Source organism: Trachurus trachurus, assembly GCF_905171665.1.
Source record: "Trachurus trachurus genome assembly, chromosome: 14".
Lineage (NCBI taxonomy): Eukaryota > Metazoa > Chordata > Actinopteri > Carangiformes > Carangidae > Trachurus > Trachurus trachurus.
In genome coordinates, this window is record NC_139903.1 from 23,908,827 (window position 1) to 24,168,466 (window position 259,640).

The 259,640-nt window shown below is 43.2% G+C and overlaps 10 protein-coding genes across 14 annotated transcripts; 5 read left to right on the top strand and 5 right to left on the bottom strand.

Annotated features, from left to right (window-relative positions):
- Nucleotides 1–15,001: 15,001 nt before the first annotated feature.
- Nucleotides 15,002–18,256, bottom strand: sod1 (superoxide dismutase 1, soluble). Its single transcript, XM_083986542.1, has 5 exons — nucleotides 18,088–18,256; nucleotides 16,668–16,764; nucleotides 16,499–16,568; nucleotides 15,843–15,960; nucleotides 15,002–15,402 (listed from the first exon to the last, which is right to left on the bottom strand). The coding sequence occupies exons 1-5, from the start codon at nucleotides 18,157–18,159 to the stop codon at nucleotides 15,295–15,297; spliced, it is 465 nt and encodes a 154-aa protein (XP_083842668.1). The 5' UTR covers nucleotides 18,160–18,256; the 3' UTR covers nucleotides 15,002–15,294.
- A 2,796-nt stretch (nucleotides 18,257–21,052) lies between these two features.
- On the bottom strand, nucleotides 21,053–30,193 carry scaf4a (SR-related CTD-associated factor 4a). Of its 2 annotated transcripts, none has more exons than XM_083986539.1 (19): nucleotides 30,022–30,193; nucleotides 28,462–28,545; nucleotides 28,292–28,336; nucleotides 28,026–28,187; nucleotides 27,784–27,916; nucleotides 27,325–27,461; nucleotides 27,021–27,206; nucleotides 26,798–26,883; nucleotides 26,572–26,656; nucleotides 26,193–26,369; nucleotides 25,970–26,043; nucleotides 25,632–25,822; nucleotides 25,341–25,441; nucleotides 24,728–24,841; nucleotides 24,457–24,613; nucleotides 24,247–24,374; nucleotides 23,834–23,987; nucleotides 23,298–23,453; nucleotides 21,053–22,372 (listed from the first exon to the last, which is right to left on the bottom strand). In XM_083986539.1, the coding sequence occupies exons 1-19, from the start codon at nucleotides 30,049–30,051 to the stop codon at nucleotides 21,150–21,152; spliced, it is 3,423 nt and encodes a 1,140-aa protein (XP_083842665.1). In that variant the 5' UTR covers nucleotides 30,052–30,193; the 3' UTR covers nucleotides 21,053–21,149. The 2 variants fall into 2 exon arrangements, with proteins under 2 accessions (XP_083842665.1, XP_083842664.1); XM_083986538.1 differs by having other exon boundaries at nucleotides 27,015–27,206.
- An 8,305-nt stretch (nucleotides 30,194–38,498) lies between these two features.
- Nucleotides 38,499–46,998, top strand: hunk (hormonally up-regulated Neu-associated kinase; the record flags this gene model as incomplete). The annotated part of the gene is made up of 9 exons (XM_083986640.1): nucleotides 38,499–38,738; nucleotides 41,480–41,772; nucleotides 42,555–42,610; nucleotides 42,919–43,054; nucleotides 43,171–43,298; nucleotides 44,751–44,877; nucleotides 44,966–45,134; nucleotides 45,269–45,431; nucleotides 46,220–46,998. 9 exons carry the CDS (start codon nucleotides 38,499–38,501, stop codon nucleotides 46,996–46,998), a joined length of 2,091 nt encoding a protein of 696 aa, XP_083842766.1.
- A 6,752-nt stretch (nucleotides 46,999–53,750) lies between these two features.
- Nucleotides 53,751–59,481, bottom strand: mis18a (MIS18 kinetochore protein A; the record flags this gene model as incomplete). Its single annotated transcript, XM_083985953.1, has 5 exons — nucleotides 53,751–54,306; nucleotides 57,118–57,220; nucleotides 57,725–57,847; nucleotides 58,124–58,190; nucleotides 59,163–59,481. 5 exons carry the CDS (start codon nucleotides 59,479–59,481, stop codon nucleotides 54,226–54,228), a joined length of 693 nt encoding a protein of 230 aa, XP_083842079.1. The 3' UTR covers nucleotides 53,751–54,225.
- Nucleotides 59,482–60,151: 670 nt separating this feature from the next.
- haus1 (HAUS augmin-like complex, subunit 1) lies at nucleotides 60,152–62,923 on the top strand (the record flags this gene model as incomplete). Its single annotated transcript, XM_083985933.1, has 8 exons — nucleotides 60,152–60,270; nucleotides 60,368–60,542; nucleotides 61,198–61,333; nucleotides 61,454–61,588; nucleotides 61,780–61,903; nucleotides 62,450–62,515; nucleotides 62,632–62,703; nucleotides 62,864–62,923. The coding sequence occupies exons 1-8, from the start codon at nucleotides 60,250–60,252 to the stop codon at nucleotides 62,921–62,923; spliced, it is 789 nt and encodes a 262-aa protein (XP_083842059.1). The 5' UTR covers nucleotides 60,152–60,249.
- A 1,874-nt stretch (nucleotides 62,924–64,797) lies between these two features.
- eva1c (eva-1 homolog C (C. elegans)) lies at nucleotides 64,798–72,738 on the top strand. Of its 2 annotated transcripts, none has more exons than XM_083986347.1 (8): nucleotides 64,798–65,312; nucleotides 66,664–66,869; nucleotides 67,147–67,270; nucleotides 67,454–67,606; nucleotides 69,921–70,064; nucleotides 70,644–70,721; nucleotides 71,672–71,779; nucleotides 71,857–72,738. In XM_083986347.1, exons 1-8 carry the CDS (start codon nucleotides 65,216–65,218, stop codon nucleotides 72,216–72,218), a joined length of 1,272 nt encoding a protein of 423 aa, XP_083842473.1. In that variant the 5' UTR covers nucleotides 64,798–65,215; the 3' UTR covers nucleotides 72,219–72,738. The 2 variants fall into 2 exon arrangements, with proteins under 2 accessions (XP_083842473.1, XP_083842474.1); XM_083986348.1 differs by having other exon boundaries at nucleotides 66,667–66,869.
- Nucleotides 72,739–72,899: 161 nt separating this feature from the next.
- Nucleotides 72,900–76,305, bottom strand: cfap298 (cilia and flagella associated protein 298). 2 transcript variants are annotated; one of them, XM_083986227.1, is made up of 8 exons: nucleotides 76,157–76,305; nucleotides 75,760–75,929; nucleotides 75,470–75,637; nucleotides 75,071–75,138; nucleotides 74,824–74,982; nucleotides 74,497–74,628; nucleotides 74,302–74,397; nucleotides 72,900–74,216 (listed from the first exon to the last, which is right to left on the bottom strand). In XM_083986227.1, the coding sequence occupies exons 2-8, from the start codon at nucleotides 75,896–75,898 to the stop codon at nucleotides 74,106–74,108; spliced, it is 873 nt and encodes a 290-aa protein (XP_083842353.1). In that variant the 5' UTR covers nucleotides 75,899–75,929; nucleotides 76,157–76,305; the 3' UTR covers nucleotides 72,900–74,105. The 2 variants fall into 2 exon arrangements, with proteins under 2 accessions (XP_083842353.1, XP_083842354.1); XM_083986228.1 differs by having other exon boundaries at nucleotides 75,760–75,926; nucleotides 76,157–76,262.
- A 583-nt stretch (nucleotides 76,306–76,888) lies between these two features.
- synj1 (synaptojanin 1) lies at nucleotides 76,889–105,537 on the bottom strand. 2 transcript variants are annotated; one of them, XM_083987304.1, is made up of 28 exons: nucleotides 105,498–105,537; nucleotides 103,617–103,774; nucleotides 103,369–103,455; nucleotides 102,684–102,951; nucleotides 102,192–102,417; nucleotides 101,180–101,263; nucleotides 98,467–98,528; nucleotides 96,060–96,156; nucleotides 95,150–95,325; nucleotides 94,987–95,068; nucleotides 94,747–94,899; nucleotides 93,224–93,389; nucleotides 92,194–92,385; nucleotides 91,604–91,691; nucleotides 91,197–91,337; nucleotides 90,916–91,108; nucleotides 90,307–90,465; nucleotides 89,447–89,603; nucleotides 89,107–89,233; nucleotides 88,745–88,957; nucleotides 88,583–88,661; nucleotides 88,253–88,418; nucleotides 87,672–87,854; nucleotides 86,808–86,930; nucleotides 82,932–82,984; nucleotides 82,671–82,851; nucleotides 82,264–82,583; nucleotides 76,889–80,598 (listed from the first exon to the last, which is right to left on the bottom strand). In XM_083987304.1, the coding sequence occupies exons 2-28, from the start codon at nucleotides 103,738–103,740 to the stop codon at nucleotides 79,618–79,620; spliced, it is 4,881 nt and encodes a 1,626-aa protein (XP_083843430.1). In that variant the 5' UTR covers nucleotides 103,741–103,774; nucleotides 105,498–105,537; the 3' UTR covers nucleotides 76,889–79,617. The 2 variants fall into 2 exon arrangements, with proteins under 2 accessions (XP_083843430.1, XP_083843429.1); XM_083987303.1 differs by lacking the exon at nucleotides 105,498–105,537 and adding an exon at nucleotides 104,674–104,892.
- Nucleotides 105,052–111,607, top strand: LOC310997566 (lysosomal proton-coupled steroid conjugate and bile acid symporter SLC46A3). Its single transcript, XM_083987306.1, has 6 exons — nucleotides 105,052–105,162; nucleotides 105,657–105,869; nucleotides 107,161–108,040; nucleotides 108,837–108,920; nucleotides 109,131–109,287; nucleotides 110,487–111,607. The coding sequence occupies exons 2-6, from the start codon at nucleotides 105,672–105,674 to the stop codon at nucleotides 110,584–110,586; spliced, it is 1,419 nt and encodes a 472-aa protein (XP_083843432.1). The 5' UTR covers nucleotides 105,052–105,162; nucleotides 105,657–105,671; the 3' UTR covers nucleotides 110,587–111,607.
- A 31,111-nt stretch (nucleotides 111,608–142,718) lies between these two features.
- On the top strand, nucleotides 142,719–228,105 carry dchs1b (dachsous cadherin-related 1b). Its single transcript, XM_083987203.1, has 29 exons — nucleotides 142,719–143,206; nucleotides 156,466–157,305; nucleotides 157,394–157,591; nucleotides 157,700–158,473; nucleotides 206,784–206,972; nucleotides 208,596–208,827; nucleotides 209,588–209,824; nucleotides 210,693–211,751; nucleotides 211,976–212,163; nucleotides 212,527–212,623; nucleotides 212,778–212,935; nucleotides 215,591–216,031; nucleotides 216,157–216,452; nucleotides 216,562–216,677; nucleotides 218,820–219,059; nucleotides 219,727–219,852; nucleotides 220,008–220,217; nucleotides 220,696–220,952; nucleotides 221,097–221,303; nucleotides 221,442–221,838; nucleotides 221,940–222,053; nucleotides 222,145–222,356; nucleotides 222,483–222,634; nucleotides 223,137–223,267; nucleotides 223,441–223,727; nucleotides 224,357–224,498; nucleotides 224,648–224,819; nucleotides 224,906–225,315; nucleotides 225,432–228,105. The coding sequence occupies exons 2-29, from the start codon at nucleotides 156,484–156,486 to the stop codon at nucleotides 227,483–227,485; spliced, it is 9,918 nt and encodes a 3,305-aa protein (XP_083843329.1). The 5' UTR covers nucleotides 142,719–143,206; nucleotides 156,466–156,483; the 3' UTR covers nucleotides 227,486–228,105.
- Nucleotides 228,106–259,640: the final 31,535 nt, after the last annotated feature.

Consider the following 259,640-nt stretch of genomic DNA (forward strand, 5'->3'; position numbering starts at 1 on the left):
AAGGTCACACAGCACACGTCTGTGCAACATGCGCCCAGAGCTATGAGTCTAATGAATATTCAGAGGGGAGAGGTTAGCTCATTACCTGCAGTGCAATTAAAAAATCAGGAACGTAATATATTATACTATTTATTTTGGCTATTTTCACTGTTTCATTGCTGTTCCTCTCACAGTACAAACATGACCCTCAGCCCTTCACGTGTTTTCCTCTGAGAAAACAATCAGAGTTGGTTATATGTGTGTGTGTACAGTATGTGTGTCTGACTGATCACCACACATCAAGTAGTATGATTAGATTTTGGTAATATTTCAAAACAATAGCGAGAGCCAAATCAAACAGGGAAAGGTATCCTCAAAATTTGATGTGGTGTAGTAGTTTGGGTGGGAAAAAGTATTTGTTTTTCAGTGATAAATTAATGTTTAATGTTCACAGTTGTATTTATCACACTGTTGCTGCGTAAGAATAAACATTAACAGTTAAAAACACAATAACCACCAGAGCAGGCTTGTCAAAAAACTTAATCAGTTAAAAGATAACATTCAAATATTTTCCTTATGCCTCATTAAAATACATAAAAATACACAGAGAAAAAAAAAGCTATCCTAAACCAGATGGACAGATGCTCCTATAATTTACTTCAGTCCATACTAATAAAGCACTGACTGACAATACACAGTCTAATTATCTGACAACATACTGAAGTTGCAGTTGTTCCCTCGCACACAGCACAAATAGACAGAAATCCTCACCCTGGGGACACTACACAGTTAATACTACACACTTGTGTACAGGATATTTTTCTAGTTTGTGCTGAGATAAACAGAAAGATGAATGAAAAAGAAGGAGTGCCACCGTCAGCACCACTTTATTTCAGGATCAACCCTGTTTAAGACATGATTGTGTCCGATGTGGATTGAGATTGAGACCAAGATAAGCAAAAAATTATATTTAAAGTATCTTGCAAGGGGGCGTCATGTGGCGCAGTGGGTGTCATTCCCCCTCTCTCTGCCTCCCCATTTCCTGTCTCTCTCAACTATACCATCAAATAATGGCCAAAAATATACTTAAAAAGAAAGTATCTCGCAAGAGCCAGAGAAGTAGATCTAACCTTTCAACAACCGACTACCCAAGGCTGCTGATCATTTCATCTGCAGGTCTCGGAAGATAAGAACTGTAGCAGTGAAGTAGTCAAGGTATGTCTTTAAAGGTCTAATATTGTGGAAATTGAGATATTGATGTTCTTTTGTTTATAAAGTGTTTCCAGGTGCTATATGAATGCTGTGAAAGTATCAAAGCTGTGCCATCCATGGATAATGCATCCTGTATTCCAAAAGGCTTTAAATGAGCACTCGGGACTTGTGTAACTTTGTGATGTCACAAGAAAACAGTCTCCACCTCCAGGTTATGCCACCTGGGACAGAGCCACCTGGACCCAGCATCGAACATTGCAGGTCTTGGTTCCTCCAATGGTATACAAGAAATCAAACTGCACATGTCCTTAATGACTAAAATAAAAATAGCCAATCATAAAAAAAGCCTTTCTTCTAATTGGCCGACTTAAACGGACAACAAGGAGGGTTTTTTTGGTTATAAAAAAGTCTCATGAATCTACGTTACCCACACTTGTTAATGGGTACATTTTCAATAAATATATAGTTTTGTCTTTATAGTTAATTTTGATATTATTATTAGTGGTCGGCTCGCCCAGCATTTCCTAGTTTCGGTTTCGCAGACACTGCCCGGCGGGTCATGGGAATAACGCCGCCGAATCGCCATTTATGGTCGACGACGGTAGCTGATCGTCTTTAAACCTCCGACTTTTATTCTTGATCAATGAAAACATTCTTGGCAAATGTTTTCGCTTTCGTCCGTCTTGCACCGGTCCAAGAATTTCACCGTGCATGCCGAGGCTCGTGGGAAATGTAGTGTGAAAACACATCGCTTTCCAAAACTCCTCGTTGTCCCTTTAACTGTCGCTAGAGCTTCAAGGAGAAGCACTGAGGAGGAGATGTTGAACTACACTGAGTTGGTCTGTGCTGGTTGAAAAATAAATATATACATCATCTTCTTATGGATATCAGCGCTAGCAGAAAGTAGAATTATGTGACTTTTAAGAATGTCAACACTAAACTTTAGTCAATAGCCAATAGTGGGAGGAAGATGCTCAGCCATACTGACAGCAGCACAAACACAATTTTAGAGAGAGAATGGAGAATATAGACTGACACACAGTCATCAACTGGCATGCAGCATTGTGGCAAACAAAATCAACATCACGGAAAATCACATATAATAACTAAGACAAAGTATTATCACATATAAAGACATATTCTTCCTCTATAATGTACATGCTGGATACCTTCAGATCAGTGGTATAAATGTACTGTATCCTCCTCATCAATCATCATAATCCCCATCAGTGTAAACAGGGAGCAGCATTAATTAGGGTGCTGCACTCAAAGATGATTATCTGGGATACAGGCAGATGGGAGGAGTGGGAACAGTGTATGTCTCTTTTGTTTTCATGCTGAATTACAATTTGGGTCTCGCTTCCCCCTCATCTCGCTCGCTCTCTGATTCCCACTTGTTAAAGCAAAGAACAAACAAACAAAAGCGCGGCAGCAAAGGCATAAAAAGTGTGTGTCTGTGCGAGCAGGTGACAGCGCAGGATGCGAGGGAGTCGTCCGAGAGAGGGGGAGTGAGTGAGAGGCGGCTGCACACACCACACAACCTCCTGACCTTGTCACAAACTCATGAGCGTAAACTGCACAGTCCATTTCATTGCTCACACACCCCAGTAACCCAGCCTCTCTGGAGATACACACACATCATTCTGCGCTTTTGTTATTAAGGCACACTCCAGCCACATCAGACGTAACGGGCTCAAACCTTTCTCACAAAACATCAAAAGATCTCACTGCTCATCAGAGACTCTTGGACAAGGACGATAATGGATTCTGACACGGCATCCTGGAAAAACCAGCTGGCCTCAAGCTCTGATATCACATGTAGCACTGACAGGCAAACAAACACACTTGTACATGTGAAAGACGTCTTTGCCACAGACTGGATACAAAGAGAGGTAGAAGAAGATAAAAAGGGATCTAACTCCCAGCAAACAAAAGTTACATTTAAGCTGCTGTGACATTTCACAGGAAAGATAAATCAATGGGATTCGTTCTCTGGTGACGATGAATGTCTGGAAAAATAATAATTGCAGACACTGAGGCTAGGTTGAAAAACATTCTTTGATTTCATTGATCTTAATTGGAATAATTAGATATTGATTCATATGAACCCAGACATTTATCTTTTAGATGTGCTTGTGTGAAGCTAACCGTTTTAGTCTCACAGGATCTGGTCATGTGAAAGACAAAAACATGGCTGACAAGGCCGGGTCCACAGGCTGATTTTGGATTTAAAAATTATAAACTTGGACGAAAGCAAAATCATATGCAAGATGTGGAAGAAGAAGCTGGAAGAAGATGTGTGTACTTGTTGGTAAATACTGCAGCAGGGTGACAAGGGTTTGTTAGCAAAGCACATTATCTACCAATATTGACAAGAGCACATCAGTTCTCTTGGAGTCTCATTCATTTCCAAGCAAAATTGGTGCTCAAACTGAAATCTGAATCAGAATCATCACATTGGTACTTAAACTTATTGCCCTTTCAGTCTGGACTACAGTGGTGAATCTACTATCATTTCCATACAAAAAGTCTTAGCTAAATATCATCATGTTTAATAATGTGTTGCTGTCTTTTAACCAAATTTTAAGTTTTTAACTATTGAATGGATTGTCATAATATTCAGGGGTGATGATACCCACAGTATGAGCTGTTGTGATTTTTAATCTCGCACAACAACCACAAATGTTTGCATGTTTATATGCTGGACTAAACTGGTAAAAGGGATAGTTCAAGATTTTGGCAAATTGGCCCATTGCCATAATCACTATAGTTTTAGCAGTAGGTTCGTTACCTTTAATTGTCGGTGCAAGCTATTTTTAGAACGGCAGAGGCAGCTCTGCTCTGCCGTTCTAAAAAAAAAAAGCTGCTTAGAGCTACACTACGGAGGCTAATGGGACTCCATCTTGTAATGTTTCGTTATCATTTCATAACGTGGTGAATGTGCAGGTCACAACTTGTCCAAAAGAACGTTTTGGAGTTGTTGGATTGTGTATATTTGATGAGTTTGATGAGGGAAACCAAGAAATTCCATTAGCCTCCGTAGCGTAGCTCTGAGCAGCTCGCGGCTTTGCTCCGCCGTTCTAAAAATAGCTGGCTCCGACAATTAAAGGTAATGAACCTACTGCTATGACTATAGGGATAATGGCAATGGGCCAATTTGCCAAAATCTTGAACTGTCCCTTTAAATATTACACCTTGTTCATTATATTTCATGTTGTATTCAACCACACGTCTGAACTTCTTGCTCATTAAAGAAACCTCCAGTTTCCTGCCTGTGTACATCCTTCCTATGTAACATATAGTCATGTAAAATCACGCCTTCTGCCATGCGAGGCTCTCATGTTGCACAGACTGAATATTACATTATACAGAGTAAGAAATAGCGTTAAAGGCTAAATAATAGAAAGGAATTCAAAAACATCAACGCCGCAGTCACAGCATGTGAAACAATGGTACAATAATATGAATTATATTTCACACTGTGTGGTACCACTGTTATTTAATACTAATTCAATCATTTATATTCTTTTTCAAGCCTTTTGACATCAGATTAGATGATTTGAACATCTGAAAAGCACAAAGCTGACAGTTAAATCAAAATACCGTGGCACTGAATTCATCAGAAGGAGCTCGAGCATCATCACAGCTTTTAACATAACCACCGCTGCTGCATCTACTGACTTTTAGCCACTTCAGCTGAAAGTTGACAGCGCCAGCAAAAAAAAGAAAAAAGAGGAGGGAGGGAGGAGAAAAAACGGGAGATGAGGTTAAGAGGTTGAGTGTGGGAAAAGGAGGGGAGGAGAGGGAGGAGAGGGAGGAAGGGATTAAAGCATCAGAAGGTATAGTGTTCCTCAGAAAGATGACGGGGCTGATGGCTGCTCCCACAGGACTGACTGGAGGAGTAATCCCCCCAAATGGAAGAGTTTAACAGTCACCACCCACAGAGAGAGATACACAGAGACAGAGACGAGACGCACCCACACACACACACACACACACACACACACACATACACACACACAGTATACACAGCCACACTTACACAAACATGTGCAGCATCCACATGTAGGCACAGACAAAACATGTCTATCTCAAAGAGCTAAGCTGATATAGGGCATTGTGACAATGGAGAAATTACGTACAAGAAAAAAACAAACAAAGAGTGAAGACTGATGCATGCACACACACGCACACAAGCATGCATAAATGCTCGTAATTACAGTGATTTGTTCAGCACCACAGCCCAAAAATTTAACTCACAAAAAGCACATGTTAGCATGTCTATATACTGTAAAGACCCTTTAATAATAATCTAATGCAATAAGTATTAAACAGTAGTAACTAAAGCAAAAACATGATCATTTTGTGCAGTAAAACACTGAATACAGAAAATGTTCAAATCTGCACTAACATACAAAATCCCCTTCAGCCTGCAGAGGTGGAAGATACTGTGCAGTGGGAAATCAGGCGAAGACGCCTGACACCCCGCTGCATCCTCCAACTCTGAAGCTTTCTGTGAGCATCAGCAAAACCGAGGATGTATGAAAAAAATAAAAAATCAGGACAGTGTTTTGCTGTTCTCCCCGTGTCTGTGGCAGATTTGCACTGGTGTGACCCTGCTAACACATCAGTGCTTTGATAGGTTTATGCCGCGTTAGCTGGCAACCTCAAATAATTAGAAGCACAAATTGCCAGAAAGAGGCAGACAACAGGAGGCAGAGAAGGACGGGATTTAGTTGGGGCTGAGAGATGCTGCCAAGCTGGTGAAGGGTTTTAGCTCAGTGAACCCCACATAGCCTCAGGACAGCCCATACTTCATCTGGCCATTTGACTTCAGAACTGAGCACACAGAAAAATAAGAAATTATTCATGGTTATATTTAACCATGAATTCATCCAAAACTGTGTCTATGTTTCCTATGTTTTTGTGTAGGACTCATGGCTCAATAGTTCTCTCCCATATGAATAGATTTTTCGATTTCTTTGCTGATGACATGTTTAAGGGATTAATTTATTGTTTCATTGTCTGCTGCTGTCAATATTATTGGCCTACCTACATTAAAGGTATTTGTGAGGTATTGTTCCCATTTGACAAATTAGCTTTTTTTGCAATTACCTATCCGATACTGACTTAATGGATTACTGAATTGATTTTCAGTTAGTGGATCTACACGGACAGCACCGGTCATATGTCTCCATTACGGATCATAAATATCATAAATAGAGAGGCTTCTACACACACAGTTTACTGTGGCCCTGGGTTATATTAGAAGGATGGCTTTGACCTTTACACAGTGGATGTGAAGCAGAAGAAAGCTGTTCCCCATCCCATTAAACACCAACCGCTCGTTCCTCTTTAGATCACGGTGCTTAGAGTATAAATCAGCACATTCAGGTAAGATGACCTCTTCCCTTCGCAACTGATTTATTGAGCATTAGGGTTTCAACTAAAACAAAAAAAAGGCCAATAATAAATCAGCAGTTACTATAGAAACGAAACAAAAAAGACCTACATATAATGCACCAACAAGGGCATTATTGTGGAGTAGATAAAAAGGTGCCAGTCAATATTTTTAGTCACAGATCTGAGAACGCTCAATGTTAGATTAGTCAGTGAACTATAATTGTTATTGAACTATGCCAGTAGGGGTTACAGCTAGTGAGGGAAACCAACTGCTGGTGGCAGAAATAATCCATCTCACTCAAACCTTCTCCCTGTAATTGCAGGTGTTGATGTCTCACCTCCTACGGCAACAAGGCACTAATTATAACAGGTTAATTGCTGCCCAAGACTAACAAGACTGAGGGCCCCGCAAGTAATTAATACGCTAACTTTAACCACCAGTAAAAAACGATTTACACCCCTGCACACAGACACACATACACTTTATGACCGACTGACTGTGAATAATGTTATAGAAGTGACTAGCATCTATGGTAGAATGAAGGGGAAACTTGAGAAGTATCTATCTGTAGTGTAGTAGTTAGTGTGCTGTACCCCCTGGCTAATGCAAGCAGGGTTACATTAGTTGTCCTTGGATAAACCTAAGGACCCAGTAGAGGTCAAGAGCCCTTGGGCTGTACTGGCCACCATCGTGTCAGTATTGTGATTTAGAAATTAGAGAAGAATAGATATCTTTATGAGATCAAGAGCTTAGAAGAAAAGAAAATTCACATCTCAGACAAATGGGTCATTTGCAGATTTCTTTCTGGGTTTTTACAGTTGAAATGATGAGCCAATTAATGAAGTACTATATCAACAAAAAATTAAATCATTTTTCAAGCCAAAATGACTTTTAAAAAGTGTTGCTCCCAGCTTCTTAAATGGAGCGTCCCCATTTTCTGAGACTTTATAGGCCAAACGATTAATTGAGAAAACAGTCTGCAGATGCGGCCCCTGTCTCGTTACAGTTCAGAATCTCTGAACATACTTTACTTTCCAAAATCTTTTTAGAAGTAGATGAATAATTAAGCAAAAACGTGGGGTGAAGTGTATAATTTTGGCCTGGGTAATTCAAAAGAATGCAAAATATGCGCATATCAGAGCAGTAATTTCATCCTTCATCTCGGAGAGCGTGGGGGTCAGAGCCCAGACTCCCTCCATTATCTGTAATGGACAGAAAGTAGCAAGAAAGAAGAGCAGAGGAAAAGAGGGAAAACATCAGACACAGGGACTAAATGGTAAAGGAGAGGACAGTCTGTGATGGGGTAAAAAATATTCCCTCTGGTCTGGTTATGCACTGCAGAGTTTGTATTTTCAAGGAGATGAACAGGAGCATCAGTGACCTCTCTCTCCCTCTTTCATTACCTCCTTCTCTCGGTCTTCTTCCTTCCTCCCATCCCCCCCAGTCTTCCCTCACTCCGTGACAAGAGAGGAGTGCATAGTGGTCTCCATTCTGCTGGGAACCGCAGAACACTTCACACCTAAGCAGCACATCTCACACACACAAGAGAGTCTTAAATGGAAAACTCACCCCAACACAAACCCATGCACACACACAGAGTGCACATCAGAGGCTCTCGTGAAAGAAAATAATACAGAAGCATGAAATCTGGACAGTGTGAGTATGCAGGAAAAGTCACCTTGTAGGCGAAAATCTGTATAACACACTAGTTTTAGTGTGAATAAAGACAGATGTGTGCGTCAGAGCCCTGAACACAATGTACAGTATCTCCTAACTGTGACACACCCTTTCCTTTTCACTGTCCTCCCTACGATTTAAGCTGACAACGTTTGGCAAACTGGTTTGCTCTTTGTCTTGTTCACTACTTCCTCTCTCCGTAACTCCCTGATAAATATTTGCTTTGATAACATTTGAGGTAGGGAATGAATTTACATAACGGAATCCAGACTGTGCCTGCAAGGGAAAATCTGCATGAGCAGGGTTTAGGGAACAGTGCAGAACATCTATAGTAAGATCTAATCATAAATCTGCTCGAAACAATGTGTGAGGAGGATTATATATGTTGTACATTTTATCTAAATTATGTACACAAACATGAAAGCATATGTATCATGTTATATTAATGTTTAGTCTATTTTATATTATCAAATAATCTGCAAATTATTCTTAGCCATGCTCGCATCATAGCTCTTGGTATGACAGTGCCACATTTTATATGCTTTTTATATGGTGGCACCATCAGGTTAAACTATCCAGTACTATGGTCTTTGAATGCAACTCCCATTAGACTCAGCTATACCTTCAACTATTAGCATACTAACTTAAAGGAGAATTTCGGTCATTTTCTAAGTAACGCTCTACAGCTCTAGGTCTGAGTGCGACCATAGGAAAAGACCTGAGAAAATAATGTGCAGACCGGACCTAGCTCTCCTCCTGCTAGCTGCGCTACACTGCAGTTAAACAGCGAAGTAATGGGGGCAGTTCTTCTAAACGCAACTTTGGCCTCTATATAATGCTCAAAATATCACTACAACTGCTTTGCAACATCCACCGGTTCCTTACCACACAACACTGAGTGTGCATAACTCCGTTAATATGAGAGAGCAGTAACGTGTGTTTTTATCACGTATCTCTGCTTAGCTTCCTGGGTAGACCTTACTAGTCGACTGTCGAGCTCGGGACTGTTTCCATATCAACAAAGACAAAAAGGCGAGTATAACATCACAGAGCCACTAGCTCTAAATTCTTTGTGACACTTATCAATTGATTATTTAGTAGCTCATTATTTCCTAAAGTTTTTAACAAAATTGCTTGTCTGGCTCCAAACACCAAAACTTTCAATTCATATTGATATAAAACAGAAAAAAACAACAAATCATTCCATTAATGGAGCTGGAAATAACATGCATGGATGCTCGATAGATTATTCAAATGATCAGTTATCATTAGCTATAAGCCATTAATTTTTTTGGCAACTCAACTCTGCTTAATCAACCAATTCTATAGCACTCATTTAGTTGCCAAAACATGTAAATGGTAGGTAGAAAGGATATGGTAATAGTTAAATTAAATTTTCCTTCACACTGTTTTACTTTGCTGCGTCTACTCTTGATCATGGTCAACATGTCATATTCCTGCCATTGACCATTCAGGAGTTAGACACAGGAGCATCTCTGGAATGTCGCACAAGGTCAGCGTCTGGCAACAAACCCAGCTGCCAAATATCCAATTAAGTCCGTCTCCCTGCTTTTTCTTCATGCAGAAACCTACTGAACGGTGTTGGAAAGAATCCTACAGACGTTCATCCTAGAAGGAATAATAAGCGCCGTCTTGAGCGAAAGTGAGAGTTATGGTTGGGGCAGGGTCTGCAGGTCGCTAAGTTCAAAGGTCAGACCTCGAGACTGCTGTTTGACCATGGATGAGAGGGGGGCTGTGATGTGTTAAATGGACCCTTGAATCCCTCTGGAGTCATCTCTACGCAGCACTGCCCCCACAGTGTGGCCCCACCCTGCAGCTTCTGAACCACTTCCACATATTATAAATAATACAGGGTTAACACACCCTTCCATTTTCTTGCCCAAACAATGACTGAAGAGATGGAGCGTAAAAATGATGTCAGGTGCATCCGAGGGGAAAATGACCAGCACAGAAGAGAGACTGGCTGCTATAGGTGTTGATGGGCACCACTCTCTCATGATCACATGACACAGAGCACTAGGGGTCAGAGGTTAGGTCACAGGGGCCTTGTAATTAGTCTTGTCTACCAACCAACCATGTCTCATAGGACGGGCACCATTTATGGCATCTCACCCCTGACCTGTGGCTCCTAGCCTCTAAAATATCCCCACGATGTCAGTGGCATAGACAGTGGTACCGGAAGGTGAACTCTCTCACCCCAGAGAATAGAGGAGAGTCACAAGGGAGTGAGTGCCAATATCTCAATAGGAGCATTCAGGCTGGAGAGCAGAATAGGTTTTTGTGTTTGTTTGAAAACGCGTGCATGTGTGCATGCAGTTAGCGGACTGCCACATGTCTCTCAAGGGAATAACAGCTGTACCCTAAATCACACCAACCTAATACAATCTTCCTGGATGAGGCCAACCGCTCTGTTAGGAAGCCACTGACCTAAATGAGCTTTTCATTTTCCCAGCGGCTGATAGCAAAGAAATCAAACGTACAGATTGTGGATGGGTGGGGATGTAGTATGTATATGTAACAACGAGCAGCTGTTAAACAAGTCAAAGCCTGTCGAAAGTGTTCAGCTCGAGTGGCTGGGGCCATACAGTACATACTACTGCTGCTGCAGCCCTGGGGGGGAGAACGGTAGGGAGCCACCTCCAGAAATGTGACCGCACTGGTTCTCGTCAGCAGTGCTGCAGAGCGCAACGCTGAATGCTTCTAGACCCCAGTGGTGGTGACTGCTCATGGATAAACTATACGCCTACAAACAGAGGTACACAGACGCACACAACTCCACACACGTACGGACACATGCCAGGAAAAGGGCACTTCTCTCCACTTACGTAACTCGATTGAAAAGAAGAACTTCCACCTCTGAGTCATCTCTGAATGAACACCAGAGGCGCAGCCTTACCACCTCTGAATATGACTGTGTACATGTGGGTGTTGGATATCAGTTATAGACTAGATATATTCACCCCCCTTTCTGTGTTTTTTTCACATGCAGTCCCTGTAAACAGGTGTAACCCTGTAAGACTGGTTCAACAGTATTTATGGGAAGAACACACATGCAACCGCAGTGTCATATAAAAATCCTGAGGCCGTGGCCGCTGAGGGAAGAATACACCTGAGGCATTACCTTTCACCTGAAAGCATGTTGACAGTGACAGTTATGTTCCAGGTCTTACGCAAGAATACCTGGCGTGTATTTTCATTGGCTCATTCCATAGTTTGACAGAAGTTGGAGGGTGAAGGCCGATGCTGATCGAGCTTTTGTTGGTATGTTTTTAGAAATCCAAAGCATTCTCCTGGAGGTCCTATGACACAACACTGAGACAGGGCAACAGTCACCGAGATTTCAGATGTGAATGTTGCGGACAAAGTTTAAATGTGTTAAACAATGTGTTACATCTGAGATAGAAAATAGCAATAAGCTGATCATCAAAAAGGGCCAATATATTATGGACATGTCCCCTCCAACTTGATATTCTGTCAACAGCTGGTTAGTCAGTGCTCTCTCTGTCTTTATCATTTCATTCAATCCTATTCTTTTTATCCGAGGTCTCTCCTGCTGTCACGGCCTCTCCCCCTCACTGTCAGCGGCATTGGTAGCCTCTATTATTCATCACCTCCACTCCCCGGCTATTTATACCAGCTTTTACAGTCAGTCTGTCTTTCCGCTCTGCTGGCTGCCTCTGTCAACACTAATACGGATGTTCCAACTTGTATATGCAGTTTTGGGGCTGCCTTTGAGTTCTTGGCCCTAAAACAGCATCACTACAGGTAACCAAACATAGGGGAAACATACACATGTACTGACTAGCATATAGACCAACATATCCTGGTACCCTGAGAGGAGGGGATTGCATTTCTATATTGTAAAAGGGCTAGACTCAAAATTATTCCTCAATTAAAGCCCACTGGTGGATTTTACTGCAAAGCAACAGCAGATGTTAATTATAAGGAAAATAACAAGTACTTAAGGTGCCCTATTTTTTTTATTTTTTTTTAGCACTGTCAACAATTTTGCTGCCTGACTTCCTTCAAAGATGAAATGTATGAGCAGTAGATTAACAGCTGTTGAGCAGGAAAGCAGTGAAAAAGACATGTTCCATATGCTAATGTATCCATGTCTTGCAATATATGTGATTATTCCACTGCGCTTATTCAGAGCTAAACGTGTCATGTATGAATTTCAACTTCACACATTCTGCAGCTTGCCTCTGGATTTAAGTCTATTGAGGGACCCCCAGTCTCTCATTTCCCTAGAAGAAGAGTGTGCCAAGTCACTTCACATGGGAGCATCCGCCATTCCCATGCAAAGGAAATGGCTTTTAAAAGCATACAGTTCCTACAGCCGTGTACAGGCCTGTATCTGTATGGAAGGACGTGTGTACTGTGTGAGAGGTTATCCATGTGTGTTACCGTGTGTGTGTGTGTTGACGACTGCAGGGCACAGCTGTTCTGTTTAATGTTATGGATGAAGAGCAAAGACCAGATTTCCAATTTCAACACAAAGTTTCCAATCAAAAAGTGCTATTCATATTTTAGTAGGTCGGCTCACATGGCCTGTCTGAGATGTTCATGAAATGTAATGTTTTTATGTATGTGCAACAGCAAATTAATAATTAAAAAGGAGATCATTCCTCCCATTGCAGCCTTTCCCATCATCAACGCTGGACAAATGTTTTAAGTATTCAGTTGAGGACATTTCCCACCACTTGTATGCACAGCTGTACTCCTACAGTGTAAAAATATACATAACCCCTGGAGAGCATAACTCATGATGAGGAGGACAAAGTGTGAGCTGAGCTCTTTGTGTTGCTGTATCACAGAAAGAAGAGGCACAACGCCCTCTAGAGGATGATATGCCTTAATACAAAAAACATCAGATGAGGAATCAAACTAATGGTGTTTCAGTGTCCCTGAACCATCCTGCCTGAGTCACGCTTTAAATCCTACCTGATGGTTTTTAGGTGACAAATCTGAATCAGGCCAATGTCTCTTAATGAACCTGATTTGATTAACTTGTTTTTGTTACCCATAACTTACACATTATTGTTCTTACCTGTAGCCAGACTTGACTTGAAGATGTGATGTGCAGCATCATGACTGTGTGACCAACAATAACCCCGTCTGAAGTCTGACATAACTGAGGACAATGTCAGGGATCTGTTGTAAAATAAACACACAAATCAAACACCAACATTCACAGTTGAATTCACATATTAACTCTTGAGTTAGGTACAGTCAGAGCCAGTCTATTGATCTCAATATTAGAAGTTCTCTGGTACAGTATGGTATTGTAGCCTACATCTGCTGTTTACCTCACTCTAAAGCACTCCAGCTCAGTCTTCTAGGCAATGGATGGATGTATTTCTGCACTAATATAATACATCCATGGCACTACTCCAGTGTTTGTAAATTTACTAGAAAAAATACGTCTTCTATGCTCCAACTACAAGTCACCACAGATGACGAAACTGACACTAGACATTTATAGGCCTACAGATAATTACACAGAACCAAAAACATGCTCATATGTCAAAAAAGATAAATACAACTTTTTGAACCTTTACCAGCCATATTAATGTAGGGCATTGACATGCACAATACCCTGGGAAATTAAAGTGAATAGTTTATTATTAAAGTGAAGAAATAACTTAAACAGCGCGAAAAGTTTATGTAGCTAACTCTGTAATCATATCAAGCTAGCTACAGCTAGCGGTTTGCTTAGCTAAAGCTAACTTACCCACTTTTTCCTAAAGCCTGTATTTCAAAATAAATAATGCTATTGTGACTAAATGTTCATACCGTATACCATATACACATGCAGCAGGCAATAAATAATCGGCCACAAGGGAATAATGTAGTTTATGAGTCATTTCCTGCTTACCTGAGGATTTATGCTAATATGCAGAGTTGACAGCATCTTCTGTTGGGCCTTATCGACACCCTCAATGAGGAAATTTACATAATTTTAATTGGCAACATTAATAATTCAATGGAGTAACAGTGTTGGTTTAGCTCTGAAAATGTAATCACTTCATGCACATTAGAGGTCACAAACAAAAGGCTTGAGAACCACTGTTAAAGGAAACATAAATCAGTTTTATTTATGACAATGCACACTTAACTGAAATAAAGTATTTTGTGAGTAGTCAAGAGGAACTTCTGTGGCCCCTGTGGCAGCTGCCAACTTTGTAATCCAGCCCTAGTACTTCATTGTTAGTTTAAAAAATAAAAAATAAAAAATAAATAAATGCTATGATGCTGCCATAAACAAGAGACTTCATTTTCCATATAGTGACCCATTTTTGTAACAAGACTAAACCAAAATCTATTATGTGATCACTAAGGTGCAGTCAGGCTGAAATTCTTAGTCAGATGACAAAAATGTGATGGCAGATGTCAACATGTCTGCTGATGACCAGACACAGACCAGACTTTATGACTGGAAATGATAGTTCCACTCAGTTCAGTCAAATAGCCAGATTATTGAGCAAACATCTGTTATCAAGCACACCTAATGAAGCACAGCTACTCATGTTACTAGTCAAACACCCATGTTTAACAACTCGAAATTTCCACTGAGAGACTACTGAAGTTGCCAAACCAACCTCTATACAACTTAATGACCCAGAAAACAAGACATCCATACCTATCCTAGATTTGTTTCCACTGTCAAACATTTACACACACCGCAAACAGAATTGTCATACACCATTCAGATAAACTGACAATTTATTGATTAACTTTGTAAATTGTATACATTTGTTTATCATTTGTGCGTAACCAATTCTTTGGGACCAAACCTACTCAGCAGACATAAAAATCCATACATACAATTGTCATAACAGGGGAGCAGGGTTAAGCATGGCTCATTTACTCTTGACTAGTCAATAAAAAGCCACAGAGTATTGAAAAGGAGAAAGTGTCACATCAAGTAGCTATATTGGTCTTTATTAAGTGCTATGGGGAAAAAGCTATTTCCAGTGCTCTGAGTTCTGGCAGACACTTTACTGGGTGATGCCAATGACCCCACAGGCCAGTCGTCCACCAGCATTGCCTGTCTTTAGACTCTCCTCGTTGCCTCCTTTTCCCAGGTCATCTGCCTTCTCATGGATCTAAACCACAGGACAAAAAGCACAGAGGGTTATTTACTGACAGTTTATAGTTCAGATGCTCAACTTCATAAAATAGAACAACCAGGAGGTTTTATTTCCCTATACCACATACAAAGGGATTGTTTCATGGAGCCAAGATTAACAAGTTAACAGTTTGTATATAGCATGGTACTTTTACTCAGGCACATTAATGTTTCTTACATCATTGAAAGTCACAATACCACAAATGCAACAATCAACCAGCAGCTCCTGTGTTTTTGAGTAGCGCAATAAAATACCCATTTCAAGTTAAAAAGAGGTCTGATTCTTTTTCAAGTGGGCCCATCTCTGGTTTAAAAAGTCCCAGCGTCATCTCTGAACCTTAAGCTAAAACCTGGCTAACTAGTTTACACTTTTGTTCAGTGGAAATTAAATAAAAAATGAGAGGCGCTCTTCCTTACCACCATGGTTCGGCCAATGATGGAGTAGGGGCCAGTGAGGGAGAGCATCTTGTCTGCGATGTCGATCTTGGCAACATTATCTCCTCCAGCAGTCACATTCCCCAGGTCTCCGACATGCCTATTTCAATAGAAAATAAAAAAAAATATTGCATTAAACTCACTTTAAACCATGGCATCAGGTATCATTTGACTTTGTGAAATTAAACAATCTTGCCAAGAAAAAATAAAGTGTATGTCTTGAGATACCACTTAAATCCTGAACATTTCTAACACCATAAATATTTCCTGTGCAAGGTCCACTCAAAATACAGTTTGAACTTTGCTCTCTGTCTTGTTTTCTACCAAAACAATAAAATGTGGCCTGGGCCACACTACACACACCTTTGTATGAGCAGACAATCTAGATAAACACAAGTAAATACAAGTAAGCCATGTTGTTTAATTCACAGGGAAGTTGTTGCTGAGCCAGAATGTGACTCAATTTATTGTACCATCCACTACAATGAATTAAAGTTTCTGTTTGTCCCTCCCTCCTACAGAAACTCCCATAAAAACAGGTCCCTCCCATCAACTGAAATAACAGACATTGCCAGTTTCATCTGCTGAACACTGTAATGGCTCAGCACACTACTACCGTGCCCTTAGACTGAACTCACCTCTCTGCATCATTAGGACCAGCATGAGTCTTGCTGTGGGGATTGTAATGGGGACCTGCACTGATGCACCCTGGGAAAGGGAAAAAAAATCCCATGAGAAAACACTTTTCATTGAGTTTGAGTGTGGGTATAATAAAACCAGAGAACACAGAAGCAGTTATTGACTTACCATTGGTGTTGTCTCCAAAAGCATGGACATGGAAACCATGCTCACCAGGGGTAAGACCTTTGATTTCTCCTGTCAGCTTCACAGGAGTTGAGTCACTCTAGCAGAGTAGGATAACACAATTCATGAGGAGAAAACAATGACACAAAGGAGCTGTCAAAGCCAGGCGGTTAGGAGTTGGCACTAAAGTAAACAAAGCAGGGATTATTTCTACATCTCAAAATCAGTCACATACCACAGACTGTTAGCAATCCAATGCAAAAAGTAAAGAGAATTCATTGTAATACCTTTAAAAAAAAAGAAAAAAAAAGGCACAAACATGACCAAATAGCCTACAGTTTGGACAAAAAAAAGAAAATGAATAGCCTAACAAACAATGTTGTCATGCATGACTCAAGCAACCTAAAATTCAGTGTTACAGTAGTAAATAAGTTATTACATCAGGTACCGATATTTTCCACCAAAACAGGATAACACAATAAACTCTGACTCAGCAAAATTATTCAACACAGTGGTTGGATGTAAGGTTGAGTATGCAAGGCTGTGGATACTATGTATCATCATCTATAGGGTATAAATATATGAGTACGCAGTAAATCACCTACTCTCCCCCTCCATGACTCATGGTTTTACTCTTATCAGGGCAAAACAAGGAGGAAGATACGCAGTGACTCAGCAAAAACGTCCAACCGTGGACCAGCGTTTATTCTTTCGTTTTTTTAAGGCCACTTTTGACAGTGCAGCAGGTTAAGTCAGCAAAACACCTGCAAGCTAAGGTGCATCATCCGTTTGAATGTGATCCAGCGAAACTACGCTAAACTGATAATATCCGTGTTATCACAACAAACCGACACTGCAGACGTCCAACTTATGCAACAGGCGTTTTAATACGCACCGTTGATCATTAACTAAACAGGCCGTTAACGTCCAAAGGTTATGACTTTTATGGATAGCACAGATTTTTTTGACAGTTATTTATGACTGGACATTTATTGCATGTTTAGATAATCTGAATCTAATCTCTCAGAATCTAATCTGAATAAAAAAAATAACAAAATGCGCACTGAGCGTCAACGTTAATTGCCGTTTTGAGACGTCCAAACGAGGGTTAATTGCATTAACAACTGTGCACACGAGTGAGCAAACCGATGCAAATTAGCGGCACGGGACGGCTAAATGTAAAATCAGATGAAAATAGTTGCCTGCTCATTCATATGTAACACACAGCTAGCTAGGTTAGCTTCTCCTAAAACACGACCTAACTTAGCTGAAGTGCTAAAGCTTGTGAATGGATAAGTTAGCTCGTGTAGCATGCGAGCGCTAACGCTCCCTGGAGCATGCACGCCAACTCTCCGAGTACTTGTATGGATATAACTAGCTGGCTGGACATTTCCTCCTCTAAATGCATGGTAGCACCCCTCACCTCCTGCTCAAAGAAAACGGTCCCGGTGGTCTCTCCGGCTCCTTTCAGCACACATACAGCTTTCAGCACCATTTTTGCGGTAGTTTCAAAGGACGCCCAAGTTCCTGTCGTGCGCTCTTGTTGTAGACACCGAACAAGCTTGCAAGCGCTTAATAGGCGGGACAATAACGGAGACAGCCAATCAGAACAACGCACGGTCAAAAAGGCTCAGTTTGATTGGTCGCTGGCAATGACAGCCGTGAGCTGCGCATTAAGCCAGTGGACAAACTAGTTTTGCCATATGATATGAATGGAAACGACCTAGGGCTTCTTCCATTCATAAGTTATATATTATCAATGTCAAGAGTTTATATTATAAAGTTATACTGTCTCTCTTTTATGAGCATTAGGAACAAAAAGCATGTTTACATTAATTTGAAGCCCCGGGCCGAGGAAATGGTCTTTTACATGATCATGAGACTCTCAGGAGAGAATATGTGTGGCTGCAGAAGTGTTTGTCTCATTAACTTTAACTGTGGAGACCTTAACTAATAAAGAAAACCTTACCTGCTTCATTCATTACCATGGATATTAAAGCATTAGCTGAATATTTCAAAACTCAAGAGCAAATATTAGGTGTTTGGCATATAAATGGATCATTACAATTTAATGTGTTGGAGATGATTTTGTTGAGTGTGGGATAAGAACAGAATATAATCCGAATGAGCAAAAATGATTTGGTAAAAAAATAGTTTATTAAAAACAATTTCCTCTGGTTGAAATATTGAAGATTTTAAATCCATGTCTTTTGTTGTTTTTTTTAAACAAATCATAGAAACATCTCTTTCAACTTTCGAACCACGAGGAATCAAAAACATTAAAGCAAAGGGCCTCTGTTCTTCCTTCCAAGTCAGCTTGTTTCTCTCTGATAAACGAATCACAGATTATAAACAACAATTACCATGACCTTAGAAGTGTCAGGGATACAAGCATATTTACAGCAGTGTCCCAAGCAGTACTCTTCATTCCATCACTTTAGCTTTTGCCCTCGGTGTTAAAATTATTCAAGAACGAGAACGGGGCTTGCAGAATCTGAGCTTCAAACTTTGACAATGTAATCAATATGAGATACAGTGTCTTTAGTGAAACACTAACACCAAGTTTGAAAGCTGTGTTTATCAAAGACAAAAAATAATTCAGCCACAGGGTTTCACTTTGCATTTTCATGTGGACAAAACGTATTTATGAGTTTGACTGACACACATTGGACAAATAGAGGAAGATACCAGTACACAATGCAGCTCAGCTCTGATCTACTTTGCCTCCTTCTTTCCTTACACACAGGGCAAAGAAAATACTTCCATTAACATAAAGCTTACCAAGTTTGTGGCCAACTTGTGTTTATACTAAATGCTCAAAAAGCCAAAATATGGCCTGAACTTTTTTTTGCACATTTTTTTGTGGAATATGGGTTATCCTGTTGGAGGTTCAGGAGGATTTGCTTTATTTCATTTACTGAAAAATAAAACATACACCTTTTGGCAGGAGTGTGTAATTTACACTTAAGAAAAAAAAAACATTACAAAGTATACACATTGGAGGATTTCCAGAGGAATTAACTTCAGCATAACTTGTATGATGTTAGTTTTGAAAAACTGACCATCTAAACATTTCACAGATGCCTAGATGAGAATCCATCTGTTTTTGAACAGCTGTTGCTTATACGGGTCAAAATTCATTCCTTTTTATGTCCCTCCAACCTCTGATATGAAGCCCACTTACATAAAACCACATTTCTTTATTTCCTATATATCCCAAGGGAGCTAAACCCCGATACAACTGGACATAAGTAATCTTTCCTTGTCAGTTGTGGTGCATCTTACGTTGAAATGTCTTGTCTGAAATGCCTCTTTAGTCCATTAGTGACAATGTCTAAACAAAGGAAAATATATTATGCCAACGATAACGTTTAAGTCCTTGGTTTTCAGCCTCTACAATGATTGGTTTGTCCAATATTTCTGTAATGAAACTATATGAATAAAAAATTATCATAGCAACTTTACTGTAAAGTCACATCTGGGTAAATACAGTACAGTCAAAGAATGTAAAACATTCTTAAATAATATTAGAATGAAAATCTTTTTTTCACAAGGAATTGGGTGTAATTCCTGTTAACAATAAAAAAAAAAAAGTCTACTAAAGTTAGATTCAGAAACCTTGCAAGAAAAAGCTCAGCTTCAAATCATTCCTGTGTCTGCAAGAGTCTCAGCACTGACAGTACTAAAACAATTCTTAAAAACTTAAATTAAACATGTCGAGAGTGGATTTTTTTTTAAGGACTCTGGGTATTGGCCAGTAAATGTGTACGTCACAGATACGCCAGTTACTGGACTGATGGATGTTACCACAACATCAAGAAGGATGTTGTCCCCCAATTCATAAAATACCTACGAGCAACTTGACTGGAGTTTAAGGCCACCATAGTCCTTTCAAAGCTGTGCCTCACTGGCTGACAAGAAAAACAAGGTGAAATGAAAACCAAGAATTGATTAAGAAGAAATTCAGTGTTTGACATGGCATTTTGGCAAGTAAAAAAAAAAAGAATATATTCACACTTTGTTGAAGAGTGCCAGCTATAGCACAGATGAGGCCATGAAGTAAAAATAAGTCTGTGCCATAGAAATCATTTTGTTTCCTCTGCATACCAAGATGAGTAAAATAATGTGAGCTGCTGTCATCACATTAACCTCTGATGAGCAGAGCTAAGTTAACATGCAAGCACTAGTATGTTTAGTCTTACAACTTACAGGAAGGAGAGAAACTAGAGGTGACAGCCAATATTCAACTACAGCCATTATTGCAAACGGACTTTCACGAGGTTGTGTGTTTTGAGACATCGATGCAAAGCAAAAAACTTTGACCGTGAATTCTAAAAAATATTATATGTTTGACGACGTGTGTGGGAGACGTTTGTTCACGAAATGCGTCTGCCAGGAGTTGAGGTTGGCTACCATGGTGAAAAACACCGTTGTCATGTCTCAGTGGTTCACAGCAGTCTCTGGCTGAGGGAACAGTGAGCCAGTTTATGAAGCTGCTTCCTCTTTTGTTTCTGTGGGTGCACTAGGAGCCGAGGGTGAGGGCTCAGAGGGCGCCGGCTCTCCTTCTGCAGCGCTCGCCTCCGGGGACGAAGCTACATGTTCTGATTCAGCCTTTTGTTGAGAGGCGTCCGCCGCGCTTGGTTCTTTACTGGTTTCCGTGGTAACTGCAGGAGTCACACAAGGTTGCTCGGTGCTATTAGAGGTCCGAAATTTGTCCATGTTTTCTATTTCGGCCAAGCGGTCGTCCCTGTCCCAGCGCGTGGTCCTCTCTCGTCGTTCGGACCGCCTTGGCCGGTCCCCTTCTTTTCCTTCGGCTCCTCTCCCTCTGTCTCGACTCCCTCCGTCTCCCTTTCCTCTTTCTCCTCCGTCCCCTCTCCCGTGATCCCTCTCCCCATCGTCGCCCCTCCCGCGTTCTCTGTCGCTGTCCAGGCTGCTTCGCCTCTCCCTCCAGTCCCGTCTGTCTCTGTCTCTGTCCCGATCGCGGTCTCGGTCCCTATCCCTGTCTCTGTCTCTGTCCCATCCTCCGCGGTGGTTGCCGCCATCTTCCTGCCAGCCTCCGAGCCTGTCCCTCCCATCCATCCTGTCACCACCTCCTCCTCCTCCTCCTCCTCCTCCTCCTCTCCCTCCGTCACCGAATGGACGCCTTCCGCCTCCAAAACCTCTGTCTCGCTCTCTGTCCCTGTCCCGATCCCAGTCTCTGTCCCTCTCCGGCTCTCGGTCCCTGAAACCGGGCCTGTCTCCCCTGAACGGTCTGGCATCCATTTCTTCAGGCCCATCCAGGCCACGAGGACCCCCTGGTCTGATAAAAGGAGGCGGGGGGCCCTGAGGTGGAGGGCCGTGCCCATGTGGAGGGAAAGGAGCCCTCATGTTGTGGGGAGGGAGCATCCCAAAGCCTCCTTTAGGCTGAGGGGGCTCGTGGTGCATCAGCTGAGGGTGCGGTCCCCTGGGCATCATCTGTGGGGGCATAGGGGGCATGTTGGGGTGAGGAGATCTGGTCACGTGGGGTGGAGGGAAACGCTGCATGTGCGGTAGTGGGGGAACGGGAGGTCGCTGGAGTGGGATTATACCAGGCCGTGCACCAAGCAGACCACCAGAGGGGGGCTGCATGTTTCCTGGAGGGCCGCCTGGAAGAGCACCTGGGGGTCCGCCCGGAGGGAGACCCGAAAGAGCACCTGGCGGCGCACCTGGGTGTATACCCAGTTGGTTACCTGATGACAAAACAAACACAAAATACAGCTTTAATTTCAACCCCTCAATCTACTGTACTGACTTTATTGTATAACAACTAAGGATTTTCAGAGTCAAATTTGATTTGTCAGATTTTGCCTTAAAGGGATAGTTCAACATTTTGGCAAATTGGCCCATTGCCATAATCCCTATAGTCTTAGCAGTAGGTTTGTTACCTTTAATTGTCGGTGCAAGCTATTTTTAGAACAGTGGAGCAGAGCCGCGAGCTGCTCAGAGCTACGTTACGGAGGCTCATGGGATTTCTTGGTTTCCCTCATCAAACTCATCAAATACACAATCCAACAACTCCAAAACGCTCTGGTGGACAAGTTGTGACCTGCACATTCACCACGCTATGAGATAATAAAGGAACGTTATGAGACCAAGTTGTTTTCGAGGCAAATGCAGAGACTGCTTGTCGAAAAACTCCCCCCGACGGAAACACACATCAGCGGATTTGCTTGAGTTTACCTCGAAAACAACTCCGTCTCGTAACTGCTCCGTTATTATATAAACTTTAGGCCCTCCATTGAAGGGAAACGACATCAAGTAGAGAGCGCGAGAGAGATGGGTGCTCCAGCGCTCAAGCACTCACTGTAATTTTTGTATCAAAATAGTCACGCCTATATTATAAGAAAACAAAAAATATATATGTATATCAGATGTTCAGCACCATGGAGCACCCCTATATATTCAGAATGGTACAATCTTTTTTCATAACCACATTTTGCAATGATTCGCCAATGAGGTTGATAGTCGAATCAGACCGAACTGAATCATCAAATAGTCCACTATTCGGGGTCGCCCCTAATAATCTCACACACGACATTTTTTTAACTTTTTTGACTGGCCCTAGTTTTAATGGCAGACTTTCTATGATGGGGTGAGAAACAACAAATCACTCACCCATAGGTCCCATCTGGTTGTTGAAGATGTTGGAACCCTCTGGGACCTCGTCATTTTTCCGGTTTCCCAGGCCCGCCGGGTCCAGAGCCGGGTCCTCAACCCCACCTTTGGAAGGTGGTGGGGGACCTAAAGGCATGCCACCTGGGGGTGGAAAGCCTGAAAGAGGAGGTTAGGTTAGGTTAGGTTAGGTTTCTTCCTAGAAAGTATAGTCCAGTTCAATTGAACAGAAAATCAGACAAACAGACCTCTATTAGAGGAAATCTGCATGAGCATCATCACAGATGTATTAAATCATTACACATGATCTTATGAGTGAGTGTTGAGTGTGTGTTGTGCTTGTGTTCCTGTGTGATTTTTTGGAATTTAATATAAAAAAAGTGACCGAAACCTAGCAACTACACATAAAAGATCTTCTTAACATCACAGTACAAGACGCTTCCCTTTGACCATAATTTGAGAGCAGGCACTGCGTGACAGAAAGCGACTACATAAAATCCAGTGAGAAAAGGTGTAATGACAGTCGTAGGAGGCGCTACCTGGAGGCATCTGCATAGGGTTGAAGCCAGGCCTGATGAAAGGAGGAGGTGGGACGCCTGGGGGGAAGGAAGGTGGAGGTATGCCCATGGGACCAGGAAACACAGGAGGCTGGAGAGAACCCACACCAACCATTGGCTGCTGCATTGGAGGGACCTGAGAACATGTGCAGGGATTTAATGCAGATTTCAAATGAGAAAGGATTTGTTAAACTTCTAAGTGACACTCTGGTTATACACAGCAGGTAACTTCCTGAAAGAATAAAAATGGTGTTATATTATCTATGCCATCTTATCTATTTGAATGCAAGTATGGAGCAGATGTGTATAGATCAAGTTTTATTTATCTTTACCCATATTTATTTTTTCTTAATGTTGTAATAGAACAACAATAACATTTTGCAGCTGTGGTTTACCTGTGCAGGAGGAGCAGCTGCAGCAGACACAGGTAATCCCTGCGTCTCCTCAGGCTGCTGTGGCTCCGAGCGGCCGTTGGGGGTGTGCTCCTCTGGGTGGTCTAGACTCTTCCTCGCTCCACTCCACTCTGGAGGAGATAAACAATTCAGACTTGTGAGATAGCAAACAATTTCCTGTCCTAATATGTTTGTGCCTGTCAGGCATTTTACCTGGTGATAGGGTGTCCACATCCAGTATTCCTCCTTCTTTTAGCTCCTCCAACTGGTCCTCTCTGATTTTAGACCAAGGTATATAGGTGACACCCAGCTCCACATCCCAGTACTGCTTAAACTCAGGCTTTATGCCTTTATTCAAGGCCCAAGCAATCTGGAAATAAATAACAAAAAAAAAACCAGTCAATTAAACATTTCTCCATCTTTTATTTTCTGACTTTTGGTTTAGCAGTTCATTACTTCACAAGCACCTGTGTGGCACACTCACCTTGATGGCCTTCTGGTTAACTTTGTATGATCCTCTACTGAGCTTCTGTAGAGCCCTGTAGGCATCTTGCCTGTGTATCATGACAATGTAGGCACAGCCACGTGGAGGGATCATCTAAAGAAGAGAGGACAAACAGGCAGATGAGCAAAAATACAAGCTGAGTGTGTTTTCCTCAGAGGCTTAGACTTCAAATTACTACACTGTGGTCCCCTTTTTTAAATAGGTTAGTATTTAAAAACATACTCACATTAATTTAAGTATTAAGTATAAACTAGAAAATGCATTTCCTGAAGGAATTACGTGCGAATGCTGAAAGCAGCTGAACACCATTGCTGAATTAGCAAAATAAATTGACACATAGTGATGCGACATGCAAAGGCAGGAATCAAACCCATCAGTAACTTTCAGCATTCACACTAACTACATAGCACAGCTGTTCAAGTAATGACTTACGCAAAAAATATATATTATACCATTTCTACTACAAGAAGACTAGGAGAGATGTTAGGAAAAAAAACCTTTTGATCTCTCACATAGATGGGAATATACAATTTCTGTTGCTACAAACCACAGGGTGTAGTCCCAGCTGGCTGATCTCTACAAGTCCACTTACATTGATGGATTCTATCTGCCCAAACTCCTCCAGTAAACAGGCAACATCTTGCTGTTGTGTTCTTTTGTCCAGCTGGCCAACCCACAGAGTTGTACTGCAAACTGAAAAAGGAAACATAAAAATGTATCATGAATCAGAATCAGAAATCCTTTATGAAAAACAACTCAGAAATTCAAAAATATATGAAATACTTGGTATCTGATGGATGCCATCATCCGTTGTTTGAAAAATCTACTTTCAGGTCCCATTCTCCCTGAATAAATGTAGACAGATAAAAGGTTCATGACTCACTGCTTAGTGTCTCGCTCTTGAGTGGTGGGAGGCCTTTCTGCCGCCGCTCTCTCTCCTTCTCTCTCTCCCTGCGCTCCTGTGAGCGAGAGCGTGGGGAATGGTGACGGCGGTCTCTGGAGCGCGAGCGGGATCTCCTGTGCCTGGACCGTCGTGTACGGGAATTAGACCGTGACCTCCTCCGCTTTGGAGACCTGAAGTGAAATAAAAGCAACACGATTCATATTACGGTTATCACAGATTCACATAGCAAGAGCACATGAAGGGAGAATAAATAGAAAAGAACAAATCACACAGAAGAAACCAACTTTCACAGGTAGTGACCCATTTCTAATTCTTACCTGGAGCCCGAGTGTGACCTTCGACCATGTCTTCCATCCCTCATGGATGAGCGGTCCACATCCATGGACATATCCTGATAATGATAATAGTATGAAGAAAATACAGTCATGATGAGTAAATAATTCTTCGTCTTCCAGCTCAGCCGTTTCTATCCACAGAATTTAACATTGTTACAAAAATATGAGCATGAATATTACTTGTATCAGTATTACGTATTGTTACCTGTTGTTGCTGGGCTGCGTTGTGGGGAGGGTATACACCTGGGAAGCCTGGAGGCCCAGCAGAACCAGGGAGGGGCTGTCCTGGCAGGGCATGGCCCATAGGAGGTATCATGACTGGGAAGTTTTGCCCTGGTGGTAAACCATAGGCCTGGAGCTGACCGTTGGGAGGGAGATGAACCTGACGATCAGAACCACAGTAAATATTCTCCTGCCATCCACAAATAAACAACATGTACTGCACAGTGCATATTATTTTATACTATATTTTGCATTCAAAAATAAGTATGTTAAAAAAGCAACCAATCAAACAATGAATTAAAAGAACAAGACTTGTCAGGAAAGGTTATTTCTTTCACAATAAAAAAATACAATCTTACTACCTGTTGTGAGAGGTCTTGAGACACGTTGATCATTGGTGGTTTAAAGTGCTCCACGTGCTGTGGGAAGGCTGGAGGCTGCTGCATACTGTCATGATAAAAAAAAAAAAACACCATCAGCTTCATAGCTTTCATTTCATTTCTGAGTTTAAAAAAAAAATCAATCAAAGCTTCCCACTCCTTGGCATCACAGATTGGTTGTAATATATGAAACACATCAAGAGCTTACAAGGAGGCCTGTGAAGCCATGTCATCCTTCTTTGTTTCTTCTCCAACCTCTGGTTCATCGTCATAGTCAAAACGGTCCAGCAGTTTCTAAAGAGAGAGACATGTAATGAATGTAAGGGTGACATGTTTAAAATGGCAAAAACAAATGTTTTTACTCCATCATACTTCATAGTGCTGCCGTTAATATAGCTGCATATGTAACAAAAAAGGAAACTCACCGTCACCTTGTCGAAGGCCGTTTTCTGTTGGATGGGCGGAGTGGGTTGGGTGGGCTGGAGGAGCTGTGGGGTGACCATGCTCGGCATAGTGGTGATGTTTTGGCCCTGTGTTTGGATGGTATGGAGATGAGGCTGAGCGTTGGCGTCAGGCTTCGCTGGCTGCTGCTGAAAGTTCTGGAGCATCTGTTGCAGCTATAAATGCCAGTGATAGAAAAAAAATCAATATTGTTTGGTGGTTTGTCTAAGACATGTGCAAGAAATGGCAACACTATAAGAGTAGACACATTGGGCCACATTAGTAAAAACTCACCTGCTGGCCCTGTGAGGACTGGAAGAGCTGCGCCACAGCAGCAAAGGCATCAGAGGTTTGCAGCTGAGCTGCAGATGTCATGGTGGAGTTTGCCGTTACTGCGGTAACTGGCTCTTTGGCTGGAGGCGGAGAGGAACCTGACGGAAGAGGGAGAGAGAGCTTTAATGTGTGAGGAGCACACAGATGCATTCAAATGCCAGCATTATTCCCTGATACTTCCACCCATCTACATTCAATTTTTTGATTAAATATTGTGTTTGTCTTTTGGCTGATCACCACCCACATATTTTTGAAATAGCTTATGTTTTTTTTTCTAATCAATCATTCGTATCAGTTAGGAAGTATCAGTTTGTGCTGATAGAAATTACACACACAAATGAAGAAAACTGAATATTTCAAAAGAACACCACAGTCTTACAAGAATCACTACTGCCACATGTACGCATACACACACATTACCTGGCTCATCTGCACCTGTATAGGGTGCAGCAGCACTGCTAGAGCCAGCTGCCATGTCCAAAAGAGGCTGAATAACCTCGATCTTGAACACCCCGTTCTTCTGCCACAGATTCAACACCCGCACAATCTTACTCTACGAAAGGAGAATTAAAACACAAGGGACAAGATGAAGCAGGGGAAATAACAGGAAGAGATAACAGAAGTATTTGTGACTGCAACAGCACTGTCACAACTGTTCTTACCCTGTCCTCGACCGGGCAAAGGCAGAGGTTCTCAAAAGTCCCTGTAATGTTTTTGGTAAACCTTGGGCCAAACACGTCCTTGTCCGATCCAAACTGATGTCTGGACTGCCTGACGATGGAATCAACCACATACAGGCCTGCTACCTTGTACTCAGGCTTGCACTGAGGAGAGCAGAGAGAGGGAGTAAACAGATTCCAGAGTGAGCGTATACAAATTTAGCATGGAGAAATAGTGCGATAACTGAATTTAGACCTGTGTGTCTCACCTTCTTGATAAACTTTTCCACAATCTGTACCACATGTTTGTAGAGCTGAGAAAAAGAGGAGCAAGAGATCGTGTCAGAAGCTAGATATTAGCTCAAAAGTCAAGCTATATAAGAGAATATAGCTCAAACAGACAGAGAAGTGACCCAAAACAAGGAAAACTCATTCTTACTTTCATAGCTTTGATGGCTGATTTGGTGATGGAGATCATCTTTGCCCGAGAGATCGGGGGCTTGGAGTCCATCAGTGAGAATAACTAGAGACAGAGAGAAATAATAGATGAGTGACACAAGAGGAGGCCTGGGAGAGGAGGAAAAAAATATACGAAAAGACCGAGAGGACACTGGTAGAGGAATGACAGAGTCGTCAGAGTTCATGCAAATGACTTGTTTCCCACTGGTTTTCATTTCCAAATCCACATTTCACTCAACCGTGATACAGTCAAGCTTTAACAACAATGTTTCTGTCACAGGTGGTGGAATTTAAACTGGTATTATAACCCCAGTCTTAATAGGCTGATCATCATCTAAACGTCTATTTGTTTATGGGATAGATCTTTCACTGGATGCTACAACTGCATAATCTGAAAGATGACTCTCTGTTGGTTTTGTAGTTTTGTGATTGTTTTGCAATGTTAGGTTGTGTGAGTGACTGTTGTATTCTTCATTATTCTCTGACAAAGACCTGGGACTGTGTTGGGACCGGTGATGTGTGTTGTAAATGTCTGTTACTTTCATTTCCCACCCGCTCTAAACCCTCGATACCCACAGACTCAAGTCTGATGAAATGCAGCGATACACCACCATGGATGCTCTCAGGTGAGGATCCAGGGGTTCAACACACAGCTGTACAACTCTCATTATGTTACATGACAACATTAAAGCTTAGTTACCACGATGGAAAGAAATTGGAAATAAACCGCACACAGCAGATGAGTGTCAATGGATTTTGCTCTCTTTACTCTAAACTAAACAAAATGGTTGTGTGTCTGAGAGAAACTCCTTTACACAAGCCCACAGTGCATGTTTGCCTTTATATTGACAATATGGACATGTATAGGCAGACACATCTGTCCTGAGTCTAACTGTGATTTGCATACAGGGAAGACTACCACTTTCTCCGTTTCTGTGCAATTGAAACTACTCAAAACTGTTCAAGAAGAACCAGAAGGTGCACATAGCCCTGGGGATTAAACGATGTGGTGCAACAAACAAGTATGAGCATGAGGACTGGCTACAGAACCGATAGCATCCAAAAACACCTTTAGGTGGCTGGACCAGTCCACTAACTGAACTTTTAACGGCTTCAGCTGACTGGACAAACACAGATTATAGAGACAGGTCTGTTTCTAGGCTTACAAAGTGACAACAACACCAGAACAGTGCATGCTGGGTGGCATTGTAATCAACAATGTTAGTGACCACACTCCCACTGCCCAATATTCACGCTGGTGCAGGAGCCAGTGTTGATTGGCTAACGTTGTGTTAGCTTCCTAGTTAGCACACAATACTGTCATTTGTTTGAGTAACAGCAATATTTGCGCCACAGGGTTGCAACACGGACGCTAACTCGATTAGCCCATAGCCATTTAAGACGGACATGTCCAGCTAGCTCGGTGAGAGAGGCCCACAGGTCGGTCCTGCTCGGCTAGCTCCGCTGCTGCACAGCACCGTGACCAGCACCGCCGGGCTCGGTGAGTCCGGGGTCTCACGGAGCCCCGAAGGCGGCTTACCTCCTGGTTGAAGGCGTTGACAGCGTCCATGGTTGCCCCGCGCTCCGAGCCTCCCCCTCAGCTCCCGGTTCTCTACTTACAGCGGTGTTTATTCAAGGAAGGGTCGGTACAACATGTCCGCCTCCCGGTAGCTAACGGCAGTTAGCCTAGCATCGGTAGCTGCTCGGGTCGGCGGGCACGGCAAAGCATGCTGGGATTCAACCATGTGGTTACACCGCTTGTCCGCTGGGTGGCGGGCTGCTCCAGGGAGAGGAGGGCTGGGCTGATTGATTTGGTCTTACCATAGACTGTAAAAAAAAATGGACGTAGACTTCCGGTCTGAAAAGTGAAGCCTATGCGGAAGTGACTTTACGTGCAATCCCAGCCGCATCCTGCAGGGGGTGGCTGCAGAAAGCCCTGGTTCCAATCCACTCCCATTCATTTTCAATCATGAAATACTCGCTCAATAATTTTTTTTCTCAACTGATAACGGTCTAAACAGCTAAAGTTTATCATCCTTAAATATGACCTGGTGGTCCTTCTGAAAAAAAATCTATAATTATTTAGATATTAGTCCTTCCTGGTTGGTATAACTGACCAATCACCTTCCAGCACGGAATATGATTGACAGCCTGATGACTGAGACGTCGCAGGTCAGACACAGTGGATCAGACACCGAGGATTAACACCGAGGGGACCTCCCGTCGTTTGCGTATTGTGTTCAGTCAGTTTTAATTTAATTTCTGATATTTTGTCGATATGTGTGGATGATAGACAGCACAGGTGCAGTGCTGGCAGTTAATTAATTTCACCCAGTTTTCGTTTCACCTTGTCCGACGGTGCTAACAGACCCGGAGGGAGCTGATATCACGGTTCGGTGAGTATTTTTTTCTTTTTCTGAACGCATAAAAATTATATTTAATTTGTTGTATATTCCAGAAGACCACTGATTACTTTCCCATGTTCTCCTGTGTGTTCTGACCGGAGAACATGAGACTGTCACCGTCCAAGACAAGTTAATTTATAGTTAATGTGAATAATCGAGTCACACGGCTAACGTTAGCTCCGTGTTAGCTCCGCGTTAGCTCCGTGTTAGCCATGCTAACCGTAGCTCGTCTCCGACTTTTACCGGACCGGGATAAATACGGTTTAACAGTTAACGACCACGGCGTCATGTTGGCAGAACAGTGATCGGTAGGATCGGTCTACAAGCTGCAAAGCCCCCAGGTTTATCCATCAACTTGCTATCTTGCTGGTGTCATACTGTACTGATAAATACAATATATAGAGGTGGGGGTTTGTCATTTACTGCTGTACATTCACACACAAATGTTAGACAGTCATGCACCTGCCATGTTTTAATTTAAGTTCTGGTGTTTTACTGTGATTCTAAGGAGCCACTGTGAGAGCTGAGTGACCGGTGCCAACAGAAGGAGGACATCATGTGAAGTTGTGGAGCTGTGATGATGATGAAACCAGAAAACCTCTGATGAGGGAACAGACCAACTGTTTGTTTATTATTCTATGTCCACATTTGACCTCACACTTTTTAGGGTGACTAACTTAAAATTGACAGTGAAGATATTGAAGCAGCTATTTTCATAGTCCAGTTAATACAAATGCTTTATTCAGTCGATGATTGTTATCATTGAAAATGTAATAATAAAGAAAGTTACTGTGATTAAATTGTTGTATTTATTTTACATATTTACCATAACCTCATGGTCAATGTAATGTGACACTTTGGTGAATTATTGTTTTCAATATCATAGATTAGTTGACAAGAAACATCAGGAAAGCACAAGCTCTGATATTCATCTCTAGATGCTTTATTATTTCAAGGAGGGTAACAAGATTAAACATTTTTCTTGTGTGTAGTGAAAGCATACATAGAAATAGTCCTGGAAAGTTTTTTCCTTAATTTATTGTTGACTACAGCAGTGTGTCCTGGTGTTAATGTTACTGTAAAGATCTGGCCCATTAAAAATCAGTGAAGCAAATCTTAGTAAATTAATTTCATGTTTAAACTGCACTAGTAATTGTAGCATTTCACAGCACTGAAAACATTTTATAAGCTGTGGATGATGTAAAGGTGAGCCATACTGTCAAAAGACAAGCTTGTATTGTATTAGCTGAATTTCCAGTACATCTACATGTTGGTAACCTGCAAAAAATATGTGCATATATATAATAGGAATGTAAAATAATAGCTAATAGCTGGGTGAATGCTGTAACGTGGTGACAGGTCGGAGCTGCAGCAGCCGATCATCGGTGATGCAGGTGAGGTAACATCAAGTCCAGGAGCCGTAACCCACCAGTCTCAGTCCATGACAGTTTAATGTGTTGCAGCTTCACAGTTTGAGACAAAAACTAGTCTCTGGGTTCTGTAAAACAATTTAAAACAATATCAAAATACGTTTCACAGCTTTACATTAGCTTATTAATGCTAACATCGGCTACAATAACGTGACACATTACTCCTCATGGGATCTATGTATATGTAGTTCAAACATGGACATGTATATTTAATAAGCTTCTGAGATTACTTTCACCGTTAAATATAAAGTTTACCTCGAGTTGTAGATGCTAACGGTGTTAGCAGCGTAGCCGCTCGGCAGTTAGCCGGTGTTGCTGGGTAAACTAGCAGCCTCGGAGACACGGGTCCGACCCGCCCCTCGACCTCCTTAGCTCCGCCCCCTCGTCCAAATATGGTTTCTTCTGGCTCCAAAAATCAAACATGGCGGCGCCCTGAAAGCCAATCTCCGGGCTTCACAAACGGCCCTTCACAAACCAATGGGTGACGTCACGGAGGGTTGCCACTTGGGTCTTACAGAGAACCAGCCATAGGGAACCAGCTCATTAGCCTACATAATTTTCTGAATAATCAAAAAAGAAACAAACTGTACACTGAAGCATGACACAGAATAAAAACAAGTCATAACAACAACCACCTCTGTGTCTCTCCTACGCTAACTACAGTCACTTAACATTCACATTCAACATAGGGGAGTAAAACTTTTTGTCTCAGCTCCTACAACTTGCTTTGTCCTTGTGGTTGTGTGAAAATTAATTTCCCTATAAGACACAGTAAAAGTCTAAAAGATGGTTCATCGTAGGGCTCTCAAATTATAACACATAACTCATAACAATGCCTTAAACTTCGAGAGGTGTAAACTTCTCAAACTAGGCTAATTCACTATTTGATGTTAAATGCAAAGAGTGCCACTGTTACAACTGTTGTAACACAACCCTGGGGTCAATTGTAACAGTGAGATTTAAAAGTAAAAACTGAGACCACACCACACAATATTCAACTATGTAAGTTTATTGTGCATGTTCCAACACTAAAGCACTATTAGTAGCCTATGAAGAAAAAAAACTCATGACTGATGGCTAAATAACGAACAGTGTCCGTGGGCTTTTTTTTATATTATATTTTTTATTTTATTTATTTAAGGAGGACAGTGCACATTAATGAACATAATAAAATGTAAAAGTGCCAGTGTTAGCCAACGGTGTGATGGTGTGCATCCTAACATTATGAGAGCTTTCAAGAACATATCTGATAAAACCAGTGGATGGTGTACATGTATGAATGGAAACGTTCAGTAGGACGCAGATCATCCCTGTACAATTCCAGGAAAGATTGTGACACTTTGTAACAATGGTAAAAGGTGTTACAATCATCCCCACCCCTGTGACAGTCATTGTTTGGCTAGCTGTACCAGGACAGTGGTGGTTTGAAATGAACATCGATGAAATGACTCACCTGCTCTTCAGTCTCATACAAGTTACCTGATTCAAACTTCCTCGGAAATTAGTAATTAACCATACCCATCCATCATGCAGACAGGGTGTTCATGCATTACCCCAGCTACACACACAAGATAACATGTAATCATATATTTTGTCCATACTCCCATATTAGCTGCCATGCGGGGACACCATGTGACTCCAGATTAAACCATGAAACCAATATGAAGGTAGCCTACACAATGCAGTGTCGTCGTCATCATCATGTGAAACTTTTTAAAATGTGAATTATTTAGAGCAATGATGCCATATTATGTAATAATGTAAAAGAAGAGGAGTAGGTGGCAAATTAAGGTGAACCTAATTTGATAATCTCTAAACACTTGAATGCACATGATATTGTTCAGTGTTATAGTACTTAATAACATAATATGCTTTTCTCTAACAAGGTGATTAACCGCAAAAGTCACAAGTGTCTGATCCATGAATCCACCACTAAATGTTCTGGTTCAGTGACAGTTTGTGTGGAAACATCCTTTCCATCATGCTGTTCACATGTTGACATGATGAGACCAAGACAACGCCTAACCAATGTTGTTTGTTTTTTGGCTGTAAAACCCACACACTTCTTCATACAGCTATGCAAACTCACATGCAAGGTCAGGGAGGGAGTGGTACATGATATTTATGTTCACATTGTACAGCTTGATTTTATTGTATTTCGTGAAAAAAAGTGTATTTCAGGGATCGAAGCAGCTTTAGAAAAGTTTTTGCATTTGTTATTTTTGTAGTTTTGCATGATAAGTGTTCTAAATGTGAAATGTCCTTTTAGCCTAATACAAGAGTAAAAAAGCCCGCCATTGCAGATTTAGATAATTGAATTTATTGTGATATATATCAGCATTGCCTATGTCGAGGCTTCAGATGGGATGTTGTCAGAGGGAAGTCCACTGAGCTCAGAGTGTCACAGAGATTCATCAGCAGGTTGAGACTGGAAGAGTCACAGAGACACAGAAGTGGACGTCCTTTGGCCACAAGCCTTCCTGCAACATGAATTTCCCTTAGGGGACAATAAAGTTGAAGTTGAAGTTGAAGTTGAAGTTGACCGCTGTCAGTAATTGTTTAACTGGCTGTTCCACAGCGGTTTGAAGTTAACATTGATGAAATGACTCACATTTTACCAAAGAACCTGCTCATCTGTCTGATACAAGTTACCTAACTCAATCTTCTTCTGAATCAGTAGGCTACTAATTAAAATATAGGCTTGGTCCAAAAAGAAAAAAAATGTTGTTTGTTTTTTGGCTGTAAAACCCACACACTTCTTCATACAGTCATGCAAACTCACATGCAAGGTCAGGGAGGGAGTGGTACATGATATTTATGTTCACATTGTACAGCTTGATTTTATTGTATTTCGTGAAAAAAAGTGTATTTCAGGGATCGAAGCAGCTTTAGAAAAGTTTTTGCATTTGTTATTTTTGTAGTTTTGCATGATAAGTGTTCTAAATGTGAAATGTCCTTTTAGCCTAATACAAGAGTAAAAAAGCTGCCATTGCAGTGGTGTACCCCTCCCAAAGCATTTACTATACAATTTAGATGAATACATTTATTGTGATATCATCATTGTCTACACTCTTTATTGTTGCAAATTCCAGTCACAGAGATGGTTACACTTAATAAAACAACAAAGATAAAAGGTGTTACAATCATCCCCACTCACATGATACACTCCACTTATTTATTTATTATTTATTTCCTCGATTGTATGGAACAGCTCCCAGTTTGCCCTCTGGGGTACTTGCCATTTCAATGTTGTGTAGAGTTTATGTGGATGTGTTTTATATGTTCTGTGTTTTTTTTTTTTTGCCTTCCTGCAACATGAATTTCCCTTTGGGGACAATAAAGTTGAAGTTGAAGTTGAAGTTGACCACTGTCAGTAATTGTTTAACTGGCTGTCCCACAGCGGTTTGAAGTTAACATTGATGAAATGACTCACATTTTACCAAAGAACCTGCTCATCTGTCTGATACAAGTTACCTAACTCAATCTTCTTCTGAATCAGTAGGTTACTAATTAAAATATAGGCTTGGTCCAAAAGATTAGTTTCTTTCCCAAAGAAAAAAAATGTTGTTTGTTTTTTGGCTGTAAAACCCACACACTTCTTCATACAGCTATGCAAACTCACATGCAAGGTCCGGGAGGGAGTGGTACATGATATTTATGTTCACATTGTACAGCTTGATTTTATTGTATTTATTTTGTATATAGTGTTTTTCAGGGAGCGAAGCAGCTTTAGAAAAGTTTTTGTTATTTTTGTAGTTTTGCATGATAAGTGTTCTAAATGTGAAATGTCCTTTTAGCCTAATACAAGAGTACTAGCTGCCATAGTAGTGGTGTACCCCTCCCAAAGCATTTAAAATTTAGATAATTGAATTTATTGTGATATATATCAGCATTGCCTATACTCTAAATTAGTTAGTTAGTTTCATTCATTGTCCACAATGTGGAAATTTGTCTTTGGTCTCATAAAAACAACAAGCAGGACGGCGGCAACAACAACACTTAGACACAAACATCTTCAGGGCAAAAAACCATGATATAAATGCCAGAACAAACTCTCAGGCCGTAATGTAACAGGTGCACATTTCAAGTATTCTTTGTCACAAAGTGAAGGATTACCAGTGAAATAACCACCTTGACCTTGAGGTTGGACGCCTCTCTGCATTAAATCAACATGAGCAGCATTTCCCTTTGACAGCTTAATGACCTAATGAAGGGCTGAGGAGCCCGAAAGGATGTCAGTAAAAATATTTGGAGCATAACGAGGTTGTGTGGGCTGTTTCTTTTTTCTTTTTCCCTTTGACAGCTTTCAAAAACAACCTTAGATTGAGAATCATTTATCCAAATGCCTGTGTCTCCCCCTTGAACGTTTCACCTTTATGTCTGGTTTCATGTATTTTATGGGCTCATGTTAAACTTCAAGGATTTATTCAAGGACTAAGCCATAATTTCATTACAGCACTACTTGCTGTCAGGACAAAGAAAAATGGCCTTCAGATCAAGTTCACCAAGGCCACAGTCTTACTAATGTCTAGACTTGAAGGACTGACAGTGTGTGTGTAGTAGGCCTACATAATCATTTCCAATAGGTGGCGGTATAATACTTTTGGTTCCACGTCTGAGTGTGTGGTTTAGTGTCTAGAAAGCATGGTCCAGCAGGCAAGACTAACCACATGTGTGGATACAGAGCTCACTCCCTCTAGGAACCCAGCGAAAACAGAGCACATGTGTATTCATAATGAAATCTGATGGCAACACCTCAAACTACAGCCTCATAAGACACCACAGATTTGTCTCAACACATTCCAGACAGACTCAGAGGTAACACAAGGTTTTTAGTTCTTCTTTCTTTTCTTAAATTTCCTTCAGGTGTTTGTTATTCTTCCTCAGATAGAACAGATTTGCATAAAATCACCCAATAAAATTTAATTTGAGCCAAATGAACCCGAGCTGGGGCCAAATATACAGGAGCAAAACATGTCTGAAATCGTGACCGATCCCTGCAGGTGAGCTCCTTTGATTGATGTACACCGTGTTAATTAGGTCAGTGAACAGCTCCTTTGTGCAGGAGTCTAACTTTAATACCTGAAGGCACGAGTTGAGCCAGACCCAACGTAATCCTGACATGTTAACATCTGGATGATGGCTCGTCTTTATCTCAACCTGATCATTTCTCACAGGCAAAATTTATTAGAGATTAACCGCAAACCACTAATGATGACATTCACCTCTGTGCCGGTGTGATGGAAACGCATGTGCGGCTGCCTCGTGCAGTGCGCAACGGTACGTTTGGGCATGTATGGACGCACAGTTCAACCTAAATGAACCTGATAGAAAAAAAGAAAAAGAAGGGGATGGATGCAGGCACATGCATCAGGCTGTGCTGTTGTGCAGGTGTTGCTGTCTCCCTGCCCCGCTACAGATGTAGTCTTTGTTCACAGACATGTACAGTCTGAACGCACCATGCGAATCGGAGCGCGGGGGCAGCGGTGCCGGGCGGAGTTGTCCCCCCCTGCACCCCCCTCCCATCCTCCGCCTTGTTCTCACATGCGCTCCGCCCGCCCCGCGCTGATTGGATTGAAACCACCCCGGCTACCACCACAGTGTGAGAGAGGGTCTGTGTGAGTGTCTCTGTAGCTACATGTGTGTGTGTGGTTTTTTTTTTTTTACACTCACAGTCACACTAAGCAACGCCCACCCAGATGACCGGGAAAGTCACTTCAAACTGAACAACACGCTGCCTGCTCACAGACTCCTCGGGAGGCGCTCATGTATGGAGTGTGTGTTCTTACCGGAGACCGACACACTGCTACTGCTTCTTTTTTAAACCCCAACAGGTATTAACACAGATTGCGTCAGTTATTTACTTTCCATGACTGAGTCTGGCAATTTTTTTTCATGTGTGTGTCATTTCAATCTGAGCGGTGACACTAATAACTTGGAAACTGCTGAGTGCGCTCACTAGATGCTTTGGATGAACAGGTGGCGCGAGCTCCGGTTCCCTTAATTTGTTATTAGGGGCGAGACGCACGCAGACCGGGAGTTTACGCACTTCACCGGACGTTAAGTATTTAATACCTGCCTGTCGCTAAGGTGGGTGAGAACTGCCTGTTCTCTCTCTTTTCTTTTTTCCACCTCCTCCTCCTCCTCCTTGTTAAAAGGAGACGCTTGACAGGGGAGCGGTGATGCCAGTTGCGGACAGCGACATGGTAGTGGACAACAGCCACGCGTTGTACGAGGGCAAGACCCCCAACAGCGCCGGGAATGAGAACATCCTCCCGGGCTCTCTGAGCAGCCCCGCCGCGGACATCCTCAAGAACTTTTACCACACCAAGCGGGTCGGGAACTATCTGATCGGGCGGAAGCTGGGAGAGGGCTCGTTCGCCAAAGTTAGAGAGGGTCTCCACGCAATGACTGGGGAGAAGGTGAGCAACAGTGTTTGGATATATACATGTAAATTAATTAATTAATTAAAAAAAAAAAAAACTTTTGAAAAACAAAATAAAACAGTTTATTCTGACTGTTTTTTAACGTTTAGGGGTCTGGTGTGGTTTTCAATTTCATTTTATGGACAGTGTCAGCTGTCACTTGACTTGTGCTTGCTTGGTATTACATTCTCCTCTGCTGCATGTCATTGTCAACACTTCAACCTGGCTCAGATCTGGAGCTGAGCCATGCTTGTGTGCTTATTACAGAGTGACAGTCCAGGTCTTACTGATAAATCAGCTTGTAGAAAGTGATCAGCTCTGTTTGCAATGGGAGCCTTTGTTAATGAGCTCAGGAGGCAACCACCAGCTGCTGAGCTCCACCACATGCACATAGGGCTTGTTTTCTAGCCAAGGCTGTGGTGACAATATTTACCCTTTCTTTCTATGTGAGTGTGAGTGTGTGTGAAAGAAAAAAAGAGAGAGAGATATGTGTGTCTGTCTGCATACATGTGGCTGGATCATTTCTGAAACCTTCTGCTTTGTCTGCTGCTGCTGCTGGTGGTGAGCTCACTGCTGTGGGCGCGCAAGCCTGTGATAGGGACAGAGAGGGAAATTGCCCGGCCTATGAGGGAGCAGAGCTGCTACTTGCATATGAAATCCTGTCGTTGATAAATGGGCTTCAGGCTCATTATAATTCCTCCAGCACAGGGCTTTGATATGGGCAACCATTGGCCACTGGTTGCCTTTGTCTCTCCTAGGTTTTTTTTTTTTTGAAGAGCAGCCAAGACATTTGCATTTTAGAAAAACAAGCACTCCCCTTTTCCGTACATGTTTCTACATGTAACCACTAGTATTGGCTCTACATATGCACACAATAGAAAATATGCCAGTGTGCCACTGAAACTCACATTGTGCGTATTATAAATGACCTCATCTTGAGACCCCCTCCCGCACCCCAACTCCCATTCTGTTGCTGTGGGAAGGGAAAAAAGCACACCTCTCCTCATCCCTCCTTCCCGCACTCTCTTTGTTGAGGATGATGCAAACACTGGCAATCTGAAAACCAAGCACATCCCATGCTCTCGCTCTCTCTTCACTCACACTCACACTCTCTCTCTCTTTCTCATTCATTTGCATAAAGGGTCCAACAGGCGAAAGGGAGGGAGTGGAGGGCAGTGAGTTTATTCAAGTATAAGGGCAGTCAGGGGGGAAAGGAGCTGAGAGAGGACTCCCACATCCTTTTTTTAGCATCACTAAGAAACTCAGTGTGGATGCAGGGATGATGAGGAAGACGGGTGTTTTTAGGTGCATTTAGGGAGGGTGGGGGGGTGAAAGTTAGGCGAGGTCAGAGATGGTGTTGTCATGGTCAGGGGGCTGGGGAGGTCATATGCATGTGTTTTTGATGTCTGTAACCCACTTTCCCCTACATACTCACCCCTTCACCTCCCCCTCCCTTTTTTTTCTCCTGTCTGAGGGGCGCCTGATAAACAACTGAATCCCCCAGAAGCCCCCTGGCAGGGCACACCCCTCCCCCCCCTCTTATATCCCTCAACCACCCCCGCCTACCCCCCTCGCTCCTCATATAGACCAGCCTACTGTAAATACAGTGCCCCATCCCCCCACATGCATACCCTACACCCCCCTCTCTTATCCACGCCGCTTGTCGTAAACATGGGCCATCTATTACTGTATCATGACAGCTCAATGAAACACACACACACACTCAGCTAGGTTTAATTAGCAGCCGTAAAAAAGGTTTTCAGAGGTGAATCAATTATCAAAGATAAAAGGACGAAAGTAAAACAGAAAGACAAGCTGAAGGACAGAAGAAAGAGGGGACACACACATGCACACACACACGTACAAAACCACACAACCACTTTGGCCCTCACCATTTCATTAATGGATATGGTGATTAGTTTCGGTGGTCATGCCTTTCCATGTCTGTGGGCTCTCCTTGAGATGATTTGCTGTATATGGTAGCCGCGCTCTTGAACTCGAGTCTAGACGGGACACAAGGATGAAATAGAGTAGACGGGTGTGTTATTGAAAGCAATTAGCAAAGTGTTCGTCATTCAGGTAAAGGACGCGTCCCGAGGCTTTTTTTATGAGGAGATTGTTCAAGGTCCCACTTCTTGATTAGGTAACAACGGAGGCGCACAAACAGATGATGACACGATGAGTAATCAATGGAATAAAACAAGGAATAAAACAATCAACACCTCTTCACGGGAAACTGAAATGTTTCAGAAAGCTGGCCCCCGTGATTTAACCCCACTCGCTCTGAGTTCCACATTTGTCACCCACTCCCCTGTGTGTGTTCAGCTGCAGCTAAATTCAGTGGCAAATGGAGGGGGAATAGTTACTGTCCTTTTGGCCTCTGCGCCTTTCTCAGCGGATAGGGTAACATTTGCTTTTCCCCCTAGTTTATGATGGTTCAGTTACCCCTTCAACACACACACACACACACACACCTCCCCCTATAGCAGCCGCAAGGCCCTGTAGCGCCTGTGTTGCCCCACATTTGGAGCAGCTGTGAGGGAGAGGTCAGTGTCGTGTTATATACCCTGCAATGGAGACTGAGCAGCTTGTCACCTGTTACACGCATTCCCCGAAAAGTCTCCCTTCAAGAAATCTAGAGCTCTATTCTCCGCGGGTTATTACTCACAATATCATATAGAGCAAAATGTCTCATCCTCTGTTTCTCCATCTCTTCCCTCCTGTCCCAACCCCTCCAGGTGGCGGTGAAGGTGATCGACAAGCGGAAGGCGAAGAAGGACTCGTATGTGACCAAGAACCTGCGGAGGGAGGGTCACATCCAGCAGATGATCCGCCATCCCAACATCACGCAGCTGCTGGACATCCTGGAGACGGAGAACAGCTACTACCTGGTGATGGAGCTGTGCCCCGGCGGGAACCTCATGAACCGCATCTACGACAAGAAGCGGCTGGACGAGCGGGAGACGCAGAAATACATCCGGCAGCTGGTGCTGGCAGTGGAGCACCTGCACAGGGCAGGAGTGGTGCACAGGTAAGAAAAAAAAAAGAAATTGCATGGAGAAAAGAAAATATTCAGGATTATCTATAGTGTAATGAAGGGAGTTATAATTGCAAAGTAAACATCAGAGAGATTTGTGTTAATGGGTTAAAGCTGCCTAAATGATCTCAGAGTCAGACATGATCCTCTTTCTCAAAGTGTGGGTTTAGTCCTTATTGTGCACATTACTGTTAATCCACAAATAACTAGATCGGTCTCAATAACTGCAGTGAGATGATTAAAGAAAAATAAAATAAAATAAAAAAACAACTGTAAATCCATGCACTCTACAACAAACAAACAAAAAAAATTGTTTGCAGTGCATTTTTTCCTACAAATAAAGTTACATATTATATAAAATAAAATGTTTGATTTGATTGAAGAAAGAAAACGCGTAAATTGCATCTCTCTCATCGAAATCAAATTTCACATATACCGCTCTCCCCAGAAATATTCAATTCTCTGTCGCTCTGAGCCTGGGAACTACTTTTCTCTAGATGACTGTGTAACAGGATTTCTGACACTGACGACGGATCTTGGGGAACACAATAGATCCTGAAAATCAGCCAGTGTGACCCACATTGGGAGGGCTGTGTATATGTGTGTGTGTGTGTGTGTCGGGGGATTGTAGGGACGGTGGGTGGGTGGGTGGATGAAGGGGGGGATTCCCACTGACCTCTGTCCTGCTTGTGCATTGTATGACGACAGCTCAGATAAGTGATCTAATGTAAACACCGAGTCTGTGCTGGCACTGATGTCTCCTCTTTGTCTCACAGGGATCTGAAGATAGAGAACCTCCTGTTGGATGAGCAGGACAACATTAAGCTCATAGGTAAGTCGCACGCTCTTACATTTACAACATTTATCTCAACTAAAATCTCAGAATTTCATTAAAGAAAAAAGATTTAGTTAAGTAGCTAATATAAGACTTACTTTAAATGCCAATTACTGTACAGCAGAAAAAAAAGAGATTTTCTCAGTTGCGGTGTCCCACATGTGGCGATGAGCTAAAAGCAATTCAATAAACCTTTATAGGCTCTCACAGTAGTGCTAATCTGCTTCTGTTTGTGCGTGTAACGAGTTTAAAAAGACAGCAATAAACCCAGAAACAACACTCACCCCACCTCTTCTGTCCCTCAGACTTCGGCCTCAGTAACTGCGCCGGCATCTTGGGATACTCAGACCCATTCAGCACCCAGTGTGGCAGCCCGGCTTACGCCGCCCCCGAGCTGCTCTCGAGAAAGAAGTACGGACCCAAGGTGGACGTCTGGTCCATGTAAGTGTACTCTCCTTTTTTTTTTATTCTTTTAAATCAGTTGTCTTCAAATATATATTTAAATATAGCTTTTAAAATGTGCATTCAGAGCTAAAGTGTAAATTTTCATTTTCCAGTGGTGTGAACATGTATGCAATGTTGACGGGGACTCTGCCGTTCACTGTGGAGCCCTTCAGTCTCCGAGCGCTGCACCAGAAGATGGTTGACAAGGAAATGAATCCTCTACCGCCGTCACTCTCAACAGGTAAATGCCAAACACACCTGTTATGAACATTATCATACCTTTGAGGTCAACAAGCGATGACTCAAGCCATCTTATATTTCCAACAACTTCCACTGTGACATTGGCTTATCATTATAAACCTGAATAACTGTCACACGACTCAGATAATTATAGGTAATACCTGCACGCAGGGACGGTGACATTTCTGACTTACAGTAAAAACATTCAAGTGTCTGTCACATGCAGTCAGTTGCCTTGTATGTGCGCGTAAATGAACGGCAGGCTCATGAAAGTATCTTCTGTATTATCCAACTGACCGTCAGTCCCTCGTGTGTGGTCCACACAATCTGTTTTACCAACATTAAACTTAAAAAAAGAAAAGCCAGCCAGCCAATTAAAACAAAGAGCAAAAAAAAAAAAGGAAAAAAAAAAAAAAAAAATTACAAGAATAGCGTCGTATTATATAATACCAGTACAGTCAAAGCTGTCACATGTCATTATGAGGACTTAAGACTTATTTCCACTCCGTTAACATCGCCTGAAGAGAAATTCTTCCTCTGCTCACACAAACAAAGGGCAGCTGTTGAAAAACATTTCTCAAGAAGAAGCGAGGCCACCTTGGCAGAAATTCAGAAGTAAACATGATGAAACCTTACCTGTCCTGTTAAGCAAGGGTTGCAGAGAAGTCATTGGCACTGCATCAAAAATAATTTAAAACCATTGTTTTGACTGAGAATTCTTCAAATTTCTTCACAAGATGCACCTGCTTATTTGCATACAAGTCGACATCTTCATGTTAACCTTTGTGTTCATATTTACCCTTTATTGTAGTGATCATATCTAATGCTGCATTACAGGCAGGCTTTTGAACCTGTAAGTTACGACTTGAAGTCACAACTTACGACTTTGTAGCGTTCCAAGCAACCCGTAACTCTGTTTACAGCATATTTACATCTTTGCATATTTACAGCAGAATGTAGAAACGGGTGAGGGGGGTAAAAAAACATGTCACAGCAACACAGGTGATTGATTTCACTGGAAGTTGTGACACATGTACAGCGTCCTCACCGCCCCGCGTTGTCACAACAGTGTCACTGACTAAAATGCAAAGTAAGCGATGGATTAACCCACTTACATAAGGACCGGTTAATCAAGCTAATGACACAGATATGTCACCTCATCTGCCTTATGTAATAGCGAAGCGATAGCAGATGAAACGGATGAGGGCCGGGGTTTGTGTTGAGTGTGTGCGCACACCACGCTCCGACTACTCCTGAAACCGAGTGGTTTGGTAGACGGCAGGGAAACGAGGGAATTTTCTGTTCCCCCAAAGCTGTCAACTATAAAAGTCGTCACATTTCTGACGATAAATCTATAGTAACATGTTTTATTATTGTAAAATCCTTGCTCTATAGGCATTTAGCCGAGTGTCGGTGGCAGCGTATGAATGTCTATTCTCTCTCTCTCTGTCAGCTGCCATCTGTCTTCTGAAGAAGCTCCTTGAGCCAGATCCCAACAAGCGTCCCAACATCCACCAGGTGATGGCCGACTCCTGGCTACAGCTGGCCAACAAGAACACCGGAGCGCCGTACCTCAACAGGTAGACTGCTGCACATTTGTACTAGTTTGTCTATAAATATCTGGTTTTAAGCATTAAAAAAACATTAAACGTCTTGCTCTGCGTTCAGGATCCACATTGAGGAAATAAACCACACGGTGTTGCTGCATATGACGGAGAAAATGGGCTACAAGCACAGCGAGGTGCTGAGCGCCGTCCTCACCAACCGCGCCTGCCACACCCTGGCCGTCTACTTCCTACTCAACAAGAAAATGAAGAGACTGTCTAAAGAGTACAGGGTAAGGAGGGAAAAAAGTTTTCAAAATGTTTCTTAATGACGAGTGAATTCATTCTGGTTTACACAGCAGCAACAGAGTTTGTTGAATGCTGTAGGTCGTTTTAACGCGTCGTCCGCACGTGTCTTCCTTTTAAGGAGATGCAGTTCCAGGAGAAAAAGAAAGGCGAGAAGCAGAAGAGTGAATACTTCCAGACCCAGTGGAGGAAGCACGTGGACAAGCTCACCATTCCCCCCAAACAGACGCCCGTCTACCTGGCCGTCAGCAAGGGGCCCAGCAAGGAAAAGAAACACAGGACAGGTGAGAATTCATATGATGCACTATATTAAAAAATATAAAAATAAATGTGTAATACAGTTTATTTATTCAATCTATTTTATTTACCTTCATACAGGGTAGGTTGACTGAGCATGCATGTTCTTGTACATCAACGAGCTGTTTCACACATCTGTAGTTACCCAGTCATCCGTCCATTCATCCATCCATCCACCCCTGCCTTCCATTGTTTGTCTGTCCATCCATCCACCAACCCATCAACCCATCAACCCACCCATCTATCCATCTGGGAGGATACAACTTGGACAAGTTGTCAACCAAACACACAAACACGTTTTTTTTCCCTGTAATTTGATAGAACCTTGTGACTGAGAAAGTGTACCGCTGAAGCATTTAAGGGATTTGGAAGTCGCAGCTCAACGGGATTAATTAAATTCAGTTCTTTCAACTAGGCCTGGGACTTTTAACAAAGAGTAGTAGGTGGTTTGAGTCAGTCAGATAAGATTTCCTAAAGAAGAGCTTTCAAGTGACAGACAAGGACCTGGGGGCAAAGCTGAGGCCTAAGCTCCTTTGCCTGTCCTCATACAAGTGTGACTGAGAGAGCCCATCAGGCTTCCACACTGAGTGCTGATGTAGCATGTCAGGACAGGCTGTTCTTAACAAGGTTAGAATCAGGACAAGCTGCACCGGCATCTTTACACCTGGTTGTTACATGCCATCAGACGTTTATGCCGGTGAAAGCTACGTCTTAATTGAGGTATTGATTACACCTTAATGTACGAATATAAAAATGATCCTTATTTTCTCCCCAGGTCTATTGCGTGCCATAACAGGAGGCCATCGTAATTCACCTCTAGCGCCCCCCGGCACCGTTGCTTCATCTTCGATGGAGTATCTCGAGATCCATCCGCTGTTTCCCAACACGCCTCAGCAGCGCAGGCGACTGGCTACCCTCCCACAAGTCAATACGAGCCCAGAACACAACATTCCTGCACCACCGGCACCGTCACCCATCGGCATGCATTCCTTCGGGTCCTTGGCCAAAGCTGAGCAAATCGAGGACACCCCGTCTTCGCCCTGGTACAAGCTGACCAACGGTACGCTGTCTCCGCCCCGCCACGTGTCTGCCTTCCAACCCGACTCCTCTTACTTGAAAAAGGCCACGATTCCGAGCCCTCCGGTCCTAATCGTAAACCCTCAGCCCAAGAAGAGCATCTCGTCAGATTGGTGCGGTTCCTCCGACACCAGTGGCAGCCCACCCAGCACGGTGGGTAGCCCCCCGGGGAGCTCGGCTTTCAGCCCTCCAAAGTCCGCCTTTAGTCCGCTCAACCCCACCTCAGCGTTCAGCCCTCCGTCCAACAGCAACAACAACAGCAACAGCAACAGCAACAGCAGCAGCAGCGATCCAGAAAGCCCGACACACCGTAGCAAGTTCCCCTCCATGGGAATTGGACAGATCCTAAAAAAGAAGGTCCAGCTGCAGCCGTTCACCTTCCGGCCAGAACAAGTTGTCGAGGAAGTGGTGTCGCCACCTCCCTACCCCATGCAGACTCTCCTCTGCGCTTCAGGTGCACTCAAAACCCTCTGCTGAGGGATCCAAGAGGAAGGAAAATGAAAGACAGTCAGACTGAAGTCAAGGCCCCTCGCAACATTTTATTTAGTTGGAGAGGTCTTCCAGAGCGGCCTTTTGAACTGTGAACTGTCCCTTTATTGCGACTGAGCCACTTTTCATTAAAAAACTTGATCCTTCAAATAAGAACAAAAAAGAAAACAAAAGGGATAAAAGTGAAAGTATGAATTGTTTTTATCTCTCATTACTGCTCTTGTTACGTAACAAGAGGTGGTGACATAGAGAAGATGAGATTTGAAACAGATCCCAGAGCAATGACTAACCCTCGCTGTGTCCCAGATACAGAGTGGTCATGGGACATCATGTAATATGGGCCTTGCCTGCAAGGTGTACACACACGCACATGTATACACACAAAACACTGTATTATACACTGAGTCAAGAGATACTCTCTTATGTAATATTACTGTAATTGGTTACTAATTAAGCCGCAGACTGATTCACACCAGCTAACAGACCCTAACCCTAACCCTGATTACATGTATAAGTGTTTGTCTCTGTGAAATCTCTTCTTAAGATACCCACTGACTTCCAGCCAGCTGGCAACGTATCCTCAATGCTGACTGGACGAGAAGCTCACTGCACTATTCTTGAAAACCAAAACCCGTAGAAACAACAGTGTTTACCATCTTTTTACCTCACTGCATTATTCATACACTAATGTATAACCGCAGTTGATTGTGACATGCTTGTGTGGACTTTTGCCACGGTGTTGCAGTGTCTGAGCGTTAGTGTCATTAGAAACCACACTCTGAAATAGAAGTAGGTCCCGTGAGCAGAGTCATACTCTCACTTTTTTATAGTATTCTCAGAAACAGTCACACAACACTGATAATAAATCACAGCTATAACTTTTTTATACAAGTCTTACATCACCTCTTAAACCCACAGGGAAACTCAAACTAAACTAAACTGTTTAAAGTCTCAGTGACTTTCTCACAGCTGGATGTACCTATTCTTAGTCAGTTTTTGAAACAAAAAAAGAATAAAGAAAAGATTTAAAAAATATAAAAATAGAGCATCAAAGGCCTTATGAAACTGAAGAACCTCGGCAAACGCTGGGGGTCTGAAGGTGGAAAGAAAAACTGCTACTAGGATCACTTAACATCAATGAAAATAATTCACTTCCTTTTGTCTTAATGCTGTAGTTTGTGCAATAGTCTTAAGTGTTAACTGCAATGACGAGTATTTGCCAAGAGCTCTCCGAGAGTGATGTGAAAATTGTGCTTGTAAATAACAGTACGACTCCTGTGTTCCTGTTACCTACAGTACGTATGAAGGGATTCTGAAACGGTTGTCGAGCCGACACCTTTTGCGTCTTAAATGCTTCACGGAACTATTTAACTCTATGAAAAGACTTCCACAGGCACACGAGGCTTCGCACTGTTAAGATACTACAGAATCTCTTCCTGTCCAAATGAACAGTTGCATGCAAATGTTTCACCAGTTGAACTGTACTGTCAACATTTGAAATTACGTCTTTGTACTGTTTTTTTTTCTTCTCCTGGTTGATACTGAGATTGATACAGACTTGGGGGTCTTTTATAAGATTTTGTAATGGATGGTTTTGATTTGAGTGTTGAGAGATTTCTATGCTGTATAAAGTATTTTAAATATTTATACTAAATCCATTATGTGTCTGTCTGGTGCTTTGACCACATCTATTTACTGTCTGGCTTTATGTTGGGCTCAGGTACACACGCATATGAATATACTATACAACTTTTATTATTAGCTGAAAAAATATAGAGAGAATAGTAAAAAATGTGTTAATTAGGTAACTCTACAATTATCCACAGAATCCTAAAATGCTTCTTAATTTATGTATAATTCACACAATGCCTGGGGCTTATCATTTATTCCTAAAGTTCTTAGCTCCTGGAAGACTTAATGAAAATCGGCCGCTCTGCTCTGGAGAGGTCTACATTGCTTTACAACCTCAATGTGTCACTTGTCTCACATACCATATACATTTCCCACAAGACACCTGTGGTGGGTAAAAAAAGAAAAAACACACCCTTGCAACAGCTGAAGGGTACACACATACTACAACCCCTCCCTCTTTAGTCATACACACACACACACACACACACACACACACACACACACTGTAGACACTAATCTACTCAGCTGTGGCTCCCCCGTCCCCATCATAAACCTCTTTGGGTGACACTGGCCTGACGAGACAAAGAAGGGGGCTCACCGGAGCTCTGAGACAAACACACACATGCACGGGACAACACAAACAGGGCTGTCCGATTAAATCGGCGTGGCTAAGCTGATAAAAGCCGAGGGGCAAGAGTGGCTCTGAAATGCATTAGAGCCGGAGCCTTTTGTTTATCAAAGACAGGCGGACAGTTAGTCAAAATCCCGGGGCGGTCTGGTGAGACAAACAGGCTGAGGCTTAAGCACAGCGCTGAGGGAAAGGATAGAGTAGACGACAGAGGGTGAACAGGTAATACCTGCACCTGAGTGTTCAGAGCTGCTCTGCTGATACCTGTAGGAGGTGTGTGCACAAAATCAAATATTAACTTCTGACAGAGCCGAGCTCCCAGAGAGCCTTCTCTGGTGATTTACCTCTCTACTGATGATTATGTTTTCAGAAACACATCAGTCAGGTGGGAGATAGGAACAGAGAATAGCAGATGTGGCAACTATTTAATGAGACTGTCATGGAGCGGAGAACTGATCAATAGCAATTTTTATAATTAATTAAAACAATAGCTTCGCTGATACGAAGATCTGCTCTCGATGTTAACCTCATATCTTTACGTCTTAGACAAAATGATCCCCGATGGACATTATCACTCATTTTATAGATGAAACTATTGAATGGAATAAAAAGCAGATAGTGTAATCAATAATGAGAATGTAAGGAAGCGCCGGTGCAGCACTGGAATGCCTTTCGCAGGACTTAGGCAGGTTATTAATCAATGTATCATCTCAGGAGGAATTACTACAAAAAATCCATATTGATGAGATAAAGATAAAAAAAAAATCATTTTACTTGACACAAATATCACTTGATTATTTCAAAGTTAATCTGTGTGTAAACGGGTCAAGTTACAATGACCAAGCTGTGACAAACAACCCCCCCCCCATGCCACCATCCCAGCGGGGGTGAGCAGTAAGTCAATATTTTTCATCATAATCATATTATGGATATCTTAATATTATGGACAGTGACTTACAATTATGTGGTCTTGGATGATAGCGAGCAGTCGCCGCATCATTTGCTGGATGAAAACATTTGATGGATGGTTTTCCATATGTTCCATCCACATCTAAATTTAAATTTATAATAAAATCACAATGGAAAGAATCGTGCCACACCCTGAAGAAATTTAACAGAATATTAAACAGCCAATATAGTTGCTGTATTCAATCTGAGTGATGGCATTTATAAATGTCCACAAGTGCCTGTTTATTAATGGCCATTGCCCAAAGAAAAATGTTTTAATATCCAAATTACTTTTAATGTGATGCCAAACTGACCACTTAGTGTCCAGCAGGACTTTGTTTCTATCAATCTGTTCAGGCTTAGATCCTGATGACATTAATCCTGTTTTTAGCCCCCATCTCGTCACATATACACACACACACACACACACACAGACACAACTCACACCAGGGTGTCACTGGCAACAGGATGAGCCTTTGTGTCTGAGAAAAACAGACGATTAACCCGCTGCACAGTAACGGACGCCGGGGACGTTAACACACACACACAGAGACACACACAGACTACCTGGGCATCCTGGTTCAAGCTCACAGACCGGTACCCGCCTTCCTCTCACACACGCAGAGGACGAGGGGGAGAGAGTGAGAGGCTGCCAGACTACCTGGCAGACGCCGGCGTACACAAAGACACGGGGGGAAATAAACAAGCAGATGTTTCTAATGAAGTAGGAGGCTTTGAGCACTCACAGGGGATTTGGGTTATGCCGTCAGACGAGTCACTGACCGGCCGGCCATCCTTGTCCCATCACAAGACACAGATGAAGGTGATTAATGAAACAAGGAGGCTGTGGCTTAATCGTGAGATCTGACGCTTTCGCCATAGAAGTGCCGTCAGTTACAACAAACAAGGCTAAATTTCCCACATGCTCTTGACACCGAGATCATCTTACAACCACTGACTCTTGAGATTAATCTGAGATGAAGGACGGTTTACTGACTGACCTGCCGTCTCGTCTGGGTGACACAAAGACAATGAGACCAGACTTACTTAATGACTTTAGATCTTAAAGGGAGATTTTGAGGAAAATAGTGGTGAGCAACCAAGTGGAAAAAATTTGTTGACTTCTCACCCAAATAGTTTGGTTATTTTGTAGTAGAGGGTTTGTTTAGTTGTTTTTTGGTTATATCATAATTATTTTACATACATTTTTTTATATTCTGTTTTAAAAAAAAGCATAATCTAAGTAAATATATTATAATATATTATTTAAAAAAAACAAAAAACATTTCACTTAACTAGTGCTGAAATATCACAAGCACAGCAATGAGAAATTACACCGTTATGAGGCTGTTATGGAACACAGACCTGAGGGTTGTACTCTGTACGCTGTGGGAAGTCAAGAGTTAAACTGGAAATTGGTCATAAAGAGGCGATGAGCAACTGGTGGGGTGTGGTTCTTTGTCAGGGGATAACCACATCATATGATGGGGATGCCAAAAAATGGCAATTTAATAGCAATTTGTGATGAAAATTATCATTCAAATGAGGCAGTTCTCATTTATGAGTGGACAAAAGCCCACACACTAACACACACAGACACCTCAGCATGAAAAAGTTTCACCAGGGCTTTTTGTTTTTTACAGAAAAAGTGGCATTGAGTTTACATCTCTTAAGCCTCTTAGAGAGAAACATTTTCTTTCTCCTTGGTAATCCTTTTCACAAACATATTTTCTAAGTTGGCACACAGGTGGCACTCCTTGAGATATTCTCTCTCTCTCAAAAACAAGATCAGAAATTCAATCAAAGAGCAGAGCTCGGCCAATCAGATCTCAGTGTCTGTGGCAACAGCAGCATCAGTCCGTGCAGCCATTGGTCCGATGTTTCACACAGCGGAGGCAGTAATTGGCTGATGGTGCGCCGAGGCTTCATTGCCTCCATGGCAACATTGCTTCCTTATTGCTTAGGGAAGGTGAAAAGGAGGGAAAGAGGGGAGGCGACTTTCACTCAGACGCTACCTCTGCATTATTCATCCTTTGTCCCCGAGTGCTCGTAGAATGTGTGTAGATGTACTGACTGATGCATGTGTGTGTTTGTGTGTTGGTCTTGATTTGCCTGGTAGTGATTGGTTAAGACTTTAAGGGGTGAACGGGGTGAAACCGGTGCAATAATTGCACTCAGCAGTGCAATGCATCCAGCAACATCATGTCTATATATAAAACGGCTAAATGAGTTCAGAGCCCATTCATAGTGATGCTGACTTCAAACACGGCTACTAGCCTTTAAGCTTTATTACTCCGAGTGGAACAACAGAACCATTTGGGACTTTATTCTCCAAAAATCAGTTTGGTAGAGGGAGCAGCGGCGCACATCTGGACAGCCGAGCGGCTTGCATCATCCGCATTCTGCTCAGGCACCTCATCCGTAAGCCAGGACTGGATGAAGACAACAACACCACCCACCAACAACACCCTCACCACCAGAAACAACAACAAAAAAAAAAAACACCACGCGGCTTGTTTGTTGTTGTTTTGACTTTTTTTCCCAGCAGTTGGGGTGGGGAGAATTAGAGGGAGGGGGAGGGAGAAAGAAGGGTGAGGGTGGGGTTAGCAGAGAGAAAAACATCACACAGAGATTAGGGTGGTGGGATTGTGACGGAGGGAGGAGGAGGGATGGGGGGGGGATTCAGGACTCCTCCCCCGTGTATGTGTCTGAGCATGAGTGGGGGGGTGTAACGTCTGTTGACAGGCGTGCCGGCCAGCGAGCTGGCTGGCTGTTCCTCCGGCAGTGAACACGATGACGAGATGGCAACAGGCACTCAGCATAGCACGTGCTCTCAGTTGCCATCGCAACCTGCCCTTGGATACAGCGTGCTGGTTGGCCGTTTCTAACTGTTGTTGTTCTGTGAGGCTGATGAAACCTCGTGGGTGAGGGAGGGCAACCGCTACAGCATGAAGCTGCTTCTCCTGTCTTTTTAGAAAGTGTTGCTAGGCACATTAGGGGTCAGTTGGTAAACAAACACACCCATTAATATATAACCAACCCCCCCCCCCCCCCCCTCACACACACTCAACCCCAAAGACCCTAAACTTGCTGTTTAACTCTTAAATCCGACGGATAGTTCTAATTAGAGACAAAGCAGGATGATCCACTGACTGTTGGTGAATAAAGTCAGAGAAACAGAAACATTTAAATAGATTATCCTGGCAGTTTTAACTTGTTTGTTTTTTTTGTTTGTTTGTTTTAGTCCTGTATGTTAAAACTAATAACTAATGATATTAAAATAATTTCCTCTTTTTTTTTAAACAGGTGAACATTTTATTATACAAAAGAACAAGAGACAAAACAGGCATTTACAACTGTAACCAAACAAAAACAAAAATGAACAAACCAATAAGGATTAATCTGATAACAATAAACAAAGGGGCACAAAGTGCTGTACATTTTAAATTCCAATGATATGTGATGTCTTTTGATGATCCCGATAATGTGCCCAACCCTGTTGCAACTTGAATTCTTGTTGTTCAGTACCAGCCACTGAAAGCATGCATTCAGCAATACTGTCTGCCTTGGAGGAAGAGAACAAAGACAGAGTGTATGTGGCCTCGCGTGGCCCGATCGATACGGCGTTGTGCTGAGTGTGCAGCTTGCCTGATGAAATCCTGGACAAATAAACATTCTGCTCTCAGCTTACATTCCTTCTGCACCGCGACGCGCAGGGAAGATGGTGCCATGAGCCACGGGAGTTGAGCTGACAACATGATTGATTACAAGCGCAGGCAGTCTTTGTTTCACCATCGGTAATCAGAACAAAGCGGAGTGGAACATGCCTGTGTGTGTGTGTGTGTGTAAGTATTTGTGCACAAGGTGAAGCTAGGACAAAATATATGAGATGAAACTTGGAGGAGGAAGCTTTAGAGTAAAAGTAGGAGAAGGGAGTGAGGGTATCACATCCGTATATTCAACACCTGGACAAAGGACCCACCCACACAGGCTGACGTCCATCACTGTCACACCTCATCACAGTCGTCCTGAAGGCCGATTTCGATATCCTCCAGCCTCTGTGCCATGGACATGACCAGCATTTTCATCTGGGGAGGGTGGGGACAGAAGGTAGATTTTTTAACAGTGCCCGTGATGTACGTGCCAGCGAACAGGAAGGGTAGAACACAGCAGAAAGATGAGTTGAGAGAGGATGGAGGTTACAGGAGGGTTCAACAAGGGAAGAAGCGGAGGAGAAAATTGGACAGGTGGGAAATGAGGGGAGCAGCAGGAAGCAGTGAAGAAGAAAGAGAGGAGGAGTAAAGATAATTTGAAAAAGGGGACAAGGAGGGAGGCTGAGAAAACCCAGAGGGGAAGTGGTCGGGGATGGATGGGTATAGAAGGGGAGGGGGGTGGTGGTGAGAGGAGGAGGGGGGGGGGGGGGGCTGGCAGGTCAGTGAGTGTACAAGATGAAACACCCAAACAAGTGTCTAGGAGTCAGACAGACAGACAGAATACATTAACTCTGGCGGCAAGGTTGATGGGCATCGGCGTCATCACATACATAGCTGAGGACAAAGACTGTGTATGTACGACCTGAGTGGAAGTCGTCTGAAATCACTCGTGACGCCCCAGACAAACTTTTTTTTTTTTTTTCCAATAACCTACTTTGACAAACAACAAGGTTTTACTTTTTTATGTAACAAAAGAAGTGGGGCAGCAATTATAGTGATTTTCCATCTCAACGTTTCACAACCTGTCAGCTAGAAGCTCATCCAATTAATCACCTGGTTAATAAAATCAGCTCGAAATGCCTCAGGTGACCTCTGGCATATCATGTTGTGTCCGACCGACCACCCCAAACCCAAAGATGTTCGATTTGCAGCTATTTAAACTTCATTTGGTGTTTATGCTCAATAGTTTCTTTTAAAAAATCCCAATGTTATTCTTTCCTGAAGCACTGAACATTACATCAGGCAACACTTTTTATGTATTATTCCCTTTGTGTTCCCTTTTGCACTGTTGTATGTAGTATATGTTTTTAATGTTATGGATAGTATATGTATTTTTACTCTTCTCTGGGAGAAGCCAAGGAAACATTTCCACTGAGGTGATTCATCTACTTAGATTTCATATTCAGCTTCATGCTGATTGAGTCATCAATGAATCTACTGAAAACAAAACAAAAGCTACACTACAGGAACTTTGTCCATAACATAAAATTTAAAAAAGGGCACAACACTTATTTAAATCAGAGCTGGATCATCGACTTGTTGCCACAGACATATTTTTGAGGGCACTGAAAAGTGTTGGATTTCAATGTGTACAAGAGGTGCGGACGGAAAACTCATCACATACCAATCATAGTGACTGAGTCGAGATGAACTTATGTCAAGCTGGCAAAACAGCTTTGGGCACACGCTTAACACAATGCTGATGAAAAGTAATTAGAGAAGGTTATTTGGCTCACAAGAAACTACTGGTTTAAGTTCTTGACGACATTAAAGGTCTCTATAATCTTGTTATGATGCACCAATGGGTAACGATGGACGATGGCGATAAGACCACCAAATATTAATACAATCAGTGAGCAGCCACAGTCAGATTAACCCTCACACTGATACTAAACACACCCAATGACAAGGTGGATTTACGTGCTAACCTACATATTATCATAACCTACATATTAACATAATTGTGTCTATTCATTGAGCCTTTTGTATGAGTGACACATGGTGAAGCTGATTCACTTAGAAATGTGTTTGTTTTGTTTTTTTCCAAAAGTGGAGCAGAGCTGGACGTAAGTAATTAATAATGGGAAATAATTACAGCCGTCACACACACAATAAAGACATGGTAATTAATGTGCTAATGCAAACACACACAGACTTTGAGTCTCCATAACAAATATGAAAGTACAATTCACTCACTGCTCACATGCAGTGTTTTTTTTAATTCTCTGTTTATAAGTAGTCTAACCCGTTTAAAATAAACACGCTGGCTAGATGTCAGCTCTTAACACAATGGATCGGTCCTGACTTGCAGAAAACTCATTGAGCAGTGACAATAAACAAAATACCACAAATACATCCAGCTATAATGACAAAAGCTCATGAGCAAAACATGTTTTTCCTCCAACAAAGATTCCTCAGCATGTTCCCCATCACAGCTATTGTCCATGGTTCAAGAGTGTGGGAGGGCTGCTGGGGACTCCTGCCTGCTATCACCACCTACTGGCCAATTTGAGCATTTATGGGTATTTTTCAAACAAAGGATGCTTTAGAATAACTTTGGGAATCAGTGCATTACTCCAATGAAAAATTTAGATTTTCAGATTTCTAATACTGATGTCCCACTTAAAAACATACAGTTAAAGAGGAAAGGAATTAAAAGTGAAAATTATACAAATTTATGCTTAGAAACATCTGGATGTTGACGTTTGAGTCCTTCAAATGTATTTTTTTGTTGTTGTAATCTACTCTAAAACAGAAGAGAAAATAAACCTGTTTGCAGAGGGGTGACATGGAGAGATGAGGTAATGTCTGATTTAAGAGTCTGCCCATCAGAGCAGTGAGGGCTTCCCAGAACTGAGCTGATGTCATCACGAGTGCAACCTGTGCATTGATAATCAATGAGAAAGAGCTGTGTGTAATTCACTGAAAGCAAGACGATACACAAGAGAACACTTACTGCCGCCGCCACTGACGTAATGTGTATATCTGCTCCTTCCTCATGTGTTTTTTTTTTCAACCACACAAAAACAATACAATTCTTAAGGACTGAACTTTGTCTGTGTTTGGAAAAATAGGTGTGGTTATACATTGCAATGAGCTTTGCAGCAACAACTCACAGCAAGACACTATCAGAGGAGCCAAACAAAGAAAAGCAGCAGCAGCAGGAGCAGCAGCAGTGTAATTTACCTCTGTCAGCTGTTGTTCAACAGCGCCTCTGTACTCCAGTGTGACCGGCTGCTCTTTGGGGCCCTCTGCTGCCAACATCTGGTTTGCAGAGCCAAGAACATAGCTGAAAAAGATTTACAGTATAATATTAACAGTGGCAAATTCAACACAATACACCAGCCAACGCATCACCTGTATAAAGCTCATCACATTCAGTCTTATGTGCTATGGTACTGTGCATAATTTTCAAATTCGGAACATGACTCACAGTATAGCTCATCCTACTTTCAATTCATTATTTAAAACATATGGGAGTTTGGCTTTCAGTTCCATATGCCTTTAAACACAACACCACTAGGTTTCTTGCAATATCTCTAAATCTTGTAGATGGGACATTTTGTTGCTAAGATGAAGGTTTTCCTACATGAGAGTCCATGTTCTTAAGTTTGGGGCAGGATACTGGTGTCCATTTTTCCAAATATAGTCAATGAGGAAACAGTTGAAAGTAAGTGCACCTGCATGATGTTTATTTCATTTACAGGACAATAAACAGTGACTCAAAGATATGTTAACTCGTGCCTGTGTATTCAGATATTCCTATTCCCAAAAATCCGGGCATTGAACATACCTGTCGATGCTTACTACATCAAAACAGAATGCAAATCTCTTGTGGTCCAGGTTCTTAGGTGTTGATGCATAAACCATGCCGAGCACAGAGTGGCAGCCTTGGCAGAAGAGATCTGTGACCAGGCTGCAGTGGGAAAATTATAAGAAACATGAGCAGAGTTTAGCCTAAATCAGATAACAAAGTGATACAGATTCAATCAGATGAGTAACAAAAAAAATGCACCTGTAATTTTGTAAATGAACCAAAGAAATACATTTAGTGTAAACTATCAGGGTATGAGACTAATGCTGTTTCTTTCCTCTGTATTCAATTATTGAATGAAATTGTAGTTTTATGAGGCTGATAAAATTAGGTGGTAGTTTGTGATCCCGAGGGGTGTGGGGGGAACACTTTTCTTACCAGAGAGTTTTTTTGCTTGCTTCATACAGACGAGTCTCGTCTCCAACCAAGACGTTGTCAGTGACCCCTGAGAACAAAACACCACAAATGTCATAATGTAGCATTATATCGCAGACTCCAAATGTTTAAATTCCTGACCTCTACAGCTGTTTGTGAATGCATCACTCAAGAGTTTTCAGGCAGTATGCATCGAACAGTCTTAGCTGATAGCATTCAGATTGGATGACAACTGTTTTAAAGAGGTCTGAACATATATTTTTTTAGAGTAGCTATCTTAATATGGATTTAATTGTCAGGGTACATTCAATACAATATCATTTAATTGTATGTAATAAATTGTGGTGATAACAGTGTGCATAATAGTTTAAATCTTATGTTACTAAAAGAGTTGTGCCATGGACGATGATACACTCTGCAACTGATCATGTCTTTGCAAACATACAGATATGATTTGCTTTCTTAGGTACCGGAGCACGTGACAGAGCTTTGGATACATGGTTAGTGCACAATATTCTCCCTACTTTTGGGTGAGAGGAAATCGATCAAACAGAAGTTGCAGAAAATAAAAGGAAAGAAGCCTCTATTCGAAAAATTCCAGGATTAGCCTATCATGTTATGATCAAAAAGTGACTTTTCATTTCATCTAATATCTGTTATTATAGAACTAGATGATTTGTTGATAGAATGTATATGTATAAAAGATTTTAGATTAGGTTTTAGATTTTAAATCAATTGTTAATAGGGTTCACACCATACACAACACTACTACATGTGTAAGGTGCAATGACAGTTATTCATGTTGTCAACTGGGGGGGGGTTAAGTTACCAAACATCTACTGAAATACGTAATTATCATTTTCTGTCTTTTTTTTTATCCTGATATGCTCATAAATTGTTCTCATTGTATGCTAGAATTTGCGTGTCAGGCCTTGACTGTTTTAACATCAGTGCACTTGATTTTTTGACAAAATGATTTGTATTTCTATACCACAACAGAAAGACAGAAACCGGACAAAACCAGTATAACTCCCATACTCACGCTTCAACTTGATTTGGTTTTCGCCGTCCTCACTTCCATCCCAGGCCAGTGAGTCCCCGACAGGTAGTTTGCACTTCCCGCAGATGAAGACCACAGGTCCGTCCTCACCGTCCTCGTCCTCCTCTGCATGGCCGAACAGCTTCGCTTCCACGGCGGTCGAGTCCACACTGGACGTTTCAAATGTGGCGTTCGCTCGTCTCTGTCGATACTTTTTAGACTTTGTTTCGACGATGGTAGAGTCTAAACTGGACGTGTCAAACGCAGCACTTACACTTTTCTGTCGGTGTTTTGCTTTAGTTAACTTTTCTCTTGTCGCCATTTTTACTAGTTCCCCCAAAACAAACCGTTTCAAACTTTGGCGGGTGGTTGACAGTGAGAGTTCACCTCTACGTACTTCCGACTTCGTCTCTCCACCCTGTTGTTTTTCCTATTTTGACTCTGACATCAGAAATTGAAGCAAAATTAATAGTGGATATGAAATGTAATACCTCGGTTTTGCTTAGGACTTCTTTGTGAGCTGGACGCAAGTATAGATATATGTTTTTAATCAATTTCTTTTTTGCACGCCTTATAACTCAAACGTATGTCAGTCAGTTATATTACTTGTATATCTTTGTTAAACGTCAATAAACGAATATAAACTCTAAATGTATATTTTCGGTTTCGTACATGCATCTTGACAACCTTAGACAGACCACGGAGTTTGTTTCCCTTCGCTGTTACGTTTCGTGAATTATCTTGATCAGTTTTATTCATCTTTGAAACGTGGACCGGATAAACGTTGTTTTAAAAAGTGAAATTAATTGTCTTCTATTGCCTATCTCGCTTGTACTCAACTTAATCATTCACCAGTTTTAGTCTATTTCTAGTCTGTTAGTTAAAAAAAAAAAAAAAATCTAAATAGTCGTTGTTGGCAAACGTCATAAGGAACCTATTTTTCATTGGTTGGCAACTAGGAAGTGATTAGCATAATTGTAGGGGCGCGAAACCAAACATGAAATAGTTCTCTTTTCCCTGGAGCTGCAGGACCTCTGGAAGTTTTGATAAGATTCGTTGTTTTGCAGTTTTATATCTTTTTTTATCCATAATGTGTGAAAAGATCAAGAAGGTAACGTTTACTGCTTCGGTAACGCGATGTTGCAGGTTAATACAGGGACTGGGGTTGTTGCTAGTTGTTTACCCTCCGGTCCTCTGTGGCTCCTCAGGTGAACAGCTGGCTCAGCGCGGTGTTTGGGGATCAGCCGGTGCCGCAGTTCGAGGTGAACACCCGGACGGTGGACGTCCTGTACCAGCTGGCTGAGTCCAGTGACGCCCGGTGCAGCGACACGGCTCTGCTCATAGAGGACCTGAAGCAGAAAGCATCAGAGTACCAGGCTGATGGTGAGTCAGTGGTAGAGGCCAATGCTCTGAAAGTCACTGATGGTATATGTCACTCTGTTTGTGCCACTGTGATATTATTCTTTTCATTAAATTATTCATGAATAAAACGTTTTACCTTTTATTTACTAAACACCTAGCTACACTGTTCTATAGGACACTAGCTTTGCCCATAATTTCAGCAAATCATGATTATCAGATTTAAGTCCTGGTTCCTGATGACATATCTTTCAATTTAGATCCAAAATAAAGCAATTCTTATTAACATTGCTACTGTGTATGATATACCAATACTGTCTCCTACAAATAAATCAACATTCATCCCAGTGGTCACTGGTGGGCCACGCTTATTTCACTGTCATATTTAGTTCTTAGTGGTTAGATTTGTTTTGTGAGGAAACCTCCCATTGATCTGAATTAAATCTGTACCAGGAGAAAAAATATGTTGCCAATTCAAAAACTAGGATTCACTCTTTGTTTAAAACTTGTATGATAATGTATGATCATTTGTGTTTCTTAGAAAAGTATCTTCTTTTCCATATCACATGTTCAGTAAAATATGAAATGTCATTAATACTGACAGGAATAGCCAAAACTAAGAATCATTAACAAAGTAGTGACAACATGTCGGAGATCTAACATGTGTTTTCTCCACCAGGTGCTCATCTCCAGGATGTTCTTCTGCAAGGTGTTGACCTGTCCCATGCAAGCCTGTCAAAGCCTGCTGCTGACTACCTGTCTGCTTTAGTGGACAACGCCATGGTGCTTGGAGTGAGAGACACATCACTGGGCAGGTAATGTATTGTTACATTGTCAGCGTCTGTTTCCTTGTCACCGGTCTCTGAGGACAGACATGACAACTAGGAGAGGAAAGAAGACACTTTTGGTCATCTTTGTTATCATTTCTTGTGTAGCTTCATGCCGGCAGTGAACAACCTCACCGACCAACTCCTGGAAGCAGAGAAGTCCAACAGAAAACTTGAGAGGGAGCTCAGAGGCCTCAGAAAAAGACTTGGTGCTACTCTGGTGCTGAGGGGAAACTTGCAAGAGTAAGAACATGCACGCTGCTGTACTGATGCATTATGTGATTATTTCAATTTTTATCATTACCACAGTAAACACAAATAATGTGGTCTTTCACATACTGTATAAAGACACATGCCAAAAGTTAGAACAGATATAACATTTGCTGCTACCTGCTTGTTCTTCATCTTTACTCTCTGCTCTTAATCATCCTCAGGGACATCAATAAAACAGTTAAATCTCAAGCGGTGGAGAGCGCTAAGGCAGAGGAGAGACTGCTCAACATGGATTTTGTGAGAGCAAAATCTAAAGAGCTCAGCAACAGACGGGAGAGAGCAGAGGTACGTTGTTCTGTATCTGTACCAGCTGCATTGTGTTGGTACATGATACAATATACTATTATGAAGGAAACTGTTGTATTATTTTATCCTGTCTGCTGAGATATTGGTGTCTGACTGGGGCAGTCGTGCTGGGTTAGAAGACTGAACAAAATGTTACTAATATCAAGTCACTATGCAGCTGAAAGCGGCATAAATTATTGATGTCCGCTGCCTCCAATTAAAAAAAAAAAATCAAACAAGCAATGGCATAAAAATAATCAATTAGAAGGGTGAAAGATAGAGGGGATGAGAAGAGTCTAAAAACTGGGAAGAAGACAAACTTTGCCAAAAGTAAATGAATTGATTAAATAGTTTGCTGACTGACAGGGTGTTTTCTGACCTGGATATAATGCGGGCATCAAGTTACGGCCTCTGGTTTAGAAAACAGAGGTGATGCCAACATGTAACGCCCTTCGTATCATTGTCGGGAGAGACCAGGATTTCATAATATCGCCGCCGTGCCAGAGTGTTGACGTGGAGCTTTATCCAGTTCTATCGATCCTACAGGCTCAACTTGTATCCAGGAACATGGACAAGTCTATCACCCACCAGGCCGTTGTGCAGCTCTCCGAGGTATTTAAGCTTGTACACATGCACCACCGTCATCACCATGGAAATGAAAAAACGCTGTAGAGCTTTTGTGCTTTCACAGGGTTTAAAACGTGTCATCTTATTTGTCCTCTCTGCAGGAAGTCACCACTCTGAAACAAGAAATAATCCCCCTCGCAAAGAAGCTGGAGCCGTACATGGACCTGAGCCCAGTATGTTTGTTTTCAGTCTTGTTTCACATCATTCCCTCTTCTTCTTTCAGAATCCTGCTTCATGTTTAAGTCCATGAACACTGAACTAATCTTCACTTGTTAGGAAATGTGTTGCTGCAGTTGGTTTTACTGATTATTTTTCCCCTCTAAACCTCAACAGAATCCGTCTCTTGCTATAGTGAAGATAGAGGAAGCAAAAAGAGAATTGGTGAGTATCTAAGAAGTCCATTATTTAACAAACAATACATGGATGCTCAGTGTTTTATCTGAATGCAACTGTGTTTCCTTACTTACAGGCTGCCCTCGATTCCCAGTTTGAGATGAATGTGGATTTCAAGTAAAAATGTTCTGTTTTATTAAAATCCTTTCTGTTTTTCTGTGTTTGAAAAATAAAGTGTATTAAAGTTATGTGTCTGTCCAACTCAGAGTCCCCATGTGTTATGTCAGCTTCTGAATGTCTTACTGAGCTATTGTATTATATTTATAGGAAAAAGGAGGTTTTTATACGCACATCATGCTGTAGGCTATTGAGGTTCCCTTTCTTATATTTATAGGAAACCATCAGATTCTCAGTTTTGCAAATTACAACTTATTATCCTCAAACGTTCTTTTTTTTATATTTGCTTAAATCTCCAAAATCTATTAAGTTAGCTTTTGAAAACATGCACTCACCATTAACAGGTCCATGGCAAACAAATTATTACTTTTTTTGACTCATTTACTGTACAAATCTTTTCAAGTTAAGAATATGTGTTATAAACGACCTCTCGTCCCTTCAGTTGGACTGATTGTCTTTATCTCTGTTACACAAAACACTAATCAAGTGTTTTGTCTTGGTCTCTGCAGTTCATTCATGGGGTTGTCTCGCCATGTGGTTGAATAAGTTCGTCATCATGTCGTGGCAATATTTTCTTTAATCAAGTTTATTTTCAAAATTTGCCTCATCCATTAGGTATGTTTCTGTAGGTTGATAAGAATCTTTGAGATACACTGAAGGGCCTTTCTCACCGTACCACAAAACATGACTCTAATCATGTTATGAGTACATTCACTCCCATGTAATTTGCCTTCCTGTTTAACCTATATGTCTGAGGGTCGTCTCAAAAAACAAAGTCCAGGAATTTTTTTCCGTTTGACAACAAAATTCCAGCGGCTTTGGAGGGATAACAGCACATGAAAGGCTGTTTTTGTGGAGCCACTCCCTGTGCGCCTAAAGCTAAAGTACAGCAAACGGAGCTAACTCTGGTTGAAGAGGGGGATGTCTGCTGTCCAGTTTGTATGCAAAATGTCACCTCTCAATTCCATCCCCCCCTTGCCCGTCCCCTCTGAGCGTGGAGACCCCAACGTCTCCGTCAGCTTGACTGTTGTAGGTCTGACATGGAGATTGACCGGTTACCATGGAGTGGGTCATGGATGTGGGCTGGGGAGCTGTTTTACCCAGTAGGCCCCCTGTTTCATTCAAACACACCACGGGCTGGGACATGAGCAGTTTATGAAAAGACACAGAATCAAAATATTGTTCACTAGAAACTGGATGCTTGTAGATTATAAAATAAAGAAATGAATAGTGCTGAGACAGTATTTTTTGATAGATAGATAGATAGATAGATAGATAGATAGATAGATAGATAGATAGATAGATAGATAGATAGATAGATAGATAGATAGATAGATAGATAGATTTTGCACAATTTGACACAAATTTCCCTAATATAAAATGAAATGAGTATGAATGAATATCGACAATAAAAGCCTTTTAAGTTAAGTTTATTTGAACAGGTTAAAAACAGATCAATTACAATAAACTTTATTGTCCACCATTGTGGAAAATGACATTGTTTAGTGCAGGGAGTGGAAACACATCCTCTTTAATCCCAAATAATTTACATTTCAGGAAATGAAAGTGAGGAATGAACAGAATGAGAGCATCTCTGCCATAATCCAGAAAGTAAACATGTGCCTCATGGGTAGGTGGGTGGTAGGTGGGTGGGGGCCAGTGCGTCATACCATTGAGCGCGTCGCCCCTCTCCGCTTTAAAATAGTTTTGATGTGCCACGCCCACTCTATAATTCCCACTCAGCTGTTACTGGAAGACGAGTTTAGTTTCCACACGCGTTCATTCACAAATCTGCGCCGTGGAGCTACAGGACAGTCGGTCTGGGACTCATCATCACCATCACCACCATCATCATCATCATCATCACCGCCATCATCATCACCACGCGTCACATTAATCAGCTGTCTCTCACTTTGAACAACTTGTTGCGCAGCTGCTATTTCTCCCCCTGCGGTGCGTCGCCGCTGTTATTTGGCAGCAAACAGTCGCTGCTTTGTGTTGCTGTGATAATTTTTTTTTTCTCGCACGTGAACGAACCACGTTTCGTCAGAGATGAGTCTCGACCCTCGGACTCGTTTCACCTTTCCCCGTGAGTCTTCCTCTCCATGTGAAGTCCCGGAGCCTGCGCTGGTTTCTGGAGTCTGGTCCTCCTGAATATGAGCCCAGAGCCGGGGGATGCGTCCCAGTCACGGACCAGACTGGAGCCACAGCCTCCTCTACCTGACTCTGCTGCTGTGGACCAGGCGCCTGAACGCACTGGCTGACTTCTCAAGTAAGATGATGGTGGTGGTGGTGGTGGTGGTGGTGATGATGGTGTGATGAGGAGGAGGTTGATGTTGTAAATGGTTGTACTTTAGTGACCCGTGTTTCTGCAGATTATCTATATGGTGCAGACTATATGCTGGTTGCAGTCTTTTTCCACATTGCCAGTGTTCTTAAAATATCATCCATGTGTCCCCAAGATCCAATTTGAGATTTGGCATGGAGCAGCACTGCACAGCAGTCAGAGATGCCATGACAACAGTGTGAAGAGTGCAGTATATGTCTCTCAATGTACTGTCTTGTTATAACATAATAAAGAAGCGTGCACTGTTGATCATCTAGTTCTGAATTGTGCCAGATTCCTCCTCTGGAGAACAGATAATGTAAACATCACAAGATAAAACTGACTTTGAATCAGACGTAACTTAATCAGCATGCCACACAACAAAGGTGGATCGCATTAGGTTGGAGTGCCAGTTGGCAGAATTTGCCACCCAGGAAAGAGGACTGGCAGTCAGGCAGCACTTTGATGGGTGACTTTTCAGAGCAACATGAGACAACTAACAGAGCTGCAAGGAGGCCAAACGATCTGATCCCAAACCCAGATGAAACAGACTGGGTTAAAAAAATAAATAAAAATAAAAGTTGCTTCAAAGTTAAAATCCTTTTTCAGTTTTTTTTGTTGTTGTTGTTTCCTTTGTTGCTCCTGTAAATAATAAGAAGCCTATAGCTGTCCCTGGAACACACACTTTGGTTATATAATGAAGGGGATTTAAGTTGTTCTCCAGGTGTTTTCTGTTGCTCCTCTATTGAATTAAAGGATCCACAAAGAATCAGATTTAAAACTTAGTGGTGAAGATAGATAAAAGATAAAAAATATAAGTCTCATGCACCACCTTTTATGAGACAGCTTTCTCCAGAGCCACAGAAGACAGTAAAGCCCTGTTTTCACCATGAGTGAACTGGACTACACAGAACTCCCCTCCAATACAAAAATAGGCAAAGAGTAGTGATTTGTGTGGAGCTAAGATCTTTGTACATGGTACAAGCAGCACACCCTGTTATTTTTAAAGACTTTATATGAATGAGTGAGTTGTATAATAATTCAACCCCTCCCTGTACAGTCGTCATGAGAGAGGAAATTAGCTGTAGAAATGAAACCAGAATGCAAACATGTTTATTTTCTCTAAAGCTGGCCATTTTAACATGGGAGTCAGTAGTTTTGGAACCAGTCTCAACTGGTCATTCATAGGATGAGAAGTCCTGGAGTCCTGTAGAACTGGATGAGTGTCCATTTAAATGCTCCGTATACTGGACTGAATGTGTACTACGGCCTATAATAACCAGTGTCCTGTGTGCAGCAGACTACCTGTCCAGGATCATCACCAGTCACTCTGCTCACGCCTGTGACGGTCACCCTCTGCGCCTCCACTGCCCACGTCACTCCACCATCTCCATCCAGTCGGCCTTCTACGGAGGCGGCGAGTCGTGGCAGTGCAAATCCCACCTGGACCCTCCACCCAGACCCCACCACAACCACAGCTGCTCCGCTTTTACTGCTCTACAGGTGCGTTTTTATGGGATATACTGTATGGCACTTTTCACTCTCACTGGGACACCGTGTGAGGGTGGGTGTTCACCAGTTTCAGCTGATTTATTTGAGTGGTTTTCTCCTCCCCATGTGTGTTTTACATTAGTAGTGAACGCACCACCCTAAGGTTAGCAAATCATTATGAAGGCACAGCTCACTCTCTTCCATTTATTAGATTATTTCATCAGCCCTCTGTGAGTTGAGGCATCACTTCCTGTTTACTGCTGAATGCTTATTGGTGTTTTCTCTGCAGAAGCTGCTGTCTGAGTGTCAGAGCTACAGAGACTGCCAGCTACCTGTCAATCATCTGCTGTTTGGGAAGGACCCCTGTCCCGGCACCAGCAAATACCTCCATGTGGACTACAAGTGTAAACCCAGTGAGTTTAGCAGCTCAGCTCCCATGTGTTCCTCCCCCTGTTAAACCTCCCCTCAGTCTCCATGTTTCTCCATCAGTTTCTTTCACACTTACTCTGGGAAGTGGGCGTGGACACAGCCACACAGCCACACACATAAATCCCCTCATGGCTCCCCTCACCCCCCATGTTTCCCTCTTCACTCAGCTGAACACAAAAGACATGTGGCATGTGAGGGGGAGAACATGTTCCTGCGCTGCAAGCCCCCCAGGGTGCTGAACATCTACGCAGCTGTCTATGGCAGAGGTCTAGGAGAGAGTGACACCTGCCCCTCACACCTGACCAGACCACCCCCGTTTGGTGAGTCGACAGGATGTTCAGTTTTTCCTCACATGGTGGTGAATGAGAGATGGTGAACCCAAGAATAATAATAAGTGTTTAGGCTGAAAATCTGTTTTATTTTAGCAGTTTACACAGGGAAAGATGAAGTTAAAGGGAAAGTTCAACATTTTGGCAAATTGGCCCATTGCCATAATCTCTATAGTCATAGCAGTAGGTTTGTTACCTTAAATTATCGGTGCAAGCTATTTTTAGAACGGCAGAGCAGAGCTGCAAGCTGCTCAGAGCTACACTACGGAGGCTCATGGGATTTCTTGGTTTCCCTCATCAAACTCATCAAATACACAATCTAACAACTCCAAAATGCTCTCGTGGACAAATTGTGACCTGCACATTCACCACACTATAATAATGGAATGATATTAGACAGAGTTGTTTTCTAGGCAAATGCAGAGACTGCTTGCTGAAAAACTGCGCATCAGCGGTTTTGCATGAATTTACCTCGAAAACGTTACTGTCTCGTAACGTTTCGTTATTATCTCATAGCGTGGTGAATGTGCAGGTCACAATTTGTCCACGAGAGCGTTTTGGAGTTGTTGGGTTGTGTATTTGATGAGTTTGATGAGGGAAACCAAGAAATTCCATGACCCTCCGTAGCGTAGCTCTGGGCAGCTCGCGGCTCTGCTCCACCGTTCTAAAAATAGCTTGCACCGACAATTAAAGGTAATGAACCTATTCCTAAAACTATAGGGATTATGGCAATGGGCCAAATTGCCAAAATGTTGAACTATCCCTTTAAGCTTTAGCTTTAAGTATTACTTTACACTAATGTGAAAAAGAAATCAGTTTAAGGGTGCAACATAAAGCACTTTAATGTATTTCTTCTTGGTGTTCCTTGGTGTCATTAATCCATATTATGCAGAAGATGTTTTTACTTTGTGGTAAATGTGCTGAAACAAAAGCTGGCTGACAGTATTAAATATGCTTTGTGCTGATGATTATTCACTCCTCACTATAAAGTGAACTATTAGTCTTTAGCACTCTCTAGCAATCTGTGAATGAATAAATGAGAGTGAGCTCAGACAGAGCCAGAGGCCTTTTTCTCAGCTCATACTAGAACCTGTAGGTAAAGCACAGGTGTTACTAATAAAACATTACAATGGTGTGTTCTGTTCAAGCATCCCAGTGTGACAGTGAGCCAGCATGCACAACACCAAGGACCCTCAAACCAAATGATACTGAACAAGAATCCACCATCATTAATGTTTATCATCTACAGCTGTGCTTTTCCTGTTGTAACGCCACACAGTGTCCTCTGTGATACAGCTCTATGACGGATGGGGACACTAGTGAATGTCCTCAGCGTCAGTTTTTGCACTGAAAGAGTTGTAGGCATTCAATGGAGAAAAGTCGTTTTTATAAAATAGGAAACTAAAAGGCGTACGCTATAGCAGATGCTTTTCATTGTTTTCATTTTTGGCACGCTGCAGCAGAAAACACCGAGGCGGAACCAGTCACAGTAACGACTGCATTATAATCAGGTGTGTTCCTGCCATCAGTGACATAATTGGCTGCACCTGTGCTTTTCCTGCTGAGACGAGTCAGAGCGGTTGCTGTGGAAAAGCTCGGTGTGAAACGCTGAATTATCATTAGTCATTAATTCCGCAAAATTAGATTCATTTTACAATGAAATGACACAATGCCTGGACATATTGTGACTAATCCTCTTTTAATGATTTTGTTTTTTGTTTTAATGCCTTGAGAATAAAATGGTGCCAACAGTGGATCCTGGCTTAGTCATCATGACGTAAATAAAACAGGATTGTGATATTGGAATTAATGTGAAGGCCGCGCTGCAAGAGCTTGATTTAACGGGCAGATGCAGAATGAACTTCATTTAGTAGTCTGATGTGGCTGATTGATTGTTTATTGAAGCAGTGTGGTTGATTTATTTTGGTGCTGTGTCATAACTGCAGTGCTAAAAAACATGAATCAATGTCTGTCTTGCTGCGGCACTCATTCAATGAGACCTAAAGGTAGCCTACCAGCAGACAGGTGCATCTTATGTGTGCTATGAAATACAATCCAGCTGGAGCCACCACTTCAGAATAAGCAAAAAAACATGACGTTATCTAACACAGATGCACTGAGTTAACTATTTGCTTTGCTTAAAAAAAAAAAAAAAAAACACACACACACACACACACACATACATACACCAGATGGCTGCCAAAGGAAAAGGTGATTTCATTGAGTTCAACTACAACCAATCTATTGCAGCTGTGATCGCTGGACACGCACTAACAGCAAGTTGTCTCATTGTTTGACTTCACAGAGTGTCTCAACCACGAGGCTGTGCACGCCGTGTCCAAGTCCTGCTACAGCAAACAGAAGTGTGTTGTTGCCGTCAGCAACCAGACCTTTAGGGACCCCTGCTTTCCAGGAACCAGGAAGTACCTCAGCGTGGTCTATTCTTGTGGTAGGACTCCTTGTGCTTCCTCATTCACAAAATATAATTACAGGCCTGGTGATGAATTAGAGAGTGGTCTAGAAATAGGATCACGTCATGTCTGTTTGTTTGTTTTTTTCTTTTTACCCTTCAGTCATTATCAAACAGCTCCAACAGTCAACATGTGAAATTTCCTTCTGTGAATTCTTATCTGCTGATCTCAGCCATCAGATTTTCTTCTGGTATCACACCCAATAACACAGTTAAGCAGAGAATAATAAGACTGTGTGCTCAGATTTGACATCCTGGTAAACTTCCTGCGATTGGCACAAATGCCAGTGAGGTCATCCGGCAACAATTGTTCGTGAATCATAATTTGGAGAAGTGACTTTAGCCGGACGGTGGAGAGGGAATTCTTCCGACTGGCTCTGCCGTCTCCATCTGCCACAAAACAATGTGTGTTAACCTTGTAGAGCGATGATAAACACAGCAGGGGCAGAAACTGTTCATAATGTGAGAGTGGATGTGGGAAGTGGTGCACAGCTGAATGGTCTCTGAGTCTTTATCAGCAGTAAAGACAGACTGTCTCCTCTGCCTTTCCTCCAACAGTACCACGGACTTTACTGCAGGAGGCCGACCCCGGCGTATTCAGCTCCACCTCGTCTCCCACTGTGTCCACACAGAGAGGTAGCATCATGTCATCTGCTGTCAGTCCAGAGTAGACGCAGTCTGCACTCATCTGTCTCAACAGGCTGCTGCAGACACAACTAAACAGGAAGTGCTTCTCAATTCAAAACATTAGGCTTAATTTAGGGCTGCTGATTGATTAAAATAAATAAACTGATTACACAAATTCCTGTGGATAATCATAATGGATTTTTTTATTCTTGAGATAAAATCAAAAAATGTATATACTGTGTAGAATGAGCATGAAGGGAATATATTTATATTAAAATACTATTGTTTGATTTTGTTTACATTGTTTTAAGTTTGAACATAGATTCTCTCCTGTCAGCTACAGACTTCCATCTAACAGTAACATTTTCTTATCCCATTAGTAACAAGAACCAAAGCCAGGCCTATATATTTTAGTGCCAGTTTAATTCCAAAATCAGCAAGGCCAGTAACATTATCAGTAATAATTTGTAATGCACTCATGCATTATTATTAATGATAGAGAAAAAAAGGAATGTGCTCCATGTTATAGTGTAAATTGAATTTTAAAAAGGTCCAGTAATAACAATAATGTAAAGTGAATTGCTGCAAAATTAAGAACATATATGATATATATTATTTTATAAATGTTATATCATTATAATAATTATAATAGCCTATATTTCAACCTACACAACCACAGAATAATGTATTATAGTCTATTAAATCTGATTAAAGCTGGGGTAGGCAGGAGTTGTTTGAAAAACAAAATATTAACTTTTTTTTTTTTTAAAGAAAATTAGGTTTTCCCATTCAGCTGTCAGGAAGGAAAGGTCTGTGCGATCACAACAAATCCTGCCTACCCCAGCTTTAATCAGAATACAAGCATTTTATATAGAAACAAAGCATCTACAGCCATGTTTAAAGGTGAGATTCTTCCTATTTCTCTCCCCATCATCTGTTCTGATCTCTGATGTTCTCAGCAACTCCTCCTGTGGACCTGGAGGAACCGTTCCCTAAAGGGTCAAGAAGGCCAGAGAACTCAGGAGCGATGATGAGCAACTCTCTCCTGACCTATGCCTACATCAAAGGTACACATCATCTACATGCACTCATGAACACACAGAGTGTTTCCTTTACATCTCCTCCCTTCACTTCCCCATCACAGAACATCCAGAGATGGCGGCGCTGCTGTTCACCTCCAGCGTGTGCATCGGCCTCCTGCTCACACTGCTGGCCGTGTCGGTCAGAGTGACCTGCAGAGGGCACGCGCTCAGAGATCACAGACCTGCATCCAAGCCTTGCAGCCAGGTGGAGGATGAGCATGAAGACCACGAGGACGACGAGGATGATGACGACGAAGGGACAGATAGCTCTTTGATCTCTGCTGCGGAGAGGAAGGCCATATACAACTGGGAGGAAGTGACCTATGTGAGCGAGGCGGCTGAGCGGGCGGAGAGGATTGAGCGCAGGGAGATGATCATACAGGAGATCTGGATGAACGCCTATCTGAACGGCAGTCCATCCTAAACACACGTGTCAGCCTTTGATCATAGGGGAAAAGAAAGAAACCTTTTTTATGACATTGCAAAGCAGTTTGTTGTGTGTGTTTTACCTTTTTATTTTTTACACAAGCTTTCAATTTGTGATGAATGTAATGTTAAAGTATACCGCAGTAGTAGCTATTTTCAAGGGACCAGCAGAGCTTTATGCTGCGAGACGTTTGGTTAAAACATTGTATTTATTCATATTCGCCACCAAATGAAGCTAAAATTTCAGGTTGAGTCTGTTTACTGAAACAAACAGGAGGGAATCACTGGCCACAGCTGCCACAGTCACTGATAACAACTGTATCAGTGGAGCTGATAGATCACTACAAACCAAAGAACAGGTCAGGGAATGTGTCAAACACACACACACACACACACACACGTTTGTATGGCTATCTTTGTGAGGACACTCATTGACATATTTTCCCTACCCCCTTACCCTAACCTTAACCATTCAAAACAAATGCCTAACCTTAACCATTACTCTTAACCTAACTTAATTATAATAACCTACAAGTCTTAACCCTCAAACAGCCCTTGGAAGGGGTCTGAGAAAGTGAGGACCGGCCAAAATGTCCTCACTCTGATGGTGTAAAACTCAAACTGGTCCTCACATGTATAGCTGCACAAGTACACACACACACACACACACACACCAGTTTGTCTAAAGGGACCATGAAGCCGTAACTTTCATCTCTGAACTCCTTCTGTCTTTTAACTCCAGGTGGGAAAACCAGTGATTTTCAATCATTGTCACACATTTATGGTTAATTAAGTGTCAGGGATCAGATTTCCTAACAGTGGTAAAAATGTTTTGTTTACTGGAAAGACAGGATTTATCACGACTGACAAAAATAGACACATCGTAGTGTTTTCCCTACAGTATAGCTACATTAGGGGTCATTAAAATTGGCAGCTGTTCATACCAGAGACTCAAGGTTTGTGTTCAAGTTTCACCTGCCACAGCTCGTCACTGTTGTTTTGTTTTTTTCAAAGAGCCTTCTGACATGGATGAAGAAAAAGTCAAATTCAAATTCTTTGAAATCCACACATCATGTCCAGGTTTGTTTTTGTTAATGCAGCGTTCCCACACACACACACTCCTCACCTCTTTGTCACAGAAGCTCCACCAACTTTTCCACAACCCCTCCAAACACCCTCACGCCGAACTCTGCAACTTCCTCATCCCTGCTGGGACGAGAGCTGGAACCACCGACTGCTATGTGGCAACTTCCTGCCTCAGAGCAGCACGGACTTTCAGAGGGTTTAAGTGTGTGTCAGCACCAGCAGGAGACAAAGAGAGGAAAGGTGTAGCATCCTTATCCCTGAACTCCGGGTGATGTTAACACCGTGTTTCAGCTGAAGCACAACTTCTGAGACTTTGCCTAACCATTTAGCACATCATTAACATAAATGTAAAAACACTGTGTATACCTTTTGAAACCCTTGTGTAACCCTTGTGTTTGTATTTCTTTAAAACACTGTAAAAATGAGCAGTAGATATAGATTAAACTTAAAAATTTAATTTTCTTTGCACAGTTTCAGTAAAAATGTAACTTTACAACCGGGTAATAACAATCAGAAGGAACACAGGGAGAACATTCAATAAACCAGGTTTATGATGATATCAGCCTCCATGTGACATCATTACCAGGTTTGTCATACTTTTAAATCCAGATGTCTGCTTCACATTTCAGTTTGGTTAAAAATAAACATAAGTGTTCATCCAGATACTGCGTCAGAAGCAGCTTTAGATGTTTGAGCACATCAGCTGTATGACGTCCTCTGGAAGACATCAAATAAGACAAAAGGTGAACACACACATTGTGATAAGGCATCTCAGCTGGTATCGCAGTGGTAGTGGGCTTCATCTCGGCCCCCATTTGATGTTGGTGAGTCCTTGGAACTGTTTTTTCAGGGCCTGTCTGTCTGACCACTCCGAGTCCATGTAGCTATCATCATCTGCCTCCTCCAGTTTCTGAAAATGTTAGTAAGAAGACAGTTAGAAAGGCACAGTCAGTAAACAGGAAGCTGATTGTTTGTCCTCCTCTGCCTCTCCTCACCTTGAGCTCCTCCTGCCTCCTGTAGCAATGTAGCATCATCTGTTTCTGCTGCTCATCAGTGACCACAGGCTCCCGCGCTGGTGCCCCCTGTCCTTTCTGAGGGGAACAGCAAGTGGATCACAGTTTATTCTCAATACCAAGATACACATCATAAAACAACAAAAACACTGCCTGCGGTACATCACGCCATCTTACCTTCTGTATTTTGACCACAAGCTTTGTCTTCTCATTTTTGCCAATGTAGTCCTGCAGTTTTTTCCCCCTCTGCATCTCTTTGGCAGCCCACCACAGCTGACACTCGTCCTCCGTGATCACCTGCAGGGACGCCTGAGACAAAAACACAGAAGACACATGCAGAGGGAAGAGGGAGAAAGAGAAAGGCGTAGAAGACGTTACAAAGACAGCTGCATAGCTTCCTGAATTTTTAAAAATCTAATTATCTGAACAATAATGTTATTTTTTAATGTACCGATCAGCTAACGGCCACTGAGAAACGCTGCTGAACCTGAATCAGCTGTTCACCTGTGTTCCTGAAAGGTCTTCACATTCCTCAAACTCCATCCTGATGGGGTCGTGGGGAGGCAGCCCCATGGGGTACACAATCATGACGGCACCCCTTAACTGATCCAGGGCTTCTTTTACCATCTCCATGGTAACGCAAACATTGGCTTGAGCCTGTTTCTACAGGGAGAGAGAAAGAAAGGTAGATGAGTAGAAAAAACACAGATGATTGATGAACATAGTAATGGAAAATAACTCTGATACTCACTTTGGAGATCAGCGCCTTTGCCTCCTCCATTGTCTTCATCAACACCTCTTTCATTTTATCATTGGGAGCTGGTCGAAGGCAAAGATAATGAGACATCACATTGCCAACACCAAAACAACATTTTGATTTATTTAATAAAAATTACACTACAACTTGCTCACGAAACATTTGCATACAGACAAGGTAGACTGCAATGATTCCACCAGAACTCTAATAACATAGTTTCATGAAGATTAAAAGAAACTACTTATAGCTATGTGTCATCCTTTAACAAGGGGTTCACATGTGTCACTTTTTTGTGATTCACAGCTACATCCTCATGCAAAAAGGGACAATCTATATTTACCATGTATGTAAAATACTATTGTTTATCTATCTATCTATCAACCTGAGTCTCACCATGTCCATTCCTCCTCCCAATCTCATCCTTCCTCAAGACAGGCCCTCCGCTGGGAACACACTTGTCCTCCCACTCATCTCTCAGCTTCAGCTCCACTACCTGCTCCGCTGTCAGCCCCTGCATGTTGGGGGGCAGAGTGACGCCGTGGTCGGCCAGCTCTGGGATTTCTAAAGGTTAAAACAATGAACAAACAGGTCTTACACACTGAGCCTGATCTTATTTACAACTGAAAACAAGTGAAATACAGTAGGTTAATGAACCCAGGCCATAATGTCCATGCCAGTTTCACCTGAACATATCCTGTCCACTTTCAGTCTCCCGTTGTAAATGGCTGTAATTTGCTGGATCACCGTCTCCATGGACGCGTCCACGGTGGTGATGAAAAGGAACTGGCTCTCGTCGCCTCGCTTCACATGCAGCTGCACCATGTTGTGGAGGAGCTCACCGCCTGTTCACCTGCTGAAAGACACGATGCAAGAAGAGCTCAAGTCTGCTCTGAGTAGTGAACCCGCAACTCCGCGGTGCTGTCGCTGAGTAAAAGCCTCGGCCACAACACTGTAGCCATAGCAACGGACGCTTCTAGAAAAACCTACAGATAGCATTTAGCGATACAGCTAATACAAAGTGTTTACACTCACAGGCTCGGTGTGTTTACAAGTACATTTCTATAAAATGGAGGCACGTACCTTTACAATGAAACGGCAAGCACAAGGCAGCTCGAAACACAGATAACACTGGGCTCACACTCTGTTTACAACCGGTGACATCCAAAGCTAGCAGCAGCAGCACGTCTTCTCCTCCTTCGCTGACTCGTCTTCCTCTTCGGAGTTTAGCGGTTGACATGTCACGAATCGGTGCATTACCGCCACCTACTGGACTGAAGTATGGTTCAGTATAAAAACGTATAAGTAATTGAGTAATTAAATAAGTAAATAATACATAACTGTTCACTCAGTATCCACTCAGTTATTTTTAAGATATTGGCAGGGCCGGCCCTATGATTTTTGTGGCCCTGAACAAGATTGTGGTCGTGGCCCCCAAAACACTCCAAGTGCAAACACCAAATCACACACACTGCTTACAACTGAATGAACAGACACACACAGACATGTTTATGTGTTAATTAGGCTAATTGAATTGAATGCTGGTTGGTATCTTTATGATCAGCCGATAAATTAATTTAACTTAGGCCATCTTGTTTTAAATACCCAGTAAGTTTGTCTGCCTAAATATCTTTTTTGTTTTTGTCTTCGCACAAATTAAAAGACTACACACATTTACTGTACATAATAATATCTGGTGTATAAAGACACTATACACCACTATATACTGTACATATATCATACATTTACTTACATACATTTCTCCATTACTGTAAGTGTGTAATTTTTATGCTGTGCAATGATAAGAGAAAAACATCAGGTCAACGTACATTTATTTTTGCATACATACAACATAAACTGCTTCATACATAAATGTGCAATCAGCTGTGCACTTAAAATATGGAACGTTGGATATTAACATGAATCGCAGCTTCATGTTTTCTCTTTAATACATACAGAATATGTTCAACAACACAGACTCTTATTTACTATGGGTTATAGCCATAAAAAGGGACACCGACCTCACAAAAGGAGCATTTTGTTTCCTATAAAACCTCATCTTGAACATGACATGACACAAAGCGCTGGCTAGTCACCTACTGTTAATGCAGATACAGTTTCTACTCATATTCATATGTTTAAACAGAGCGCAAAAGCGTTATTTAGCTGGTACTTTCTTGGTTCGCGTGTTTTGTCCTCCTTTAACCACTGAAAATGCTTTTAAGACATTTCATTTAACTTCTGAAGGTTGAAGGGGGGAAATCACACCTGATTAGTCTACAACAGCTGACATGTGTCCTTTTCAGGGAGGATTGTACTCTCAATGACCTCTTTGTAAGACTATTGCTTGTCATCACTGTCGGCACAGACGCTAACCTGTAAAACTCAACAGCAGTGAAAGAGGGAAGTAGGTAGTACAGGAAGAAAGAAATACTGACACATCACCTGTGACAACACCACACACCCACACACACATACACACACACATACCTTAAGAATGGTTAGGAAATCAGCAATGCTCAGTAACAATTAACTCTCAACTGGAGGAAACAGCTATGATATCACAGATGGAGTTCGACACCCAACACTCAAATCACACGACTGTCTGGAATGTGTGCAGCCTGGGAAGGACACAACAACCTGCCAACTTCGAATGTTATCTGGTGATGTGTGTGGGTCTGAGCTTAGAGTGTGTATTTGCAGTCAAAGTGAGGAATCATCATCCAGTAGTGTTGCTACAGGGTGTGTGGAGGGAAGGGGGGGGGTTCTCGCTCTGATGTTTGGTGCTGTAAAGGGGGAGAGAGAGAGTCCTTTGTGTTGTATTGTTTACATTTTCGCATACAGTGGGCAGAAATACAGTGGCAGCCACGAGTGAGCGAGCACACTGGCTGTTGTCAGAGCCTGAGAGCAAACACATCGTATGTACTCCGAGGGGGAGGTATCCCACCGCTTAGTCTGTACACACTCATCCAAACACAAACACTGTCAAACACAACAACGGACGGTACGCACCTCAAACACAACACGTTACTTCTCACCACGGTATCAACAATAGATTATTTTGAGTAAAGGTTCTTACAAATTAAAAGCATGACTTTTGCAATAAACAAAAGTTGAAGTAAGAAAAAAATGTGCCCTCATTATTATTATTATTATCATTATGCATGGCATACGTCTGACGCCATGCATAACATCAGACTGTCGTACTTTGAGTAACCGAAGCACACACACATACACGCACACATACACACGCACGCGCCACATTCTCGCAAATTTACAATGGTATGGTTTGATGCTTTGGGTAAATCAAGAGGGATCAAAACACTGTGGAGGTGGAAAAGGTTAAAACGCCCTCTGATCGGTTCAGTCCTCAGGCTCTCATCGTCGTTGTCGCTCTGCCGTCAACAATACACAACCAAGAGAGCACACACAGCATTTTCAGTGCATATCAGTTACATTGTGCAAACCACTGTCACGGTTATCACAAACACACGCACGCACGCACATATAGCGAGAAGTTTTCCATATTGAAAACGTACATTTATACATAATCACTATGTATAGGTTCTGATATGGAGCTACAAAATATATCCAGCTAAGCAGTAACGGCCCGTAGACAAAGAGAGTGAGCACAGAGTGGGTAGAGGAGAAAAATGTCTTCCTATCAAAGTGGATGAGATGATATTACAGAGCGTCAGTCCTGCGGCAGTGAACAGTTTGACTTAATATGACACTGACTCATGCTGCTGCTGCTCGCATGGTGATGTCAGTGTGGAGGCTATGACAAAACCCAGTGCAAAAATAATGTACATTCATGATCAAATCAAGCACACAACATGACCTTTGTCTCTGCACCCCTCAGGACCCCAAAACACAACGACAACAAAAAAAACTCACAATGAACTCTGCGAGTCAAAGCACTCTCTAGTTGCTGTGTACAGCAGCAAACTGTGGGGGGGGGGGGGCAATGTAAAAACGTGTGGTGCATAGCCTTCTACTACGAGACCAAACCGAGAAAAACACAAGATTACCGTCTACTCTGAGAATCCCGCTCTTATGTACGGATAAGTCAGAGCGAGGGATATGAACCGCAGTGTGTTTGCAAATGTTGATAACGCGAAGGCTAACACTGATTTAGGTGAAACCTCGCAGGCGCATGCAGTGTGCTGCACGGCCACACAGACATGTCTGGATATTGCACAGGTGCTTACACACATGATTCGCAAGTATAGATATACTTTGTATAATTGTATATACTGTAGACATAGGCACGTTCGCTGCCATAAATAAAAATAAACATCGGAACAATTCATATTAAAATAAATGTTAATATCAGGGAACAAGCAGATATCTCTGTGGTAAAGATAGAACACACATTTAGGCTCATACACTTCTCATGTTACGGCTCCAGATAGAAATCCTTTCTGAGGGGATTGGTCTAGACTTCTTAAATACTGTCTCTTTTGTACATACACAAACACATTTACACATTTGTCATAGATCTATACATATCTTGATATGCCCTTTACATAATAATGGTAATCCTATCTTTCCGTGGACTCCCTGGGGAAGAAGCAGCTGTCACTGGGTCCCTCTGGTAGTTTGGGGTTCGCGGTTGCAGTCCTGGTTGGGATGGGAGGAGGGAGGGTGGGGAACACTGAGGGGGTTGTGGATAACCAGTCGGGCTCTGAGTCAAACACAGAGCGGGACGGCAGAGTCTGAGTTTGGGGCGGGAGGGAAGTGAACGGGTTCTGTAGCGTTTTGGTCGTAGGTGGAAAATCCAAATCTTCATCGAACGTGACCCATTGCTGGGTGGGTTTCCCTCCGGGGGGAGGCGGCTGGGTGCGAGGTGCAAGGGGGGGTGGAATGGAGGAGGGCGGGGCCAGAGGCAAGGCTGGAACGGGAAACTGGTCGGAGGTGAAGGGGAGCAGAGGAGCAGGTGTAGAATTGAGAGCAGACGATGGCGCAAAGAGAGATGCGGTCCTTTGCAGGTGGGGGGCGGGGATGAGTGGCTGGGTGAGAGCGGACGTGGTCCTCTGAAGGTTTGCCGTCGGGGCTGGACGCTGGACACTGAAGTCCGGGGTGAGCGAGCGGTGCTGCTGGTGCTGCTGCGCCAGCGGACCTGTGAAGGGGTTGGTGCTGCTGGGTCGGGCGGGGAGCGGCTCGGTGGGGAAAAGGCCGGGGGAGGCGCGCAGCGTCTCCTGCGAGCGGCTGCGGGACGGGACCGGAGGAGGCGGGAGGAGGGAGGAGGCGAACGGCGACGGGGTGGAGAGCGAGGAGGAGGAGGACGAATCGAGCGCCTGCAGGTCCGACAGAGCGGAGGACTGGAGGGAGAAAGACAGAGGGAGAGTGTTGGAGGAACAGGCTGACGGGGGGACGGAGGGGGGAGCGCGCATAGAGGAGCCTCTGGTCAGGGACTGCGTGGTGCGCCAGGAGGAGGAGGAGGAGAGGAAATCAGGTGCAAGTGTTTCGAAGGGGTCAGGCTTCCATTGTGCTTCTCTTTGGATTCCATTCAGTCCGTTTATCTACAGAGGAAGAAAACAAAGAAAACATAGTTTAGCCGTCACAACAAACTCAGCTGATATTATTAACTAACTAATAAGGTTCTTTATAATGTATGTTTAAAGACATCCCGTGGAGCTTTTTTGTAAACAAAAATTTCATTCAGTGTTTCTTTCTACGCAGTTTAACATAGTGTATATTAAATACATAAGAAATCTGTCAAGTAGATTCCTGATTTAAGTTTGCATTGTTTATATCCATGTTTACATTAGTGAACAGTCATAACTCTTTCTGTCTGATGGCACATTGCTGGGTCAATCACCACCACGGCCTGTACATGCTGCTAAAGGTCCAAACACAGAGGCAGGGAGCACTGTGGCTCTATGGTCTCTACGCCGGCAGGGGCTGTGGTCACTGAGCCAAATTGATGAGTGTACAAAAGACAGAGCGGTCGTGGTGGGACAGGATGCTGCTGCTCCACTTCTCTAACACTAGCAATGCTGTCTACAGCCGCACACTGGAGCTGAGTTATAACAGCTTGTTGGGTTCAGGGTAAACAAGCAAGGATTGCAACAGGATGTCTGTATAAAAGCACTGAATAAAGGGGAATAATATACCTTGTCTTAACAGGGTCAGTCTTATTTATTGTCCTTTTCTTATTTGTACTTTATTAGCTTGCCTCAACTACACGTTTGCATTATTGCGCCCTGCAGTCAGCAGGAACGTGCACCAAGTTCTCCACACACGTGATGATACATGTGTTGCACTAATTTGATAAAATCGATAGAGACCTGCTCATCAAAACACTGATCCAACACTGTGTCATTAGTGGTCAAAAACTCCACAGGGTACCTTTAATCTGGCTGATGAAAACACTTCCAAACATATATTTACTACTCTGACTACTGCTGACAACTGATTGGTGCATCACAGTCCACATACAATCACTAACTCTAATACAAATGAATGAAATAATACAAATAATTAAACAAAAAGTGAAATCAAATTATGAGGTCATTGCATATGTGCTCGTTTCACAGACCTGAACCGTTAGGAGAAAAACACATATGGAAGGACCAGTGAGGGGAACATGGCCAACAACAAACATCGCATTTTCATCCATTCTTTTTTTTGTTTGATATGTTGACCGACAAAAACAAGTAATGCTCCATTTTGTAGTCCTAACACAAAACAATGTATGGCCTTGACTAAAAGCATCAAGGTTAAAGTAACTTGGGGGGAAGAGATGTGAAAGGAAGGAAAATCATTTACGACATGAGAGGAGGAGGAGGAGGTTACTGGGTGTAATGCATGAGTCATAACATCAGAGCAGGACTGTTGTGCTATGGAGGATGAGACAAAGAGGTGGTTTAATATCAAGTACCTTTCACCCTGAGGGCTTCTCCAGCTTGTGAGAGAGAGACAAATGTATCAGAGAGACAAAAGCAGGAAGAATGACACAGACAACTAAGCTCATCTGATGAAGAAGCAGAAAGAGGCTCTTCTCCTATTGTCACAGTTCACCTCTTATAATAGTCACAATTTAGCAGAAAATATCATGTCTAACGAGCAGAACTGGACCAAGAATCTGTTGTACATGTTTTAACTTCATGCAAAAAGATGTTAGTCTCCTTCAATTTCAGCGGCTGACATTTCAATGATTTAATGAAAAGGAGGTTGGCACCGACCTGTGCAGCTGGGGCTGTCTCAGACTTGGCAGCATCAGGCGGCAGAGCGTGAGAGGAGCGGGAACGTGGTGGGGGTTTAGGGGAGGCTAGACCCTGTGGAGGCCCAGCAGGGGGAGCGGCTGCAGCAGCAGCAGCGGCAGCAGGAGCTGGGGCTTGCTGTGGCAGCAGAGGAGCTGGGAGCGAGGGCTGCATCGGCGGTGGGAGCTGGGACTGAGCCGAGGGGGCAGCGGGTTGGGGCTGCATGGGCGGCTGCATTGAAGATGGAGCCTGGGGTCTCGCTGCGGGGGGCGCCGTTGGAGGCGGTCCAGAGAGCGGAGGACCTGAGGGAGGACACAAGAGACGAGTTAAAGCTAAAACTGAGTAGATCGTATCATGAACTTTCAAGAGCTGTATATCTGGTTCGTTACCCAGAGGCAGGTCGGTGGGTTTAGCCAGCACAGGTCGGGGGGCTCCGGGATGGGTGTCTGGGATGGGCCGAGGCGCCCCAGGGTGCACCTCTGGGATCGGTCTGGGTGCACCGGGGTGAGAGGGAGGTGCTGGGCGAGACTGTGGGGTCACACTGATCACCCCAGCTCGAGGGGGGATATTCTGGAAATAGTCAGAAATTAAGTTGAGTAAAAACTGGTGTAAGAATAGTTCTAATTAGATGATTAGATTTATCATCTCACCGGTCTGGGAGCACCTGCAGGTCCCGGAGCTCCTGCTGCTGCTTGGCCTCGACCTGAAAGAGTTAAAAACAAACATCTTGTAAGTGATGCAGGGAAAAAAAGGAGCAGTGACAATTTGTGTGGATGAAAAACCCTCAGTTTTACACGAGCTGTATTAAATCAGACTGATCACACTGCAAACCTGCCCCGGCCTATGACAACCTGAATTCCCCATGCTTGACTTCATTAGGAATGATGACTCAGTCATTCCTGAGCTGCAGGAGATCTGGAAGAGAGGCAGGCCTTGTTCTTTAAGCCAGCTGCCACACACACATACACATGCACTCACACACCTCTTCTTTCACTATTCTCTGGCCTAACTCCTCTCAGAGCCTGTGAACGTGTTCCCACGCCACTTAGATGTCTGCTTCTGTGTAATACTTAAAGCAACCCTGCTAACCACACACACACACACACCCTTACTGCGACAGAGGGGTTTAGCCAACTACACACACACACACACCATGCAAACGGGCAGGGCCGGTTTTAGCTATGGGCAATATGGGCGACCGCCCAGAGCGCAATCTTTGTGAGGGCGCACAAGCGCTTTAAAAAAAAAAAAAAAAAAGACAAAACAAAACTCGCCGTCAAGTTAGTGGAGTGGTCGCTGGGGCGCCCCTATGTCACGTTAACTTGCTGCTGAGAGTCATGTAGCCTACTACAGGTTGTGTATGTGTCAGGAGAGGCGAGGGGGGAGGGGCGAGGGGGGCGGGGGGATCAACTTGCGACTGCTGAGGTCTCACGTCGGATGCTCCGCCGGCCCAGAGGGCTCTCATGCGGGGAAAGAAAGGAGGGTTAAGCGCTAAACTCCTCGCCCTGAAGTTGGCTTCATTTTGGTAATGTTGCTATGGGGATGCCCAGCAATATTCCTCTTCTTCCTCTTCAATGTCTGGTCTCTGGTAAACAACATGAATGAACTGCGACAAGATCATGTGTTAAAAGGATCCTGGACTGTCCTGATGATTCTAATGAGCAACGTCACGCTGTTTCCAAAACCACACCGACTTCAGCAGAGAAGTGAGTTTAAGCACATTAGTTTAGCCTACAGATGGAACAGTGGTTCCTGTCATTACTTTATATTCAAAATATCATGTTGCTGGCCCTACACTCACAAACAAAAACTATTTTAAATTGTGTATTTTTTTAGAGGTTCAGAGGCTGTAGTCAAGCTGCTCAGTTTTAATATAGCCTAAGCCTATAATTTTATGTGATTGGCTATTTTAAAAAATCATTTAAATATGGCTGGATGATCAATAACAAATTAAACTGTGGTTTGACAAATTCAAACACATTTATTGATGATTTAATTTAAAGGAACCACGGTAGCCTACAAGATCATGTGTAAGATCAAATTCAGTGTTAAAGGCGCTCAGGCAGGTGATTTTGAAATATGCTAAAAGTAATCCAGAAAGTATTCAGAATACATTACTTTACTTGAGTAATTGAAATGCATTACAGATTACAGATTTTGGGACATGTAATCAGTAATCTGTAGGGGAATACATTTTATAAGAAACCCCCCAACACTGATTATAATATATTCTTGTGTTTGTTCGTTGGTGGGTTTTTTTTGTTTTGTTTTGTTTGTTGTTGTTTTTTTTTTGGGGGGGGGGGCACCAAGGGATGGTTTCGCCCAGGGCGTAAAACTAGCCAGGACCGCCTCTGCAAACGGGTCAGGTAAAGAGAAGCTAAGTGACCGTCAGGCTATGCAACCAGAACCATGGGACTGGCTCCTCTGGGACAGGCTGGTTTTGTGCCAGGGTGTAAACACAACACACAGGATCATCATAGACAGGGAGTGATAACCTCACCTCCCCATATCACTCCCTACGAGAGCAAGGAAACTCCCCACATAGCTGGGTTTCATCAGACTAATACAAACCTACATCACTACCACGGCTTTGTCTTCAGTCGTCCACTAACTGTACGTGAGGCTGCGTCATGCTTTGTGCCACTCACCTGCGGCGTCTGGTCGGGGAAGAGCGGGGCTTTTTGGTCCTTTGCAGCACAAAGGAAACCAAACCACAGGATTGTTACACACAAAGTGGAATACCAGTCACGGGGGAAAACAGATATTCCCCCGTGACAACACTTGACAAGAAGCACCAAGAGTAGCGTATGGTGGTAGTAGTGAAGCAGAGCAGTGAAGCCTGAGATGCTGAGGATTTACCTGCCTAAGAATTTCCCTCCCATTAATAACCAACTAATAATCCTTCCTTTATCAATTAATAATCCTTTATGAAGACTTGAATCATATAATGAACACTTTTTCAGCGTACACACATGAGGTATCCTGCTAATCAACCATTTGAGTCACATGGTTTGAAACGTCCTGATACTTACTTTCAGACCTTGACACAAATGTTGAAAAAGTTTCATTAGCGAAAACACACTTGTTGTTATGCATTATGTAGTGACATATTACACTATCCATATCTGAATGTTAAAAGGGGAACAGAAAAGTATGAATTGTCCATTTTGTCCCTGCAGCCCTTAAACCTCGTGGGTTTGTGCATCATTCCCAACTTATCAAAATAAGCTAACTAGGTTACATAACAGGCTACTAAAACACATCTCTCTCACCCACACACACAGCTAAGATGGCCCACAATGATGCAGAATCGGTCGACAGTGAACCATCAATGTCAAAAAGCATCAGTAACATTGATGACGGGGTGTGAGACTAAAGGGATTAGATGACATTTAACGACACACCGCCTGGCCAGTTACCTTCACTGCCTCTCCTACCAAGCAGTGGGCTGGGACATTCGCCACAGTCTTCAAGTCAAAGAGGGGAAACAGTATTTTCAAAATAAAGGAGGGAACATAAAAAAAAGCAATAGATTAAAATAAAAGATTTCAGTCGCAGTGGCGGTACAATAAGAAAACATACAACTGCTACATGACAATAAATAACAATGTCTAGGAGACAGTGCTCATATACATAAAAGGCTAAGTTGTAAATGTTACTGTAAAGCCAGCTGCATTTTCTCCATAAGAACATCAACCAACAGGACTTACTACTTTAAACTTCATGGTCTTTCACTGCCTCACATCTCTAAAACCTATTCCCATGTCAAATATTCTAGATTGATTTTTATGGAAATCTCCAGTTTTAAACAAGATGACAGGGGGAAGCTTAGGCCAGTGAGTGTAGTAGTGTGTGATGTTGATATTTCAGTGAATAAATATGGTTCTCCACCTGTGTCCTGCAAAGTAGCTTGATCTATGCCCAGTAAACACTGAAGCAGATTCCTGTTAGGATGAATGAACCGCAATGTGCAAAGAGAAGGAGCAGGAAATGCTAAGAGCCACAGTGCGATAAAGCATGATCTAATATACTCACATTAACCATCAATAATAGTCATACATGGAGTGAGTTTTCACTAATAAGAATATGTGTTTGCTGAATTATTGATAATAAGTTATGATACTTAAGGTTTGAACTAAAATGAGTACAGGAACTCTATAGGAACTCTATACAATGCAAATAACTTACAGTATAAGGTAGCTTATAGGATCAGTGCTAATGCAGTGCGATTCTGTGTGAGTTCTGTCAGATGGGAAACAGCAGCCACTACTCTGAATGCTTCAGCAACGTGAGCGCATAAACACACAGTTCCACAGCCATCACTTTACCTGCAGAGTCCTTTCTAACTGGCAGAGGGCTCATGCCGCCTTCGGGAATGAGGCGAAGCAGTGGGACAAAGGTGAAAATGTTAACACCTGCCTAAAGCGACTAAATCATAAAGTCACACTTCCAAAGTGATTCTGTGATCAAAATGTCAGAAATGTGGACTTTGATCAACTGAGACAGGGTTAAGGATGACGCGTTACCTGAAGGCGGCGGTGGGCGCTGAGGAGGTGCTGGTCTGGCTGGTGGGGCGTTAGGGCGAGGGGGAGGCGGGCGTTTGGGCTCCAGAGACGTGGGGGCACCGGGCTGGAAGTCGACAGGAGGCCCTGGAGTGAAATATAATAAGAACACTTAAAGAGTGGTACAGTATAGCAGGGATCCCCTTATGTGAGAATTAGCATTTTCACCCACTACAGAAAAAGACTGTCAAATGTCTATGGAAGCACGACTTAATGTCACATTTCTCCACATCCTTCACTTGTGCCCCTTGTGCACACTGTGATTCAGTGCTGACCAAAGGAAAGGTGAAACTACCACTGCACGCGTTTTAATACTGCACATGAAACATGTTTCAAAAGGAAACAAGGTGCTTTACTATAAGACAAACCACAAAGCCTCTAACACTACGCAGTCAGAATCCTGGAGCTTTACATTACCTGGGAATTCTCTTCTCATGGTTGACGGACTTAAATCTGCTTCCATGCATTACAAACAGAGCAAAATCGCAGTTTATATTCAGGCAGGGAGAGACAACAACCTGAACAGATGATGGGTCTGGATTTGATTTCGGTTTTAATACTGCACATGAAACATGTTTCAAAAGGAAACAAGGTGCTTTACTATAAGACACACCACAAAAGCCTCTAACACTACGCAGTCAGAATCCTGGAGCATTACATTACCTGGGAATTCTCTTCTCATGGCTGACGGACTTAAATCTGCTTCCATGCATTACAAACAGAGCAAAATTGCAGTTTATATTCAGGCAGGGAGAGACGACAACCTGAACAGATGATGGGTCTGGACTTGATTTCGGTTATGTGTCATGCTGAATGTGCTGTTTTCACCTTGTGATGGTCGGGAGGGTTGTCCTCCACGACTGGGCCTGCTGGGGGCGGACGGTTCTCCGTGGGTGGGGGAGGGACAGGGGCTGCTCCGGGGGGAGGGCAGAGGAGAGGATCCAGGGCCAGTGCCAGCTCCGGGCTGAAGGTGCTGGGGAAGGATCTCCTCCACCTCATCGTCCACGTCACCTGGTGTAAGAAATCAGAGATGAAGATTTAATATAGTTTAATGTTTGTCAATGTTAATGTGGGGGGTGCTATAGATTAATCATTTATTTATTTGAGTTATGATATGAATTTATGGATCATGTATTAAAAATTGAGGGATATGTAGCATGCACATACTGATCATATGTTTTGATCTATTTCTGTCGTTAGATGTATGTTTTGTTGTTGAATATGTGTTGTTTTATGTTTGTTATTTAAAAAGTTACAAAAAAAAAAAAGAAAAAGAAAAAAAGAAATCAGAGTGTCATAATATCTACAGCCTTTCATACACCAGTAGCGACAATTTCCACAAACAGAAACAAAAAAAAATTCACATCTCTGAGGATAAAGCTCGGGATTACACGTCGGTCACTCCTCACCTTCCATATCGTAATCGTCATCGCCCATGTCTGTGTCCTCGGCCAGCAGAGTGGAGCTGGCTGAGGTGGGGATGCTTCCACAGATTCTCTCCACGCTCATTTCCTCCTCCAGACTCTTGATCCAGCCTGAGCTCTTCAGACGGATATCAATCATCTTGCCCAGGACCTGCAGGAGATGAAGGCAAAAAAAGAGAAGTAGAGTTCATTAAAATTATGCGACGTTGAGTCTAATGGACAGAGGTAGATACACATTTTATATTTTTAATGTTAATACTAACGGGAACATTTTTAAAGGTTAGAAGTAATTAATATTAAGTAGTGAAGACTTACAGTAGAAGCACTGAGAGACAGAGCAGCAAGAGCAGAGTAACCCTCTAGGAAGGTTACCCACATTTTCTCCTCAACAAACCTGCAACAAACAAGGACACGGTTAATGCGGTCCGACCGTCTGAAGGTGACAGACGTGTGTGTGTGTCTGGACAGCAGACTCACCTGATGAGAATGACTTCTCCAAAATGTGAAAATTTGTCCAGAAGTTCATCAATGAGAGGATCGTCAAAGTAGTCGTCAGGGCCGGAGGTGCAGAGCGACACCAGGATGGTGCCGTCTGGAGGGCCCTGCAGGGCGATGACGTCTTTGTAGACCTGGTGCCGAGCCTCCGGGTCCACGTCCAGGATGTCAATGTCCATTATTGCCACCACAGGCCTAGAGAAGCACAAGAGGGTAGGCAGAGAGAATTGAGTCAATTTATGCAAAGCACATTAAAAAGAAGAGCAAGAAATTTTACTTTCGTTCTGAAGCTTCTTCAAACTTATCAGTTCCCTTGAATCTTACAGATGTATCTTTATATTTACCTGTGGTCTGAGGTCTTGAGCTCCGCCCTGCCGTAGTACTTCAGAGTGCCGGGGCTCCAAGGGTGGTCTGGATCATCCTCACTCTCCGCAGATGTAGAAGCTGCACCGACTACATTCATCTCCTCGGCTGCAAAACATACATAAGTACATTTTGGTACCAGTTTATAGTAATAAATAAAAAATTGATAGTATGTAACAGGAGTGTAATTTTTTTAAGTTTTTATTCTATCATACAAAAGTGGAGAGTAAAAGAGGACAGACAGTACAGGATGAATAAGCTTGTAACATAATTTACTGTATGCCAGTCATGACGGGAGGTTGGTCTGTCTCTGTATCACACCTGTTTTGTCGAAGTTCCACTTTCTCCTCTTCCAGAGTATGCGGTCAGTCCAGGCCGGTGTGCGGCACTTCTCGCTGGTGTCATAGTCCTCGGAGAAGAGGTCATACTTGTAGGTCGGAGCAAAATCTAACTTTCCTTCGATGAAACCTCGGAAGACCTGTGGAAGACATTCACAGACTTGTTAACAGCTAAAGGCTACATTATGTAACATCAGGTTTGTGTGTTTCTGCTTTGTTTTGTTTCTTAAAGCAGATATCAGTGGAATGTTTTTGTTAATATAAGTCCTAAATAGTCCTATTTTCCGTCAGCAATCACTTACATGAAGTATTTCAGCCTAAACACGAGTCTCTCCGTCACTCTGCTCTGCTGTAACCCGAGGAGAAAATTTTCCTTGTGGGATACAAGTGTTATCCAATGAGGAGAGAGAACGGCATGAAGGGCTGTGTGTGCAGCCAAGGGATGCGCGTGAATGTGGTGACGTAGCACGAGGACCAATTGATGCCTGACAAGGGCGGGGGCTGCTAACTCATGGTGCGTTCAAAGAAACTCGTACTTTGTGTTTTTCCTTCCTGTGAAGTCATACCAGTTCGATCTGGTACGAGTTCACGGGTCGGAAGTTACGAGTGGCCGTTATAGGGAACTTTCACAGACAACAGGATGGTAAAAACACGAGCTACGGGTTACCTGGAACGCTACCAAGTCGTAGTTGTGACTTGAAGCTGTAACTTACGGTTTCAAAAGCCTGCCTTGAACGCAGCATTAGCCGAAGCGGCCGTGAAGCTGATATCTGCTTTAAGCAGAAGTGAAACCTCATTAGCAGCTTCCTTTGTGTACATATCCATGTGCTCTGTGGGCCTTACCAGTCCAGCATTCTTCTGGTCAAACAGTTGGTCCCCTGCTGTCAAAGCGTCCCAGTTCTGCTGCCTGATGAGCTCCTTCACCTCCTCGTTGGGCAGGCCGATACGATAGTTAAAGTCTCCACACCAGAACACATAATCGTGTGAGTATAGCAGGCGACCCTGAAGGACAAGAGAGAGGCTTCCTGTAAATGGCTTTATCATTCCCAATGGTGTTCACTCAGTTTCAATCCAATATATGCTTCTTTTATACCCTCATTTATTTATGCCCACCAGATGGAGGCCTTTTTCTTTTCCTTTTTAAATGCCTATCAAATCTGAATCATTCTACATGATACTGTGAACTTCCTAATAAACCGGCCAGCACCTCTGAAAGCCTTGGCCATGGCCTGATTTCACCCTGTCCCCCCTACTGAGAGTCTGTAGTCAAGGACTATAAAAGGCTCTCTCTTTCCCTCTATAGTCTGATCATGTTGACAGTGTTGAGGCCACTGCATTTCCCTCCTCATTTTCCCTCCACAATTCATCTTGTATTAGAAGTTTTTCGGTTCATTCCTTGTATGCTTTGTTTTTACCGTAAAGCATTATTATTGCTTTTATCATTATTGTTACCATGGGGAAGGTGAGTCTGCGTGTGATCTCGTTGTAGTCATCGTTCCTTTCCTTGACCTGTGATTGGCCGGCAGCAAAGTGGGAACAGACGAAGCAGATGCTGGTGGTGTGGAAAAGCAGGCGGATGGCCACGCCACCTTTATTGCCTGTAGCCCCGCCCATTCCAGTTTTTACAGTATCTACAGCTACATCCCTGAAAAACATATTAAATGATAAGATTATCATCAAATTTGTGCTTTACAGTATAATATGTTTCTCATTTCAATGTGTACCGTCCATACCTGATGAAAGGTGCATGTTGTGGGCGGATGAAGACAAACAGACAAACTCCCACCAGCTGTTCTGAAGCGAGCAGCACATACTTGTGGTCTCGGGAGATGTTTTTTTGGAGCTCAGCTGCCCACAGCTTCTGGTTAGTGGTGCTGAGACAAGGAAGAAAAATGCACATTAATGCAGAAACAGTATAATAACAAGAACAAAACATAATATTTAGTTTTAAAATATATTATCCAAAGAATTCACATCTGGGTAAGTCCTATTAGGCTTATCTGATCAAACCCAAACAGTCAAAGCTACTGAGTCTGCAAATCCATGGTCACCTTTGAAGTCAACTTTCTTTCTCAAGCTTGTACAACTTTATTTCTAAAAGTGAAAACAACATCTGTGCTCTTGATATTAGCTGGCATACCTGGCACTGACAATGTTGCCAGCATTCAGTTCAACCATCTCCTCAAAACCAATGGCAAAGATATCTATGGGCGGGTTGGCTTTGCTGTCTGTAAAGAGAGAGAGAAAAAAACAGAAAACAAACCCAAAATGATCAGTGCAAGTGCAGGATTAATGAGTGATGAAAGGTTAATTTATTTTTACAACATTGGTTTTCTGTTATTGTTTTAAAGAAATTTAAAAAAAAAATGTTTCTATCTCAGCCTAACATCGTAACAACCTTCATTCAAGGAGAGACAGGTGCTTCACTGGAAACATTATAATCACTGTAATAAAGGTTATCTCTTATCTTTCCTTATGCTCATACTGTATATGTAAATATATTCAGGTAGCAAATACAACGCATGGACAGTGTCAGTAGTGTTTGACCAAAAGGTATTTACAAAAGGAAATGGAAGCACATGTATTAACTTTTCTCAGTCTCTCTGAAGATTACATTTTCAAATTCCTCATTCTTATATATCAATAAAACATCTTCTAACATAATACATGATATCAGATCTATGTAGCATTACCCCATGAGTAAAGGCAGATAAATCAATACCAACATACCCTGGAACTCAGGATGCCCTGCCTTCTTTGGAGCATCTAACAGCCAGTCGTTGAGAGTCTGGTTGCGGAAAGCAATGCTGCGAAACTGTTTCCCTCCGTTGACATTCCAGGTGCCCACACACACCCGGATCTGCTTGGGCCTTGTGTATTTATGGAAGTTCTGGCACATTCCCAGCAGTACTCTTGGGGAGGCTGCAGATGGGAGGGGAGTATGATTAGAGCGTAAAACGGTTGAATATCTGTCTACAGGAAGGGAGGCATACAAGGAAACAACAAAAATGGGAAAACGCTAATCAATGGGAGACCAATTTATATACAATGGAGGGAGTTCATAACAATGTTTAAAAAAAAATGGGGCATCAACCTTGGTAATGGTTCGTTTCTGTCTTAAATTTCCAGTTAAAGAAATGTTAAATTTCATTGCAAATTTCATTGCAAAATTTAACATTCTCCTCATTTTAGGAACTGCTGCAGGAGCCTGATTGTATAAAAGGTTTTAAACCACTACCAACATTGAATAATAAATGAATGAGTAGCAAACACAGATGAAAGGACAACTACAGGGGATAAGAGGATCCATCCACTGGGGCAGTCTGTCAGTTACTATACCTGATTGTAAGACGGGCTCAGTGACTAAGATTGTGTGCAAGAGCAAGGGGGGGAGAGAGAGGGGAGAGAAGGGCGGGTTAACCAGATAATGCTAGCAGAGCAGTCGGTCAGCATTAATCTAACAGGGACAGAGATCTGACACATGGAGATTACACCTCCCACTTGACGCGGCACGGACAAACCCTTCTATTGTGCAGAGTAGCCTCTGGCTAACTGTGTCACATCAGATACGGGCCAAAACTTGTCAAAATATTCAAACAATTCCCCTTTGATGGAACAAAGACAGAATTAGATTCTTTCAATAATGATTAGAAAAAGCAGAAGCTGCAACATGTGGTTAAAAAAACATTTGTTTTCCAAAGATGTGATCTGTTGTCTCTTTTAAATTATGTATCCCTCTATCCATTTTGTAAATAATTACCGTAAAGACTAGAGGTGGTGAGCAAAGCCCGAGCTTTGTCTGCCAGGTCACTGTTGAGCGTGGAGCCCAGCCTCAGGATGTCAATGGCCTCCTGTTTGGAGCTGTCAAAGAAGTTGTTCTGGATTGTCCTCGTCACAGATCGAGCTCCGTCTTTCAGCTTCCCCGCCTATAAAAGAAGACATATAAGCACACTAATTAGAAGCAGAGAAATTACCCAGTCTTAATTACCACCTGCACCGCCACTTGAAGAAAAAAAGTCTGAACTTTACACACCAACCATGGAAGAGAAGCAAAGAAAAATCACTTCAGTAATGTAGATTTAACTGATATAAAAGTAACACAGGTTTTTGAACTGACTGGGAAGGAAAGAAAAGGTGCAACTTCAAAATCTCCCTGATTGATGTGGAACATGATTTGAGTTTTTGCCACATGGAGGTAATTTTGATTGATTCCTCCTGGTTCACATCAACGGGACAAAAGATGTTGCCAGATAATTCAGGCACCAATTGGATTTGATACCACAGCGGGTAAATGATCACCCAACCCTCCCTCCCAAGGACAATGGAAACAAAGATTTCTGTAAATGTTACCATCACTTGACACATTAACACTGTAATCAATAAGGCACCGGAAATAGACCCACAGCTCCAAAAAACGACATCGACTGACTTGTTAACTTACCACATAGGTGGAGAGGTCCAGAGAAAAGCAGAAAGAGATAGCACACAAGAGTTAAGAAACAGAAACACACAGTTTTTCTCACAGGTGGTCTTTAGGTCGTTCATGCAGACGTCACTGTCACTGAATGCACAACTGGCCACGATTGTTTTCAAGTGGCAGCAAACTGGGAGCATTTACACCATTTCTGGTTATAATATGCCCCCAGCCATGACCTCTCTTATTAGGCTGCTGAGCTGGTCAAGACTCTGAGCCACAGTGAATGGTGTCAGCATTAGTGAGCAGTTAGGATGAAAATAACTTCATCTGGCTGCAAAAATCTGTTGTTTTAGCAGCCAAAGTGTCAGTGTGTAACTGTCTTAAGACATTTTGTGTTTGCTTTGTTTTATGTTTTGTTTGTTTCTTTTCTTACAAGTTACAAGTATTTATCAAAATTATCTGTTCAATAGCCGCTCATCCATTTTCTACCCTTTACATCTTTTTAATGGTAGCACTTATTCAGTTCAAGTCCTTTTAGCTCAAGGAGAACAAAACATTTACACAAATACAAAACATACAAAACTAGAAAGCAGAACATACAACACTGAAATCTGATGTTCCTTAAATCCACGGATGTTATTCACTGTGTCATGTGCTCGACCAGTAGCAACAATTACCAGGATGCTGTTGCAACAGGCAGAGCTATGTGTAACCTAGTATGTGTTGAAATTCATAAAATCCAACTATACTGTATAATGGGAATCCTGTTTCACATGCAACTCTGATAAACTACGGTGGCTACAAGGGTGTACTATGGATTCCTATGTATTTGTACATGTCTGTTTTGGGGTCTCCACATTGTGTACCTTGGCCTTGCCGTCCAGGGCACCAGTGCCTGCGTAGATCTTACTGACGGAGTCTCCGTTGGCGGACCACATGGTCCTGAAAACCTCCTGGAACCGGGCTACCAGCTGCGGTTTCTCTGTCAGATTCATTTGCTCCAGTTGCTTTGGCAGTACCTGGGGTGGTGAGGAACAAATGTGTTAGCCTAAAACTAGCTATACGTTATAATAAAAGAAACAAGCGCTTACCATATAAATTCCTACCTCAAGAGCAAAGAAAGCCTGTACACTGTTGGTTCTGTCCAGACAGTCCAGACAGTTGGTCCTGAGGGTCCCACCTTGAGTCCTACAAACACAGAATATGTTAAAGAGGCAGAAACAAATTAGATTTACTTCTACTTCATAAACATTTGTATTTACGTCTCACCTTGCGATGCCCGTCTCTCCCGAGTAGTAGAAGAACCCACACTCCTCGACAAATTTGATGAGCTGGGGTTTCAGGATACTGTTGAGTTTGTCTGCTTTGCCGCCCTTCACGTTTTGATGGTAGTCGAAATTCACCATTTTCACGGCTGCTGCATGCTCTGATGCCTTCAAGTGACTCTGAAAACAGAGGAGAAGGGAGAGGTTATTCCAGAAATTCATACTGGATGCAAATGTGTGATTTGTGTTGCCTGAAACTATGAAACAGCAATAATTTGCATTTGTTAATGCAAAACCAATGGTTTGAATTTTAAGGAAATCTTTGGTCATGACTCCTGACTATAATAAATCAAGTTCAGCCGTCAACATGGTCACTAGTAAGCTGACAGACTACCACTACACCCTCCTTTAACAAAACCAGAGCAGATGATAGATGCTAAAGAGCCTGCACCTTACAAAGCATTTAACATGGAATGAAAGAGCTTGAATTCTTTGTGTTACTGCACTAAAATTTTGCCTAACCGGGAAATGCATTTTTTTTATACTACTCAAAGATAAGTAGGTTTAAACCTCAACAGCAAGTCTTTTCAGCGGTTTTGTGATAACTTCAAGTTTAGAGATGACTAGTGACCTGACATGAGTTAAAAGTGCAGAACCCCAGGGAGTGAGTGAGTGACTATAAAAAACATGGCTTTTTGATGGTGTCCACTGACTCCTCATCTGGAAAATATGTCAGTGATGCACCCTGTCTTGCACCACATAGAATCCCTCACTAGAGTGTGTGTTTACAGAGAGAATAAAGGGAGGATTTGTTCTGTCACACACTGTTTGATTTGCACTGATGCTTTCATCTTAGAAGCATCAGATAATAACTTACATGTCAGTATCAAGGGACAGAGAACGGTTCCTCTCACCTGAAATGCTTTGCTGAGCATGTGTTCCCCTTCCTTACTGCCAAGCAGGTTGACGATCACCTGTTTCCCGTACAGCCTCCGCAGTGCTGTGAAGTGTCTGCAAAGTCACAAAATACACAACGCACAAGTTAAAATTACATAATTTACCAATACTACGCTTTTTTAAATTGACAGTAGAGTATTCATGCTTTGTATCTGTTATTCTTAAGCTTGATAAATACTGTGCACACAAGATGTCTGTGTTTAATAAACAACTGCTTAACGTAGAGTGATGAAAGCCAGACAGTATTCATACAAAGAGAATATCCTGAGAGCATATTTGTTTCTATGAGCAACGGGCAATGTGGGACGGATAAAGGGGCTGTACAAAGCATAAAATAATCCACTAAATCAAACTGGTTCAAAAATCATAATAGGTGTGGAATGAAAGGCAACAGCAATCAGCAGTGGACTGCAGGCTGCTATGTGTTTATAAAAAGATGATCGATCCTGCTCAAGAGTCAGGAGAGATATACTTGGCTGTTACTGCAGAGAACTGGCCTGATATACAAAAGGGTGACTCATCATTCCTCCTCTGAGGAGACATTAGAAAATCTAGTGGCAGTGCCAATTACTTGGTGGTGAGAAGCTAATCTGTCATAAAATACTATTTGTGTACAGTCTGACATGCTTGTCTTAACATGTTCAAGATACTAATAAGCGGAAGAAAACAAGACATGAATACTGAGCTCAGCCCCACAGTGTCCATCTGTCTGCATCTTCTGCAGTCTCAGATGTCTGGAAATCGAAGAACCACTGATTATCTTTGCAGCTTTCCAGCAAAATGTTGTCCAAGTGAACATCATGGCTACTACAGCCTTGATCAGGTGGCCACAGAAGGGTGATAAGGATAAAGCCAGGCCCAGTGCTATCAAGGTGTGGCACAGTGAGGGTGATCATCTTTCCTTGTCTGCATTTAGGCAGCAGTAGGAGTCCATGTGACGTTGGTGTCCTAAAGCAAACTAACTGTTCTACAAGGCACTTTCTTCTGACCCTGCATCTGTAATCTGTGTGTGAAGCAGGGAAATTACAATTAAGTACTTAAAGCATAAGTAAGCGATCCGGTCGTTTTGGCTAATGCTGCGTTCCAGGCAGGCTTTTGAAACGTAAATTACAGCTTCAAGTCACGACTTACGACTTTGTAGCGTTTCAGGCAACCCACTTGTGTTTTTCCGACCTGTTTTACCTGTGAAAGTGCACCGGCCCGTGAACTCGTACCAGATCGAACTGGTACACAGGTCGGAAAAACACGAGTTACGGGTTGCCTTGAATGCACCATAACGTCTTGTCAGCCGATGGAGTTAGCAGCCCCCGCCCTCGTCCCTACGTCACCACATTCAGGCGCATACCTTGGCTGCACCAGACTGGCTCTGGCTGCACACACAGCCCTTCATGCCGTTCTCTCTCCTCATTGGATAAAACTTGTAGGATACGAGAAAAGTTTTCTCCTCGGCTCAGAGCAGAGTGACTGAGAGACCCGTGTTTCGGTCCAAACACTCTATGTAAGTGATTGCTGTCGGAAGATAGAACTATTTAAGACTTATATTAACACAAAAATATTGCTTACTTCTGCTTTAACTATTCAACTGAACAACTTTAAGTAAAGAATTTGAAACTACATAAGTGTTTAGATCACTTGTAGACATTCATTTAGTTGTTTAATGTCGATTTAGAACAAGAAGGTGGGTAGATGTAAGTAGGTAAAGTGGGTCAAGCACTAACTGGAGGGTCAGTTGAATTCCAGGCTTTTCCTGTTTGTATATCAGTGTCCCAAATTGTCCCAGCTGTAACACTGGTGAGTGCATGTGTTGGAAAATTGCTTGTAGACAGAAGTGCTGTATGAATGTGTGGGTGACTGTGGTTTGCAGTATAGTAAAGTAGTAGTAAAGCACTATCATAATGGATTAGGCTAGAAAAGCTATGAGTGCAGTCCATTTACAATTCCATTTACTTTACTAACATGATAATGTCAAAGTCAAACACTCTTATAAAATAAATTTGACCTCCAAAAGAGATGCTAATAACAGTGAAGGAAGGACTTGTACTTCTACCGTCTGCAATAAATATAAAATACAGGTTACAGAGGTCAATGGATTATCAAGGGCGACTAATGTGTCTGTTCTGTTCCCTGCAATAAACCTGCCTCTGTGGACAGTCTTCAATTAACATCTTCTCCTCTACACACTGGAGAGCTTTTCTCCATTGTAGCCTGGGCGGTAACTGCAGGACACATAATATTATGGTGTCTCCTATTCTCGTCTGAGGAGTGGTAATCTGTAGGAGGCCAGATAAAGCAGCTGGAGGCTGCTAGGCGCACACACACACATACACACCCGTGCGCACACCGAACACAGCGCATTTTAATTACCTTTCGAATGCTGGTGCATTTGCCTCAAATCCTCTGGAGAGTTTGACACGATGAGAGCCAACCTACAGGACAGAGACAGCCAGAGAAGACAAAAAAAAGAAAAGAGACAAGTCATGGTGTCCTTTTTTGGTAAAGATCAAAAATGGAAACACGCGCGTTTGCAGGCGGCCAGAAAACCTGGTGATGAGGAACAGATAATGAGATAGAAGTTTTATATAATGTTTCAACAGCGGAAATGAAACCTTAATAATGTCCAAAAAAAAGGGAAGAAAAAGGGATATAAAGATATGGGGCAGGACAGCAGCGTCACAGGGGCAAAACAGGGGACTTGTTTAATGAAAAGACACTGAGCAGCAATGAAATCTTGTTGACTTGCATCTCTCCAACACTTTCAGTGGAAAATTTTGGCTTATTGTTTCTACATTTCAGCCTCTTTGTCTTAATAATGTTCCTACATATTGGTGCTGGCTGAATCACGAGAAACACGAGAGCATGACCACATATGACTGTACCTGGACGGGCTCAGCAGGACACAAGCCCATTGGCTGTTACATGGAAACCTGCTCATTCTGCACTGCAGGTCCTTACTTGTTCCCTATCCATCACTGCCTGTGGACAAACACTCCCTGCTTTCCAGTTAACTCCCCCTCTTCTCCTGTAATCTGTTAATGTCTCTGAAAGCTTGTTTTCTGCTAAAAAAAAAAAAAAATCTCAACGAGCCTATTGTTTTTTTGGCTCCTACTAGTCACTTACATACACCCGATGGTCATTCATTATTTCCAATGCACTGTCTCTGAACATTATGGAGATCTCCTTCACTACTGTATCCTTGTAGGGTTTTTTTCTTCTTTACACCGTCTGCTCATCTTTTCCTCTGCTTAAAATATTTGTGAGTGCCTACTGCAGCTGGGCCTGCGTTTGACGGGACTAGACATTTAGCCCATGCTGCTGCCATTTTGTCACTCCTTCCTTCCTCTACAGTTTTGCAGGTCAATTTCTATGCATATTTGATAACTTCCTGAGATGGCACCTGAAAGGACTCAGGTTACAGCCGCTTACACCTCAGAACAAACTTTCCTCCTGCTCAACAGATAACAACTGGTGTGACAAGTCCAGTCCTCCTTTTAACTTGCTTGTTGCTCTACTCAATTATGCTATTGAGTCTTTAACATTCACAAAATATTTTCATGGTATGATGTTTCACAGCACTTCCTGTGGGTTGATGTCTGATAATAGAACTACTAACAAGTGGTATGTATAGAAACACAGTTCATTAAAAAGAAACTCCCAGCCGCTTATCTAAGGGGCCCCGAGTTACTATTCTCCACTAGTAACTAATTCCACTAATTGCTTTATCTCCAAAACAACCATGCAAAATAATTACTAATATTCTGTCATCAGCCAGGACTCTACTAACTAACCAGCTAAGAAGGAGCAATCCTACCAATTTACTGATTTACTGTACATCTTACCTAGCAGGGTACTGTGATATTGCTCTATTACGCAAATACTAATTCACCACTATTTGTAACGATACTAACTGTAAATATCAGTTATTCTTCTGGATATCATCTATCCATCCTGCTCAAGGAATGAATCGGAGAGAATGGAGAAGAGAAGGTAAACCTACAAGCCACAGCTGGCAGACAGGGTCTAAGAGCTAAGAGCGCTTTAAAAGCAGGGGGGGGGGGGGGGGGGGTTCTGTCTGAAAACAACCCCGAGCCAACTACCCTGTGTTTTGACCACACCAAAGAACTTGTGGACTGAATAGGGGGACTAATATGGTCTTGGCTTGCCTTAGCCCTCTGAAATATTGAACAGCTCAGTCTTCCATACTACCAGTCAACACCTATCTGGCTGCCTGGGCAACGCTAGCAGCCTTTGAGAAGGAAGTGGTTGGGGGATGTTTTCAGACCAGGCTCTCACCTGACCAAAGAAATCTGGGAGCTGAGGAAAACAGAAAAATGCCCTTTACCAATCGCCGCGTCTATCATTAACCTCCCCCACGGCTGCTCTAATCCACCAGTCTGTGCAATGTCAGGACAAGGGCAGGAGATTCCCAGTAATGTTGCATGAGGTGTTGAGTAAATGGATGATCCTTGTTCCTTCTTTAAAGATCCAAATCTGCCTTTTCTGGATGGGTACTCTCTGTATGGCACCTTGATAAAAAATCCATATTGGGATTGCCTTGGTTTTCACTCCTGGCCTTTGGCATTGCACAGAGAAACTCCAATCTGCAGTAATAAAGCGCCAGCACCACATAAAGCCAAAAAAACCAAAACAAATACAACAGGTTGTACCAGGTGGGGGTTTTCATCCAGTCCATTAATGTTCCGATTCTCATTCAGGTACAACCAAACACCTTTAATGGACTTTTTCTGAACACAGCATGGACAAAACATGTTACAAATAGGATAAACGTATCCAGGGTAATGACTTCTTATTTCCCTTTAACTGTCTCAACAGATAGAAATAACAAGAACATGTTATGATTATGAAGCTTTTTCTTATTGAAGGACTAGACACACACAGGCTTCATCAGAGTTTGGTGTGTAAACTTGCAAACCTGAGTGAACCTCATCTAGAACAACTTTAGTATAATATGTTAAGGATTAAGACTGTTTCTTTATTTTTAGGTAACGTGACTTAATATGAAAACGTCATATTTTAGAATTCAAGTCTGGCTGCGCGGAAAAGGTTTTGTTTCCATTACCTGAATTCCTGGCTGTTCCCAGAAAAGTGGAATGGACCCACGGATCTGAATGAAGGCTGAGACTCTGTCATCGAGGAAAATAACCTGTATAAAACAAGAGGGAAGGTTGGTCAGGTTTATTTACATGGATGTTGTTCCAAAAATTACTGTAGACAGGAAAAACAATTGAACAAAGCAACAAAGCCTTTGTAAACAAATAAAACCATGGGGAAGTGACATCGTTAACTCCTCTATGAAGAGAACACAGCACACCCAAATAACCAGAACGGCTGACAATCCAATATAATCCAACACAAAAACCCTGCAAATACCACCACACTAGTGAAGCCTCTAATGTTCACTTTCTATTCAGACTTTTAGGCAGCAAATAAATTACTAGTTATGCTGCATTTCTCCGTCTTTCTCCAACCTGTAACTTTCTTTTTGTTTCTTCGAGCTGAAACTTTAAAAAAGGGAAAATGCGAACTGAGTCATTTCCAGAAGAGCAGAAGCTTCCACATTCAAATATAAATCTGTTTTCAGACCATACGCTGACTCAGCAATAAAAATACTGACTGCTTTTAGATTTGCTCAGTGGCTTTTACTCATCATTAAATCAGTGTGCTGAGATACTATCACCTACTTACTTCCAACTGGGTTTTCTTGAAGTTTTAATATTAACTGTGCATCTCTGATAATTATTAGACAAAAGAACATGCTGGAGCATTAGTGTTACATCAGTCAATGGATAACCTGTATTCAAATAGACTGTATTAACAAAGGTTATGCGACTCTGCAAGCAAATGCATATGACGCACTATGTAAACATTAAACTGACAAAGCTTTTCAGTGTGTGGTAGGACATCTTATCACTGCCTCCTGCTCTGACTGTCAGAGGACTGCCATGAGCCAAACAGTGAATCTCATTTACTAAAACCGATCAAACTACTGCATCAATTTCTGATAGTGTTTTATCGGGACACCTCACAAAGACAAAGAAAGACCACGTACAACTGTGAAAGATCTAATTCACCTGTTCAGTCTCCACAAAGTTGGCCACTTGTCCATCATCATTTGTTCCTCGGACATTGAATCGAGTGCCGGCTCGCTCTGAGCTGAGGCGGGAGAAGATGCAGGCCTTAGCCTGTTTGTGACCCGCATAGATGGTCCTGATCTCCACGCCACCACACATCAGCCTCAACAGCCAGTCATCGCAGTTAACTCCATAATGTTTCAGGTGCAGGTGCAGAGATTGGTTCCTATTGATTCATAAAAAACACACACAAACACGAGTCAACACACACACAAATTCACTGTGAACTGTTCATTTTCACACCTCAGTAAGAGTTGCAAAAAAACACAGCCGCAATATCACACATTGATAAGAAACCAGTTCCCGACATATTAACCACTGAGGATTACAGAGCATTTCTTTACATCACACAAGAGATTTGATTTTAAGATCCAAATCCTTAACCGCTAATCCCCATATAATCGTGGAACAGTCATCATTTCATGCTCTTACCAAAAAAAGCGGTTGTCTGTAGTGTCTTCAAGGATCCTGCGATGTGCGTTGAGACTTAAGTCCATGCTGACTCCAGTGGAAGACCAGGCAAAGTAGAAGTGTCCTGAGTTGAGGACTTTGCGCACTTCAGCGATCCGGTCCTCATCTCCTGGATCATTCTTCAGCGATATAAAGTCTGTCTGTGTGACCCTGAAAACCTCAGAGTCCTGCACCTTCCCCACAGAGCTGCATCCTGTCACAACCACCAGACTGTGGAGCATGGAGTCACCTGCAGGAGTAAAGGCAGAGTTTTAACAGGAAAAATTAAAGAAAAATTAATAGAAGCAACCAGTATGCTGACAGATATAAAGCGCTCCATTGCAAAAGAAATACAATGATGCATCAAGTGATTGTATAATAAGGCTAATTAAAATCTGATTCAGTTATACTCGTTTACAGAAAGTGCCCAGCCAGTCAAATCTCAGCCATCTATAAGTCTGAGCTTTAATCTTTTACACAGTGTTTTCCCTGTTGTGATAACAGGAGCCTTCAAGGTCACGTGGAGGACAGGAGAAAGCAGCTTAGAAGTAAGAAGTGACAAGGCTTCAAACCAGGGGGGCATTACAGTCCAACATTAATTAAGGGGGCAGAGCCTAGACCACACCCAAGACATTTCTTCAACGGGGACGATGTTTCTGTAGCTTACCCAGATTTAGGCGGAGAACTCCCAGGATTCCATAGGCATCAACAATCTTGCTATATGTGTTTTTGATGGCCTCCTTTTCTGCTGCAGCTGGAAAACAAAAAAAAGCAACACAATGTAAATGAAAATACTGACTGTATTTTCCTGATCACATTCATCATTGTACATGTCCCTTGTGGTGTCTTTATCAGTGGCAAGTGTTTACAGACTACTTCATATCATTTACAGGGTATTCAAACAAGATGTCTTACAAAGAACAGCAACAGCCCCTGACTCGAACATGAGGCATTCTTCCCTGGTCCTAGTTTCCACTATGACACTGTAGGGGGGTGGGTCCAGCTTGTGGTAAATGCGATATCCCTTGCTGAAGGCCATTGTTGATCCAAGATGAAAAATCCTATATTATGACCTGGAAATCAATGGGGGAAAAAAAAAAAAAAAAAAACAGACATTATTATCATAAAGAACACCGGTAATTACATAGAGAGAGATAACTTCAGATCTGATCCAGTTGCTGCATTTTCTATATGGATCGAAAATATGAATACTACTAATAAACTACGCATTGATAACTGTACGCCACTGACAATTGTGGTACAATATTTGACCGTGCATTTTGGGAAATTCTGCAGAAGTTCCTACTGACATTAGACAGATCAGTCATGTTACTCGGCAATATGTTGCATGATCCAGACTGACGAGGGGAGTAAGATTGCAAAACCAGAAGCCTAACTTACTACTACATCACTAAGTTAGCTTAGGCCCAGATATAAATGGCAAACACATCTTAGTTTAAACCGAGCATCGCAGGTGGTTGGAGATCATAAGCAGCGGGCGCACTGTGAACGATAATATTAGTTAGGCCGGGAGACTGAGACATCATCCATCCTGACACGGACAGTCACGACTTTAAAACACAACTGCAGCAGGCGCAGCTACCGCTAACGGATACCCGCCTGCTAGCTGTACCGCTTGGCTTTGCTGTGATGGAAAACCGACGACGAATGCACGAGAGATAAAATGATAAGGCGAAAATACCCTGACATCTATTCGACGCTAGCTGGCATCGTTAGCCAAGTTAGCTAGATTAATCACAGGGGTAGCTATCATTCGCTAGCTTAGGATACTTTGATGGTGGTACTACCTGCACGTCCGGGAGGATAAACTCCCGTTTTCTAAGAAATACACTTGACTGACACGGTCCCGTTAAACAAATAATCCTGTGTAGACATTTGAATTATACTATTATCTGACAATTGCAGGTTTTAATGGAATAACACGGACGAAACACTGCGGTTGTCTTCTTACCGTTTCCCCCCACCGGGTTGTGACTCCGCTGTCACAACAAAATCCTTCCCGGTGTGTTGGCAAAATGGTACATTCCGACGCAAAGCGCCTACCTGACGTTACCGTAATATCTAGTGAAATTGGAGTCTGCGCTTTTGAAACGTAACGAAAACAGTAAAATTACGAAATAAAATTATTTTATTAGCTAAATTAGTTTTTTTAAAAGTGGCTTCGCTGTATTTCCAATGTCGGTGAACTATATGGACGTGTGGAAGAAAGTGACAAAATGTTCTCGTCCAGTTTCGCTCATGATTGACAGTTACCATGATCGAATCAGCGCGCGTCTCCTAGGGCTGTGGTCCAATCAGAAACGACTAGGGGTGGGGCCTTTGTTTTTCATAACAACCCCGGACGCTCGCATAAAAGAAGAGCTCTGACCGAGTTTCTTTTATGTCTTCTTAAAAGCGTGAATTTATCGATGAAGACATGGCTCTGGCGACTGTCTGAACGGTAGGTGTTATGCTGCATCTCTTTCAACATCTCTCAAGAAAACAAGGCATAACCTAGGCTACGCTGTAAACATTGACCTGATCCTGCTCAGCCTGCAGCACACTGTATTCTCATTAACAAACTGCACATCACAGGGTTATTAGCTACTATTTCACTTTTCTCAAACTGTCAAATAATGATGGATCAATTATCTTGTGTAGACGGACTCATTGAACATTCCCAGGGGTCAAAAGACAATCAAAGAAATATCATCTGCACTTCCACGTAGACACGATCTTATGACTTTAATTAGTTATTTAAACAGGAATGATGGGGGTGTCATGTGCTTACTGTACCTGAATGGTGAAGTGTTGAAGGTTGCAACATTAGAAAACACCTTTACAGAGGTGTGCAAGATCCTAAAAGAATGTTTTTAACAACAGCAATTCTGCTGAGAGCATGTCTTTTTTTTTTTTTTTACCCTGTGTTAATCTCTCAATTTTCTTTTTTGTCAGGAAATATTTCAGCTGATGAAAATGAAAGGCCTTTTCCTTGTAGAGCCTGTGGTGGCCCTGTATGCTTTCTCCAGTTTTCTCATATTTCCCCTGGTGCAGCAGTATGTGTACCGGAGGCTGTGGGAGGATCTGACAAACACCACCTACCCTGTAGATGACAACATCTCCAGATGTGCGCCGACAAACAGCAGCAACCACACAAGCCATCATGGGGTGAGTCAAAAAATCATACATAAAAGTAACTGATGGTTTAAAAGGGTGTTTCTTCTTTACAATCAGTTAGGAGCTTAATTTTCTTGACCTCTGAAACTTGCTTAAAGTTGATGTACCCAGTGCTGAAATTGTGTTATGTCAGTATTATTTTAACAGTTTTTATACACGGTCAATTACACTTGTCAATCATTGATGTCATGGCTTCTTTGGATTGATGGAAAAAAGCTCAACACACAGTAAGGCTCACAGTTTGTGTTATATCTGTATTCAACCTTTACCATCCTGACACAGCACAAGTTTTTCATATAGCATTTTCAGATCCCCTCTTGCAACACTGCTCAGTTAAAAACCACTGATTCAGCTACTGCTTATTACGCATTGGGAGACACTTGTGACCAAAGTTTACTACTACTGCTGTTTCTAACTCAGTTCTGCAATACAACACTGCAAACTGCAAATTAAGAAAGAAGAAGAAGAAAACATTCTTCTGCAAACAATGTTCCCTCTAATTTTCAAAACTCCTGAGCAGAAATTCAACTCCCCTGATGACCTGCTTGAGCGACTGTGAGCGTACGTCCACATGCTGGTGCTATGGCCTCTCTCCAACCCCAAATATCAATACAATTGGCTATTACTATAATGATTAATAACAGATTATTTTGACAACATTACCTAGGCAACCCCATATCTAGGTGAGTTACAGTTAATGATAACAATATACAATATTGTTTTGGCAAAATAGAGTTTGCATTTATTGCCATATGAACAATTGTGTCAAAAAATAACTAACATCAAGTTGGTGTCATCAACTCTTGGCACTTGATATGAACAGTAATAATAACTCTCAAGCAAAAACTTAAATCGTAGTTGCACTACAGAGTGTACAACTTTTTTTGTCTTCTGAGGAAAGAGGTGGGGAGCAGTGTGCAATTGCACAGTAAAACACCTTAGAGGGAACAGTGTCTGCAAACATTTAATTTTCCGCCTGTATTTATAGAGGCAGAATGAAAACCCTACAGGGAAGTGAGACAAAACCAACCGGTCTTGAAATAGCCACTTTTGCACCTGCAGGAATTTATTCATTTTGGCTGTGACTGAAAAAACACCCACATTCATTTTCTTTACAAAATTTGGTTCGGTTCCGTTTTATGATATGAGATCGTCACTATCTCTGTTAAACTTTTATTTTGGCCCTGGTATTCCAGTCAGTAGACCAAGACAGTCTAGTGTCAGTCCACTTGTTATTTTTAGACTTGACTAACCAATTTGCTCTGTCTTCTCTGTGTTTCAGGAGGTGCAAAGACAGGCATCTCTCTTCTCCCTCTACACAGAGCTCTTCTCCACAGTCCCCTCTTTGGTGGTCACGCTCATGCTCGTGGCCTACAGTGACCGGGGAGGCCGCAAGATCGCCATCATAATGCCACTGATTGGCACGCTGATCTACACCCTGGCCTTCCTGACGGTGTCCTACTTTGAGCTCAGCATTTACTTGCTCATCGGCTCCTCGCTTCTCAGTTCTTTGTTCGGCGGCTTGGGCACGTTTCTGGGCGGCTGTTTCGCCTACATCGCCGACCTGTGTGAGGACGATAAACAGAAAACGCTGCGCATGGCCGGACTGGACATGATGATCGGCCTGTTGGCAGGAGTGGCCTCTATATCAACTGGCTACTTCCTGAGAGCTGCAGGCTTTAACTGGCCTTTTGTCACTTCTGCGCTTTGTCAGTGTTTAATTCTCCTCTATTCAATCTTCATACTGGAGGAGACGGTGAAGAAGAAACCAGATGACGCCCTTATTGATGGGTCTCCTCAGCTGTCGGCCCTGAAGCAGATGACTTACGGGGTCTACAAGATGTTCACAGGTGCCAGCCGCAGGTGTAAAACTGTTTTGGTCCTCCTGATGATCATCTTCGCCAGCTTCTCCTTCGCATATGTGGGTGGGATGTCCTTGATGACACTATACGAGCTGAATGAACCGCTATGCTGGACTGAGATTTTGATTGGCTACGGTTCCGCGCTGTCCACCACTGTGTTCCTGACCAGTTTTGTGGGCGTGTTTGCGTTCACGTACTGTGGTGTACCAAAGCTGCTCATCGTCCTGATCGGGATCCTGTCTGTGGTATCGGGGATGGTCCTGGTGGCGTTTGCTAAAACCACTTTACTGATGTTTATAGGTGAGAAAAACCAAATAATTAATTAGATTGGATTAGAATTAAAAGATGCACCCAGTTTAAATTATGTTTCCCCTGTTTTTAGGGATTAATAATGTTAAATACTTTTATGATGATGATAAATAATCATAAATTAGTTTGACCCTATACTCTATGTCAGATATTGGAAAGTGCACTGTGAAACAATGCACAGGATTTGTGACCTGGTCTAATAACCACCAGTCATGCCCCAGTATTGATAATCATTGCATACTCTATGAAGGAAATGTGAAAATTAATATTAATTATTTTCTAATACTTAACATGTAACTCTGCTTATTGTAGTTATAGTACTTATTTGTGTAAATAGACAGGACACATCATATCAAGAATAAAACACGCTCTATTTGCAGAAGAAATGGATAAAAAAAAAAGACCGTAGAGTGATATAAAACAGAAATTTGCATAAATGAAAATGAAAGGTCAGCCACACAGGTAACTGATTGACAGGGCATGCCTTTCCTACCATCTTTATGAGGCATAAAAAAACGTACCAGGTTCACAGTATCTTGTGTAATCTTTTGATTACTGCATTATAAACTGGCAAAACAATATACATAATTATGATGAGATTATCACTGCTTTGGTGATTTCAGGTACCATGTAGCCAGTACCCAGATGAGAGGGCTTACATCACAATTTTATAATGTTCTTTACAATGTCATTTTTTCAAACGTTTCAACTTTGCAGTTTGATTCTGTTATATTTCCTGCAATGTGATATGTGATGTAATGTGTTTGCTGTTGTGTCTTTACCACAGTGAGGGTGCCAATGCTTCTCTCTATCATGCCTTTCCCTGTTCTGCGCTCAATGATGTCAAAGATCATCTCAAAGTCTGAGCAGGGTAAGTGGGCTCAACACCAGCTGTAGGTCCGTATCATGTCTGTGTGTTTGTAGAGTCAGAGTCCAAAGTTGCCTCACGCTGCATTTGAAAACACAACAGACACAAAAGATCTTGAAACTTGATTTTGGACATAACACATGTTTGTCAGTCACCTTATCACTTCTTTAAAAACAGTATTTTTTACTCTCCATGTTTTTTATTTTTCAACAGGAGCTCTCTTTGCCCTCCTTTCCTTTTTGGAGAGTTTAACCAGCAATGTGTCAGGCGCTGTTTTCAACAGTGTCTATGCTGCTACAGTGGCTTGGAACCCTGGCTTCATCTTCCTGATGTCTGCAGGACTGTGTGCCATCCCTTTGTTTGTCCTAGGGTAAGTGGAGTAATGCTAATGCACATTAAACACACACAACCATAAATCTCCAAACTAATTACCTGTTGTACCTTGTGGGCACATTCACCCCTTGTTGTTTTTGTCCAACACATAGCAAGCAGTAACTGCGCTGCTGTTGGCCTGTGTGGATATGCTTCAGGTGTAGGGCTGTACTCTGGGTTAGGTTTCATGAGAAACACCCATTTTTTTCTGCTGAGTCACTGTTTGCCAGTTTTGCTTGGCTAGAAAAGGGAAACGCTCTGCTTGGTTTTGGCACTCCAAAAACAAGAACTCTCAGTTCCTCATTCCTAAATTCACCTAAACCGCTTCCCTCACCAAACTACATTTTTTTCATTGTCATTTAAATCTCTGACATTTACATTACAGCTTTAACCTTACATTTTGACTTATACACCGTTTATGCTGATGCTTCATCATATTTAAAAAAAAAATAAAAAAAAGGGAGGAATGGCCATTGAAGGGGCTACTTATCTATGGTACACTGTGTTCTTGCATATGTTTTGTTACACTGATTTGACAGAGAAGTGCTGCTGAGTCAGTGTGGGAAGTGTAGCATATAGCCTAAGTGAGTCGACCTCTGTCACATGCACCACTTCTTCTATTACATGGTGGATAGTTACAGAATAACAAAGCCACAACAATGGTCACGATCTTAGGCCAGTATGAGATGAAGTGATGTGAAGCCTTGCCACAAAAACACTCCTCACTTTAATAATTCCTAAATCCCTCATACTTTCAGAAATCTAGTATTTGATACAATAATAATAAGTAGCCCAGGATGTAGAGCCAGTCATCTTCTAATTAGAAGATCGGTGATTTGATCCCTGGCTCTTCCAATACAATATGTCAAAGTATCTGTGCATGATACAACAACAATAAATTGTATTTGCGTAGTACTATTCCTATAAGAAATGCAAAAAAAAAAAGAAAAAAAAAAGACAGGCATCATCATTAATATGAACATAAAAAAGGTTTTTAAAAAATTAATGTAAAAATAAGAAGGATAAAGGATTTTTTTTTGAAGCAACTGAAAATGAGTGGATTAAATAAAGTGAAGAAAATTAATAAAGTAAAAAAGGAAACTTTTTCTACTAACTGGTGTGTTTCCTGGAGGCAAACAGCACTACAGAACCACTTTACCCAACATGACCTTGGTTTGCACCATTTCCTTGTTTCAGGGTGGTTGGTCTGATCGGAGTGGATGTTGCCGAGGAGGTCAAAAAGCCAGAGGAGGATGCTGTTGAAGATCAGAATGACAACAGTCCTCTAGTGAGCTGAGTTGCACAAAACCTCACCAGCACTTTGTTCATTTATTGTCTTCAGTCATTTATTTTCTAAGCTACTTCTCCCAAATTACCTCAGTAACTCTTATAGGTTGTCTACATTATTAATACAGGTTACACATTCATCTCTCCTAGATTTTGTTGCTGTGGTGTTTTTTTTCTTATTGTTGGATACACACTAGGATAGTAGCAACAACAGGATGCGCAGCATCTCAGTGAAGGGAAATGTGGATATGTGGATATGTGGATATGTGGTACATAAGAGCTAACAGGTCTGTCAGGCATTATAGGCTATACCTCGAAGTGACCTGACTTTGACCTTACTAATATGAAAGGATTCCATGTGTTTTCAAGAGGTTTTACAGTGTGATATGATTTGCACTTTAAAAAATATTTGCATTCAGGGTTCCAGTTATGAACTGATTTGGGTCTGTGACACTTTTTGTCTCTGTGTTTTTCCTTTTTAGTCCAATGTTAGTTACAAAAAGCTACACTGCCCTTTTCTTTTCTATAATTCTAGAGTTGAAATATCATGCAGTGCATCGACTATGCAACATAACACAAATCTTGTTCACTATGTGAAGTTGCTTATATCTGTGAAACAAAGCTACAGTTTAGATGCATTTTAACCCACATCGAGTCATGTAAGAATAAACTAAACTATCACATGCATTTGAATGTGAAATTAATCTGAAGTGAAGCGGGTAAACCACTGAGGAATAAAAGGGCTTTTAAAAGGAACCAATAACTCTTGGCCAAGGTGACAGCTGGAGTTAAATGTAATGTGAAAAATAGAGAATAGATTATTAAATTGGAATATCTCACTTCTATATATCTGCCCTTTAGTGTGCCAAAGATGTATTTGTCTGATTAATTGTCACTTTTAATATTGTTATGTGACTCCAAATGTTGTTCCATAGAAATCTAACAGGAAACACGGGGTTATAGTGTGTGGGTTGTTTTTTTTGTCTTTTGTAAATTTTTAAGTGCAAGTAATACAATAAATAATATAATAACTCAAATGGTGGTTGGTTTCTATTGGTTCTGGTTGTGCAAGTACAAATAAAAAAACAAAATGCAGTGAGTTCAAAAAGCTCGGATAGTCAATAAAACTCTGTTTTGCTGTTGATGTGCTCTATTCACTTTAAGCTTGTATTGACATGACATAGTTAAGTAAACAAAGGACCAATTCCTTTGCAAGAATCAGCAGTTTTTCACTCGTGTACCCAGTCAATGAAAATATGTAGACATTGTTATCTCTCTCTCTTGAGTTTGAAATGTAAAGATGAAGTAAGAGAATGCAATGAGGGAAGTAAACCAAACGAACAACAATCAAGTTAAACAGGTTTTGAAGTGAATCTGAAAAGCTCACCAACCTAAACAAGGGACACACACATCTAGTTCAGTATCAAAGACAACAGTGGACCCAATTCTAGACCTTTGAATTGCCTCTTATTCTGATGAAGTGATCCAACTCGACTGAAGACAGTGATAGAATTGACAGTTCAGTTTGATTATTCTCACTTAAAACTGTGTTTACTCTGTTGCAAGGGAATCTTCCTTGACTGGCGAAGAAACTATAAACCTTTTGACAATAATCTGTGCCCATTTTCTCAGGGCTGTCTGTAAAGTTATAGGCTCCTATTTTCACACTACTGTTGTGTTTTAATTACTCTGTATCAAAGGAAAAGTTTGAACTGATTCAAACTCCCATGAAGGCCAAGATCAGAGCTGTGTAGACAATGCTGTCTTTTCTACATCAACCACTAGATGTCAGTCTTGTTTAGGACAAACAGACATGCTGTAAACCCACATCATCATCATCATCATCATCAGCCAATACCATGAACTTTGAGTATGTTTATCACTGCTGCTGCGTTTTTATGTTATAATGAATTGCTGACCAATCACCATGTTTCCTTATACCCTGACTCTATATGAAGCCTATACATTCCTCTCCATTATACATGCTGAAGTGCAGATTGTAAAGATAAACCAGTTTTACCGCTCTGCTCTGTAGATTCTCTGTTTTTCACAGGTTACAAAAGGCCTATTGACAACTCTGTGTTCCCCCATAACAAACTTTATGTTGTCAGTGCAGCCACAATTTAATTTAATGGTCCGATAACCACTTAGGAATTGTAGCCACATAATGTTGTGGTCTGCAATAAAAGAAGAATAAGGATATAAACTCCCCCGAGCAGTGAATATACTGGAAATTATGTTGGTAAGCAGTGAATGTTGATTAAAGTCCATCTGAAAAAGAGGTGTCTGTTGTTTTCCCCAGTAGCCTATATGCTCTGTTCTTAACACTTCAGCTTTAACTCAGCACACTTCTCTGTCCTACACATAGCAGGGTCGTGCACGCATGGGTGTATGTGAATCTACTGTAGTATGCAAGCACGCAAAGGATGTGCATTTTATGGAAGATGAATGGACCTCTGAGATACTGGCGGCGATCCCATCAGATTGCATGGCTGTGTAGTTACTGGAACAGTGGGTTAGAGGAGCATGTAACCAACGGCTGACACTACAAAAGATGAATGAGATCACGTGAATCTGCGCTGAATATGCCTCACATAATCCGATTAGACCTACACATGATGCATCACAGGGTATGGTTATGGGGTCAGCTTTAAATTGGGTTGCTGGTTGACAAGTTAAACTGTACTGAAGAGATGTTTCTTAGGATGGGAAACCTAGATTTGAACAGAGCAGGCCGCCATTAATACCTTGAAAAACACAGGATGAACACAGCTAAATTCTGTCAAAGAGCATAACACCTAGAATTAGACATCAAATGGGATTAATTTCCCACCCATATTGTTGATTTTTGCACATGTTCTATGGGAATGTCCAGGGATTTCAGATTTATGGAAGAAGTTAATTAGCACGATAGCAGCGCTAACAGGGGTACAGTTACCAACCTGCTATACATCTTAAATGATGACTAACAGCTCTCCAGAAGAATCTTGTATCTGACCTAACAGAACTTTTATTGAACTAGCACACTGCTGGGTGGTGGGTATGGGGGAAGGAGGGAGGGAGGGAGCGGGGGATGGGGGGCATTCTGGGGTTAAAAATGTTGAATATAAAAAGTGGAATGTAATTGGAATAGATCTGTTGCATTTGCAGTTCATATAAAAAAGTTAATAAAAAAAAAGAAGGAAGAACACGCTTGGTGATGCTGGTTGGAGATGCTGCTTTGGTGTAAAAAAAAAAAGTGTGGCAGAAAAAAAAAATCTTGTTGCTTCTGAAAATTGTTGAAGCGGAAACATGTCAGTGAATGTGTGTGTGTAATTTTCCCCCCCTTTTCCTTTTTTCAAGAATTTATACATGGCACGTCAGTTTGAATTGGCTTCATCCACGGAAACCAAAATGACGCCTGATCATAATGTGCAGTTATTTGATTTCCACCCTCAAGTCTTGAGAACCGTGACTTCAGCCTGATTGTAAGGTAACGCTGACACTGAGTCTGAATGAAGCTCGGGGGGCTGTGGGGGTTAGACCGGGGATCATCTGAGGCAGGGCCTGCTTGGCACCAAAACGTGAGGTTTCTGGTTAAATTAGAGATGGAGGTGTGGTGAGCACTGATGATGGTTTCGCAAAAGGAGGAGACGGTTTTTTTCTTTTCCCCCCGAGGGTAAAAGGGCTCAGGAGTGGGGAGAGAAAGGCGTGGTGGTTGCTAGTAGTGTGTGTGCATGTGTATGTGTGTGTGTGTGTATGGGGTCGTTGAGGATTAAAGAAAAGTTTGACGTGAATATGGTGGAGACTGGAGGCAGAGGGGGAGTGGGGGAATGAGGGTCTCTGGTTTTTGGTTTCCAAAAACGCGCTGAGTCAGCACTATACGATCATCTGCGCCACACCACATCACATCACCAATAGTCTAATCTCTGATGTTGATCCAGTGTAAGTTGCTAACAGACCTCTCTTTATCTCAACTCTCTGTTCCCCAGGATGAGATAATTTACTCCTATATGAAAAAAATAAAACACACACACACCCATTTGAGGTGGTTTGTGTGACTGAAGCTGAGGGGGAAATAGAGGGGCTTCCCAGTCTGGGGAGCATTTGATCATCTGAGGATCATTTCATCACACCAGGGCCTGTTGCATATTTATTTTCATTCACAGGTCTCATACAGTAAACAGCAACAGCACAGCCTATGAGACTTACAGTTGAGAGGTGGGTCCTCCTCTTTGTTTTAGATTTTGCTTCACCACAAAAATGTATATTCCTAAGTGTTTATCTACACTTTACACATGGAAACTGACCAACACAGATACATTTACACACAACTTCACTGACTTACCTCCCTAAAAGGCACTTTGACAGCAGTTGAGGCAGAACAGTCGTATTATCAAAACGCAACAGTACCACAACCTTGAATGTACTAGCGTTTACAGTCGGTCTATGAATCACGCAAACAAACCTGAATTCACAGACAGACAGACACTCCTCCACCTTCCCTCTTCCTCTCGGCCCCAAAGGTCACACACTGCTGTGTTGGTTTTCCCCTGCTGACAGCTCTGCCATGTGTTGTGGATAATGTGTGTGTTGGTGATTTTCTTTTTCTTTTTTTTTTATGCAGCTCCGATCACTCACTGCTCCCCACATGTTAAGTGCGTGTAAGCCGGGGTGAGCGTGATTGTGTGTGCTTAGTCGGCTGGATGTTTTTGTCAGAGGTCCAGGAGCTCTGTCCCCAATATATAATCACAGCACATTCTCCCCAGGAATACAAAAAAAAACACTTGTTAGCTGAAACAATCAGTGACTGGATTATGTGGATTGTCTCTCTGTGTCTGTCTTTTATGCATCATCATCGCTATAATCAACTCAGTCCCCTACCTGCTTCTGCACCCATCTGGACTGCATGGCTTCATGTGGTTACCCACTCCCTCCACAGATGTCTCTAACCACTCCTAACTGCCAATAATGTCTATTCCCCTGTCAGCCCTACTACCTCCCTCCTCCACATCCTACTTATTTTCTCTCTCCACCACTTCACTTAAACGAATCGACTGAGCCTTTTATGATCTGTTTCAAATATAGATCCTGCAGCCGCCATTGTTGGCACATGCCCCGACCGCAGACCCCCTCTTCTCTCTGCTCCCTCTCCATTTCGCCGTCGTCCATACTGCGCTCCAGACTATAGAAGTGGTTTCACTGTGAAATCTCGACACCCTGCACCCCACCCCCCACAATGCATATCCACTGTAAGGGTCTCCTGGCCCCCATCCTCCTCACACACTCTCACTTAAATACAGTTAGTATCTTCAGGAGAAAGAGAAAAAGAAGGGAAAAAATAAAAGATATCGACGAGCTGTGTCCACTGCTATTTTGCTTGTTTGTTTTCTTGTTATTATTATATGTTTCATCATCTTTAATGTATAATATTGGTGTTGATATTAAGCCAATGCAATTCTAACTATAGAAAGGGGCAGGTACTATAAGTTTTTCTTCATCCTGCTCCTTTTCATTTATGGTGATTATGTAAATATGTGCAATTGTGTGGAGTATGTAAACCATGAATGAAATAAATCTAAATGAAATGAAATGTAGCTGCTTTTGAGGCAACAACACATTCTCATATTTATAATATTGATGCAGCTCTATACCACATTAAATACAACTGTTGTGGACAGAATGATAACACAACTGGAGCTATATCTATGATTGCATGGTACTAAAATAACACACACGCTGCTGCCTCCCTTGACCACGAGGAGTTATTTACCAAAGATGAGTTATCCTGTTATCATCACCCTCACTTAGGGGGAGGTTGTTGTTTAGTGGTGCAGTCCCACTGAGACCACGATGATTACAATTCAGTATGTGAAATCTATGTCATTTGTTCCTCCCGTCCTCAGCCTCGTCGGCCCGCTGCTGAGCCAGACACTTAAAGAACGACAACCCCCCACATCTGAGGAACAGTGGCACAGTGAAAGGTCACTGTGACAATCAATACACTGCTCCCCGCTCGCCTGGTTCTGCCTCAGTGCCTCAGACTAATCAGCCGACTGCTGGATTGGAAGAAATGTCAGGACTTGATAATCAGAGAGGAGAGGAAAGGGGAATGCTTGACTAACGGTGATATATGGGCAGTATTCGGTGTCTGTACTTTTAAGGGATTATAGTGACCATTAGTGACACTGTTAATGTCATTATTACCCTCCTCATGATTTCCTGTGCAGTCCAGATTCTTCTCTCTTTTTGGTCTTTTTCTCTGCTCTCAATTTTGCCTGTGGAGGTTTTATTGTCTCTCTGGGTATATTAACAGCAACGTGTGTCTTAAGTGGGCTCACACTAATTGCATTAGGTCGGGGCGTGCTCTTAAACACACAGAGACACAAGCACACAAGCTGACCGAGAGCGGTATCTCTGGTGGAATCAGAAGCTCTCCGCTTTCAGTCTGACATTACAGGAACCACAGAGCCAGTAGGACCTTCTGTTTTAGCCGCACTGGCAAACAGTAAGCCAGCACGCTGTGAGCACACACACTCACATCTGTATTTATCAGATTTTCTCTGACCCAACCCATGCCTCTGCTCTTTGCAGTGAGCTCATTTTTTTTTTTTTTTTTACAGCCTGCAGTCGGCTACGTCTGGTTTTCACTAGTCTATTAATAGACATTTTCATTTCGGTTTGTATTAGCACGGTTTCTGCAGCGCTCACAAGCATCAGGTTTCTGATTATGGCCTTGGAGTGGAAACTGTCTGCAAAAAAAAAAAAAGTTCAAAGTCAGTATAATCAGCACAGAGGACTATTTTCTCACAGAAATCCAGAAATTCAATTGCGCAATATATTCAGTCAAGAAAATCCAAAATAATCAGTCATTATTTAAAAATAATAAAAATGTGTTATTGGTTTGTTATTGTCAACAAATTCTATTAAAAGACTGAAGACTGGAACCAACAATGTTTGTCTGATTCCCATCTGATCCCCTCCCTGTTGTGCTCAGCTCCTAACCTATTCACTCTCACTTAAAACCTACATCTATAAAAAGTGGTCACAAATATGTTTTCTTGTATTTCAGCCAAGCATCTCTGTAGGTTTGTGTCAAAACCTCCACAACCAACAACCTCTGGCTGGGCCCCCCCACCCCCCTCATCACTGACCCTTTAAATATTATTGTTTTGCTTTCATTTGTCCGAATTACCAAATCCCTCGATGTTCAACAATGGAGTCAAATGATACATCTGGACCAAGTTTTAATGAAGGGAGTTATTTGATATGGATTGTATTTTGTCTATCAGGCCTCTGCCGTGAACCTAAACATGAGAGAGGAAGAGTCTCCATCACGTTCGGTATAGGGAAGCAGATGATAGTAGACAGGGGTTGGGGTTGGGATGGAGGGGACACTGGGATATCGTGGTGGATTTGCTGTCCGTGCAGTCCCGTGGGATTCCTCCCTCTCTCCTGTTTTTCTCTCCAACAATGAGGGATTTTTTGGAGGGAATGCATGCCGGCAGTCAGAGTGAGGCCGCTGCAGTGTCCTTGAAAGTTTCTTTGTTCTGACCGAGGACAGGGCTGGGACAGAAACCTCCTGGAGTATGTACAGTAAAACCGTGTAGCAGGCGCGTTCGCAGAAACAGAAACTCTCAGGACACAGATACTGTAGTATCCCAAGGGTTGTTTTGCCCCTATCTTCTTTTCAGAGGTCTCTTCTATACCAGCTGTTAAGACTTACTTGATTCTACTGGAACACTGCAAACATCTGTCCCGTGTCTGCTGGTGATTGATGTCAGCCATGTGAGTGATATCAGCAAATATCACAAACACGACCATGTGCGTTTACAGTACGGGGGAACACATGTGTCCGTATACATGACAGCAAATGCAGACATCCAGACATGTGCGCAAGATAGCTTTATTGACTGTTACACCACAATTTGAGCTCTTATTTTGGCAAATTGGCAATACTTCCTGGAAATCTGTAGGTAGTACCTGTAATTGGATGTAGTTTGATGACTAAACATTCATCTTTCTCTGCTTCAAAAAATAAATCAACATGTCTTGTCATCAGAAGGATTACAAGAGGAAAGAATGTCAACAAAGGATTGTTGTTCAAGGAGGCTGTTGCTGCGGTTTGGTGGCATGGGAATGTGTTTTACATTTTTTTTCTCACCAGAACAAAAGCCAAGACTCAAACTTCCACTTACCTCAAATTATTTTTATTGTTTACCTTCCTAAACAAACGTGTAACCTCGATCTGAAACCTAAATAAAGTCATTCAAGTGGCTTAATCACAATCTGCCTCAAGTTATTTTACTTGCTGTAATATAATCATGAGATAACCCTTCACACCCCCTCGCACACTATCATCACAGCTATCCCCTGTATTTGGCCCAAATGCTGTGTGCTCATTTCCTGAGCTTCTAGGAGATCAGGCTGAGTTTGGCCTTCGGAAGATATGTTGATATGAACGCTGTAATATGAACCATACGTCCAAAGGAATAATCATTAATAACTATCTACAATCATCAATAACAAAGTTAAAAATCCACCATGCAGTTTTCTTTAGAATAAGTAATTAATATGGAAATGGCCCACTTACAATAAGGAGGCCACACCTTCTGTACATCATAAAAATAATTGCATCCATTTTTGAAATATGTGAAAACCATTTTTCATTATTTGGATTGAATCCTATGAAAAGTTGCAATTGTGCCAGAAAAAATACAAAAACCTTCCTTTAAATGGTATTTCAAATATGTTGGAATTGCCTGATATAGCTTGAAGTACTCCCACCAATCACAATCAGGTTTTTGGCAGAGCAACTGTAAATCTAAATATAACCCCTGATAATACCTCTTTCTTTTATTTTTTACAGCCATAATAATCTATAATGTTATGGGAAACATAATGTCGGGTATTTCCTCCTCTTAAATGTCCACATAGTCTCCATAGTTGAGATGTCATTGAGCATCTGCTTTATGTACCGTTCAGTGAGAGGAAACCACTGGACAAATACCAGTCTATGTCAGACCTCCAGATCTAAGTATGGTCAGATAACAGCTTCAAGATCAGACTCTCTGACCGACACACACAACAATTGTGAAATAGCTGACTACCCCAACCAAGTGTGGACCTCTATTTCTGGCCAGAGAGGCAGTCTGGGACTGAAATACAAAGAAACTACATTTATTTTCACAACTCAGTTTGACAAATATTCTCAGAATGGTCATTTAGTGTTGCAGTAGAGTGGGCAAAGGGAATGACAATACAGAGAGCCATTGAAGTATGTGATTGATTACCATTAGCAGCTCTTTATGTAGTGGTCTAAACCTTTCGCACCACAGTTTTATGACCGTTTCAAAAATCTGCCAACATATTTAAAAGGCTCCGTCCCACCACACCCCCCGCTGCACTGGCAGCTTCTTTCTGATCGCTTCACTTGGGTGTTGGACTTCAAATTTCATTGAGCCTTGTAAGTATCAAACCCACATCTTTAAAAGTTCCCTATCACATTATTTGGTCAGTGACACCCGAGAGCCATTTATTAGAGTACCGTAGTTCAGTCTTTCATCTGGGTGTTGGACTGCAAAATTCACCAAGGACTCAACCCACAACTTCAAAACTTTAGCAGAGTCTCCTAACACCCTGAGCCATTTGATCAGCCACTGCTGAGTTCTGAGAACCCACAGCATCAAAACGTCCATGCAGTAATCTATAACCCAGAGTGAAAAGACTCTTGACAAATATTTGTTAGAGTTTTCCGAGTGTTTACGTCAGCCCGGTTCATGGCAGTGCCAAAGGACTGAACCAGTGGATTGAACTCAAGATGTGAAGATATGAGCCTGAGCCTTAAGATGCTGGGTAAATTTCCAACACCCAAAATGATGAGTGAAAAGCACTCAGAGAGAAGAGGTCGAGGACTCCTGGTGGTGTGGTGGGTTTGTACACAGCCTCCACAAGTCTGGTTCGATTCTGCTCCATTGCTTTTACCTAGAACATCAGAAGAAATCCCACTGCAGAGAGTCAGATAAACTTCAGAGGAATAGAAGCACAAGGTTATGCAGTAGAGTACTCTGAGTAAATATGAAGCTGGAGACTAGTTAGGACATTAGCTGAAATCTGTTAAAAAGCTCCCACATAGTAAGGCTGCAAACCACTCACATTACAGACGAGTGTGTCTGGGTGAGTCATTAAAATCCCTGCTCCAGCCTGGGGAGGCAGTGCTGAGTATGAACTTTGACACTCACACACCTGCAGGTCTCCTCTTGGCTGCAACTGTAATAACTTCATCAGTTTTAGACACAATTATAGCATGATTTAAGGTATGACCAACAGTGAACCCCCAGAATACCCCCTGTTGATTCACCAGTTCACTGTTGGTTGGTGTGTAATGATGGGGCGGTCACTGCTGGATGTGTAGGCAGACACACACACACACACATGCACACACACACACACACACCCCCACGAGCTTGCATGCAAACACATTTACACACCGTCTGCCTCGCTCGTTCCCAAAGCCATTAATGTTGCATTTGAAGACATTATATTTCTTTTCTTTCCCGACAAAAAGAGAAAAAAAAAAGTAGTTAAGGGTGCTTTCGACTTCCCTGCACCTGGAAATGTGCAAACCCTGCCAAGATGTTTCCTGGATTTCAGATGTTACATGCTAACCACCACACTAGGAGGTGAAACCAAATGCTTTAGACAGGAATTTAATCCTTTTCTTCCACAATACTCACTGATATGGAAATGACCTTTCTGGATAAAAGAACTTCATTATAAAAAATCCCAGCAAATGCAGGAATGAGATCTAATCTTTCTTTTATGGACGAAACGTTTTTGTTTGGAATAATCGTTTGGGGTTTCCTCCAATTACAGTAAGATATTTCGCCTAAAAAGAAGCTGGCTGCTTGTCAGCTTTTCACTTTACATGTGTTGCCATTTTAGTGAACTTTAGTGAAAGTGAACTTATGTGACCCAAATTATCAGGCTGTGGACTATTATCTTACCAGCACCAGATGCAGTTTTTTTTTGTGATACAGCTTGCACTGTGCTGACTGTGATGTTTAGCAGTGATGCAGAGAGCGGTGGTTAACCTTCATTTGACCTTATTGATTATCCTCTTTATCAGCCTGGTCTGCTTGTACTGTATACACTGTTTAGCGAGCGTTGCTTTGCAGTAAAACAGGAAACAGAGATGGGGTAGTAAAGTGCAAAGTGCTGACGTTTCAGCAAAACATGCAGCAACATTTAAGAGCGGAGAAACTCCGTGTCAACACTGACCAACACTTTCAATCACTGGATCTCCATGTCGTGCCAGACTCTGTAAGGGAAGGGAAGGTCAGTTTAACGGGAATAGAAAAGAAAAGGGTTTTATGCCATTGGTTTTTCCATCCCCTATGCTGCACAATGGTTACAGTTTCCTAAAATCAGCACTTCCAATCTTTAGGAAAAAAAACCCCATGAAATTTTCAGAGCCAAGTACCTTCTCGTGTCCAAAGCCAGATCTACAGATGGACCGAGTCCATTGTTCTGTAAGATTTATGGACAATATGCCATTAACAGCCCTGCTGAAATATTTCCTTCCATTTAGCGACTGGGGCTAATGCTGAACCAATTGGTGCAAAACGTCTGCAGTAATTTAATTTTAAACCAACACCCGAGTATAAACTTTTGCTTTTTCTATTTATCGAATTTTCCTGTTGGAAGTTAGACGAGAGCATCAATATCATTCCTTTAACCACTATAAAACTGCTCCCAGCTAGCTTAGCCTCACATAAGTAGCAGGGGAAGTCTATCCCAAGATATCTGTCCATTAGCACCTAACAAGTAACTTATTAATATGTTATTTGTGCGTTGGGGATTCTCCAGTAAGCTACAGCTAAAATAAGCTTCTCCTTGCTATCTCCTGGTAGTGATACAAACCTATAGCCAATAAGCACATCTTCCAATTCTTCTTGTTTTATAATATCTGAATAAATAATAATAATAAAATAAATAATAACAACAACAATAATAAAAAAAAATCTCCAGAGTTGTTTTGACCTGAGTTTTTCTTTGGAGGCTGTGCTACTACGTTGACAGTATTTCGTTAGCCAACAGTCGTCAGTGTTTATCTCTGTCGGTTTTACGTTGACTTATGGATCAAGATGTCTGTGTGTTTATAAAGAAGGTTTCGTGAATGGATACGACCTTTGAAATACTTCAGGGAGTGAGTTTAGCAGGCAGCGAGGAGTTTTAAACAGTAGCCGAGCTTTGATGAGGTCTGTGACTACCCACTGTATTTTAAGAAAAAAAAAAAAGAAAAAGCCTGAGCCAAGTGGAGAACCAGCCCCAAGCACACACAACCCAAACACAGATTTTGTAAATTACAGCCTGCGCATAGAGCTCTTTAAAAAGCGAACACTTTCTCTGGTGCTGCTCAATGGAAAGCAGGCCACCGTCTACACACACACACACACACACACACACACACATAGCCTCCGTATACACACACACACACACACACACACACACACACACACATAGCCTATGTGTATGTGCAGTGGACTGAGGTCTACTGAGGTCAACAGTGTTGGTATAGGATGTCCTGTTGATGTCACTCCAAGGATGAGGACGTTGTTAAGGGAGGGAAGACGCAGCTGGAGCCGCTAAAGTGACACTTTGATCTCGATGCGTTTGTTGGAAACACAAAAGTTAAAGCTCACAAATGTCTCTCCCGGGGGAGTGCCTTTATAACATTACAGCTAAAGGAAAAGCTGGAACTTTGAACCGATGACAAACAAATGAGAGAGGAAAAACAGACAGAGTTATTAAATGTCAGATTCCCTCACAGTTCTCTTTGCTGTTTTGACAAAGATAAGATGTGTCTCTGATCAGGTCAGATGGAAAACTGATGGAAACTGTGGTAAAACGAGTGTAACACAAAAGGCATAATCATTGCCTTGATACCTGGCTGAAAACCCAGTGGAGACGTCCTTGAGTCTCTGGCCTCACAAGAACCTCAATTCTCTTGTGTCTGTTGGGACCTAGAAAACAGAAAAACAAAACCACATGCTGTCTCTGTCTCTGATCGCCCTTGTTTAATTGCATTGTAAATATCTGTTAAGTGTTAAGATGTATACTAGAATTTCTGCTAATACAAACAGTCCATCTATTGTATCTGGACAAGGAAGTTAGTCGCAGAGGAAGAGACTTTCCAGACTCATCTGGTCCCGCACAAAATTAGGAGATGATACAATTAGGTAAAGCACGAAGAGATAAAGACTGAGGAAGCCTGTCAACATGCAACTCTTTTGACTCCGTAGAGTACGAAAAACCTCTGGAAGCTGTGACTGTGTTTGGTGCCGGGCTACAAAACTGTGGTGTTTCCTTTTATATTTCACATTTACGTATACGTCAGAACTAATCGCTTGGAGAGGCTGCCTTAAATGTGACACATAAAGCACTTTTAAAATCCAAATTTACCATTGACGACATTACTCTCGCTATAATTCTTTTGTGTAAAATTATCATGAGCAAGAAACGGGGCCATGGTCAAGATGATTTGCAGCTTCTATCCCACAACAGTGGCCGTTTACTGTAAGTGTTTCTTAAAATTATGACCACATTTTCCATAAACTGCTTCCTTTTGCAGAGAGCAGCTTTATTTCTTCTGGCTGACGGAGTTCGTCTTTGCTTTACTCAGGAAGGTAAACACTGGATAAACATGGGAGATCTTGCTGAGGGTCCTTTAAATCTTCCCATCTGCCAATGCAAAGCACTGCAGCTCTGTTTGCACTATGAGAGCTGAGCACAATCCATCTAAACCAGTTGGTTTAATGAGTGAGTATCACCTGAAAGCACAAATAATGTGTCTATAGTGATTAAGAATTCAAATCACAATTGGATGACAAAGCATTTGATTGTTTTGATAGTTTTTTTTTTCTATATGAAATGTTCTCAAGATGGCGCCTTCCTTCTTTCGGTGCAGCTTGAAAAGAGACAGAGAGAAAGCAGAGAAGTGGAGAAAAAGCAGGAGTTCAGAGAGGGTAAGTGGGGACACAGGCGTTAGGTAACACAGAAAAAGAGGGTGGGTCTGAGTGCAGGGGCCAGACAGCTGAAGAGGACAAGAATCTGAAGATGATACTGTCACCAAAATGAAAACCACCTGCAAATTACTGAAGCAATGGATTCTTCCCTGTGGCCTGGGACTGATCACAGTGTCCCTAAGGGAGGAGAGGGTGGTGAAGGGGGGGTTACATTTTCTCTACGGTATTAGCTCCAAATTACACCGTCTCATACCAACAGATAGATACACAGCAGAAACGAGATCCTGTATCCAAATAAAACTGACATATATTAACATTCACACGCACACAAGATGCAGGCGCACAGGCAGACCTGAGCTCAAAGAAAACACAAACTACTCTGTTTTTTTTTTCTTCTCCCCCTGCTACATTTCCGATAATATCCCTGAGGCTTTTCTGGACTCCCATGTTCATTCACCTCCATCTGAAATCATCGGGCTCGTTACCCGCCTCCGATCTCCTGTTGGACCGCGCTGCCTTGGGAGAACTACCACATCAGAGGATGACAGACCTTCGGCATTAGCCAGAGCCGAACAATGCTGGCATGTTCAGCAGTGTGACAGATGGACAGAATGAAAGAAAGAACGAGAGAAGCCACAAGCCATGAGAAGGCGCTCGTAAAAATCGCAGCCCCCCCACACCCCCATGCCTTCGTTATAGGGCCTCTATCATCACAGTGGCTCAATAAGAAGCGATAGATGCCTGGTTAATCTTCACAGGGGATCAGTTGAGCTCAGGGAAGTGTTTCATATTATTGAAACCCATTGACATAATACACAGTGAGATATTGTTGCATTATTCCATTAGTACGAACAAGAACTCCTGTGTTCAGCGTCAAGCTTCTTTTATGGTCACGCTGAACACCTGGAGCACACTGTGTGGTGCCCCAACAGTCATCAAAGTAGTTTCAGAGCGCGCCTGTAGCAGCAGATCAAATGGTGTACAAATGAGCGGGCCTGTTAGGCTTCCTCTAACACCTTCAACCCCACATGGCACCCATATTTCCCTTCACACACATTCATGAACACATAGAAAGAGTGCTTAGCATTGCACAATAAGCTCATAACTATCAAAGCCCTCCATCTTTCAAACCCTTTCCCGTCTTTGTTGTCAAACCCACCCCTGCTCTCTCTGATGTGCAGGAAATTAAGTCTGCGTCTGAGGATGTAGGTTTGATACTTATGAGGCTCTGTGAATTTTGAATGCCAACAGCCATGACGAGCCGAGACCGAAAGGCACTCAGAGAGAAGTTCCCAGTGAGCTCGCTAAAGTGTGATGGGTTTGTTTGTAATTGTAGCATGTGCAGCGTCTTATTAGCATCGTTTTTGTTTTTTCATACTAAAGGCGCATTTCCACCGCAGAAACTTTCCCCAGGAACCAGGAACCTTTTGAGGAACCACAAACGTTTTGACCGCAGGAACCAGGAGCTACATTTAGTTTCAGGATAAAAGATTTCCCCCAAAAAACGGGGCCTGGTCGGGGGGTAGTACTTTCTGAAAGTTCAGGAACTTCGAGGGGTGTGGTGTGCATACTGAACATCTTTGATTGGACAAGTACTCGCAGCATTATTTCACCCTTTCCAGCTGCAATTGTTTTCCACCATAGATAGAAATAAAACTGTAATCCTCTAAGATACCATTACATCCATTGCATTGTAGTGGATTGATAAGACTTTGATAAGACTTTTAACACTGAAACAACACAATGGAACACAAGTAGTGGCAACTGTTATGTTAAAATTATTGTTCATATTACTTGATGAGAAGTTGTGTAAGGGCGTTATAATTAGGAGCATTGGCACAAAAGCTGAGTGATATGTTGCTGTGGATGGAGCCATCTGCAAAAACATGTTTTAGCCTCTTGAAAATATTTGTACAGCTTTATCTAGCCATTAAATAGTCAATTCCTTTGGAATCGGGTTGTGAGCTGCTGATCTACTGTATTTCTACACACATATGCAACCATGGCCATGCTGTATTACTTTAGTTGTTGGAATCAGACAGAGCTAAATAGCCTTTAGGTGCGCTTGTGTGGTAGTTCAGTGGTTGAAAAAAAATGCAATTCAAAAGGACTGGGCTGTTTGACAGTTAACCCTAACACTAAACCTAGCGTTGTTAATCTAATAAACAGTAATGCGTGTAAAGGGAAACATTACATGTTTTTATTTAATATTCCTTGAAGCAGGATGTGTAAATGTGATGAAGAAGAACAGTATAGGTAAAGAATGGGTTTTCATAGCATTAAGACCTTTGTATGTCTTCATGTCCCAGTCAGTCCCACTGCAGGCCTACGGTCCCCTCTTTGACAGGTAGACAGGTAGACAGGGTTACGTGACGTCTCCTACTGACAAACAGTAGGAGAGAATCACAAAAGTAATTTGCCTTTATACTCTAAGAGAAGACCTTGAAATTTAGTTCTAAGATGACATGGAAATAGATCTCAGCAGTCCAGTGCCGATAAGGTGGACTGACTGTGTGTGTCTCAGGCCAAACTGGTTGCTGTGAAATGCGTTGAAGTTAATAACAACAATCAGCGGTCTCCTCAGGCAACAGCACGCAGTCAAACATCATCAATGTCCAGCTCTGATTGATCTCAGTGGGCTCAGGAAAAGGGAGGATTTTGGGTCAGGCTCTCAGTGGAAGTTTCTCTCGAGCGTTGGAGTCCAACCCTTCATTCCTGAAGTTAATAAAGGAGAAGTGAACTTTCTATTTGATTTAATTAAAGAAAAAAGTCACACAGAGTTTCCTTGAAGAATCCTGCCATTAGATTTTTTTTTTGGAAGCTGATCAGTTGAAAAAAAATAAACTCTGAGCATGACCTCTAGAAATCAACTTAATCTATTGACTCTTTCAACACCCAGTTGCTGCTGAGACGATTCATTGCACGGTCATGTTATTCCTCCAGTAATGTAAACCACTATCATTGAGCGGGTTCTTTCTCTTTTGGCGTGATTTGCATAGCATCTGCATACTTAGTGACTTTACCAGCACTTTGGGTCTTTCATCTCATTAATGAGCTCTGACGTGCCGTGATATAAAAGTTGATTGCAGAGCAGCACATTTAATATATCCATCATGCAGCGTTATTTCATCACAACTTAAGATAACATTCCTCGCAAAAGCAGAAAAAGATGTGTGTCTCCTTCAATTGTTATTGTTGAAGTGCTCCGCTCAAGTTGTGTATACGTGTTATATTTTGTCCCTGTGGCGGGTGGGAGGCAAACGACAGAGGATGTGGCGGCGTTAGGGGGATATACTGTATGTCGAGGTTTCTAGTTTCAGTCATGACTAACAGAATATCTTTTTTTGTTTGTCGGTGTAAAACACGTTCTCATTGTTTATTTCCCTGAGTATCGGAAAGATGGCTCACATGCTGTCTAAATCTTTTCCGTACTGTGTGTGTGTGAATACGTGGCTGATGCATACTGTGCGGGGTATATGCACGCCAATCTCCCAGCAGCCTGCCAGTGGATGGGAGTCACATTTAATAAACACACGATGAAGCGCTTAAGGCCGGGGGGATTGTGACAGAGTTTTCACATTCTGATTCATTAAAGGAGCGAATTGCTGCCTTTCATGACAGTTGCGACCGCGAGCTCTCTAATGAATTCAACTTGGGGACAAGTTTTGTGGGTCTCCCGCACATATGTGTGAGCCTGAGTATAAACATTTACAGAAATGTCAGCTTGTCATTACACCCAGCTGATTAATAGGAAGAAGTCATCAGTCAGACATCCACGACTGGAGCTGATTAAGTGTGAGGATGAAAAAAACAAAACAAAACAAAACAAAACAAAACGGTTTTTGCCTTTACCCAGCTTTGTTGTTCTATCCATCCCATATAAAAACCTCCTTCTCCTCCTCCTTATGCTTCAAAATAAACACATACACAAACACACACGCTTCTCCAGCTGCCACCGCTCTCAGGCCGTCACGTCTAATCTTAATCTTACTCTGTTTATTATTCCTTACAAGCAACTTCCACCCTCTCCATGGAAACGCTCACTATCCCTGGCAATTTGCTGTCTAATCCATAGTCAGATTGCACCGAAATAGTCCTGTGTACAGGGTGATTACAGAGCTCAGAAATCAGTGGTCACTCTGATGTGGACAGCCGGTGGGTAACCTAAGCAGTGCAGCAGATTTTCTGGTCGCGGTTGCACACACACACACACACACACACACACACACACACACACACACACACACACACACACACACACACACACACACACACACACACACACACACACACACACACACACATATATACACACACACACACACACCACCTTGCTTTTCCATTTAGGGCTATCTGAATGATGGGAAACACAGTGACCACTCTGTCCTCATGTAAGCACCGCTGACAACCGCCTCTCTGGCATGGGTATGATGGTGCGCATGTGTACGGCACGTTCGAGTGTGATTGTATAAAAGCTGCTCTAGTTAAATAATAATTGCCTAAAGCATGGAAAATTTGGGAATAAAAGGGTGGTCGCCTGGAAGACAGACGAACGCAACCCCCCTGCCTCCAGTCCCTTTTTTTTTTGGCCACAACCTCAATATCCCCCAATCCCTGCACCCCTCTCCCAACACACTCCTACAACATGAAACACACAGCCTCTGCACAGCACGGTGATATTTCAGAAGAAAGCATGAAGTCAGGCCTCAGAGGCAAACTGAGAGAGAAAAGCAACCATTAGTTTTTAGAGCAGAGGGGAGCGGCAGAGACAGAAAAGAAAAGTTGAGAGAGAAACAAAATAAAGACAGAGAAGGGTGCAAGCTTTGTATATATATATAAATAAGAAATGTCAGCACACACCAGTATCCAAGTTTACAGATTTCTGTGACTCTGGCTGATTTCAAAAACCAGAGACCAGGCAAAAACAAAAAAAAATGAAGTCATGATGATGTCAGCGCTCTACTCCAAAGGTGCCTGGCAGTTCACCGCCTGCCTGATAGGCACTATTACTGCAAGAGGGAACACATTTCATGCAAGGGACTGAGAAAGTGCCCAGAATGAAGAAAATGTGGTAGTTCTCTCATAAAGTATGCATCACACACGCGCACGCACACACACACATACACAACAACAACTTCACAGCAATATAAACACGTTATTTATTCTTTTTATAATCAACTTCATATTTCATTGCTGGGATCAGAGCGAGCTGGCAGCTTCATCCTTTAGTGCTCAGTCGTCACTGTGCTAAGCCCTCCACTAATCAAACACAGTGGATCTATGTGTGTGTGTATGTGTGTGTGTGTTAGCATGCTCCGCAATGACATAGACAGAAAATGAAAACACAGGTGGAACTAAAACCGTTCTTCTTGTCCGACAGCACAAATCTGATCAAAGAGGGGCCCTGCCAAGATGTCAAAACGACCGTTTGGAGCAGTATTTTACTTCTGCTGAACCGTGCAACCACATGTATTATATTCCAAATCCATATAGGAGCAGGCATGCTGGGGAAAAAAAAGAAAAATTAGCTGTCAGTGTTGGCACCCTTAAACATTCATAGTGATCTCATTCATTTAGTCTGTTATTAAAAATATGCAGACATTGGTTTTTTTTTTTTTTTTTTCGATCAAGGCTTGTGAAGAAATGTTTTGGAGCGTTTAGAAACATCTACACTACAAGTCAGAGAGCTTGCTGCTTTATGTCGTAGCCTGGTTATATTCATGAACTCGCGGAGGTATGCATGCTAAAATAACAAACGTTCAATAAAAGAGAAATACAGTTGTAAATTGGAGAATACCTCCCTTGTGGTAGGTAACTAGTAGCTCATACAGTGCTCTTTGTAAAGCCAAAGGCCCGCTTCCAAAAAATACCTCACCACGCTGTCGGCTCCAAGCGACGTACCTGGACCTTGACTCGCGCAAAAAGTAGTGTTTATGATTTCCTCACCAGTCAGAATGGTTTACAGAGAGTATTTAACAAATGTCATACATGCATCCAGAGTTTCTCCCGGTCTGTTTTGAATCAAAGCCTTCGGGACTTTGCAGTTGTTGGTGGAAAATGCTCACAACTTGGCCGAGATCTGCAGTGCTCTTTTTGTCTCTGTGAAATGAAGCGTAATTGAATAAATATGTCATATAGAGAGGGTGTTTCGATGGCGGACAAGAAACTGTAAATATTTGGGTCTTACTGACTGCTGAGCTGCCATGGGACTAAAAAAAAGTTAAATCCTCTGTGGAGGGGACTCGCTGATGGTCTAAACCTGACCTAAGCTCTGAGTGGGCTGGTATAATGACATTATAAAAGAACTGATGTTGATCTTGACTCATCGTTACTAGGAATTTCGTCACTGTACATCTTTCCCTTTGTTTATTTCATCCTGCTTATGATCAACTCACATGTATGACCATATGTCCATAATGTTGCCATACACGTCATCTGCAGTGGGATATATAATTATCAGATATATACATATCCAGTAGTAAAAATCTATGTGTGTGTACTAAAACTATATGCTGAATATTTAAATGGTTGTGAGAATATATGTTACAATATATCTAATTTCAAACAACACATACAGTATAGAAATAGATATATAATTTATTAGATGCATTCTCATTCAAGTGGTCTCAGACTTTTGGGCCCTATATATTCATGTATCATCTACAGTATTTAAAACTTCAGCTTACATACATAAACATACATATTTGAATGGGCAAGAAATAAATGTAGGCTACTATGTTTGTACAGATGTGTCATTGTACAGAATACTATAGTTGCAATAGGTTTTACACATGTGTTTTTATGCAACTATGTTCTTACTGTATAGCCCTTTCAGTTCAATTACAGATGTTTACGTATGGGAAGAAGACAGGCACCGTTAGCTTGAAATTGAGTTTAGAGATTTAGCTTAGGGAAGAAGCACGACCGTCATTAGAAACTCTGAATCTGACCAACACGGTGCATCATCAGTGGCTCCTGTCCGTCTCCAGCTCTTATCACTGTGGAGTCTAGACTTAACCTTATTTACTTTATTTACTATGCGCCCAGGTCTGTGTAAGTGTGTTTACAAAAAAGTAGTTCACCAGTGTGTGGTATGTGTGTGTGTGCGTGCCGTTCGTGAACCGTTTAGTAAAGGGAGACTGTGGATGATGTGGCCTCCACGGTCCAGGTCACATGTTGAAGGACAGGCACAGGTTACATCTGTTACATCAGCAGAGATAAACAACCCCCCTGTGTAGCGGCCGACACGCACTGGAACCAGAGTAGATCGTATGGAGACACTGGGGTGATGAGGGGGGTTCGGGCTTGTTATTCAGGCTTGTTGGAGCGGTTGTTGGTTTTATTTTGTCCTTCTCCTTCGCCTCCTCACGCAAACTCTGTTAATGGCTGCAGCAGTTGAGAGCAGAGAGGCCTGTCTGCTACAGCCCAGTCCAAAAGAGATAAAATATTGCCTTTGAACAAGCATCCAGTGATCAGTTCCCATGGAAATTTACAATACTCATGTACAGGACCTGTGCTGCACCGGTTTCTCCTGTTTTTTTTGTTTTTTTTAACTATGGCCTTAACTTCACCGTTGCTCTCCATCTTTCTCCAAGTCTGTGTATACTTTTGTCACTTTGCCAAACTAGCCCAAACATCCTTATGAACAAATATGAGCTTTGCTGGAGACTTTCCATCCCCTGGCCCTAATCCTTCTAAAAGCTCAGACAGCCCTTTCATAATGTAAACACACTGTGACCTGCACTGTGTGTGTGTGTGGCACCAGGGAAACAAGCGTTACCTTATCTTGCTTATTGTCCTTCTGCAGACGGCAATTTATTGGAAAAGAAATCCTAAACTCTTCCAAAATAACAAACAATCAAACACAGAGGAAGCAGTGGGAGAAGACCGGACCCGACATAAATCACACTCTAGGAAGGACGGAGAAAATTCTCCAGCTTCTGCCCTGGCTCCAGCCACAGACAGCTGCGAGAGTTACAAAGCCGATTTCAGAGTTTTTCTTGACCATTTTCCAGACTCAAAGTGGCCTTAAGTTCCCGCTCTCTGATTCCAAGAAGATAAGTTAAGTTTTCAAGAACACTGTATCGTAAAAAAGTTGAATGTGATCCATCGGCTCCTTTCTGTCTTAATGGAAACATACACCCTCGGTTTTATTGAAAGAATAACAGATTGGGCTTAAAGGATAGTTTTGTGCTCTGTATGGTAAAGCCAGGTGACCAGCTGAGTTTTATACGCTATGTCAAAGGCATTCGAAGATCTCTGCGCAAATTCAAATAAGCTGTGCTCATTTATTTCTAAAGGTTAAGGTTAAGGGTTCGCACAGATTTCACGTGTTAGATTTCTCCCTGTGGTGCTTTTGAAAAATAAAAGGGGGGTTTGGCGTTGGCTGTAAACACACAAAAGTTCGCCATTTAGTCTACATCCAGCTAAATTACAGCCCTGCCCATGTTGGCTGCCAATAATTACAGTTCAATGATGGATGGTGATTAATGAATAGAGTGATAATAATAACAAGGTAAACACATATTTTACAGGGAAGCCATGCTGCACTGTAACCCACTGTGATGTACAAACTTTTTCCAAATGAGAGTAGCTGTGCAGGTCACGGCGGTTGCGCGATGAGCAAGTGATAAACCTCTGAACAATATGGCATCCGTCGCAGGATGTGCTTCTGTTCCGCCAGAGTCAAAAGTCAAAGCCTTGTTATCTTCATAGGACAACCCCTCAGCGCAACAATAAACAGGAAGCAGCTGATTCGGAGGACCAACCTGAGGGGTCGACTTATCTCCCCCTCCGACGCACTTGACCTTCTCATCTTCCTCTTCCTCCGTAGTCCTCTGACACACACACACGTCTTCACGGGCCGAGCCAAGGTTAGGGGTTAGGATGTCTAATAACACACCCACCACACACGTACGGACATAAACAAAAGAGTAACTGTCACATTAAGCTGCAAATTTTGTTTGGAGGGAGGGACAGGAGGTGATGGAGAAACAAAAGGGAGTGTGTGTGCATGTCAGGTTTATTGCGGGGACATGTATCCGGCTCAGTGCGTTAACCTTGGTCATGCAAACAGAGATCAGATCGGTTTGGAAATGTGTAATCTAGCAAAGCAAAATAACACCCCTTTTCATCTTTTTTCAGCCATGTACACACACAGAGAGACTTGTTATCAATCCGTCATTCACTCTAAATAAGGAATCACGTCGACGATCCATGTGGCACATCGGCGGCCTTCAGGTCAGCACAAACACGGAGTCACATCTGGCTCACAACATCCACTAAATCTGTCCCCGCCTCTGCCGCTTTATGTGTGTGGTGAGTGAGCAAGTGTGGTGTGCAGAGGTGAGACTCGCTCTTTCCCACGATGCTGTGCAACAGGAGGTTGAGGGCAGGGAAGGAAGCAAGAGGGGATGGAATGGCAAACACACACACACACACACACACACACACACACACACACACACACACACACACACACACACACACACACACACACACACACACACACACACACACACACACACACACACACACACACACACACACACACACACACGTTTGTACAGCAGTCATTGTGAGGACATTCATTGACATAATGCTTACCCTAACCTTAACCATCCAAAACATATGCCTAACCTTAACCATTACTCCTAATTTAAACCTAATTATAACCTAAAGTCTTCACCCTCAAACAGCCCTCTGAGAAAGTGAGAACCGGCCAAAATGTCCCCGCTTTCCCAAAATGTCCTCACTCTGATGGTTTGAAAATCAAACGGGTCCTCACATGTATAGCTGTACAAGTACACACACACACACACATGCACACTCAGGAACCTCCTGTGCCCATACTACAGAAGCTGGCCAATAGATGGGCCTATACAGGAAGTTCTCAGCTCTGGCTACTTCCTGTTTGCTAGACGCTTGTATTAGAAGCACATTGTGAGGTGCAGAAGCCTTTCAGCAGCTACTCACCGAGTGCAATGAACCAGTACAAGACTATTATCAAGCTGCTGTAGCTCGTATTCCACTTTATATATATACATAAACCATTTTTAGTAACAGTTGACATTTAATTTCTTTTCCCACTTTTCAGCAGCTCTCAGTTAACACAGCTACAGTTGGTTTTATATTCTCTATATGTTTAAAAAATTAGGACACATTTCTGGAAGAGAGTCCTTTTAATTAATCCGTATCAATCCGTTAAGCCCTTGTTTCGTGGTTGCCAAGATTTTTGGCCAGCCGCTAAATAGTTTTTCTCACATTTGAAACAATCTCTGTTGTTAGAGTGGGGCCGTTTTGATTTAATGTATCTGTATCTGCTTAATGCATTCGCTTCATAACAATAAAATATTCTGATAGAGGGAGGAAGGAGGAGGAAGGAAGGTGTCATAGAGAGATAAATTAGTAAGGAGTAGTGTGACAAGAGTTCTGGAGGAGGAGGAGGAGGAGGAGGAGGAGGAGGAGGAGGATGCAGTCTGCAGGTATTGTGTTGATGTAACGTCCGGGTCATGAGGACAAAGACATCAGGATAGTGACAAGAAGTGGAGGAGAGGAGATTTGTAAAAAGGTGTCATCATAAAAAAAAAGACTCCTAAGCGAGGGGATGTATATTGATAGTGGCCAAAACACCCTGCTGGATCCTAAATTACACACACTGATATTTACACCAGCTGTCACAGCTTCGGAAATTATGTGTGATGATGTTGGGAGAAAATCCCCCCCCCCCCCCCTCCTCCCCCCTGCGAAATTAAGATTTGTATCCAGAGTCTTGTGTAAGAACCCGGTGGGACAGCCTTGCTCGACATGACTGTGATACTGCTTTGTTTTCATGAGAGAGATATGACACAAGTGAGTGCGGCGAATATTCCCAACGGCACCCGAGAGCCTCAGATGGATCGTGACCTGTAAATTTCCTCTGTTGTACAAAAGCTGGAAGCTCGTCAGAGGAACTGTTTAATCTCCTTCTCTGATATCGGCCTGCATGTAAAGATACAGAGAGAGCAAAGGGGCATTTCAAGCAAAAAAATAAAATAAATAAAACCTTGACTGCTATTTTCCTGATTTCACCCTTTACTTCAAGATCTTGCGGGATAAGAATAAAGTTACGGCCTTCATTCCTGAACATATAAGATAAGTTTCTCAGCAAATGTTCTGTTAAATGCTGGGAGGAATAAAACTCAGGAGGAGCTCGCCAAATGGAAATAGGCCAAATTCTGATGTACAGGCTCTGAAGTTACATCAGTCCTGTCAGAAAAACAGACAAAGTTTTAACATTTCTTTCAGCTCTAAGCACATTATAGAGATGACGTCATTCAAGATAAGGCTGAAATATGAAGCTCCGAATTGGCGTAATTCTCAGCCGAGTGAAAAGAGGATTTCATGATGGATTCTGAAAGCGGTGTAGTATACAGCAGGTATTTGAGGGGGTAAGTAGCTGCCACGATGATGTCATGACTGAAAACCCTTTTTTCAGACATAATTTCCGTTTTATGTAGATTTTTTTGTTTGTGATTTCATTTAACCGAGCTCTGGGGAAGCACTATCGCTGAGCTGCTGCTGATAACAATGCCCCTTTTCCTGCTCTGTCATCCCTCGGCCTATTTATCCTCACAGTGCCCACTTAAAATAGTCCAAAGGCTGCACACGGCCAAACAGACAACAGAAGTAAAAAAAAAAAAAAAAATCTGTGAAATGGCTAAAAAAGTCTGGAGGAAACCACACATAACCAACAGGAAGCGTGATGCCAACACCCAACAAAAGGAAGCAAAAACGTTTTTTTTTTTTCTTCCCCCCTCGGCTGGCAGAATAACATTACCTCTCCCACAGATTCACATTCAATTCAACCTTTTTCCCGTATACTTAAGTATTGGTTCCCTTCTAGTGACATCTGCAGAAATGCACAACATAGCTTTGAAAGAGCAGCCAAAGTCGTAGGGCCAGTGAGTGGATGGCTGCACGGAGGGCAGAGTAGCCTCGGAGTGAAGCAGGCTATAATAACCTCCCTAAGAATACCCTGAAGGCACAGATGAAGACATATACAACTCTGTTTGTTGCCAGACACTTGAGAAAAAAAAGGAAGTGTCCATAATGTTATTTTTATAGAAATTCTTGAACATCCAGATGCAGCCGACCTAACCCTGCTGTTGAACCTTCCTGAAATTAACAGCATTAAAGGCATTGTAAAAACATTTTTCACATTATAATACCGTGTTAAAAAACAAAAACAATGTGCTATGTCTTACTCTGAATACTTTGACTTCCACGCCCTGTCTGTGGCACTCAGCCCAAGCCCATTTATTCCCACTGAAAATGCCTCTATTTAAAAATGAATCACAAATACATAGTTTCACTTGATTTCCCTCCATTTAAAATAAATTACAGTGTGTGTGTGTTCATTGCAATGAAAGAACGTGTCACCCGGCTCAGCTGTATGGCTCAGTGATGTGTTGTTTTAGTAGCTTTTTGGGGGCGCCAGTTAATGTCTATATCACACATGTTGGTAAGATCAATTCATTGTCTATTTATCTTTACCTAAGATTTATTTGAGTGTAAAGAAAAGTCATATATTTTCCAGATTTTTTGATTAATTGTGAATATACAATCTGTCTTTGCCCACAAGAGTCACAGAACTATGTCTTTTGAAAGGAAACCTAATTAATGACACAGTGATATTTTGGCCATGGGAAAGGAAGGTCTGATTAAGCCACCGCTCTTTCCGTTCTTGGCAGAGTCACTGAGTGGAGCTGTGACCTCATCTCATCCTGTCGCACAGGAAAGGTGGATCAGATATAGCAAAGGGGCTGACACCTGCACGACCACGGCTGAGGGAGAAAAAGATGAGGGTTGAGCGCTTAGAAATGAGTAAGTCAACGTATGCACAGTGCTGGAGGCATGAACTCGTGTCAGGAAAGGGACTGAGTCCAAGGCGATGAAGTGATAACAGTTGAATGAAATAAGACGTGGTGGAAACGGACACATTAAGCCCTTTTTTTTTGGGATGGAGCTGCCAGGACATATGGAGCTGGGAAATTGTGTTGCCTGCCAGTCAAAAAATTGTTTCAGACATATTTTCCAAAAGATTTTGCTCAGAGGAAGAATATTTGTTATGTTACAGTATTCATCTGATTATTACTTTTAAGTGATGAAATCTAAAAATTAGTCTCAGTCCACTGCATATGCAAACATGTCAATTTGGCTAATTTACTGCCTCAGAGACATCGCATTGCTGCAGACAACCGTGTGTGTTTGTGTGGGAGAGCCCAGGAGCCCAGCCAGCAAGTCCAATCATACAGCCAATGTAGACAAGGTCCCTACATTAACTCCTAACGATGCATTTCCAAAAAGACCTCGCAGCTACTAGCTGTGAGTAAACCACTTTATTTCTTTGTTGTGCTTATGGCGGCCATAAGCAGAGTGACTCCAAGGTCATTCAGATCAGTGAGGCCAAATTTAAGGTCCCATATTTTACTTTTTCCTGTGTTTTACGTGAAGTTTTGATTCACATGGGTTTCATTTATGGTTTTATGTAACAAAGATCATCTCAGTGTAGTTTACATCTCCCTTCTCAGGCTTTTCTCTGGAGCTCTAGTAACCACAGGCACATGAGCCAATCAACTGCTGTTTTGTTCAAATGACTGTTTTGTGAAGGAAATACATATAAACTAGAGCAGATTTCAGGTAAACACACACAAAAGCTGCAAGGTTGGATGGTGCATCCTATTGGTTGTGGCAGCAGCAACTGCTGATTGTAAAGGTTAGGGATGATTGATGCGACATCACAAAGTTATAGAAGTCCCGACGGCTCATTTTAAGGCTCAGTTTCTGAATACAGGATGTGTGCATTTCTCTGTGGACTGAGCGCTTTAATATTTTCACATTATGAATTCAGAACGTAGAGCTGCAATATGATGAAAAAAGAAATGGAAATCTACTGTTGTATAAATATGGGACTTTAAAGAGGTTCTCTGGGAATTTACGGCTCTGTGACTGATGGTTTAATCAGTTTTGTTATGAATTCATGGAGATGAAATAAATATACGGCTTATCTTATCATGACAGACGATAAATCGTTGAGGTGTGCTAAAGGTTTGAAATGTGGAGCGGGGTTATCACGGTCAGGCTGTGGAGTTTGAGGTTGGAGGGAGGAAACGACAAACAGGATAGACACAGGAACCAAATAAATCCTTTGACGGTGCGCCATGTTCATGATACAAAATGTGAGTCTACGTGTATGTGTATTTGACAGAGAGACGTAGAGAGGTTTTTACATTTATAAATGTGTGCGGCAGTGATATAAATCTTGCACTGGTCTCCTCCATCGTGTGGAGCCCCACCAGAAGTGTCACTCCTCAGCCATCTGCTCCTGGTTAAAACGGTGTAATTGCTACTCTGCGGCAAGTTTTGACACAGCAAGTTCGATGCCGAATAAATTCGCTCGCAAACACAAACATTTGCAGCGCATTTACACACACGCAACCACACACAAACACACAGGCAGACAGACAGACGAACCCTCAGAAGGACACAGATAAAATCTGGGAGTCTTGCAGAGACTCTGGAGGGAGGAAAATTCTTTTTTTTAATTTGTTTGCATATATATTCTTTCATAAATTCATTATGGTTTTAGTGGCTGTTGAGACTAAGATATTTTCCAAACCTTTAAAGAAACTGACACAGGTTTTTCAGCCATCAGGTCTTTTCCTGCCAACCAGGCCTTTAGCAGATAATAGCCCTCATAACTCACCACCAGTAGGGAGAAGGCACCATTGAGTGCTGGATCATTTTCTATCTCGACTATAAACTGCACCTTTTCATGTTAACCCTTTGGTATGTTATCAGAGAAATGCAAAAATATCTGAGGCCTTGGGTTCAGTCAGGAGGTGAGAATCAAAGTCTGGGAATACTTGTTGGATTTCACATTGGATCAACTGGAACTCATTTCAAAAACATGTATTTGCCCTAAAAAAAGAGAAAAACTTATGTTAAGTTAAACTTGCTCTTATAACATCAAACACAAGTGGTGTTGGGCGTTATTGCTTAAAGGAGCTACAGTATATGTAAGAATATGGCAAGTAATCATAAAATCCCCCAATATGTCACCAGGAATCATGTTAATTTGAAATACTGATCTAACTAACAACAATAGTACAGCCAGAATATTCACATTTAAACATTGCACTGTGTTTTTTGTGTTTTGGCCTGTTGCACCACCCACCTCTCTCTCCAAGTCACTAACTCAGTAGCATTTTGGCATCCAGGTTTCCAGTTACCACTGAGCTGCAGCTCCAAGCATTGAGGATTATGTCTGACGTTACTAACATTAAAAGACCTCGCTATGACTCTCAAAAACACAGACAAGACAATGCTCTGCAGTATTTTGAATTTTACTGCAGCAACAGTTTTGGCCACATACAGCTCCTTTTATTAGACTAATAATTTACAACACAGATGTTATGTTTATGGCTTCATAAAGATGAAAGGATGATTATTAGTTATTGTACGTCCATCCATCCGTTCATTGTCTACACTGCAGTGCATATCTGTGCAGGGTTGCATTTGGGGTGGAGCCACTCCCAGTTGACATTAGGATGAGGGCAGGGTTCACCCTGGACCGGTCTCCAGTCTGACAGGCCCACATATAAACAAACAACCTCACACACTTACAGTCACACACTACAGGCAATTTCGAGGCAGCAGTTGACTTTCTGTGCACGTCTACTGCACAAGCCTAGAACCTGAAGTGAACCCACACAGGCACAGGGAGAACACACGAACTCCACCCAAGTGGGATCATACCCTAAACCTTCTCGCTGAGAGGCAACAGTGCTAACCACTTTGCCTCGTGTGGGACTTGACTTTATTCTTTGTTAATTTTAAGATGTAGTACATGATAACAATGCTGCCGTGGCTGGTGGTTAATGCCTAAGTGACCACTGCCACAATATGGTAAAACAAGGATACACTGTTTGTGTTTCATGCATCGTTGCTGGCTGCATTCATTCTTTTAATGTAACATGTGCACCCTGTTCAGTTCAATGAGGCTGAGCCCATCGTGTCGGATCATCATGTCATGGTCAGTTTGGGTAAATATATACACTCATGAGTAAAAGTGTCAATGCACCATTTCCCATTTCAGTGACTGAGACACACACAGAGAGACACACACACTGGGCACGTGGTCTCTGGGATTGATTGCTGTCCGTGTTCACCACCACCATCTCTCCCTCCTCCACACACATCTCCTCCCATGCTCTGTCTGCAGCCATGCAGGTGGAGGCTTGACCTAAAATCTTGGGTGATGCATGACTCCATTTTTGCTGACGCTGGCAACTTAAAGGATGTGTGTGTGTGTGTGTGTGTGTGTGTGTGTGTGTGTGTGTGTGTGTGTGTGTGTGTGTGTGTGTGTGTGCTTCTGAATCTCAGCCCAGCCCTCCTCTGCTGCTTCCTCTCTGCGGTTACAGTCTTTAGCTTTTACATCCAGATTTTTAAGACCATGTTGAAAATGGATACCTTGAATGCAACTTTGGTTTTAGGGTTATTTAAATTCTTCTAATATGGCTTTATTTTACCTACAAGCTGCCAGCGTGTTGCAGTATATTAAAGAGTCTCTCTGGTGGAAACATTGTTAACACGTCCATATACTGTAATGTTTTTTTTTTAATACAAGAGATGAAGCAAAGCAAAATGAATACCAAAACAACCAAACAGGAAGATTTTACATGAATTAGCACAATGTGCTGCTAACACCATTAGCCATGTCCACTTACAAACATACAAAGCTGACCTTAAAGCGGTCGTTTTGGCTAACTTTCTGTCAGCCGATGGAGTTAACAGTCCCCGCCCTCGTCCCTATACGTCACCACATTCACGCGCATCCCTTGGCTGCACACACACTGAGAGGACCGCCCCTTTATGCCGTTCTCTCTCCTCATTGGATAAAGGTTGTAGGATACAAGGAAAGTTTTCTCCTCGGCTTACAGCAGAGCAGAGTGACTGACAGACCCGCGTTTCAGACCAAACACTCTATGTAAGTGATTGCTGTCGGAAGATATAATTTAAGACTTATATTAACACAAACATTCCGCTTACTTTTGCTTTAATGACACGCCCTCAGTCCTTTGGTCACAATAAACTCCTAAAAACATCTGACTCTGGGTCTAACTGAGGCTCAAATCTGTGGCTGAGTCTCTTGATGATTCCTCTGCTGATCAACCATCATACTATGCTATTTCACCTGTCAATCAGCCGGAAGCGGGGCACAAGACCTGATCTAGATTTTCAAGTAGTTGTAAATATTTAATAATTTTCTCACTCAAGCAAAATGTTAATATTGGCAAAGTATTTAACATAGTAGAGAACATATGTGAGGAGAACTTTAAATCACAGTATGAAAAAAAAACAGAACAATAGGCTGACAAATATAGAGTTGATAAACTTCATACTGTCGAAATGTAGATTTCATGACACAAATGGCCTCGGCCTATATTTAGTGCCACATACATAGGCCTATACTTATAATCTAAATGTACTTAACTATCATTAAATAATCTACAATCATGAAAAAAGCCAACACATTTTATTTTCTAAATTAATATAAGCCTCACATCCAAAAATGATTAATATTATCATTCTGTAGTCGCCTAGAAAATTATAATCTAAAATACAAAATTGTACATGGGGACTGCAGTTTTGTGAAATTTGTGTTGTATTCTCCTAAATCATGTCACAATATTAAGTGTTCACCAGGAAGGAGAAGATTAATTATGTGGCTAATGAGACACATCCATGCATAATGCGCCATGCTGACTTAAACTCCTCTTTTGATCGTGCCTGGTGCGCCCCTTTGTCTCAAACTCTACTTCCACTGAGCGGAGCTGGGGGGCACCAGAGTCTGCTCTGCAGCCTCCGCTCTCCGCTCACTGCCTACTGTATTCCACTGCTCCCTCTCCTCCGTCCCCCCTTTTGTGTAGCTACCCGAATAAATTAGCAGCCCGATCCAGTGAGGGGAGGAGGAGGAGGAGGAGGAGGGTATTGAGAAGAGTAAGGGGAGGGGGGGCTGGGCCTTGTGGCGGAGGAGTCGGCTTTCAGTCTGTGAGGTGCACGGTGCCCTGAAGCGGCGGCTCTGTCTTTAGCGCTTACACACATACACACACACTTCCACACACACACTGTGGCTGAGTGACTGGATGCTGAGGGAAGGAGAAGGAGAAGGAGAGCAGCGTTTAAGCTCAGCGACAGGCAGGGCAGAGCACTGCAGGGCTGGAGACGGCTCTTTTCTCCCGCAGACACCATTGAGCTCTCCAGCTGATCCAGACGCGCTCACCTGACGCGGGGACGAGGACGCGAGGAGGGTCTCTTCATCACTGGAGGAGTGATTCAGTCTAGTGGAGGTCTCTACCGGGATTGGAAAAATCTGTGGAATTGACTCTACTGTCATCTTTGTGGATACTATGTGAAAAAAGCCCAGTCCAGCTGGCCAGCGGGGCTCCATTCAACATTTTTGTCCTGGTGGCTTGTCTGTCGTTGAGGGGGGGAATTGGAAAAACCGTTTGCATACTAATCAGGTTTTGGAGGGGATATCTACAAGCGCACATCCAGAGCAGCGGACTGGGTCAGATGAATGTAAGTGACAGCACCTTTTTTTTTTTTTTTTTTTTTTAATTCCCATCTCTGTGTGTGTGATTGTGTATGTGTGTGTGTGTGTGTTCTCGTTGACTGGTGCATCTGATCATGTAAAAAGCACTAAAGGGCAGAAATGAGCCCCGATGGATGGAAGCTTCTGGTTCCTGCACCCTGCATCTGCACCTTGCATGATGAGCTGGTAGCTGGCCGGGCTACTGTGAAAGACATGGGGAGACCCTGCTAGAGGGACTACAATGGCTTTGCAAAAGAAATCAATCATTGTGATGCAGCACAGCTTCATATTGATTATTGATTACCATTCACAACCAAACTGGTTGAAGAGCCAGGCTGGGGGAAAAAAAGAAGGAAAAGAGTGAATTCCCATTTAAATCCTATGTTAAACATGAATAGGATGTTAGTCAAAGAGTATATAGGCTTATTATGACTTATGGAACTATTTTATAACAGCGAGTCAGTGATTTCTTCCCCAGGGTCTGGAAACTTAGAGCGAATACACTTTGTTTTGGAGGGAGGACAGAACCACTAAAAGGGAAACACCATCTTGAAGCGCACAAAGTGGGCCAATGCAGTTTGAACTATTTCCCGGAGAGACCGACTGATGTGACAGTGTGGGGTTTGAGAATGAACGCAAGGCACAAAGTATTGTTGTGTGTGCCAACGAGCAAGGCACTATTGGACTGGGCTATTATAGCTACAACAGTTGGTGTCCTCTTTACTGTATGATTAGGAAAACAGAGCAGAGATTGCAGAGGGACTATCCCAAATACAAAGTCCAAGAGGATTTTCGGGTAGTTTTGCTATTCAGCAAATAGATTCTGACGCAGCTATATGGTTTTTCCTAACATGAGGTGTATTTATAGCTGCCACTTCTGTCTGTATATGTTTACATGGCCAGAATCTTAAAAAGGGAACCCAGGGGCATATTTAAGCACCTCGCCACAATAGTTATTCTAGTCATATCTGGTGTCCGCTGGCGTCCACAGCTCCTGGTTTTGTGCTGTTAGGAGGGATACGGATCTTTGCATTATTACACTATCCACTTACATGGTCCCGTGCTCCAGCTCTGCAGTATATATACTAGCCTCAGCAGCAGCCTCAGCCTTTGGTTTGCATACAACCAGTAAGAGTTTGGTTTCTTGCAGAGTGATGAGGCGTGCAGCAAGACATTTTCTAACAGGAACCATATGGATATCTGCTGGTGCGCCTGCAACTGAGTAGAGCTCATGTTTGTACAAACAACTTATAATTTACATCAGCTGGGTATAGGAACAGGTTCTCTGTTACAGGAGCAGGACTAACAAACCAAGGATACTTTCATGGTTGTGGCAATAAAAACATTTTGTCATATTTAGATATTTATCTGGGATCAATTCATGACCTCCCAATATTTTTTTTCATTTTTTTTTTTTCAGATTTAGCTGAGGGACATTAATCTGAATTTGGGGATGCTGTGTTGAAGTGTGGCAGCTGAGGTGTCCACCTTGACCTCTGACCTCCCTTTACTCATCTTGATTTATTTGTCAATAAGGCTCCATCATGATAAATGCTTTTATTGCTATTTCTGTTTGTGCTGTTTACATTAGAAATGATAAGTGTGTCAAGGCAGAGAAGATGTTCATTCACTTCAGTGCCAAGTCTTTTTCGTCTAGCTTATCAACTAAGTAAACAGAGCTGTTAACCTTGCACTTCAAGTGGTTATGCACAGCTGAATGGTTGAGTGTGATACTGACTCTCCCAGGGTCACACGTGCTCTTCTTTGACTACAGCATCTGCTCAATGACTTTATATTGGGGGGAGGTGACTGAATAATACCCATTACCCCCCAACCCCCATTCCCTTTCTTGTATATCAGCTTATTCGGGGGAGAATGTTGGCACAGCATTTCTCTTTGTTTCTGCATCTTATTCTTCCATTGGAATCATGAAAACTTCCATCAGATGTTTGTAAATCTCAGCTTTAAGCTTCCATCATTTTTTTTTCAAGATGAAATATAATATCATCATCCACAGTCTTGAGGGACTTTTTTGTTGTTTGTTCTAATGGTATTACTGTGGGGAATGTCCACGCTGACTGGCTTTATTCCTTTGCAAATCTCAAGCAATCTTGAGAGTTTACTTTAAACTCTGCAGATACACAGTGTAATCAAATTGCGTATTTGCCACCCACATTGACACTGAAATTCAGCTTGCAGTGTATACACCGTTGTCCGCGCTGTGGCTCCCACCAAACCCACATGAGAGGAAAAATTTGTCTTTTTCAGTCATCTTATATTACGTGCATGATTTTTATCCTCTAACTGCCTTGTCATATGATTCAGAATCGTTAATTGTGAACACGAAGGCACCGCACGTGAAATAAATGTGTTGTTGTGATGTTTTTATGTCAAACCATGGAGTGCCGCCAATAGAGGAAGAGAGTGAGGGGAGAAAACAGAAAGCATCTTCCCACCCAAATGTTGCAGCTCAAAGAAAAATCTCCCTAATTGTATCCCAGAACTGTTTCTTCCTGGGTTTTGTTTCTTATGCATGGGAAATAAGCGTCTGAGTACAAATATCGGAAAGTGACTCACTGACCAACCCCCCCCCCCCCCCCCCCCCTTCTCTCACACTCACACCCACGCACACACTCACACACACACATGCCTGACTTTACCTCACTCAGTCATATTCTTAACAATGACCTGTGTCCCAACCAAAGCCAAATCCTGACTCTTTACACCTAGCCTACTGTATAAACGCTAAATGAACATCTTAAGAATAAAGTGCAGTGACCTTTTGTCCTCACTCGTATAGAAATACATCACACGCACATACGGCAGTGTTGAATGGCTAGCAGATGACAGCCAACTAAAAAAACTCAAGTAACATAAATAAGATTGTTTTCCTCTTCCCTGGCTCCACAAGTAGCTAGTGGAAATATTTACACTAACTCCATCCTTCACTCACTGCACGCTGTTGATGCCTGGGATCTATGTTGGTGTTTTTATTTACCTCCCAGACCACCATCTGAGACGTAAAGTAAACCAAATAGTCGATATTTGAGGGGGATTTTATTGGGTTTCAGTTTATAAGCCGGCATGTAAACCGTAACCTGGGCGACGGCGCAGCGGTGCGTGAGGGGAGTAGCGTTGGTTTCCTGGAAAGCCACTTGTATTTTGCATCATCCATCCACAGGAAGGCCTGGCAGTTATTAATAGCGTTAGTAGTAGAGTCTGAGAATAAGATTCCCATTGATAAGGATTCCCCCCCTTCTTTATCCTGATTGCTCCACATTTCATTAACTACACCCTGAGGGTCCCTCGGTTGCCATGACAGCCACAATCACAGAGTCTGCCATCTTGCTGTGATTATAATCGTGAAATTTAATTACATCGCTATAAAATTTAAGTCGTGTGTGCTTACATGCAAAAAAAAAAAAAGTGTCACCTAATATCACGCTGGGATTAAAAAGCAGCTGCGTCAGGTAGGTTTCAGTGATACACCGTGTATAAAAGAGCTTTTAGCCTACCCAGAATTCCTAGCTTTTACCACCATTGCTTGCTGTTTTTTCTTTCTTCATTCCTGCTGGAGCCACACGAGCAGATACTGTTTGAGTTATGAGGCACAATGTCATACTTTGCAATGTGTGGTCATAGAAACATGTTTATGTTAAAATAAATTCTAGCAGACCCTGATACATAATCATCCAAAGTCATACCTCATCTTTTAGCTCAGGCTGAAGTCTTTCCCGTGGGGAAATACACATCTCCACTTCTCATGTACACTACGAAGAGCCATGTATGTGCGGCTCTGGAGAAGATATTACCACATGATTGACTCGCCCAATCAAAGAAAATGACTGTACTCTGCTGTCAGATGCAGAGTGATTGACTAGCTGGAGCTCTGAGTCGGTGCAATTCCAAATTTTTGTTTGTTCTGAGGCCCAGATCTGAAGTAACCGCCTTCATCCTTACTCGTAGTCTTTATCCAGGCAGCAGGGATCCTGATAGTGTAATGATCAGGTCAGCTGGATGGAAAAGACTACAGACACTGGCCAAATTGAAAAAAAGGAGCTCATTACGATGCATGACAATAGGTACTAGCTGTAAGGCTGGAGGGAGGCTCAAAGGGCTCAGACGTGCTGCAGTGCAATCTTCAAATTTGACAACATATGTTGATCCAAACTGGCGGGCGTAGCCAGACCAGGCTCTTTAGCAGGCTCATGATTAAGATGTGGGATAACGATGGTTGGAAAGCGGGGTTGTTATATTACTGTAGGAAACTGCAGATGGAAGTCCTCTAAAGCCTGGTGTTGTCTCGGGTTCCCCTCCTCCCCTATCCTGTGCTTCTCCGCCGCGGGTTGGACCTGGGACGCCGGCTCCCCGGTGCCAAAGTGTGGCTAGGTCGTTGGAACTCTGGCTTTCTCGTTACTGCAGCAGAAGCGTGTCTGTTTCTCTCGCATGAAACGTGTGCACGCGAGCAAATGTGTGGCCTGCGCCGTTGATAGAGATATGTCAGTGGAGCTGCAGCTAATGACAGTTTCCAACGGCGATTAATCTCTCGCTGAGTTTCTTGACTGATAGATTAACTGTTTAGACTATAAAATACCAGAAACCAGTGAAAGCTGCTACTCATCGTGTCCCAAACTCAAATTTATTCAATGTACAACCACCTAAAACATATAAAATCTTCAGATTTGCATAGCTAGACCCAACAGGTGTGTGACATTTTTGGCTTGATGAGTGTAGTAATCGTTGCTGATGCATTTTCACTGCATAGAGTAGTGATTTCTGTTCTTTCAGATGCCAGCAGATCTTATTTTCACCCCCCACTGAGTACAGATGACTGGCAAGGACACATGTGCGCCGTCCACGCTCATGTTTCTAAATGAAGTGATGTATTAATTTCTTCACACACATGAAGATATAAATGTGGGAAAAAGGCTCTGAGCAAAAGATGAATGAATTGCGGTTATTCCTGCCCATCTGGGCGCTTGATGGATGAGAGGGCGTCTGAGCTCTAAAAAGGCGAGTCAAGAGAGAGAGCGAGAGAGGAAGAGAGAGAGAGAGAGAGAGAGCGAGGCAGTCTGTGTAGTGTCTCATGTGTTTTTAATGAAGTAAGCGAGATGATCTGAGCTTCTGGTAACTTCAAACACTTGCACAGAGCTGAGAGCTGCATGTAGGGCACCGCGGCTCAGGTAGAGCAACGTGTTATGCAAGTTAAGGGATTCGGAGGCTGGATGTGTGTGGGTGGTGTGAGACAAAACCAGGAAGGGGAAAAGAAAAAGTGAAAAAGAGAAGAAAGTTTTTCTCCTTGATATCTTCAAGACTGAAACGAGTGACCTTTACTCACATCAAAAAACAAAACAAAAAAGATCCTTCAAAAAGCTATTGATCATCTCGGAGGTAAATTCTTCATTTGGAGCCTCAGACCCATGGAACATCTATCACATCTCTGACTTCTTCTTCTTTTAAATTCATGCTTTCATTTGATTGGTGTTAACTGATGAGTATTGACATTCTGTTTGACTCTGCAGAACAAATTAAAACAAAGACAGACAGACTTAATTCCCAGGCTTACCACAAGAAATATAATGGCGTAATGTGATACAAAGGCATTCTCCTGGAGAACAGCTGTCGACGCGCCACTAACCCCGAGAGCTGATCGAGGCTTTATTAACTAATAAGCCAAGTCATTGTCCCATAGTCAGATGGAGCTGGAGATGAGTAATTACAGATTTTTGACAGTTTGTCAAATCTGTCTGCCAAAGGGAAAAAAAAACAATAAGACAAAGTCCCAGTATCTCCCAAATCAATCCTGTGTGTTTCTCTTAGGAAGACACAGACCTCCTTCCTGTCGAAATGAATTGTTCTGTCTTCTGGCAAACACTTCAACAAAACATTTGATCACTTTGATTAATATTTATCTGTTTTATGAAACAATAACATGACCTGATACAGCTTTGTGCCAGTCATAAGTGTGTTCTTCCCCGTACGAGTGTGTAAGTGACAAGACAGATCTTTGGTTTCTCTTCTCCCGACCCTGTTTTGGCTATCAGCGAAGTGTTTTGTCTTTGAACTTTTCCTCTGTTAGATCATTAATGAACGCTGTGACTCTTATGACTCTATGGCTCTGTGTGTGTGTGTTGGTGCGTGTTCGCGCACATGGGAACCAAAACCCAATCCCCACAGCGCTAAAACATTCACTTTAGAGTTCTCAGTTTAGAGTTATGGCTGGGTTAAGGTTAGGGTAAAGGTTGGAGCTAGGCATTTAAGGTCAGGATAACTCTCCAGGGGATTCATGTAAGTCAATACACTGTCATCACTGACAAGTGTAAGTGCTACAAAACCATGAAGAGAAGCCATGCAAGTAATTTGATGAATATTGAAATTGAGATTCCAATGATAATCTAATTATAACTTCATATAATTCAATCAAAATATGGGTAATGACTATTCTGTGAATTCAAATGTCATCACTTATAGCAAATACCAACCTAATAAATAACCATAAATGGTATGTCTGCAGCACATTATAGCACAGTATAGAGCCATATGGAGCCAATAATATTTTTTTTCACATTTCCACACTGACAAGAATATTTCCTCACTTCTAATTTCCTTGCGTTAATATTCTGGTTTTCACTGCTGAGTGAAAGATAGAGCTCAGACTCAAACAATGAATAGACGACCGGTTTGTTTGAGCCACCACGAGGATATTTATCTCAGTTTCACCAGTGAGGTAATGATGTTTGACAGAGAGGCACGGACATGGCTCTGGCTCGACAACATGCCCTTGTGGGATATTAAACATGCCCTGATGGGGAGGGGCGCTGAGTGATGGTGGATGGCAGCTGACGCTTCACCTTCGGGGACATCTCACCACTCCATCCTTTTATTTTGTTGCATTATCTCACTCTTTCTTTTAAAAATTCTCAAATTTTCCTTTCAGAATAAAAGCTCCTGCACGCACACACTTGAGCACACACAGACTCATTTAAAACACAAAAGTCCTTGCACATTGACTTGGCAGCATGGCCTTGGAGGTTAAGAGGTCAGTGAATCGCCTCCGGTTGTGTTTTCACTTGCCCTGTAATGGTCCACAGGGTACGTTATTTATGTGCTCCAGCACTCATCCGGAGTTTAGGTCTAACTTAGTGTTTTTTGTCTCTGTACCAGTTTTTTGTCTGTTTTTTTTTAAGGAAACCTCATTCATAATCAAACTTTCCAGTAGTTCCACTTCTTCCCTCTGCTCCCTCCATCCATCCCTCCCTGTATTGTTCTCTGTCTCCCTCCGGTCTGCCGGGCAGTAAAAAATCTGGGACGTTTTGTCACAGGGGACCCGGTGCAGTTTGTAAGTGTGCGTGACTACGTATTCCAGCTTGACAGCCACTGTTTGGGTAAATAAACAAATCTGAGTCATCACACCGGCTTTGAATTGTTATGCTGCCGCTGCGACAGAGTTTCAGAGTCTTCGTTGTTGTTTTTCCACAGCTAATATCCCAATGGAATCTGACAGACTGTTCGTGGAGAAATACAAGAAATATAGTTTGGTCACAGTTCTTTTGCAGCAGCATGGTGAATTGGGACTGATGTGTTAATTTAAAGCATTCATGATGGAGCTACCGTGTATAAATTAGTCAAATATAGTCCAAAGCCCAATACACGCATGAATTAAGTTCTGCAGTGAGCACATAGGACCTGCTGATGGTTTTCTTTAATGCTAAGAATGTGATTTGACACCGAGTATGATTTTTATTGAAAAATAGCACTGACCCTAAAGTGAGGACACGTAACGTACAACTATGACTGTTCTTTTATGACTGAGAGTAAAGCAGAATTTAAACATCAAGTCGGCGCTTAAGCCTCTTTCTCACTGCATCGTTTCCCATCCAAATGAGGGTTTGAAGCCAAACCATGCAAAAAAAAGAAAGAAATCTCACGTTCCAGACACCTTTGGATCGGAACAAAACTTTGATCCGAGAGTGATGTGAGTGCGAGTGTCTTCCATTTTCTTCTCCTGGATCTGAGCTCTTTCCGACTCGGCAGAACAGAAAACTAAAACTGTAATATGAAAAACAAAGTGTGGACCTGAGCCTCAGACTCTTGGTCTCGGTAGGCTCCTGGCACAGACGCTCGCTCTCACTGTGAACTGACTAGTCTCTGCGATGACGTGGTCTCACCTCCCTCCCCCTCCAGCCCTTTAACACACACATTTTCTGCAGCCTCACTGATGTCACTGACATGGACGTTTATGTAGGAAATAAGTAATAAAGTAAAACCCCAGAGCAGTGTTTCAAATTAAAAACAAAAGCTTTCACAGCGTTGAGGTAAACTGGGAAAAATGTTACAGCTCAGCTCCTCTGTACCAGAGTTAATAATCATAGGTATAGCCTTGAATTAGCTATATAAAAAAAGAACAGAATAGAAAATAATGAGCTTCAAAGCCTCAGATCAGTCAGGCTGGATGACTTGTCACTCCGTGTCAGATCAGCCATTTGAGCCACAGGAAGGAGCGGCCGAGGAACCGCTCCTCACCTCATAATTAATTCACACTCACTTTCTTAGATTGTACCAGTCTCCTCGCACCAGATTGGTTGGGTTTCACGGGTTGTGAGAGCTTTTACCTCTGTGGGCTTCTGGGTGACACAGTCGTGAACTCTGTCTTCATGTAGTGGTATTAATATTGATTGTGCTTTGGTGCAACACATCCATGTATATTTCAGCGCGAGTGTAACCGTCCAGACGGCGGCCGTCTGGCTGTCTGAGGGGCTGGTGCTGTGATACTTTATATACTCCAACCACGGGGTTTTAATTGAGTCAGTTAGGGCAATAAATTGAAACTGATACCCATCTTTAGTGTAGACTCCTAAATTGACGTGAAAGTAAAAGAGGAACTGAGGAAACAGATGTATATGTGCATAGATGGAGACACAAATATACACTCTGACAACACACACACACACACATAGGCATATGCTCACTGTGCTGCATGGTGACAGCTGGGGTTAGAAGTGGGACGTCTATATCCAGAGATCCGGGGAAAGGCAATTCAAGGGGAGACAGGGGTCATAGTTGTCGTCCCCCTAAACACACACAACCCAAACGACATGAAAACTGAGATGCAAAGCATTCCTCCATCCTCTAACCCCCACCAGGACTCGTGGCGCTCCCTCCCTCTTCACACAAAGCTCTTTTACCACCACAGCCTGTTTCACCACAACCTGCCCAAACCTTTAATTCTCACTCATTTAAAAGATATGGCGTTGCTTCAGCCTCTCTGTGATTATACACTTGCTGAGAACAGTCTTAAAAAAGATTTTTTTTTTTTTTTACCGCTCCTAAATGACATCAAAACTACAACAGTTAAACGTTTTAACACGGTATAGAGGATATGCATGACACGGATTACGAGAAAGCTGTTGTAGGATCCTCCTGAAATGAGATTTCTGCTGTTGAATATGGAAATGCAAAGTTGCACCCAGTGTGTGTCTTTTTGACAGACTCAGCCTTCACTCCCCCATTGGACTTAAACTGTCAATCACAGGATCTGGCCAGTCTTTGCTCTGGGTGACACAGAAGCTGTTTGCAGGGCAGAATGAGTGGCTGTCAACTGTCTGCAGACAACGCCAGACCTTTCGACCGCCGAGGAACTAGCTGACTGCAACCTCGTGCTGTTCTGTCAAAACACAAGAAACATAGCTGAGATAGAGGCGAAATGGAGTAGCAGCCCTTTTTTTTTTTTTTCTCTAACTTGGAACTTCGTGACTTTGGGTCTTGTTTAGCTTGGCCACGGGTAGCTATGGCGTGCCCAACCAGATCTGCTAAAGCCATTAGAGGGGATGGAGTGAGGGAAGGTGGGAGGAGGGGACATGGGAGGGATACGGAGATAGGGAGGCCTGTTAAGAATTGGCACTGCATGAGGAAAAGCTATTCCTCACTACTGCGATACGGCAGCATAAACACACTCGCACGCATCTTCAGACACACACACACTCTACTACTACTGCTCTAAATGGTCACATCCTATAGAAAACACTATGGTTTCCTATTATATGGTAACAGCACTTAAGAGCGGAGGCCCATGTATTTGAGGCTTTGAGGCTTGTGTGCAGCGGAGGCAGATTATGGGGGTGCAATGCCAGATATAATGTGGCTGAGACTGCATGGAGCCCTCTGGGTCTGTCCTGCCTGTCAATGTGGTCGCACAGAGATGATGTCACTTTTTGCATGCACATGTGTTGTGCAGGCGTGCAAAGACACGGATATGTAAAAATACATGTAAGCAGACAGACAGGTTGAAATCTGTTTTCTTTGCAATAGTTCACATACTCTAAGTGCATCTCTTGTATTTCGGATGAAATTACATACATTTTCACGAGTCGAAACACCTAATTCATCATAATTAGCAGAATGTTATAAAGAGTGCCACTAGGGGGCGTGTCTTTTTACTCCACTGACCATCTGTTCGAGCCAGGATCCTTTCAGCAAGCGCTGGATTTTAGCCCCTTCTCTCCCCCCATTCTTCATCAGCTCGAGTTATCCAGGACAAACACAAGTGTGTTGCAGAACACGTCGAAAGGGAGATGATGTCATACGCCGACCGCTCACTGACAGTGACAGATCGCAGCCGTGAGATCAGTTCATCAATATAACCTCTCACTGACACTCGACCAAAGCAATGAGGGAGTGAGGACGTGCACATACGCACACACACTTTGGAAAACGTCCTCTCTGACTTTATTTTTTCAATCAGAAGGTTCACCTACACAGCTCCGCAATCTCTAAAGACAATAAGGCCCTGAAGCCAAATCAAACTGTAATCACGCCTCATAATGTAACTTCTTCTATTGTGTCCTAAATCCACTCTTTCCATTTGTCTCCTTTGTTCTTTTTTTCCTGCTCTCAGTGGCTTCATTATAGTACTGGGCTATGGAGCTAATGTAGACGGAGCGGGTTCTCAAAAGGGCCGAGCTCTGTCTCCGAAATCCCCTTTTCAGCACAAGAAGGTCTTCTTTTCATCCTCACACCCTCAATTATCTCAACCAGACCTCTTCCTTTTACTTCTCTGCCTTTCCTCCTCTCCTCCAGCTCTATTTGAAGATCGCCCCGTAGACAAACACTGTGCAACTACGCAGCACAAACACAACAAAAGAAGGGTGTGTACGCCAGCCTGTGCTCGGTCTATAGCTCTGCTTCCCCCTTTGTGTAGGAGTGCAGCAACTGTCCAGAGCAGCCGCCTGGACCAGATGTAGAGGTCAGTGACTGTAGCAGAGGGCCCAGTATCCGTGTCCCGCTCTCTGTCCCAGTGGAGCTATAGACTTTATTAATCTCTCCTCCTCTGAGACCTCAGAAACTACCGCAGGAGGTCAGGGTCAGCAGGAAGACTGAGAGGTTGGATGATTGCAGTAGGATTCATTAGCTATAAAATGATATTTTTAAAATGTGCTCTGTGTTTTATAAAAGAGTGGAATTCGCTCAGCATGTGAACGAGCGCTGTGTGTTAGAAAAGAGGTACTTTCAATTCTTTTATTTTGTAAGGGCCCGGTTCGCAAGTAGAAGGTATATATTTGTTGAGTGAGCGTGAATGCCTCAATTCAATGTATGTGCAAATGCTGCAGCCGGCAGCAGCCTGGTTTTCTCTCGAGAGGTGGCAGACATTCCTAAAGTTAACTGTCCAGATTATACATGCACTGTGGGAGTGATTGTCTGGGTGAATATGGCTGGACAGCAAGGGCCAACACCCTCCACTGACAACCCACCTCCTCTCTGCTACTGGCTGTTTGTCTGCGTCGCACATTTGTACTTTTGATCAATTGTCCCAATTTGTATAGGCTAATGGAGGCAGGACTCATTCAGATCAATGCAGGAGACTGGTGCACATGCAGCATCCTCCTGGTCTCAATGTGTTGTGGATGACTTATATCAGGGCTGGATGGTTCTGCTCATTGCAGGATGTTTTGCGGAGTTATACGCTCCATAAATCTTCCCCTATAAATACTAGTGGAACATGCATAAACAATTGGTCTCATTTTTGAACATAATGTAAATATTTGCAGACCTCATCAAGGGGGTAAAAATGAGCATCTATCTCGTGAGAGTTTAGCACAGCCAGCCACACAGGTTATAGCCTTGCCAGAACAGTTATGAGTGTATTTTCAGAATTTTATGGTTGTGCACAAAAGTATGTGTGTCAAACCTGGGTCAAATACCATTTGCAAATAATTATTGGTGTTTGTTTTAACTTGGTGGAAGTACCAGATGGTGGTTTTGCTGTAGCATTGCTCAGGCAGTGTCAGGTGAGTTTTTCAGATTGCCTTTTTAAACACCTGTGATCGCCAGTGTGCCATCCTCTGAAGCGTCTCCAAGTGGCACGCCGGGTTAACTGGCAAACATCAACACATTTTGGAAAGAAATGTTTAACCCTGGACTGGTGCAGGACTTTGTGGATAGTTACAGTATGTGTATCTGTTCATGATTAGATTCAGCCGTTGACTGATAAGATTGATTTAGCATTAGCATGAGGAGGGTATTATCTTTATGGATCTGTGCATGATTTAGAGTTTGGGGAACATAGAGGCTAAGCTTACAGTCTTAAATGACTGCTTTTCCCCATGAAGCCCCAGCTGAAGCAGCTATATACTTACTTTCCCATGCATTCCATGCGTTTGTGTGTGTGTATGTGTGTGTAGGCATTTGCTATCGTTATCTGCGTTGGATTTAAAAATCCTTACATAGGATCTTGATGCTCATTTCGGTGTCTTTAATGTGTTTTCTGTTGGGATTTCGCCGTGTGACCACTCTGGACACTTTAAAATGTTCTCACCCAGCAAATAAAACTTGTGATCCCTCAGATAAATATAGTTTATGGTGCTGTCCTCAATGTGGTTCAAGCCAATGTGGATCCTGGACAGACTTCGGCTCCCATTTTTATGTTTTTTTCAGATCTTCCTGATTCTAGCTGAGGAGTTCTTTCCAAATGTTATGTATAGGCATTTTATGGGGAAAAAGCTGAAATTCATCAGGCAGAGTCTTTAATACAGGTTCTGCATTGTAAAAGTGTTAGCACATTGTCATGCAAGGATTTAAGATACAGACTCCACAAAAGAACAGTTTGTTTCCATTTTGTGCTACGAGAGGAACTGAATTTTCAAGATGTTTTCAGGGAGAGAGTGAAAAAAGTGCTTCAGCTGCTCCATTCACCTATCATGAAATGAAATACATCTCTTGTGTTTTCTCTTCCTCTTTTTCCTTCTCCCAGGTGTAGCACAGCCCAGCCATGCCGATAACAAGTAAAGGGTCAAGACGGAGGCCTTGGGTCAGCGGACCCTGTGTGTGTCTCTGGAGGTGGAAACCTCTCTTTTATTCCTGCATCATCCTTGTCCTTCTTCAGTCCACATCTGTCCTCGGGGCGCTGGAGCTGCAGCTGAATGAAGAACAGCCTGCGGGGACCATCGTCGGGGACATCAGCGCTGGGTTACCGCCCGGCGAAACTGCAAGTCTTTACTTCATCTCGGACCATGAAGGCACCGGCGTTGGCAGCGACCTCAACATCGACGAAACCACCGGCATCATAACCACCGCACGTCGTCTGGACCGCGAGCAGAGGGACCACTACAGCTTCATCGCCGTGACAATGACGGGAGTCACCATCGAGGTGTCGATCACCGTCAACGACATCAACGACCACGCGCCTGTGTTCCCCAAAAAGAAAGCTGCCCTCAAGATCCCCGAGCACACGGCGGTGGGGACGAGGTTTTCCCTGGAGCCTGCGACCGATGCGGACAAGGACCAGCTGACCACCCAAGGCTACGCCATCAGAGAGGGCAACGTGGGCCAGGCGTTCAAACTGGAGACCAAGAGAGGCGCTAACAAAGTCCTGTATCTGGACCTGGTGGTCAATGGACAGCTGGACCGGGAGAAACGCTCTTCGTACTCCCTCGTCCTCGAGGCATTTGACGGGGGCTCGCCTAAGAAGATGGGATCCATGAGCCTGGAAGTGACGGTGACTGACATCAACGATCACGCACCGGCCTTCAATCAGAGCAGATACCACGCTATCATCTCTGAAAGCCTTCCACAGGGGAGCAGCATCCTACAGGTTAGCCAAGTGCTGTCAGTGTTTGTGTAGCTTCTTATGACTCCACCTGGATCCATTTAACTTCTGTGACCTTTCTTATCTTTTGTAGGTGTTTGCAACGGACGAGGATGAGGGCGATAACGGGCTGGTGCTTTATGAAATCAACCGTCGCCAGAGTGACCCAGACCGCTACTTTGTTATGGATATTAAGTCAGGGGTCATCACTCTGAATAGACCCCTGGACTATGAGCTTAAGAGGGTCCATGAACTGGTGGTCCAGGCCAGGGATAACGCCAGCCACCCAGAGGTAATTGAATTATTACACTACATTAGGCACAATCATTCTCCAAAATGAAACACAAAACAAGACATACAATTTGAAAGTAATAAATCATGCATCATTATCTTTTCCCAGGTGACCAACGCGTTCGTGACTATCCACGTCCGTGACTACAATGACAACCAGCCCACCATGACCATCATCTTCCTCAGTGAGGACGGCTCTCCAAGAATCTCAGAGGGAGCCCAGCCGGGCCAGTACGTAGCCCGGATATCTGTCACCGACCCAGACTACGGAGAGTACGCCAACGTGAATGTGTCCCTGGAGGGGGGTGATGGGAAGTTTGCTCTTACGACCAAGGACAGCATCATTTACCTGATATATGTAGACCAGGTCTTGGATAGGGAGGAGCGGGATTCGTACGACCTCAGGGTGATGGCCACAGACTCCGGCACACCACCCCTCAGGGCGGAGTCATCATTCACCATCCAGGTGATGGATGTAAACGACAACCCCCCTCTGTTCGACCAGCAGTCCTACAGACAGACTATTCCTGAGGTAGTCTATCCCGGCTCCTTTGTTCTTCAGGTCACTGCCAGGGACAAGGACCAGGGCCCCAACGGGGACGTCCGATACAGCCTCCTCAAAGGCAAAAACTCTCACTCTGATTGGTTTTCCATTGACCCAGTCACGGGGATCATTACCACGGCGGCTGCTCTGGATTTCGAATCAGAGCCGGCTCCCAGTGTGACTGTTGTTGCGACGGATAGCGGCCGCCCGCCTCTGTCGTCCACAGCAAAGGTGGACATTGTGCTGCAGGATGTTAACGATAACACGCCCACGTTCTCCAGCAGCTTCTACAACGCCTCCATCAAGGAGAACACCCCAGCCGGGACCTGCTTCCTCGAGGTAAGAGAAACCCTGAAAAACCTTACTCTGTCTTCATTTATCTTCCTCCTTTTTCTCCCTCTCCACTCTTCCTGTCTTCATTTCGTAGGGAAACTGCCGTCTCTAATTCTCAGGGTGTTCAATCTTGCTGCATGTTGGCCACAATACTACTGTCCTACTTACGCAGCCAAAACCAAGTTTTCACTGTCTCCCTCCTTCTCCCATCTCTTTATTCACTCTCTCTTTTCACTCACACCCTCCCCTTAAACCCCCTCTGATTACTCCCCTGGCAAAAGCCTGATTTATACCTCAATATAAATGAGTCTGGAAATCAAAGTCGTGTCTGAAGTGAAAAGCGGTCTCAAAGTCCTACTTCAGAACGGGATGGGTGCACTCAGATGCACTGACACGTTGTGATGTGATTCATAAAAGGAGAGAGGGAGGAGTAAAGAGGACCAGATACAGTAGAGAGGCAGGGAGTGAGACTTCACCTGCATTCCTGAAGCTACTGTGAGGAGATTTACTCTGGTGCTGGTATGTCCTCTCTCTCACCTCGTAGGGTTGCCACGGCAACCCAGCCAGCAGCATAGGGTGAACCCTCGGTATCTCGCGGCAGCTTGACTGATCTCGCTTTTATCTTAATACCAGCAACTTTTCTACTTAAAATGAAAAAAATAAAAAAAGGACGAGCATCTGTCCGTCCTCCAGGCAGCATGACTCGGCACCATGCACCGTTTAGACTAACTGTTTTTACAGGCTGGTTTTTACACCACTGCTGTGGAGCAGATGAGCAGAATAAACGCTTTTCATTTTCTCAGCACTTTTTTTTTATAAAGCCGCTGCCTAAACTTAAAAATACAGCCTTTCCTAATAAAAGGGTTTCGACTCTCCAATCGTGCCAACCGAAGTGGAATTAGATAAATAGTTGAATTTCACATTCTTGCAGGTTCATTTAACATGTCTTTGGAAGGGATGGCTGGTTGGTATTCAATGGAAACTGGCATATGGGCTGCTACTCTGGGAGGATGAGAGATGGGAGAAGTAAGGGAATTAAACGAAGTGATACAGTATGAGACACAAATGAAGTAAAAAGTAGAGCTTAAGAGCAGTGGAAGGAGTGAGAAAGGGGGAAAAAAGAGAGGCCTTAACATGATTTATTGTTTCTTTTTCTATAGATACAGCCTGTCCGTTGCTGAATTCTTGAACCCTGTAATTTGCTCCCAATTAAACTGCTCTGTTAAATTATTATATCCCTCAACCAACTAAATGACCCCCGCGGACCTCGATTCCAGTTGTTGCAGCAGTTGTAATCAAATGTTAGTGTGCTTTTTTTCTAATCCTAGCCAGCAGTGATTCTGGCACTAGGTGCAGGCGTAATCCCGTGCCAGACATCACGGGTGGTTTTCCAGTTTGCCAGAGCGGAGTGAATAAGGCTTGATTTGCTCATTCCGGCACGTTCCTCAAGACTCGCTTGGAAAAGGAGTCAGAACTCTCCAAGCAGGGTCTGTGATTTTGCAGGATAATGGTAGATGGAGTACACTTTTTTCTGGTCAGTGACATATGTGTGGCCTCTAAAACAGGACATACACACACACACACACACACACACACACACACACACACACACACACACACACACACACACACACACACACACACACACACACACACACACACACACACACACACACACACACACACACACACACACACACACACACACACACACATACAGATAGTGTGTTAGACCATAGTCTAATGGATGTCATTCAAGATTTGCTCTGTATTTCCTCCGTGTGCCTGCCAACCCACTGTCGAGGTTGAGGAGCAGTTTTTTATTCCACTCTGTCAAGATAGTGACAAAGTGAAGAATTGGGTCAGCTGGTCCAGTGAGCCCAGTTTACATTTTTGAGTGATGTTATTTGGCAACGACGACTAGGTAGTGAGATTTTGTCACGTTCCTAACGGAGTCGAGACGAAGAATGTTCTCAGAATTGTGCTAATATTTACAATAGATAACAATCGCTTTTGGCTTTTGGAGCTATTATACTGGCCCGCGCTGGCTGATTTCGGACACTTTGTATAAAAACGAGGGAAAATTAGCAAATGTTTAATATCTAAACAAGGAAATGAGCATGAAGCATTGGGTCATATATGCACAGAAGGTAAGGGTTGGTCATTCTCTGTCTCTCTGTATGTTTTTCATCAATCTCTGTTTCTGTTTCTTTGTATCTTTCTCTTCATGTCTCTTTTGCTTTCTCTCTGTCTCCACTCACACATACACACATACACACACATACGTACATGTAGTGATAGTGTAGGAAGCTTCTTATCAGTTTGAGCCACTATAGTAATCTGTAATGTGCTGCACTGTTTATGTAGCCGCGACACAAAGGAGTTATTTATTTCTTGGTTTCCCCGCTTTCCTCTTCCCCTGCTTCCTTAAAGTATTTCCCAGGCAAGAGAGGTTATGGTGCCTCTGTGTGTGTGTGTGTGTGTGTGTGTTTGTGTGTGTGTGTGCACATTCTTCTGATTCATATCCTGAGAAGGTAGAGGTCATGAGAACACCATGCATTGTGGCTGGTGATGAAAAGCGATGGGCATATCTAGAGTGGATCATGGTATTTGCTTAAAGAAAATCTTATTAGCATGCAAATGTTGTTTAAATCTGCTCATCTGCATGGGGCCTGTGCATATGAGCAGTAATGTTACTGAGCTGATATAACTACTGTCAGACTCCGTGCTCCTTTTTTTGGGTAGCTATAATCTGTATGTTGCAGAGTCTTTTCCCTGTGTGGGTTGTGCCTCGCAGAGTTTTTGTCAAATCCAATGACATGCTCACTTTAAGCATGACCTGGCTGCTGGGAACCCACCGCTGATCTCACAAGCATCAACATCTTTGCTCATGCCAGCGCTCAAACGGCAGCACCAACTGACATCAACAGACAGACTGCTCACTGGAAAAAAAAAGAAAAAAAAAAAAACTGAATAAAAATAAATTACAAATAAAAAAGGAAATTGCATTTTTGAGGACACGGCATCGGACCAGAAAGCAGAAGTTTGCACGTGTGCTTACATGTACATGTGCATGCCTGTATGTCATGCTGTACATCTGTGTATGTGTACTTGTGTACACCGTTGAAGCCAAGGGCTTACTGGTGAGCAGGTGATGCTTCTCCCCTGTGATGTTCAGCATGTGGTTTCCTGGTCAAGCCTGTTAAACGGCACTCAATCATCTCGACAGACACACACAGATGTGTTCAGCTGGGAGACATACAGAGGGGCGGAGAATGGCCTGCTGGCATTGTATAATGGTAATGCAATGTCTGTTCTAAGAGTACAGTTTCATACTGTGCTTTAAAAAATATGTTTTTTTTTCATTGTTAAATAGACATAAGTTGAAACACGAGTAAAAACTGAATCATAGAGGCGTCAAATTTGATGATACTCATGATTTTGCTGTGAAATTGCTAAAACTTGAGATAGGATTTCTTAATTATGAGGGTCATGCTAGTGGAAAAGAGCCATTAAAAGGATTTCAGGTTATTTGACGTTGGGGTTTTGCGAGGTAGTTATGAATAGTCAATGTGTTACCCACAGATATTCGGAAATAAAGAGCTTTAGACATTTTAAAACAACGCCCAACAAAACAATCCAATATCCATTTAAATATACGATGCGCTTTATTGGCCCATCAAAACAAGTTGAGCTCTTTCCGATTCACTCAGCCAACCTGCGACTGTGGTGTAATACACAAGTTTATGTTTGGGAATATTGTAGTTCAATAGTTGAAAAAAAAAACTCAAGGAAAGTGCTGTTTTTACGAGAAGATAAAGAGCAGGAACTCTTCTACATGCAGCGAAACATTAATGGATATTAGATTGTTTTGGCGGGCATCTTTTAAAAGTGCGTGCAACACTATTTTTCCATCTGGCGCTGTAGCATACAGTATAGCTCTCTGCTGCCTGTGCTAACTGACAGCACGCCGCTCTGATCCAAATCTGCTGAAGGTAACACACCGACTACCTCACACAACCCCGCGTCAAATGACTCAAAATATCCCTGTAAACCTGCGGTTTTTATCCCTGAACACAAATGTGCCACAAATATGACATGGTTGACAATCTTGTGTAAGAGGAGTATCCAGAATAGAAATGAAATGGTTCATCCTCTGGGGAGCCCTGCGGTTTAACCATGCAGAGTTTAACATTGTGAAGCTGATTGCCGCTGATACTATTCCAGTAGAAAGACATGAAGAAACTGCAGGAAATGTAAAAGAAATCTGCCCATTAAATTAGAGCTTCCCACTTGGAGACCACGACTCTCCACAGCTAATTTCATGGAAATTTGGGATAGTTGGTCATGCAGCAAACTGATGGTCAAGGGGAAATTTTGACCCTGGTGATTTTAGTCCAACCTCACACAGTCAAATGTGGTGAACTCACCTACAGCTGCGATTTCACCTGCAGGCCTTGTAGGCGAAGAAAAAATAGATAACAAAACGAGATGTGAAAGTCACATGTGCGTGTGGTGTGAAGATGGAAATACATATAGAGACAGGTTTCTTTTGACAGGTGGACTTAGTCCTCCTGAACTTCCCACAAAACCACTTGGATAAACAGAGCACGTCTGTCTGTCAGAGCAATCAGGCCTTTTAGTGTGAAGTCCAAAGTTGGGGACGCTGTGGCTGACGTCTATACGTCTCTATAAGGAAAGACTAATCATATTTAAAACGTACACACATGCGTGCACACTGAGACTAATCACATTTGATAAACCAATAGAGCCAGAGACATATGGTGTCACACTCGACGCAGGAAGGTGTTCAGTTCACGCTTCCTGTTACTGCCGACCGGCCTCCTGCTGGTGTTGCGCTGAATACGACCCCTGTGGAAACCAGAGCCAGACCCAAACCACAGCTTCCACTTGGAGCTCGCACGCTCCCCTCCAGCCCAGACTCACAACACACACACTCTAGTTTTTATTAAGCTTGAAAAGTGTGCGGGGAGGATGAAATTTATTGTCCGCTTGATGTCTTCCCTCCTGCTTGCTCTCGTACGGTGGCAGCTGTGCATTAACGCGGCCCTGCTCTGTTGAAACTCCATTTTGTGTTGTTTTAATTAATCTGTCAGTGTGTTTAATCCGTCAGGATCGATATATAGCTGGGCGAAGGAGAGGTCGCAGGTTGGGAGCGGTCACTGTCACCGTCACCGCAGGCCTCGGTTGGGCCTTAACAGGTGATCAGCGGTGACGAATGGTTGGTTTCACACGCAAAAGGGACGCCAGCGAGATTGAAAATTCCCGTGAATCGTTTCATGCTGTTAACAGCTGGCCTCCGTTCTGATACACGCTCGCTCTCTCATCTCCTCCCTCTCAGCGACTCACACTCCTCTCAGCTGCCGGCGTTGTTGACAGGATGTGTGTGACGAGGGATCGGGATGGTGTGTCTGCTATGCGAGCTATTCTCATTACATCCATCAACGCTCGCTGTGAATTCATCACCTGTTTGCTACTGGAGGATCCAGTGAAAAACCATCTTAAGCCCTAAACCTCCTAGATAATGAGATGGGCTCTGTTTGTTAACATTATGTCGGTAATAATGGATAGAAGGTCTGACCCTGTGAGAGTGTTTTCTGAGATGGTTATAATCTTTCAGCTTTTCACTGCATGAACTGTATTGCTTGTGTCTGTCAGTCAGCTGCTTTGATCCAGACTCTCATATCTCAACAGGTATGGGATATGGATTGCATGAAATCCTCTACAGACGTGTATTATGTCTAGATGATAAATCCCTCCGACTTTGGAGATCTTCTGACTTTTCCTCTTTTTTTCCCACCATCATTTTAACATTTTCTTTGTTAGTTTTGGTTTTAGTCCCTGGATGAAGGATGTGTTGCAATAACTCCAGCAATATCATGGTTTTTCCTATAGCTGCGTTTATTCAATCTACTGTTTGATGACCTGATGACCCTCCACTTCTGTTGAATACCCGTCCAAGTAATTTCTCAAGGTGTGCTTGCTAGTATTTGGCAACATTATCATTATTAATAAAACCTACAATACATCTTTGCACTGTATCCCTAGTGCAAACCTTTTTTTTTAATTTAATTTATTTTTTGGTGGTGGCACCAGTTCAGAGCACAGAGTCTCTACTGATCTTGACTATATCTCATTCTGCTAGAATATTTTCAGTAGCAATCAAAATGTTTCAAAGCCTCAAAATGTCAACCTCTTATCAGACAGATTTCTCTTTGCATTTTTCAGCTCTTTGGTGGCTGCTGGGATGTGGCCCCGGGCTGAGTAAATCAATGTTGTTTCTTTTCTTTTTCCCCTCAGAAGCTGTAGTTTGGTTCCATATCACTAGCTGTTGGCATATGCTGTGTTTTAAACCTATCAGAGTGTTCATTCATGTGTGATCTGACTGGCTGATGCCTCTGTGGAGAGGATGGCCTCACGCCTCATTAAGCCCAATACTCTGTACCATATGGCAGTGAGGGGTTTTCTTCTCTTACTCTCTTTCTATCTCTCTCTGGATTTTACTGATTTCTGTTTCATTTCTCCATCTCATCTGCTAGTGAGTACCTCGCTCACCCTTCTTTTTTTCTTTTTTCTTTGTAAGTTTTCACCTCATGTCTCAGGCCTTTCACCGTTATGGCTGCTCTTTGCATGGTCTTGGCAACCCAATCTTTCCCAAGGAATCAATCTTCCATCAGTGAGTGAAACCATCAAGTATGGAAAGTATTTCCTTCTTTGTACTTGGCTGTGTGTTGTTGTTGCTCAATTCTAAACACTAGAGCAGTAAGCACCAAACCATACGTTAAGTAGGAATGTATAATGTGATACCCAAAGACACTGTCCAGATCTGAAATGGACTTAAAGCAGGAGGTAGGACAGCTTTTTGGGGGGGTTTAATTCCTCTAAACTAAATTAATTGTGACATTTCCCCTTATTGCCCTATGACCAGTCCGTCACTGTCTTCAACCTTTGCATGCAAAATCTGTGCGCATTTGTGGAACGCGCACTCGCAGACACCTATTTTCAGACAGCAACAAGAAATACTATTTTCCGATTGGCTGATGGGTCGCTAATTCAATACAGCTGTATGGATGGACTAAGCAGAAAACTGCCTTCACGTCATCCAATCATAGATTACAAATTTATGTGCAGCGAGTTTTATCACTTCTCAGCGTGAGAGATGTCATGTGTGGCGTGTGAGCATGGGAACTTGTCTCGAGGACATTTTGCAAGTTCAGCATCAAACTTCATTCCTTTATTAACCAAGAGCTGTCTCCATTGGTGGAAACCAATCTCCTTATTTTCCTTGTTGTTTCCAACCTCCTATTTCTCACTTCTTAGCATTCAGTCCTAAGTTAGCACCAGCTAGCACTGGCCTTGCTAGCTCATCTCATCACTTTTCCATAACAAATAGACTCCCCTGAAGAAGCAGCACTGCTTAGAGGACATATTACAACCTCTTGTGGTAAATGCAACAATAGCTGAAGCATCTTGGCAAGACTGTGACTGCTAATGCTAAAGTTGGACATGAAACAATAGCAAAAACTTTCTCAGCTCATTTAAAAGTGAATGTTTGTGGGACAGGGAGCTGGTGCAGGTTTCTGCAGGTCAGGGTATGATGTGGTCATGGGAGCGGGAGCACAACTCTGAATGTACTGGAGTTTATTAAGGACTTCGCTTGATGTCTGGTAGAAAATGCCGTTGCGGTAGTTGAGTCTGGATGTGATGAAAGCATGGATCAGTCTTTCAGCAGCAGAGAAGGAGAGTTATGGGGAGAGACCAGTTATGTTTATTAGATGGGGGGAAAAAACAGGCAGTTCAGTAAATTTGATTAACGTAGTGTCCAAAATAACTTAAATGAACTGAAATGATGAATTGTCTCAGGACTACTGGAGATCTAATCAGGGAACATTGTTGGATTCATCTGTCTTTTCTCTCCTGCTTATCGCTCTGCTCCAGTTGTCCTGGGCTGCTTTACATTGTGTCTATCTGCCGTCCAAACCAGACGTCCGTCTTTTCTATCTCTGTCTGGTCCTCCATTTTGTCACAGTCTCGTGTCTTTTTGTCCGATTCCTCTTTCTCATTCAGACAAAGGAACCACCTCGCACACAAAAAGTGCACACACCACCACCACCACCACCACACACGAGCGGCAGGTGATCCTGGGGCTCTTCAGAGTTCATCAGGTCACACTAATCTAATTTCATGACACACTGAGTTAAGTTGGTGTAAATTAGTATGCTTCCCGTGTTTCTCTGGGTTGTATTTGCTTTGGGAGGGGTTCTCCATGTGGAGCAGCAGGTGGTCAATAAGTTTGGGGTGAAGGGTGGTACAAGAACTTGTTTCCCAGTGTATCAGATTCAGCAATTTTGGCTTTACGGAGAGTTCAATGTCAGGTTTGAAGTCACAGTTGGATGCGGTCGAGACATTTCTTCGTTCAGAGAGAAAGATATGAGTGATTCAAATCATTTGAATCATTTTTCTTTGTTGTCTTTTATTTCTCCACAACTCTAGGTCATGACTTTCAGTTGTTGTTGGTGTGTGTACGTGTGTGTGTGTGTGTGTGGGTGAGTGAGTGTGAGCAGCAGCAGGCTCGGAGCTGTTATCTGGCTGACTCCACTCCTCTGGTGTTGTGTCTGAGTCCCAGCTCGCTCCACACTATTTATTTTCCTCTCAGGGGTCAAAGACAGTGCAGCTACAGATATTTGTGTTCTCAAATGAATCATTCATTTAATCATCTCGCTTGTCCTCTTCTTTTTTCTTCTCACCTCTGGAGCTTCAGACGTGGCGAGAGATGCTGAGAGAGACACGGAGGCAGACGGAGGGGGGGCATACATTACTTCTCCAGACCGTTGCATCTAATCGTGCCAAAAGACACAATATTAAACAATACCGCTGATCTCGCCTGCTCTATATGAGATCACAGAAAAATGGCACTGACCAAGTTAAGAGCATTTTATATTCAATATGGTCCACATCACGCCTCTCTCTTTCTTTACATCTCCCAGATGCATTTCTGTCATGCGTGCACCTCATATTGTCTTTTCTTTGGACTTCAGCTTTTTATAAGGATAGTTCTCACCATGAGATGTCTATTAAAGGTTAGAGCAACATCAGAAAGAGGGATAGAGAGTTTCCATTCCCCTATAGTGGAATCTTTTACGAGAGAATCTCTTACTACTTCCCACCTGCCCACACTAACCTCCGCTTCCTTTACTCCCTCCTGTTTGATTACAGCCTGGTGTCGCTGAGTGGTACTGCGGGGCATCACGCTGTATATGTACTGTTAGATGACATTAACATGTACAGTTGATATTTTAATCCAAATCAATGTATGCACAGAGGAGAGAAGAAGCACAGGATGAAACCATGGAGCATGGGCTTCTGGGATAAAACCACAGAAAAGCCAGAGACTTATTTTCACTGTGGGCCGGGGTGCATGTGAGCGTGCACGTGTGTTTGTGGTTGCTGGCTGTGGTCTGTCAGACAGGGTTTGGATGGACTACAGGAGTGGAAATAACTTTACTGTTTGCATGGGCAACTGCTGTGATTTGTTTCGATGAACTGTACAAATCTCGAACCGCGAGAGGCGGCAGGAGGAAAGATTGAAAGAGCGATGACAACGAATGGAGATGTGATCGGAAGAAGATTAAGAAAAAAGTTTGGAGGCAAAATTAATCGACACATGAAGAATTTATTCATAGAGTGAGAATATTAACTTTTCCTTTTCCCTTAACACAGGCAGTTCCATCTTCGTCTTGTGGAGATTCCTCTGCTCTGTCTGGACCCAGTGACCCCGTACATGCAGGACAAGCTGAATATTAATTTAATAAGCAGCTTTCCGATGCAGAATAAACCTCAGTGTGTTTTTCCTTTAAACTGAAAACCAGCTATCACCGTGTTTATTGCACTCTTGTATATTCTTTCTCTGAATTTATACCTACTGGGCCAAGGTCTAATTTATCAATCATTTCAGCACAAACCACTATTATATCCATTTGAATGAACACTTGCTGTAATATTTGTAAAGCTCCACTGACATTAACACTAATAATAGACTTATAAATACAGTGAGCCATTCATCAATAATGGCTTTGATTATTTCTCTAAGCTCTTGAGTTTTAACATTCTTGACAAGCCGGACCGGTTTCCGAGTCGAAATTTTGCTTCGAGCCACTTTCGGCTGCTTCAGGGTGGTCTATCCTTTTCTGACCAACCACACTGTAACTTGCTATTAGGGAAAAGAGATTCTTCATCTCTCCTGTCACTGTGACTTACAGGATTCCCACACTGCAGTTTGAACAAAGCTCTCCTAGGGACTACGACAGAGACAGTTTCTTTTTTTCTTTTTTTTTTTTTAATAGATGCATGTCTCTCAGTCGGATCACGGACGAGGTGTTTGTTTTGGAGTTGCGCGAGGACGCCAAGATGAATTAAGATGAAACAGTAGTCGCTATGTGTTGTTTCAGCCTCACACTGAGTACATTCACAGGCGTTTGGCCTGGGTGATAGGCGTTTGGCGGAGGTTAAGTAAATTAAGACAGATTTAGTCTGTCTTGCTGTTATAAGTGATTTAAGTTTTACTCTGAGGATGAGTCAGATTTAATGTCAATTTAGGAGAACCAACATTTGTGGTGCGCGTGGCCCAAATTCAGCTCTGTGGTTTTGGCCCAAATTTACTGCGGCCTAACACACCCTGGTGTGCAGTTTAGGAAGCTCTTTGTACTGCTTGGAATAAATCTCTTGGTTTTGAAATAACACGTCCATCTCGCAGAATTTAGCTGTAAAAGTGCTACTAGATGATGTTTTCAAGCCAAAGTGCACAGGCGGTGGAGAAGAAAAAAAAGCAGGTGTAGGCAACGTTAATGCAGACAGAGGAGCGCTCTGCTAAACCTCATGACAGAGATGCATTATTGCCATCAAAAGCTCTAGAAGCTGCCATCGCTTGAAGACGTCGCTCTGTTCCTCCTGGAGGGATCAAAGGAACTGACAACAGGAAAAGTAGCAGGGAGTTGCGCGAGCCGTCGTTAAATGTCAACATCTGGAGTCCTCGCTGCTGTCACTCAGGGCGGCTTAATGTTTTCACATCATGGCTCAGCAGAGCGGGACTGTTGTGGAAAGAGGGAGCAGTCGGTTGGTCGGAAGATGAAAAGAGAGGCGCTTTTTTATTGAATCTGATCTCCTACTCATTCATTTTCCAACTGAGGGCCATCTTGTTATAATGGAGGCACAAGGAGGGGATTTCCTTCAGTCATTCCTCTCGTCAGCCAATAAACCTCATGTCTCTGTGGGTATTAGTACGAGTGAGGCTTTACCTCAAAAAAGTATGAATGCATCTCAACACAGTGGGTGTGAAACATCCTCTGAGAGCAACTGAATAGGAAGACACAGTGTAAACACAAGCGAACAAATGATTGTAAAAAGTTTCCTCTAAACACCATGGAACCTTGCATGGCGTATCTACAGTACATCTGTGTTTTCTAAATTGCTTTCTACACATACGTACAGTATATTCAGACATAGACATTTATGCATACTCATGCATGGACACACCCACAGACACGTCCACACCGGTGCCCCCCACAACTCTGGCGGGCTGGTTGAAAGTATTTAGTGTCCTGCTCCGGGGGATGATTATGGGGGAGCTGCTTGATTGCAAGAATCTCAGAGTGCCGGATCTGCTGCTCTAATACCGGATACGAGGGGCTAATGTGAATCCATCGAAGGATATTTTCTCCTTTCAAAAGCCTTTGTTTCTTATCTAAATAATGGTTCTTTCAAGCTGTGCAGATGGAGAAAGTCAGATCAAAGTGCTGAACAGATGATACTGTTTATTTTGAATGTGTAACGCAGTGAGTCTACACTATGCTGTGTGTGGTGATGCTAAATGAATTGCAAACGCCTAATGCTGAGTCATTGACATCATTGCTGTTTAATCTTACTAGGTTTGTATTTCATTTCATTTGAGGGTGCAAACAGGAGATTAGAGAAACAGGTGGAGATCAGTGAATAGTGAACCTACATGTGTGCCCAAGGTTTACATTTTTGACCAAATATATAAAGCTTTTACATTCTCTTCTTCCATTTAAAGCTTCACATCATATCAACCTTTTTCTTTTTTCATTTACACTCATTTTTCTGCCAGGTGCAGGAATCCATTCATACACAGTGTATATTTATACCATTTTATCATGTCATATAAATAAATCGTAGCGCACCATAGTGGGCGTACAGTAATAGCCTTATTGCATTGCATAATATACAGGGTGATACGCTTAATTACAGGATTAAAAAGAGCTAAAAGAGCTCATATTGAAATCACACGTCACTCGGTGAACACTGACTGATACAGCAGCAGACATAGGAGGAGGGGTCAGTGTGGCAGGTAGCTGCTATTACAGCTTCTCAGTTAGACTGAACCTGCATTATCATATTACAAAACCCCATTGTGATGGTGCGTATATATACTGTATGGTACAAAGTGAATATGGAATTTCAAACTGTATTAATGCTCTCACTTGAAGGTTTTAATATTTCATAATGTAGAGCTGAAGCTGTTGAATATATGTAGTGAAGAAATGAGGCTCGAGAAAGACCAGGACTCAGCGTATTTTAGTCAGCGAGCGGGGGTTTGAAAGAAAGAAAAAGGAGAGGGAGTGATGAAAAGACTGGCTGCTCGTGGTGTGAAAGCATGAATGCAGGATGCAGCAGAGGCGCTGATGGTTACCATGACAATGAGAGAGACAGTCGAGGGAGGATGGAGGAGGTGTGGCCAGACCAATTCATCACCACTTACTCCTGTGTGTGTGTAAGCGTGTGCGTTTGTGTGCATGACTTCACCTCTATCTGTCTGAGTACGCCCTTGAAACGGGCTTTTTCCCTCCTGCACACCTTGCCTGCCAACGCATTTACACACACATATTTGTTAAAAGAAGTGGAGCAGTGCAGTGGAGACTGGTGGAGAGCAGAGCAGCTGTGCAGCTCCACTGACACCAAATTTTCCATTGAGAAAGAGAGCGGAGAGAGACATTTCTTTCTGGTTTTCTTCTGCCTGTAAGCAGCCTGTCACTCTCTCTATTGTTTACAAGACATTATCTGCGACAACACACAGGCTGAGAGTGGTATCACAAAATGCCACCAGGCTGCACTAGAAATGCTTTTGATTAGATGATAATGGCTGCAACGAGGGGATGCTATCTGTCTTTGCAAATTAGAATAACCAAATGGCTTCAGATTAGACTGTGAGAGAAAGAGAGAGGGAGAGAGGGAGAGAAAGGGAGGAATCTTCCTTCCAAAGGTATTTTTCATTGCTGTCAGGGGGAGAGTGGGGTCATGTTATTGTAACTGGGCACAGAGAGGAGCAGGCAGACAGTCTTCATATGAACACTCAGCCACGTGAAGGATGACGGCCATTACTTCATACAGATAGCGCGTACGTGTGTGTGTGTGTATGTGGTGGGGCGAAGCATGATGGGTTTTTCGAAGGGTTGGAGCCATCGTTCAGCGGTAACCATGGTAACAGGACTCTTAGGACCACAGGGAGCGAAAAGAGAAGAGAGGAGGAGGAGGGGTGGGGTGGAGGAGTAGGGGGGGGGGAGAGGGGAGAGAAAGAGAGAGAGAGAGAGGGAATTATGGGGAGTGGGGTTGGCGTCTGTATCTTACGATAAGCGGTGATGGAGATCTGGGCCTCGCCGATCCACAATGGAAAGCGTTTTTTTTTTTTTTGCTTTTATTCCCGACAAATCAAAGTGAAACTGAGGGAAGACTTCACAAAAAAAAAAACATGTCTCAGAATAAGTGAAGTAACAGAGTGAGTGTGGGATTACACAGAAAACAGCAGCACACACACACGACTCAAGTGATGCTGGTTGGGTCATAAATAACACAGGGAGATAAAAACAGTCACTCCAGATTAGTTTCCACTTGCAAAAGCGTTTACTCACAGAGCAACATATGCAATTGTTTCAGAAATAGCTTAATATCTTTTTAACAGTTCCCATAGTTCCCTTTAAGTGGACTACAGGAGTCGATTCTATAGGCCAAAAACCCATAAACTTGTTTATTTACCTCACAGGAAACAGGCCGCAATCCTGCACCGCTCTCCTTGTGTAGGAAACGTGCTTTGTTTCGCGTGCGTAGTGCGTGTGCAGCTTACGCTTGTGTACGTGTGAGAGCGCTCAGACTGCTTTTCCAACACCCGAAGTGTGACTTAATGCGAGGTTAACGATCCTCAGCCAGCTGAAAAAGAAACACCATGTGTGCGCTTTATTTGCATCACCTTTAAGTCCCTGTGGTCCGCCGCCGCTTTGAGGTAAACTGAGGTAATGCTTAAAGCCGGCTTTTTAACCCTCGCTTTCCAACAACTGTAAACGCTCGACGTAAGAGCCAGAGCGACTGGCACAGCAGTATAGGTTCGGCCTAGTGGTTTGAATTAGCAGAAAAGTAAATTCCACCCCCCCCCCCCCCCCCCCGTTTAAGGTTTACTCTGCCGCTCTTGCCTGCTTTTGCTCACAGCTTCTTTTCTCCCCTGGCTTATCTAAACTGACGGTTCAGGTTTGCTCCAGCTTTTTAGGCTTCTCCATCCACAAAAACTTCCCAGTCTGACTCCCTCGATTCAGCGCAGACTCTCCTGACAAGCACGCACACTTACACAATATGCACAGCCTCCCAACTGTGGCTCTAAATGGACTCCTTTGTTTTCTTAATTGTCAAATTAAACATGTCACTCTATTTGAATGGGACACACATATGCCAGCTGCCAGCTTCATCCAATGGAGAAATTGGAAGTTGGGGTAGGGGGGGGGGTTAGCTCTTATTCATTAAACACACCACGCTAAAAAAACTACTTGAGCATGCTTGTAAAATCTCTCTCTCACTCTTACACACACATATGTGCCTGCTCACACACACAGACACACACACACAAGCGCACAATGAGGAGAGGATGAAGAAAAGTCGGTGCAGCCTTTTGTCTGTCACAGAGTGCGGCTGGATGGACGACCCCCCCCATCTGGTAACAATCACCTCACAGGCTGCCTCACTGTGTGTGTGTGTGTGTGTGTGTGTATAAGCATGTGTAGCTGTCGTGAGCGGGTAGATGTTCAGACAAGCGTGTGTGTGTGTGTGTGTGCCCTTGTTGTGTGTTTCTAATTCCCGAGTGCCACTAGGAACCCCATCCATCGCAGACCTGTCTGTGAAATATGAAGGAAGAGGAGGGAGAGACCCGCTTCCAAAATGGAAAACTACAACAGCGAACGGGCACTTTCATTCTTTCTGTCCTTCTTTTTTTTTTTCCTTCTCAGAGGGTGATTATTCTTTTATATTTATTTGCTCAGCGGACGTCTTGTTCTCCGTCCAATCACACATCCTCCATTTTACACATTAGTCTGGCCTTTTCCTCCAGCTGCCCCTCTCGCTCTCTTTTCTTTTTCACAGTGGAGTGGATGTGAACCCTGTCGTGTTGTCCGGACTGCCCACGGCTCCATACAACTCACACCTATATTTCACGCAGCGGGAGCACTTCTCTCCGCTTGTTCGCTTGATGAATGCTGCGAGATGTTTTGTAGAGGAAGGATCATTTAGCTTAATTAATGTCCTCCTGCTGCACGGCCCCGAAGACCCATCATTAAGGCTCCCCAATTCAGAGCCGTCTTTATTGGTTTAGGATTCAAAAGAGCCAGGACTTGAACCTTGGCTTGAGGTCCAATCAGTGGCTCGTTTTCTGAGGCAGGTGGAGTTTCTCTGTTGGAACGGTTTCACAGGGAAGTTAAAGAAAGTCTTTTTAAAAAAAAGAACAAATAAATCACAGAGTCTGGCAAATGTAATTTCTCAATGAGCGACTGAGTTTAAGCCATATCCCTCAGTTAGATTTACATTTATTCTAAAAACAAAACAGGTTTCTTATTTTCCCAACCACACTTTTTCACATCGTCTCTTTTTGGGTTTCGGTCGCAGCTCCAATACCACTCAGCCTGTGCAATGTGTAATAAAGTGATTTGGCTGCTTCTTCCCCCTGCCATTTCATTCGCAGTGATTTAGAGGACTGCAGTCAGGTCCATACATTCTCACAAGGTTAGGTTTGATGAATAAGACTTCTTCTGGCACAGCTCTCCTGAGTGCGTGTGTGTGTGTGCATGTTAGACAGAGCTTTGCCTCTCTCCCTCTCTCTCTCTCTTTCTCTTTTTTTCGGCTTACATCAGCGAGGCATGATATACACCAGAGAATATCTGGCTGAAATCCTTAATGAGATGCATTGAATCACCGGGGTAACAGATAAATGCCTGAGTCTCTAAAGGGGCGAGCGTGAAAAAAAAAAAAAAAGTAAGTAAAGTAACTTTTGAGGTTTTAAAATATTCTGCTGGGATGAAAAGCCTACAATTTGTGCACAAAGGGAAGAGAAGGAGATGAGGACTGAAGGAGGAAAATGAGATGGACAGGCGTGCAGGTGGACGGGCAGAAAGGCTCATATTCAGCCCTACACGCACAATTTCATGCTCTCTCTGTCTCAGTATCTCGGCGTACGAGGTTAATGCAATGCTGGTGGTCTGCGTGGACTTAGCGTGCTGAGTGTTCCATTAATCCTGCTATGTTGCACACTGCCCGCTCCAACACACACACACATGCACGCGCGGGCAAACACACACCCACACACACACACGCTGAACATCCAACAAAGATCTGCAGCCAAGATAGAGGAGAGCTGTGGCAATTATACACCTAATAAATCAGTCATTCACTCATTTTTGTATGTATGCCTTCACTGTGCAACCCCCTCCACCTCCACACCGCTGACCTTTACACACACATTCATACACTCTCACACACACACACACATATATGCAGTCTCAAAAATACAGACGATTGTATAATCACGTTCATTCAGAAATCACCTCGGCTAGAGTGCAGTGCATGCACACACATTATTTCATGGCTGACAGCTGACTAGCTTATGAAGTGACTGAGCTGTGGTACCAAAAATGTCACAGTTCAGACTCGGTCCACTGTCGGGGGCGGGGGATTGTCCCCAGGCCGAGCCAGACTCCCCTTAGATTCCAGAGTGGGTATCGCAGACCTGGATCAGGGGCATAAACACACTTTCTGCTTTAGTCATCAAGTCTCCCCCACTTTTTGGAAACCATATAGAGTAGAGGAGGGGTGGGGTTCTTGTGTCCGAAAACTAAGCCAAAGGTGGGGGCGAGTGGAGGGGTTTGGCTCAGCAGGGCAAAAACAGGATGACTGTGTCAGATGTACTCGGGTTTCTCAGGTGTGAGAGACAAAGGTACATTTACATCCCAACACGTTTGAGAGAATTACAGCTGACAGCTCCGTCCCCGAGGCTCGGTCACATGCTCCCACCAGATTCATATTCATGGTGAACAAACGGGCCTGTGCTGCGGTGTAGGTGAAAAGGACAGGGAGCAACGTTTTTTTTGACTGACACGCAGCAGTTGCCAGGTTTAACGTCAAGTCGTATTAAGACAGAGATTGGAGAGTTAAGGCAGGTAGCTCAGAAGTGTGGAAAATCATCGTAACAAGAAAGTAAGGTACAATAACTTCTCTTGTGATCATCCCACTTTAAATGAATCATAATTCTTGGTTCTCAGCTCGGGCCTCATCAATATTTCCATGCATTACAGTGAAAACGGTTCACTAGCAAGATCTGGGCATCTTAAGGACTATTTTAAAGGACCTCTTTTCTCAGATTTTGATGGGACAAAGTAATTTTCTTAATGTTGCAGATTTTCTTCCATTGTTTAACAGCTGTTGCTTTTGTAATTATAGCGTTTAGGAAAACAGTGTTTTGGGTACCAGTGAATCAAATGGCCTGTAATTCCCTCTGCACCAATTACTGTTCACCAAATGGAGGGTCGGGAATCAGGTGGAAAGATAATAGTACTGAGACCACAACAAAAGCAAGGAGTAGTTTTTTTTCTTATATACAGTAATGTGTCATTGTTGTCCCTTAGTTGCCCCTCAAGGTACCCTCATGGAGACTGGACCCAGGTTTGGGAGCCCCAGATCTAGGCTTATGCTACCTTGAAGCAACATCGGAGCCAGGAGTCAGGTTTGGTTAGCCAGCAGACCACAGAGCCAGGACAGAGGTAACGTGAGCTGCAGACTATAGCAGACGTATGGAAACAGGGAGACGTTCGTTTATAGTCCAGCTATAGAGATTTAATCTGTACTATTAAGCCGGCCAGCACCGTCCCCTCTGCTGCTCCTCTCTTATGGGAATTTTTTTAAAGAGAACTATTACTTTGATTTACTGTGGACGGGTCTCAAATAGTCCACACTCATCGTCCGTGTCTCTGCGTCTGTTCCCCCCCCCCCCCCCCCCCCCCCCCCCTCTTACTTTGTCTTATCGTACCTGTGCGCCGAGCCAGACGCACACATGCCTGAGCGCGACCCTGAAACCGTCATATATGGTACAGTGCGTGGTGTGTTTATACGTGCAGTAAACCTCAGAGTCTCTGTGTTCACACATGGGTCTGTGTAGTAGATCCCTGCAGGGTCTCTGAGGTTAGGGTCAGGATCTCATGTAACTTACCACTCCCTGGTTTTAACTTCAGCCCCCCTCCTTGACCTCACTTCAATGTCCTGATCAATTACAGTTACTATAATCACATCAGGCAACCTCCTCCTCCTCCTCCTCCTCCCCCACCTTCCTCATTCAGCCTCCCTCCGACCCCACCTCCTCGCTCCATCCCCTCAGACCTTTTTGGTCATGGTAAAGTTGGCCGTGCAGCACAGTTGCTTGCCTAATTTCCCTGCGATGAAGGATCTGGACAGCAGTGTAGTTGAATGTTGGCTGCCTGTCAGCTGCGCTGCGTATCTGCAGTGCCACTGGTTTTGCAATATCGGTATTTAACCATTCTGCTAATCATTTCCATACATGATGTTCATTTTTCCACCCGTCGTGATCTGAATTAGTCATTTTCTGTGCATCGGCGGTTTATTATTCCACGAGAAGACATTCCTTTTAAGTCAAAAAACTAATTTGTGATAAGTAGTTGAATATTTTGGCCATCTTTGCCCCATTTTCTCTTTTGCTTTTTGACTTGCACACTTGGAAGCAATCACACACACGGCCGAACTAACACTCCCACATGTTCCATCGCTCGCCCGTTCCTGTTCGTTTGTTGAATGGTGGGAAAAAGTGAATTATCAACAATGATCTCAGCTCAGTGTAGCACTGTGTTCTCCATCTGGCGTACAGTTTAATACTGACCGCCTCCGGGGTGAGTCAGCTGTGAGGAAATTAGTCTAATTATTGGACTGAATTTGCCGCAACTAAATGCCGCAGAGAGCCGGAGGACAGAAGAGGGGACGAGGACAAGGAGAGGACTTTGATCAGGTTTTGGGATGGTCCAAACCCTGAGCAAGACACTCCTTACAAATTAGATACTCCGCCATTTTCTTTGCTTTCTTTGTTCCACCCCTGTGTCAATCTAATTGTCTGCCCGTCTCATCCTTTCAGTCCCCTCTCTGCTAAGGGATAGGTTTCACAGACGTATGTAAATATCCACATGTGTGTGTCTGGTTTATCCATCTCTCTGATTGGGTTATAGCCTGGGCCCGGGTGGAGACTGGGGTGAAAACAGGGGCCCGCTACTCATGTGAGGTGGTGAGTTGGGACCCTAAGCCATCTGTCAACCCTGTCGTTCTCACATAATGTACACACGGATGCAAAAGGAAAGTGAGGGCGACTCAAACCTTGAGACAAAGTTTATGTTACATAATGCTGCCATTTTCTGGAGAGAGAGAGAGAAAAAAAATTTAGTCTTGAGTTTAGTCTTTTTCTTGGATTGAAACATCATGAGCTGATTGTGTTTCACAGCCATGATGTCTGTGTAAACTCATTTCATAGAGGATGTCATGCACTGGCATCAGTGATTTTTTTTTTACTCTCTTGAGTCCAAGATGCTGGCTTTCATCTGTCATCAGTGTTACGATGAACATGTAGTGCACTGAAGGCTGCTCTTGTGAGAGGAAGAACAACACATATCTCAAAGAAAAGAGAAAAAAAAACAAGCAGAAAGGTAAAGGAAATTTACAACTAGAGCAGGGCGTTTGACACTTTGGATGAAGTGTCTCATGTGCCTTGAGAAGATGAACATGTGCTTGTGCTTCTGCGTCCCTGCTGGAGGCCGTCACAGTGTCAAGTGGGTTAAGAGGTTCGCAGCAAAGTTCATATATTGGGAAATACTGAATGTGCGCTGGGATGTGAGAAGCTAAAAGGGATTTCGCACAGTCACTTGTCTGCTCGTTCATTCACCCTAAAAATCCCCTGCGTGGTTAAAGGCCCCATATTGTATTGTGAAATGTCCATGTCTGTTTATGAAGCAGGTTTTAGGTTCTGTATTGGCACTGTGAAAGTATCACAGAAAAATGCATACGGCCTATATTCAGAAACTGAGCCTTAAAACGAGCCCGATGGACTTCTGTAACTTTGTGATGTCACAAAAAAGCTACTGTTTATACGGTTTTTGGATTTTTAACTAGAACTTTATATTTTTATGGCTCAGCACTTCAAACCAAACACCATAAAAGTGTGAAATATACAACTGTTTAGAGAAATCCTGGTTCATTCTTTGGTATTATTTTTACTGCCACTCATGTTCTTTCAAAGATACTTCATTATGGTTGATGGAGAGAGTCAAATTTTAATCTCCTCATGTCCCTGTGTCCAGCTTCCTGTTGAACTAATATCAGTTTCCTTTGTCATATAAATGCAGCCTATCGTGTTGCCCCTGTCATAAAGGTAGTCTCACACGGAGGCCCAACTTCCACTCCTGTTGTCATTCAACACCCACAGTAACCTGAGGTCAGCCTTACTTCCACGCACTTGCGTTGCATTTGTATTTAGGCTACTCCTACACTATGTGTGTATGTTTAGTGCATACAGTAAGTGTGTGAGTGGGTCTGTTTGGGTTTGAGTTCATTTTGTGTGCGTGAGTGTGCACTTATATATAGATCCAAGTAAATCATGTGGAGCCTGGCCTGAGTGCAGTGTTTGTGAGAGTGTGGGACCGAGGGAACGGGAGCGGTTGAAGGTGATCGCTCATGTCTGCGGTTGCTGAATGGGAAGCCAGAGTCTGAGCTATGTAATGGTTTATATGTAAACAAATTATACATAATCTCCTCCACTAAGTTTGTGTGTGTGTCTGTGTACAGCCATGTGAGGACGGACATCTTGACCTCCGATTGCCCGTGAATGAAATACGGTGCATCTTCTTGTCAGGGGACAAATCCCTCGCCAACTCAGAGATCAATGTAAACTGGTCGAGAAAACATTTTAGGCTAAATTGCTCATGACATTTACAATCTCTCCTGCCTGTCTCTTTTACTCTCTTCATACAAACAGTGGTGTAGAGTGACTGATAGGCTGGTTTATAATGCTGACTGGCTTTCTAGGGTTACCCCCCACCCCCTCCCCTCCCCGCAAACCCACAATCCCTCCTTCATCCCATGAGGTTGTGTTTCACTCTGTTGCTTCAATATTTTATGCCCCTGGTTGCGCCAGCGCCTAAAACATTTACTGGCCTATTGATCATGTGCATGATGGTGCAGTTTGGAAGGACCACCCTCCCAAAACCAGACGCAAAGGCATCAAAGCTCTGACCCTGGATGTTTATACTATGTCTCCTCTTGCTGTGGCATCTGTCTGTGTTATTCAGAGTGCATGGACGTCACATGCACAGCTCTAACCTTGGCAGTCCAAGTAGCCTACCAGGATTATTCACCATCCCTCTGAAGTTATAACCACTCTGGAAGTCATTACATGGAACCGCCTTCCCTTCAGAGATTTCATTTGCTCCAAAAGTGTGATGACAAGTCGGCCTGTTTAATTTCTCCTGGCTCAGTGTGTGTTGCCTGAGCTGATAGGATGAGGTAGACTGTGTGTTTTGAGGCGAGAGAGAGAGTTTTCTGTCATAAAACCTAAAGATACCGAGAGATTTATGGCACAGAAACAAACAGAGCTCAGTCTTTACCTGGGCGGGATTGTTTGTTCTGAGATTCCAAATCATCCGAATGACAAAGTCAAAGTTGTGTTACGCTTCTGTTTCATGTCTCGCTCCGTCACTTGTACCGTACGCCAGCGAGCTGAGGGAGGCCCTATGATTTGTGAGCTTCAGCACCACATAGGATCATCCTCAGACATCCTTAGTTCCTTTGAATAAATGGCCATGGGGTGTCAAAGATGTAGAGAAAAGATGTTGTTGTCTTGCAGGAATTTCCCCAAGAGGACGAGGAGCTCATAAAAAGAAGGGATTCAAAGCAAAATTATATCCTACAGTAGGCCACCTCTGCAGTTTCCTTACATAACAAGCCCACAGTGATACGGAGAGATCTAACGGCTTCTAAAGCTAGCGCTAACCATGTACTGTAGCATTAGCGGAGCTAGCTCGTCAAAACCCCAGCGGTAAATGAGATAAAACAAACAACCAAAGGAAATGAAATTTATTTGCTAATGGTATCTGACCCACTTCTCTCCCATGGCTGCCTCCTCTGTGTGACTATCGTGTTTCCATAGTAACGCACAAGGAGATGCATGGCCTCATCAGGGAGTCCTCTCTACTGTAAAGCTGACGACCACTTTTATCACAGTCATAGTCAGTACTGTAGTTATACAGGATAAAAATGTAGGCTAACTGTAACAAGCGCACGTGCACAACCTCTCACAATGACGCACATTAACTTGGTAGTCTCCTTGTGAAACCAGTCGTGCTCTCAGCCAGCTGTTTGATTAAGGCTGTATGAGTAATCCAGATGTGTTCTCTTGTGACTCAGTTCCATAATGAACCCATGAAAAGCCCATTTCGTCTCAGCCTCTGTCTGCGAAGCTTTTCTTCTTTATTATTTCACAGGGCTTTGGTCACGGCTGTTGGGGATTGGTTTTTGTACCAATAATCCCCAACGCCTCTTACAGTCTAGCTGTCACTGCTGGGTGCTCGCTCGTGTCTCCTATGCATGCACATGTAGGCCTATACGTTTGAGCACGTGCTCGTGCACATTCTCCCACTGTCTGCCGCTGTGGGCAGTATGTAAAAATCCCATGTAATTATGATTTGAGTGACAAGCATCCTTTTTTGTCCTTGTTTGTAATGAGGTTGTCCTGGTAAATTGAAATGGCAGATCTGTCAGAAGTAGAGTTAAAGTGGAGCTAAAGAGAAACAAGCACAGAAAGAGCAGATTTAACATTTGCTTGCTTGAAGCCATTTCAAGGCCCCATGATGCGTGTGCTGTCGTATCCTCTACGTGTCTGTCTTTCTGTCCGTGGAAAAGAATATGGGGTGTTGATAAGGAGGTTAAGCAAAGCTTAGATGTGAAAATCAATGCCGTGCAACACAGACACTTGGACGCAAGAGAGAAAACATTTCTGTCACCAATCCTTTTATGTGTGTTGCAAGGGGGGATGTGCGTGCTGCTCCTGAGGCGATACTGTAAAAAGGTTTAATTGAATCTGTCGAGGAGAGGTGTGAAATATGTGTCAGCAAACTGTAGCGATTGTCGAGTCAGACGAGAATAACTGCCCATCCTGTCACCCTGGATCTGGAGGTTTTTTAAAAAGCAAACAAAGACCCAGCTGTTTGTCTGCATGTGTACTTCGAAGAATGATCGTATGGTCTGAGAAGGAGAAATCTAATTTATTACAGACCTGCTTGTCACCTGCTCATCGGGGTTTCCCTTCTTATTAGCTACTGTAAGGTACAATAATCCCTCAGGTCAACAAGCACAGCATTGCTTCACAATCACTGTTCAGCCATGTTTATTAGCCAGACCATAGGCTGAAAAACAAGAAATTATTTCTTATAGCTCTGTAGAACATAAATGTTCTATTGTTCTTTAGCCAGATATGATTTACGCCTTTCTCTTTCACATGTGAGTCTGTGCTTCATAGTGTTTTAATGAAAGTTGTTGTCATTGTTTAGAGGTATGTTAGCTTATGACCTCAGTGTTTCCACTTCATTACAGTACAAAGCTTGAGGAATGTCAATCATTCGCTCCGTCATAGGTGTGGCAACGTTTTGGTTTTTGTCTTCATCAGTTAGACAGATCTAAAAACAACTGTAGACTTGGTAGATGTGTATTCAAATGAAAAATATGAAGTTTTTAGAAGTTAATTAGGGGAAATGAGGCTGAGAAAGAGTGTGTGAAGGCATGTGTGTGTGTTTTTTCTCCTTGTGCTTTCTTGTGTGATTCCTGCATATAGAGATCCAGCTCCTGAGCATATCGTCCTGAGCAGAACTTCCGCTCTTGGTCCTAACAATAGTGGCAGCTTCCTGGTTTATCGCATCATTTCCTGTCTCGGCTCTAATACCGTCTCACGCCGCTCATGCGTCTCGTCCAAGAGACTGGAAGTCCACTGTAACTCGCGCAAGTATAATCAAAGACAAGTTGAAGGACAAGGCAGAGCTAATTTCATTCAGTTTGTGATTTTATTCACTGTAAATCTTTTCTTCTGTTTCCTCAATGAACTGTAGGAAAACATGAACTCATGAACTTGTTCCCATTAAACACATCTTGAGAGTGTTAGCTCCCCATAAAATTCAAATGTTACACTGATGCTGCAACATATTCCCCTGTATCTCACATTTAAATGGCATGGTACAGTGTCGAATTGGGTTGTAATTCATTGATTTAGGTCAGATATTTATAGTAAACGGATAAATAGGATGATGAGGATCACATTTAGGTTAGTGTATGGGTATACTGTAGCACAGGTACTGTGATGTTTTATTTGATATGTAATCTCTAATATGAAAATTCCCATTGTTTATCATACATACTAGTCCACTGTTAGCCATAAAATATATACCTGCATACCTGGAAGTGCTCATTTGGACACATCTTCACACACATGACAAGACTGGATAATGTAATGTTCAGTTATCCCTGCGTCGCAATGACCAGATAAGGTTTGTGTTCTGCTTGCGTATGTATGTTTTGTATGTGTGTGAGTGTGTCTGTGTGTAGAGGAGGGATCTCAAAAGGCTTTCAGAGGGATTATCAGCCATCTTCTCGTTCTTGTGGAACAAAGGCCGCTGCTCGGGTGGTCTGGTCTCAGCGCGTCCAGCAGAACGCGTCAGTCTTCCAGTCGTCAACTCTTAACAGCTTTACTCCTTCTCCCTCATCTATGGTTTTATTTCAAAGCCCATGTAAGGCAAGCGTTCAGAAGTACTCAACAATGACAAAACCACGGTGCTCTGCTTAGCTGCACGTTTCATCATTGTTGAATTAAGTCATGCCAGTAAGGCTGAATCCCTCTGTAGGGTTTCACTGGGAAGTCACTGGATATACCTGGCCCCGAGCCTTGTTTATAGCAGCTGCGGAGTGTGATGAAGCCGGCAAAGACTGCGCTGTGTGTGCTGCGGGACATAATGCAGGCAGGTCAGAGTAGGACAGGACCTAACTAACACAGTGCTGACAATTTAATCTAGCATCGCTCCTCATCCAACACTCACTCCCATGCCAGCGGGGTATGGAGGGAACTGAACCCGGGGGTAATGACGTGGACTTCCACATTAAACTTGAGCTGGAGTTGCTGCGCCGCTCGCCTCAACCTTTACAGTACTTTTTGTCATACATTTCATCTTGCTCGGGGACCCGGTCTAATGAAAACATTGTCATATTGCCATGTAGCGATGATGCACTGATTGTGTGTAATCTCCCTTGCTGATTTTAGCCCCCATCATATATAATCATAACGACTTTGGCATAATGTAAACGTAGAATCACTTCATTGTATTGAGAGCATTTGGCTCCATGGTGTAAGGGCTCATCAGAGTCAAGTGAAGGTTTCTCATACCAAAACGGCTCATATAGGATGACAAAAAAAATCAGTGTAAATTAAATGTATCTGTTCCTATAATACTCCAAAAGAGAGGAGTTTAGCAAGTTAAGACCTCAAAAGCTCTTTTTTACTTCCAGACTTACAACACTGGGCTCCAGTCTAGGTCAAATTCAGCCAAGTACATGATTTACAATCTGCTGCTTGCAATGATTTTTGATATCTCCTGCACCTGTCCGCCAAAGAGAGAATCAGACCATTAAGACTTGAACTGAAGATGTCATCAGATGACTCTTTTTGTGTCCATTTGCCCCGAAAAAGTGACTCACGGAGCTCTCATAGTCTCTTGTTCAGAAAATCCATTTCGCTTCCAGCTGTGGAAATTTTCCCCCCCATGTTCCAGTAAAACCTTAGCAGTCACACTGTTGCGTAGTCTCATTGTGATGGTTGCATTATTCAGAAAGATATTAATTGTGTTTCTTTTAGCCAGGATATAAGTGTTTTCAAATGGTGGGTATATCACATTTTTGATTATTGTATACAGTTATGTATAAATCTCACATTGGCCCAATCAGAAATAAAAATAATAACGTTGATGATGATGATGATGATGATGATGATGATGATGATGATGATGATGATGATGATGATGATGATGATGATGGGTAACTTTAAGCAAAGTAATCAACTGCATCTGCATGTGTGTGTGTGTGTCTCCACTCAGCCTTTATTCATTGTGTCTGAATCTGACACTGCTCAGTCTGCTGCTCTGGCGAAAACACTGACAGAGGGAAACACAGTATCTACTGATGAAGCCAGTTCCTTAATGAAAGGTGCACTGCAGCTGGTGTTCTGCTGCGCTAAGCCTCAATATGACTTCTCATTATGCATTGTGCTGATGGGAAGATCTGATTTTGCTTCATTGGTTTGCACAGAAATCGTTCACCGATGTCTTGCCCACTGATGTGTTTCCGTTTAGTCTTACCGTCCATACTGTAGCCTGACTCTGTTGATGTCCTTTGCTCAGACTTGTACTATAGCCTAGTGCCTGTGCACAGGCTTGTGTGTGCATGTGTGCAGCTCTGTGCCAGTATGTGCCACAGAGAGGCCGGGAGATTAGCCGGAGCACCGAAGCTGTGAATCAGTGGAGCGGGGCTACAACATGCAGTGGCTGAGTTTACTGCCCCCTAGCCTTCTGTCATCGGCCACACCTAGCGGAGAACAAAGAGAGCGGAGGCTGGCACAGACTGGAGTGTGGAGGAGAGAGGGAGAGAGGAGGAGAGCGGGAAGGGGAACAGTAGAGATTAAAAACTCTGGGGATGAAAAAGGACTTTGAAAGGAATGAAGGCTTAACTGGGTTTTTCTTGTTTTAAACGGGTTTCTTTGGCAGTTCTTTTGTCTAACAGGGCCAGATGATATCGCATGCAAATTTTCATATTTGTTTTGGCCTTAGCTTCACCTGAGTTGGGTTTTGTGCTTCATAAAGGTAAATCTAAGACTTTGCAAAACCTTGTTAATGTCTCATAGATTCAATTATAACACCAGTTTTGCCATGAGATTGAAACAGGATTCACACATGAAATCAAGCTCTTTTTTTAAGGGAAACGCTGCCAAAACCACATGCTTTAACCGCCGTGAGCTGTTAACTTTAATAGTTATGAGACTGAAGCTACTGCAGAGTGTTCCTCTGAGCAGCTTTTCTTGAAGAAGACACTCAAAATAAAGTCGAAATTTGTGGAAAAATCCTGAGCAAAAGCGAACATTTCCATCTGCTCATCAGTAAAATCCATTGTTTACACAATGTGAGTGTGTGTGTGTCTATGTGTGAGCGTGTGTGTGTTTTCTCTGTTTTGGAACAGCAGGGGTTGGAGTCAGTTTTAGTTATGCGGTCCATTTGCAAACCACATCACTTTCAGAGCTGGTTGCAGTTCAGAAACATATTTAAATGTTTATTACGATTAAAGTAAACACACTCGCACACAAGTGCTCTTGCATGTGTTTGTGGGAGGACAATGACTCTGAAGATGATACAGTTTAGATTATTTTCCAATGATGCAGTGCCACCGCTGTGAAATGAATCTGCTGCAGAGGACACACAATGCGCCCTGAAGTAAGTGAAGTCGAATAAAAATCGACCACAAATATTCCTGAGCTCTCTTCTTTGGCCGAAACCAAAATGAGAATGGACTGAGAGAAAAAAATAACATGTCCAGAGTGGGACACACCCTGTCTGTGAAGTACCGGACAGTAAAACTGTGACCAAAACTGAAAACAGAAAATAAAATGCAAATAAAAAAAGTAGGCTACATACCTGAAATGCAGAAGCATGGATGAAGATGGAATTGGACTTCAGGGTTTAAATTCCAAAGTAGCGATGGATTGCAACCAAATTAAATAACAGAAAGGAGAAAAGGGAAAATAGCTCAGCGCAGTTCAGTCATCCAGGATTTCAGGACTGAATATTGCACATGTTGAGCTCAAGCAAGTGGGAGCAAATCATCAATAAAAGAGTCAGGAGACAGATTTAGGTGACAGGGATAGAAAGAGGGGGACACACAGAGGACAGGAGGAAGTGGAAATGTCAAAAGGAAGTAGGCTTTAAGGGTATTACCATGTCCGAGCAGAGATGGGCAAATTAAAGGAACCTAGCGGACGTTTGGCTTGGCCCACCACACATAAGGCGCCATTGTGCATCCACATTGGGTTTGACGAGGCTGTTTTGACTGGCCCCTCGGGGAGCAATGTGTTTAAGATAGAAATTTACAGGGGCATGTTGTTTCTACATGGTCCAAGAAGCTGATCTCCTTTCATGCTTCACTCACAAGAGACACAGGAGGGATATTTAACCTTTTGTCTCACGGAGGCAAAGCTGGAGGTTTGCTACCAAGAGGAACATCCGGTCCACGTTAACGTTCTGCTGCCGAAACAAGTAGTTTTTATCGTATTTGTCTTTATAGATTTAAAAAAAAAAAAAGCTAACCTATGGTTGAGTGAGGCTTCGTTATGTGTGTGTGTATGTGTGTGTGGGAGGGGGGTCAAGGCGAGCAGTGTGCCGAGTCAACACTGTCTCTGTAATGAAAGTGAAAACCAATAAGACTTAAAAGACAACAGGGACCTCCTCCCCCCGTCCCTCCTCCAACATTTACACCCCCCCCCCCCCCCCCCTCTGCCGTTCCCATCCCTCCGTCTCCGCCGCATTCCGTCCCACTTTTCTCTTGCAGTTGTATCAGTTGTCCCTCCATCATCCTTCTTCGTAAGTGCTGATCTTGGCTGAATGTGACACCCAGAGATGGGGAGCTTTGCTGGCTAAGGTGCGATTGCAGCTATCTGAGCACTGGGGGTGGGGGGTGGGGTTGTTGTGGAGGGGGAAAAGCATGTGTGCATGTTGGGGGGATTTTAGGGGGGCGAGAAAAAACACCATCATATGGATCCCTCTTGGAGGTCAAGTAAGTACATTATAGGGTAAGCAAACAGAGAGGAAGCGTGGGCAGGAGCTGGTTTTGGCAGGAGTGCAGTAAAGTGGGGGTGGGGAAAGATGGGGGGTGGGATGCAAATCTGTCATAGCAGGTGCATCATGAAGGGAAATGGTGAATGCCGAGTGCTTAGGGGGTGTAACTGCAGAGGAAACGGTCACAGTTTTATTCCTCATTACCGGGTTTGAGGTTCTTTATGTTTTGAAGGCAACTCTACCCTCACTGTTCTCTGTATCTTCAGATCTCTGACCCCCCACCCCCTCTCCCACACCACTCTGCCCCCGTTCTCCTCCCGTTTCTGAAACCCAAATCCACTCAAACTTGCCTTTGATCTCAGTAATAATCTACGCCAACCCCCCCCCCCCCCCCCCCCTCAACTCCCAAGTCCATCCGTCCACCACCACCGCCCCCACGTCTCACCTCTCTCCCAGGCAGCCCTTGGTGTGACCAGCCATGTGATAGCTGGGACCCCATCATTTCCCATTACCGTGTGGCTTAGTGCATCTTAGTCAGCGCCTCCTACCTTGAACCCCCTCCGGCTTATGCTGTGCTGGAGGTCTGTTTACCCCGTGACTTCCAGCTAATCCCCGCCCCCCCCTCTCTGACTCCCAGCTAAACCTCTCAACCTTCATCACCTGTCCTCCCTTCATCTATGGGTGAAAAAAAAGCGACCCCCGGATAGGTAATGGACAGATGTAGAAGATTCACAGGAAGAGAATTCATTCACACTTCATATAAAACCGTGAATTTTACACTGTTCTGTCATCGTCTTTATTGCTCAAAGGATTTGGCTTTCATTGTCCCCTTTTTTTTTAGACTTCCTTTACCCTCCTTCCTCACACCACATCACTTCAACTCTTCCTCCCTTATATATATATAAGCTTCCCCCCACACACACTCTCCTTATCCTAACATTTTCCACTCCTCCCAACACATGCTCTGTACCCGACACTCTCCCAGCACATCTCTCAGTACCGTACCCATTAGCGTAATCTCTCTTTCATCCCTTTAACTCCTGACTTCTGTTGACACCTCCTCCGTTCTTCCTCGCTCCGCTATGTGGGATGGAAATGACAGGTGCAGCGTGATCTACGCAGCAGAGAGCGCAGCTGATCACGTCCGCTGAGATGCGGAGAAGTTGGAAGTAGCATCTCTTCTTGCTGCTGGCCGACTCTCCTCGTTTTTTCGCTCTGCCAAAGACGTTGAAAAGTCTGCTCCAACTTTTTTCTTCTTTTTTTTTTCCACTCTCCATCTTTTTTAGAGGGTGACGACATCTTTTTCTATCTCCTGTGAACGTAAATTAGCTCAAACTTTCTGCATGAGAGATGAGGTAATCAGAGCTTCTTCTTTTTTTATTTATTTTTTGCCTTTCTCGTCTCTCTGCTGTGGCTAATCACGTCAGAGATGCTGCAGTAATGATTCAGCACAGTGAGAGATACAGATAGCAGCGCAGATGAAGTGATGAAGCTAGAAAAGGCCCCTCAATTAATCAGTCACTGGAGCCTCATTAATTCTTTCTTTTGAAGCCAAAGTCTCTATGCTGAGACGATTCAGCTTTAAATTAATCTTCATTCCCACTTATCTCAGCTGCTTCGCCTCTGTTTAAGCAATTAGGACTTTCGGTTTCCCAACATTCAGATAAAGCGACTGTCTAAGTATTCAACATTCTTTTCAGTACCTGTGGTATGTTGTTCTAGTTCTTTTATTGGAGACAATAGAGTAATCTGCGGCTCTGGGGCCTCTGTCTGCCCAGTTCATGTCTGCTGTGTTTGTGTTTGAACCTACTACCGTGCTGCACTGTGCTCGCACTGTGTCGTTGTGTTGAGAAGTCATTTCCCGGTGAACTGACTGATGAAGTGCGGACACGCAGCTGATTTAAGAGCTCTTTCAGCACGTCTGTAGGTGTGCAAGGCTAACCTTCCCTCTCCCTCTTCTTCTTTTTTTTTGACTCACACACTCTCTCTCTCTCTCTCTCTCTTTCCCCCCGTTTCCCCTCATCCCGGCCTGATTCTCTCCCTGCAGGAGTTGGCTGTGTCTCTGACCCCAGGGCTGCATCATGCATAGCCAACCTGTTTTTCTTGGAAATTCCACTTGGCTGAGCTAACCGTGGAGGATGGGATGATAATGGCGGGAGGAGGGGATATGCACATGTGTTCTTGTATACCTCTGTGCACACCAATGTGTCTTTAATAGATGCACTAAATCATTGACAACCTGGATTATCAAGTGTGTTTTGGGTTGTTGTTTCTTTCTTTCTCTCTTTTTTTTGTAGTGCTCGCTTTAATCCGATAGGTTCCCCCGCTGTCCCGCTGAGCCGTCACCGTCTGCAGTGACTGTCTTTTGTTAGCAGCGAAATCAGAGGGACAGAGAGACAAATGAGAGAGAAAGTTGCCGACCCAAAGGAACAATTAACTTTAATCCTCTCTGAAGGAACCGATGAGAGGAGATAAAAAAGGGGGAAGTGAATAAAGGGAAGAACAGAGAAAGTGGAGAAAGACAAAGATGATTTAAGCAGCCAAGGTAGCTTTAGACAGAACAGTTTATCCCCAGAATAACTTGGCCGCCGCTTCTAAGCGCGGTCAAAAAGATTCTGGGGATCAGGCTTTTGGTCCTGCATGAAGTGTTATTTAACAGGTGCTTTATAGGAATCACTGATGTGTTTCTCACCACTTCCTCACATTCACCTCGCATATGCAGAGTCAGGAAATTAATTTAACAAGGATAAGCTAGTTTTTCGCCCCCTTAGGCTGTGTATGAATATGTAATCGCAGTGTCTAATATCCTTCCCCCCACACATGCACATGGAGGCTTCTCGCATCTCTGTGGGTCAATTAAATGCGTGTGTGTGTGTAGAGTAGACAAGGGTTTGGCTCCTGAACCTTCAGCAGGATAAAGTTAATCAATAGTGTTCATTAAGATGTAATAGCTTTGACTACAAGCAGGCCATTCAGCAGTTTGTTTGACAGTATGCCCACAGCGCACATGTCAGTGTGTGTCCCTGCTTTAATGAGAGTTCTAAGTTTGAACAGTACCTATCAGTCTTGGTATCGTCAACGCACATCATGCGTATGGCTGCTGCAGTTCGTGACCTGCAGGGTCGCGCACGGGACCCGGAGAGTTCAACACTCTCAACATTGAATTTGCTAACTGCGTTAGGTTTCATCTCTCCGTCGACCCCGATGCTAATGAGTGTTAACATGCACATAAGAACCTCTTTATGTTTCCCTCAACATCCACTGCCTGGGTGACCCATCTCTGACTCCCTGGCTCCTCGGGCCCTGGTCAGACCCAGGTCACTCAGAGGCTAATTCATTTATCACAGCTGCCTAACTGCACAATCAACTTAGCCCTATTGTCAGTCCGAGGTCTAATATTAGCAGCCATTTAGCGTCGGAGCTGTTGTTGTTCCACCTTTCTCATGCACATGACTGCAAAAAAATGCACAAGGTCACGGTCATGTGAAGTAATGCACATATTTTTATCCCTCTGCAAAAATGATCACATATACACCTGTAATGCACACGAGTTTTGGTTTTATAAATATTACTGTAAGCTGGTGGAGATGTTGTCTAGATTTAACAGATGTAACATCCGCAGGGAGGCAACAACACTGAGGGAGCAGCAGCAGCAGCAGGCAGGAACATCTTCAGAAAATGTCAGTTTACTGTGCAGAGGAACATTTGGCTGAGAGTTGTTACCGGCTGCAGCTACAGAGCGTCTGGTTGTATGTCACACAGCTCTGCATATAACTTCATTAGCCGATGCTTTCCAAGCAGTGCCTCTATGAAAGCTGCAACAACTGTCTGTTGTAGAAGTGTTCTGGTTGAAGTTTCTCAAAACTTAGATCCCATTTCAATGTTGACATGAAGTCCAACAAAATTAGACTTGTTTTTGTTTTTTGGTGTTTTTACTTTGATTTGTTGGCCAAGCTACCAACCAATTTAATTGCCTTGTTTGATTAGCCTTCATTACACAAAACTGTTTGTGCTGTAGCTCGTTGGGCTTCATTAAATTAACCGCCTTGATGTAATTGTGCCTGTTTTCAAGTATGGGGCTCTCAATTTGTAGGAAAATCTGTGTATTTAGGCCAAAACACATGTGCACACCTGCAGTAAATGTGTGTGTACATTGTTGTTTGTGAATGAGAGAGAAGTCCCTCTTTATCCTGAACTGTGTATATCCTTTTTTACGAGAGGATGGGATTTATACTGTATACTATAAGACAGTAAAGGGTCATGGGTTCACATTAGTATACTCTGCTTTATCTGAAGTGTGCTGTTTCACTATAAAACTGTGCACAGACACACATGGAGTTGCGGCGCTTCTCTGCAGTCAACAACAATCAGAGTAACCCAACACCACATGTAAGCTCGGGGCTCAGGGGGTGCTCCTGCTATCTTTTACTATTATCACCTCCCCCGAGGAGGAGGTCGCTAACTGTTTGACCTCAGGAAGAATCAGGGAAAGAGAGAGAGTGACATGGAGAAACCACAGGCATGGATGAAAACTGAGACAAAAACCAAAGAAAACTCACACAGCTGTTGAAATCCATTCAATGTGCAGCAGATCTGCCATTTCTCAAAAAGAAGAAAAAAAGACTAGTGAGATTAACCCTCCTGTCACATCACACAGGTTTTTGATCACAAACCTCTTCCTCCGTGACCTTTCTCTTCACGACAGACTGAGTTTACAAATAGATTCCCTATAATCAAGCCTGCCGCACTCCTTCCTCTTGTATAAAGATAACAGGTGTTCCCTTCTATTGTGTCAATGACAACATTCACGGACTGTCATGGGTGACCTGTTACTCACACACACACACACAAACACTCATCTTTAGGGGTCAAGGAAAGAGAGGCGCAGCTGGAAGTTTGTTTCACCTTTGACCCTCAAGACTCACATTGATTTAATCACACACACACATGTCACACATGTGCACAGACTCACAGTTTGTAATGACCCCTCATGTCTGAAGCTAATATTATCAGATGACTATTGGACTCTTTGTGGGACCATATCTGGAAGGCAGAGGAGACCTGGTTTAGTCTGTCCCCCGTAAAGCCCAGCCTACTTAACGATGATAAACACACTCTGCTTTATTAGTGTGAACCTCCCACATAGCTGCGTTTTTTAGTTTACAGGTTGAGAAATAAAATGACACTGGAACATAAATGTTTATCTGGAGAAATGCAGGCTTCGACGAGACTGGAAGCCTGTATGCATTTAAAAAGCCTGCTGCTCCACAGAGGGGGAATTGGTTTCAATCAGATTTACTTTATAAACCCGTGATTTAGTTTGAATTGGAAACATGTCAGGGCAGAATCCTTTAACTCAAGTTTGGCTAGATTTATTGTATTCTTAGCCCCTGGGCAGAGATAATAATAGATAAATAATGTAATAAGTCTTTGAGTTAAAGGCTTCCATCTGGCAAAGTTTGACAATGCCCTAACCACGGCATCGCCGTAGGCGTAGCATACGAGGAATTATTGTGGCATGGACAAATGATTTTTGGACTTTACCTCTGTGTTTGCATGAGGTCAGCCATTTTTATCTGCCATGTTTTGAGCTTTTCGTGGAAGCGCAGGGAGAGGTGGAGAAACGTCTGTGGTTTTTCAATGAGTCATGTTTGGGTTCTCAGCTTGAAGAAACAAGTCCGTTTGCTGTTTTTCAAATGTCCGCAGTCAATTGATACGTCCAAAGATTCCCAAGTTGCTTTGACGTTTCATCGGCTACTTAGGCTACATTTTCAAAATAGCTCAGCACTAGGGGTGGGCGATACGGTTGGAAATCACAGTATAACAGTCTTCTAACTGTGATACACTGATATTATTGTTTTTGAAGTGGTTAGAAACAATATGAGGATACACTGTCTTCAAAATGTGATATCGTTTAAGTGAAAAAATTATCATATTGAATTACTGCCCAGTCCTAATGTCTGAATGTTCCTGTAACCTGTTGGAAAAATGCCGCAATCACAACTAAAATTCATCATTGTTTAGCTGGAGTCTGGTGTTAATTAATGTTCCCCCACTGTCCTTAGCGTCAGAACGCTGTTGACATGGCGACTGACGAGACCATGATGAAACTGCCCCCCGGCCTCGGGGATCACGTCCAGGAAGCTGGACCGAACGGGTGGAGGGCTCCAGAGGCTTAGAGACACTATTTTGGTTTAGTGGAGCGAAGCCGTGCAATCAAAAGGGATAAAGCCTGAACCTTTTGTGTAACGTGTTTAGAAGGTATTGTGTGTATCTCTATTTGCGTATGAACTTGAACCATATTATTGAGAGGGCAGGAGTTTTTCCCGTTGGCCCCAGATTAGAAAGGTTTGTCTAAACACTTCAGACTAATATGGTGACGGTGGTCATACAGTTTATGTAAAGACTGTAAAACATCAGCTTTTATCAGGAAAAACTCGCCCACAGAACATAAACATGGAGATAACAGAGGTTTTTCTCAGCAGCGTTTACCTGATTTACTGCTCATTCAAAGTAACATTTTGTCTTCCCTTTGATAAGATTTTCAAAACTTGCTGATCATAGAATCTTATTTGGCATATATTAGCTCTTAGCAGCTGTCTTCATGATGGATTGTTTAAATCACATCTATTGATCTCATCCTCTCTGAGCTTTTTGCTTTCACAGATGGACTAATCAATACCCATAATCAGAACTGCTCCCCTTGTCTGCCCATATAACACACACACACACACACACACACACACACACACACACACACACACACACACACACACACACACACACACACACACACACACACACACACACACACACACAAAGGCTGGATATCGCAGCACATTTGCCAATTTGCAAACCCCACAAACTGAAACATTTTCCAGAGAGTTTATTCTTGTGCATGGACCATCTTCAAGCTCCCTGTGTTTCCATGCAGCCATGCTTAACGACATAAAATACAAATTGGAAACAATAACCGTCAACAAGATGCTAACCCTCAAATTCCGAGTGCCCGCTCCCAATGATATCCTCTAAAATTGGTCAAAGAGTCTCACACACACTCGTCAGAAGACAAAATAAAAATCCTGTGGTGTCCCAGTGGAGGGAAAAAAGAACAGATTCCACACTCTCCCCATCTCTTTGTCATGTTTTTATTGGATAAACCACTAAAATGCCCCAAAATTTATATATACACGCTCACATGTCTGCTCCCATTCCTGGAGTAGTGCTGCAGCAGAAACACAGATGCATCCTCCTAAACACACACTGCTGTTTTAGGTAGTTAGAGGATTTCAAATTACCCGGAGTGGTGTCCCCAAGGCAACAGTGGGCCGCTCACCCCCCTCAGTCACTCACCGTCTCGTTGGATCCAACAAACCCGACAGCTCAGACGGCCTCAGACAGCAGCGCCCTCAGTCTGAGCTCCAGCTCCAGCCCGCCTTTGTGCTCTCTGGCTGCTTAATTACTGTTTTCCCTTCATCTCTGGAGCAAAATTGCAACTGCAAGACAATAAGTGATAATCATCGCTCACTTTATATTACAGACCTCTCTGTGTAAATCAAAGATGATGGCCCTGGAGGAAACTTTGCTTTCATGCGTTGCGTTTTCCCCTCCTTTTAGCAGAGTTTTGACGTCTTCAGGAAAACATAAAACAGAGGAGCTGCACCGCTGTCAACAGTGCAACAACGTTGAGCCTCATTAAGCTCACAAATGCTTGAATTTGATTGCTGACCAAGGATCACTTACGATGTCGATTTCCCTAATTATGCTTCACGAAAAAAATGAAAAACCTCCCAATGCTCCTGTTACTTCTATTGTATCCAGACTTAAGGCTATTTAATAACCACAACTGTGAATATACGGCGACAATTTTTATCCGTCTCCATGGGTGGTAAACGTGCACACTCACCCTTCAGCTTTGACACCTGACCTCCACCTCCTCATTAGCTTCCCCCGTTAGCAGACAGCGACACTAAAAATCTCCTGGTATTTCACAGATATGTAGATCTGTGGCTAGCAGCTGCTGCGCCAGCCACCAGCGGGTCTTTGCCGAGGCCTCGGACACAGACAGAGAGACGGGCTTGGTTTAAACGGCTATAAATATTTAACAGTAAGTAAAAAAATAGGGTTGATTTCCGCGCTGATTAGGCCAGCTGTCAGTCAGGGCCCACAGGATTCACTTTGAAAGGAATCTTTACAAGGAGGGGAGGAGGGAGGCACCGGCACACACATTACAGTAGACAGGCACATGCACAATTGCACACCAGGGTTAAGAGTTGCCACATTGCGGAGCTTTGCACAAGATAGGATCACTACCATCTAAATCCCCTGCGTCCCTTATCACTCCTCAGAGTCCAGTAAGGTGATGTCATCCCTCATTGTGCTGCTGCAGCTCTCTGTCCCTCCCTCTAACCAGCTTTTTATCTCCCATCTGACCTCTCAGCTCAGACCCCCCTCTCTTTTCATTCCCTACCTGTTTTTAGAAGAGATAACAGGTTGTTCTCAGTCTGGAGAGTCATCGCACCTCAAATAATTTGATTTGTCGGACTGTCCTGTGAGGATAAAATGGTAAATATTAGGCAGTTAATCAATCATCTGAAGACTTAACAGAAAATTGAACTTCCAGCAATTAAGATAATCTCATCTTGAGCTTAATAATTACTGGTTCCAGCTTCCCTAATGGCAGAAATTACTGCTTTTAGAGCTGTATAAAGTAACAACATAGTTCATGCTTGGTCTTCGGAAACTTTTGATGATCTCAGGCCTAATCTCGACTCCCCCGTGACTCAGATTTAACTTGTTACGAAACAGAATCCTGCTCCCCTTATATTTTTTTAAGCTGTTTTTTTTTCTTCTTTTACCAGCAAAACAACATGCACGCTCTGCCACTTGCTGCTGGTCGACCGGCAAAGCAAGTTCCCTGCAATCAGAGTATCAGATTGCTGCCGAGGTCCATCTTTTGTTTTGTTGCTAAGCCTCGAGTATAAGCAGATGCAGAGAGTGACAGCATGTTGTTAAACCAACGTGGGCGAACCGAGCCTTGTGTTCTTTAACATGAGATGCAGCCCAAAGATAAACTCCCTAACACACACCACATGTCTGCATGTTAAACCCCACGGGCTAAAGCTGTAACTCTACGGTATAGTTTACTGTTTAGCTTTGAGTGTGGACCATCCTGCTGCGTCAGTGTGTTTGTGTGCATGTGTGTGTGCAATTATGCACATTTGCGAGAGGCAGAATGAGTGAAAGAGAGTTGCAGTGGCCATCAGCCTTTATTATGATCATTAATGATATTAGCATTCTTTCTTCCAAATATAGAAGTCAATCCCTCTCACTCCGTCTCTTTCACCTCACTCTCCTTCTCTTCCCCTCAGTGGTTTGATGTTCCTAATCATTCCCAGCCGTGAACTCCACATGAAAGACAACAAGCACTTGCCATAATAGGGTGCTGAAAGAACGAGCGAGGGAGAGGATAGAAAAGAGGGGAGACGCTAAAAAAAAAGAAAAAAAGGGGGAGGTCAAGGAAGGAATGGAGATGGAATAAGAAGCGAGATGAAGCCTTGGTCCTCATCGTTCCCATTTCAAGGTCTCATGTTATCATTAGCCCTGCCTTTTGTTCCTCTGCCAAGCCCACCCCCCATCCCTCCTTTTTTCATTCCCTCTCCCACCTTCCCCTCCCTTCTCTCCCTTCCTGCCATATATCTTAATTGTACCCATAGTGCCTCAACTCATTGGCAACACTGAGGCAGAAATTGATTTGGAGACTTGAGAATGCCTAAAACGAGGAATGCATGCTCACTGGAGAGCGAAGGAATGTGTCAGTGGAAAAAGAGCAGCGGAGTTTAAATGAGTGTTTTAGCTCTATACAACACCCCGACACCCGTTACTACTTTCACATCCAGACTCCAAACAATTTCAGTTTGTTGTAAATAACTTCAGCTTGTGTGCAATTATCCAACAAGGATGAATGTGGTTCACAGTTCTCATGCTCTTTTATGGTCATTGCTGCTGCTTTAAAGGATAAGTCAGGTTGTTTATTACAGTTTGGATCTAATTTGCATAGTTTCTACCATTTTTTATACTGATAATAATAAAAATTGTACTTATCAAGTTATTTCCTGGGATTGTAGTGACATCCTTAAGAATTAGTCAGATGGGAGAATAAACACACACAGCTGTGATAAACAAAGTTTTAATCAAACCCACAGATCAGCAATACTTATATATTATAAAATGGCAAAAATCGTGTTTTCAAAGGGAAAACATCTGATCAAAGAACTGATCAGGTCGATCGAGATACAGATTCAGAACAAGCATTCAGTATAATTTCAAATACAAGTGAGTTTCAATTATGATGGAAGAAACTACAAAAATGAGTCGTATACCTACATTTGCATTTATAAGGGTTTCCTGTGCTTGGCCTGTTTGACCTTGGAGATGATGATTACATTCTAAACATAAGGCCTGGCAGCAGTCAGAAGGAAGAGGTGGATTAATTTTGTATAACTCTTCGTGTTTTACAGGTTTCACTGTGAAAGCCTATAGACTGTCTCCCTCCCTCTCTTTCATGAGAAGCCATAAAAGTCCAGAAGTGCAGCTGCCTTTGCGAATCTCTGCGCAATCTCCCTCTGACACTAACTGATGTTTTACAGAGACAAACTGCAGGGAACAGCGGGGTCTATCTGGAGCAGCGCCCACATCTGGAGAAGATGAGAATAGAGGGGAGGATAGGGGAGCAGAGAGAGAGAGAGAGGGAGAGAGAGAGAGAGAGAGAGAGAGAGAGAGAGAGAGAGAGAGAGAGAGAGAGAGAGAGAGAGAGAGAGAGAGAGAGAGAGGGGGATAAAACCAAGAGTATAGTGGAACAGGAGGAGGAAATAGAAAGGAAAAGGGGTAATGAAGTATCCATCCATCCATCCATTGTCCGCCGCTTATCCGAGTCCGGGTCGCGGGGGCAGCAGTCGGAGCAGGGATCCCCAGACTTCCCTCTCCCCGGACACTTCCTCCAGCTCTTCCGGGGGGACCCCAAGGCGTTCCCAGGCCAGCCGAGTGACGTAGTCACCCCAGCGTGTCCTGGGTCTTCCTCGGGGCCTCCTCCCGGTGGGGCATGCCCGGAACACCTCACGAGGGAGGCGTCCAGGGGGCATCCTATACAGGTGCCCGAGCCACCTCAGCTGACTCCTCTCGATGTGGAGGAGCAGCGGCTCTACTCCGAGCTCCTCCCGGGTGACAGAGCTCCTCACCCTATCTCTAAGGGAGCGCCCCGCCACCCTGCGGAGGAAACTCATTTCGGCCGCTTGTATCCGGGATCCTGTCCTTTCGGTCATGACCCAGAGTTCATGACCATAGGTGAGGGTGGGAACGTAGATCGACCGGTAAATCGAGAGCTTTGCCTTTCGGCTCAGCTCCTTCTTCACCACGACGGACCGATACAATGACCGCATTACTGCGGCCGCCGCACCGATCCGCCTGTCAATCTCGCGCTCCGTTCTCCCCTCACTCGTGAACAAGACCCCGAGATACTTAAACTCCTCCACCTGAGGCAGGAACTCTCCCCCGACCTGGAGGGTGCAAGCCACCTTTTTCCGGTCGAGAACCATGGCCTCGGACTTAGAGGTGCTGATTCTCATCCCAGCTGCTTCACACTCGGCTGCAAACCGCCCCAGTGCATGCTGAAGGTCCTGGCTCGAGGGAGCCAACAAGACCACATCATCCGCAAAAAGCAGAGATGAGATCAAGTGGCTCCCGAACCGTACCCCCTCCGGCACTTGGCTGCGCCTAGAAATTCTGTCCATAAAGATAATGAACAGAACCGGTGACAAAGGGCATCCCTGCCGGAGTCCAACACGCACCGGGAACAGGTCTGACTTACTGCCGGCCATGCGAACCAAGCTCCTGCTCCGGTCATACAGGGACCGTACAGCCCTCAGCAGAGGGCCTCCGATCCCATACTCTCGGAGCACCTCCCACAGGATGCCACGTGGGACACGGTCGAAAGCCTTCTCCAGATCCACAAAACACATGTGGACTGGTTGGGCAAACTCCCATGCGCCCTCGAGCACCCTGCGGAGGGTGTAGAGCTGGTCCAGCGTTCCACGGCCAGGGCGAAAACCGCATTGTTCCTCCTGAATCCGAGGTTCGACTATCGGCCGAATTCTCCTCTCCAGCACCCTGGAATAGACTTTCCCCGGGAGGCTGAGGAGTGTGATCCCCCGGTAGTTGGAACACACCCTCCGGTCCCCCTTTTTGAAGAGAGGGACCACCACCCCGGTCTGCCAGTCCAGAGGCACTGTCCCCGACTGCCACGCGATGCTGCAGAGGCGTGTCAGCCACGACAGCCCCGCAACATCCAGAGACTTGAGGTACTCAGGGCGGATCTCATCCACCCCCGGTGCCTTGCCACTGAGGAGCTTCCTGACTACCTCAGTGACTTCAGCTTGGGTGATGAATGAATCGACCTCTGAGTCCCCAGCCTCTGCTTCCTCGATGGAAGACGTGTCAGTGGGATTGAGGAGATCCTCGAAGTATTCCTTCCACCGCCCGACGATATCCCCAGTCGAGGTCAACAGCTCCCCCCCTCCACTGTAAACAGTGTTGGCGGAGCACTGCTTCCCCCTCCTGAGGCGCCGGATGGTTTGCCAGAATTTCCTCGAGGCCGACCGGTAGTCCTCCTCCATGGCCTCCCCGAACTTTTCCCAGACCCGAGTTTTTGCTTCCGCGACCGCCCGGGCCGCCGTCCGCTTGGCCTGCCGGTACCCGTCAGCTGCCTCGGGGGTCCCCCGAGCTAGCCAGGCTCGGTAGGACTCCTTCTTCAGCTTGACGGCATCCCTTACTTCCGGGCTCCACCACCGGGTTCGGGGATTGCCGCCGCGACAGGCGCCGGAGACCTTACGGCCGCAACTCCGGATGGCCGCGTCAACAATGGAAGTGGAGAACATGGTCCATTCGGACTCAATGTCTCCGGCCTCCCTCGGAATCTGGTCAAAGCTCTCCCGGAGGTGGGAGTTGAAGACCTCCCTGACAGGGGATTCTGCCAGACGTTCCCAGCAGACCCTCACAATACGCTTGGGTCTTCCAGGTCTGACCAGCTTCCTCCCCTGCCAGCGGATCCAACTCACCACCAGGTGGTGATCAGTTGACAGCTCAGCCCCTCTCTTCACCCGAGTGTCCAAGACATACGGCCGGAGGTCAGATGACACGACTACAAAGTCGATCATTGACCTCCGTCCTAGGGTGTCCTGGTGCCACGTGCACTGATGGACACCCTTATGCTCGAACATGGTGTTTGTTATGGACAGACTGTGGCTAGCACAGAAGTCCAATAACAAAACACCGCTCGGGTTCAGATCGGGGAGGCCGTTCCTCCCAATCACACCTCTCCAGGTAACACTGTCGCTGCCCACGTGAGCGTTGAAGTCTCCCAACAGAACGATGGAGTCCCCAGTTGGGGCACTTTCCAGCACCCCTCCCAGGGCCTCCAGGAAGGCCGGGTACTCTGCACTGCCGTTTGGCCCGTAGGCCGAAACGACAGTGAGAGACCTATCCCCGACCCGTAGGCGCAGGGAAGCGACCCTCTCGTTATGCGGGGAGAACTCCAACACATGGCGGCTGAGCTGGGGAGCTATGAGCAAGCCCACACCAGCTCGCCGCCTCTCACCATGGGCAACTCCAGAGTGGAAGAGAGTCCAACCCCTCTCAAGGAGTTGGGTTCCAGAGCCCAGGCTGTGCGTGGAGGTGAGCCCGACTATCTCTAGTCGATACCTCTCAGCCTCCCGCACAAGCTCAGGCTCTTTCCCCCCCAGCGAGGTGACATTCCATGTCCCTAAAGCCAGAGTCGTCATCCGGGGATTGGGTCGCCGGGGCCCCCGCCCACGGCTGCCACCCATATCACACGGCACCTGCCCCTTATGTACCCTCCCGCGGGTGGTGGGCCTACGGGAGGGCGGGCCCACGTCGCTCGTTCGGGCTGCGCCCGGCCGGGTCCCGTGGGCCAAGACCCGGCCACCAGACGCTCGCCTGCGAGCCCCGACCCCAGGCCTGGCTCCAGGGTGGGGCCCCGGTAACGCCAGTCCGGGCGACGTACACGTCCTTGCTGTTACTTTTTTCATGAAGTAAACAATCAGAAAACAGGAAAAGTACAGTGCAATATAGTAAAAGCAAATAAAAGCTGACGAGTGGTAGCGGTATAATACATTTAAGCCCACTGGTATCATTAGACAATACCTACTAATCTGCACCATATCACCAACAGGAGACCACTCCTTGTGTGTGCAGCATTAAACCACTGATGGATGAGTGTGGTCGAGTGTTGAGTTCCAGATAGGAAAGGGTTAGGTGTGTGTCTTGAGATCTTAGTAGACCCTTGGAGAGATATCCACTCTATCCCAGAGCAAATGGGAGCGACAGTGGGAGCCTACGACAGCAAAAAAGGCTAAGTGGAAAGGTAGAGAGACAAAGACACGGAAGGAGAGAGAGAGTTTGTGAGGCAAATGAGTGATGAGGTCTGGATCTTTGCTAATGCTCCAGTGAGTGATTGCTCCTCTTCTGTCCCAGCCAGGGATGAATGGCTCTCTATGGGCGAAAAACTCCAGGCCTGAGTCCTGGCTGAATCCGATACTCTGCACGCTCTTCCTGACTGTTTTTCACATAGTCCTTTCTGGGCTGACCCACTGTGTATAGGACTTACACTACGTCTCTTCACAGATATATAGTAGCTGGTCAATGAACTGCACTATGTGTAAATCAAGGTACTGTATGAAAATCTAAAGCTGAAGGCATGCTGGATGAATTTATGTTGCATGTATTACAAGTTCAGATGGTTGGCAGACGTTAAACCGGAGCAGTGGATTTTAAAGGCGGGCCGGGTTCTGATGATTTTTCCACTGATAAAAGCTCAGAAAAGGCCAGCGCACATGATCAAAGTTCAGAAGGAAACGTCACAGCTGGTTCCCCAGATACTGCATATTAAAAATGATGATCAACTCTAGAGGTGCTATATGTAAGTTTTGCTATTGCTAGCTCCCGTTAGCGTTAATAGTGATTTACAGTTTAGAAGAAACGCAGCACCTACTGTAACTTAGGTCCTGCTCGCCAAGAGTTGTCTCCAGTGATGGAAAGGAAAATCATTTTATCTCTTATCTCTATCACAAGTTAGCCTGCAGGGAAGACATGTTTTTACCATGTTCCTGCCAAAAAACAAAACAAAACTGGAAAATACCTAAGTTGAAAACTTATGCCTATGTTGGATCATTAGATCATTGATCATAGATCATGGATTTCAACAAACTGATATGGATATGACCTCACGTTGACGTTTCATAGCAACAGCTGATTTCCCTGGAGAGAATTAACTAATGGTTCCAGTAACCTTAATCACTTTGTTACCTCTGGTCTGCTCCACGCTGTGTTTACCAGATGTTTTCTCCACACACTTCTAAATTTAGTGGCGTCAGGTGAGATATCAACTTCTCCCACACAAAAAAAACGCTTTGCCCGTTATGCAAGTTTTTTTTTAGCCCATTAACTATAAATGATGTAGCATTGCTACATTTGCCACCTTCCAGACAGCCATTAGTTTCAGTCTATTCCAATAACACATGGAAACCAACTTGCAAAACCACCATTATGGCACTTTAATATAATATTGACCACAACAGGATAAGGATTTCTTTTTATCTTCTGCGGCTTATATCTGTAAATGTTGCGTCATCCAACACAACTTATGGTGGGTAATGAGGCACTTAAGGGGTTCGGTGTCTTGCTCTCGAGCATTACAAAATCAATCAGACCAAACTTTTGACCTTTCATCTAAAAAACAGACCTTCTAACAATCAGACCACCCTGCTACCGACAGCGCACCCTCCTCCAAGAATCTGTGTAAATATTGAAGAGCCATATGGCTTTATAACCACAAATATCACAAGCACAATGCATGCATGGGGTACGCTGAAGAGCTAGAGAGACTTAGATGTTGACAGGTATGGGCTGCGGTCTGTGTTTGTGTTGCTATGTAGTGTGTTTATCACAGCGTGATACCTCCGGAGGAGTACGATGAGGAATAGGTGTGCAGAGCCGAGGCTGGCTGGCCCGTCATGGATGAGAGAACAGGAACCAGTGTGGGAGGAATTTCTCCCTGGCAAACACCCTCATCTGGCCCAGATCTCTTGATTTAAGGAGACACAGTCATGTGTGTGTACTGTACGTGTATGTGTGTGTTTACTAGATTACCTCGTTGGCTTCGAAACTGCTTCTTTTTTATTTCATAGCTGAGATGTGTGCTGTAAGTACAGAATAGGCAACAAACTGCAAGAGGAGTTTTTGGTATCAAAACCAGCATGTCAGTTTGATCCCACCGGCTGGCCCGAGCGGTGGAAACTGAACATTGGTGCTTTACTGTCAGATGGATTGACAGGTGGGAAATGTACCGATGACAGAGTTGATTCTTATAAGCTCCTGTGTTCAGGAGGTTTGATGTAGTTTTCTTCTGCTTCACGTTTCAAACTCTTGTACTCTGACAAAATCTGTCATGTATTTCATCCACGGAGTTTTGTCTGTTTTGTCACTTTGCCTGTTTTTGACTTGAACCACATAACCTCTGTGCTGTGTGGCGTATGTTGCAGCAGGAAAACCCAAATCATTGCATCTTGTATTTTATAGCCCCAAATGTTTCCAAGTAGACATTTTCTTACAGTAAACCCTCCTTGTGTTTGTATTGCATATTTTCCAGCATGAAGAATCCATACCGCTGAGCGTTTTTGAATTTTTAGAGCGCGTGGAGAATCGATGTCCTGCCGCTCTTCTTGTTCCCAGCCCTTATACAAGACCTTTCCAGTCCAAGCCTCCACTTCAAACTACATATACATACTTTGTTCAAGGCCTGTATTTCACATAAAACTAACAAACACAGCCATGTCTCGTTTGCTTCCTCATCCATAGGAGAAAAACCTCTGCTGTGGCTTCGTTTGTGATCTAAAGACTTTAGTGTCGATGAAGTCACCCTGTGACCAGGTGGGCGGTCATGGAGCTTTAAATCGCCTTAATTAGATTTAGTGAAAAGGATGGGGTCATCATATATGCAAGTCTGTGTGACGGAGAGAGAGAGATCATGTACGCGTTCATCCAGCTCTCATCACCACAGGTGGCTAATCCATCACAGATATGAGGAACACCCAGACATGAGCCCAGATCCTAAAGATAGTGTCAGTCTCAACACTGTACTCTATAGGAAGTCCCAGCAATGACCTAAAACCCCCAGCTGTAAACACTGACCAAATGTAGGCCGTACAGTTTGACCTCCCTCCCCCTCCCCAAACGACCACAACCACAACCGTCGAGCCAGAGCAACAATGCGACTGAAAAACCCGGAACGTGCCGCTCTAATAATCTCATGTTTTAATGTCCTATAGGACCAAGAGAGTGAGTCAAGGTGGTGGTATTTCTGACTGTCTATAGTCAGTAGGTAAATGTAATGGTGAAGACATGTGCTGGTGGGACGGAAGGAAGGTTGTTGCCGGATGTCTGCGATGGTGGTCCTGTGCTCTGTGGGGTTCAAGGCTGGGATGAGTTCAGATGAAAGATTCAGACGTATGATGAAATCATTAACTGACGAGCATAGACTGGAGAAATGTATGTTTTTACCTCTGTCCATTTTAATTGAAACTCTTATCTTAAAGGGATAGTTCAACATTTTGGCAAATTTGCCTATTGCCATAATCCCTATAGTCGTAGTAATTGTCGGTGCATGTTGTTTTGAGATCTGCGGGGCAGAGATGCGAGCTGCTCAGTGAACACAATGGAGGTGAATGGTACATGTCCCCTGTCCCTCATCAAACGCATCAAATACACGATCCAACAACTCCAAAATGCTCTCATGGAGAAGTTGTGACCTGCACATTTGCTACGCTATGAAATAATCTTTCATTTGGACTCGAAAGAACACGCCTGAAATGTCCTTCGTCATTGTGAAATCAAACGATTCAGATGTTTCCTTCTGAGAAGAGACTGTATGACAGGGGAGGGGGCTGATATCACGAGCCCCCCTGGATCTTGGCTCGCCTTCAAGGTTTTTGCAGATCTGAGGTAGACTGCTACTTAAAACAAGCACCATAAACGCCACCAAACAATGTTATGGACCAGTGTAAAACTTCAGTCAGAGGCAGGAGCTGAGAGCACCAGAGGACATTTCCCTTTTGTGTTTTACAAGGACATTTTACAATGTTATTATACATTGTATATTTGTGTGGGTGTGTTTTTGTGTATGTGCAGTAGAAAGAAGGATGTTGAGATGAGACGTAATGGGTCAGAGATTAAGGTCAAGAACTCTGACTGTTGTGTAAACGGTTTGAAGTCAGTTGTAAGAGGAAAATGGAGGCCTATTGGCTCTAACAGTCTGTGTAAGTCTGCATCTCATTTAGATGTCAGGGGAAAGGCAGGTCGTCTCTCTTGACCTTCCAACATTCATTAAAGTGCCTCTGTTGACCCCTGACCCCAACTTACAACCTGTCAGTGCTCTCCTCTCTCCTCTCCTCTCTCCTCTCCTCTCTCCTCCTCTCCTCTCTCCTCCTCTCCTCTCCTCTCCTCTCCTCTCCTCTCCTCTCCTCTCCTCTCCTCTCCTCTCCTCTCCTCTCCTCTCCTCTCCTCTCCTCTCCTCTCCCCTCCTCTCCTCTCCTCCTGGTGTATCCATGGTAACACCGCCCCACCTGTTCCTTTGCCAGTTTTACAAACACACCACAGGGGAGATCCATCCTTTTTTTTTTTTTTACACACTCTAAAGGAGTGAATTGCTCTCACAGATGCTTGTCTTTTTTCTTTCTTTTCTTTCTTTTTTTATAGTGCTCTGGAAATCATAACAAGTAGTGCTATGGTGTGTGATATTTGGACAAGTGCAGATGTATGGGCTTATGAGGTGACTGTATTATGGGACATTATTGTGATAACAGAAAGGCCCTTAGCTCGTATATAATAATCATGACATGTGTAGGTTTTCCTTCACGCAGATTTGGGAACCAGCTCGGTGTGTTTATGTGATCCTTATGGCTCACAGTTCTGGATGGTTCACTGACCTCATGCCTCTTTTCCCTCAGGTGTCAGCCACAGATGAGGACCGGGGTTCCTTTGGTGCCATATCCTACACCCTGGGCTCGGGCTCCGGTAGTGCGGTGCCGACATACTTCACCCTGGACAAGGAGACGGGTCAACTGTGCACAAGTACAACTCTAGACCGGGATGAAGGACTGGACAAGTTTGACTTGACTGTCACTGCAACAGATGGCGTAAGAACACTTCTACCCTTAACCATGAGGAATAAAGTGTTTTGTAGTTCTGTACCTTTTAACTCTCCCAAACAAATTAACTTTGTATTTTTAGGAAATATAACTCACTTCTTTGGCAGGTGTTATGAGAACATCAATACCCCTCTTACGTCTGAGCGATAAATAAGGTACAGTCAGTAGACTAGCTTAGCACGAAGACTGTAACCGAGGGGAAACAGCTAGCGAACCAAGATAACAACCCCCCATAAAACCACATTGTATTGTTTTCTACTTGGGGTTTTGTACAGATTGAGAAAGCAAGATATAAGGTGTTAATTAGTGAGCTTTCAACGTTGTGGTAGGTAGATTGTGTTACTTTTGGAGAGAAAAAACTGTTTTGTGGTGGTAGCTTCATAACAAAGCAATAAGTGTGTTCCCCTAAAAAACATCCCTATACAGTACAAGCCAATTTATCATAACTGAAATGAGTCAACCTAGACTAAAGTCACTTCTTTGTGTTGCTCCATGACCAAACACTTTAGCCACTGAGTGTGTAATGCTCTTGGATCAAAGCCTCGGGCTGAAAGCAAATTAAAGATGTATACAGCTGCAGGAAAATAAATCTGATCAAAGACACATTCGGGATATGTTTGAAGAAGACAGCATCCTGTCCTGTACCCAGTGTCTTCAAAAAAAAAAAAATCAAGGGGAACCGCAACAGCATGGCAAAGCAATCAGAGGAAAACAGAGAGCGCGCTGGAGGGGAAAAACGTAAAGAAGTAGGGAAACAGATCCATTTAAACAGTCTATTTCAATTAGCTTCTGCTATCGGATAATATAATTCAAGTTAAATATATCCTCACCTGATCACATTTATACTCTGTTTGCTCAAGCATCATCCCAATAGACAAATGCACATTCATAGCATAAATTAATCACAATAGATGAGCTTAAATCCGATAAAGCCTTCTTTCTCTTGTGTGTAGTTGCATCACATAAAGAAATACGTAACTACATAGCCATTGTTATACTGTTGTTCTTGTTGTCTCACTTCAGGTAAAGATTGAATTCAGGCTTATAATTCACCACCCAACCCCTGCAATGCATCTTCCCCTGCAGCCGCAGCACATTCCGCGCTTGAGCCAGCTGGTGTCTGTTCCCTTCGTCTCGGCTATCCCTGTTTTTAATGGTCTTGTAAAACTAAAGCCCACAGATGCAGTGTAATGAGTGCAAACTCTTCAACTCGGGGACAAATGCATAGAGCGTTTGGTTGGCTCCACATTTCAGGGATCTTCACCCGAGAACTCATCTCTCTGTCTTCCGTTACAGCTGCTTCGTCTTTACAGTGCGACATAAATCTATTGTCATGGTTCCACAACATGAAAGTCCTGGACTGTCGCCGTCACCGAGGGATAGGAAACAAACTGAATGTTGTCTTTAGGGAAATGCTGTGTGGGAAGGGAGGAAGGAAGGATTTTAATGTCCAGTCTTATGATCTGGCCTCCTTTTATTTCAATAGACTATAGTCCAAAGGTCCATGACATCATTTGAATATTAGCCAGCTGTAGTGACCACTGCTGACATTTCCTGGTATGAAAATCTTGACTCTAATCTAATTCAAATAAATGTTCTTTCTCTTTTCAGGGTGGTCTGAGCTCAGTAGCCCGAGTGCATGTCTCAGTGGTGGACATTAATGACAACCGGCCCACCTTTTATCCAGTCCTCTACACGGTCAGTCTCAGTACTCATAGCGCCCCAGGAACTTCCGTCGTCAAGGTAACAGCCAATGACCCAGATGCTGGGGAAAACGGCAGGGTGACCTACCGCGCAGTACCTGGAGGAGCCTCCACTTTCTTTACCCTCAACAAGGACACAGGTGTGTGTGTGTGTGTGTGTGTGCGTCTGTGTACAGTATGTGTGTGTATTATGACACAATAACCAGTGAAAAAAGCTTGTATCCCACATGCCTAACAAATATAGATTAAGCTATTCTGCCCTACAAAGCCAAAACATAGTAAATGCTCATATGGTTGAAATTGTGTTATTACCACATTTTTACATTGCACCATTGGAATGTGTCAAAATAACAAAACAAACAAACAAAAAGACAGTTGGAAACTAAATTGCAGTAATTAGCCAGTTGCGGCTAGCTACTTGAGGTTAGATGATTACAGCTAGCTTCAGCTAAACCATATTTATCACATTTTTCATGTTTCACGGAATTGAAAAATCAGTTTTGCTGTTGTAGTAACTGAGTTTCTTATACCACATGAATCACATAACATGAACCCATGACTAAAGTCATAGATAATACTGGTGAGACAAAAAGCTCACTAGTGATAATTCATGTGATTTCATGTGGTTTCATTTAAATCACATGTTAACTGATAAAAGTAGCTTCTAACTTGGTAAAAATGAAGAAAAGACGGGAGAGGTTCTTTGATTTCATGCACTCTTCAGACGGTCCAGACAGATTTTCTTAGGTCTAATGAAGTTTTACAATCTTTGTGCCTGTTATCCAATTTAGCTGAAACCTTTAAACCTCAAACAGTTTATTCTGTAATTAATGTTCTCTGCTTTTGTGTCAATGGATATGGAGTAACTTTCCGTCTCTATTTATTTTTCCTCCTCTGCAGGTGTGATTTCTCTCTCCCGCTCGCTCCATGGCAAAGCCAACACCGTTATCTCCATGGTGATATCAGCCGAGGATGGCGGTGGTCTGACGGCTCCAGTCAATGCCAGGGTGAACGTCAGCGTGGTGGGAGGCTCGGTGGCGTCTCCTGTGTTTGAACAGGCGCAGTATTTCTTCACCGTGACCGAGGACGTTCTGAGGGGGACGGCGGTGGGAGTGGTCCGTGCTGCTGCCAAGACAGGTGAGGACACCTGAGGACGCTCATGTCCTATTGTCCTTTTTGCTCTACTGTTTCGTATGCCTGTGTGTGTTGTTCTACCCCTACGTCATTGCAGACTTGCTTTTTTTTTATCAATTAACTTCACATACCTCAGCATAGGGAACATGTTTTATGTGTGTTACATGTTTCCATCTTTCTGACAAGTACCAGGACAGAAATGCACTAATGGGCTGGAGAGTGCATGATACCCTACCTCTCATTCCAGCAGTTGTACAAATACACATGCAACAAGAGCATGCACACCATTAAGAAACCACATCCATCACCCAACATGTGCTTTACTGGGGATTATTTTCACTGTGACTGGACCTTTATATTCTCTCACTATTAATGATGGTGAAATGGGTTTGGACGGTGCTTTAAGTCTGAGGGGGAGTCAGGATGAAGTGTTCTCAGCGGTGTAGTGGACAGAAGTGCACTTATCTCTGTCTGTTGTGGCTGTACCAGGCTTTCGGTGAATCCAGACACTCACCCGCTCTGAGTGAACACAGTCCCTCATTAACACTTACATGAGATATGAGCTGGAATAAACACACCGCATCCCTGTCTACTAAAAGTGGGTTTGGATGTGTCATGTGAATTTTTTATGTGCAGAGTATATTCACTCAGATGGAAAGGAGTGAAAATCAACAGGCTCTCTCATATCTAAGTGGTGAATCATTTAGTAAATTATTTTATTTTATCTTTTTTTATCATTTATTTAACAAAAATGCCAGAAATTTCCACATTTTCAAGTGTAACTTTTTGCTGCTTTCTGTTTTATATAATTGTAAATGGAATACCAAACATTCCTGGAAATTGTGACATGCTCTTCTACTGTTTGTTTTAGGTGTCTCGAAGGATGTCTTCTACTCCATCTCTTCTGGAGACCCTGATGGATACTTCACAGTGGACAGTGCTTCTGGTACCATTCGTACAGCCCTTCCTTTGGACCATGAGACCTGCACTAGTCTTGACCTGGAAATCCAGGCGCGCTCCGGCTCTCCTCCCGCGTATGGAACCAGCCGGGTCCACATAACCATCTCAGACATCAATGATAATGCCCCCACCTTCCTCCCCTCCTCATCTGAGTCCCTCCTTTTACCCGAGATCACCAAAATGGGGACTGTTATCTACCGCATCCAGGCCAGCGACAAAGATTCTGGTCACAACGGTCAGCTCAGCTTCGACCTGGTCTCTGCTGGAGCCGCGGGCAGCAGCGGCCAGAGGACGTTTGGTGTTGACCGAGGAAGCGGGGAGGTCCGTTTGATTGGGAGTCTGTCGTACGAAACTGTGCCACGCTACGACCTTCAGGTGGTTGCCAAGGATGGTGGAGCCCCTCAGCTTAGCTCCACCTTCACCCTCGTGGTCCACATCCAAGCGCAGGACGCACAAGGCCCCAACTTTGACACCCTGACTTATCGCGTGGAGCTACGGGAAAACACACCCCTCAACACGCGCTTCCTCCAAGTCCGAGCCCTCAACAGGGAGGCTTCTGGGAACGGCGGTGGTTCCTCCTCATCTTCATCCTCCTCTATTTCCTACCGCCTCAGGCCTGACGGAGACGCTGCTGGTTTTGGCATCATGCCAGATAGCGGGTGGCTGTTTGTGCGCAGCTCTCTGGACAGAGAAGTCAAAGACATGTACCTGCTAACCGTCCTGGCCACCTCGGGTCCAGGGGGGGCAGGGAGAACTGGCAGCGCCACTGTCAGGGTGACAGTGACGGATGAGAATGACAATTCCCCCAGACTGAGCCAGGAGAGGGTGTTCCTGGCTGTCAGGGAGAATCTGCTGGCTGGCACCGGCTTTGGCAGAGTGTCTGCGACAGACAGAGATGCAGGACTAAACGCTCGACTGACCTACAGGCTGCTGCACACTGACAGACACTTCCAGATCAACTCCCAAACAGGTGAACACACCTTTTGCTTTTTTTAAAAAGAGGATTTAATGACATTCATTACCCTTCCTGTTGCTGGATCTCATTGTGATTAATGTACTGGTACTCGATAAACACCACTGACACCACTTGAATGAATTAATGATTTTTGCATGTCAATTAAATTAACATGTTAATGAATCTTTAATCCTTGCAAGCTAAGACCTTTGCTCACGTGTGTTCCCCCTCCTCTTCAGGTGAGATCAGTACCCGCCTCGCCCTGGACAGAGAGCAGCAGTCCAGTTACCAGCTGGTTGTGGTCGTACAGGACGGGGGCACGCCACCTCGCAGCGCCACCGGCACTGCTCATATCACCGTACTGGATGAAAATGACCACGCCCCCAGCTTCACACATGCCAGACCGGACAGGGAGCTGCTCCTTCAGGTGAGAATGAAGGGAGAGAGAGAGAGAGATGCAGCTGTTTTAGGGGATTCATGTTTTACAGTGTATGTTAGTGCCTGCACACGGGCCACTGAGCTCAGCTGCAGTATGTTTTTTTTTTTTTACTTAATTCCTAAATCCTTTAACTAACACTGTGTGATTGCTTTAATGAATATTTATCATACGTGACAGACTCTTAAGTCTTATCCCCGGAGGTTCCAACAACAATTCTCTGTTTCCTTTCACATTAGTTATCGTGTCAGAGAGGAAACAGGAACATAACAAGGAAAAAATAATTATAGGAAGATATGAAACATCAACAATGTTGAAGAAAGACATTAATATGGCAGTGCTTCTCAACTGCAGGTGATGGAGGGGCTTCCATCAGGGACAGTCCTCGGGACGCTTCTGGCTAAAGACCCGGACGAGGGAGAGAATGGGACCATATATTATTCTTTATCAGGTAAGTGTTGTAAATCCTCTTACACACACATTTCTACATTGTAATCGCCTCCCTCAACATCCACATCATCCAGTTGGTATGTTTATACAGTATTTCATCCTGCTTACATTTACTCTGATATCTGTGCATATCATATCTGCTGCATCGTCTGAAGGCCCCAGAGCAGAGCGCTTCTCCCTCAACCAGAACAGTGGCGAGCTGAGAACAGCTTCCCCCTTAAGATGGGCAGAGCGGGCCGAGTACAGCTTCTCCGTGACAGCTGCTGACCACGGCACGCCAGGCCTCAGCTCCACCTGCCAGCTACGTATACAGGTAAACACCAAAAAAAAAAGGAATTTTCTAACCATGTGCAGCCTACATGCACAAACACCTACATGTTTGTCATATCAGAGAGACATTCAACAGTTTTTAAACAAAGGCGACCGAGCCAAAAAGTGTCGCACGCACACATTACCTCAGTCCTTTTGCATTCCTTGCTGCGAGTAATTTCCTCAAACTGCTCACAAAGCGATCAGTATGACTGGCGAAGGAATTGGAAGAGCGGTAAATATGAGAAGGAGTGAAACTGAACCTGGGCCTGTACAAACAAAAATCATCTATCCAATCTAGTGTGTGTTTCCTGCTCCGAGGGTTAGTGGGGTAACCAAAACCCAAGGTGAGAAACCCCGAGCTGCAGGAGGAAGCCGGTCTTTTCTGAGTTATTGTTCTGAACTTTCTGTTGGAGGGTCAATCCCCTGCATATCAACATACAATATCAGGAATTCGACATCAGGAAAGAAACCGGTCTGCCACTGAGGCATTTTGCCAGAGAAGGGTGGTGGTTTGCTTTGACTGTGGAGCTTTTAGCTTTAGTGTTTTTTATGTGATGTGATTTCAGAGAGGAAAAGGATGCTAATTACCGCAGGCGCACTCGCCTCAGATGTAGCTAGCACCCTGCTTGTGCGACACTGAGATTAGACAGAGGGGAAACAGGCACCTTGGAATCAAATGCTCCCAGATGAGATTTGATGAGAGCCAGCTGCAGCGAATCGCACAAAGAGAAAGGGAATACACTGCTGTACGGTAGCAGGCAGTGATATGTACAGTACGCGCACACATACACACACACACAGATGGACATGCTCGCTGTAACGGCACATTTCAAACACTCTCATGAGGTAACATTCCCACATAATGATTTTGAGATAACATTTCAAATGACTGTGGGTGAAATCAGACACGGGGATATTGTTGTACACCACAAGTACTTTGCCACTCATGCTAGCTGGCTCGTATGCAAAAGACATTGGGTAAAGGCAAGGAAAAAGTACAAGTAGTACAGTTTCTGGCACTGTTTAGTAAAAGCTTCACTTCAAGATAACTGAGATCCTGTGGTGTTTGATGGTTTCTGCCAATGACTTTAAAAGAATCAAGAGTTTCTCCACCTGTAGTCCTGTCACGTAAAGACGCCTTGAACACCATGAACCTCAATGAAATGCAATGAAATACAATGAAATGCAATGAGTTTTCAATATCATTTGAAGTTCAGAATTACTGCCCCGTTCTGTTTTGTGGTGGACTGGGACTGGCTTGCTGTAACACTACAAAGAAACACAGAGAGAAAGAAAACATGACATGCTTCTATTTTTGATCTTTCTGTAAACAAAGGGAGTTGTCAACATTGAAATATGGCTGCAAATGCCTGCGTAGGGTTAGTCATTTCAGTCAGCACATGAGGCTGAATTATCCTCTTCTTCCAGGTTTATCCCTTCTATTCATGCTCACCGACACTAGAAAGATGCAATTCACTGCAAGAGATCTTGGTAACTAAAGCACAGGGTGGTGTGTGTGTGTGTGTGTATGGATTTTTTTCCCCTTTTTTGATGATGAAACCAGACCAAATCTGCTTATGTTTGCTGTCTCCAGAGTTCTTTTGATCTGTCCCAGAGCGACACTGAACCCTGAAACTTGCTCAGAGTGGCGAAAGCCCCCTGGCACGTGTTTGTTCCCTATCTGACCACACGGCTGCAGATGGAGGCTGCGTTACTTGCTCTGCATCATTTCAGCTGGAATATTTACAGTTTTCGCTCCCATCACACCCTCCATTATTTTGACACAGATCACAAATCCCGTCTCTCATCTCGAAGCCAGAATGCCACAGTGTGAAGATATTTACTGGAGGAATTGAACATAAATGCCTTCAAGCACAATGAAAATGCCTGCGGGGGTTATTATAGTAATAACAACAAAACAGATACAGGCTACAGCCCAAGGCTGTGTTTAGGGATGGGCTGTTTGAGAGCAGTATAGCTGCATTGTCTGCAGAATACCAGAGGAAATAAGATCCAGTAACATGAACAGCACAGCGCTCGCCTTGACACTTTTCTCCTACACCTAGTTACAGTAATACTTTTTAAATCTATAGATTTAAATGTTTTCAAGGTTTCTCTCACTCTGTTTTGAGGATAGGGATGATTAAAGACAAGGATGTAAAGTAGAGTGTGAAGAGTGAAAGCAATCTGAATCATCATGATTAAAGGGGACATATAAAATATCACTTTTTGAAGGCTATTTAACATATATTTGGGTGTTTGTCTTGCCTTCTGGCCCCCAAAATGTGAGAATTGACAAAATAATCTGTAATTTTCATGCTCCCATAGGTTGAAATCCACATAGTTTTACGAGCTCAGTTGTCTTCCAGTGATGTAACTAGGATTCGAATTTGCATAACCCCACCCCTACCTGGGACTGGTAGAAGGGGCGGGGCAAGCAGTGGTTCATTTGCATTTAAAGGGACAGGCACTGAAACCAGCCGTTCTGAACAGGGCCGTTTTGAGGATGAAAAGAGCTGCGATGTTTGATCCTTGGGGTATTTTGACCAAAACAGGTCACAGATATGTCTTTAGGACACCTAGGACCTATTTTAATTTGTGGAAAGTGGGCATATGTCTCCTTTAAGTGAAGTAAGTTGTTGTTTTTCTTCTTCAGGTTCTCAGCTCCACCAAGTCCACCCCCAAGCCCAACATGCTCTCAATGACCCTGAACACAGTGGAAGGCACTGACCCGGGCTCCATCATCGGCACCGTCCGTCCCCATGACAAGCACGACTCCTCTATACTGGAAGGCCAGGTGACCTACCTGGTGGTGGGGGGGACGGACCGGGACGGCACCTTCATGGTGGACCGTTTGAAGGGGGACGTGTACCTGGTGCGCGAGCTGGACTACGAGAAGGGGTCGAGGTACACTCTGCACATCGAGGTGTCCGACTTCTCCCAGGTGTTTCCCAGCAGCCACCTGGTGCAGCTGGATATCAACGTGCAGGATAGCAATGACCACGCCCCTCAGTTCACAGAAGACCCTGTCACCATCGTGGTCCCAGAGAACATGGAGCCAGGGGCCTCCATATACACCTTCCAGGCTGTGGATCAGGTGGGAAACTGAAATGACTCATCTGCTTTTTGATATTTCTATTTATTTACCGGTTTTTCCATTTTCCATTTTTTTTATTACTGGATCAAATATTTTTCTAATTCATGTGTTTTCTACTTTTATAGGATGGCAGTGGACCCAACAGCGAGCTGCGTTACTCGGTGGAGCACTACTGGCCCGACACTCCTGATCTACTGACCCTAGACCCCTCTACTGGAGTCCTGACCCTGGGGCAGAAGTTAGATCGAGAGTCCACACCCTCCCTGTACCTTGTGGTGCGGGCCACGGATCAGGCAGAGGATCCCTCTCAGAGGCGCTGGGGTTCAGTCACTGCCCGAGTGTTTGTGACGGACGAAAACGACAACGCTCCGGTCTTCAGCTCTCCATCTGCTGTCAGCGTCATGGAGGACCAGCCTGTGGGGTGAGTGGCCACTCCACCTTCATGCACACTTCAGCCGTGACTTTGACTTTAGGTTCAGTCATTAGATGCCAAGCTTAAAATTGGGCTAATAATTTATCTTTATTGACAGATTTGTGATTTTGTACGTGATGGCTCGAGATGACGATGAGGGTGAGAATGGCCGTGTGTCGTACAGAATCCAGACGGGAAACAGCGCCGGGCGCTTCAGCCTGAACCCCAACACTGGTAAGTTTATTTTTATGCTAACACAACATAAAAAATAACACTAAAATCATATAACAAGGCATTGGGGGGAATTTCCCCTATTTATACCCAATTTACACTCCATCAAGTCAACGTTAGGGTAAAAATCACCACATCATTTCATGCACTCTCGTCTGAAATCCTGTTTTGAATGATTTAACACTCCAGGACGTAGTAATAGTATGTGGCTCATTTTCTATGGGGTTTCATGATTGATAGATAATCAGCATCCCACCCATGGACGCCCCCTGGATGAACAAAACTTTCCAGGAGATCGTAATTATCCACCAAAGTGCTGCGTCTACGGGGACTCAACTGCTAAAACACTCATAACCCTCATAACCCTCTTTTACTAGATGATCTTTCAATGCCTCTGAGTAATATTTCACTTGAATGATGCTTTGGTGTTCTTTCCCTGACGGATTTCTTCATGGGAACAGATCTTTATTTGGGCTGGGGACGCGGACGGCCCTTTGATATCTTATATATGTGAATGTGTAATCTCTTCATCACTGGAGCAGGGTGGTGTGGGTGTGCACAGCCCTGGTTGAGGTGGGATTAGGAACCATGAGACAGACCTTTAATGCAGCTTCCAGATGGAAGAAAGCCTTTACTTCATTACTGTCAAGTGTCTGGTGCGTTAGGAGGGGCTGATTCCACTTCTGGTTTGTATCTCAGACGGTGTGGTGCTTATGGCTTAAGCTTATGGTTAATATTAGCTGTAGCAACAGATTAGCATTGGAACGTGGGGACATTTACCAAACTGCCAGGCTAATATGGGGGGTATCATTAGCCTGATTACTGCCTATAAATTATACGTCTAGTCTGCCAATAATAGATTTCTGTTATTTCATATTACAGCTGCTTCCTATACAGTATGTCTCGGTATGTTCAAAAGTAGATAAAACATTTTGTTCATGTTGTTTGAGAACATTACATATACTTTTATGGATGTGGCACTGCATTAAATGGGAACATGATAATATGCACATTTACCTGACATCCAGTATGTAGTATTAGCAGTGTTCCCTTTTATTATTTATGGTCGTACTTCCTGAGATATTTTGTATTTTTGCAGACCCTTTGATCACAGATACAATTTACATAAACTTTAATGCAAATTTGAAGTCTCTCCCACAGAGAGCACCTTTATCATGTGATTGATACTACATCGGTGACACTAAATTGGCTGCAGTGGGGGATGATATAGTGCAGCCAGTGTTCTGCATCTGTCTGTGTTTTTGGCCAAGGCGTGGGAGCAGAACTTCACAGAGAGACATCAGAGCCACAGCCTCACGGAGCAGTGAGCGCATGGTGTATGTGTTTGGCAGTTTGCTGTGGCATTAATGCGCTACACACACACACACACATCTCCCCGGCGCAGCATGCCAGCTAAACTTGTACACTTGCAAACTAGTACACACACACTCATTTCATATTTCCTCTCACGTTGGCCGACCCTCCTCGTAGTCAGGGTGATGACAGAGGGTGTGGGATATAGACATAAAAGGTAGGAGAGCAACTGGAGCCAGGATCAGTGGAAGTCTGAATCACAGACTACAGTATCTGAACCAACTCCATTTACATAAAATACACACACCGGCTAATGCTGAACAGATTTAAAGGCGAACAGATACTGTAATGTTGCAGAGGGAAATGGAAAAAAGCAAAAGTTAATTGTAGGGGAGGTCATAGGTTGATTTTCGCTGGCAACCATGCAGTTCCAGGTTGTCTGGATACTGCATGTGTTTACTTACATTCCTGCACTTGTGCATTGCAGTAATAATATATTTGAACTGATATAGCTCTGCAGCACACTCTGATTTAATCCAAGGTTTAAGTGCCAGAGGTGAAGAGCTGGCATGAACTAAGTGTTGTATCTTGCTTACTGTGGAAACTCTCATTAAGCAAAGCTGTAAAGGTTTTTGTTTTTACTGGTCCCCGAGGGCTGCAAATACTGCCTCCTCAGGTACTCCAAATTACATGTTCACAAAAACTATCTGAACGCATTAGGACACAAACTTGCGCACACGCGCTAGGAGACCAAAATAATTCAAACAGGCATAAATTTCGAGTTAAGTACTCAAGGAAAGTTCTTATTCTCTGTATTTTCCTCTTTCCTAGGTTCTCTCTCCATTCTTAAAGCTTTGGACCGTGAAGAGCAGGAAGTCTTCAATCTGACTATAGTAGCAGAGGATCATGGGATACCTCAGCTATCCACCTCTCAGGTCCTGTGTGTTCAGGTGATTGACGTCAACGACGAAGCGCCGGTGTTCCAGCGAGCTGAGTTTGAGACCCAGGTGTTAGAAAACCGAGGACCCGGGACAACAGTGTTGACAGTGACTGCCACTGACAGGGATCAAGGTTGGTTTAAATGCGTTATTACAACATATGGGATACATACAGTCAATAATGAGGAAATATGGGCATACTGGAGGCACCACAAGACCGTATGGGGATGCCTACAGTAACAGAGGACTTTTATCACAGAAAAATCAAACTGTACTCGCACTGTATTTTACCCAGATTTCCTGCTTCATAATGCCATAATATATTAAAGTCTGCAGATTCAAATAACACATTTTTTCCTCTTAAGAGAATTGTAGATCATTTCAAGAAGAAAGGCTGTAGAACAAAGTCAAGATATGAAAGTGTTAGAGGAAGAAAGGTTTCAAAGTGCAGTGGAGGAGGAATAACTTAAAAGGTCTAGCTAATACACAGCACTTACGCCTCCGGTAGGAAGGCCAGGGAACTAAACGAGAGACATAAATGTGTTTGAGAAACCACATGACTTTAAAACAAACCACAAGCCCATATTAATGAAAATGTGTGGCTACAGTCATTGTCCAGAGCCTTATGTTTCTGGAGCTTTTATTAGGGTTTGCTAACGGCTCCATGCAACATGCAGCTGTGGATTCATCATATCATTTCCTTATTACATTTAATGTAGCTCTTTTTTTGCTTTATTGCTTGTTTTGTAGTGTGCCCAGCCTCTTACTTGGTTTTATGTCTGCCTTGTGTTTTCATGTAGGCTCTAATGGCCAAGTGACATATGGCGGTGTGACCGAGGAAGGCTTCATCATCAACCCTGTGACAGGGGTCATCACCACCACCAAGGAGCTGGACGCAGAGCTGCAAGTTCACTACACTCTCACTGGTACGAAAATATCCGTTGTTTCACACAACTTTATTTGACCTCTTCTATACGGATGGAGCTTCGGGCCCATTTATTCCCATGGAGCATCTCCAGTGCACCAGTTAAAACGTTTGTATGGGATCCAGCATCTAATCATCTTAACTATCTCTTATCAGTGTATGCCAGAGACGGAGGGCTGCCTCCTAACTTTGCCAAGGCCGTGGTCCGCGTGGAGGTTCAGGATGTGAACGACAACGCTCCGGTCTTTGCGAAGCCGTGGTACGGACTGGATGTGCCGGAGAACCAGGCCCCTGTTGAGCTTTGTTTTCTCAAGGCTACAGACCCTGACTCAGGTCCTGGTGGAGAGCTGGAATACAGGATTACTGGTGAGAAACAGTGTTGTGTGTCTATCCCAAGAACTTTATTAGAATGGATTTAATGAGTGATTTAGTTTACCGCAATTACTGCAATTGCTGTTGTGCGGTCTGACTGCTGTGTGAAATAACAATGTCTCGTGAAAAACAGTGAATTTTTTCCATTTTTGGTGTTTTTCAGGATGAACATGGTCACATTTATATTTATAGATTGTTGACAGATTATTGCAGTTGACACTTTGACATAGTGATATTTGACACTGCACATACAGTGTGCAGAGATGGGATATATTCAGCATTTGGAGTAATGCATTGCTTTTAAAATGGCTCTGTTTCTTATGAGAGATCAGAGCTGCATATGGTAAATACTACAGCTTCAGTTATAGTGCAGTCTGGAGAACATTCAAACTTACATAATACAGAGTTGGCACAGACGTTCTTGTCTTAACAATTTTTTCTCTCCTCTGCCACGTGAACTCTTTCCATTCAGCGGGAGACCCTCATGGAGATTTCCAGCTGCATGCCAGCACAGGAGCCCTGTCTACCTCGCGCGGCCTAGACAGGGAAACCAGGGCAGAATACACTCTGGAGGTGGTGGCCACGGACCGAGGCAGCCCTGCTCTCAGCACCACTGTCACAGTGGAAGTCAAAGTGTTGGATGTCAATGACAACAGCCCTGTCTTTGGCAAAAGCAGCTACTCTGTGGAAGTATCAGAGGATGCTGCAGAGGGCACACAAGTGTTGGAGGTGAGCAGACACTGGGATGAAGAGTATCAGAGGTCTCACTGTCATATACTAGATTTTTCTAGTATAGAAAATGTGTTGCTATGTGAGTGGTATTAATTTAATCATATGGCTTAATTTGCTGTATGATTTGTCATCTGTTCCCAGGTGTCAGCCACAGATGCTGATGATGACCTGAATGGGAAAGTTCTGTACTTCCTTAGCCGAGAGACACATGGAGCGTTTTCTGTGGATGAGAACACTGGTCGTATCACCACAGCAGCACCTCTGGACCGGGAAAAATTTGCGTCATACAACTTCCAGGTGTTTGCTGTTGACCTTTCACCTGCTGCACCCAGGAACAGCTCTGCTCAGGTACATAAGGTTCTTGAAAAATGCTCAGATTTTATGATTCTCATGCTGGATTTAAGAGTATTTTATGTGTATTTTTATGCTCATTACATTATCAGTAACATTCCCACTTCACTCACATGTGATTTTTTTCCCTCCTAGGTGACAGTGACCATCCTGGATGTCAACGACAACACTCCTTTCTTCATCCAGGATCCACTGATCATTGAGGTGTCCAGCAGGCGATCTCAGCGGGTTCTAGCCACCATGAAGGCAGAGGACAAGGATTTCGGAGCCAACGGCTCTGTGTTTTACCGCTTCGCTATGCCAGTGAAGGGTTTCAGCATCAACTCCCTGACCGGGGAGATCCAGGCCACCGAGCCGCTGGGAGAACTCACCCAGGCTCAGAGGACGTTAATCGTGGAGGCCATGGACCAGGGGAGCCCAGCTCAGTCTGCGCAGGGTGTGGTGGTGATTTACGTGAAGGAGGTGGAGTACAATGGCATCCGCTTCTCCAGGAACGCCAGAGATGTCAGCTTACAGGAGAACGCTGTTAAAGGTCTGACATGAATAGATTGTTATTAGGGATCAATTTGAGATTTCTCTGCTGTCAGAATTAAAGATATTTTATTTTTTTGTTGTTGTTCTTCCAACATTCAGGCACAGCCGTGGCTCAGGCTCAGGCTCAACACCCTGATGGCACACGCAGAGGAATCAGCTACAGCCTCTTCAGCGGGAACAAAAGGCAGGCCTTCACCATCAGCTCCTCATCAGGTAAAACTCACAGTAAAAGTTATATAGACTGCGAATTGTCAATAAGTTTGATTGGATTTGATCACCTCCCAATCCCATTTTTTTCCTGCAGGTGAAATCTGGGTGCACAGCTCCAAGGGTCTGGACTTTGAAGACACCCCCAGACTCCGTCTAGTCGTGAAGGCTGAAACTATGTCTTCCACATCTTTCATGGCTTTTAACTTGATCCTGCAGGATGTCAATGACAACCTTCCTCGCTTTCAACTGCAGAATTATGTTGCCTACATGAGGGAAGCACAAGGATATGAAATGCCAATCATACAGGTATGAATACATGTAAAAACTACACAAGAAAAACACACTGTTTCTTGGTCCATTGGTGATGCACCGAGGGTAGAAGTTAATTCTCACTCTTCCTTTTTTCATCCCTCCCCTACATCTTTGTCCCAGGTGGTTGCTGAGGATGTTGATCAGGGCCAAAATGGTCAGGTGACCTACTCCCTCCAGTCATCAGGCATGAGCGGCCTGTTCAAGATCGACCCGATGACAGGAAGCATCACCACGGCGGCCATCATGGACCGGGAGATATTTACCCAGACCAAGTGAGAACAGACCTGTGGCTCAATAAACCGTTCTATGTGCACACTTCGAGGATAGATATATATTCTACCTGCAATAACTGTTACTGCATGGTGAAGTATAGAAAAAAGTCCATTGCGTTTAGACACACAGGAAACATACTGTCTATAGGAGGAAAAAATTAGACCTAGCACATTGTGAATCATATTCACTCAGCTAGGATGTGTTTAGATAGCTGGTGTGGAGGCTGACATAGTCTGCTGAAGATATAAGCACCATTACAAACCAAGATCTGCATGCCAGATGTATCAAAGCTGCAATTTCCAACTCTTGGTGGCTGTTACTCATAACATTTTGTATGTTTCATAACAACATGTTGATATGCAACTGAAGGTAATACTGTAAAATCAAGACATACTGTATGCATATGTTGATATTCCTTTTACACTTTCCCATCACCAGTACTAATAAATTCTGAAAATATGACATGTAATGAATGAAATACTTTATTTTGTCCTTCAACAGGTTGGTAGTTACAGCAACTGATAGAGGAAGTCCAAGACTGGCTGGTTCAGCCACATTGACAGTGATTATAATTGACCAGAATGACAACAGTCCCACTATTCCTTTGCCCAAGGAAGTCCGCATTCCAGAAAGTAAGTATTTTATTTGCCGGAAATTTGCAGGAGATTTGTGCTTTCTAGTTATGTATCTAAAATAGGTTTCTTTAAGGAGGTAGATTCAATTTACAGAAGGAATTCTGTCACTGTGCACATCGAAGGATGTAAAGCTAACATGTTTTTGTTAAATGTCTCTCTCCATCTCTCAGACACATTGATTGGCACAGAGATCACCCTTGTGACGGGTAATGATGTGGACTCCAGCCCCGCCCTCTCCTACACCCTACAGCTGGACCCCACAGCCATGGGAAAGTTTGGGATCCACCGCTACAGTGGAGGCGTGTCACTCACTGCCCCTCTGGACTTTGAGGAGAAGACGTGGTACACCGTTACTGTCAGAGCCACAGACAGCCAGCACCAAACCGAAGCTAACATTACAATACTGGTGGAGGATATTAATGACAATGCCCCTGCATTCACCCATGATCTTTACCAGGTAGGATTTTTTTGTACAAACACAATTTAGACTTTCTGTCATGCAAATCTTGCTAAATCCTACAAACACTTTTTAAAACAGCCACTTGACATTCATTTGTATCACAAGTAATCGTTTTGACTTTTTTTTCTCTTTAATGTACATTATGGGAATTCCTATGTGAGGAAATATACGTTTGCCTTCAAAGTTTAGGTCTTCAAGTTTCATGGGGAATTATATTCACTTCATAAACTGTTTCTGTCCAGTAGACTACCTCGTAGAGAAGTGTAAAATTGCATTCGTATATATGTACACATTGTAAAAAAAACAACAACGCACAAGTACTGTACATTTTCAGTATGTGAGCAGTGGGAGTGATAGAAGTTAACTACCTAATATTGACTGGGGAAAAGTTTTAGAGATGAGCGTGTATAATATTTACTACTCTGTCCGAGGAAATGACCTCAATATGAGCATTAGTTCAGGAAAAACAGGAACTACAATATAAAATGTAATGTTTAGTGCGTGTTGACCTTCTCACCGTGATGATTTTATTACAGTATTTACAGTATGAGAGCTGCTGTCTTGTTTTTTTGTGGTTTTTTTGTACAGATCGCTCAAGTGTTGTTTTTAATGTCATTGCACCACAGGTATCTCTGGCAGAGCACACCCCCCCAGGAAGTGCAGTTGTCACAGTAACAGCAACTGACAGGGACTCTGGAGACAATGGAAAGATCACCTATAGAGTGATGTCATCAACACAGGATGGTTTCTACATTGACCCCAACAATGGTAAAGCAACCGTTTAACTTCCCTCCACATATTTTCTGGCTCACTAAACAGGTTTCCACTGTTAATTGAAAGCAATGTGTTGTATATTACATTTTTGACCTGGAGTAAAAGCAGCATGTCTGACTTCCTTTCATTGCATTCATATCCAGGAACCGTGTTCATCAGTCACAGAGCTGAGTTCGACCCTGAACGTCCGTCAGTCAGTATTGTCATTGAAGCCCGTGATGGAGGTTCGCCTTCACTGTCGTCCCTGACGACGGTCCAGGTTCAAATCTCTGACGTCAATGACAACGCTCCTGTCTTCCATCAATCTGATTACAGGTCAGTCTACACTCATTAAATACTAGGTGTTTTGTGGTGTGACTACATCAGCTGCTTTTACATATGTAATATCCTTCGATCTGCAGGGCCACAGTCGCTGAGGACACCATTCCAGGGTCAACGGTATTGACGTTCGAGGCCTTTGACAGCGACCTCTCTCGAGAAAATTGCGGCTTTGACTTTGCTATCGCCAATGGAAATGAAGGAAATGTGTTCCAGATTGAGAGCAGTGTGCGCTTTCTGGAGGGCCGGGGCTTTCAAACCGTCGGGACTCTGCTGTTGGCTGAGGGGCTCGACTTTGAAACTAAGCCGCTTTACAACCTCACTGTGGTAGTTTCAGACCGGGGCGTTCCCCAGAGGAGCTCTAGTGTTGCTGCGGTGATATCCATTGGTGATGTCAATGATAACCCTCCAGTGTTCAGCAGAGCAGAGTACACCGTATCGCTGAGCGAGGGAGCTGCTGCTGGGACCGAGATCATACGACTGACTGCTACAGGTGGGCTAAATTATTTTCGTCTTCTTCTGCCTAGGTATCTGATTTCCTCCCCTTCTCACTTGTTTGCCTTTTCTCTCTGCTAATTGATTGTCCTCTTGTTGTTGTCTTGCTCTCAGACCCAGACTCAACCCCCAATGCTGAGGTCCAATACACTATTAGCTCTGGTAATGAGGTCAACTTATTTACCATGGACCAGTGGACTGGAGCCTTGCGCCTTCAGCGAGCACTCGATCGTGAGCACCAGCCCACACACATCGTCATCATTCAGGCCACAGACGGACAGGGACACTTCGCGCTCGCTCCAGTCGTCGTTGAGGTCAAAGACATCAATGACAATGTTCCGTTCTTCCCAGTGGAAGTCCTTACAGCAAGTATCAGAGAAAACCAACCAGCGAACTCAGCTGTGACCGTTCTCCACGCCATAGACCACGACACAGGGGTTTATGGCCAGTTGAAGTACTACATGGTGGAGCGGTCCAGGGTGGGAAAAGACAGCTTCATCGTGGACCAGAACTCAGGAGAAATCAGAAGCAAAATTGCCTTTGACTTTGAGAAGGTCAACTCCTTTAATTTCGTAGCAATCGCTGTAGATTCAGGCAACCACTCCGCCACTGTGACGGTGCAAGTGTTTGTCACAGGTGAGGATGAGTACGACCCAGTCTTTGCATCCCCTGATTTCAACTTTGAAGTCCCAGAGGGGGCCAAGAAAGGCCAGAGCATTGGCCAGGTCCAAGCAAATGATGAGGATGGAGGGGTGGACGGTATTGTCCTGTACTCTCTTCCCACCAGCTCTCCATTCTTTGATGTAAACAAAACCACTGGGGCGATTTTTCTCAAGCTGGACAGCTCAGGCAGCAGCAGCAGCAGCGGCAGTGGGTCGGGCCGGTCTAAAAGGGAAACCAGACTGATGACTCTTGACGTGAAAGCTCACAGTCCTCTGGATTCATCTCGCACTTCTACGGCCCAGGTCTCCATCGACGTCACAAACACCAACTTTGGTCTGGCTACTGATGTCAACATCCTGCTCATTAGCATCATCGCCGTGTCCCTCGGCTTCATTGTGTTGCTGGTGGTCATGGCCGTGGTGGTGTTCCTGGTCAAGTCACGCAGGAGAAAGAAAGGGCAGGAGGCAGGAAACAGAAATGCTGCGTCAGGAACCGCTCTGCAGAAACTGGATGATTGCAGCTCGGGACCTGGAGGGGACAGGATCTACCATCAAGCCCTGCCTGGCTACGCTGGAGATCAGGGGACAGCCGGTGGTGGCCCATACACTCGAGGAGGCTCTTTGGATCCATCTCACTCCAGTGGAAGAGGATCAGCTGAGGCAGCAGAGGACGATGAGATCAGGATGATAAACGAGTACCCCCGCGTCGCCTCCATCACCTCGTCCATGCAGGAGCACATCTCGGCCAGGGGACCAGACTCTGGAATCCAGCAGGATGCTGACCAGCTCTCAGATATTTCCTGTGAGCCTGCAGCTTTGGAGGGCAGCACCTGGTTCAAAGGAAAGAAACTGGGAGGCAGTCTCAGTGGGACCCTGCTCTCCGGCCAGCTCCCGGTCTATAGAGATGAGGGAAGTGGGTACCTGGGAGTGGGCCGGGGCCTCAACATCTCCCTACCCAAGGATTATGCCTTCCCTGAGGACGGTAAACCTGCGGTGGACGGTTCCCTCACAGCTATTGTTGCCAGCGATGAGGAGCTCCGTGGAAGTTATAACTGGGATTACCTGCTCAACTGGTGCCCACAGTTCCAGCCTCTGGCGAATGTCTTCACGGAGATCGCCAGGCTGAAAGACGAAACCGCCCAGCAGAGTCAGAACCCTCGCCAACCATTCCAGCCGAAGCCCAAAATGGATCCCAAACCTAGAATCGATCCCCCGCCACTTATCACATCTGTGGCTCACCCGGGGGCCATGTCAGTTCCACCCAAGGTCCCTGTGATTGGACGGACATTCCCCCACTTGGCCTCACTCCGCAGGTCCCCGATCAGTCACGAGGGATCTATTTCATCAGCAGCGATGTCCCCCAGCTTCTCCCCTTCTCTGTCCCCGCTAGCGGCTCGATCTCCAGCTGTCTCTCCCTTTGGAGTCAACCAAGGGCCCTCGGCATCCATGATCAGCACCAGGGAGCCCTCGCTGGACCACAGTCCTGATCATGAGATGAGAATATGATGGAAAACTTAGGAAACTATTTAAGGAAGAACTTTAGGACAAACAACCTAAACAAAGCATGGCAGAGCACCGCTCTGGCTTTTTTCATGGAACTTAAAAAGGCAAAAGGAGTCGTGAGTTGTACTGTTCTTCTCAAACATCATAGTTTTGATCGTAGAAACAAGGTTTCACAAATGTTCAGTGTTCAAGTGTCCGACCCAAGGATTTCTGGACAGTGGACACAAAGAAAAAAAAAAACCTTAACCTTCTTGTGCTAGAACATTTGCGTTCTCTGAAGTACTTCTGTTGGTCGGCAGTGTTAGAGGAACACACAAAAGTGGAAGGAACATGTGCCTGGGTTGACAGGACCAGCCCACTCTTCTACAGTGACGCAGGTCTCCACGAACTGATCGGGGTGAAGGGGTTCACGGACCTCTTCATGTGAACGTGCATTCACCATGCCCTGCAGTCAGAGATCCCTTAGTGTATAGATAGATTAATGTGTAGTTTTCATGTTACCTCGCTGGCTGGCCAGAGAGTTAAGGATCTCATTCCTCTCTTTGTGTCTGTGGACATTTTTACACTCCAGTATTAAACTCATCCAGCGGCTGCTTTTGAAAAAAGACCGCTGGACATGTATGTGAAGCCCATGGACAGACGGTGTGTGTGTGTGTGTGTGTTCACAAAGACACTGATCCATTGAGTTGCCAATGCATCACACAGTGGAAGAGCAATGGAGATTGTTGTTTTTTCTCACCACTTAAGGTGACACGTCTTTTGATTTTACTTTTATTTTTATATATTTTTATATGAAATTATGATTTCAGATTTTTCAGAAATGCCATTATTCCACATGGAGAGGTTATTGTTTTTGTGTATTTGCATATATGTATATTTGTATGTATGCAGACAACATTATGTACTGTATGTGTCTCCTAGGTTTTTAGAAACTCGTGTGACATTTCTGTTGTGTGCGCGCGTGTGTGTGTGTGTGTGTGTGTGTGCGTGCGTGTCTGTGTGAGAGGGAGACTTTTGTGTTTTTATCATTATTTATATGAGAAGAAGACTTGCTGCCCCATGTCAACAGTAGAAAACCAAGCACAGCTCACACTAAGCTGCATTGTTACCTTTTCTTTTTTTTGTCAAATTGTAGATCGATCCAAATCTAAAACAGCAACTGGATGAAAACCTGTGAAGCAATCGATATGTCTGCCTCTCCAGCAGCTCAGCACTCTGTTGTTATGTGCGGTTATGCACGATAGCACATCCCCTTTGTTTTTCAGGGACGGCTCAGTTTGATGATCACCTCTGTGTCTTTTGAAAAAAAAAAAAAAGTGCTTCCTAAAGTTACAGTTACATCAGTCATTAACCTAGATGTATTTTACTGTGAAGTTGTTCATCTCAGCACATTGGAAATAACATGCAATGCACAGGCTGGGATTCTCGTAGAAGGATAGTGGCATAACATGGAGAAATGTAGCATGTGAGCCAGACAAGTGGGAAGCAGAAGCCTGAATGCGTGAGCCCTGATGAATGTACAAGGATTTAGCAACCAGTGCAGTATTTATTTCCATGTTAACTCTTTGCTCTGTGCATTTTATTTCCATGATTCACACATGAAGGATGTCACTGACATGATGAGGTGTTTCTAGGTTCCATGTGTGTAACTCATCATCTGCACCGTCTCTCTTTCCTCTCAGCATATTGATCCAGTTTTTAGCAATCTGCTAGTGCAGCGAGAGGCAAAAGGCTTCATGAATGTCTTCTTCATTCTTCCATGTGTATTTATCACTCTGGCCTGTTTCTAATCTTTGGGGGTAATTACAGATTGGATGTCCTCTTGTTTCCAAGAGATGGCTTCTACCTCTGTTCTTTGTTCAACGCAGCCCTACAAATCGCCTCATGCGAAGCCAGCACTGGTTCAGCGAAGAGCTACACATGCCATGAGCCTAACTCCAGCACAACATGTTCTCGCCTCATAATCATGCTGTCTCAGAAACATTTCTGTATTGGAGGACCTCCATTTGGAGTTCAGTCTGATATGAATGCCAGTGACTGATCAGTGGAGCAATGGCAGAAAAAAAAGAGCTGTACATGTATTTAAAGCAAATAATAAATTCCTACTGATCTCTTTTGACAAACTGGAGTCAGACTTCATCTTTTTCAGAACTCTAACCAAGACTTTGAGTGAGGGATTTTAAAGTTTAACACTGTTCTGGTTATCTGGGCTGTGAAGGGGGACTTTGAAGATGTGGGATAAAATCCAGTCATTTATGGGGAGGCTATTACCAAAGGCCTGCCTGTCCTTATGAAGACAGCAGAGCTTATGACGACAGTAGACAGTGAACTGACACCACACTATAAGGACACAGAATCTTATGAGGACAGTTGACCCTATGAGGAGACCAGATATATGACAGAGCTGTTAGTATGTCACTATCATTTTTCACCTGTTGTATAACTTAACAAGGGACATAATCAAAAAACTATGCAATATAAATATTGAAAATCAGATCAGAATTAGATGTATAGAAAATAATAGTATAGTAGTAGTACTTGGATAAAACAGTATTGCAAAATAAATATTATTACTTTTTGATTTTAATTATATTTTCCATGATGTTAATTAGTTTTACTGGAGTTTGATTTCCCATCCAGAAGAATGTTCATTTACAATAACACCCTCCCGGATCTGTTTCTTAACAATAATTACGCTGGGCAAAGTTGTGTGGGAAACGTGTTTTTTCTCTCACATCATACAGCATAGTGTAGGCTTTAGTAGTATGGCATAAACCTGAGATCTAGTAGCCAATATCCAGTCAACAGTGAATTCAGTTCTTCCAGCTCATATAAAGGCATATAATGTTGACATAGCTGAATAATTACAAAATGTTTATTTCATATGGAGCACAGGCATGTTTGCATAGCTGCTGGGGATTTCTGCCTCATTTGGTCATCACACACAGTCGTGCCGTGCGTTATGTACAGAAGGAGCCGAACATAGATTTTGACAAGGTGTAAGAGAAAGAGCCAGAGACAGAAGCTCTTGTGGTACAAGTGAGACAAGCAAGACATATTGTGAAATGAGTGGTGATGAATTGCACATTTGAAATACAAACTGTTGCATTTGAATGTTGACATAATTGTGTGTCATATATATAGTGAATGTTATTACATTTACAGTCAGCTGAGGTACAGCCCAGGGTGTGGTTAGACATACATATACAATCATACAGTTGTAGTTCATCTGGCTAATTTAAAAATGTATTAACTTAATTCTAGTGGGGGAAAAAAAATTGATGCCTTCATTTTACGTTCACTTCAACACAGCTGTGTTTACAGCCTGCTGTCCCAAGACGGCTTTTGCAACCTGCTCTTTCCCTAACCCCACGCAACTCCAAATAATCACAAGAACACACACGTACATGCACACGCAACCTCACAGTCTGAGGCTACTACGCTAGTGACACACATGGCCCACAAAATTCTCCCCAGCTGATTTTGGCCCAGGTCCAGCTCCTACAGGCACATACTTGGCAGGTTTTTTAGTTGCAAAATCTGGGAGAAATCTGTCTGAACCAGGAGTCTATCCCCTGAAGACCTTGGGAAGATTTGAGCCAAATATGAAATCCCTGGTACAATGATATTTGAGTGTATGTTTTGTTGTGACGTACTACTGTGAAGGTAATCTGTGGGAACTGGGGAGACACAATTGAGAGCAGTCCTACAGTACTTCCTCAGGAAAGCGTGGCCACTACTGTGACTCGGTATCGGAAAGTGGCAAGATGGACTACAACCCTCTAACCTCTAACCCTGACATTAGGAATGAATTTTGATGCTGAATTGCAGCGGTTCATCTGGACAGGTAAGTAAACAGCTCCTAATGCTAACATGCTATAGTAATAGCAAAACGTTCAATCCTTTCAATATTCTCAGTAATGGTGTAATTATAATTTGATTCAAATATACCCTTCTGACAAAGATTGGTTTAGTTTAGTGAGTTTTAACATAATTTTTCTAAATTATACTTGTGATTTAGGACCAAGTTTGGAGGGAGCAGGCTCATCATCATGTTTCTGAGTCTGTTGAGACCAATGGGAACACCAATATAAAAGTCTAGAGTTAGATATATAAATATACAGAGTATCACTAAATCCACAGGGGCAGTTTTCACTTTAATTTCACATCACATACAAGAGATTGAAAAACTCTGCCTGCTCTTCCATGCTGCTGTGAAAACTCTTGTTCCTCCCTGCCACACCTCCTCATCAGCCTCATGGCCTCCACCTGCTGTTCCCATCTGCACTAATCAGTTCAACATAAGCAGTCTCGGTACAGACACTCATGCCAGACCTTGCAGCGCTCATTCAGACTGTCCCTGACCTTGCCCTGGTAAAAAAAAAATATATATATAGAGCCTTTACATCCTTTACAACCTTGATTTTCTTCCCTTTGTCTCCTGGTTCTTGTCCTCCTGTGGCTGTGTGGTGTTGACCTGCGTCAGTGTCATTGGGAGAGCCCAGTATTGCCTGCCAAGTGGGCTACTAGCCTAACCTTGTCAGCTGGTTCAACCATCCCCTGCCTGTCCACAATTTCCTGTCTGCCTGCTCCTTTTGGTTTGTCCCCCCCACCGCCTGCTCACCAATTTTCCGACTCAGTTCCATCCAACCGTGTACCCAGTCTGCCCACCTGTTTTCACCGCCTGTCCTGGAACTCTGTTTACTCTTATCTGTTCTCCAACTCTACAAGCTCCAAGAACAGAGAACCGTTGGTTACCTGAGCCAAGCCAGTACTTACTCTAACCTTTACCCTGAAATCTGCCATATCCTGTCCTTCAGTTACTCTGCCAAGTTTAAGAAAGGTCATTACCAACTACTTCCTGAGTTGCTGCATGTGGGTCCTACATTATTTCCCATTACATGGTGTTCACTTAACTACTCAATTGCTCTTACAATACAATTTAGTTTATCACTTTTCTGTTCTTGAGAAAGCATTACTTTTAATAACATCACTTAGAATGAGTCGAAACCTAATTGCCAGAAAGGTCGAGTTGTTGTGAGTTTTGAGCAGAAGTGAAAGGCTGAAGTGAAACACAATTATGCACTTTGATAAACCTTATTCTCCTCAAATGTCAGCACTCTCTGTTAAGGAGCATGTTTTCTTTCCTGTGGTTTTGGGTAATCTGCAGCTGCACTCTCTGGGAATCAAGCCGGTAAACATCATATTAAAGTTGGCCCAGGCTGTAGTTAGTATCCAGGTGCTCTTTCATCCCGACTTTGATCGGTTCACCATCATTAAGTGATGGATCAGTGCATGCACGTGAATGTACAGCTACTACAGGACAAACTAGCCAATGCATGCAGCTGTTAAGTATGAATTATTGTGCATGGTATATTAGAGGAGAAATAGTGCTGCACTGCATCAGTTTATAACAGTATTCATGAATGTAGGTCAGTGCACAGAAGGAGAGAGCAGAATAAAGAACAGAATAGAACCGAAATAGGAACAGCCCTGAAAGTAACAATCTTTATTGTAACTTTTAACTGAGGTGGAGGTACTGCAGGGATTTCTTCAAGTGCCAGTTTTGCATTGTGTGTTTGATGTTAGTTCGAATAAAAGAATCTGCAAACATCAGAAAATATGACTAATTTTCCCCCGAGGTTCTCCATCCTAATGCTTAAATTTAATTCACTCTGATGAAATACTAATGAAACTAGGCTTTAAACCGAAGTCTGTTTTCATTTTAAGTCTACTAGAACCCATCTTGGATGACTGGTCAATACTGTATTGCAGCTTTAAATAAACTCATTACTTTCCCCTAAAAAGTAAATGGAAAAAGTTAATTACGCAGATGGCAAACTACACTGATCATGGCAGTATATTTAATTCCACCACAGGAATAGCTTTCATTTGAGTTGCCCTCTGTTCTCTCTCTGTCTCTGGAAAAGTCTGAAAAACATTTGTGTAATTTTCAATATTATGTTGTGTCTGCATGGACCAAGGTTTTAAAATATGGTCATTTAGGAGGCACTTTATGAGAAATGTATGATCATAATCGCTTGACCAATATGAGGGACTAAAAGTCATTTTTCAGCCTCTGCTGACTCTTCATTGACTCTTGTGCACAGAAATTAAGTACCTACTCAACTCAACCACCACTTTAAAAATCCTTCCCATCAAATATATTTAAAAAGATAGGGTTAGGGTCAGGGTTAGTTTAGTTTGTACTCCCAAATATGTCACCATTTTGCATTTCATCGATGTGATACTCCCATGAAAGGTTAGATTAGAATACCTTGATTCTCATATCTATTCATAGTGTCCCATTCACTCAGAAATCTCTTTGAACAGATTCCCAGAACTACAAACAAGACCTGTGGAAGTTGGCTAAAGTTTCTTCTGCACCAAGGTCAGCCGGGCCCCAGTGGCTCTGCCCACCACCCCACCACCCCAGGAAATTACCATGAACACATACTACATCCCTACACAACGTTATTTAAAAGGCTCACTGGTGCCAAGATCCAGTTTCATGCTGTTTATCAGTTGTTATCTCTGCTGGCAAAGGAAAAGCTTCTCGCTGTTTTCCACTGGTGGTTTGTTAGGGAGATGTGTGTCTGTGTGTGTTATGTATGCATGTGTGCACAAAGAGTGTGATGTTTGTGCACAAAGTTGCAGGCTGCTCCTTCCCGATTGTGGTCTGTTTGCACTTTGATACCGTCATGTGGTCGAGTTCCAAATATCAGCTTTAGTTAAATATGCCTCATTTGATCACAGTGATCCAGCTGGAGAGTTTCGTTATCCCAAAGATTTACAGCGTTCTCTCATCCAACATTGCAAAGGCGAGCTCTAAATTTACCTAAAATTAACTTAACTTAAATCAAGAGTTGATTTCTGCCTCCTTTTTGTGTTGCGCCACTTGCGTGACACACAGGATTCATGGAGGAAAAACAGTCACTGGGGCTCTTTGGCTCGTGGCCTTTGAACGGCTATTTTTAGTGAGTTTTCACGTTTTTTCTGTGGCATCAAGCGGAGAAAAAATGACAGGAGAAAGGAGCCAGCTGAGTCAGTGTGAGCCTGGTTCTCATTTGTGCTGACCTTGTGTTACAGGACTCCCTCACTTGTGTCACTCACACTTCACACGCTGCAGGACGGAGGAGGGAGGAGAGCGAGGTGGAAGGGAGTACGGCAGAGATGGCAAATGAGACTGTCAAGGAGAAACAAAACATATTTTCCTAATGAACCTCACTGGAATCATATTCTTTGTAATGCAGCCAAAATAACAGGTCAATATTTGAACTCTGCTACACTGTTAATTAGTGAGAAATTACAAGAATTGAAGGCAATAATCCCTCTTGGAGTTTGGTGCCATTTTAGCCTTTAATTGCCATTCTGACTGAGTGTTTAATGCACACTGTTTGTACATTGTTTAAAAATAGCACTATATTAATCAAGTTTTTTAATGCTGAAAAAATAAATTGTTCTCTGGATTGCAGCAAGGAGCAATCAGTCTGCAAAACCAAAGTATAGAAAAAGGCAAAAAAAAAAAAAAATCCCCACAGCCCCTGAATGTGTCTGCGTGAGAGTGTGCAGGTGTCAAATACTCTGGTGAGACCCTGAAAGTTTCAGTTTATGGTCAGTCGATCAGTCTGTGGCTTTTGAGGCTGAAAGTACCTCAGGCAAAATATGAAATATGAGCTATGTCAAATTGAGCCATATGGACAATTGTTACAACTATGTTGAGACTCTGTAGCATTTACGCTGTTAGTCATTGTTGAGCTGCATCCTTAGACAATCATGAAAATATCAAGTAGTAAACAATAACAACAGCTTCAGGTTGAAGCACTGCACAATCAAACATTGTCTTATAGACATTCAGAAAATTATTTTCATTATGGTTTAGAATTACTTTATTACTTTCAACATGTTCTGAACAATATTCTATAGTAACAAATGGGTCTCAGTAATCTGGAGGGGGGGGGGGGGGGGGGGGGGTTGTCTTACCTTTCGGCCCCCAAAAAGTGATAATTGACATAAAAGCAGGCTCCCTAGGTTGAAATCCCATAGTTTACGAGCTGTTCCCTCAGATTCCAGTGATGTAACTAGGATTCGAATTTGCATAACCCCACCCCTACCTGGGACCGGTAGAAGGGGTGGGGCAAGCAGTGATTAATTTGCATTTAAAGGGACAGGCACTGAAACCAGCCGTTCTGAACAGGGCTGTTTTGAGAGGATGAAAAGAGCTGTGGTGTTTGATCCATGGGCTATTTTGACCACAACATGTCACAGATATGTCTTTAAGACACTTCAGAACTACTTTAATTTGTGAAAAAGGGGCATAATATGTCTTCTTTAAAGCGTGACCATGTAAATATTGCTCAACAGAGACCTCTGTGGTCACAAGTGGCAATTACAACTAAATTACAAAAGTATCTTTCCCTGCATTAGCCAATTTTCACTTAAAGCAGTTGATTTAATAATGCAGCATAAAAAATACTTTATCAATCAACAAAGTACAGAGATGTTGTGAGTCAAAGAAATACAGTCTTTTGTTGCACAAATGCTAATCAGCTAGCCCAGCCATATGTGAACATACATACTAACTGAATTGTCAAAGCATCATCACAGTAACATACATTCCCTGTCAAATGTTTGCTATTTTCTCTTCAGGGATCTTTGATGGACAACTATTAAGGTTTATTAAAACAAATTTAAAAAGGATATTACTTTGTAATCATGAGCTTACGAACTTAAATAGATGATCATCTTTCACAGCCACTGCAGTACAGAGGTCTACCGATAATCTGACTTTTATTGCTTTTCTTTGTCAGTAGCAGTTTAAGTATTCTTGCGTCTTGTAAGTGAAATTGCCACTGGAATAAAGTCAGCAAGAAAACCAGGTACATCATCAGACAGCAGAGCTCCCAACAGATTAAAGCTTTGACATCATAATCCTCCATAGTCTCTATGCACTGTCTTTACTGATTGTGAAGAATGAAGAGCTGTAGGTCATGTATTCATGATCTCATGCTCTGAGCCTGAATGGGCCATTCAGCCTTGCACAGGTTGTGGTGCCGCCAGCCAACACATTACAGGGTGGGGTGCCTCTCTAGTTAGTAATTCTTTATTTGCATGAATTACGGACCACGGTTTCTGAGACGCAGTTCAAAGGTCATGTGGATGGCAACCAGTTGGAAAGTACGGAGGAAAAGGGAGGAAGGCTCTGTCTGCCAAGATTATTCAATCTTCCCTGCTCTGCACAAGTCCTAATGGACTCCATACCTTTCTCTCTCTCTTTCTCTCCCCCTCGCTCATCTCTCTCATCTGTTTCTCCCTCTCTCTCTCCCACTGTGCATCTCTACTAGGGCAACTGCAGCAGGAGAGCTGGTCCTGGTCCGACTGCCTGTCAGCCTTCTTAGTCAGTGAGCATTGTCAGAATGTCAGCATGGCTTAGTCGGAGTTCACAGCGAGGTTCGGCGTCCTTACTTGCCTTTTTTTTCTTTATTTGATGTATTTTTTGTCTTGTTTCTTTTATATCCATGTGTCAATTATGAAACCTCACCACTTCTCCATCTACTTTTCCTCCATCCACACCACTGTCACAATAACCAACCCCCCCTCCTCTGCTGTTCTCTCCCAGCCTCTTCTCTGCCCTCTGTATTTGTGTCCACGATGTGAGCCAAAGGTCTGACACAGATACCGAACTTAAGAAAACACTCTTGGCCCTCAATCAGGAAGGTTAAACCAACACCATAGGCAATGAAGGAAAGGAATAGGACAACAAAAACCACTTCTTTTCAGTGCTGCAACACCAAGGCTTTAAAAGGAAAAAATTGTAACTGTGGTGCAGGCAAAATATGTTTCACATTACAAGCCATTATGCTGATTTATGATTGATAGATTGATAGACTGCGAGTCAAACTTTTTCTTAAGTGGAAAAATTCAATCTATAACGCTGCACTGAGGTTTTTCAGCATTTTAAAACACCACAGTTGCCCATTTATTTCCCCATGGCTCCGCGTATCACGTTGTACACGTTGTACACGTTTTTTCCACTGTGTGCTCAGCGTATCCCAAAGCCCTGTGAGGAGGTGCAGGTCGCTGACCTCCCCTCGCTGTCAAGGAAACGTTAAGGCATTATCCGCCGCAGATTTTTCAAATAAAAACAATAATGTCCAGCTTTACTTGTGGGGTTACAACTGACATTCCTCCCAGATTATTTGTCTGCTACTCACTCCTGAGTAAAATCTCACGCATGTAAAACCTCCGTAATGGATTCAGTGAGAGCAGAACAAATCGGCGGAGACATCCGATATCTGAGCATCCACTTATTGTTTTGCATTTTGGCCGTGCAACATGAAAACAATCACAGAAAGCAGTCACACTGTTCTATACAAGTTCTTTTTAAATTAATTTCCCGTTTTATTCTCATCTTCCATGTCTGAATTGAAATTATGCAGAGCAACTCAAGCCATGCATAATTTGTTTCCTGTAGTGAACCGTCTTACAGTATTGTTTTGCAGAAACTTCTGTTCCTTCACTTCTATTATGACTCCTCTCTAATTACTTGATTTATTCGCTGGCATTCGTAAACAGCTTCTGTCTTCGTTTAAATTCTCGGCCTGGCCGGTGCGTTGCCCGTCACTCTCTCCAAGAGACTATGAGAAGTGCAGCTGTTTCATGGCTTGGGTAATAGTGCAAAGTGCTCCGATACAGAAACAGTCGACAGTTATATATCCAGAGATGTAGCCAGCAGTTCACCCTGTAATCATCATAATTCATAAGCGTTATGAATATTACTTGATAACAGGCCATAGTGGGCAGTTAGGCAGCTCTCAAATGCTCAGTGCTGTTGTTGCACTACTTTTATTGACTTTGACACTCGAATCCTTCAAAAACAGACCAGACAGTGTGCAGCCACGGAGATGCCGCTTCGCATCAAACCACATGAATCTTAAAATGTGAAACTACCATGTGTTTATGATGATTTGCATTTAAAAGCTGAAGCTATGTTGGTCAGAGTTCTGCTGAAGCTGATGGTTTCTCTCATTCACTTCGTTTTCTACACTTTATGATTCATGGTTCTCGCCTACTACTCTGTCTTTCTCCAAGCCATGTCTCCCATGAGTTATATTCATATTCCGCAGCAGCTATTTTCATCCAAGGGCAGTGTTCATTGCAAGCACAGGAAATGGTGTGAAGTTCATACAATGAAAAGCAAAGAGACGTTTTTTTCTTTTCTTATTCTAAACTTGGAAATGAATGATCTTAAAAGAACACATAGCCTACTGTAATCAATCAATTGATTTTTCAATGGGGCTAACAAGTGCCCTGCCTGTGCTCACACCAGAGACATTTATGGTATGTAACATGTAGAAATTCAACATCTGTGTCAAATTTCAAAATGGAAAAAGTGGTATTTTGGCACACTTCACAAATCCGAACGTGTTCCCAAACTTTCTCTGCCTCACTCTTCGGCACGGACGGGTCTTTGGTTGAGATGAGTCTGCCCAGAATGGTGAGAGGTAAAACAGGGAATTAGGGAGTATTTACAGTAAGAGGGAGATCAGTTGTATGTAGCTTTTTTGGCCATGAAGCGTCGTGGATCAGGCTTATCACTGAGACAAGCCAACTGCTTGTCATTTAGGCTTAAAGCATTGGAATACTTAAGTACTCTAGGCACAGAAAATTTTGCTCAACACTTTGTTTAGATTAAGTTGGACGGAAGAAGTATCGCTAAGCAGCATGGCTTATATCCACTATTCACACTTCAATAAATTAACCGGTGGGTTTTTTTTTTGACAGACACATTTACAAGCTGTTGAATCATGTTCCCTTGCAGAATATTGAGTTGACAGCTGAGGAGACTGGGACTGATCTAACAAAGCGGCATAGCTGGCACTACAATATGAGATTTAAGCTTTAATTTTGATAAAAATTTACTTTTTTTTTCTTTTTCTTTTCTGTGGGTCATTTTCATTTGGGTTACATCCAGCACTTGCACCACATAAACACATAAAGGTTGCTCATCTCCCCAAAAATTATTCCAAATACAAGGCAATCAAGATAATAAAAAAAGGACAATAATGGAAACAAAGGGAATAACATTTTTCCCTATGAATCACAGTTGGCGATATATTTTCCTAAAATGCTCTTCCCAGTGGATTGGTCCATAGTAAATCAATCAGACACTGGAAGTCTTATCAAGAATCTGAAACTGACTAATTACTCATTTTCAAATGTACTACTGTTGGAACATTTCAACACTTGATCTGTTGTCGGCATGTGAAGAGCTGCTGACAGTTCAATCAGCCATGTTGGATTTGCCAATTGGAAAGCTTGTTTACAGTCCAGTAAATCAATGTGGTCCAGCTCAGCTGAACAAAACCCAGGAAAGATGTGATGCGATATCAAAAGTACAATTGTGGGAAAAAGTATTTTGTTTTTTTTGACACAGGTAAGAATAAAGACAGTGAAACGTGGCATCGCCTTTAATAAAATCAGCAGGGAAATAGTGATGTGGTCCAGAGTACTCATTATATGATAAATCATTACGGCAAAAGACAGCTACGAGGTTCTTTGAAAAAGACTGAGTCACTGCAGCTGCCAGTAGTAGTAGTAGCTGAGTCAGGATACTGTGGCTCCTGTGTTTGATTAGAGCTCAGTGTCTCAGGGCTCCACATGTCTCCCAGGGTGTCTCTCACAGGCTGCAATGTGAAGAAAATAATAAGAAAAAAAGAAAGACAATCTGTTTTGGCCAGTATGAGTAATGAAACCACATTTCTTCTCTCTTGCACGGAAAGGAGCAGGAGAGGGTGGGATTGCGGCACTGTAGGGACATAAAATCATATAAATTAACAAGATTTAGGTTTTGTTACTTCCAAAAATGGTGTATTCTGGCTGATAAACACATGGATTACTTTTGCTGATTTATAGTGGTGTTAAACTTTGCATGATGTTTAATCCATAGTCATTTATGTTCTTGAGGGGTCAAAGGATCTGAATGGATTGTCCCAGTCAAAGTGGGTGGCGTTGCTGCAGCTATAATGAGTCATATTTGAATGAGGTTGGGTTTTTTTTTTTGTTTTACCCTCATAATGAATGGTCGGACTGTGGAAGAATTGGTTTGGCTTCTTAACCGACGACAGCCGCGGACCACATAATAGAGATATCAGGCATACTGAGCTGTGAATGATGAAGATTTATGGGGGCGCTGTGGATATCTGCGAAGTGTCCCCCATGGCTCCCACGTTTCCTGTCATGTCCAGAAGGTAGACTCCCTCCATTAGCTCAGCATGTGATTTCATGCTCATCACTGCCACCTCCCCTACTGTGTCCTCTCCTGTTAACTCCCTTTACCTCCCCACTCCCCACTCCCCCCAAAACTCTTACACTTAGAGATTTAGACAGATGCATCAGGGTGTTGCACCTTTCCAAAGCCCTTTTCTATCATACTTACAGTGCTCTGTCATTATGAATTATATCTGCTGTGGAAAAACACAGGCTTAAACGCTCGCTGATTGGAGAAAAACAAGAGCTGGCTGAGTCTGGCGGCAGGGGAGGGGGGAAAGAATGTCACGATAACTGTGATGGTATTTTTGCAAATCGCTGTTAGTGTAACTGTGCTGCCGGGGATGTTTGATCTGTTATTATCTCCTCTGATTCACAGTGATCGCTCGACATCGGTTGGTTTCCTCTCACCCATATTCTATTTCAAAAGGGTTTTACACAGTGAAACGTGGCACTGGTCAGTGCTTCAAGATTTGTAGGCCACTCCAGTAAAGTGTCAGTATGAAAGATGCCTGCATAGTAGATCTTTTCTTTGGAAAGACAGGGAAGATTTTGGATTTGGGCTTTGTTGGCTAAATCGTTAAGCATAAACATGACTGAGTGCCAGGGGAGTGGATACACAAAGAACAGAGGTCTATGTATCTATTGATTAAACTATTTTGTAGGTCATGCTGACATAAAGACAGTTGGAAGGATATTTACTCAGCTGACAATCTAAACTCTCACTTGTGACAGAAAAAAACACTTTTAAAGCCCCTTCCTTATGTCCTACAGACCCACCCAGTATTCCATTTGAGTTTGTAAGATTTGTTACTGCTACATAGCCATTAGCATTAACAGCTGTTTATTCATCAGACTTCAGCATCAGACGTCATTGCCTGCCAAGAGCTGTCTCCAGCAGCGCGGGAAGCAACGCCAATGTTAACTCTTGTCTCTATCACATCTGTTCTTCTTCTGTAGTTAGCATGCTAACAAGCTAGCTCCAGGCTATAACATAATTTTCCGATAGCGACTCACTGTAGCCTCCGGTCCGCCCTGAAGACGTGGCACTGCTCACAGGGCATACTGTTATAACCTCTAGTCTTGTAAATGTAATGAATGTCAAAACCAAACAACAATCACATCACCCACTCTAGGCTAAAAAACATGTTTGGCAGTAGAGAAAACATAAAGGCCAGTCAAAACCAAGACTTTATTAAGACTTGTATAACTTTACAACATTCACAGATTAGAATGGTCTGATTTTAGTTGTTAACGATACAATGACCAACAGCTTGGCCCGTGATCAGATCCTGACAAAGTTGTGAATAGAGAAAAGAGAAAGAGTTTTGAATCTTCTTGCAAACTACAACTCAACACCCTCCGTGGTGCCCTGCCCTATATTCAACAGAAGAGTGAAGTCCCACCATGATCTTGTCACGTCTGTGTCAGGGCGCCATATGTCTTTGGTATCGCTCAGAGGAACATTCAGGTCTGTTCAGCAGCAGTCAGAACACCAGCGGTCAGCACATGCGGTTGCCATTTGTAAATATATTACTAAATGCTAAATACTATCTCCCCTCATATTTCAGAAAAACTACAGGAGGGATTTTTGACAGGAGGCAGGAGGTTTCACCCCCCATCCCTCGGTGTACACAACCTCCATCCGCCTCCTTCTCTGGCTTCTCTTGGCCCCCGCTGTGTGAGTGGTTCAGGTTGTAAAGGATACGGTTTGCGGTTGTACATAGCTCAGATGTACTGAATTCCTGGCAGTGTGGCATGTCACTTGGAGTGAACAGTAAGATGTCAAGGCCAGCGAGCCATGAGTGAAGGAGGGAGAGGGAGAGAGGAAAAGTAGCCCAAGAGAGTGTGTGTTGGAATAAGATGGATGAGGTGAGAATTCCATTTTGTTACAGAAGCCGGTCAGCGTGAACCTCTCTCTATATATATTCATAAGAATTTCTGCTTACTATATGAATTCTTCTTGCAGGCCTTCAGGTAGTGAATGTCAGGGCTCTGTGTTGAACCATTAGATTTGTCCAGCATTTTAATCAAATTCTACCGTATTGAAGGTGCTGGATTTGTTACTATAATAGAGATTTTATCACAACAACCACACTTTTTGTTGTGGACTTAGATTACAAGGAAAATATTTAGTATTTTCATTGGGCAGCATGAAATGTCTAAATGTCAAAACAATTGCTAAGTTTGCAACATCAGCTGAAGTCTGTTTGATAGATTTGCACAACAGCAGCTTTTTCATATCAAATGGCCAAATACTAAGTTACTGTAAAGTTGACAGATGCAATAATGTTTTCCTTTTCTACATGTAGGCCTATCAAAAATGCATTAATGCTTGTATTAAAGCCTATTGTCTCACACAAGTCCACCAACATAAACCTGATCTCTTGTCCCTACCCTCTGAGACATAGGGGCCTTGAAGCAGCAGCATATTAAACACTGTCTGGTTTGGTCAGGACACAAAAACCACCTGGTAAGGGTTAGGAATAGAGTAATAGTGTGGGTTAAAATGAATTGATAGTAATACTTCCTTAAGGTTTGAGGACCTTTATCATTATATAATATAACAAAAAAGCACCATCTTGCATAAGTCACCTCATCCATCCAACATAACCCTAACCTTCCTAAAATTAGGGATCAGATTAGTGGCCATAATAAGGTCAGAGGTTATGGGTCAGACTGATCAGTGAAAAATGGCTGTTTGGTTGTTGCTTTCACAGACCACCTCAGAGGTCTTTGTCAACAGTCTCACTCCACAGATCATGAAGGTGTAAGCCACATCTTGCACCACTTCAGTTAGTCAGCCATCAATCTACTTCACCATATGCTAACAGACTCAGATATCACAAGGTTAAGGTTTTGGAAGGTTAAAGTGCCTGAATACAAATCATGTATATGGCAGGAAAAATCAAAGAGATAGCTAAAATCTGATATTTAATATAGCACGCATGCAGCTTTAAAGGTTGTAATTTTCCATTTTGGTTCCAATATTTGAATTATTGGTCCAGATCTTCCAAATGCTAACAAGCCATCTCCTCCACTAAGCTACTAAACTACACTGTTGCATCTTTTAAAATGGTTGGGGAGAGGAGAGCAGCCAAAACCAAGGTTGGCATCACACACTTTAGCTCTGGCCCTTCACATGGAAAAAAAATTAAGGGGTGGAGGACAATGTAATCCTCAAGGCAGAAAACTCCTGGGTCCAGACTGTGAAAAATGCATACCATGAGGTCGATGCTTAAACAGAATCCAAGTCAACCGAACCCAGTGAAAGGTATAGTGTGTGAAAAGAGCTGCTGAGTGTGAATTCAGATGCACGGCAGCACAATTACTTTGTGCTTTTTGTTTTCCACTGAATAATGAAGGTAGGAGAGTCTGTTCACAAAAGAAGGGCTTGTGCCATTAATCACCGACTAAAAATAAATCTTACACAAGCACAACTCTAAGTGATGGAGAAGGTGACCAAAACAGTGATTCTCTGGAGAGTACAGCTAGAGATGTTGAAAACAGCTTAATCATCTCCGGCGCTGTGTGTGTATGTGTGTGTGTGCATATGGCTATACAATGCACATACAGTATATTTGTTTCAAAGAGCCAAACTGTAGCACTATAAGTCATGGCACAGCCTGTGTATGTTTGGAGAACCCAACAGGCGCTGATTGCAACTTTATTTACAGTTAGCTATAAATACATATAAGGATCTTTTTACAGTCAACTCATGCAGACTCTGAGACATCCACACTCTTCCACTCTCAGGCCGGCTGGATGAATGGGAGTGTGTCTGTCCTGTCAGCTTGAGGATGCAGATGGAGGACATACAGTATAGAGACTTGTTTTTGATACTCGGCGAGCTGAGATCACGCGATGGGCTCGCACACTCTCTGCAGCCCGATGCCAGAGCACATTGTGCTTTCTCATGAAGACAAATACTACGGGTGGTTATTTTGCCTGACTTTGCCTCTCGGAGGTCACGTTACAGATGTGTATGTTGCAAACATCATTCTTGTCATCTAAAAGGGGGGAAAAAGAGATAAACTGCCTCGCCATTGTGAGCCGTTACTCTAAGTTATTGTGTACCAGTTCGGCAACTGTCAACTGACCTCTCGTGAACCTCACACAGCATTGTTTAGCTGCAGCACTCAGCCAGACGTCGTATTGTTTTTGCTTTTGGGGTTTCTCTCACGCTCAGCCTGTCACTGCTGACTTTCTGTCTTTCCAGTGCTGCTCAGCTGACCTCACACAGCCAGCTCACCCTCGGTTATGAGGCTTTATGCTCTCTGCACGTCTTTGTACACACTGCAGAGAGACGCTCAAATGTCTGTGTACATGTGCGCATACCTACGTTCATCAGCTGCAGGCGGGATTTGTGTGTATGTTCCTATCTGTGGTCAAAAACCTCTTGTTGAAGGACCAGAACACAGGTTGAAGAAAACTGGAATGAGCTCAGAAACAGCGAGCAGAGCAAACTCGTGTCCAAGACTTCAAGTGGAAACTATTCCAGACTCAAGTCCCATCTGCTTTCACTTTAGAGTCTGAGTCCTAAACTAAATAAAGATCCCTCCTGAACACTTTTATTGCCCTTCTCTTTCTATCCATCCTTCTTTCTCGTCCTACATCTTCTCTCAGTATCACCATCCCTATAGCACAGATTGTCTTTATTGTTACCTTGTTTGAGCGTCGGTGTTGACTTCAATGCGAGTGAGTTGTGTTTACTCCCCTCTTTCTCACTGGTTGCGAATAAATCTGTCCTGTGGTGTTATGAGTTAAAATGTCCCCAGTAGAGGCCAGATCTGATCCTGCTCATGTGCAACACTGAGGTTTGTTTTTACTTGAGCACTGGAAAGATTTTTACCTGCCGCTCAAATGTTGTCTCGGCCTTTATGTTGTTGTTATAGGTACATATCTGATGCCCAGTGTTTGTTTTCTCCCTCCATTGTTTTTTTTTTTCTTTTTTGGATTTAAATATAGGTGCAGTAGTTAGCACTGTCGCCTCAGCAATAAGGCTCTAGGTTCAATCCCCGGCCTTTCTATTTGGAGTTCATCCACAGGTGATTCTAAATTGCCTGTAGATGTGAATGTGAGTTGTTTGTCTCGATATGTCAAACCTGTGATGGAGTGGTGACCTGTCCAGATGAACCTGCCCTCTCCTCATGTCAGCTCGGATTGACTGCTGCCCTCTCCCACAGATAACAGTATTGACAATAGATGGACGGACAGGTTTAAATATAACCTGATTGATGCCCGTATTATTGTACAAATGAATGTTCCACTTCAAAATTAATAATGAGGCACAAATAGCTTCTTAAGGAAAAAAAGAATTTGAAGTGGCTGTAATCTTTATTTTATAATAACACTTGACTTTACAGAGATTTGCTGCAGCTGTCTTCTGTGAAACCGCTTTAACAAACCCAATGTACGCTACCAGCTCCGCTCCAAACAGCAAACAGACACGCTCAGCAGTGAATGGCTGCGGAACACAGTGGAGCATTTAGCAGCTAAAGAGCCAGATATTTCCCTCTGGGAGCTGGCAGACATCAAAAACAGAGAGTGAACATCAGTCATATATTTACCAGGTGGCCAGAAACATGACTCCACATAATGGCTGGATGTGTAAAAAAAAAAAAGAAAAAAAAAAAAAGGCAAATGTTTGCAGGGGTAAGAAGTCAAACATGTTAACATAAAGGGTGGTGATAAGTCAATGATGTGTTCAAACTTGTTTACATTGACCCCGAGCTGTCAAAATCAAATCAATCAAAAAATCTCTAACAATTTCCAGCTTTTAACTTTATTTGTATTTCTGCTGAAAGACTCATTCAGTAACTCAGAAACATACCAGTCAGTGTTCATGCATGTGTGTTTCACATCTGTAGCCTTGGCTCTCACTCTCTCTTCCTACTGAACCTTTATTGATAAATGGGATAAGAGTTAAGGTTATGGTTAAGGGGAAAAAGAGAGAGCAGTAAAAGGATTCAATAAGGAAAAAGCAACTGAATGTTTAGTCTTTCTATGGCTGCGATATCTGAGTCCCAGGGAACAAAGCAAACACATTTTCCCAAAACAAAGACATGATTTACAGCCCCCTTGTTTAATATAAGTGCCTTGAAGATCATTATCTGATTAAGTGAAGTTTAATTCTCATCAGTTTTTCCGAGGTTGTCATAAAAAACACTGGTCTCTGAGGCCAACCGACATTTATCAAAGACATGTTTGTTTCTGACTCGGTGCCCTCCCCCAAACAACCACAGAGCAGCACAGCGGCGTTAAATATTTCAATCAATTTCACAAACAGAATTGTTGAGTGCAGACTGTAGACACAGGGTCCCGCCATAATGAATGGTCGCCACGGCGATCCAACTGAGTCAACAGCAAACCTCTGAGTGCCATTAGATTCTCACAGGGCTAAACAAGCGCTTGCAGCTCTGGTGCTGCTGGAGGTAGACCAAGAGACGTCTGAGTCCATGTTTAAGTGTCTGTGTGTTCGGCATCGACCGGGGGAGCTCCTGCACGATGAATTATATCCATCTGCTAATGTCGTTCCAGCGCGCTGCCCTCCCCTGCCTCCTCCCTGCATGGTATGGTTTGGATTGTCACACTCTGCAGCCAATGCAATCACCGGGCTAACTCCCAGGCATGCGCTGCAGCCCCCTGGGCCAACGGAGGCCATGTTTTTGTTTGTCTAAACAAACACTGTTCATTTTTTGATGTTAGGTTTGTTTGAGTCTCAAATAACATACACCAGAGGGAGGGATTGGAGTTGTTGGGCACCGAACAAAGGCTTCTCCATCCATACAAATAATTCATAAAATGAACGAAACACTCTCGAAGTCCACACAGCTCCGCAGACGCATCTGCCGAAACAAAGAGACAATGATGAGTTTGCGGCCCGGGCTGCATATCCCAAAGAGACATTTACTGTATATTTATGAGGATGTAATTCTGTTTGCCGATGTGCAGTCTTACAGGCTGTCTCCTGGCTAGGTAGCACAGGTCAGTGGAGGGCAGACTGCGTTGGGAGAGCTTCGAGCCGGGGTCACATGTGACCTCATAGTCCTGGAGACATGGACAGACTGAACGCACTGCTTCCCGGCTCTCTAATTCTTCCCATGGGACTCTAACCAGCCACACAGGGGCGCATGAATAAGTCATGAAAGAGCAGACATCTTTCTTTGTCTGACGTGATGCTCCTCTTTCTCGTTTGTCGTCCCCTTCTCTCTCTCTCTCTCTCTCTCTCTCTTGGTTATTCAAATTCAATAAGAGCACCTCTGTTCATTAGAGCCAAGCGTAGTCTGGGCCTCTTTGCTCGCTTTTAAGAGATGCACACTTTGCCCTTCTCATTCCCTCTCCTCTATTCCTCCTCTGGGGCCTCTTGTGGTTGAAGAGAGCAATTTATTCATGTATTGATTTCCTCGTTTGTATGTTGGTCCCATGTGAGGGAGGATGATTTCTCTGCGGGGTTGTTGATCGGCTACAGTGAGAGATTTTACCAGATCTAGATCAAAACGCTGAAGCTCCGCTGCATCGCAAACAGACTTGAAGAATGAAGTGACAAATAATGAGTAACAATCAATAAACTCCACTTGTTTATCAAGACGCTGTTCCACTGAACAGTGCATCTCTGTCTGAGCTTTATATTTCAGTCTGGGTCTTGGCAAAACCTCCCCAGGGAACAAGATGTGGATGCTGTGGGTACAGAGGTCAGAGGTCAAAATACAAAGTGCTTAAAAGGGGTGAGAAAGGCTTCAAGAATGATTGACCATGAGAGAAAAGAAAACAAACTAGAGTGGTAACCTGATGCCTCTTGGGGCTAATTTATGTAAAAATGTGCAGAATAAAAGTCAGAAAAAGCATAAACCACCTTCAGATGCAGAATGCAGCATGACTGAGGGGAAGAAATACTGCCACGCTGCGATGATCATCGCATACCAGACAAGGCCTCACACACCTGACTTTTCCTATCACATTCACCAGAGACAGGCTGCATTGAAAACCCCTAAACTCACACAGATTAGACCACAGACCCCTATTTGACTTTGTCTCATGGTTACTTGTCTGATATATTTCCTGACAGACAGTGTTTGAAACCTTTGCCCCAAACAGTCAGACATTCTGTCATTGTCTCACTTATGGATGGTAATATAGTGGAAATAAATTATTCCCTTTTTTCCCGGGGACCCCCAGGGGTCCTTGAGGGGGCTCCTGGAGGTCCTTGAGCCCCACTTTGAGAACGACTGACATATGCTGCCTCCAATTTGCAGGATATACTTTTTTTTTTCAACTTCTCTAAGACAAAAAAAAAAAAAGATCACATGATGAGTGACTATGGCGAGCTTCACGTTAACATGCCTGTGGCAGCTCTGAGGCCATTAGTACATTTGATCAAATTTATAACAGATGCACATAACAGATGAATCCAGATCCTGAGCCGAGCAGCGTCTCCACAGACAAGAAAACTGCAATTCACTGCTGGGTTTGAGAATGTGAGATAATTACATTAGCTGAGACAATGTCAAAACCTGATCCGCAACTGATGAAAAAAAGGCTGAATTTGACTATTTCTCAAGCCTTTTTTTGTCACATCATGGTTTCTTGCTGTGTGATTTTATTTGTTTTGACGTTTTCTGGCCTCCCATCATTAAACAGATCAAATTCCGTATATGAAGACAAGCAGCAAAAACACATTTTTAGGAAATTCAGTCGACTCTTAGTACAAGTAAGAAAGTAAATATGTATGAGCCGGTCCGGAAGAGACCAGAATGGCATACACAATCTCCCAGACAGGAGGTAGTAAATCAGGGTTGTAGTAAAAGATGTGGCATATGCTTATGGTGTGTGGTATGGGTGTGTGTACGTGTGCATGTGTGGGGTGGTCACCAATATGCCCATCCTAAAATACATTCATAGCATAAAGGAAGACTCTGAGGCAACATGTGCATCTATTTTGGGTGGAAATTCTTTGCCAAGTGTGACTCACGCGTGAAAACACAACCTGTTTTTCAGATTTATGACATTTAGTCAGCTGGGGGAGAAAAAAGGAAAATCTTGCATTGGCTGCTATTTGTGCGTCGTCAATGCTGTCTCTGTAACTAACAAATACGTCACATGGTGTCTGCGCCTGTTTCCCCTGCGGTGCATTTATCACAACTCCAAAGCAAAAGACTCAGAGAAATGAAGAAGGATGACGATCCCAAAAGTTTCCAACTGATGAATGACATCGGGCAAAAACAAGAGGAAAGCCCCGAGATAGTTAAATGATGAAACCTTTCCATATTTGATGGCCGTCTGTCTGACGTGGTGCTTAAGTTTCTCTGCTGACCTTTCGACCCATTTTTTAGAAAATGAAAAAGAAGAAGGAGAGAGATGGGGGAGTGAGCTTGAAAAAAAGCCATTAAAGTTTACTTTGTACACCCTGGTTATAATTCAGGATAAGAAAGAAAAACTCTTCTCTCTCTTGCCTGGATGTTTAAACCCACTGTAGTTGAGCTTTAAGCAGTCCAGGGTATTAAACTGATTCTTAAGCTTCCACAGATGGATGTAGGATGGTAAGACCCTTTTTTTCTGCTTTACCCTAGACATACTGTACGCACTCCGAGTAGGTGGATGTGACTGGGGGCACAACAAACACTGAGCTGGGTATATTTCTTAGCTGTGAAGTACAGATGTCTCAGTAACATCAGCAGCAATTGCAGGGCTAAGATGAGCAGCTTTCACTGTAAGCCACAATGAAAGGCTCCAAGACGCCAGGATGAGCCGCGTTATAAGCTGCGCTCGCCCAGAATAAAGTTGGGGCTGTTTTCTTGAACTTTCTCTTTCTTCAGCAGGATCAGGATTTGTGAGAGAATGCGGGGATCACACTGCTTTTTTTTTTTTTTTTTTTGAGTGGTTTAATCTCTACAATTGATCCAGTGAACACACTATAACATAACATACTGTAGTCCTCATGGGGTTTACAGAGGATGCAGAGGACGGGTCACAAACTCACATGTGAGGTTTGTTAACTAGGGTTATAAACTCACAAACGGGAAATCAGCTCAGGTTTGATCAGCTCTGCATGACTAGGATCTTGGACTGAAGTCAACTGACACACAACAGTTCAGTGATCATCAGAGTGGCCACAAGAATCACTTTGAGGAGTCACTGCGTCATCTTTTTACTCCTCCAGGTCGTCTGTTAACCCGAGTTCACAGGTTTTCATAAACTCTCATAGACACATGGAGATTTAGTCCAGGCAGCAGCACCCGGAGAGAAATTACACCACGACCATATAAGGACATTATTTCTCCTGATCTACAATCTCAAATGCAGCTCTGTGTGTATTAGTGTGTATGTGTGTGTGTGTACTTTGTAAGCAGCAGTTTGAGTTGTAGACCTTGAAAGTGGGGATATTTTTGGAAAGTGAGGACATTTTTGTCTGACTGATTTCGTCAAAGGGCAGTTTGGGGTTCAAGATAAGGCTGGAGGGGTAAGGTCAGAAATAGAAACAATGATGTTTTCATTGAGGTCGGGGTGAGGGGTTGGGGTTGGGGTTGGGGTCAGATACTGTGATTGTTAATGGGATGATCCAGGTTAAAGTCTGGAGCTCAGGAATGTAATATGTCAAAGAGGTGTCGTTTCAAGTGTTTGCTATAGGATACTTTATGATGTGTTTATTTTCTATGTCAACTATAACTGATTGCACCTTTTAGTTATTTGACCTATTTCTGACAGCGATAGTGAGAAAAACACACTCTCTTTACAATGCGTGCGAATATAACAGTATACTATAACATGAGGTATTTGTGGAGCTGGCTTTTGTTCATTTCTCAAATTTACACTATCTAAGCAATATATTCCACCATGCATAGTAAAATAGCAGCTTTATTTCCATTTTTCTGACTATTTGGAATATCGTGTTGCCTTCCCAAATAAAACATTGGGGAGAACTTCTCAGTGTCGGGCCGAGTCCCCCAAAAAGGAATCAATGAAAGCTGACATTGTGCTATAACTTCACCATTTTACAATGTCACATGTGGCGCTCTCAATCCAAACATCATGTCGGAGTTGTACTGTAATGTTCCAAAAATGCGGCCATTTCTCATCCATTAGAAGCTTTTCTGGATCCTCTCGGTGGTGCTTCTTAAAGGAGTCCGGGGATAAAAACACGGACCGGGTTTGGAGGGGATACAAGAATGAGGGAAATCGAGAAAGTGTAAAATCCGCAAGTGGGAGAGAAAGCAGGTGGGCCGGGCGCTTATTTCTGACCTGTAAAAACTCCGCTTCAGGACAACGGCGGCCCACTGTGCCAAACCTGACTCGCCTTCACTCCATGCTGAGCGAGCAAAAGGTCACGCTGAAATTCATCCAGGGGAGGCAGACCTGACGCAGGCACAGTGACACAGATTCAATATATTTTTGTCTCAGGAATGTGGGGTCAGTTTTTGTGAGCAATTAATCTGTCCTTTATTGGAGTCGAATTTTAATAGATTTGACAGGTAAGTTCATTTTGATGAGCAGTCATATCCTCGGGAAAGAGGAAGTGGCTCTTTGGGTGGCTGTGGCCCCCTGCACGCTTAAATCCTGTAAGCTCCCTATAAATGAACCGCCTTGAGGAATTCACTTCCAGATGAGCTTATGTATCTGTGTGTGCATGTGTGCTTAGGTCTTGCTCTCTCATTACCGATATCTTTTTTGCACCAGAGGCTCCAATTGTCACTTCTCTGTATGACGTGACATTTTCAGAACACACTGCATGTGCAGATGAATGCTAGAGCAGTCAGTTTTCTCTCTTTGCAATCAATCCAGCAGCAGTTAAAGGTCAGAGGTCAACAACTGGCTTTTACTTTATGTATCCCTGCAGTCTCCAAGATGTTGTGCTGAAATTAGGAGGACAAAGAGGGGAGGACGAACGATGAGGAAAGCGAGGAAGAACGGGAGACTTTATTTGCTTTTTTTGCAGGAGGGGGAGATGGTCTTGTCATTTTAAAGGGTTTCGAGGGGATGTTTGTTCACCCTCTTAATGGCTTAAAAGGACTGGAGGCATCCATCTTTTCTCCCCGTGCATTTCAGTGGGGAGAAGCCCAAGAGGACCGGACCGATCCTAGCCTGTGACTGATTGCACAAGCTCCAACAGATATGCCCCAGCACACATGGAAAAATACCATTATTAAAGTAAATATCACAATGGAATTTCCATTACTCTGACATCAAGTGGAGATATACTCCCTATTCATAAAATCCTGAGAAACCACTTTACATTTTAATTAGAAGGAGCATGGGGTTTTGAGGTTTTTATAGAACTTCACAAAACATATTTTAGTACTTGGTCTTTAGCAATAGTACTTGGGGTTCAATGGTGTATTCTTCCCACTGCACATAAGAGAACAATGTACAATGTGTATGTGGATATAAACAGCAGAGCAACTTGTCTCTGGAGCTACAACTCTAAAGGAATGTCGATGTGCATGTGCGGCGAGGAGGGTGTGTGTGAAAGAAAAGAGATAGAAAAAGATGACAAGACCCGATGTCAGGAGATTGTGCGTGCATGCGCACATTAATCATTATCTAAATCATTTATGTGAGCCACCACTGAGCATGACTGGTGACAGCAGTCTGTCTGCTGCCAGGTCTCTGTCATGGAGGAGCCTGGCACTGGGGCTTTGACAGCCCCACTGTCTGAAACATGAGGACCAAATGGACCTGGGGATCTCTGGAGATGTGGGGGGTGGGGGGGTGGGGGCTGGATAGGATCTTTCTGCACCTCCTTGTCCGGCACATCTGGCCTATACTGTGCTGCTGTTATGGCTGGAGTTGCAGAGGTGAGGGGAGGGTAAAAATGGTGCATTCAGGGGCAAGAGATAAGGTCTCACACGTTTCAGGGCCACATGCAGCTGTTCTGTACTTTCGTTTCTTTCCTTTTTTTTTTTTTGGTGCAGCTTTCCTAAAGACTGAATACATTCACAAAGATTTAGTTGCACGTAATGTGTGCTTGACTCTGTCTGTCTGAGGAAAAGTGGGATTCCAAGTCATTATTTATGTGTTAACGGACCTGTGCATTGAATACTTGCTTGTTAATAGCTGTGGAGCCTTTGTACCTGTCAGTGTCTGTTTGACATAAATTTGGATTTTACTCCTTCAGACAAGCGCTCCAGCGAGGCTCATATTGTGCTGTTGCCTGATAAACAGACACATTCTTGGCATCATGGGCACATTACTTAATGCAACTTTGGATTTGACATTAAATGGTTTCAGTGTGCGAAGGAGTATATCTTCTGACTGCCTGTACGAGAGTAAATGTTGGCTTTAAGTTTGGTCGCCACTTCTCGCCTTTTGCCAAATAGTTGTGTACGTTCTTAATTAGTCATGGTCGTGATATAGACTCGGAGCTCGTGTTGAGGTCATGTATTTAGTGTCTGTGGTGTTTGGATACCTCGAAGATTGAAAAACTATTAGTGTAATCCACACAGAGCTCTAAGCCCTCATACGTCAAGCTTGCATCCGCATCTTTGCCATTATTTATCTGTCCTAATTCTGTCTTTGCTTCTTTTTTTTCCTTCCTTTTTTTCACCCATGAGCATCTCCCAACCGTTCCAGCTGACCGGCGTAATGGAAAGCTCCACACCAAACCAGACTGGGCTCGGTGCAGCGTAATGGGTCTCATAAGGCTGAATAATGTAAGTGTCACCAAGGAGCTTAGACACAGACAAATACCATGAGGGACACAGTCTGTGTGCGTGCTTTTACAAGGATTGTGTTAGAAAGGAGATGGTTGGTGCCGTGTCATAGCAATATTAACAAATGTCAATATAGAAAAAGCAAGTGTGATGATAAAGCCTCTGTCATCAGCAGTAAAAGACATTTTAAGACAAAGCACAGCGAAGGAATGTCTGTGGGGGGAAAAAAAGGTGTTTCCTCTTTCATTGTTAGCGGTCGACTGGATGTGACTGCCTCATAAACCCAGTGAGTGCTTGGTGTTTCTGTGGCGGCTTGTTTGATTACACTCCATTTCCCCTCTCCCACAGCCCCACCAGGTGGCTGCCCGGCTCCCACTCTCCTCCGTCAAACCCAAAAAACCCACTGTGGTCTTGCGTCTCCTGAAGGCGCTGAGGTTAGTTTAGGGGGCGTTTGGGCTCACTGCAAAAAAAAAAAAAAATTTAAATGGGTTCACCAAAACTGAGGGATCAAAGAGGTGCCTTTAAGCTCCTTGATTTGAAAAAGGATTCCTCAGAATACACAATATGTTGGAGGTCCTCCGGGTTTCCTAAACACCGCATTGAAATATTGGTTTAAATGGAACTTCCAAAGTTTTTGAATGATCTTTTTCAACTGCTTTTGTGGCTCAAATAGTTTATTTTCTTTAACTGAACAGGAGATTGTGTACATTTCTCCCAGAAGCCACATTTTGGGTTGACATGAATCACAACCAGGTATTTTTAAACACCTCATGTTTATCATCAGATTTTAAATGTAATATTCTATATATGTGCATGTGATGTCCGGTTCATCTTTTTAGCCTCAGTTGAGATGGTTTCAGCGTGAGCTCACTAATCCCACAGGTCTGACCGCTGAGGACAAATCGACTCTTAAGATGTCACCCCAGGAAAAATAAAGAATCTTTACTCTCATTAACCACTGATTAAGTACAGCTGGTGTAAATATTTAGGAGATAGCTCATGTTTATTTTATTTCATATGCATTTCTCCCTCCTTTCATGATTAGGCCTATGGATCCCCCCGCTTCCTGGCTGGATTAGTGTGTTTGCTTTGATGTGGCTTGTGCCCGTCTTAGTGTGTGTGGGCAGGCCTCTCACTCCTGTGTGTGTGTGTGTGTGTAGGCTAGTGTGTGTGGCAGGGGTTGAGGTGATGGGGTACATGCAAGCAAGACCTAGCTTTTTTTTTTTTTTTCTAAACTCTGGCAGTGTTTAGATGTAGTGCGTGACCCAGAGTGCACCATAAACCAGCAGATTCAGGAACAACTGCAGCTGTAAAACACCAAACTTGGCAACTGAAGCAAACACTTCTGATCACAGCTTGCTCATTTGGCTACATCTGTGTATCTGTGTGAGTGTGTGAGCGTGCACCCCCCCCCCCCCCCCCCCACCATTATGTGAATGTACTTTGTGTAGTTTTTTAACAAGCTACACTGTGTTCTGCCAAGTACAGGTAGCTGATTTCAAAAACAAAATAAACTCAGGAAGCATTAATAACATCTCTGGCACATATGGGAACAGAGAATGCTTCCAACATTGCAAAGACCTCCATATGAATTACAACTTACAGCAGTATCACGTTCAACATGCATCAATATTAATGCTTAACATATGTTTAATGTATCAGTTTTGATAAGAAATATTATTCTGAATTGAAGTTTTAAAGGAAAGCGTGACTGTGTGTTGGGGTCTGAAGGTTCAGGCTGATGTTGTTAACTTTTTATATTTATATATTTATTGTCTTTTATTTTGTCACATTGTTACACATTTTGGGTTTCCTAAACTAATTTCATTGTTTCACTGTTTGTCAATACTATATTGATATTGTCAATACTATATTGATTATTGATTATACTATATTGAAATAAACAAATAGTGATAAAAACTCAAGGACCACTGACTAGCTTTAACCCAGGCTTTCAATTGCATCTTGGCCTTCCTCAGAGGTTGAAGATGTGCACAGGTTGTCATGGAGACAGCTCATTTCTAATTCTTAAGTCATGGGATGCATCTCCATGACAACCGGGGAGAGTCTGTCTGCTGAGGAAGGTGCGGTTGAAAGCTCCGGACCGAGCTGCAACACGGACCTTGATTTAAGATGACTTAAGTTGTGCTTTTGCAAAATGTACATCAATTATGGTTCAACCACATTTATATCCAAGAATATCCACATATGAAAATTAGCAAACTATGGAAAGTAGTTCTTGTGGAAATGTTGACTTTGTTACTGTTTATGTTGGACTGAAAATGCTGTCACTTATTAAAGGAAACAGAGGGAAAGGATTTACACCACTGGACTCGGAGAGCTCCTGTGCTAATATTATACAACAGCAACGCACACGCTTTACAAAAACAGCAGCACGACACCCTTCATGGAGAAAGAACAACCCTGAATGGCAATGACCTGTAATATTTACCTACGGTGACTCCTGAATGGTTCGCTCGCAGCTACAGAGGGCCCCGCACACCTCAGGGCAGGGGCCGATGTTTTTGTTGCTCCTGATGCAGAACAGATGAGAGTGACTTTTTGGAACTTATTTCTTTGGTTTTTGCTGCGCTCGGTAGCTTCATGCTCAGTCAAAATATTTAAACACTGATATGACTTTAAAATGACACGAGGAAAGTGTGTTTGTGTGCATGCGCAGGCTCCTCGCGAGTGGAGTACTATCTCAGCGGGATACACACGCAGCGTCAGTGTTTTAACAACCAGTGTGAGGTCAGACACGCTTTGTTTGAAAGGAGGGTGGGGTGTCTCCTCGCAATGTAAACACCTCAAAGAGAACATCAGCCTATTAGCAGTGTTTCTGATTAGCTGATGAACAAAAGCAAATGAAGGCTGGTGTGGTCTCCTGGAGAATATACATCAGTGTCATTTACTCAGGGCTCTGCTGGTGATTGGCACGTTCATTAAAGCGTCATGTTTACAATAAGCTAGAGGAGCCCACATGTGAAGTCAGCAGATTATTTCAAGTGGGACTGAAGGGGCTGGTAGTCATCCAGTTCATCACTGAAACAATCATAAAAGCTGCTGTAGTCATCATGATGTTCCTTCATCTTTTTCCCCACCCTACTGATAATATGTGAAAAGCTTCATCAGCTTTTGAACTGAGATGTTCAGTCTGCAGAAGTTTAATACCATGCCTGCTTTTTGGAGACATGAGTCATATTTGGCTGCATTTTAAGTTTGGAGTTTGGTGCCATCAAGAGGGCGTATCAGGTATAGAAGTAACCAAAAATAATTTGTATTCAGGTATTGAATGTTTGTGTTGTAGTGAAGACGTTTGCAGCACTTCTGGTAAATTAAAAAAAAAAAAGTTCTGCCAAGTTGAAATGGGAAATGTTTTGATTTCTAATTCATGTCCAGGGTTAATAAAGGGAGTGTTTTTGCATGAGAAATTTCCCTAAATGTGTGTGAGTCTTCACATGAGTCAACAGGTGAGTCTGCTCACTAATGACTGAGTAAGGAATAACATCCTCCACTTCCAGTAACTGGTTCCTCCGTGGCCAAACTCACGGCTCATGTGGTCGCTGACTAACCCTGGAGATCAAAAACTTTCTCCATCACTTTCTACAACTGTGACATTTAACTGAAAAAATATGCACAGCACTGACCTCCTCTGCGCTGCACACTGCTAACTCTGCATTTTCCAAGAGGTCACACACAAAGTTGTTGAGTGAGGGCAATCTGCTACGAATACTGTGTGTTCATGGTGTTTTCCCCAGACTGTTCATTTGCATAATGTTTCTCAGAAATCGACAAAAACAAGTGAGGATGTAACTGATGTGTCTCTGCTCCACATGAATATTCAGCAAAATTCCTTCACATGTCCATAAAAACAAAAGGCGGAGCGCAGAGATTTCAAAAGAGAGTTTGAATTACGGCCTTTGATTTGTGGTGGAGTTTCTGGTAAAAGGAATCATTTTGAACATGAGCCTCTGTGGAAGCAACTCATCTCTACAGAACATGCTTTGATAGTTTGATTAAAAATGCAGCTGCTTTCAGAGCATCTTCTTTTTCCTCTTAGCATCCTGTTGGAAGGAGGAATCACAGCTGCTGCATGTTTTTCTCTGTAACTGTAACTGTGCACACTGTTTTTTGGGAGGGTAAATACTGATTTTTTAAACACACATAATAAATATTGTGATACATATTTAATTCCATTGGGATCAGAGAAGCAGAGTGTGGAAGGAGGATAAGTGTCTTGTTTAAGCTATTACTTAAAAAATATTCTTTGAATTTTAAAGGTCCCATATTTCTTTCTTTTAATTTTTTTTTTTTTTTTTTATAGTGTTTTATTTCAAATGTTGAAAACCATATAAGGAAATATTTGTGGCTTTTGCACCAAAAATCATTTCAGTGTAGTTTTATATCTCCTCTCTTGGGCTTATTTTGGAGGTTCAGCTTGAACAGGTAGGTGAGCCAATCAGGAGAGAGGAGGCTCTGCACCTATCTTTTGATTGGCTGATTGTGCTCAAATAAAGATAAAGCAGATTTCAGGTAAACACTCAAGAAAGCTTTGTGATATAACAAAGTTAGAAAAATCCCGATGGCTCATTTCAAGCCACAGTTTCTGAATACATCTCGTGTGCATTTCTCTGGTCTGACCACTTTGATATACAGTTAAGGTCAAAATTATTAGCCCCCATGCAACTTTTTAACATTTCCCTAAAATAATGCCCAATGTTAGCAATATTCATAAAATAAAAAAGATTTATTTATGAACAATTTGGTAAAAATTGAGATGGTCAAAATTATTAGCCCTCTATGGGATTTTTTTGCTTGCTTTTTCTGCTAACTCGGTTTGAAACCACACCTGAGCAGTCAAAAAACACAAGATTTCCAAAACTTTGGAGCGCAAAATAATCAGAGATGTCAACAAGAAACCCTGGACCTCTGCAAAGACGATTGTTGCTGAACTGGCTTCATCTGGACATGATGTTTCATGCAAGACTGTTGTGAGGGCTCTTCATCGTGGTGCATGCCCAAACAGCTCATGTGTAGTTTCATCAGACCAAAGCACAGACTTCCAAAACTCACCCTAATGTTTCAAATTGTCTCTGGCAAAGTTCAGTCCGACTTTGATGTGCTGCCGTGAGAGCAAAGGGGTTTTTCTTGGACGATGACCATTAAGTCCACCACGATGAAGATCCCTCACAACAGTCTTGCATGAAACATCATGTCCAGATGAAGCCAGTTCAGCAACAATC

Bases quoted from the DNA above. Each gene is read 5' to 3' on its own strand.
- scaf4a (XM_083986538.1), bottom strand. From the start codon at position 30,051: ATGGACGCTGTCAACGCCTTCAACCAGGAG. The intron at 26,370-26,571 runs GTAGTAAGATTG...TCTGATCGTCAG, and splicing joins CTCAAGACCTCTCACAACAG to GTTCATCTCCCTCCCAACGG. The intron at 26,044-26,192 runs GTAACAATACGT...TATCATTATCAG, and splicing joins ACGCAGCCCAGCAACAACAG to GATATGTCCATGGATGTGGA.
- sod1 (XM_083986542.1), bottom strand. From the start codon at position 18,159: ATGGTGCTGAAAGCTGTATGTGTGCTGAAAGGAGCCGGAGAGACCACC. The intron at 16,569-16,667 runs GTAAGTCAATAA...TCCCTTTCCCAG, and splicing joins TTTTGGAGACAACACCAATG to GGTGCATCAGTGCAGGTCCC. The intron at 15,961-16,498 runs GTGAGTTCAGTC...CTATTGAAATAG, and splicing joins GGTCCTAATGATGCAGAGAG to GCATGTCGGAGACCTGGGGA.
- dchs1b (XM_083987203.1), top strand. From the start codon at position 156,484: ATGCCGATAACAAGTAAAGGGTCAAGACGGAGGCCTTGGGTCAGCGGA. The intron at 222,054-222,144 runs GTAAAACTCACA...TTTTTCCTGCAG, and splicing joins CACCATCAGCTCCTCATCAG to GTGAAATCTGGGTGCACAGC. The intron at 225,316-225,431 runs GTGGGCTAAATT...TCTTGCTCTCAG, and splicing joins CATACGACTGACTGCTACAG to ACCCAGACTCAACCCCCAAT.
- cfap298 (XM_083986227.1), bottom strand. From the start codon at position 75,898: ATGGTGCAGCTGCATGTGAAGCGAGGCGACGAGAGCCAGTTCCTTTTC. The intron at 74,629-74,823 runs GTGAACAGCTGA...TTTTTGTCTCAG, and splicing joins AAGACCTTTCAGGAACACAG to GCGTCCCTGCAGGTGATCAC. The intron at 74,217-74,301 runs GTGAGGAGAGGC...TAACATTTTCAG, and splicing joins GGAGGCAGGAGGAGCTCAAG to AAACTGGAGGAGGCAGATGA.
- LOC310997566 (XM_083987306.1), top strand. From the start codon at position 105,672: ATGAAAATGAAAGGCCTTTTCCTTGTAGAGCCTGTGGTGGCCCTGTAT. The intron at 105,870-107,160 runs GTGAGTCAAAAA...TCTGTGTTTCAG, and splicing joins ACCACACAAGCCATCATGGG to GAGGTGCAAAGACAGGCATC. The intron at 109,288-110,486 runs GTAAGTGGAGTA...TCCTTGTTTCAG, and splicing joins ATCCCTTTGTTTGTCCTAGG to GGTGGTTGGTCTGATCGGAG.
- synj1 (XM_083987304.1), bottom strand. From the start codon at position 103,740: ATGGCCTTCAGCAAGGGATATCGCATTTACCACAAGCTGGACCCACCC. The intron at 95,326-96,059 runs GTGAGAGGAACC...CTCTGTTTTCAG, and splicing joins TGCTCAGCAAAGCATTTCAG to AGTCACTTGAAGGCATCAGA. The intron at 89,234-89,446 runs GTGTGATACAGA...TATGTTTTGCAG, and splicing joins GTGGAACTTCGACAAAACAG to CCGAGGAGATGAATGTAGTC.
- eva1c (XM_083986347.1), top strand. From the start codon at position 65,216: ATGCGTCCCAGTCACGGACCAGACTGGAGCCACAGCCTCCTCTACCTG. The intron at 65,313-66,663 runs GTAAGATGATGG...TCCTGTGTGCAG, and splicing joins CGCACTGGCTGACTTCTCAA to CAGACTACCTGTCCAGGATC. The intron at 67,607-69,920 runs GTGAGTCGACAG...TTGACTTCACAG, and splicing joins GACCAGACCACCCCCGTTTG to AGTGTCTCAACCACGAGGCT.